The sequence below is a fragment of the Chrysemys picta genome, unplaced genomic scaffold, assembly GCF_011386835.1.
Source record: "Chrysemys picta bellii isolate R12L10 unplaced genomic scaffold, ASM1138683v2 scaf11, whole genome shotgun sequence".
Lineage (NCBI taxonomy): Eukaryota > Metazoa > Chordata > Testudines > Emydidae > Chrysemys > Chrysemys picta.
Genome location: NW_027052718.1, coordinates 118059 through 406416, shown reverse-complemented (window position 1 = coordinate 406416; position 288358 = coordinate 118059). Strand labels below are relative to the sequence as shown.

General features: G+C 48.4%; 2 long non-coding RNA genes across 2 annotated transcripts; both read right to left on the bottom strand.

Moving 5' to 3' along the window:
- Window positions 1–49306: 49306 nt before the first annotated feature.
- On the bottom strand, window positions 49307–172595 carry LOC135977691 (uncharacterized). Its single transcript, XR_010595114.1, has 7 exons — window positions 172513–172595; window positions 168154–168278; window positions 166483–166606; window positions 99049–99173; window positions 61327–61449; window positions 59744–59862; window positions 49307–49620 (listed from the first exon to the last, which is right to left on the bottom strand). It is a non-coding gene; the product is annotated as an uncharacterized LOC135977691 (long non-coding RNA).
- Window positions 105986–149865, bottom strand: LOC135977690 (uncharacterized). The gene is made up of 6 exons (XR_010595113.1): window positions 149836–149865; window positions 148213–148336; window positions 146698–146821; window positions 141862–141985; window positions 111034–111157; window positions 105986–106109 (listed from the first exon to the last, which is right to left on the bottom strand). It is a non-coding gene; the product is annotated as an uncharacterized LOC135977690 (long non-coding RNA).
- Window positions 172596–288358: the final 115763 nt, after the last annotated feature.

Genomic DNA, 288358 nt, shown 5'->3' with positions numbered 1-288358 from the left:
CAGACATTCCCTTCCCTTCCCCTTTTTCCTGATTTTAACCCCAGTTGTTTGATGAACTCTGCTATGCTGTCCAGCTGAGTGTTGGAAAGGTCTTTTCCAGAATGTGCATTTGGATGTTTAAAAGCGCGCTGGCGCAGCTTACTGACTCGCTCAGACCTCAGCGAAAAGAATATCCCCATTGTTATTGCTGCTTGCTGTGCACTCCACAATATCTGTGAGTGTAAGGGGGAGACATTTATGTCGGAGTGAGAGATTGAGGCAAATCGCCTGGCTGCTGATTACGTGCAGCCAGACACCAGGATGGTTAGAAGAGCACAGCAGGGCGCGGTGCGCATCAGAGAAGCTTTGAAAATGAGTTTTGTGACTGGCCAGGCTACGGAGTGAAACTTCTGTTTGTTTCTCCTTGATGAACCGTCCGCCCCCACCCCACCCGGTTCACTCTACTTCCCTGTAAACCAACCACCCCACCCTCCCCTCCCACCCTCGAGCAGCACATGCAGAGGCAATAAAGTCATGGTTACTTCACATTCATGCATTCTTTATGAATTCATCACACAACTAGGGGGATAATTGCCAAGGTAGCCCGGGATGGGTGGGGGAGTAGGGAAGGAAAAGGACACACTACAGTTTAAAACTTTAACTCTTATTGAAGGCCAACCTTCTGATGCTCGGGCAATCATCTGGGGTGGAGTGACTGGGTGGCCGGAGGCCCCCCCCACCGTGTTCTTGGGCGTCTGGTTGAGGAGGCTATGGAACTTGGGGAGGTGGGCTGTTGGTTACACAGGGGCTGTAGCGGCGGTCTCTGCTCCTGCTGCCTTTCCTGCAGCTCAACCATACGCTGGAGCACATCAGTTTGATGCTCCAGTAGACAGAGCATTGACTCTTGCCTTCTGTCTGCAAGCTGACGCCACCTATCATCTTCAGCCCGCCACTTGCTCTGTTCATCCCGCGATTCAGCCCGCCACCTCTCCTCTCGTTCATATTGTGCTTTTCTGCACTCTGACATTGACTGCCTCCATGCGTTCTGCTGTGCTCTGTCAGCGTGGGAGGACATCTGGAGCTCCGAGAACATATCAGCCCGAGTCTGCCGTTTTCTCCTTCTAATCTTCACTAGCCTCTGTGAAGGAGAAACATTTGCAGCTGGTGGAGGAGAAGGGAGAGATGGTTAAAAAAGACACATTTTAGAGAACAATGGGTACACTCTTTCACGTTAAATTTTGCTGTTCACATTACACAGCACATGTACTTTCGTTACAAGGTCACATTTTTCCTCTTATATTGAGGGCCTGCCGGTTTGGTGTGAGAGATCACTCACGCAGTGCCAGGCAACAGATTTCGGCTTGCAGGCAGCCATGGTAAGCCACAGTCTTTTGGCTTTTTTAACCTTCTTAACATGTGGGAATGGTTTCAAACAGTGGCACCCTCCTTTCCCATACCAAGCACCCGTTGGGTTGGCCATTTAAAAGGGGCTGCGGTTTCCGGGTTAACATGCAGCACAAACCCAACTAACACCCCCCCCCCAAATCTCTGGGATGATCACTTCACCCCTCCCCCCCACGGCGTGGCTAACAGTGGGGAACATTTCTGTTCAGCAGAGCAGGAACGGGCACCTCTGAATGTCCCCTTAATAAAATCGCCCCATTTCAACCAGGTGACCGTGAATGATATCACTCTCCTGTGGATAACAAAGAGCGATAAGGAATGGATGTTGTCTGCATGCCAGCAAACACCGAGAACATATGCTGCCATGCTTTGTTATGCAATGATTCCAGACTATGTGCTACTGGCCTGGCGTGGTAAAGTGTCCTACCATGGCGGACGGGATAAGGCAGCCCTCCCCAAAAAACCTTTTGCAAAGGCTTTGGGAGTACATGAAGGAGAGCTTTCTGGAGATGTCCCTGGAGGATTTCCGCTCCATCCTCATACACGTTAACAGACTTTTCCAGTAGCTGTACTGGCCGCGATTGCCAGGGCAAATTAATCATTAATCATTAAACACGCTTGCTTTTAAACCATGTGTAATATTTACAAAGGTACACTCACCAGAGGTCCCCTGTGTGCCCTCAGGGTCTGGGACCACGCCTTGGGTGAGTTCGGGGGTTACTGGTTCCAGGTCCAGGGTGATAAACATATCCTGGCTGTTGGGGAAACCGGTTTCTCCGCTTCCTTGCTGCTGTGAGCTATCTACATTATCTTCATCCTCATCTTCCTCATAGCCCGAACCTGCTTACCTGTGTGTTTCTCCATTGAAGGAGTCAAAGCACATGGTTGGGGTAGTGGTGGCTGCACCCCCTAGCATGGCATGCAGCTCTGCGTAGAAGCGGCATGTTTGCGGCTCTGCCCCGGACCTTCTGTTTGCCTCTCTGGCTTTGTGGTAGGCTTGTCTTAGCTCCTTAATTTTCACGCGGCACTGCTGTGCATCCCTGTTATGGCCTCTGTCCTTCATGGCCTTGGAGACCTTTTCTAATATTTTGCCATTTCGTTTACTGCTACGGAGTTCAGCTAGCACTGATTCATCTCCCCATATGGCGAGCAGATCCCGTACCTCCCGTTCGGTCCATGATGGAGCTCTTTTGCGATCCTAGGACTCCATCCATGGTTACCTGTGCTGATGAGCTCTGCGTGGTCACCTGTGCTCTCCACACTGGGCAAACAGGAAATGAAATTCGAACATTCGCGGGGCTTTTCCTATCTACCTGGTCAGTGCATCTGAGTTGAGAGTGCTGTCCAGAGCAGTCACAATGAAGCACTGTGGGATAGCTCCTGGAGGCCAATAACGTCGAATTCCGTTCACACTACCCCAATTCCGACCTGCTAAGGCCGATTTTATTGCTAATCCCCTCGTTGGAGGTGGAGTAAAGAAATCGGTTTAAAGGGCCCTTTAAGTCGAAAAAAGGGACTTAGCCGTGTGAACGTGTCCAGGCTTAATTCAATTTAACGCTACTAAATTTGACCTAAACTCGTAGTGTAGACCAGGCCTCACTCCTGTTGTGTCTGTTGTGTAGATTGTGAGCTCTCTGGGCCAGGGAGTCTCTTGTTACACATCTGTGACTGGGGTTCCTAGGCACTAACACACCATCACTGATACTGATAACCATTAACAGCGAACAGGGGAATAAACAAATGTGCTGACTATACTGTGGCCTTCATCGCTCCTTCATCACTAACCCACCTCAGAGTAATACAGCACCACCCACCCCTCCTGAACTTCCCAGAGAGGGGCCACCAGTACAGATGTGGACAAGGGAGCGGGGTTGGGCAGAGGGAAGGTATTAGAGGGAATTACTGGAGACAGGCCCATCCAGCTCAGCATATCGGGGGGACCAGTAAAGGGCAGGGAGCCATTAGCTCAGCTGTAAATAGGGCCAGAGATCTCCTGCTGTTACCACTGGGCCTGCTGCCTCTGCCTAATCCTTTCTAGCAAAGTTACACAGACAACACACATGGTGACAGCCCAGCCTGGCACACCCACTCTGGCTGCCACCCCTTCCCCCACACACTGCTCGGCCTCGCTCCTATTGAATGTGGCAGTTGCGTTATAGACACACGTTACAGCTTAGCAATATCGCCTGTGTGCCCAGCACCACGTGTCCCTGCTGGGCTCCCCACTCAGCCCCTCTCCCTTCCCTTCCACTGTTCTCTGCTGCCCTTGGCTTGCCCAGCATCGCCTCGGGTTAGAAGCAAAACGAGGTCTGCATGAAGCATGGTCTGAGTATGCCTCTGCCCCACCCAGAGACCAGGGTGAAGCCCTGCCAGTCAGGTTTACTGGACCCTGCTTTAGCGCAGGGGGCTGGACTTGGTGACTTCTCCAGGGCCTATCCAGCCTGACATTTCTATCCATGAGCTCTGCTCTGTTTGAGACGCTCTGGGACTTGGAGCCTGACCAATTGCAATCAATGGTGAGATTCCCATTGGCTGCTGGGTTTGTCCCTAGGGCACATCTCATCACCCTGTGTATTGCAGTGTGTGTTGTTAGGGTCCTAGAGACCCCTGGGTTATTGTTATGGGGGCCACTGAGCTGAGCTCACAGAGTTCTGTCTCCTCTGTGACATCTCCTCTGGGTTTTGCTATCCTGCCCCTGAAAATGAAATTGTCAGAAAGTAACAACATAGATCAATGTATTTGACAAACGTATTTAGCAACTATTTATGATCAGTTCTTGGGCAGCTGACAAACCAGAATGGAGGTTGAGCTCACTGGACACATCACATGCTGCACATTATTCCCCCAGCTCTGCTTTTCAGCCCTTCTGTCCCTCCCCCACAATCCCCCTTGCCCCCCCCCCACACACACATACACTCTCTGGGTCTTGGTCTCCTGACTTGTATTTACCCCTTAGCTCTGCCTGAGGAATTACTAGGGTTACTCCCATGTTATTTCTGTAGCCCCCTCAGTGCCCTGGGCATGTTCTATGGTTCCTGCCCTGGGAGCTTCCAGGCTGGGCTGGGTTTAGGGGCTCACTAATGGGTGTAAGCAGGGAGGAGGAGGAGACATCTGCAGGCCCAGGGCAGTAGGTCAGGGTGGGTGTTCCAGGCATGGAGGAAGATGCAAAGATAGAAGGACATTGGGCAGGGGCAGGCAAGAGGCTGGCATGGACTAACACATAGGGTGAGGGGCAAAAAGCTTCCTGGGTTCTTTCCTCTATCCCCTTCCCCTGGCCCAGCTACCAGATTCCCTTCCCCAGCTCTCCCCATTCCCCATCCCCTCTCTATTGTGCTGGGACCAACTCCCCTCACACGGCTGAGTCTGCAGCACAGAGCAGACCATCTATTCGACACTGGTGACGCCGCACCTGGAGTATTGTGTCCAGTTTTGGTCCCTCCACTACAGAAGAGATGTGGACAAATTGGAGACAGTCCAGCGGAGGGCAATGAAAATGATTAGGGTGCTAGTGCACATGACTTATGAGGAGAGGCTGAGGGAACTGGGCTTGTTTAGTCTGCAGAAGAGAAGAGTGAGGGGGGATTTGATAGCAGCCTTCAACTATCTGAAGGGGGGTTCCATAGAGAATGGAGCTAGGCTGTTCTCAATGGTGGCAGATGACAGAACAAGAAGCAATGGTCTCAAGTTGCAGTGGGGGAGGTCTGGGTTGGATATTAGGAAACACTATTTCACTAGGAGGGTGGTGAAGCACTGGACTGGGTTATCTAGGGAGATGGTGGAATCTCCATCTGTCAGGGTTCCCTCCCCACGCTGAACTCTAGGGGACAGACATGGGGACCCACATGAAGACCCCCTAAGCTTATTTCTACCAGCTTAGGTTAAAAACTCCCCAAGGCACAAATCCTTCCTTGTACCTTGGATTAGGTAACGCTGCCACCACCAAGTGATTTAAACAGAGATTTAGGGAGGGCCACTTGGAGACCTACCTTCCCCAAATATCTCCCCAAGCCCCTACACCCCTTTTCCTGGGCAGGCTTGAGAATATATCCTCACCAATTGGTACAGGTGAACACAGACCCAAACCCTAGGATCTTAAAACAATGAAAAATCAATCAGGTTCTTAAAAGAAGGATTTTAATTAAAGAAAAGGTAAAAGAATTACCTCTGTAAAATCAGGATGGTAAGTACTTTACAGAATAACAAAAGACTCAAGAACACAGAGGATCTCCCCTCTAAGCAAAACCTTAAAGTTACAAAACCAGGCATAGTATCAGAGGGGTAGCCGTGTTAGTCTGAATCTGTAAAAAGCAACAGAGGGTCCTGTGGCACCTTTGAGACTAACAGAAGTATTGGGAGCATAAGCTTTCGTGGGTAAGAACCTCACTTCTTCAGATGCAAAACCAGGCATAAACCTCCTCTTACACAAAGGAAAACACAAGCCAAAATAAAAGTAAACTAACACATTTCCTTGCTAAATACTTACTAACTCTATAGGAGTTGGATTGCTTGCTTCCTTGATCTGACTCCAGCAAGCACACAGAACAGACAGACAAAGCCTTCCCCCCCACCCAGATTTGAAAGCATCTTGTCCCTTTATTGATCCTTTTGGTCAGGTGCCAGCTTGAGCTTCTTAACCCTTTACAGGTAAGAGGATTTTGTGCCTCTGGCCAGGAGGGACCCCATAGCACTGTATACAGAAAGGTGGTCACCCTTCCCTTTATATTCATGACACCATCCTTTTAAGGCCCAGCTTGACAAAGCCTTGGCTGGGATGATTTATTTGGTGTTGGTCCTATTTTGAGCAGGGGGTTGGACTAGATGACTTCCTGAGGTCTCTTCCAACCCTGATATTCTATGATTCCATGATGGGTACAGCAACGCTTTGGTGGTCTCAGTCCTGCTCCCTGTGGCTGTTTCACTCCTCCTCATGAGCAAAGAGTCCCTAGGGCGGTAAATGGCAGGACGTTCCCTAACACTCACTGGCCACGTCGCACTCACTGGGCCCCCGGGACTGGCTTCCTTTGGGAGTGGCCCTGAGGGAATCTGGGAATCCCCCTGACTTGGAGCTGATGCCACTGGGATGCTCTTGGAGATTGTGTGGGAGGTGCTAAAATGAGGGGCCCTAGGCCCCAGGACATTCTGAAATCCTGCTGCAATTCTCTGAATTTTATACGATTTAAAAAAAAATTGAGGACAAAAATTGCAAGTGCCCATGTGGGACTCTGTGAGTGTGTGTGTGTGGGGGGGGCAGCCTGCGTTGAGCTGGCCTAGTCGTTCTTGTTCTGAAAGGGCCTCACCACTGTACCGAGTCCCTTACAATGGACAGTGTCAGTGTTATGGAGGCCCCGAGAGATTGTGGCTTGGTCTACAGATAAATGTTGTGTTGGCAAAGCTAGCTTGCTTAGGAGTTTGAACCCGCCTCACCCCCAGCCCACATAGGTATGCCAGAAAAAGCCGCCCTGTGGCCCTTTTGTTGGTACAATTTGTTCCCGTCAGGGAGCTGGTGTCATCTCTCCTGGGGAAAGCATTCTCTGCTACTATCCGCTGCATCTCCACTTGGCAGGAGGGGCTGCTGCTCATCTTGCTGCATAGACGAGGCTGAACCATCTCCTCAGCCCACAGCCTCCCAGCCTACCCATTGCAGCAGCTGCCCCCCACAGGCGCTCCCTTGCATACAGGTACATGGGGCTCCCTGCGCAGCTCCAATCCACAGCCAGGCCGTGTCAGCAACTAGCACACGATGTTCTCACGGTGATGTGATTCTGGACAGTCTGGAACCTGTCCCTTGATAATACAGGAAGCTCCATCCCTCCACCACGCTGCTCTTCCCACATCCTGGGGCTGAACAGTTGATCAGGGCTGCCACAGGAAGAGCTCCCCTTCCCCTCCCCCAGCATCCCGAAGCCGTTCTCACGGGAGGGGAGCTGCCGCCTCTGACATTACAAGAGGGTGACACAAGAGGCGATACAAGAGGCTGCTGATCTGGGCCAGGGTTACTGACCAGTGTGTGCTCTAGGGGGCCCAGAGACATTGGGGTCCCATACAGCCCCGCGGTACCAGTACAACCCTTGCCCTCCTCACATGACATACACACACCACACACACACACTGCATTTGGGGCCAGCAAATGAGTGAGGGCCAACACCTGAATGAGAAGCAGGAGGCAGTGGGATTTCGGGGAGGGGAGAGATATAATACCTTTGTGTCACATGTGGATTCTTCAGCCACCCCCTCTCCTGCCTGCAGCCACTGCCCCCTCTCCTCCCCACCCAGAGAAGGGCCGTAGGCCTGGCTGCTTCCCCCCAGCCTGGCTGGCCAAACTCGGCAGTACAGCCAGTGTAGACATGCCCCAGAGCCAGGCAGGCCTGGAGTTATTGCCTGGGCAGATTCCTGGCACATGGCTCTGCTGGCTTCTGCCTTCAGCCACCCCCACGCCCCCACAGATTCCCTGCAGCAGTGGATCCTTCCCAGAGATCTCCTGCTCTAACTACTGGGCCTGCTGCCTCTGCCTAATCCCTTTCTAGCAAGGTCTCACCGAAAATGCACATGGTGACAGCCCAGCCTGGCACACCAACTCTGGCTGCCCCCTCCCCCCCCACCACACACACACATACCCCTCTTCCCCTGTGCTATACTCTGCCTTGCTCCTATTGAATGTGGCAGCTGCATTATAGACAAACACGTTACATCTCAGCAATAGTACCTGTGTGCCCAGCACCCCATGTCCCTGCTGGGCTCCCTGCTGAGTCCCTCTCCCTTCCCTCCTGCTGTTCTCTGCTGCCCTCGGCTTACCCAGCATTGCCTCCTGTGAGCAGCAAAATGAGGTCTGCACAAAGCCTTGTCTGAGGATGCCCCTCCCCCACTGCACCCAGAGACAAGGGTGAACCCCTGTCAGTTTATTGGACCTTGCCTCAGTGCAGGGGGCTGGACTTGGCAGGGCCACCCGGGGTGGGGGAGAAGTGGGGCAATTTGCCCCAGGCCCTGCAAGGGCCCCGCGAGCCCTGGCCCGGTGGTGGTCCAGGTCTTTGGTGGCATTTCGGCGGTGGGGGGTCCTTCAGTGCTGCCGAAGACGCGGAGCGACTGAAGGGCCCCCCGCCGCCGAAATGCCACTGAAGACCCGGACCGCCGCCGGGTGAGTACAAGTGCTGCAGCTCCCCCGCTTTGCCCAAGGCTCCCTGAATCCTCTGGGCGGCCCTGGGACTTGTTGACATCTCCAGGGCCCTTCCAATCCCACATTTGGAACTAGTGGTCACCAAATGAAATTAATAGGCAGCAGCTTTAAAACTAATATAAGGAAGTATTTCTTCACACAATGCACAATCAACCTGTGGAACTCCTTGCCAGAGGATATTGTAAAGGCCAAGACTATAACAGGGTTCAGAAAAGAACTAGATAAGTTAATGGAGGATAGATCCATCAATGGCTATTAGCCAGGGTGGGCAGGGATACAAAACCATGCTCTTGAAGTGTCCCTAGCCTCTGTTTGCCAGAGGCTGGGAATGGGCAACAGGGGATGGATCACTTGATGATTACCTGTTCTGTTCATTCGCTCTGGGACACCTGGCATTGGCCACTGTTGGAAGACAGGATACTGGGCTAGATGGACCACCGGTCTGACCCAAAGTGGCCAGTTTTATGTTCTTATGACATTTCTTATCAGTGGGCTCTGACGTATCTGAGACTCTCTGGGCCTTGGAACTGACCCTAGCGCACAGCTCATCACCTGTGTATTGCTATGTGCATTGTTAGGGTCCTAGCAACCCCTGGGCTATTGTTACAGGGGGGCACTGAGCTGAGCTCACAAAGTTCTGTCTCCTCTGTGAAATCTCCTCTGGGTTTCCGCCACCCTGTCCCTGAAAATGAAAATGTCAGAAAGTAACAACAGCCCTTGCGCTGACCCGAGTGATTCTGCAGGGACACGGTGGTCCAGAGTCTGACGTTCACAGCCCAGCCCAATCCAGGCTCAGATAAGACTCAGGTGCAGCTTTCACTTTGAATGTGGCAAACCCCAAGTTCCTGAAGAGGAAGGAGCAAAGAGAAACTAACAATGTGATTTTATCAGCTGTTCTTTTATGTGGCCATATTATTGTTTCCAAGGAAAGAGGTGAGAATGGGAGAGAAAAATCCTATTTAAAAATTAAGGGGAAAAGCTATCAAGACACCCTAGTTACTGTCCAACTGTTCCCGATCATTACTCAGGGCATTCTCCCCTCCCCCATCATTTACAATCCAGCTGAGATGATGACCTTGGATAACAGCAGCAGAAAGGGGCAAGTGACGAGCATCAGGGACAAAGGGTAACAATAAGCATCAGTTGATTGAGCTGCAGAGGGGAGCGATGTCCAGTGGGAGCCTCTGGGGGTCAGAGTCTCCTTTTTTATTGCACATCATTGAACTCTTATCTGACAGAGAGGCCCTGAGTTGGGGTAATAGCAAGGCTGAGCCCATGTGCTCCAGAAAACACTGATAGGAAATGATAATTAAACACTCCACTGCCTGTGCTGACAGAGCTCAGGGGCTCTGAGATGCTTCAGGTGCAGCTCTGAAAGAAGTTCCAGTGTCAGGCTGCACAATTCCTTGCCCTGCTACAGACGCCCTGGGTGGCCTTAGGCAAGTCACTTGGGCCCAAAGTTTCAAAGGTGTTTTGATGTCTAAAGATGCAGATAGGTATCTAGTGGGATTTTCAAAGGTGTCTGGGCACTGAGCTTCCAATGGGAGTTAGGCACCTCGATGCTGTTGAAAATCCCACTAGACACCCAACTGCATCTTTAGGTGCCCACAGACCTTCCAAACTCTGCCCTTAGTCTCTGTCCCAGGTTTGTAAAGCTATTTAGGCACTTAAAGATTCAGACAGAAGCCGAGTGGTATTTTCAAGAGTGCCTGTGTGAGTGAGGTGCCTGGCTCCCATGAACTCCCTTCAGCTGTGATCCTGCCCCTTCTCTATTCGCCCCAGGTATAATCAGTCGAAGGCGCTTCCTGGTAGGAATGGCCATGCAAACCAGGGATTTCTGCTGAATGTTATAAAATATTCATGGGAAGCAATGTTTGAAAATTAAGGCCCTAATCTAACAAGCATATGCATAACTCTCACAATGCAAGGAAACCCACCAAAGCCTGAATCACAAATATTTGCACCAAAATCCTGTTTATAAGAATTAAATTCATCCATTCAGGACTCAGAAACAATCCCATGTGACCTGTGTGTCCAATCAGAACTAACCCATGCAGATCAATGTATTTGACAAACGTATTTAGCAAATATTTTTGAATAACAAATAAATCTGAAAAAATTGTGGTCAGTTTGTGGGCAGCTGAGAAACTGGAACAGAAGCTGAGCTCACTGGATACAACACATGCAGTACATTATTTCCCCCAGCTCCGCTTTCAGCCCTTCTGTCTCTCCCCCACCCCCACACTCTCTGGGTCTTGGTTTATTTACCCCTTTGCTCTGTCTGAAGAATTACTGGGGTTACTCCCATGTTATTTCTGTAGCCCCCTCAGTGCCCTGGGCATGTCGTATGGTCCCTGTCCTGGGAGCTTCCAGGCTGGGCTGGGTTTAGGGGCTCACTAATGGGTGTAAGCAAGGAGGAGGAGGAGAAGTCTGCAGGCCTGGGGCAGTAGGTCCGGGTGGGTGTTCCAGGCATGGAGGAAGGTGCAAAGATAGAAGGGGTAGGCAAGAGGCTGGGGTGGAGCTAACATGGAGAGGGGCAAAAAGCTGCATGGCTCCTTCCTGTGAGTGGGTTTCCTTCACCCAGCCAGGGCCTATTGCTCACACAGTCCTGGGGCAGGGGTCTCACTCCCCTTCCCCTGGCCCAGCTACCAGATCCCCTTCCCCAGCTCTCCCCATTCCCCCTCCATAGGGTTACCATATTTCAGCAAGCAAAAAAGAGGACGGGAGGAGCCCCGCCCCTGCCCCTCCCACTTCCCACCCCCCCAGAACCCTCAACCCTCCCCCCGTTCCTTGTCCCCTGACTGCCCCCTCCTGGGACCTCTGCCCCTAACTGCACCCCAGGACTCCACCCCCTATCTAAGCCTCCCTGCCTCTTGTCCCCTGACTGCCCCAACCCTTATCCACACCCCCACCCCCAGACAGACCCCTGGGACTCCCACGCCCCATCCAACCACTCCCCACCCCCTGACAGCCCCCCCAGAACTCCCAACCCATCTAAACCCCTCTGCTCCCTGTCCCCTGACTGCTCCGATCCCTCTCCCCACTCCTGCTCCCTGACAGCTCCCCCCCAGAACTCCCAACCCCCCACCCCTCCCGCTCCTTGTCCCCTGACTGCCCCCTCCTGGGACCCCTGCTCCTAACTGCCCTCCAGAACCCCACCTCCTACCTAAGCCTCCCTGTTCCTTATCCCCTAACTGCTCCTTCCTAAGACCCCCCCAACTGCCCCCCAGGACCCTACCCCCTACCTGTACCCTGACTGCCCAAAACTTTCTCCACTCCCCCCAAAAAGCCCCCCCCGAACTCCCGACCCCCCCCCCGTTTCTTGACTGCCCCCTCCAGAACCTCCCTGCCCCTTCTCCTGCCCCCCTGGCCCCCTTACCCTGCTGCTCAGAACAGGGTGTTGGGCTCTGCGCGAGCCAGACATGTGGCTGCGCTCCCCAGCACAACACACAACACGGTCCCTGGCCCTGCACAGTGCTGCTGGAACCGGGCGCAGGGCTGCCGGGGAGGAGCTGCCGGCTCAGAATGCAGGGAGGGAGGGAGGAGGAGGAGCTCCTCTACAGCTGCTCCGGAGTCCAGCCCGTGACTTTCCTGCAGCCCTCCCAGCCGCTCGCTCTGCTCTGCCGGGGGGGGGGGAAATCCCGGACATTTTGAGTGATTTACAAATTCCCCCCGGACGCTATTTTTAGCACAAAAAGGAGGACATGTCCGGGTAAATCCGGACGAATGGTAACCCTAGCCGACCCAGGCTGGAGACGCGCCTCCTCCCCCCACACCCTCCTTACCTGCTTCAGGCTTTCCGTGAATCAAATATTCGTGGGAAGCAGGGGAGGGGGCGGAGTTGGGGCGGGGACTTTGGAGAAGGGGCGGAGTTGGGGCGGGGGGGCATGGGCGGGGCCCCGTGGAGTGTCCTCCTTTTGGAGGCTCAAAATATGGTAACCCTAGACCGGGTCGGCCCGCCCAGCACTGCCAGTCCCCGGCCGAGCACCCGCGGCCCAGCCTCGCCGACCGCCGGCCCCCGAGCCCCCGGCCCGGCACCGCCGACCGCCGGCCCCCCGGCCCGGCACCGCCGGCCCCCGAGCCCCCGGCCCGGCCCGGCCGACCTCCGTCCCCCGAGCCCCCGAGCCGCCGGCCCCCGAGTCCCCGGCCCGGCACCGCTGGCTCCCGAGCCCCCGGCCCGGCACCGCTGACCGCCGGCCCGCATGTCCCGATTTTCCCAGACATGTCCGGCTTTTGGGGATTTCCCCCCGGACGGGAATTTGGAGCCCAAAAAGCCGGACGTGTCCGGGAAAATCCGGACGTATGGTAACCCTACCCCTCCATCACACTGAGACCAGCTCCTCTCACAAGGCTGAGTCTGCAGCACAGAGCAGCCCTTGCAGCAGAGCCTGGTGCTCTCACACCTGCCTCCTGTGCCGTTTCACTCCTTGCCATGGGCACAGAGTCCCTAGGACAGTAAATGCCGAGGCGTTGGGACTGGCTTCTTTTGGGAGTCAGATCAGGCAGTTAATGGCCCTGAGGTGACCTGGGAATCTCTTCAAACCTAGCTTACAGCTGACCCTGCTGGGAGGCTCTGGGAGGCTGTGGGGGAGACACTAAAATGAGGGCACCTAGGTCTGCTCCACTAGGACAGTCTGAAATTTTGCTGCCATTTTATACAATTAAAAACAAAGTTGAAGCCATAAATTGTACGTGCCCATGCGGGATGCTGTGTGGGGCAAGCAGCCTGTGGTGAGTTGGTCTAGTCATTCTAGCTATTGTAATGAAACGGCCTCACTGCCATACTGCGCCCCTTGCAATCACTAACAAGACAGACAGGCAGAAATCAGCAATTTCTCAAAAGGACAATTTCCCTCTGCTTTGCACAGTCTCCTCCCCTCCACTCCCCTCCCCTCTGTCCGGCTGACAGCCCCAAATCCTCCTACCACCCTGCCTACCCCCATAGGAAGATACTCAGCAGCATTCTGGTTGTAGAAGAGGGATTTGAAATACCAGTATAGCCAACCACAAGCATAGGAGCACAGAAAATCATGAGCCTGGCCCCCAAAAGATAAAAAATAAAACATGCCTTCTGGTCTGCTTGGGGATTTTTGAACTCCTACTCCTCCACTCCGTCCCCTATCCAGCCCCTGATGTTCCCAGCCACATCCATCCCCTGAGGAGAAACCAGGCAAGCCAGCTGGTAAATAGATGATATGGTGGACTGGCTATTTGGACCAGGATCAGTTATGGTTGGCATCATGTTACCAGGATTGCTGACCCCAAATGTTAGAAAGTCATGAACCTGGCCCCCAAAACACCATGAAATTTATTTAAAAAAACCGAAACAAAACACATTTTCTCCCAAGACTTCTGGCCGCACTCACTTTCAAGCTTCTGTCTGCAACCAGGAGGGCTTAAAAACTGACTTTTTTTGTTTAAATAAAAACTGAGTCTCTCACCTAGTCACCTGACTCCAGGAGCTGGGGTTCTCTGTCAAACACCAAGTATCACGAGACTCACAATAAAATAGCAGGAGCCGGTGACATTGTGTTAGCTCGCTCTGTTGTTCACTTTGTGGCGCAGAGCAGGTCTGTTTGGGCCCCTCCTAGACCTTTCCCCACATCATCGCATGGGGGGAGTGGGCAGGGTTGGCCCTTTGTGAAAAGGCTGCAGGACCTATCCACAAACCAGTGACAGCCTCAGGCACCTGCACTGATCCTAGCCATCTGTGCAGAGCCCCTGGGCTTGATCACTTGATCATTGCCTATTAGGTTCACTCCCTCTGGGGCACCTGGCATTGGCCACTATCAGCAGGCAGGATGCTGGGCTGGATGGACCCTTGGTCTGACCCAGTACGGCCGTTCTTACGTTCGTATGTTCTACACTGACTCTGCTCCCTGATGCCCATCCTAGCTCCATAGCAGCATCAGTCCATTGGAGCCGCACTGCCAGGGCTCCCCTTGCCCATGGCTGCCCTGGCTCACTTGCTGAGGGGCAGGAGCTGGACTCTGAAGGAAAAATGATGCAGCACAGATTGAAAAATCCCTCCCAGGCTAGGTCTCTTCCTGGGGCCTTCATTCTTCCCCTCCCTTGGCCTGAGCCTGCCAGACAGCAGTGCCCACTCCCCCCCTCCCCAGAGGAAGGGAAGGGTGAGAAAAAAGGAACAGAGATCAACTAATTACTGGGGAGAACACAAGAAGGACAGGGCTAAGCCAGAGAGTGCCAGTGGGGTCATCAGGCAGAGAACCATGAATTATGCCTGCTGCTCTGAGGAGATGTCTGGGGAGTGACTGGATGCTGCCTGGGGAGCTCTGCCTGGACTTGTGAGGGAATGAGGAAAAGGAGAGAGCTGCATAGGCTGAGCTGGGCCAATGCCAGGCCAAGCTTATGAAGAGGTCCCTGGGCTTCCTGAGGCTTTGGGCAGGGTGACCATAAATAACCAGGGGAGGGGAGAAGAGAAGCCAGATCTGAAGGGGATGGTCGAGGTGCTGAACCCCAGCTGCAGAAGGGGCAGGGATGTGTGAGAGGCAGGCCACTGCTGTCTGTGAACACCTCAGGGCTCCATGAAGGAGCCTCCAGCTCATGTTGCCAGTGGGCTGTGGGACCCAGGTGCAGTGGGGTCTCTCCCAGGGCTTCATTTGTGCCAGGGCTTGCCAGGATTGAGCCCCAGCACCTCTAGGCTGGCCGCATCAGTTATGAAATTAAAAAAATTGCTTGAGCCCAGGCACCTTTTCATTTCAAATGACCAGTCTGCCAACGATTCTTAAACATAAACATCAGCCATAGCACAATGCTCACTGGGTGCACCAAAGTGCAAAGGAGGAACAGAAAATCAGGAATTGATACTGTTTATCCCCAAAAATGGCTTTTTGTATGAAAAAAAGAATATTTGCTTCCCTCTTTAATTTGTGAATGTGGTGAGTCCTCCATCCCATTTATTTAAAATATATAAAATTGTATTTTTATTTACAAATGTTTGCATGAAAGATATAAAACAAAATCTGAATGCCGAACACTGACGTTTTATAGCAAAGATACTATTCATTCACCAGTATAGCTCATGACCCCTATTAATCACTGAAGTATTGGTTATTCAATTATTCAATGATTAATTAGTAAGCAGGAATTGCTGCACATTGATGGTAACATGCTACTTCAGACACTGAATGAACCCAGCAGAAATGGGCTTCATTGCTGTAAACACTATGAAAAAAATGTGAGAACTAGTGGCAGTACAATTAGGCAAAGAGTCAGACCTTAGTTATGTAAGTCATAACTTAGTTTCATTTTTATATTCCAATACACTAGTGATTCTCCAGAATCCAAGAATAAAACAGTTGATGACCCAAGCACTTGGGACCAGTAGCTTTAGAGAGACGCTGGTCCATGAGGGATTCTCTGGTGAAGTGATCCATGGACTGAAAGAAAGGGAGAAACACTGATCTGCAATCATTCAGCGTCAAGGTAATGTATTGAATTCAACTCGAAGGCTGTTGATGTTTACTGACTTTAATATGTTCACTGTTGTTATATCTATTTCTAGTCATAATTCTATTTTTTAAATCTATTTTGCTATGTCTTCATAGTACACAGGCAAAAAAAAAACCTCTATGTTGAAGGCAAAAGTGAGAATAAATATAATTAATTTCAAGGTAAAAATCCTGACAAGATCATTATAGTTAAGGGGGGAAATCTGTCAAATGTTAAGAATTTCATGATCTTGGTGGTCTTGAATATATTTATCAATAACTTCGACTTGTTATTTAACAGTTCTATTTCTGTAAGGAATTGTAGCAGGGTACTGATGCAAAAGCACCTCATTATCATGTTCTTTCTTCCCTCTGGGGGTACGTCTTCACTACCCGCTGTATTGGTGGGTAGCAATCGATTTATCTGGGATCGACATATCACATCTCGTTAAGACGTGATATATCGATCCCCGAACGCGCTCACCGTGGACTCCGGAACTCCACCAGAGCGAGCGGCGGTAGCGCAGTCGACGGGGGAGCCGCGGCCGTCGATCCCGCGCCGTCTGGACCCCAGGTAATTCGATCCAAGATACTTCGACTTCAGCTATGCTATTCGCGTAGCTGAAGTTCCGTATCTTGGATCGATCCCCCCCCAGTGTAGACCAGCCCTTGGCTTTGCCCCCACCCCCCCTTCAGTGTCAGGTGAGCATTACCTCATCGTAGTCCCAAACTGACCAAAGGAAGGGAAAGGGGGTGACTCACTTGAGAGTCCAACAGATCCTTTGTTGCTGCCTAGGCCAGTGTCCTTTGTTCCTGTGAGGCTGGGCTGGGTTCATCCCATATATGCCTCGATGAGGTGTGAACTGCCCCTCTGTTCCTGGAGAGTTTTGCCTGGGCTTGTTTTAAGCCATGAGGACACATTTTCAGCCTCACAACTATATAGATGAAATTACTACCTATAACATTATTGTAACAACAATGCTCAGTGCATCATAAACCTTCTGAAGACACCCGACATGACAAACTTTGCATTGGATACCACGCAATTATATTACAAGGATGAACATGGGGTTGCAGGGTGTTCCCCCGAGATACAGAGTGTCACACCTACACAAAAGAGGAAATAGTTCTTATATAGCAATTCCCATCACTAGATCTCAAAGGGAACATTTACACTGCAACAAAAGACCCACGGCAGGGCAGCAGGAGGCACAAATCAGCTCACAGGGCTCTATCTCCAGGATTACAAATTGCAGGGCAGACATTTTGGCTTGGTCTGGAATCCAGGCTGTGAAAGCCCACAAGGAGGGAGGGTCTCAGAGCCTGGGGTCTAGTCTGATCCCAAATGTTTACACAGCAGTATTTAGCTCCACAGTCCGAGCCCTAGTCAATTGACCATGGCTCTCAGACTTGGTGCCGGGAATTATTTATTGCAGTGTAGACATACTCAAAGTGTCCTACAAAGGAGGTCAGGGAGTAATTATCATCAATTTACAGATTAAAAGCCTTTAAAATGGCTCATCTAAGAAACTGAAAAGTATCTAATGGTTATTTCCCTCCCTCTGCTCCAGAAAAAAAATCACGTTATGCCATGAAATTGGACAGTTTTAGCACTGGCTCAAGCAGGTGGCTGGTTTTAATGATCAGAATATTAAAAGGATGCTGAAATTGCCATTATTTGAAACACTACCTATGATTCCCGGTGAGGAAAATGTAGCTCATATAAAAAATCTTTGTCAACAAAGCTGTGAGATTCATTTTCCCTGTTGCATTGATAGAGGGCGTATGTTGGGGCCAGCAATGGTTGAGGAGATTGAAGGCTCTTGTATATAGTTGCAGCACTAAACACTTACTTATGGTAAGCGGGTTTGTGTCAGAATTATTACTGATCACTGCCCCTTTTCCATTAAAGGGCGGGGAGAGAACATAAATCCTTTTAACCTTCTATTAAAAACACAGGGGAAGGAGAAGGGAAAGGAAAACTCTTAAAGCATTTACAACTGAAAGAACTAAATAAGACTTTCATTGTGGCTGCTTCCCATACTCCCTTTCTCTGTACAGCATTTTCTTTAGTGGAAAATCTCCTCACCTTTGTCTAAACTAGAGATCTTGGCCATATCAGACAAGTGACTTGTTTGCCAGCTATAGCAGGGGTGTAAATGGTCATCTAGACACTCTAGAAATGTTTGTTCCTGGCTGGACTATCCTTGGGCTCTGGTGCTGAAGAAGGATTGAATGACCTTGTTGGGGACATGAGGTAGATACAGTAAGATGGTTGCTTTGGGGGTGTTGAATTCCAGTCCTGTTTCTTTTAAAGACAAGACAAAACAAAGCAGACACACACAGGAGAAGAAATATAAGAAGGCCCAGCTTCTGTCCCTATTATTTGCCATTTAGCAGCTGCAAATTCCAAGAGTTTTATTAGTAGAGCAGTGCAAAGAACTGACTTTTAATTTTGCTGGCAGTTCCAAAAAATTTGGCGGGGGGGAATGTTTTAGGTAACCCTGAATGAAAAAAAATTCAAAATTTTGGCCTATAAAAATTTTTTTTCAGTGACATGAAGTGTTTGACATGAAATGTAACATTTCATTTTGTTTTGGAGCTTTTAAAATGTTTTTATATATTTTAAATAAAATTGAAGAAAATTTAAAAAAAAAGTCATTTTGAATTGAGAAATCAAATGTTTCCATTCAACAATGTCAAAACAAAACAATTTCCTTTTTTCTGCATGTTTGTTGGTTTGTTTTTCACCAAAATAATTCTGCAAAATTAACATGAATTCGCAAAATGTTTTAGTCAGCCTAAATCTGCATTTTTTACTGGAAAAAGAGGTTCAGACAAAAGGTTTCACGCAGCTCTACTTATTAACCTGAGATTTAGCTGTTACTGGCTGGGGTGAAAGCATGGCTCTCAGGTTGTCTCTTTCAGTACAGCAGAGTTGCAAAGGTGGAGTTTTTCTGGCTGCCTAAGCTAGACTCTCATGAGACGGAAGGCAAAACAAGAAAAAGAGGAAGCGTAATGTGGAGTGCTCCTGTGTGGGAAGGAAAAATGATGTGCTAGAGCATGGGTGATATTAGGAACTTCAGGTTCTCATCATCCCAGGCATTGCCCAGGATTCAGCTGAACCCAATGGAGATTGTCCCAGTTTTGGGGTTAACTGCACCTGTTCCCCCTTCCTGGCCTCCAGCCATCATCCCACTATGAGCAGGATGATTTAGTTGGGGTTGGTCCTGCTTTGAGCAGGGGGTTGGACTAGATGACCTCCTGAGGTCCTTCCAATCCTGATATTCTATGATTCTATAACCCCTGTCCCTCTCCCTCCAGACCACAATTTTAGGGCTGCAGTCCCCCGGCAATTCCCTGTGACTACCCTAGCAGGTCTGACTTTAGGTTAGCACCTGCAGTTCTGCTCTCCCCCAGGGATAATGACAGGGTTACCAGTGACTAGCCAGCTTTCACAGAACACAGTATCTTGATTTAGTACAAGTGTATGTCAAAGAAAACCTATCCTAAAACAATAGACAGCACAGATATTAACCTTAGCCAGTGTCACCCATCATCCACAGGGAGTCCTGGTAGGTCCATACACTGGTCCAGAGTGAGTCTGACCTAAGTCAGATCAGGCTGAATCGTTATACTATTTGGGGCCTTTGTCGTCAGGCCTCCAGGACCAGGTAAAACCAATCAGTGCTACTTCTCCCCAGGACCAAAGCTTCAAAGGTGCTGGGTGTCTGAGTAACTGGCATTGGGACTTGCATTCATTACCCTCCCCACCCTGCAGTGAGTCCAGATTCTGCTGAAAACTCACTCAGCGAGCCAGAAACACACAGCTGCCTATACCGATTATTGATACAGCAGTCTGTGAACATCCCCTGTGCCCATAGTGGCTATCACATCTCAGTAGAACAGTCTTTGAAGTTTCCATGCTTGCAAGGTCTCACGTTTGTCACAGTGATCTTGTCTGGTTGCTTCCTCTTGTCTGGTCAGGACGTCTTTCAAGATGTGATGGCTAAATGAGTGGGCTGATTTTCGGAGATGCCAAGCTCCCATAATTACTTCTGAAATCAATGGGGACTGTAGGTTCTCAGCACCTCTGAGAATAAAGCCACTTACTTTGATACCCAAGTAAAGATTTAGGTGCCTAATTTTAGACACTAAGAGTAACATTTTCAAAAGTATCTAAGTGATTTCAGCGTCTAAGTCCCATTGAAAGTCTAGAACAATATTTTTGGAATAAGAAATTACAATATGAATATTAGTACTAGAAGTTCTCATATTAATTATGATATTAAAATGAATATAGAATCCTAGAATATCAGGGTTGGAAGGGACCTCAAGAGGTCATCTAGTCCTACCTCCTGCTCAAAGCAGGACCAATTCCCAGCTAAATCATCCCAGCCAGGGCTTTGTCAAGCCGGGCCTTAAAAACCTCCAAGAAAGGAGACTCCACCACCTCCCTAGGTAACGCATTCCAGTGCTTCACCACCCTTCTAGTGAAATAGTGTTTCCTAATATCCAACCTGGACCTCCCCCACTGCAACTTGAGACCATTGCTCCTTGTTCTGTCATCTGCCACCACTGAGAACAGCCGAACTCCATCCTCTTTGGAACCCCCCTTCAGGTAGTTGAAGGCTGCTATCAAATCCCTCCTCATTCTTCTCTTCTGCAGACTAAACAATCCCAGTTCCCTCAGCCTTTCCTCATAAGTCATGTGCTCCAGATCCCTAATCATTTTTGTTGCCCTCCGTTGGACTCTTTCCAATTTTTCCACATCCTTCTTGTAATGTGGGGCCCAAAACTGGACACAGTATTCCAGATGAGGCCTCACCAATGTCGAATAAAGGGGAACGATCACGTTCCTCGATCTGCTGGCAATGCCCCTACTTATACATCCCAAAATGCCGTTAGCCTTCTTGGCAACAAGAGCACACTGTTGACTCATATCCAGGTTCTTGTCCACTGTGACCCCTAGGTCCTTTTCTGCAGAACTGCTACCTAGCCATTTGGTCCCTAGTCTGTAGCAGTGCGTGGGATTCTTCCGTCCTAAGTGCAGGACTCTGCTCTTGTCCTTGTTGAACCTCATCAGGTTTTTTTTGGCCCAATCCTCTAATTTGTCTAGGTCCCGCTGTATCCGATCCCTACCCTCTAATGTATCTACCACGCCTCCTAGTTTAGTGTCATCTGCAAACTTGCTGAGAGTGCAGTCCACACCATCCTCCAGATCATTAATAAAGATATCAAACAAAACCGGCCCCAGGACCGACCCTTGGGGCACTCCGCTTGAAACCGGCTGCCAGCTAGACATGGAGTCATTGATCACTTCCCGTTGAGCCCGACGATCTAGCCAGCTTTCTATCCACCTTACAGTCCATTCATCCAGCCCATACTTGGCGGCAAGAATATTGTGGGAGTCCGTATCAAAAGCTTTGCTAAAGTCAAGGAATAACACATCCACTGCTTTCCCCTCATCCACAGAGCCAGTTATCTCATCATAGAAGGCAATTAGGTTAGTCAGGCACGACTTCCCCTTCGTGAATCCCTGCTGACTGTTCCTGATCACTTTCCTCTCCTCTAAATGTTTCATAATTGATTCCTTGAGGACCTGCTCCATGATTTTTCCAGGGACGGAGGTGAGGCTGACTGGCCTGTAGTTCCCCGGATCCTCCTCCTTCCCTTTTTTAAAGATGGGCACGACATTAGCCTTTTTCCAGTCATCCGGGACCTCCCCCGATCGCCATGAGTTTTCAAAAATAATGGCTAATGGCTCTGCAATCTCACCCGCCTACTCCTTTAGCACCCTCGGATGCAGCGCATCCGGCCCCATGGACTTGTGCACGTCCAGTTTTTCTAAATAGTCCTGAACCACTTCTTTCTCCACAGAGGGCTGGTCACCTTCTCCCCATATTGTGCTGCCCAGTGCAGCAGTCTGGGAGCTGACCTAGTTCGTGAAGACAGAGGCAAAAAAATCATTGAGTACATTAGCTTTTTCCACATCCTCGGTCACTAGGTTGCCTCCCTCATTCAGTAAGGGGCCCACACTTTCCTTGACTTTCTTCTTGTTGCTAACATACCTGTAGAAACCCTTCTTGTTACTCATAACATCTCTTGCTAACTGCAACTCCAAGAGTGATTTGGCCTTCCTGATTTCACTCCTGCATGCCTGAGCAATATTTTTATACTCCTCCCTGGTCACTTGTCCAATCTTCCACTTCTTGTAAGCTTCTTTTTTGCGTTTAAGATCAGCAAGGATTTCACTGTTTAGCCAAGCTGGTCGCCTGCCATATTTACTATTCTTTCTACACATCGGGATGGTTTGTTCCTGCGACCGCAATAAGGATTCTTTAAAATACAGCCAGCTCTCCTGGACCCCTTTGCCCTTCATGTTATTCTCCCAGGGGATCCTGCCCATCTGTTCCCTGAGGGAGTCAAAGTCTGCTTTTCTGAAGTCCAGGGTCCGTATTGTGCTGATCTCCTTTCTTCCTTGTGTCAGGATCCTGAACTCGACCATCTCATGGTCACTGCCTCCCAGGTTCCCATCCACTTTTGCTTCCCCTACTAATTCTTCCCTGTTTGTGAGCAGCAGGTCAAGAAAAGCTCTGCCCCTAGTTGGTTCCTCCAGCACTTGCACCAGGAAATTGTCCCCTACACTTTCCAAAAATTTCCTGGATTGTCTGTGCACCGCTGTATTGCTCTCCCAGCAGATATCAGGGTGATTAAAGTCTCCCATGAGAACCAGGGCCTGCGATCTAGCAACTTCTGCTAGTTGCCAGAAGAAAGCCTCGTCCACCTCATCCCCCTGGTCTGGTGGTCTATAGCAGACTCCAACCATGACATCACCCTTGTTACTCACACTTCTCAACTTTATCCAGAGACTCTCAGGTTTTTCTGCAGTTTCATACAGGAGCTCTGAGCAGTCATACTCCTCTCTTACATACAACGCAACTCCCCCACCTTTTCTGCCCTGCCTGTCCTTCCTGAACAGTTTATATCCATCCATGACAGTACTCCAGTCATGTGAGTTATCCCACCAAGTCTCTGTTATTCCAATCGCATCATAGTTCCCTGACTGTGCCAGGACTTCCAGTTCTCCCTGCTTGTTTCCCAGGCTTCTTGCATTTGTGTATAGGCACTTAAGATAACTCATCGATCGTCCCTCTTTCTCAGCATGAGACAGGAGTCCTCCCCTCTTGCGCTCTCCTACTCGTGCTTCCTCCCAGGATCCCATTTCCCCACTTACCTCAGGGCTTTGGTCTCCTTCCCCCGGTGAACCTAGTTTAAAGCCCTCCTCACTAGGTTAGCCAGCCTGCTGGCGAAGATGCTCTTCCCTCTCGTCGTTAGGTGGAGCCCGTCTCTGCCTAGCACTCCTCGTTCTTGGAACACCATCCCATGGTCAAAGAATCCAAAGCCTTCTCTCCAACACCACCTGCGTAGCCATTCGTTGAGTTCCATGATTCGACGGTCTCTACCCAGGCCTTTTCCTTGCACAGGGAGGATGGACGAGAACGCCACTTGCGCCTCAAACTCCTTTATCCTTCTTCCCAGAGCCACGTAGTCTGCAGTGATCCGCTCAAGGTCATTCTTGGCAGTATCATTGGTGCCCACGTGGAGAAGCAGGAAGGGGTAGCGATCCGAAGGTTTGATGAGTCTCGGCAGTCTCTCCGTCACATCGTGTATCCTAGCTCCTGGCAAGCAGCAGACCTCTCGGTTTTCCCGGTCGGGGCGGCAGATAGATGACTCAGTCCCCCTGAGGAGGGAGTCCCCGACCACCACCACCCTCCTCCTCCTCTTGGGAGTGGTGGTCGTGGAACCCCCATCCCTAGGACAGTGCATCTTTTGCCTTCCAATCGGTGGAGTCTCCTTCTGCTCCCTTCCCTCAGATGGGTCATCTAGTCCACTCTCCGCATTAGTACCTGTAGAGAGAATATGGAAACGATTGCTCACCTGTATCTCCATTGCTGGTGCATGGACGCTCCTCTTCTTCTGGAGGTCACATGCTGCCAAACCTCTTCACAATCCTTCTGTCCCTGCTGCGCCTGTTCTGAATCTTCAGAACATTGTGGCCGTAGAAGCATCTCCTGACGTCTGTCCAGGAAATCTTCATTTTCCCTTATGCAACGCAGAGTCGATACTCGTTTCTCCAGGCCTCGAACCTTCTCTTCCAATATGGAGACCAGCTTGCCCTTCGTACAGACAAAGTCGCTTCTGTCCTGTGGAAGAAAGACAAACATGGCACAACCTGTGCAGGTGACAACAGCTGATCGCTCACCTTCCATATCACCGTCCTCTTAAGAGCTTCCTCAACTGTTGCAGGAACTACTCAGAGAAACCCATAGATGAAAGCCTCAGTGGGCTCTGCCCAGGCAAACTCCCGCTTTTAGCCTCTGCTGTTCGCCGCTCAGCTGGTTCGCTGCTGACTGGCCTTATATACCAGTCAGGCCCCCTCAAGGCCCACCTGGAACAAAGCACTCCCAATTCACACTTTTCAAACAACCAAGCAAGCAATCAAGCACACGGTCAAACTGACCAACTGTCCCAGCAGCAGACACTCAGATACTCACCAACACAGCCCCCCTAATGCAGCACTTAGCGTACCTCCTCTCAGACAGCTCCCAGGCAAACTTCCTCTGTTAGCCTCTGCTGTTCGCCGCTCAGCTGGTTTGCTGCTGACTGCCCTTATATACCAGTTAGGCCCCATTATATAATAAATATATAATATATATAATAAAAAAATAATAAAATATTGTGCTTAGCTGTCGGTTAATTTTAGATAGCAATTGGATTTTTAAATTAAATTGGTAGAAGAAGAACCATCCTTTGAATTTGCACTGGCCTTTCTGTCTCTGTCATATATTCCTAGAGCAGCTTCTCTCGATGGAGTGACACTTCTGGGCCTAACCAGTGAGCACAGTCATGGGATCAAATAGCTCTTAAGTCTTGGCATGACCAGCAATGGTCCTAAAACTTTAGGATGCAGAAAGTCACCTTCCTGGAGCTGTGAGCCAAACATTGTCTTGACCTGCAGTGCTAGAACACCAATTAGCATGGAGACATGCGTGGCAATTGCAGTGTGGAGCTTATCTCTTCAGATTGCTGCCACTTGGTGGTGAACCAGTTTGGTGTGGGGAAATCCACAGTGAGGGAAGTTGATGGAGGTGTGCAAAGCTCTTCCCTCCATATATGCTGTTGCATAAGGTGATCAGGCTAGGTAATATTCAAACCAAGTAGCTCAGGTTTTCCAGCTGCGGTGAGGCTAGCGTTGTGATCACTTTGCCCATTCTTTGCCTATCTCATCAAGCATTTGTCCATGAACAAGATGGGGTAATTCTCCATGGTTTTGCAGGCCTCATTGGATCACTGGAGCAAATTCACGGACATTAATGTTGGATGGCTGGGAAAAGCACTGTGTTTTCATAATTATCGTGTGGTAATTGAATTGTGTGGTTTCTATACTTGTGATAAAATATATCAGTCTGTGAGCTATTCATAGATGTTAAGGTCCCAACAGAACATTACATCATCTATTCTGACCTCCCTTCTATCAATCCCATACCATTAAATTTCACCAAGTTAGCTCTGTATGGAACCCAATAATTTGTGTTTGACTAAAGCGTCTTTCAGAAAGGAATCTAGGCTTGATTTGACGACATCAAGAGATTGAAAAACCACCACTTCCTTTAGTAGTTTGTTCCAATGGTTAATCACCCTCACTGTTAAAAATGTGAGCTACTATTTCTAATCTGAATTGTTCTGGCTTTTACTTCTAGTCATTGGTCGTTGTTAGGACTTTCTCTGCTAGATTAAAGAGCTCTTTAATACGCAGTATTTTCTCCCCACAAATGTTCTTGTGCAGTGTATTCACACTGTATTCACATCACCTCTCAATCTTCTTTTTGATAAGCGCAACAGATTCAGCTCTTTAAATGTGTCCTTTTCAGTCATTTTCTCCTGCCCTTGAATTATAGTTCCAGCTCTTTTCTGTGCCCTCTCCAATTTTTCATAATCCTTTTTAAAATGTGGACCCCAGAATTGGATGCAGTATTTCAATATCAGTCTCTCCAATGCTGGATACAGAGGTAAAAATCACTACCCCCCTGTTTTACACCCCAGGGTCACATTAGCTCTTTTTGAAACAGCATTACAGTGGGAGATCATGTTAAGTTATTTGGCCACTGTCACCAGCTGAATCCTTTTCAGAGTCACTGCAGTACCTGTTTGCTTGCCCTTTGAACAATCATATAACTATAGCTGATTAATAAATCCTTCCATTCTTATAACAACCAAAGCAAATACTTGTGTTTTTATTGCTAGAAAAAAACGTCTTCAACATTGAGTAAAGTTTTCAAAAGTGCCTAAGAGCCAGATTTTCAAATATATTTAGGTGCCTAAACATGCAGCTCGGTGCATAGCAAGATTTTCAAAAGAACCTGGGCACCTAATTCCCATTATCAGAGCTGTATATGAGAAGATGAGAATCAGGTCCAAGAGTCTTCAAACTTGAAACTGTTCACTGCCAGCCTATCAGACCTGAAGAACTGAGTCTGTTAGCACTAATGCTGCCTTTTTAACAACACTGTGTGTTTATTATTCTTTAAGGGGATTTTGATCTCCGCCCTGTAGTCAGCACTTGGTATGGATTTACATTAGTATAACTCTCCAGTATTCTTCTGCTCTCATTCCAGGAATAGGTGAAAGCAGCACAAGGGAGGATATTTCAGTTCAGTTAAATGCATTAAATTAAAAAAGAAAACAACTTATGGACAGTTTAATATCAAGATCTACTGCTATGCGATGAGACAGCTTCAGAAAGTGAAGCTGGATACAGAAGTTAAAACTGTCAACTGAAAACAGACTCTCCTTAAGTAATGGACTATTAGAGAACTGAGAGCCCCTCAGAGTCTCTGAAACTGCTCAAAACAGTTTTTCAGGGTTCAGCAGGTAACTGAAACCTGAACCTTAACTATAGCATGGATATCACACTTGTATACTTAAATACTTAATATATTTTAGAGAAGACTTACAAAAATACCGAAAACCCTAATATTTAATACTAATTGGGCCAGAAAGCAAGTGCAAATGGCTCTGTAGGCCAGGGACTAGGATGCTCACCAGGGAGGGCTGCACATCTGGGTCTCAGACTCTGTGCATATGGCTATTTAATTATTTATACAAGGATAGCTTCGACAGGAGAGATTGCAAAGCACCCCCTTAGAAGAGCCAGCAGCCCTGCAGTTAGGTCACTTGCCTAGGAAAGGGGAGAGGAGGGATTCAAAGCTGGGCTGCCTGCAGTTCTTCTGAGTGACTTATTAACTGGGCTATCAGTGATCAGAGGGGCACCGCCTCCTCCTCAGTGATTAGAATGATTGGAAAAAGGCAACTATAGTGCCCATCTTTAAAAAAGGGAAGAAGGAGAACCCGGGGAACTACAGGTGGTCAGTCTCACCTCACTACCTGGAAAAATCATGGAGTAGGTCCTGAAGGAATCAATTTTGAAGCACTTGGAGGAGAGGAAGGTTATCAGGAACAGTCAACATAGATTCACCAAAGGCAAGTCAACCTGATTGCCTTCTATGATAAGATAAATGGCTCTGTGGATATGGGGAAATCAGTGGACGTGATATAGCTTGACTTTAGCAAAGCTTTTGATACAGTCTCCCACAGTAGTCTTGCCAGCAAGTTAAAAAAGTATGGATTGGATATATGGACAATAAGGTGGATAGAAAGCTGGCTGGATTGTCGGGCTTAACAGGTAGTGTCTATTTGGCAGCCGGTAGCAAATGTGGAGTGCCCCAGGGGTTGGTCCTGGGGCAGGTTTTGTTTAGTATCCTCATTAATGATATGGATGATGGTCTGGATTGCACACTCAGCAAGTTCATGGATGACACTAAGCTGGGGGGATAGGTAGATACTCTGGAGGGTAGGGATAGGATACAGAAGGACCTAGAGATATTGGAGGATTGGACCAAAAGAAATCTGATGAGGTTCAACAATGACAAGTGCAGAGTCCTGCACTTAGGACGGAAGAATACCAAGCACTGCTACAGACTAGGGACCAAATGGCTAGACAGCAGTTCAGCAGAAAAGGACCTAGGGGTTACAGTGGACGAGAAACTGGAATTGAGTCCACAATGTGCCCTTGTTGCCAAGAAGGCTAACAGCATTTTGGGCTGTATAACTAGGAGCATTGCCAGCAGATTGAGGGATGCGATCATTCCCCTCTATTCAGCATTGATGAGGCCTCATCTGGAATACTGTGTCCAGTTTTCAGCCCCACACCACAAGAAGGATGTGGACAAATTGGAAAGAGTCCTGGAGAGGGCAACAAAAAGAATCAGAGAGCTGGGGCACATGACTTACGAGGAGAGGCTAAGGGACCTGGGCTTGTTTAATCTGCAGAAGAGAAGAGTGAGGGGGATTTGATAGCAGCCTTCAACTATCTGAAGGGGGGGTTCCAAAGAGGATGGAACTAGGCTATTTTCAGGGGTGGTAGATGACAGAACAAGGAGCAATGGTCTCAAGTTGCAGTGGAGGAGGTTTAGGTTGGATATTAGGAAACACTGTTTCACTAGGAAGGTGGTGAAGCACTGGAATGGATTACCAAGGGAGGTGGTGGAATCTGCTTCCTTAGAGGTTTTTAAGTTCCGCCTTGACAAAGCCCTGGCTGGGATGATTTAGTTAGTGTTGGTCCTGCTTTGAGCAGGGAGTTGGACTAGATGACCTCCTGAGGTTTCTTCCAACCCTAATCTTCTATGATTCTATGATAACCATGCTCAGAAACTTATCAAATTCCATTTTCCAACTCATTCTGTTGCTTACCCCACAACTCCTGCGGGGACGCTGCTCCAGAATCTCCCTCCTCTGATCATAGAATCCTAGAATATCAGGGTTGGAAGGGACCTCAGAAGGTCATCTAGTCCAACCCCTTGCTCAAAGCAGGACCAATTCCCAACTAAATCATCCCAGCCAGGGCTTTGTCAAGCCTAACCTTAAAAACCTCTAATGAAGGAGATTCCACCACCTCCCTAGGTAACCCATTCCAGTGCTTCACCACCCTCCTAGTGAAATAGTGTTTCCTAATATCCAACCTAAACCTCCCCAACTGCAACTTGAGACCATTGCTCCTTGTTCTGTCATCTGCCACCACTGAGAACAGCCGAGCTCCATCCTCTTTGGAACCCCCCTTCAGGTAGTTGAAGGCTGCTATCAAATCCCCCCTCATTCTTCTCTTCTGCAGACTAAGCAATCCCAGTTCCCTCAGCCTTTCCTCATAAGTCATGTGCTCCAGCACCCTAATCATTTTTGTTGCCCTCCGCTGGACTCTTTCCAATTTTTCCACATCCTTCTTGTAGTGTGGGGCCCAAAACTGGACACAGTACTCGAGATGAGGCCTCACCAATGTCGAATAGAGGGGAACGATCACGTTCCTCGATCTGCTGGCAATGCCCCTACTTATACAGCCCAAAATGCCGTTAGCCTTCTTGGCAACAAGGGCACACTGTTGACTCATATCCAGCTTTTTGTCCACTGTAACCCTTAGGTCCTTTTCTGCAGAACTGCTGCCTAGCCACTCAGTTCCTAGTCTGTAGCAGTGCATGGGATTCTTCCGTCCTAAGTGCAGGACTCTGCACTTGTCCTTGTTGAACCTCATCAGGTTTCTTTTGGCCCAATCCTCTAATTTGTCTAGGTCCCTCTGTATCCTATCCCTACCCTCCAGCTTATCTACCACTCCTCCCAGTTTAGTGTCATCTGCAAACTTGCTGAGAGTGCAGTCCATGCCATCCTCCAGACCATTAATGAAGATATTGAACAAAACCTGCCCCAGGACCGACATGGAGCCGTTGATCACTACCTGTTGAGCCCGACGATCTAGCCAGCTTTCTAGATGGGCACAAAGCTTCAGTTTCCAGCCTGAATTTCATTCAGGGCCAGTTATACTCCATTTATTCTTTTGACAAATTTGTTCATTAACTCCAGTTCCTCCTCTCCCTCTCTGGTGTTCTCTTCCCCAGTACATTTACACAGAGCTAGCACATCCCCTCTCAGCCCTTCCTTTGCTAGGTAAATCAAGCTCAGTTCTTTTAGTCTCCTCTCCTAAAGGTACGTCTTCACTACCCGCCGTATTGGTGGGTAGCAATTGATTTATCCGGGATCGATATATCGCGTCTCGTTAAGACGCGATATATCGATCCCCAAACGCGCTCACCGTCGACTCCGGAACTCCACCAGAGCGAGCGGCGATAGCGCAGTCGACGGGGGAGCCGCGGCCGTCGATCCCGCGCTGTCTGGACTCCAGGTAATTTGATCCAAGATACTTCGATCCAAGATATTCGCGTAGCTGAAGTTGCGTATCTTGGATCGATCCCCCCCACAATGTAGACCAGCCCTTAGACAGTCACTCCATGTCTCTGATCATCCTGGGAGCCCATCTCTGCACCTTTCCAGTTTGAATTAATTCCCCTCTGGCTGAGGTTGTGGAACAGCCCACAAACCCCAGGGCAGTAGAGCAGCCCTTCTGACAAAGTATGCAGTTCCTGGGTGTTGAGCCTTGAAGTTGAGGAAAAGCTATAATTTTTGCAGAAGTAGAGAAGGAGCCAGGGGAGGGATTTGAGTAGGGAGGGGATGACATGGTTGGAGCACAATTGAGGCAGCTGATTTTGTTGTCACAATGTTTGATCAGGCTCTTCATTGTTCTGGTGGGAGAGGCGATCTTGAGAAGCAACAAAAGAAGATGGTGCAAGGGGTGAGACTCAAGCAGAGTGCCCCTGGCCACAGGGGAAACAACCCATGTAACCTCCTTGCCTACCACATGGGCATGAGGAAGATGAAAGCAGGAAAACTTTCCAAGCCCCTGCAGCCAGAAGGATTCTCCAGCAGTAGCCTTTGCTTCTCCCTTGAACACACCCCTTTGGTCCCAGAAATTACCTTTGTCTTCATTTCAGATCACACAGAGGAAGAAAAAAAGGCAAATTATGAGCTTTCATTCTGCCATGTTCATGGCGATAGTCCAACTGTTGAACACAATGTGCTGGGCTTGTGAAAGAGAGGGACAGATTTACAATCAGTGGTTTAAAACACACCTGTCTTCAATATGCCGTGTGATCCGGTGGGATCCAGGGGAGGCAGGGAGAAGTCATTGGCTGTGGGGATGACGATAGAACTTGGAGGCAGAGAGGTGTGATGGGCTGGGGGAGTTGGGAGAGGGAAGCATAGGAAAGGGAGTCACAGTAGGAGTCTTTGTTGGGTGGGAGGGTCATGGGCGAGGGAAGCCCCGTCCCTTAGTGGGAGGTGTTTCAGGGGACTATGGAAGAAGGAAGAGGGAAAATGGAACTTAAAAATTTCAGCAAGAATTTCCTCTAAAAGAGAAAAAAAATTACTAATGTCTGTTAGCTGTTATGAAGTTGTAGTATAGTGGTCCGTTCCCTGCCCTCTCACTCTGTACGATTTTCAAATTTTTGCAAAGTCAAACACTAGTAATTGTCATATGTTTCTTTGTTTGTTGGTTTTCTGGTTTTGGAATGCACTTTTCTGCCATTGTTTCATTTTTCCCTTGAAATATTTTTTGTATGAAAATGCATATTTGGGTCAACCAAAACATTTCATGACTTCATGTTGTTTTTTATCATTGTTTCAGTGGAGAACAAAAAAAAGCCTTTTTGGGGGGAATATTAAAACATTCATTTTGAGATTTGCAAATTGAAAGATCAGTTTTGGCGCTAGATTCGCAGGGGAATTACACACCATACACCAAATAGGGATAATGGTGCCTCCTTATACCAACAGACCAGTGATTTTTTTTCAATCAACAATCTGTAAGTGAGGAGGCAATTGATCGACTGCCCCAGTTTGATATCACCATATCTCTTACTGACTGAAACTGCGAAAGCAATTGACCTGCTGTCAAATGGTAAAGAACCTGGAGCAGAAGTGATACCAGCAGAAGTCTACAAGGTCAGAGGCTTGCACATGGCTCTGAAACTGACTGAATTTTTCCAGTCAATGTGGGCTCTAAAACTATACCCCAGGAACAAAAGGCTGCATCTATTGTCCACTTGTACAAGTGGAAAGATAACAGACAGACCTGCAACAACTGTTAGGGCATCTCCTTATCAAGATCCAGCAAAATTCTTGCCAGAATTGCCTTGAACAAGGGCTCCTGCCTGCGTGTCAGTGTGGCTTCAGAAAAAGGTGCGGAACCACAGATATGGTGTCTGCTGCGTCTCAACTTCAGGAGAAATGTCAGGAACAGAACTCCAACCTGTATATGACTTTCTGTAGAGGGGCGGACTCACCCCTGCGGCGCCTCCTGCTGGTCTCTTCTGGGAATTAGCTCGATTTCCAGCCCAGAGCACCCTCTGCAGGCCGGTGATCCGCCTGTCCTTTGGCCCCCGTGTCCTTCCCGGACACTGGTGCCCTTTTATCTGGGGTGCTGCCCCCTGGCAGTACACCCCTCAGTACTAGGGTCTCCCCTCCCCGGGGAACGCCCACCCACTAGCCTTACCTTGCCTCCGAATAAGGCCACTGCCAGTCACCAACTAGCCCCCGCTCCCTGGGGCAGACTGCAGTATAGGCCACTCATCTCAGGCAAGGTTAGGTTTGGACCTGCTGCCTGGGCCTACCCCTGGGCTGCCCTCTGCAACCCCCAGTACTCCTTGGCCTCCTACTAGGCCGCAGCCTGGGGCTTTCCAGGCTGGAGATCCCCAGCTCCTCAGCCTGTCCCCAGCCCTGCTCCACTCAGGTACTCTGTCTCTAGCTCACTGCAGCCAGGCCCTTCTCCCTCTGAAGGCAGAGAGAGATTGCTTGGCCTCTGGCTCATAGCCTTTTTATATAGGGCCAGATGAGGCCTGATTGGGGTGTGGCCCAGCTGCAGCTGCTTCCCAATCAGCCCAGCTTAGCACCTCCCAGCCACAACCCTTCCCCTTGGGCTGTTTTAAGCCCTTCAGGGCAGGAGCGAGGTAACCACCCCGCTACACTTTCATTGACCTGACAAAGCATTGGATGCAGTCAGTCGGGAGGGCCTTTGGAAAATCATGGCAAAATTCAGTTTCCCAGAGAAATTCATTGCAGTGGTTCATCAATTTCATGATGGCTCGTGCTGTGGAAGATGGTGAGTCATCTGAACCATTCCCAGTCACCAAGGGAGTCAAGCAGGGCTGTGTGCTGGCACCAGCGCTCTTCAGTATGATGTTTTCTGGCATATTACAGATGCGTTTGGTGATTGTGACGTCTGGATTGGCATCAGATACCGGACTGATGGGAAACTCTTCAATCTGAGGAAACTACAGGCAAAGCCAAAGGTACAGGAAGTGGCTGTTCATGATCTGTTTGCTGATGACTGTTCCCTGAATGCCAGATTTGAGTCTGACGTGTAGCAAAGTGTGGACTAGTTCTCTTCAGCCTGTGACACTTTTGGTCTCACAATCAACATCAAGAAGAGAAAAGTGATGTCCAGCCTGCTGCACCAGGAAAGCCTGATATAGGGCCTGCTATTACAGTGAATGGCCAAGCCCTCCGGGCAGTGGACAAGTTCAGCTATCTGGGCAGTGCACTGTTGTGTGAAGTTCACATGGATAATTAAACCAACACCAGAATTGACAAAGCAAGTGTAGCCTTTGGGAGCACAGAGACATTAGCCAACAAACAAAACTGAACATCTACAAAGTCATCATGTTGCCAACTCTGAGGTATCCATGCAAAACCTGGACAGTGTACCTGAATTACTTTCACATGGGCTGTCTGAGGAAACTGATGAGGATAAGATGGTAAGACAACGTTCCAGATATTGAGGTTCTCAGATGGGTAGGCACTCCAAGCATGAAATCACAGGGGAGATGGGCAGGCCATGTCACCAGACTGTCAGATGAGTCATTGTCAGAGAAGATCTTTTATGGTGAGTTAAAGGAGAGAAAGTGCTCTCAGGGAGGCCAGAATAAAAGTTTCAAAGATTCCCTCAAATTATCCTTGAGGTGTTTCAACATTGACCCAGAGTTTTGGGAAGATCTCGCTCATGCTCGTTCTACCTGGTGAAGTCTCATGCATTCTGGAGCTACCGTCTATGAGCAGAGGAGAACTGCTGAGGCGGAGCAGAAGTGCCAGCAAGGTAACTCTCGTAAGAGCAGCATGTCCATTGTTAATCTAGTTACTCACAGTGGCATTTCTTGTTCAGTTTGCCATAGACAGTTCAAAGCTCTAATTGACCTGATCAGCCACTCACGTGTTCCCAGAAACCAAACCAACCAGTGATGTCATGGTCATCTCCAAACTCGAAGGACAAACAACAGGAAGCCACCCCGGGGCAGAGCGCGGCACAGGCAGCGGCACTGCGATCAATTCTGCTGCCACCGGCACCGATACAAGACTTGCTACCGCCTAACAAGCTGAATCCAGCACCGGTCAGTGCTCCAACAGTTGACTGCAACCCCAAGGCGGGACCAGCGCAACTCCTGTGTCCTGCTCACATAGCAGTTTCTTCGGCACCACAGTCGCCACTGCTCGACACCGAACACACCCCGAGCTACATAGCATGGTACCATCCTTTATCTCCTGCACCATGCATAGTGGTGAGGAAGGATATGTTCAGGACAACGCTCATCCCCATCAGAGATGAGACCTACATGGAATGGAAAGCCTAAGCCTCATTCCTCCGAGCATTCACTGCCCTGGTATGCACAGCAGTAGCCTTACCCATTACCACCTTACCCCATGCAATGGCCACAATGGGGTCCTTGGCCCACATACCAGATCCCCTATCCTTCCCCAGCAACAGGAGGTTCCAGAGTACATCCATCATTACCACACAGAGAAACCTCTTACCCTCCTGAGACAGAGATAGAAGAGAAGAAATACTATCTCAGGCAGACCCGGATGATTCACCACCTGCCCCTTACTCATCTTCTGCACCAGACAAAGCGGTGACGCCGTCTATCCCTACGACACCAGATGACCTGAAACAGTTCCAAGAACTCTTCAAAAGAGTAGCAAATAGCCAAGAAATTTCCTTACATGAGGTGCAGAAGAAACAACATAGGTTGTTAAAAAACTTACAACCAGCATCATTGACCAAGATTGCCCTCCCCATTGAAGAGGCTATAATAGAGCCTGCGGAGGTAATATGGCAAACAGTGGCATCGGTATCCCCGACTAACAAAAGATCTGACAGAAAATACTTCGTTCCAGCCAAAGACATGGAATTTTTGTTTTCACACCATCAAGCCTGCTTTCTAGTAGTAGAGGCTGCTAATCAGTGTAGCAAACAGCCTCATTTACGCTCCTCACTGCCAGATAAAGAACACAAGAGATTGAACCTCTTTGGGCGGAAAGTTTACTCGTCAGCCACTCTTCTGCTTAGAGTTGCTAACTATTCTGCTCTACTAGCAAATTACGACTACTCTAACTATGGTAAAATACAAGAGCTCGTGGAAGACCTCCCCAAGCATAAACGTCCTCAACTCAACGCCATTATCAACGAGGGTCAGTTAATATCAATGGATCAATGGATGTAGCGGACATAGCTGCCTAAAGAACCACAACAGCTGTGGTTATGAGAAGAACATCATGGTTGCAGACTTTGGGAATTCCAAAAGAACTACAGCTAAAAGTGGAGGACCTCCCCTTCGATAGGGATAAACTATTCTCGTCTCCATACCATGAAGGCCTTCTGAACAATGCTGCATACACTAGGCAAACACCCACCGCCTGACAAACGCCCTCACTTTACACCAAACCAGGTCACGAGACACCTCATTTAACCGTCAACAACCACGATACTTCACTCAGAACAGACCCAAACAACGGGCTCAGAGATGACGAGCTACACAGAACCAGACCTCGTCCACCCGTCCATTTACATCTAAGCCACAATTTTGAGGTCTTGGTCGAGGGTATGCACCACCTCCCATATCTCTAGTGCCAACAGATACCCCATTCCACAGTTTTGGTCACCGCCTATGCCCATTTTACCATGCCTCAGCTGCGATAACCACAGATCAATGGGTTTTGGAGATCATACAATCCGGCTACACCAGTCCTTTCACAGCCATTCCCCCTACCCTCCCTCGTATCCCATCCTTCTTCAGGGACCCCTATCACGATCACCTTCTACAACAGGAAGTAGACTACCTCCTACTGCTGGGTGCTGTAGAACCAGCACCACATCAATACCAAGGGAGGGGTTCTTATTCCAAATATTTCCTGACAGAGAAGAAAGGAGGGGATGGAGACCAATCTTAGATCTCCGAAAACTCAACAGGTTCGTATGCAACCACAGGTACAAAAATGATCACTCTGGCCACAATAATCCCAGCGCTAGATGGTTTGCAGCCCTTAACCTCCAAGATGCATACTTCCATATTACAATACATCCTGCCCACAGATGGTTCCTGAGGTTCACAGGCGGACCCAATCACTACCAATACAGGGTCTTTCCCTTCGGACTGTCCACTGTTCCCTGCGTAGTCTCAAAAACGCTCTGGTAGTAGCAGCACATTTATGACACAATGGAGTCATAATCTTTCCCTATTTGGATGATTGTCTTCTCAGAGGTGCAAACCGAGAAGAAACGGCAGGCATGCTGAAGACCACAATAGACCCGGTTCACCAACTAGATCTACAGATGAACGAAAAGAAATCCACCCTGGAACCAACCCAGCAATTGGAGTTTATTGTAGCCGACCTAGACTCCATACAAGCCAAGGCAATATTGCCAAACCACAGTTTCACTGCATTGACCAATCTTATTTACACGGTGATCATCAGACCACAAACTTCAGTGAGGACATGCCTTCAGATTCTGGGACATATGTCAGCTACAACTTTCGTAGTAAAGTATGCCAGACTCCATATACGCTGTCTGCAGCACTGGTTGAACATGGTCTATGCACCCAGCAAACACTATCTCAACAGATGTGTGACACTACCACCAAATATTATCCTCACCCTACAATGGTGGACACAGCCAGGGAATGTATGCTCCGGGATTCCCTTTCAACAAGACACCCCCCGCATCAGTGACTATTACAACAGATGCCTCCCGTGACAGTGCCCCCTATAAGGCTTTATGGAATATGCTTATGAATGTATATATGACATAACTAGAATATGTTTTATGCTACATATGTCATGTAACATATCTCTGTAAAGGTTATGATCGACACAATCTATTAATCCTATTTGTATGCATGTATCATTTTTGTACTTGAAGTTAGGAATATTGGCGGTATACTTGCTTGATTTCTATTGAGAAGGGAATGTGCAAATTAAATGCCCAATCAAGAACCACTTAAGCCAACAACGAACTCGAAGATGCCAATCCACATTGAAGCTTTCCCAGGAATGTGGCTTGTCTGGTAAGAAATTCAGTCATGAATGCACATGTGACTTGCCCATGTGACTCCAAAACTCCATCTTGGAGCTGGATTTTGCATAGGAGAGAGGAAGGGGGTCTCCCCCCACAAGGGAAAGTCTAGTTAAGCCTTTGGGAGACCCCTCAATTTTGTCTTCAGCTGGCTAAAGAGAGAGCCTCTCTACTCCCAAGGATACCTGAAAGAAATTGGAACAAAGGACAGTAACTACAGGGGGTGAGAATGATTGTTGGACCCAGACTAGAAGGAGACTAGTCTGTAAAAGGAAGCTTATTGAAACTGGTGAGGTTTCATCTGTATTCAGATTTCTTAGACATAGACTTGCGTGTTCTATTTTATTTTGCTTGGAAATTGACTTTGTTCTCTCTGTTACTACTTGGAACCACTTAAATCCTACTTTCTGTATTTAATAAAATCACTTTGTACTTATTAATTAACTCAGAGTATGTATTAATACCTGGGGGGCAAACAGCTGTGCATATCTCTCTATCAGTGTTATAGAGGCGAACAATTTATGAGTTTACCCTGTATACATTTTATACAGGGTAAAATGGATTTATTTGGGGTTTGGACCGCATTGGCACTTTGGCATCTGAGTGGTAAAGACAGGAGCACTTCTGTAAGTTTCTTTCAGTTAAGTCTGCAGCTCTGGGGCAAGTAATTCAGACCCTGGGTCTGTGTTGGAGCAGACTGGCATGTCTGGCTCAACAAGACAGGGTGCTGGAGTCCTAAGCTGTCAGGGCAGGAAAGTCTTGGCACATTGGTTGGCAAGTCCTAAGGGAGTTTTCTGTGATCCAATCTGTCACACCTACCTGATGGGTTGGGGTACCCACTTGGGTCATCACAATGTACAAGGCAAGTTGTCTGCGATGGAAAATCACCTACATTTCAATCTCCTGGAACTCTGGACGGTACACAATGGATGCCGACACTTCCTTCCACTCACACATGAACCCTCAATCTCTATTCTCACCGACAATGTGGAGTGCATGTTTTATATCAATCGCCAAGGAGGAGCCAGGTCTCACTCGCTATGTGTAAAAGCCATGAATTTATGGAGCTTCTGCATCCGCAACAATATAAACATCACAGCATCATACCTACCAAGGTGCCAAAACACTACAGCCGACAACCTCAGCAGGCACTTCTCACAGGAACACGAGTGGGAAATCCACAACAGGGTTCTCAACACACTATTCCGAAAATGGGGTCACCCAGTAATCGACCTTTTCGCCTCAGCAACAAATCACAAATGTCCACTATTTTGCTCCAGGGCATGGAATGCCTTCCTCATCCCATGGAATGTGTCACTCATGTATGTCTTCCCGCCGTTACCACTGATCCCATGGGTCATCCGCAAGATACGACTCGACACCGCATACATCATTCTCATTGTCCCCACATGGCCCAGACAGACTTGGTTTCCGTACCTCTCACGTCTAGCAGTCTGTGCCCCACAACTGCTGCCTTTCCAGATGGACTTCCTGTCCCAGAACAAGGGCCTGACGCTCCATCCAGACCCAGCGAAACTCCATCTCAAAGCGTGGCTCCTCTTTGGTTCCAACATGGGGAATTGAACTGTTCGGAGAAAGTAAAATAGGTAAAAAAAAGTTGCCTCACCACTAACAATACTTACTGCCACAAGTGAAGAAGATTCTCCCTTTGGTGTCACCAATGACAGCTGGATGCAACCAAGGCGCTTCTATCGATGATCCTAGGCTACCTACTAGAAATGAAGGAAACGGGGTTAGCCATAAGCTCTATTAAAGTACACCTCGCTGCCATTACGGCCCTCCATGAACAGAGAGAAGGGGCTTCAATATTCATTCACCCGATTACACGGTGCTTTCTAGCAGGTATACAGAACATGTACCCAGAAGTACACCAACCTGCACCACCATGGGCTCTCAATCTTGTGTTCAAATGTTTCACAAGACCACCCTTTGAGCCTCTAACAACCTACTCGCTCCTTCACGTGTCACTGAAGGTCGTATTACTAGTGGCAATCACGTCTGCCAGACGTGTCAGCAAAATAGGAGCATTGATGACTGAATGACTGTACACTGTATTTACCAAAGACAAAATCATGTCATGTCCTCACCCAAAATTCTTGCCCAAAGTGGCTACAAATGTTCATATTACCCAAACCATACACTTACCTGCCTTCCAGCCCAAGCCACATAATGACTCCCGAGAAGCAACATTGCACATGCTGGATGTCAGACTGGCTGTAGCCTTCTACTTGGACAGAACTAAACCATTTCGCAAGTCACCAAGACTATTCGTCTCTACAGCAGAGTGCTCCAAGGGCTCTACAATATCGACGCAGAGACTGTCTAAAATGGGTCTCTACCTGTATTCAAACTTGCTACCACCTGCATCACAAAGAACCCACCGTGGGCATCAGATCCCACTCAACGCGAGCCACGGTGACATCGATTGCACTCTTGAACAATGTCCCCTTAATAGATGTTTGTAGAGCTGCAACCTGGACATCGGAGCTCACTTTTGTAAAGCATTACGCTATCACCCAAGGCCTAGTCTCAGACTCTATTGTTGGCCTTACAATGCTCTCATAACACACTTATACATAACTCCTAACCCCTACCACCCTGGAGGGGTACTGCTTTACAAGCACCTTGAGTGGCGCACCCACAGGGACACCACTCGATGAAGAAGAAGAAGTTACTCACCATGTGCAATAACTATGGTTCTTTGAGTTGTGTGTCCCTGTGGGTATTCCACTACCCACTCTCCTCTCATCTACTTCCAGTAGAGAAGGAACTGAGGGGACAGTCAGGGGGGCGCACGCTATAGGAGGTGCCAGTGGCTGCCCTTCCCCCTACCCAGTACTGCTGCGAGAAATCTCTGATCTCCAGCGCACAGACGCACCGACACCTAGAGTGGAGCACCCACAGGGACACACATCTCGAAGAACCATCGTTACTGCACAAGATGAGTAATTTCTTCTTACACTAAATCGATATCATCACACAGTAAAAATCACAGTACACTGGCCAAAACACAGTATTCACAAGGCCTCTCATTTTCAGTTTTTATTTTAAAATGTCCTGGGAATTTATTTAATGTAAAAGTGGGTGAAAATTGGTGCAAAAAAAATAACTTCACAGTTTCCTGGGACAATAATGGGGGCCGGGAGGACAGAAGAAAAGTCAGAGTATTGAAAGTAAAAACAGTTTAATGCTTTAATGTATTTAATAACTGTATTTAGCTGATAGCTGAAAATACAGTCCAGCTTGAGAGAATGCTTAAAGAACTGACTGCGAAAAGTAGTCAAATAGGATTAAAAATGAACCAGTCGAAAACAAAATATATGAGATCAGATGTTCTGCCAAGAACCCAAATTACTCAGGGAGAAGAGCAGATCCAAGAGGCTGACAAATACGTTTATTTGGGCCAGGAAGTCAAGATGCGCCACGATCAGAAAGGCAAACTGTCGCGCAGGAAAAAAAGCTGGATGGTGCACATTCAACGACATCAGGGACATCTTCCAAGGAAAGATCAGCAAAACAACTCGTGCAAATCTTTTTAACTTGACCGTGCTTCCAGCGATGCTATATGGCAGCGAAACACGGTCGCTGATGAAGACTGAAAAATATCAACTGTCTGTCACACAGAGGGCAATGGAATGAACATTTTTGGGCATTTCGCTCCGCAATCGCATCCCCAATGAAATAATTAGGCAGCAGTCTGGAGTCTGAGATGTTGTCAAAAGCAAGCTCCACAAAATGCGGTGGGCGGGACATGTGGCTTGACTCAGTGACAACAGATGGACTGCAGCTATATCTGAGTGGCATCCGCGAGAACTGAAACAGCCATGCGATTGGCCTCCGGTGGGATGATTTCTTAACAAGGACCTATGGACAAACATGGCGAAGGATGGCCAGAGCAAGAGAAGATTAGAAGATGTGTTGTGATCGGCTCAGTCTTAAAGCAACTAGTATGTACAAGTATGCAAGTGGAACCCTTCTGCCAGTCAATACAACACAAAACTGGTTTGAGCCTCCACCCAGTGACCTGGGCACCTCTAGAGGAAATACTGCCCCTCTCACAAACAGAGTCTGAGTGTAGCAGACAAACTTTTAATGAAAGGAGGGAAGTAACTCAGCATTAATTTGGGAAAATGGAGGGTTCATAACATAAACCATGAGCAAAAGACCCACCTACAAATAAGTTGGGCTGTGTCCTTCTCCCTCAGGTTCTTAAGTCCAGCAACCCAAAAGTCCCTTTCACGTGTCCGTCCCTTTTCTGCACACCACACTACCCGCCGGCTCAGCGGGTAGCAATCGATGTATCGGGGATTGATTTATCGTGTGTAGTATAGACATGATAAATTGATCCCTGATTGTTCTCCCGTCGACTGCTGAACTCCAGCTTGGCGAGAGGCGGAAGCAAAGTCGACGGGGGAGCCGCGGCCATCGATCCCGCGCCGCAAGGACGCGAAGTAATTCTAAGTTGATCTAGGATATGTCGACTTCAGCTACACTATTCTCGTAGCTGAAGTTCCGTATCTTAGATCGACCCCCCGTCCCCCAATGTGGACCAGGCCTTACAGTGCAGACCCAGAGTCCAGAGGTGCATCTGCAGAATTCACCTCCCACCCTGGGTGGAGGGCGCGGGTAAAAGAGGCACATTACTCGCTCTGTTGCCCGAGCACTTGCGTGCCGCTCCTCTTTGCCAGCTGCATTGACAGCCGATTGGTGCCCCGCTCTTCTTCGTCACTGCGCCTCACCTCCGGGCTCTGCCAATTGCCACCTCGCCAGCTGACTGTCAGTCACCTTCTACTGCCACCTGCCTCTCATGCTGTGACGTCTGCAGGTCAGTCTCTTAGTGATTTTCAGCTCTGGGCACAAACACGGTCCCACCACAAGCAATTTTAGCTCTCAGTGATTTTTAGCTCTTAGCAGGGTGGGCAGAGACACTGCCCAACCACAACTGATTTCAGCTCCAACTGAGATTTTAAAATAACGAAGGGGCTCCTAATGAAGTCTATTTAGCTCTCTCTTTGAACAGTGGGGAGGAACAGGTTAAACCAGACCAGAGACCCTTAAGAAGACTCCACACTTCCTGATTGGTACATCTGTCCCCCCTTACTTTCATAGGCCTCTGGCATTCCAGGCCCTGGCTTAACAAGCTGGTCAGCTGATGGTGACCCCCCTCATTTGGGACAGGTTAAGCACAGTTCTGCTCCCCGTTGTTCCTACAATAATGACATCATTGAAACAATATTTCACTACTCCTTCATTCAGTACTAGAGTGATTTGTAACCCAGCACCAGCCAAAGTTGATTTATTTGAGCAACACAGCTCCATCTGCTGTATATCTAGGCAGAGTAGGGGCATGGCTACACTCGAAACTCCAAGGCGCCGCTGCAGGAGCGCTCCCACGGCAGCGCTTTGAGGTGCGAGTGTGGTCGCGGCGCCAGCACTGGGAGAGAGCTCTCCCACCGCTGCAGGTACTCCACCTCCCCAAGGGGATTAGCTTACAGCGCTGGGAGCGCGGCTCCCAGTGATGGGGCACTGTTTACACTGGCATTTTACAGCGCTGTAACTTGCTGCACTCAGGGGGGTGTTTTTTCACACCCCTGAGCGAGAAAGTTGCAGCGCTGTAAAGCGCCAGTGTAGCCATAGCCTAGGTGTGTTCATGTAAACAGTTTTTTCCTGAACTCTCTCCCACTCCCAGCTAGCTGTCGGGAATTCATTCAGACCCTGCTTACATATGTGGATGCGTGTGTGTGTGTAGATCTTCCACTACATTGCCTTATTTTAACAGACAGCATCACCTTTCCATTTAGGCTAATTTGTTATTGACATAAACACATTTATCTAATATAATGTATTGGCTGTTCTTAACATAATCTGTATTTTCATATACTGGAGAGGTCCAAAAATTGGATGAAAATAGTAAAAACTGAATAACAGCTTTTGTAAAACCCAGGCAATTAAAAAAAATTTGAAAAACTAAAACCGAAGGGCCTTAAGTATTCATAGATTATTACAGGAAGCTCCAAGTGCTTCACACACCTTCAGTCTGGAGAGTCACTACAGCAGCCTAATGAGGCCAGGAGGACTAGATAATGAGGTGAAAGCTGAAGAATAAAAGCCCATCTTTGGAGATACTGGATTACAGCTGCCCTCATCTCAGAGCTTCGCGCCTTCAGCGTTAGCCTCCAAGAGATTCAGTAGCTTGTGTCAGTTCTCTGAGGGACTGGCAGTTGAGCCAGTTCTCTGGGCTAGGGCCCTGTCTCTACACTCTTTGTTTGGGATGCCTCTGAGTTCTGGCCAGGAGTGAATCTGCATTAGCCTATTGACCATGGAGTTACTCAAGGCATCCAGACAATATTTGCACAGCTACACTCTGTTCAGAAGAGAATGAATCCCTCCCTCTTCCCATATGAAGGGGTGGTCCATCGTTCAGTCTGTTTCAGAGCACTCCCCTGTCTAGACTGTGACTGTTCCCAGTCCATCTCCTGTAACTCACATTTCCAGGTGTCTGTCATCCCGTGTGGGGATCCAGGAATGATACGCACCCTGGGCCCCAATGACATTTATTGCCTGTTAAAGGCTCTCTGCACTAGGGCCCTTGAAGGCCTTTCCATGAACTGTGAGACAACTGGCCAGTCTCTCCCAGTCTAGGCCAAGCATTTCCCCACTTGTCTAACAGTTTTCAACACCACCAAACCCAGGTCAGATCCAATCTCCTTTTGTGGTAGGGGCAAAACATCCTTCAAGTTTATTCCTTTGGCTCTGGATGAACGTCGGTTCTTCTCAGGGGAGGAGGTTGGCGTTTGGTGAAAGCAGCGGCGTGTGTCTTACATACTGTGAGGATGTTCCTTACTGCAGTATTTATAACATACCCACATGTGTCCCCAGCTGGGACAGGATTGTACCAGCTGGGAAAAGGTTGGGACTGGCAGGTGGCGTCACTGTCACGATTTTCTAAGTATTCTCCATCAATTTCCCGTTTGTTCAATGTGCCACATCTCAGTCCCTCACCTGCTCTCATATATTCATTGCTCTGTCACATTCCTGATGTGGGTGTTTACCGAGGACTGTGATTGCTGGTTCAGGATTTGCGGATAGTGTAGGCAGATATCTGTTTATCATCATAAATGAGACACAGCTATTCTGGGGGACCAGTAGCGATTCTGCCCCTGTGAGGATGGCAATAGGAACTGGGAATATGGCAGCACCTCACAGCTCCTCCACCTAACTGCCCTTGTCTCTGTGCCTTACTGAGCTCCAGATCAGTGCTCCCATTCATAACATCCCATGGACCCTGGCGGTGCCTGAGTAGCACCATTGAGCTGGGAGATACTTGATGCTGGTTGGCAGAGGTGGAGGGAGGGTAAAGTAATGCAATCTCCCTGAGGGACCACTGAGGGCAGGGATTGAAGGGGGCACCGTTAAGTTTGTCTGTCTGTGTTGGGGGCAGGGGTCCTCTTGACAGCAAAGCAGAAAATGCTGAATGTAGAGTGCTGAGAATTAAACTCTCCCATTTGGGAAGGGCATGAGGGCCCCCCCCCCCAAAATCCTGCCTCCCTACTTCAGCATTGGTGTGAGGGTGAAAGGGGTTTGAAGTACGGCAGAGCATATGCTGTGGCAGGTCTTACCAAGCTGAGATGGTGTTGAGCTAGCCTCCAAGGTAGTAGGTAGTCTGACCATACCTCTATTAAGCTAGGGCAACCTGGCCAAAGTGGAGGGGGTACCGCAGCTACAGGACACAAGGGTTGGCACCCCGAATGCACTGCTGCAAGATTCTCCTGCCAAACAAGCCACACAATGCAGAATAAACTGGAAAACAGCTCAGACTCATGCGTCAGCCTGACCTGGGATAACACAGGACGAAAAACAGAGGCTAGTCTAACTATTTGTTGCAAGTCACAACACAAGAACACTGTCATCCGATTCATATATCGACATTTACATTGAAGTCAGAAAATCAATAAAAGCCGAGGTCATAGGGTTATGTGAAACAAGAATAAAAGACATGCATCTGATGAAGTGGGCATTCACCCACAAAAGCTTATGCTCCACTACATCTGTTAGTCTTTAAGGTGCCACAGGACTCTTTGTTGCTTTTTACAGATCCAGACTAACACGGCTACCCCTCTGACACAAGAATAAAAGACCTCATTGCACAATGGAAAAGCTGAGAGCAAGTATTCCTAGGAAGATCACTTGACAATAGAGCAAGGATTGGCGGTGTAGGAGTCATTGTCAGGAAAGAAACAGTTCCAAGGATAGTTAGCGGCAACATCGTGTCACCCCAAATAGCAGGTCTCACGCTTCAGATAAAATGAAGGAGAACGATTCAAATTATTCAGGTGTATGCTCCCACGCAGCAAGAGGAAGATGAAGAAATGGACCATATCTACGAAGAGCTGGAGGAGGTACTGCAGAAAAGATCCACCTACACAATTATCCAAGGGGACTTCAATGCAATAGTAAGTGGAAAAAAGATTGAAAAAGAAAAGTATGTGAGAAAATTCAGTAAAGGTGTAAGAAATGATTGTCTGGTTGCATTCGGAGAGGCAAACCATCTCCACATAATGAACACAATATTTGAAAAAGAACCTTGTCGGCAGTGGACAAGGAAACATCTGGATGGAGTCGCACAGAATCAGATTGATTATATAAAGACGGATACCAGAAGAATCTTTAATGATGTAGCGACAATACGAGAACGAATCATTTTCACAGGATCAGCCCGCTCAAAATATGTTCCGCTCAAAATATGTGTTGACAATGTCTATGAAGTTGAGAGATAGCCAGAAACTGAAGCAAAAATGGCACTTCAACGAAGAGGCATTTGTACAGGAAGTGAGTGAAATGAACCTTGAGTATAAAGGTCAACAAGGACATCGATGAGGCCTCTGAATAGTTTATCTCACAGCTAATCTCAGCAGCTAAGAAGGGAAAAGCATTGAAAATGTTGGGATGCAAGCAGAGGATCAGTGAGGAAATTGTGAATCTGATGGCAAGGACGGTGCGCATGAAATTAGAAGGAAAAATGGGCAAAGAATACAGAACACTGTGCAAAGGAATTTGTGTGAAGATCAAAGAAGACTACAAAGACTTTAGAAAAGAGAAATTCATAGAGGCGGCTGAAAAGAGTGAGTCTGAAGAAGGTAGAAAGAGATGTTAGACTGAAACGGATAATCCCAGAAGCGCTGTTGTATAGCACATGATTGGATTTTTGGTGTCCTAAGAGATTTGTGCACATGTTTAATTAACTGGTGGCAACAGCTAATTTCCTTTGTTTTCTTTCTCAGCTCTTCCCCAAAGGGGGCGGAGGTGAAAGGGCTTGAGGGTACCTCACCAGAAGGAATTCCCAAGGGTGTCTTCTTGGGTTCCAAAAAGGGTTTTGCATTTGGTTGATGGCAGTGTTTACCAAGCCAAGGTCAGAGAGAAACTGTAACCTTGGGAGTTTAGAAGCCTGGAGTGGCCAGTATTAACTTTTAAAATCCTTGCGGGCCCCCACCCTCTGCACTCAAAGTGCCGGAATGGGGAATCAGCCTTGACAAGGCAATATCAGGTTGCGCGTGCAAACCATCCCCCAAGTATATCTGCTTCTGATCTACCACAGTAGCTTGTATCTTTTTATTAGTCAGTTTGTTAGGTATTTGTTCTCCATTTGATAGAAAATAAAGGTATATATATTGTGATACAGCATGGCCAGATGGCAGCAGGAGAGTGATAGATGGGCTATATGGAAGCCCCAGGATGTTGAGAACCATATTTCCTGTAGAGGGAAGAGACGCTGCTACAGTTTAATTAGTGCACCTGAAGCCAATTAGACCAATTAGAGCACCTGAAGCCAGTCACCTGATAAAAACCCCCCTGCTTCAATCAGACAGTTGGAGGAACTGAAGCAGAGTGCTTTGTTGTTGGAGCAGAGAGCAGTTTGAAGGAGAGCAGTTTGGAGGGAAGCAGAGGAGAGTTTGGAAAAGTGCAGTGGCGGGCCAGAAGCCCAAGACCCTTGGTAAAGGGAAACCCAGCTTGTACCGAGCAGAGGAACTCCACAGACACAAGGGGTTGGGAGAAACTTAGCCCAAGCAGAGAGAGGGCAGGAAGCTCCACAAGCTGAAGGGCCAGAGAGGAAAGTAGCCCAGGGGAAGGAATCACTAGTTCAAGTGGTTTGCCACTATACCAAGGGCCCCTGGGCTGGGACCCGGAGTAGAGGTCGGGCTGGGGTCCCTCCCTCTCCACTCCCTTTTCTGGGATACTAGTGGGACAGTTAATACCCCAGATCGGGGTGAGAAATGGCGCCCTGAACACCCTCACAAGAAGAGAAAGTGCGGGATCCATCACAGACTCCCCTGTAAGGGGCATGTCCGCTTCATTCAGCTCAAATGCTGCCTCTCTTGTAAAGATGCCTGGGTGAATCATACATGCTGCAGAAGTGCAATGTATGCCTAGGCCTGAACTATAGGGCTGGGAAGAACCAGGCAGTCAAACTTTGACACCTTATGATGGAGAATTCCCTCCAGCCTGCTCCTGAGTCAGGTCAGGAAACCCCTGGACGTCAGTTACCAGGGGCAAATAGGGCCCTTCCACCTCAGCTCAGCATTCTTCTGGGAAGGAGAAATTCTCAGAGCCTTCCTCTGAAGTCTCCCAGAAGAGCAAATCTAGTGCCCTTCCCAGGGGTTCCTCCACAAAAAGAATTCACTCCAGCCAGATCTACAGCCTCTGAGAGGTTTTCCTCAAGGTGGAAGAGGCTCCTCCAATATGGTGGACATGGGAAAATGCCACGATTCTAAGTCCAACCAGAGCTCTGGGAAGACCCTGGTAGCACCAAACAAGAAGGAGCAGTACTGTCATCTCAGACTCCACTCTCAATATCCTTACCAACTGCTGAGGTACCATGAAAGCCTTCAACCTCATCTGCACCAGCCCCGTGGCACCCCAGGACTCCATTGCCATCAGAAAAGGACAGACACCTCTCGGTACCACAAAAGCTCTCGGTACCTCAGGACGTCAGACTACAAAAGGAATTGGTGATGAGTGCTGAACCTCAGTCTCTGTTGGTAGCAGCCACAGAGCACCTTTCGGTATCGAGAATCCCCCATCTCCAGATCCCTTTGCCTCCCCGGTGCCATTGTCCCGCCAGTCCCATTCTCTGGGAGCTGCTCCAGATGACCTTCCGTCTACCTCCTCTCTTTTTGTGCAAGGTTCTCCAAAGCATCCTCACACACACACACCCCTTTCCCGAAGGGGCAGGGGAGATGTTTTGGGACCTCATCGATCCTGGTGGGAGCAGCTCCGGATGCTACCCCCTTCCCAGTAATGGCCTCAAGGGACATATTGGAATCCCTATACTGCCTATTGTCAGCAGTTCTCTAGGTCCCAGCCCCATCCCATTGGGATGACAGGGAGACCCAAACTTCCCCTCCCCAGCAGCAAGAGGAAACATTTCAGGAACAGCAGTCCAGGGCAGACAAAGAAGCCACATCTCAGACCTCCTTCCCAGATGAGGCCCTGATGCCTTTCTGCTAGTTCATGATTTTTGCCAGTTCCAGGACCACATTAAGCCAGTGCCAGAATCTGCAGATACCACTGGAAGAACTTGGAGAACTCCAACACAAGCTGCTGGATATTCTGCACTCTGTGACGCCATCAGGAGTCACCTTTCCCATTAATGAGGCTCTATGGGAACCCACTAGAACCATCTGGCAAATCCCAGCTACGGTGACACCCACTTGTAGGAGGGCTAACAAATAATACTATGTCCCCTCCAAGGACTCTGAATTGCTGTTTTCCAACCTCTCTTTGTTGATGTGGTGAACACCATTACAAATCCACCCCATATGACAGAGACCAAAAGCATCTGGACCCCACTAGGCTGGAAGGCCTATTCATCAGCTATGCTGCAATTCCTCTATGCAAATTACCCAGCATTTATGGCCAAATACTTTACCAACTATACATAATTTGAGTCATTTATTGAATGCCTTCACTCGGATCAAAGAGAACAATTCCAGGCAATTGTTGCTGAGGGTCAGTTGTTGGCAAGAATGTCTTTGCAGGCAGCTCTTGATGATACAGACACTGCATCTCTGTGGCGGCAGTTCTGTGCCGGGCTTCCTGGCTGATATTGTCTGGCTTCCCCAGGGAAATTCAGAATACAGTTGAGGCTCTTCAATTTGGCAGATGAAAGTTGTTTGCAGAGAACACTGACAAGTCATTAAATCCCCTTAAAGATTCCAGGACCATATTATGCACTTTGGGCATCTACACTCCTGCAAACAAACAGAGATTCAGTGGATCACCAATGGCTCAAAAATCCCTTTCATACTTATACCTCAGCTCACAGAGTCAGCGAGATTGGTGCATTCATGGCAGCCCCTCCCCACACCCCCTTTCAATGTTTCACAAGGAGAAGGTCTCCTTCCGACTGCATCCCAGCTTTCTCCCTAACGTGACTTCCAATTTTCACCTGAATCAGACCATATAGCTGCCAGTTTTCTTCCCAAAACCACATACTTCCCACCAGGAGACAGTTCTCCACACTCCAGATGTCAGGAGGGCAGAAGCCTTCTACCTCGACAGAACTAAACCATTTCACAAATCCAATAGACTATTCATTTTGATTGCAGATAGATTTAAGGGATTTGTCATTTCCATCCAGAGACTTTTGAATCACAACTTGATACCAAGCTGTCGCCATTACACTCCCTATCAGTATTTTGGCACATTCAACCAGATCACAGTCTACATCTATAGATCTACTTTAAAATGTGCCCATTTCAGACAGCTGCAGGACCGATATGTGGTCTTCAGTAGATATTTTCGCTAGACACTATGCATTAGTCGATGTCTCCAGGTCTGATGCTGCAGTCAGCAACGCAATTTTCTCTTCTGTTCTGGACTCCATTCCAAAGCTTCTTCCTCCTACTGGGGATACTGCTCAGAAATCACCCTGAGCGGTAGTAGGGATAGGACTTGAAGAAGAAAAAGGGGTTACTCCCCCTGTGTAGTAACTGTAGTTCTTTGAGATGTGTCCCCCTCTGGATGCCCCACTACCCGTCCGCCTCCCCTCTGCTTCAGAGTTTCTGCTCAGACTTGGTGGTGCAGAAGAAACTCAGCGGACTGTTTGGCCATGCAGCCTGATATGGCCTAGACCAGGGGTTCTCAAACTGGGGTCAGGACCCCTCAGGGAGTCGCGAGGTTATTACATGGGAGGTCGTGAGCTGTCAACCTCCACCCCAAATCCCGGTTTGCCTCCAGCATTTATAATGGTTAATTTAAAAAAAATAAATTTTAATTTATAGGGGAGGGGGTCGCACTCAGAAGCTTGCTATGTGAAAGGGGTCACCAGTACAAAAGTTTGAGAGCCACTGGCCTAGATGCAGGGCACAAGGGGCACACGCAGGCCCAGTGTGGTGCACCCCTAGGGACACACCCTCTAGAAGAACTACAGTTACTGCACAGGAGAGTAACCCCTTCTTTTGGTTTCGTGGGTTTCCTTAAAGCTGATTTGACTTGTGATGTGCTGCCACTTTGCTTTAATCTGATTCACATGCAGCAGTTCACAGAGAAAATCAAGTTCACCCAGGGCTCCATGTCTAAACTCTAAGCACAAGATTATGATATTGTGCTGCCATTACAAAATGAGATTAGGCCCAGCTCCACAAAGGGACGTTGGCCCGACGGTCTGAATACACAACAGGAGTTAGGCACAGTGATGCTGAGCGTCACAACACTTCACTTCTAGGCACCTAGAAAAATCACTGGGATTCACAAAGCCTGAGTTAGGCGCCTGAGCTCCTGCACAACAAATGGGGGAGAGACTGACGCCTTAGACTGTGAGTCACAAAACCCTGCAGAAGGCAGGTGTGACATACCCAGGGGACAATCTAGACTAGTGCGTAGCTGTGTCACCCTTTCCCCCTAACCTGGGGTTCCCTTTTCACTGCTTTGCTGCTGTACGCACCAGTCAGGACTGCTCACAAACAGCCTCCAGCATGCAAGTCCCTCCCAGCTACGTCTGTGTGTGTGCAGCAGCCAGCCAGTAGGGTTGCCAGGCATCCAGTTTTCCACCAGAACGCCTGGTCGAAAAGGGCCCCTGGTGGCTCTGGTGGACTGTTAAAAGTCCAGTCGGCGGTGCAGCAGGGGCTTGGGACTAAGGCAGGCTCCTTGCCTGCCCCACCGCCACGTGGCTCCTAGAAGTGGCCACTAAGTCCCTGTGGCCCCTAAGTGCTCCAATGTGTAGAGGGTACAGTGACCAATGTGTAGAGCTGCAGGACCACCCATGTGCCCAGAGGCTGCAGGGTCTTGGCAGCTGCTTCCTCGCAGCTGCAGTAACTGCAGCTGGAACCCCGCACCCCTCATCCCTGGCCCCACCCCAGAGCCTGCACCCCCCAGGCCAGAGTCCTCGCCTCCCCCTCCAATCCTCTGCCCCAGCCCGGTGAAAGTGAATGAGGGTGAAGAAGAGTGAGCAACGATTGGAGAGGGGCATGAAGCAAGCAGAGGCGGGGCCTCGGAGAAGGAGCAGGGCATAGGCGGGGCCTCGAAGAAGAGAGAGGACAGGGCAGAGGTGTTCTGTTTTGTGTGATTAGAAATTTGGCAATCCTACCAGCCAGCCACACCTTGGTTATATTTCAGGGTGTTCCCCCAGCAATATCTGTCCTGTAATGCCAAGCCCTCTCTGCACAAGACAAATTCATAAAAAGTCCATATTTCTTTAAAAGAAATAATATGCACAATTTGTTACACCAAATTGAGTTTCCCAGACACTTCAATTTAATCACACTCGATTAGATATAACAATTAAACAAGTTTATTAACTACAAAGAGAGTGATTTTAAGTGAATACAAGTAAGGAGGCATAAACGTCCAAAATGGTTAGAAGAAAAATGACGATAAAACACAATTGGCGCCTAACTTAACAAATTGTGTTACATTCAAAGCAAAGCTCTCAACAGTCTTACTGGCCAAATTTCATCCAGGATCTAGTCTTCTGTTTAATGGCTGCTTCCTTTGTCCCTTCTCTTACCGTGCATAGAGTAGGGTTACCATACGTCTGGATTTTCCCGGACATGTCCGGCTTTTTGGGCTCCAAATCCCCGTCCGGGGGGAAATTCCCAAAAGCCGGACATGTCCGGGAAAATCGGGACATGCGGGCCGGCGGCCGGCGGTCAGCGGTGCCGGGCCGGGGGCTCGGGAGCCAGCGGTGCCGGGCCGGGGGCTCGGGGGCCGGCGGCTCGGGGGACGGAGGTCGGCCAGGCCGGGCCGGGGGCTTGGGGGACGGAGGTCGGCCGGGCCGGGCCGGGGGCTCGGGGGACGGCGGTCGGCGAGGCTGGGCCGGGGGTGCTCGGCCGGGGGCCGGCAGTGCTGGGCGGGCCGGAGGTGCTCGGCCGGGGGCCGGCAGTGCTGGGCGGGCCGGAGGTGCTCGGCTGGGGGCCGGGCCGGGGACTGGCAGTGCTGGGCGGGCCGACCCTAGGGTTACCATATTTTGAGCCTCCAAAAGGAGGACACTCCACGGGGCCCCGCCCATGCCCCCCCGCCCCAACTCTGCCCCTTCCCCAAAGTCCCCGCCCCAACTCCGCCCCCTCCCCTGCTTCCCACGAATATTTGATTCACGGGAAGCCTGAAGCAGGTAAGGAGGGTGTGGGGGGAGGAGGCGCGTCTCCAGCCTGGGTCGGCTAGGGTTACCATTCGTCCGGATTTACCCGGACATGTCCTCCTTTTTGTGCTAAAAATAGCGTCCGGGGGGAATTTGTAAATCACTCAAAACGTCCGGGATTTCCCCCCCCCCTCTCCCCCCCCCGGCAGAGCAGAGCGAGCGGCTGGGAGGGCTGCAGGAAAGTCACGGGCTGGACTCCGGAGCAGCTGTAGAAGAGCTCCTCCTCCTCCCTCCCTCCCTGCATTCTGAGCCGGCAGCTCCTCCCCGGCAGCCCCGCGCCCGGCTCCAGCAGCACTGTGCAGGGCCAGGGACCGTGTTGTGTGTTGTGCTGGGGAGCGCAGCCACATCTCCGGCTCGCGCAGAGCCCAACACCCTGTTCTGAGCAGCAGGGTAAGGGGGCCAGGGGGGCAGGAGAAGGGGCAGGGAGGTTCTGGAGGGGGCAGTCAAGAAACGGGGGGGGGGGTCGGGAGTTCGGGGGGGGCTTTTTGGGGGGAGTGGAGAAAGTTTTGGGCAGTCAGGGTACAGGTAGGGGGTAGGGTCCTGGGGGGCAGTTGGGGGGGGGTCTTAGGAAGGAGCAGTTAGGGGATAAGGAACAGGGAGGCTTAGGTAGGAGGTGGGGTTCTGGAGGGCAGTTAGGAGCAGGGGTCCCAGGAGGGGGCAGTCAGGGGACAAGGAGCGGGAGGGGTGGGGGGTTGGGAGTTCTGGGGGGGAGCTGTCAGGGAGCAGGAGTGGGGAGAGGGATCGGAGCAGTCAGGGGACAGGGAGCAGAGGGGTTTAGATGGGTTGGGAGTTCTGGGGGGGGGCTGTCAGGGGGTGGGGAGTGGTTGGATGGGGCGTGGGAGTCCCAGGGGTCTGTCTGGGGGTGGGGGTGTGGATAAGGGTTGGGGCAGTCAGGGGACAAGAGGCAGGGAGGCTTAGATAGGGGGTGGAGTCCTGGGGGGCAGTTAGGGGCAGGGGTCCCAGGAGGGGGCAGTCAGGGGACAAGGAACGGGGGGAGGGTTGAGGGTTCTGGGGGGTGGGGGGTGGGAGGGGCAGGGGCGGGGCTCCTCCCGTCCTCTGTTTTGCTTGCTGAAATATGGTAACCCTAGCTAAGCAGAACTCAAGTTTTACTATATAGTCTGCAGTCAATCAGGAAGTAGGGGGGAATGGGAACAGAGACTGTGGGTGGGGGAATTGGGATCATGTTTTGCTAAGGGCAGGAATGGGAACAGGGAATGGGAACAGGAACAGGGACACAGGCAAGGCTCTGTGGTGTCAGAGCTGGGAAGGGGGACACTAGGGTACGTCTTCACTACGCGCCGTATCGGCGGGTAGCAATCGATTTATCTGGGATCGATATATCGATCCCCGAACGTGCACACCGTCGACTCCGGAACTCCACCAGAGTGAGCGGCGGTAGTGCAGTTGACGGGGGAGCGACGGCCACCGATCCCGTGCTGTCTGGACCCCAGGTAATTCGATCCAAGATACTTCGACTTCAGCTATGCTATTCACGTAGCTGAAGTTGCGTATCTTGGATTGAGAAGGAAACTGGAATCATGCTTCCTGGAAGTTCATCGAATTGTTTGCACCTTCGGACTTTGGGTATTGTTACTCTCTGTTCATGCGAGAAGGACCAGGGAAGTGAGAGGGTGAAGGAATAAGCCCCCTAACAATGTTCCCTCAGTTATTGCCAGGCATGAATGTACATTAGCCTACTCAGTTTTGAATTACACAGAGCATCAGCATCCCTCCCTCCCCCTTTTCCAGTACGATGTCCATCATTCACTTGGTGAGGAAAGCTTCCTTGTCCATCGTGATTACCCCGCATTGCCTCCCCGTAACTCACATTTCCAGGTGTGTGGGGAACCATGTTTGGCCTGCTGGGTGCACAGCTCGGCCCCAGTTACATTTGTCTGCCTATTGACTGATCTTCCTTCAGTGGCTCCCGAAGGCCTCTCGATGAAGTGTCAGACAAATGTCTGCTCTATTTCTATCAGTGTCATAGCTTTCAACAACACTGAATCCGATAAGATACAATGTCTTGGCAGATGGTATCCAAGCCATCAGAGTGTTCTTCTCCTTAAAGTATTGAGTCAGGGTAAATGGTGATTCTGAATTGCTTTATATGGCGTATTCTGTATTATTGATTCTATCTAAATAATCTTCATTCCTGGGGAGTGAAGATTCTTGGTAATCAGAATGCAGGTCAAGATAAAACCCATACAGTTTATCTGATTTTTATTTATCTTGCCTCTTGTTAGGTGTTGAGGTTGGGGGTTCTGTCGAAAGCAGCTGTGTGTGTTACATACTGTGAGAATGTTCTTGACTTGTAATATTTATAACATACCCATACGTGTTCATATTAGGGGTCAGGAATGTACCAGCTGGGGGAAGGATAGGATTGGAAATTTAGTTGAAATTTCAGATATTTAGTGGTTTGGTTTGGTTTAATATTTATATAACACATTCGTCTAGTGTGTGTTTTTTCTAATATTAAACCTGACACAAAGTTAACAGAGTTGTCAGTTTGAGATGCTTTGAAGGGAAGGATTTTCATGGGAACAAGGGACACTTCGGTACCCAACTCCCACTATTTAAATTTGAGAAGGCTCTGAATAGAGATTGACTGAAACATATTTTTAAGGACTTTATTTGAGTGTTAGAGTAGAAGCTCCCAGGTTATTTACTGTCTATTCATTTCTGCTTGTTTGTTTGTACCGCGATCCTGCCCAAATTTTGTAAATCTCATTAATTCCTAATATAGACTGAAAGTGCATACTATTCAGAGTGTCTATGTTCAGGGGAGTTCTCATCGCTCACTTTCTCCTTGTTTCAGGGAGGAGCAGAGCCACAAGACACCAAGGTAAGTTCAGGGCCGCCCAGAGGATTCAGGGGGCCTGGGGCAAAGCAATTTTGGGGGCCCCTTCCATAAAAAAAAGTTGCAATACTATAGAATACTATATTCTCGTGGGGACCCCTGTGGCCATGGGGCAAATTGCCCCATTTGCCTCCCCCCACCCCCCGGGTGGCCCTGGGAAAAATAAACATTTAAAAACCTTCCACATCTCAGCACAAACTCAGTTTTGAGAAAACTTCTTTTCAAGTCACCTTTACAAGGTATCACTGGTTCTCAGCATCAGCTAGTGCTAAAAGGCACTAAAAGGGTTGGGAAAATATTTTCCGTCAAAACTTTTTTTGGATCGAAAACTTAGGGGTTTTTAAAAAGCAGAAAAAATCACGGACAATGTCTGCTTTCCTTCAAAATTTGTTGTGGTTTTTTTTTAATTGAAAAGCTGAAATTAGTCTGCCAAAACCTGAACATGGTTTGGGGTTTCAGAAATGTGTGGCCAAATATTTGCTGCTTGCTGTGTTTGATTGTTTAAAGAAACAATAAAAAATTCTGCTTAAAAAAAATCTAAAACTTTTGAACCACCTCAGCTTGTGACCAAACGCCTGAGCCCATCCAGTCAGAGATTCTTCCAGGTTTCTGATACTCTGCTGGCTTCCTTGACTCATATCTGTCTCCAGAACTTTGGGTTCATTTAGATTAGAACATAAGAAAGGCCGTACTGGGTCAGACCAAAGGTCCGTCCAGCCCAGTATCCTGTCTACCGACAGTGGCCAATGCCAAGTGCCCCAGAGGAAGTGAACCTAACACGTAATGATCAAGTGATCTCTCTCCTGCCATCCATCTCCACCCTCTGACAAACAGAGGCTAGGGACACCATTTGAGAAGTGAAAGGGATGGTAGCCCTAAGGGAAAAAAAACAGCTTGACTCATTGTGTTAAATAGCTGTCTGCAAGCCTCCAACTGCTGAATGAGCTTTAGGGTAGGGAAGGCTGTGCCTCCCCAAACAGCCTGGCCCTGCCCCCTATCTGACCCCCACCCACTTCCTGCCCCCCAACTGCCCCCTCAGAATCCCTGACCTATCCTTCTCCTTGTCCCCCCAACGCCCTCCCCAACCAGATGGATCAGACTGAGTAGGTTCCAAAACCTCTTGGAGGCTCTTACCTTGTAAACTGGGACATCTGTTTTCTAGTAAAATCAGTAAAAGGAAAGGAGAAAACTCGAAAGAGGCTCCTGCTCGCACTCAAATACGTGAACCCTAATATTCTCTTAGGCCTCAAAGAGAGACCTCGAGAAGGAGACTTGCTGAAGCAAAGCCACAGGGGTCTCTGAGGTTTCCCTGGTCCTGCGCGCCTGTCCTGCCTGGCTGATGTCAGCATCTCTCTCTGAGGTCACCACCTCCCTAACACCTTTGACCAATAGGCTGAGGTCCTGCAAAAGGCCTTTGTGATGTCACTGCCACACCCACCCATCCCGTGAAGTGCTAATCACCTGCTGCTGAACAGACACTTTGAAGGTTTGAGCTACTCTCTACAGATCACCCCACTCAATGCGTCTTCATTCTAGGAAGCAAGCCGGCTAGACGGTAAAACATCAGAGGCTGCTCTCAATGCTACACTCAGTGTTTCCAAAATTAGTAGACTTTATGGCCAGAAAAGACCTTTAGAGCATCGCATCTAACCCCCTGCATATCATGGGCTTCCTGTATAGTACAATAGTTACTTTTTGGGCACACACATTCCAGAAAGGCATCTAGTCTTCAATCAATGACATCAAGAGATGGAGAATCCACCACTTTCCCATTTAGTGAGTGCCAGGGGGCTCCATTTCCACTTCCACTAGCTCCCCATTTACAGTGAGCCAGAGCAGTACCTGCAGCAGGGAGCGGGAGTTGCTGATGGCCCCGCAACCCAGTGAAGTGGGTTGCGGGGAAGTTGAGATCTTGCCCCAAGTCATCCCAGACACTAATGCCAAGCCACAGGATGGCAGCATCTAGTGTCAGTGGAGTCCGAACACTATTTCAACCCCACAGTTTTCGATGAACTTCCCACAAGGGGAGGTGATGAGCACCCCCAGCAACACACACACACACACCACTCCTGGTGGTGGGAGGGGAACAGGAGAAAGGACAAAAGAAGTAAGAGATGAAGAGAAAGGAAGGAGGGATGGAGGAAAAGGTAAAACAAAAAGGACAAACCCTAATGTCCCCAGTGATTCTACGGCACAAAATCCAAGGGATGGAATAAAATTCTGCCATCTTAAACTACTGTTTTCCATGCCTAGAATTCAGCTGGCACCACGTGGATCAGACTGAGCAGCTGCCAAAACCTCTTGGAGGCTCTTACCTTCTAAACAGGGACGTCTGTTTTCTAGTAAAATCAGTAAAAGGAAAGGAGAAAACTCGAAAGAGGCTCCTGCACGCACTCACGTACGTGAACCCTAATACTCTCTCAGTCCTCAAAGAAAGACCTCGAGAAGGAGACTTGCTGAAGCAAAGCCACCGGGTCTCTGAGGTTTCCCTGGCCCTGTGCTCCTGTCCTGCCAGGCTGATGTCAGCATCTCTCTCTGAGGTCACCACCTCCCTAACACATTTGACCAATAAGCTGACATCCTGCAAAAGGCCTTTGTGATGTCACTGCCACACCCAACCAAACCCTGAAGTGCTAATGTCCTGCTGCTGGCCTGACACTTTGAAGGTTTGAGGTTGTCATAACTATAAAGGGAAGGGTAACAGCTGTCCTGTGTACAGTACTATAAAATCCTCCTGGCCAGAGACTCCAAAATCCTTTTCCCTCTAAAGGGTTAAGAAGCTCAGGTAACCTGGCTGGCATCTGACCTAAAGGACCAATAAGGGGACAAGATACTTTCAAATCTTGGGGAGGGGAAGGCTTTTGTTTGTGTTCTTTGTTTGTGTGGGTGTTCGCCCTCGGGACTGAGAGGGACCAGACATCAATCCAGGTTCTCCACATCTTTCTAAACAAGTCTCTCCTATTTCAAACAAGGCGTGTTAGTTTTCCTTTGTTTTCTCAACTTGTAAATGTACCTTTTCCTAGAGTGTTTATCTTTGTTTGCTGTACTTTGAACCTAAGACTAGAGGGGAGTCCTCTGAGCTCTTTAAGTTTGATTACCCTGTAAGGTTAATTTCCATACTGATTTTACAGAGATGATTTTTACCTTTTTCTTTAATTAAAAGCCTTATTTTTAAGAACCTGATTGATTTTTCCTTGTTTTAAGATCCAAGGAGTTTGAATCTTGATTCACCAGGAGTTGGTGGGAGGAGGGAGGGGAATGGTTAATTTCTCCTTCTTTTAGATCCAAGGGGGTTGGATCTGTATTCACCAGAAGTTGGTGGGAGGAAGGAGGGGGGATGGTTTATTTCTCCTTGTTTTAAGATCCAAGGGGTTTGGATCTGTATTCACCAGGGAATTGGTGAAAGGTTTCTCAAGGCTACCCAGGGGAGGAAATTAGCCTTGGGATGGTGGTTAAGCTTAGAAGTTTTCATGCAGGCCCCTACATTTGTACCCTAAACTTCAAAGTGGGGATACAGCCTTGACACAGGTACTCTCTGTGGATCACCCCACTCAATGCGTCTTCATTCTAGGAAGCAAGCCGGCTAGACAGTAAAACATCAGACGCTGCTCCCAATACTACACTCAGTGTTTCCAAAATTAGTAGACTTTATGGCCACAAGAGACCTTTACAGCATCTCATCTAAGCCCCTGCATATCATAGGCCTCCTGTATAGTACAATAGTTACTTTTTGGGCACACACATTCCAGAAAGGCATCTAGTCTTCATTCAATGACATCAAGAGATGGAGAATCCACCACTTTCCCTTTTAGTGAGTGCCAGGGGGCTCCATTTCCCCTTCCACTAGCTCGCCATTTACAGGGAGACAGAGCAGTACCTGCAGCAGGGAGCGGGAGTTGCTGAAGGCCTCAGAGGCGCAGCCCCTGCAGTGTCTCAGGCACCTGGCGCAAGTGGCGGATGATGCGGGTGCATCACTTTGGCCGTGACGTCCTCCTCCTGCAAAGGAACGAGAACCTGTCAGAGACTCAAACGCCCCGAGGAATCAGGGGGAATTAAGGGCACCTGGAACCAGCAGTATTTAAACTGACTACCTGCCCACCACTGAGGGATGAATTCACCTCCTGAACCCCAGAATGGAGTCTTCTTGTCCTTTCTAGTAACCTCCAGTGCCAACCCACCACCTTGTAGGGTGAGCTCCTGCTACCTCCCCCTCAGTACCCTTGACAGCTGTTCTACCTCCAAACCACAGCTCAAGTTATCAGAACCCTCTTCTCCACCCCAACCCAGGTTGCGCAGGGAGGCGGCCCTAGCAGGGGGGGCAGGAGGGATTCTGCCAGCAGTGAAGTGGGTTGCGGGGAAGTTGAGATCTTGCCCCAAGTTATCCCAGACACTAATGCTAAGCCACAGGATGGCAGCATCTAGTGTCAGTGGAGTCCAAGCACTATTTGAACCCGACAGTTTTGGATCAATTTCCCACAAGGGGAGGTGAAGAGCACCCCCAGCAACACACACACCACTCCTGGTGGTGGGAGGGGAACAAGAGAAAGGACAAAAGAAGTAAGAGATGAAGAGAAAGGAAGGAGGGATGGAGGAAAAGGTAAAATGAAACGGACAAACCCTAGTGTCCCCAGTGATTCTACGGGACAAAATTCCAGGGAGGGAATAAAATTCTGCCACCTTAAACTACTGTTTTCCATGCCGAGAATTCAGCTGGCACCAGATGGATCAGACTGAGCAGGTTCCAAAACCTCTTGGAGGCTCTTACCTTCTAATTTTCAAGTAAAATCAGTAAAAGGAAAGGAGAAAACTCGAAAGAGGCTCCTGCTCGCACTCACATACGTCAACCCTAACACTCTCTCAGTCCTCAAAAAGAAACTTCGAGAAGGAGACTTGCTGAAGCAAAGCCACAAGGGTCTCTGAGGTTTCCCTGGTCGTAAGCCCCTGTCCTCCCTGGCTGAAGACAGCATCTCTTTCTGAGGTCACCACCTCCCTAACACCTTTGACCAGTACGCTGAGGTCCTTGAAAAAGCCTTTGTGATATCACTGCCACACCCAACCAAACCCTAAAGTGCTCATGTCCTGCTGCTGGCCTGACACTTTGAAGGTTTGAGCTACGCTCTGTGGATCACACCACAAAATTCGTCTTCATTCTAGGAAGCAAGCTAGCTAGACAGTAAAACATCAGAGGCTGCTCCCAATACTACACTCAGTGTTTCCAAAAGTAGGAGACTTTCTGGCCAGAAGAGACCTTTACAGCATCTCATCTAACCCCCTCCATATCATAGGCTTCCAGTATAGTACAATAGTTACTTTTTGGGCACACACGTTCCAGAAAGGCATCTAGTCTTCAATCAATGACACCAAGAGTTGGAGAATCCACCACTTTCCCTTTTAGTGAGTGCCAGGGGGCTCCATTTCCCCTTCCACTACCTCCCCATTTACAGTGAGCCAGAGCAGTACCTGCAGCAGGGAGAGGGAGTTGCTAAGGCCTCAGAGGAACAGCCCCTGAAGTGTCTCAGGCACATGGCGTAAGTGCCGGATGATGCGGAGCTGGTGCATCCCTTTGGCCGAGACGTCCTCCTCCTGCAAGGGAAGAGGAACCTGTCAGAGACTCAAATGCCCCGAGGAATCAGGGGCAATTAAGGACACCTGGAACCAGCAGTATTTACACCCAGCACCTGCCCACCACTGAGGGAGGAATTCACCTCCTGAACCCCAGAATGGAGTCGTCTTCTCCTTTCTAGTAATTTCCAGTGCCAACCCCCGTCCTTGTAGGGTGAGCTCCTGCTACCTCCCCCTCAGTGCCCTTGACAGCTGTTCCACCTCCAAACCACAGCTCAAGTTATCAGAACCCTCTTCTCCACCCCCACCCAGGTTGGGCAGGGAGGCGGCTCTAGCAGGGGGGGCAGGTGGGATTCTGGCAGCAGTGAAGTGGGTTGCGGGGAGGTTGAGATCTTGCCCCAAGTCATCCCAGACACTAATGCTAAACCACACGATGGCAGCATCTAGTGTCAGTGGAGTCCAAGCACTATTTCAACCATACAGTTTTGGATCAACTCCCAACAAGGGGAGGTGAAGAGCACCCCCAGCAACACACACACACACACACACACACACACACACACACACACACACACACACACACACACATATACCACTCCTGGTGGTGGGAGGGGAACAAGAGAAAGGACAAAAGAAGTAAGAGATAAAGAGAAAGGAAGGAGGGATGGAGGAAAAGGTAAAACGAAAAGGACAAACCCTAATGTCCCCAGTGATTCTACCAGACAAAATCACAGGGAGGGATTAAAATTCTGCCACCTTGAACTAGTGTTTTCCATGCCTAGAATTCAGCTGGCACCAGATGGATCAGACTGAGCAGGTTCCAAAACCTCTAGGAGGCTCTTACTTTCTAAACAGGGATGTCTGTTTTCTAGTAAAATCAGTAAAAGGAAAGGAGACAACTCGAAAGAGGCTCCTGCTCTCACTCAAATACGTGAATCCTAACACTCTCTCAGTCCTCAAGAGAAACCTCGAGAAGGAGACTTGCTGAAGCAAAGCCACAGGGGTCTCGGAGGTTTCCCTGGCCATGCGCCCCTGTCCTGCCTCGCTGATGGCAGCATCTCTCTCTGAGGTTACCACCTCCCTAACACCTTTGACCAATATGCTGAGGTCCTGCAAAAGACCTTTGTGATATCACTGCCACCAATCAAACCCTTAAGTGCTAATGTCCTGCTGCTGGCCTGACACTATGAAGGTTTGGGCTACTCTCTGTGGATCACCCCACTCAATGCGTCTTCATTCTAGGAAGCAAGTGGGCTAGACAGTAAAACATCAGAGGCTGCTCCCAATGCTACACTCAGTGTTTCCAAAATTAGTAGACTTTATGGCCACAAGAGACCTTTAGAGCATCTAATCTAAGCCCCTGCATGTCATAGGCTTCCTGTATAGTACAATAGTTACTCTTTGGGCACACACATTCCAGAAAGGCATCTAGTCTTCATTCAATGACATCAAGAGATGGAGAATCCACCACTTTCCCTTTTAGTGAGTGCCAGGGGGTTCCATTTCCCCTTCCACTAGCTCCCCATTTACAGTGAGCCAGAGCAGTACCTGCAGCAGGGAGCGGGAGTTGCTGATGGCCTCAGAGGCACAGCCCCTGCAGTGTCTCAGGCACCTGGCACAAGTGCCGGATGATGCGGAGCTGGTGCATCACTTTGGCCGTGACGTCCTCCTGCTGCAAGGGAACGAGAACCTGTCAGAGACTCAAACGCCCCGAGGAATCAGCGGGAATTAAGGGCACCTGGAACCAGCACTACTTCCACCCATCACCTGCCCACCACTGAGGGATAAATTCACCTCCTGAACCCCAGAATGGAGTCTTCTTGTCCTTTCTAGTAACCTCCAGTGCCAACCCCCCTCCTTCTAGGGTGAGCTCCTGCTTCCTCCCACTCAGTGTTCTTGACAGCTGTTCCACCTCCAAACCAAACCTCAAGTTATCAGAACCCTCTTCTGCACCCGCAACCAGGTTGGGCATGGAGGCGGCTCTAGCGGGGGGGCAAGAGGGATTCTGCCAGAAGTGAAGTGGGTTGAGGGGAGGTTGAGATCTTGCCCCAAGTCATCCCAGACACTAATGCTAAGCCACAGGATGGCAGCATCTTGTGTCAGTGGAGTCCAAGCACTATTTCAACCCCACAGTTTTAGAGGAACTTCCCACAGGGAGAGGTGAAGAGAACCCCCAGCAATACACACACAGACACACACACACACCACTCCTGGTGGTGGGAGGGGAACAAGAGAAAGGACAAAAGAAGTAAGAGATGAAGAGAAAGGAAGGAGGGATGGAGGAAAAGGTAAAATGAAAAGGACAAACGCTAATATCCCTAGTGATTCTACGGGATAAAATCCCAGGGACGGAATAAAATTCTGCCACCTTGAACTAGTGTTTTCCATGCCTAGAATTCAGCTGGCACCAGATGGATCAGACTGTGGAGGTTGCAAAACCTATTGGAGGCTCTTACCTTCTCAACAGGGAAGTCTGTTTTCATAGAATCATAAAATCATACAATATCAGAGTTGGAAGGGACCTCAAGAGGTCATCTAGTCCAACCCCCTGCTCAGAGCAGGACCAATTCCCAGCTAAATCATCCCAGTCAGGGCTTTGTCAAGCCGGGCCTTAAAAACCTCCAAGGAAAGAGACTCCATTTTTTCCCCCATCTTATATGGAACCAATCACCAGAGACCCCAACCATCAAAAAATCACCAAATGTGCTTTGTTGCTTCTAACTGATTTCTAGTAAAATCAGTAAAAGGAAAGGAGAAAACTCGAAAGAGGCTCCTGCTCCCACTCACATACGTGAACCCTAATACTCTGTCAGTCCTCAAAGAGAGACCTCGAGAAGGAGACTTGCTGAAGCAAAATCACAGGGGTCTCTGAGGTTTCCCTGGCCCTGCCCCCCTGTCCTGCTTGGCTCATGTCAGCATCTCTCTCTGAGGTCACCACCTCCCTAACACCTTTGAGCAATTCACCTCCTCAACCCCAGAATGGAATCTTCTTGACCTTTCTAGTAACCTCCAGTGCCAACCCCACTCCTTGTAGGATGAGCTCCTGCTACCTCCCGCTCAGTGCCCTTGACAGCTGTTCCACCTCCAAACCACAGCTCAAGTTATCAGAACCCTCTTCTCCACCCCCACCCAGGTTGGGCAGGGAGGCGGATCTAGGAGGGGGGGCAGCAGGGATTCTGAAAGCAGAAAAGTGCGTTGCGGGGAGGTTGAGACCTTGCCCGAAGTCATCCCAGACAGTAATGTTAAGCCACAGGATGGGAGCATCTAGTGTCAGTGGAGTCCAAGCACTATTTCAACCTCACAGTATTGGATCAACTTTCCACAAGGGGAGGTGAAGCGCACCCCCAGCAACACACACACACCCCACTCCTGGTGGTGGGAGGGGAACAGGAGAAAGGACAAAAGAAGTAAGAGTTGAAGAGAAAGGAAGGAGGGATGGAGGAAAAGGTAAAACGAAAAGGACAAAACCTAATGTCCCCAGTGATTCCACGGGACAAAATCCCAGGGAGGGAATAAAATTCTGCCACCTTGAGCTAGTGTTTTCCATGCCTAGAATTCAGCTGGCACCAGGTGGATCAGACTGAAAAGGTTACAAACCTCTCCGAAGCTCTTACCTTCTTAACAGGGACGTCTGTTTTCTAGTAAAATCAGTAAAGAGAAAGGAGAAATCTCGAAAGAGGCTCCTGCTCGCACTCACGTACGTCAGCCCTAATACTCTCTCAGTCCTCAAAGAGAGACCTCGAGAAGGAGACTTGCTGAAGCAAAGCCACAGGTGTCTCTGAGGTTTCCCTGGCCCTGTGCTCCTGTCATGCCTGGCTGATGTCAGCATCTCTCTCTGAGGTCACCACCTCCCTAACAACTTTGACCAATAGGCTGAGCTCCTGCAAAAGTCCTTTGTGATGTCACTGTCACACCCAACCATCCCCTGAAGTGCTAATGTCCTGCTGCTGGCCTGACACTATGAAGGTTTGAGCTACTCTCTGGGGATCACCCCACTCCATGCGTCTTCATTCTACGAAGCAAGCCGGCCAAACAGTAAAACATCAGAGGCTGCTCCCAATGCTACACTCAGTGTTTCCAAAATTAGTAGACTTGATGGGCAGAAGAGACCTTTAGAGCATCTAATCTAAGCCCCTGCATATCATAGGCTTCCTGTATAGTACAATAGTTACTTTTTGGGCACACACATTCCAGAAAGGCATCTTGTCTTGATTAAATGACATCAAGAGATGGAGAATCCACCACTTTCCCTTTTAGTGAGTGCCAGGGGGCTCCATTTCCCCTTCCACTAGCTCGCCATTTACAGGGAGCCAGAGCAGTACCTGCAGCAGGGAGTGGGAGTTGCTAAGGCCTCAGAGGAACAGCCCCTTCAGTGTCTCAGGCACCTGGCACAAGTGCCAGATGATGCGGAGCTGGTGCATCACTTTGGCCGTGGGGGGGGGGAGGCTTTTGTTTGTGTTCTTTGTTTTGGTTGTGCGTTCGCTCTCGGGACTGAGGGGGACCAGACATCAATCCAGGTTCTCCACATCTTTCTAAACAAGTCTCTCCTATTTCTAACTTCTAAGTAAATAGCCAGGCAAGGCGTGTTAGTTTTCCTTTGTTTTCTCAACATGTAAATGTACCTTTTACTAGAGTGTTTATCTTTGTTTGCTGTACTTTGAACCTAAAACTAGAGGGGAGTCCTCTGAGCTCTTTAAGTTTGATTACCCTGTATGGTTATTTCCATACTGATTTTACAGAGATGATTTTTACCTTTTTCTTTAATTAAAAACCTTCTTTTTAAGAACCTGATCGATTTTTTCCTTGTTTTAGATCCAAGGGGGTTGGATCTGTATTCACCAGGAGTTGGTGGGAGAAAGAAGTGGGAATGGTTAATTTCTCCTTGTTTTAAGATCCAAGGGGTTTGGATCTGTATTCACCAGGGAATTGGTGAAGGTCTCTCAAGGCTACCCAGGGAAGGAAATTAGCCTTGGGATGGTGGCAGCGGACCAGAGCTAAGCTGGTAGTTAAGCTTAGAAGTTTTCATGCAGGCCCCTACATTTGTACCCTAAAGTTCAAAGTGGGGATACAGCCTTGACATGGTGGTAGCGGTGGGATCATTTTAAACCCAAAGCCAGTGAGATTTTTTTTTCTTTCTAGCTGCTTGAAAAGCAGAGCTGGAGATAGATGCATATCTTCTCTCTCCTTGCCTGAAGGCAGAGGTGTTAAGTTTTTTTAACAAGGTCCTTTGTTAAGAGAAGTGTTCAAATGAGCAAACGACAGGGTAAAAGGAATTTACAAGCTGAATTGGTTTTTTTTTCTTTTTACATCCTCGGGAGTAGCTAGTTAGAAAGTCTCTCTTAACTCAGCAGCAGCCAGAGCTGAGAGCTTCCCAGTTTCAGTCAACTGCAGAGGGGGTGACCCAGCACAAGAAAACAGGAAAATGACTACCAAAGAAGTAGCTAAAAAAATAGAACTGGCCAAACTAAAAGCAGAAGAAAATGAAAGAAAACATCAGAGACTGCTTCAATTAACAAAACTCAAGACACAGCAGAGAAAAAGAGAAGAAAAAGCCAAAGAGGAGGCCCACAAGAGAGAGATGAAGTTGAAAGAAAAAGAAATGGAGCTGAAAAAAAAAAGAGATGGAGGAGAGAGAAAAAGAAAGGAAGCATGAACTGGAAGTAGCAAAGGCTAAGCAAGCTTTCACCCCCATCCCTGTTCCTGAGCCGTCCACCAGGGCCCCGGCTGTGTTACCAGAGACCCAGACAAAGGTGGTGGAACCGGATCCCCTGCCAACGACTGCAACAGCCGTAGTGAATCCAATCCCAGAGACCCAGCCAAAGCCAGTCCCAGAACCGGAACTGGCAACGCAACCAGCACCAGGACCATTGCCAGCACTGAGTCCAGCGCTTGCAAACCCGTCTACAACTCCAACGCCAGAGGGCACCAGCGAGCCTGACCTGGCGGAAGCAGCAGATAACCCTACCCAAGAGGCTCAGCCAGAGCCTGAGATACCACATAGTGCACCAGTGGACAGCGGATCACAGTCAATGGAAACAGCCCCAGCACCTGCATCACTTCCAGAGGGACCAAGCCCCAGTCCACAATCCAAGGAGGAACTGATGTCTCCAGCATCAAGGAAACAGTTCCAGGCCGAGCAGGAAGCAGATAACAGCCTTCAGAAAGTTTGGGCGGCGGCGTGGAGCACCCCACCGCCTCTCAGCTCTTCTAATCGATCCCGGTTTGTTATAGAACAAGGACTTTTATACAAGGAGACTCTTTCTGGTGGGCACCAGAAAAACTGGCATCCTCAAAGACAGTTGGTAGTTCCCACTAAGTATCGGGTAAAGCTCTTGAGCTTAGCCCACGATCATCCCAGTGGCCATTCTGGGGTGAACAGAACCAAGGACCGGTTGGGGAAGTCCTTCCACTGGGAGGGAATGGGCAAGGACGTTGCTAATTATGTCCGGTCTTGTGAGGTGTACCAACGAGTGGAAAAGCCCCAAGACCAGGTTAAAGCCCCTCTCCAGCCACTACCCATAATTAAGGTCCCATTTCAGCACGTAGCTGTGAATATTCTGGGTCCTTTTCCCAAAAAGACACCCAAAGGAAAGCAGTACGTACTGACTTTCATGGATTTTGTTACCCGATGGCCGGAAGCAGTACCCTTAAGCAACACCAGGGCTAAAAGTGTGTGCCAGGCATTAACAGACATTTTTGCCGGGGTAGATTGGCCCTCCAACATCCTTGCAGATTCGGGAACTAATTTCCTGGCAGGGACCATGAAAAACCTGTGGGAAGCTCATGGGGTGAATCACTTGGTTGCCACCCCTTACAACCATAAAACCAATGGCCTGGTGGAGAGGTTTAATAAAACTTTGGGGGCCATAATATGTAAATTCATAAATGAACACTCCAATAATTGGGACCTAGTGTTGCAGCAGTTGCTTTTCGCCTACAGGGCTGTACCACATCCCACTTTAGGGTTTTCACCATTTGAACTTGTGTATGGCCGCGAGGTTAAGGGGCCATTACAGTTGGTGAAACAGCAATGGGAGGGGCTTACGCCTTCTCCAGGAACTAACATTCTAAACTTTGTAAGCAACCTACAAAGCACCCTCCGACACTCTTTAGCCCTTGCTAAAGAAAACCTAAAAAATGCTCAGAAAGAGCAAAAGGCCTGGTATGATAAACATTCCAGAGAACGGTCCTTCAAAGTAGGAAACCAAGTCATGGTCTTAAAGGCGCTCCAGGCCCATAAAATGGAAGCGTCGTGGAAAGGACCATTCGCGGTCCAGGAGCGCCTAGGAGCTGTTAATTATCTCATAGCCTCCCCCACCTCCAACATAAAGCCCAAGGTATACCATGTTAATTCTCTTAAGCCCTTTTATTCCAAAAAATTAAACGTTTGCCAGTTTACAGCCCAGAAAACAAATAACGCAAAGTGGCCTAAAGGTGTCTATTACGAAGAAAAAAAGGATGGTGGCGTAGAAGAGGTGAACCTCTCCACGACCCTTGGACGTCTGCAGCGACAGCAGATCAAGGAGCTGTGCACAAGCTTTGCACCAATTTTCTCAGCCACTCCAAAACGGACCGAACGGGCATACCACTCCATTAACACAGGTAATGCTCACCCAATTAGAACCCCACCCTACCAGGAGTCACCTCATGACAAAACTGCTATACAAAGGGAGATCCAGGACATACTACTGATGGGTATAATCCGCCCCTCTAATAGGTGGTGGGAGGGGAACAGGAGAAAGGACAAAAGAAGTAAGAGATGAAGAGAAAGGAAGGAGGGATGGAGGAAAAGGTAAAACGAAAAGGACAAACCCTAATGTCCCCAGTGATTCTACGGGACAAAATCCCAGGGAGGGAATAAAATTCGGACACATTAAACTAGTGTTTTCCATGCCTAGAATTCAGCTGGCACCAGATGGATCAGACTGAGCAGGTTCCAAAACCTCTTGGAGGCTCTTACCTTCTCAACAGGGACGTCTGTTTTCTAGTAAAATCAGTAAAAGGAAAGGAAAAAACTCGAAAGAGGCTCCTGCTCGCACTCAAATACGTGAACCCTAATACTCTCTCAGTCCTCAAAGAGAGACTTGGAGAAGGAGCGGCGAACAGCAGAGGCTAAGAGCGGGAGTTTGACTGGGAGTTCGCTTGGGGAGAGCTCACTGAGGCTTACATCTGCAGGTTTCTCTGAGTAGTTCCTGCAACAGTTGAGGAAGTTCTTAAGAAGACGGTGATGTGGAAGGTGAGCGATCAGAGATGACCTTGAGCGGATCACTGCAGACTATGTGGCTCTGGGAAGAAGGATAAAGGAGTTTGAGGCGCAAGTGGTGTTCTCGTCCATCCTCCCTGTGCAAGGAAAAGGCCGGGGTAGAGACCGTCGAATCGTGGAAGTCAACGAATGGCTACACAGGTGGTGTTGGAGAGAAGGCTTTGGATTCTTCAACCATGGGATGGTGTTCCAAGAAGGAGGAGTGCTAGGCAGAGACGGGCTCCACCTAACGAAGAGAGAGAAGAGCATCTTCGCCAGCAGGCTGGCTAACCTAGTGAGGAGGGCTTTAAACTAGGTTCACCGGGGGAAGGAGACCAAAGCCCTGAGGTAAGTGGGGAAATGGGATCCTGGGAGGAAGCACAAGCAGGAGAGCGCAAGGGGGGAGGACTCCTGTCTCATGCTGAGAATGAGGGACGATCGATGAGTTATCTTAAGTGCCTATACACAAATGCAAGAAGCCTGGGAAACAAGCTGGGAGAACTGGAAGTCCTGGCACAGTCAGGGAACTATGATGTGATTGGAATAACAGAGACTTGGTGGGATAACTCACATGACTGGAGTACTGTCATGGATGGATATAAACTGTTCAGGAAGGACAGGCAGGGCAGAAAAGGTGGGGGAGTTGCATTGTATGTAAGAGAGGAGTATGAGTGCTCAGAGGTCCGGTATGAAACTGTAGAAAAACCTGACAGTCTCTGGATAAAGTTGAGAAGTGTGAGCAACAAGGGGGATGTCATGGTTGGAGTCTGCTATAGACCACCAGACCAGGGGGATGAGGTGGACGAGGCTTTCTTCTGGCAACTAGCAGAAGTTGCTAGATCGCAGGCCCTGGTTCTCATGGGAGACTTTAATCACCCTGATATCTGCTAGGAGAGCAATACAGCGGTGCACAGACAATCCAGGAAGTTTTTGGAACGTGTAGGGCACAATTTCCTGGTGCAAGTGCTGGAGGAACCAACTAGGGGCAGAGCTTTTCTTGACCTGCTGCTCACAAACAGGGAAGAATTAGTAGGGGAAGCAAAAGTGGATGGGAATCTGGGAGGCAGTGACCATGAGATGGTCGAGTTCAGGATCCTGACACAAGGAAGAAAGGAGAGCAGCAGAATACGGACCCTGGACTTCAGAAAAGCAGACTTTGACTCCCTCAGGGAACAGATGGGCAGGATCCCCTGGGAGAATAACATGAAGGGCAAAGGGGTCCAGGAGAGCTGGCTGTATTTTAAAGAATCCTTATTGCGGTTGCAGGAACAAACCATCCCGATGTGTAGAAAGAATAGTAAATATGGCAGGCGACCAGCTTGGCTAGACAGTGAAATCCTTGCTGATCTTAAACGCAAAAAAGAAGCTTACAAGAAGTGGAAGATTGGACAAATGACCAGGGAGGAGTATAAAAATATTGCTCAGGCATGCAGGAGTGAAATCAGGAAGGCCAAATCACACTTGGAGTTGCAGCTAGCAAGAGATGTTAAGAGTAACAAGAAGGGTTTCTTCAGGTATGTTAGCAACAAGAAGAAAGTCAAGGAAAGTGTGGGCCCCTTACTGAATGAGGGAGGCAACCTAGTGACCGAGGATGTGGAAAAAGCTAATGTACTCAATGCTTTTTTTGCCTCTGTCTTCACGAACAAGGTCAGCTCCCAGACTGCTGCACTGGGCAGCACAATATGGGGAGAAGGTGACCAGCCCTCTGTGGAGAAAGAAGTGGTTCGGGACTATTTAGAAAAACTGGACGTGCACAACTCCATGGGGCTGGATGCGCTGCATCCAAGGGTGCTAAAGGACTTGGCGGATGAGATTGCACAGCCATTAGCCATTATTTTTGAAAACTCATGGCGATCGAGGGAGGTCCCGGATGACTGGAAAAAGGCTAATGTCGTGCCCATCTTTAAAAAAGGGAAGGAGGAGGATCCAGGGAACTACAGGCCAGTCAGCCTCACCTCAGTCCCTGGAAAAATCATGGAGCAGGTCCTCAAGGAATCAATTATGAAACACTTAGAGGAGAGGAAAGTGATCAGGAACAGTCAGCATGGATTCACGAAGGGGAAGTCGTGCCTGACTAACCTAATTGCCTTCTATGATGAGATAACTGGCTCTGTGGATGAGGGGAAAGCAGTGGATGTGTTATTCCTTGACTTTAGCAAAGCTTTTGATACGCTCTCCCACAGTATTCTTGCCACCAAGTTAAAGAAGTATGGGATGGATGAATGGACTGTAAGGTGGATAGAAAGCTGGCTGGATCGTCGGGCTCAACGGGTAGTGATCAATGGCTCCATGTCTAGTTGGCAGCCGGTTTCAAGCGGAGTAGTGCCCCAAGGGTCGGTCCTGGGGCCGGTTTTGTTTAATATCTTTATTAATGATCTGGAGGATGGCTTTTTCTTCTCTTTTTCTCTGCTGTGTCTTGAGTTTTGTTAATTGATGCAGTCTCTGATGTTTTCTTTCATTTTCTTCTGCTTTTAGTTTGGCCAGCAACACACACACACACACACACACACATATACCACTCCTGGTGGTGGGAGGGGAACAAGAGAAAGGACAAAAGAAGTAAGAGATAAAGAGAAAGGAAGGAGGGATGGAGGAAAAGGTAAAACGAAAAGGACAAACCCTAATGTCCCCAGTGATTCTACCAGACAAAATCACAGGGAGGGATTAAAATTCTGCCACCTTGAACTAGTGTTTTCCATGCCCAGAATTCAGTTGGCACCAGATGGATCAGACTGAGCAGGTTCCAAAACCTCTTGGAGGCTCTTACTTTCTAAACAGGGATGTCTGTTTTCTAGTAAAATCAGTAAAAGGAAAGGAGACAACTCGAAAGAGGCTCCTGCTCTCACTCAAATACGTGAATCCTAATACTCTCTCAGTCCTCAAGAGAAACCTCGAGAAGGAGACTTGCTGAAGCAAAGCCACAGGGGTCTCTGAGGTTTCCCTGGCCATGCGCCCCTGTCCTGCCAGGCTGATGTCAGCATCTCTCTCTGAGGTCACCACCTCCCTAACACATTTGACCAATAAGCTGACATCCTGCAAAAGGCCTTTGTGATGTCACTGCCACACCCAACCAAACCCTGAAGTGCTAATGTCCTGCTGCTGGCCTGACACTTTGAAGGTTTGAGGTTGTCATAACTATAAAGGGAAGGGTAACAGCTGTCCTGTGTACAGTCCTCAAGAGAAACCTCGAGAAGGAGACTTGCTGAAGCAAAGCCACAGGGGTCTCTGAGGTTTCCCTGGCCATGCGCCCCTGTCCTGCCTGGCTGATGTCAGCATCTCTCACGGAGATCACCACCTCCCTAACACCTTTGACCAATACGCTGAGGTCCTGAAAAGGCCTTTGTGATGTCACTGCCACACCCACCCATCCCCGGAAGTGCTAATGTCCTGCTGCTGGCCTGACACTTTGAAGGTTTGAGCTACTCTCTGTGGATCACCCCACTCAATGCGTCTTCATTCTAGGAAGCAATCCGGCTAGACGGTAAAACATCAGAGGCTGCTTCCAATGCTACACTCAGTGTTTCCAAAATTAGGAGACTTTATGGCCACAAGAGACCTTTAGAGCATCTCATCTAAGCCCCTGCATATCATAGGCTTCCTGTATAGGACAATAGTTACTTTTTGGGCAGAAACATTCCACAAAGGCATTTAGTCTTCATTCAATGACATCAAGAGATGGAGAATCCACCACTTTCCCATTTAGTGAGTGCCAGGGGGCTCCATTTCCCCTTCCACTAGCACCCCATTTACAGTGAGCCAGAGCAGTACCTGCAGCAGGGAGTAGGAGTTGCTGATGTTCACAAAGGCACAGCCCTTGCAGTGTCAACTTCGCACGAGGGGAGGTGAAGAGCACCCCCAGCAACACACACACACACACCACTCTTGGTGGTGGGAGGGGAACAAGAGAAAGGAAGGAGGGATGGAGGAAAAGGTAAAACGAAAAGGACAAACCCTAATATCCCCAGTGATTCTACGGCACAAAATCCCAGGTGGGCTATAAAATTCTGCCACCTTGAACTAGTGTTTTCCATGCCTAGAATTCAGCTGGCACCAGATGGATCAGACTGAGCAGGTTAAAAACCTCTCCAAGGCTCTTACCTTCTCAACAGGCACGTCTGTTTTCTAGTAAAATCAATAAAAGGAGAAAACTCGAAAGAGGCTCCTGCTCGCACTCACATACGTCTCCCACAGTATTCTTGCCGCCAAGTTAAAGAAGTATGGGCTGGATGAATGGACTGTAAGCTGGATAGAAAGCTGGCTGGATCGTCGGGCTCAACGGGTAGTGATCAATGGCTCCATGTCTAGTTGGCAGCCAGTTTCAAGCGGAGTGCCCCAAGGGTCGCTCCTGGGGCCGGTTTTGTTTAATATCTTTATTAATGATCTGGAGGATGGTGTGGACTGCACTCTCAGCAAGTTTGCAGGTGACACTCAACTAGGAGGCGTGGTAGATACACTCGAGGGTAGGGATCGGATACAGAGGGACCTAGACAAATTAGAGGATTGGGCCGAAAAAAACCTGATGAGGTTCAACAAGGACAAGTGCAGAGTCCTGCACTTAGGACGGAAGAATCCCATGCACTGCTACAGACTAGGGACCGAATGGCTAGGTAGCAGTTCTGCAGAAAAGGACCTAGGGGTCACAGTGGATGAGAAGCTGGATATGAGTCAACAGTGTGCTCTTGTTGCCAAGAAGGCTAACGGCATTTTGGGCTGTATAAGTAGGGGCATTGCCAGCAGATCGAGGAACGTGATCGTTCCCCTTTATTCGACATTGGTGAGGCCTGATCTGGAATACTGTGTCCAGTTTGGGGACCCACACTACAAGAAGGATGAGGAAAAATTGGAAAGAGTCCAGCGGAGGGCAACAAAAATGATTAGGGGTCTGGAGCACATGACTTATGAGGAGAGGATGAGGGAACTGGGATTGTTTAGTCTCCAGAAGAGAAGAATGAGGGGGGATTTGATAGCAGCCTTCAACTACGTGAAGGGGGGTTCCAAAGAGGATGGAGCTCGGCTGTTCTCAGTGGTGGCAGATGACAGAATAAGGAGGAATGGTCTCAAGTTGCAGTGGGGGAGGTCCAGGTTGGATATCAGGAAAAACTATTTCACTAGGAGGGTGGTGAAACACTGGAATGCGTTACCTAGGGAGGTGGTGGAGTCTCCTTCCTTGGAGGTTTTTAAGGCCCGGCTTGACAAAGCCCTGGCTGGGATGATTTAGCTGGGAATTGGTCCTGCTTTGATCAGGGGGTTGGACTAGATGACCTCTTGAGGTCCGTTCCAACTCTGATATTCTATGATTCTATGATTCTAACAGGGACGTCTGTTTTCTAGTAAAATCAGTAAAAGGAAAGGAGAAAACTCGAAAGAGGCTCCTGCTCGCACTCACATACGTCAACCCTAACACTCTCTCAGTCCTCAAAGAGAGACCTCGAGAAGGAGACTTGCTGAAGCAAAGCCACAGGGGTCCACCACTTTCCCTTTTAGTGAGTGCCAGGGGGCTCCATTTCCCCTTCCACTAGCACCCCATTTACAGTGAGCCAGAGCAGTACCTGCAGCAAGGAGCAGGAGTTGCTGATGTTCACAGAGGCACAGCCCCTGCAGTGTCTCAGGAATCTGGCGCAAGTGCCGGATGATGCGGAGCTGGTGCATCACTTTGGACGTGACGTCCTCCTGCTGCAAGGGAACGAGAACCTGTCAGAGACTCAAACGCCCCGAGGAATCAGCGGGAATTAAGGGCACCTGGAACCAGCACTACTTCCACCCATCACCTGCCCACCACTGAGGGATAAATTCACCTCCTGAACCCCAGAATGGAGTCTTCTTGTCCTTTCTAGTAACCTCCAGTGCCAACCCCCCTCCTTGAAGGATGAGCTCCTGCTATCTCCCCCTCAGTGCCCTTGACAGCTGTTCCACCTCCAAACCACAGCTCAAGTTATTAGTACCTTTGGACACAGACTGGCTAACCTAGTGAGGAGGGCTTTAAACTAGGTTCGAACGGGACAGGTGAGCAAAGCCCACAGGTAAGTGGGGAACATGGAGACCGGGGAGATGGGTCAAAAACGAGAGGGAGTGTGGGCTATATTGTCAGAGGGAAAGGAGGGTCAGGACAAAACTGGGAGGAAAGATCAAACCAGTATCTTAGATGCCTATATACAAATGCGAGAAGTATGGGGAATAAGCAGGAAGAACTGGAAGTGCTAATAAATAAATACAATTATGACATTGTTGGCATCACTGAAACTTGGTGGGATAATACACATGATTGGAATGTTGGTGTGGATGGGTACAGCTTGCTCAGGAAGGATAGACAGGGGAAAAAGGGAGGAGGTGTTGCCTTGTATATTAAAAATGTACACACTTGGACTGAGGTAGAGATGGACATAGGAGACGGAAGTGTTGAGAGTCTCTGGGTTAGGCTAAAAGGGGTAAAAAACAAGGGAGATGTCATGCTAGGAGTCTACTACAGGCCACCTAACCAGGTGGAAGAGGTGGATGAGGCTTTTTTTAAGCAACTAACAAAATCATCCAAAGCCCAAGATTTGGTGGTGATGGGGGACTTCAACTATCCGGCTATATGTTGGGAAAATAACACAGCGGGGCACAGACTATCCAACAAATTCCTGGACTGCATTGGAGACAACTTTTTATTTCAGAAGGTTGAAAAAGCTACTAGGGGGGAAGCTGTTCTAGACTTGATTTTAACAAATAGGGAGGAACTCGTTGAGAATTTGAAAGTAGAAGGCAGCCTGGGTGAAAGTGATCATGAAATCATAGAGTTTGCAATTCTAAGGAAGGGTAGAAGGGAGAACAGCAAAATAGAGACAATGGATTTCAGGAAGGCAGATTTTGGTAAGCCCAGAGAGCTGATAGGTAAGGTCCCATGGGAATCAAGACTGAGGGGAAAAACAACTGAGGAGAGTTGGCAGTTTTTCAAAGGGACACTATTAAGGGCCCAAAAGCAAGCTATTCCGCTGGTTAGGAAAGATAGAAAATGTGGCAAAAGACCACCTTGGCTTAACCATGAGATCTTGCATGATCTAAAAAATAAAAAGGAGTCATATAAAAAATGGAAACTGGGACAGATTACAAAGGATGAATATAGGCAAACAACACAGGAATGCAGGGGCAAGATTAGAAAGGCAAAGGCACAAAATGAGCTCAAACTAGCTACGGGAATAAAGGGAAACAAGAAGACCTTTTATCAATACGTTAGAAGCAAGAGGAAGACCAAAGACAGGGTAGGCCCACTGCTTAGTGAAGAGGGAGAAACAGTAACAGGAAACTTGGAAATGGCGGAGATGCTTAATGACTTCTTTGTTTCGGTCTTCACCGAGAAGTCTGAAGGAATGCCTAACATAGTGAATGCTAATGGGAAGGGGGTAGGTTTAGCAGATAAAATAAAAAAAAAACAAGTATAAAATCACTTAGAAAAGTTAGATGCCTGCAAGTCACCAGGGCCTGATGAAATGCATCCTAGAATACTCAAGGAGCTAATAGAGGAGGTATCTGAGCCTCTAGCTATTATCTTTGGAAAATCATGGGAGACGGGAGAGATTCCAGAAGACTGGAAAAGGGCAAGTATAGTGCCCATCTATAAAAAGGGAAATAAAAACAACCCAGGAAACTACAGACCAGTGAGTTTAACTTCTGTGCCAGGGAAGATAATGGAGCAAGTAATTAAGGAAATCATCTGCAAACACTTGGAAGGTGGTAAGGTGATAGGGAACAGCCAGCATGGATTTGTGAAGAACAAATCACGTCAAACCAATCTGATAGCTTTCTTTGATAGGATAACGAGCCTTGTAGAGAAGGGTGAGGCTGTGGATGTGGTATACCTAGACTTTAGTAAGGCATTTGATACGGTCTCGCATGATATTCTTATTGATAAACTAGGCAAATACAATTTAGATGGGGCTGCTATAAGGTGGGTGCATAACTGGCTGGATAACCGTACTCAGGGAGTTGTTATTAATAGTTCCCAATCCTGCTGGAAAGGCATAACGAGTGGGGTATCGCAGGGGTCTGTTTTGGGACCGGCGCTGTTCAATATCTTCATCAACGACTTAGATATTGGCATAGAAAGTACGCTTATTAAGTTTGCGGATGATACCAAACTGGGAGGGATTGCAACTGCTTTGGAGGACAGGGTCATAATTCAAAATGATCTGGACAAATTGGAGAAATGGTCTGAGTTAAACAGGATGAAGTTTAACAAAGACAAATGCAAAGTGCTCCACTTAGGAAGGAACAATCAGTTTCACACATACAGAATGGGAAGAGACTGTCTAGGAAGGAGTACGGCAGAAAGGGATCTAGGGGTTATAGTGGACCACAAGCTAAATATGAGTCAACAGTGTGATGCTGTTGCAAAAAAAGCAAACCTGATTCTGGGATGTATTAACAGGTGTGTTGTGAGCAAGACACGAGAAGTCATTCTTCCGCTCTACTCTGCTCTGGTTAGGCCTCAGCTGGAGTATTGTGTCCAGTTCTGGGCACCGCATTTTAAAAAAGATGTGGAGAAATTGGAAAGGGTCCAGAGAAGAGCAACAAGAATGATTAAAGGTCTTGAGAACATGACCTATGAAGGAAGGCTGAAAGAATTGGGTTTGTTTAGTTTGGAAAAGAGAAGACTGAGAGGAGACATGATAGCAGTTTTCAGGTATTTCAAAGGGTGTCATAAGGAGGAGGGAGAAAACTTGTTCACCTTAGCCTCTAAGGATAGAACCAGAAGCAATGGGTTTAAACTACAGCAAGGGAGGTCTAGGTTGGACATTAGGAAAAGAGTTCCTAACTGTCAGGGTGGTTAAACACTGGAATAAATTGCCGAGGGAGGTTGTGGAATCTCCATCTCTTGAGATATTTAAGAGTAGGTTAGATAAATGTCTATCAGGGATGGTCTAGATGGTATTTGGTCCTGCTATGCGGGCAGGGGACTGGACTCGATGACCTCTCGAGGTCCCTTCCAGTCCGATAATCTATGAATGTATGAAAAAAACACTGTTCTCCACCCCCACCAAGGTTGGCCAGGGAGGCGGCTCTAGCGGGGGGGCAGGAGGGATTCTGGCAGCAGTGAAGTGGGTTGCGGGGAAGTTGAGATCTTGCCCCAAGTCATCCCAGACACTAATGCTAAGCCACAGGATGGCAGCATCTAGTGTCATTGGAGTTCAACCACTATTTCAACCCCACAGTTTTGGATCAACTTCCCACAAGGGGAAGTGAAGAGCACCCCCAGCAACACACACACACACACCACTCCTGGTGGTGGGAGGCTAACAGGAGAAAGGACAAAAGAAATAAGAGATGAAGAGAAAGGAAGGAGGGATGGAGGAAAAGGTAAAACAAAAAGGACAAACCCTAATGTCCCCAGTGATTCTACGGCACAAAATCCAAGGGATGGAATAAAATTCTGCCATCTTAAACTACTGTTTTCCATGCCTAGAATTCAGCTGGCACCAGATGGATCAGACTGAGCAGCTGCCAAAACCTCTTGGAGGCTCTTACCTTCTAAACAGGAACGTCTGTTTTCTAGTAAAATCAGTAAAAGGAAAGGAGAAAACTCGAAAGAGGCTCCTGCACGCACTCACGTACGTCAACCCTAACACTCTCTCAGTCCTCAAAGAGAGACCTCGAGAAGGAGACTTGCTGAAGCAAAGCCACAGGGTCTCTGAGGTTTCCCTGGCCCTGTGCTCCTGTCCTGCCAGGCTGATGTCAGCATCTCTCTCTGAGGTCACCACCTCCCTAACACATTTGACCAATAAGCTGACATCCTGCAAAAGGCCTTTGTGATGTCACTGCCACACCCAACCAAACCCTGAAGTGCTAATGTCCTGCTGCTGGCCTGACACTTTGAAGGTTTGAGGTTGTCATAACTATAAAGGGAAGGGTAACAGCTGTCCTGTGTACAGTACTATAAAATCCCTCCTGGCCAGAGACTCCAAAATCCTTTTCCCTGTAAAGGGTTAAGAAGCTCAGGTAACCTGGCTGGCATCTGACCTAAAGGACCAATAAGGGGACAAGATACTTTCAAATCTTGGGGAGGGGAAAGCTTTTGTTTGTGTTCTTTGTTTGTGTGGGTGTTCGCCCTCGGGACTGAGAGGGACCAGACATCAATCCAGGTTCTCCACATCTTTCTAAACAAGTCTCTCCTATTTCAAACAAGGCGTGTTAGTTTTCCTTTGTTTTCTCAACTTGTAAATGTACCTTTTCCTAGAGTGTTTATCTTTGTTTGCTGTACTTTGAACCTAAGACTAGAGGGGAGTCCTCTGAGCTCTTTAAGTTTGATTACCAAGTAAGGTTAATTTCCATACTGATTTTAAAGAGATGATTTTTACCTTTTTCTTTAATTAAAAGCCTTATTTTTAAGAACCGGATTGATTTTTCCTTGTTTTAAGATCCAAGGAGTTTGGATCTTGATTCACCAGGAGTTGGTGGGAGGAAGGAGGGGAATGGTTAATTTCTCCTTCTTTTAGATCCAAGGGGGTTGGATCTGTATTCACCAGAAGTTGGTGGGAGGAAGGAGGGGGGATGGTTTATTTCTCCTTGTTTTAAGATCCAAGGGGTTTGGATCTGTATTCACCAGGGAATTGCTGAAAGGTTTCTCAAGGCTACCCAGGGGAGGAAATTAGCCTTGGGATGGTGGTTAAGCTTAGAAGTTTTCATGCAGGCCCCTACATTTGTACCCTAAACTTCAAAGTGGGGATACAGCCTTGACACAGGTACTCTCTGTGGATCACCCCACTCAATGCGTCTTCATTCTAGGAAGCAAGCCGGCTAGACAGTAAAACATCAGAGGCTGCTCCCAATACTACACTCAGTGTTTCCAAAATTTGTAGACTTTATGGCCAGAAGAGACCTTTAGAGCATCTAATCTAACCCGCTGCATATCATAGGCCTACTGTATAGTACAAGAGTTACTTTTTGGGCACACACATTCCAGAAAGGCATCTAGTCTTCATTCAATGACATTAAGAGATGGAGAATCCAACACTTTCCCTTTTAGTGAATGCCAGGGGGCTCCATTTCCCCTTCCACTAGCTCCCCATTTACAGTGAGCCAGAGCAGTACCTGCAGCAGGGAGCGGGAGTTGCTGAAGGCCTCAGAGGAACAGCCCCTTCAGTGTCTCAGGCACCTGGCGCAAGTGCCGGATGATTCCGAGCTGGTGCATCCCTTTGGCCGTGACGTCTTCCTGCTGCAAGGGAATGAGAACCTGTCAGAGACTCAAACGCCCCGAGGAATCAGGGGGAATTAAGGGCACCTGGAACCAGTAGTATTTCCACCCAGCACCTGCCCACCGCTCAGGGATGAATTCACCTCCTGAACCCAAGAATGGAGTCTTCTTGTCCTTTCTAGTATCCTGCAGTGCCAACCCCCCTCCTTGTAGGATTAGCTCCTGCTACCTCCCGCTCAGTGTTTTTGACAGCTGTTCCACCTCCAAACCACACCTCAAGTTATCAGAACCCTGTTCTCCACCCCCACCCAGGTTGGCCAGGGAGGCTGCTCTAGCAGGGGGGCAGGAGGGATTCTGCCAGAAGTGAAGTGGTTTGAGGGGAGGTTGAGATCTTCCCCAAGTCATCCCAGACACTAATGCTAAGCCACAGGATGGCAGCATCTTGTGTCAGTGGAGTCCAAGCACTATTTCAACCCCACAGTTTTGGATCAACTTCCCACAATAGGAGGTGAAGATCACCCCCAGCAACACGCACACACACACACACACACACACACCACTCCTGGTGGTGGCAGGGGAACAGGAGAAAGGACAAAAGAAGTAAGAGATGAAGAGAAAGGAAGGAGGGATGGTGGAAAAGGTAAAATGAAAAGGACAAACCCTAATGTCCCCAGTGATTCAACGGGACAAAATCCCGTGTGGACTACAAAATTCTGTCACCTTGAACTAGTGTTTTCCATGCCTAGAATTCAACGGGCACCAGGTGGATCAGACTGAGAAGGTTCAAAAACCTCTCGGAGGCTCTTACCTTCTAAACAGGGACGTCTGTTTTCGAGTAAAATCAGTAAAAGGAAAGGAGAAAACTCGAAAGAGGCTCCTGCTCGCACTCACATACGTGAACCCTAATACTCTCTCAGTCCTCAAAGAGAGACCTCGAAAAGGAGACTTGCTAAAGCAAAGCCACAGGGGTCTCTGAGGTTTCCCTGGCCCTGCGCCCCTGTCCTGCCTGACTGATGTCAGCATCTCTCTCTGAGGTCACCACCTCCCTAACACCTTTGACCAATACGCTGAGATACTGCATGTAGCGGGGCGGCCTGGCTCCCAGGTGCCCCAGGAAGTCAAGGCCACCGCGGCCTGTCCCCACCCCCCGGAAGTCAAGGGGCGGGACAGGAAGTATAAAGGCCAAGCCACAGCGCTCAGTAGCTGGCCGGCAGCGGGAGAGGACAGACGCTGGTGCCCGAGCTCCCGCGGACCTGAGCCTGCCGAGAGCCCGGTATCCTGAGGAGGACTGGCCGGAAGGGACGAGCCCCACCCCGGAACTACTACACTGCAAAAGGCCTTTGTGATGTCACTGCCACACCCACTCATCCCCTGAAGTGCTAATGTCCTGCTGCTGGCCTGACACTTTGAAGGTTTCAGCTACTCTCTGAGGATCACCCCACTCGATGCGTCTTCATTCTAGGAAGCAAGCCGGCTAGACAGTAAAGCATCAGAGGCTGCTCCCAATGCTACACTCAGTGTTTCCAAAATTACTACACTTTATGGCCAGAAGAGACTTTTAGAGCATCTCATCTAACCCCCTCCATATCATAGGCCTCCTGTATAGTACAATAGTTACTTTTTGGGCACACACATTCCAGAAAGGCATCTAGTCTTCATTCAATGACATCAAGAGATGGAGAATCCACCACTTTCCCTTTTAGTGAGTGCCAGGGGGCTCCATTTCCCCTTCCACTAGCTCGCCATTTACAGGGAGACAGAGCAGTACCTGCAACAGAGAGCGGGAGTTGCTGAAGGCCTCAGAGGCGCAGCCCCTGCAGTGTCTCAGGCACCTGGCGCAAGTGGCGGATGATGCGGGTGCATCACTTTGGCCGTGACGTCCTCCTCCTGCAAGGGAACGAGAACCTGTCAGAGACTCAAATGCCCCGAGGAATCAGGGGCAATTAAGAACACCTGGAACCAGCAGTATTTACACCCTGCACCTGCCCACCACTGAGGGATGAATTCACCTCCTGAACCCCAGAATGGAGTCTTCTTGTCCTTTCTAGTAATCTCCAGTGCCAACCCCCGTCCTTGTAGGGTGAGCTCCTGCTACCTCCCCCTCAGTGCCCTTGACAGCTGTTCCACCTCCAAACCACAGCTCAAGTTATCAGAACCCTCTTCTCCACCCCCACCCAGGTTGGGCAGGGATGCGGCTCTAGCAGGGGGGGCAGGTGGGATTCTGGCAGCAGTGAAGTGGGTTGCGGGGAGGTTGAGATCTTGCCCCAAGTCATCCCAGACACTAATGCTAAACCACACGATGGCAGCATCTAGTGTCAGTGAAGTCCAAGCACTATTTCAACTATACAGTTTTGGATGAACTCCCCACAAGGGGAGGTGAAGAGCACCCCCAGCAACACACACACAAACACACACACACAAACCACTCCCGGTGGTGGGAGGGGAACAGGAGAAAGGACAAAAGAAGTAAGAGATGAAGAGAAAGGAAGGAGGGAGGGAGGAAAAGGTAAAACGAAAAGGACAAACACTAATGTCCCCAGTGATTCTACGGGACAAAATCACAGGGAGGGAATAAAATTCTGCCACCTTGAACTAGTGTTTTCCATGCTTAGAATTCAGCTGGCACCAGGTGGATCAGACTGAACAGGATACAAACCTCTCCGAGGCACTTACTTTCCTCAAAGAGAGACCTCAAGGAGGAGACTTGCTGAAGCAAAGCCAGAGGGGTCTCTGAGGTTTCCCTGGCCCTCATGTCAGCATCTCTCTCTGATGTCAGCATCTCTCTCTGAGGTCACCACCTCCCTAACACATTTGACCAATAAGCTGACGTCCTGCAAAAGGCCTTTGTGATGTCACTGCCACACCCAACCAAACCCTGAAGTGCTAATGTCCTCCTGCTGGCCTGACACTTTGAAGGTTTGAGCTACTCTGTGTGAATCACCCCACTCAATGGGTCTTCATTCTAGGAAGCAAACCGGCTAGACAATAAAACATCAGAGGCTGCTCCCAATGCTACACTCCGTGTTTCCAAAATTACTACACTTTATGGCCAGAAGAGACCTTTAGAGCATCTAATCTAAGCCCCTGCATATCATGGGCTTCCTGTATAGTACAATAGTTACTTTTTGGGTACAAACATTCCAGAAAGGTATCTAGTCTAAATTAAATGACATTAAGAGATGGAGAATCCATCACTTTCCCTTTTAGTGAGTGCCAGGGGGCTCCATTTCCCCTTCCACTAGCTCCCCATTTACAGTGAGCCAGAGCAGTACCTGCAGCAGGGAGCGGGAGTTCCTGAAGGCCTCAGAGGCGCAGCCCGTGCAGTGTCTCAGGCACGTGGCGTAAGTGCAGGATGATGCGGATCTGGTGCATCATTTTGGCCGTGACGTCCTCCTGCTGCAAGGGAACGAGAACCTGTCAGAGACTCAAACGCCCCGAGGAATCAGGGGGAATTAAGGGAACCTGGAACCAGCAGTATTTCCACCCAGCACCTGCCCATCAATGAGAGATGAATTCACCTCCTGAACCCCAAAATGGAGTCTTCTTCTCCTTTCTAGAAACCTCCAGAGCCAACCCCCCTCCTTGTAGGGTGAGCTCCTGCTACCTCCTGCTCAGTGCCCTTCACAGATATTCCACCTCCAAACCACAGCTCAAGTCATCAGAACCCTCTTCTCCACCCCGACACAGGTTGGGCTGGGAGGCGGCTCTAACAGGGTGTGCAGGAGGGATTCTGACAGCAGTGAAGTAGGTTGCAGGGAGGTTGAGATCTTGACCCAAGTCATCCCAGACACTAATGCTAAGTCACACAATGGCAGCATCTACTGTCAGTGGGGTCCAAGCACTATTTCAACCCCACAGTTTTGGATCAACTCCCCAGAAGGGGAGGAGAAGAGAACCATCAGCACCACACACACACACACACACACACACACACACACACACACACACACACACACACACACACACACACACACACACACACACACACCACTCCTGGTGGTGTGAGGGGAACAAGAGAAAGGACAAAAGAAGTAAGAGATGAAGAGAAAGGAAGGAGGGATGGAGGAAAAGGAAAAGGACAAACCCTAATGTCCCCATGTCGGACATCAGGAATGGTAACATACATAAGCCAGTATGTGAACACTTCAATCTCCCTGGTCATTCTATTACAGATTTAAAAGTCACTATCATGAACAAAAAAAACTTCAGAAACAGACTTCAAAGAGAAACAGCAGAACTAAAATTCATTTGCAAATTCAACACCATTAATCTGGGCTTGAATAGGGACTGGGAGTGGCTGGCTCACTACAGAAGCAGCTTTTCCTCTCCTGGAATTGACACCTCCTCATCTATTATTGGGAGTGGACTACATCCACCCTGATTTTTGAATTGGCCCTGTCAACACTGGTTCTCCACTTGTGAAGTAACTCCCTGCTCTCCATGTGTCAGTATATAATGCCTGCATCTGTAACTTTCACTCTATGCATCCGAAGAAGTGAGGTTTTTACTCACGAAAGCTTATGCCCAAATAAATCTGTTAGTCTTTAAGGTGCCACCAGACTCCTTGTTGTTTTTGTAGATACAGACTAACATGGCTACCCCCTGATACTTGAAACCATGCAAGGCACTAAATTTAGCCGTATGGAGTGGAAATCCATCAACCCCAACAAAAAACTTGCACAGATACAGACAGACATCATCTTCCTCTCCAAATGCAAACAGATGGACATCATACCAAAAGGACTGAAGGTAAAAAATCCATTGCAATCAACATACTACACTGAGTATGGTGAGAGATTGTGCCACACACTCTCTCAAAGAAACTGAGGAACCACCTGATCAGCATCCTGTACAGCAGACAGGAGAAGATCAAGAATGAGCTCTCAGAACTGGAGACTCTCATACAATACCAGCCTTCTACACAAACTTCCACGTGGCTGGACTTTACAAAAATGAGACAAGCCATTTACAATGCACACTTCACTTCTCTACAGAGGAAAAAGGACTGTAAGTTATCTAAACTAATACCTGCCACTAGGGGCTATAACAATGGTACCCTCAACTCATCTAACAACATTGTCAATCTTTCCAACCACACGCTTAGCCCAGCAGAAGAGTCTGTCCTATCTCGGGGACTCTCTTTCTGTCCCACCGTCCCCACGAACATGATACAGTTCTGCGGTGATCTGGAAGCCTACTTTCCTCGTCTCCGACTCAAGGAATATTTTCAACGCACCACTGAACAGTGCACTGACCCACAGGAACCCTCCTACCAACACTACAAAAAGAAGAATTCTGCGTGGACTCCTCCTGACGGTCGAAATGACAGACTGGACCTCTACATAGAGTGTTTCCGCAGACGTGCACAGGCTGAAATTGTGGACAAACAACATCACTTGTCCCATAACCTCAGCCGTACAGAACGCAATGCCATCCACAGCCTCAGAAACAACTCTGACATTATCATCAAAGGGGCTGACAAAGGAGGTGCTGTAGTCATAATGAACAGGTCAGATTATGAACAGGAGGCTGCCAGGCAACTCTCCAAGACCACATTCTACAGGCCACTATCCTCTGATCCCACTGAGGAATACCAAAAGAAACTACACCATCTGCTCAAGAAACTCCCAGCTATAGTACGGGAACAAATCTACATGGACACACCCCCAGAACCCCGACCAGGGGTATTCTATCTGCTACCCAAGATCCATAAACCCGGAAACCCTGGACGCCCCATCATCTCAGGCATTGGCACTCTGACGGCAGGATTATCTGGCTATTTGGCCTCTCTCCTCAGGCCCTATGCTACCAGCACTCCCAGCTATCTTCGAGACACCACCAACTTCCTGAGGAAACTACAATGCATTGATGTTCTTCCTGGAAACACCATCCTGGCCACCATGCATGTAGAAGCACTTTATACCAATATTCTACATGAGGATGGACTACAAGCTGTCAGGAACAGTATCCCTGATGAGGCCACAGCAAGCCTGGTGGCTGAGCTTTGTGACTTTGTCCTCACCCACAACCACTTCAGATTTGGGGACAACTTATACCTTCAAGTCAGTGGCACTGCTATGGGTACTCGCATGGCCCCACAGTATGCCAACATTTTTATGGCTGACTTAGAACAACGCTTCCTCAGCTCTCGTCCCCTAGTGCCCCTCCTCTACTTGCGCTACATTGACGACATCTTCATCATATGGACCCACGGAAAGGAGGCCCTTGAAGAATTCCACCTGGACTTCAACAATTTCCATCCCACCATCAACCTCAGCCTGGACCAGTCCACACAAGAGATCCACTTCCTGGACACTACAGTACAAATAAGTGATGGTCACATAAACACCACCCTATACCGGAAACCTACTGACCGCTATACGTACCTACATGCCTCCGGCTTCCATCCAAGACACATCACACGATCCATTGTCTACAGCCAAGCCCTAAGATACAACCGAATTTGCTCCAACCCCTCAGACAGAGACAAACACCTACAAGATCTTTATCAAGCATTCGTAAAACTACAATACCCACCTGGGGAAGTGAGGAAACAGATTGACAGAGCAAGACGGGTACCCAGAAATCACCTACTACAGGACAGGCCCAACAAGGACAATAACAGAACACCACTGGCCATCACATACAGCCCCCAGCTAAAACCTCTCCAGCGCATTATCCACGATCTACAACCTATCCTGGAAAATGATCCCTCACTCTCACAGACCTTGGGAGGCAGGCCAGTCCTCGCTTACAGACAACCCCCCAACCTGAAGCAAATACTCACCAGCAACTACACACCACACCACAGAAACACCAACCCAGGAACCTATCCCCGTAGCAAACCTCGTTGCCTACTCTGTCCCCATATCTACTCTGGCAACAGCATCAGAGGACCCAACCACATCAGCCACACCATCAGGGACTCATTCACCTGCAAATCCACTAATGTCATATATGCCATCATGTGCCAGCAATGCCCCTCTCCCATGTACATTGGCCAAACCGGACAGTCCCTCCGCAAAAGAATAAATGGACACAAATCGGACATCAGGAGTGGTAACATACATAAGCCAGTAAGTGAACACTTCAATCTCCCTGGTCATTCTATTACAGATTTAAAAGTCACTATCATTGAACAAAAAAACTTCAGAAACAGACTTCAAAGAGAAACAGCAGAACTAAAATTCATTTGCAAATTCAACACCATTAATCTGGGCTTGAATAGGGACTGGGAGTGGCTGGCTCACTACAGAAGCAGCTTTTCCTCTCCTGGAATTGACACCTCCTCATCTATTATTTGGAGTGGACTACATCCACCCTGATTTTTGAATTGGCCCTGTCAACACTGGTTCTCCACTTGTGAAGTAACTCCCTGCTCTCCATGTGTCAGTATATAATGCCTGCATCTGTAACTTTCACTCTATGCATCCGAAGAAGTGAGGTTTTTACTCACGAAAGCTTATGCCCAAATAAATCTGTTAGTCTTTAAGGTGCCACCAGACTCCTTGTTGTTTTCCTAATATCCCCAGTGATTCTACGGGACAAAATCCCAGGGAGGGAATAAAATTCTGCCACCTTAAACTAGTGTTTTCCATGCCTAGAATTCAGATGGCACCAGGTGGATCAGACTGAACAGGTTACAAACCTCTCCGAGGCACTTACTTTCTCAACAGGGACTTCTGTTTTCTAGTAAAATGGGTAAAAGGAAAGGAGAAAACTCGAAAGAGGCTCCTGCTCACACTCACATATGTGAACCCTAATAATCTCTCAGTCCTCAAAGAGAGCTCGAGAAGGAGACTTGCTGAAGCAAAGCCACAGGGGTCTCTGAGGTTTCCCTGGCCCTGCGCCCCTGTTTTGCCTGGCTGATGTGAGCATCTCTCTCTGAGGTCACCACCTCCCTAACAACTTTGACCAATAGGCTGAGCTCCTGCAAAAGGCCTTTGTGATGTCACTGCCACACCCACCCATCCCCTGAAGTGCTAATATCCTGCTGCTGGCCTGACACTTTGGAGGTTTGAGCTACTCTGTGTGGATCACCCCACTCAATGCGTCTTCATTCTAGGAAGCAAGCCGGTTAGACAGTAAAACATTAGAGGCTGCTCCCAATGCTACACTCAGTGTTTCCAAAATTAATACACTTTATGGCCAGAAGAGACCTTTAGAGCATCTCATCTAACCCCCTGCATATCATAGGCTTCCTGTATAGGACAATAGTTACTTTTTGGGCACAAACATTCCAGAAAGGCATCTAGTTTCATTCAATGACTTCAAGAGATGGAGAATCCACCACTTTCCCTTTCACTGAGTGCCAGGGGGCTCCATTTCCCCTTCCACTAGCTCCCCATTTACAGTGAGCCAGAGCAGTACCTGCAACAGAGAGCGGGAGTTGCTGAAGGCCTCAGAGGCACAACCCCTGCAGTGTCTCAGGCACCTGGCGCAAGTGATGGATGATGCGGAGCTGGTGCCTCACTTTGGCCGTGACGCCCTCCTGCTGCAAGGGAATGAGAACCTGTCAGACTCAAACGCCCCGAGGAATCAGGGGGAATTAAGGGCACCTGGAACCAGCAGTATTTCCACTCAGCACCTGCCCAACACTGAGGGATGAATTCACCTCCTGAATCCCAGAATGGAGTCTTCTTGTCCTTTCTAGTAACCTCCAGTGCCAATCCCCCTCCTTCTAGGGTGAGCTCCTGCTACCTCCCCCTCAGTGTCCTTGACAGCTGTTCCACCTCCAAACCACAGCTTAAGTCATCAGAAACCTCTTCTATACCCCCACCAAGGTTGGGCTGGGAGGCGGGTCTAGCAGTGGGGGCAGGAGGGATTCTGGCAGCAGTGAAGTGGGTTGCGGGGAGGTTGAGATCTTGCCCAAGTCATCCAAGACACTAACGCTAAGCCACAGGATGGCAGCATCTAGTGTCTGTGGAGTCCAAGCACTATTTCAACCCCACAGTTTTGGATGAACTTCCCACAAGAGGAGGTGAAGATCATCCCCAGCAACACACACACACACACACACACACACACACACACACCACTCCTGGTGGTGGGAGGGGAACAGGAGAAAGGACAAAAGAAGTAAGAGATGAAGAGAAAGGAAGGAGGGATGGTGGAAAAGGTAAAACGAAAAGGACAAACCCTAATGTCCCCAGTGATTCCACGGGACAAAATCCCGTGTGGACTACAAAATTCTGTCACCTTGAACTAGTGTTTTCCATGCCTAGAATTCAACGGGCACCAGGTGGATCAGACTGAGCAGGTTCAAAAACCTCTTGGAGGCTCTTACCTTCTAAACAGGGACGTCTGTTTTCTAGTAAAATCAGTAAAAGGGAAGGAGAAAACTCGAAAGAGGCTCCTGCTCTCACTCACATACGTGAACCCTAATACTCTCTCAGTCCTCAAAGAGAGACCTCGAGAAGGAGACTTGCTAAAGCAAAGCCACAGGGGTCTCTGAGGTTTCCCTGGCCCTGCGCCCCTGACTGATGTCAGCATCTCTCTCTGAGGTCACCACCTCCCTAACACCTTTGACCAATACGCTGAGATACTGCATGTAGCGGGGCGGCCTGGCTCCCAGGCGCCCCAGGAAGTCAAGGCCACCGCGGCCTGTCCCCACCCCCCGGAAGTCAAGGGGCGGGACAGGAAGTATAAAGGCCAAGCCACAGCGCTCAGTAGCTGGCCGGCAGCGGGAGAGGACAGACGCTGGTGCCCGAGCTCCCGCGGACCTGAGCCTGCCGAGAGCCCGGTATCCTGAGGAACGGTCTGAGCTTCCCCCCGCCAAGGGCCCAGAGGGAGTGACAGACCTACCTGCTGCTCGGGGCCCGGAGCAGCCCATGATCTGCGACCCAGCAGACGGAACTCAGGAGGAACAGGTACCCATGGAGGAGGAGATGGGAAGTGGCCCGGGGATAGCAGACCCCGAACCCATGTCAGTGTGTTGCGGTCAGGATCCCCACTGACTGCGCGGCAGACGGACTGCTGCGGATAGGGCCCCGGGCTGGAACACAGTGGAGTGGGTGGGCCTGTGTTCCCCCTTGCCACCCCGTGCTGGGTGGCAGTCTCTCCTCCTCCTTGTCCAAGGGGCCTGGGCCTCTGACTGACGATTGGTTTGCTGCCCCGCCCTGACCTAGGGCCTGGGCTAACCCAAACTGACCCAGCTCCTGCTACAAGGCCTGGGCCGCTGACTGACTACTGGTTTGTTCCCCGCCCTGACCCAGGGCCGGAGCTGTTGATTGTGTGCTCAGTCCCTGCATAAGGGCCTGAGCTCTGAACTGTTGATTGTGTGCTCAGTCCCTGCACAAAGGCCTGAGCGCCGAACTGCTAATTGTGTGCTCAGCCCCTACCCAAAGGTCTGGGACCTAGACTGTTATTCGCTTTGTAGCGGGGCGGCCTGGCTCCCAGGTACCCCAGGAAGGGACGAGCCCCACCCCGGAACTACTACACTGCAAAAGGCCTTTGTGCAGGGACTGCCACACCCACCCATCCCCTGAAGTGCTAATGTCCTGCTGCTGGCCTGACACTTTGAAGGTTTCAGCTACTCTCTGTGGATCACCCCACTCGATGCGTCTTCATTCTAGGAAGCAAGCCGGCTAGACAGTAAAGCATCAGAGGCTGCTCCCAATACTACACTCAGTGTTTCCAAAATTACTACACTTTATGGCCAGAAGAGACCTTTAGAACATCTCATCTAACCCCCTGCATATCATAGGCTTCCTGTATAGTACAATAGGTACTTTTTGGGCACACACATTCCAGAAAGGCATCTAGTCTTCATGAAATGACATCAAGAGATGGAGAATCCACCACTTTCCCTTTTACTGAGTGCCAGGGGGCTCCATTTCCCCTTCCACTAGCACCCCATTTACAGTGAGCCAGAGCAGTACCTGCAGCAGGGAGCGGGAGTTGCTGATGGCCTCAGAGGCACAGCCCCTGCAGTGTCTAAGGCACCTGGCACAAGTGCCGGATGATGCGGAGCTGGTGCATCACTCTGGCCATGACGTCCTCCTGCTGCAAGGGAACGAGAACCTGTCAAAGACTCAAACCCCCCGAGGAATCAGGGGGAATTAAGGGCACCTGGAACCAGCAGTATTTAAACTGACTACCTGCCCACCACTGAGGGATGAATTCACCTCCTGAACCCCAGAATGGAGTCTTCTTGTCCTTTCTAGTAACCTCCAGTGCCAACCCACCACCTTGTAGGGTGAGCTCCTGCTACCTCCCCCTCAGTACCCTTGACAGCTGTTCTACCTCCAAACCACAGCTTAAGTCATCAGAAACCTCTTCTATACCCCCACCCAGGTTGGGCAGGGAGGCGGCTCTAGCAGGGGGGGCAGGAGGGATTCTGCCAGCAGTGAAGTGGGTTGCGGGGAGGTTGAGATCTTGCCCCAATCATCCCAGACACTAATGCTAAGCCACAGGATGGCAGCATCTAGTGTCTGTGGAGTCCAAGCACTATTTCAACCCCACAGTTTTGGATGAACTTCCCACAAGAGGAGGTGAAGATCATCCCCAGCAACACACACACACACACACACACACACACACACACACCACTCCTGGTGGTGGGAGGGGAACAGGAGAAAGGACAAAAGAAGTAAGAGATGAAGAGAAAGGAAGGAGGGATGGTGGAAAAGGTAAAACGAAAAGGACAAACCCTAATGTCCCCAGTGATTCCACGGGACAAAATCCCGTGTGGACTACAAAATTCTGTCACCTTGAACTAGTGTTTTCCATGCCTAGAATTCAACGGGCACCAGGTGGATCAGACTGAGCAGGTTCAAAAACCTCTTGGAGGCTCTTACCTTCTAAACAGGGACGTCTGTTTTCTAGTAAAATCAGTAAAAGGGAAGGAGAAAACTCGAAAGAGGCTCCTGCTCTCACTCACATACGTGAACCCTAATACTCTCTCAGTCCTCAAAGAGAGACCTCGAGAAGGAGACTTGCTAAAGCAAAGCCACAGGGGTCTCTGAGGTTTCCCTGGCCCTGCGCCCCTGACTGATGTCAGCATCTCTCTCTGAGGTCACCACCTCCCTAACACCTTTGACCAATACGCTGAGATACTGCATGTAGCGGGGCGGCCTGGCTCCCAGGCGCCCCAGGAAGTCAAGGCCACCGCGGCCTGTCCCCACCCCCCGGAAGTCAAGGGGCGGGACAGGAAGTATAAAGGCCAAGCCACAGCGCTCAGTAGCTGGCCGGCAGCGGGAGAGGACAGACGCTGGTGCCCGAGCTCCCGCGGACCTGAGCCTGCCGAGAGCCCGGTATCCTGAGGAACGGTCTGAGCTTCCCCCCGCCAAGGGCCCAGAGGGAGTGACAGACCTACCTGCTGCTCGGGGCCCGGAGCAGCCCATGATCTGCGACCCAGCAGACGGAACTCAGGAGGAACAGGTACCCATGGAGGAGGAGATGGGAAGTGGCCCGGGGATAGCAGACCCCGAACCCATGTCAGTGTGTTGCGGTCAGGATCCCCACTGACTGCGCGGCAGACGGACTGCTGCGGATAGGGCCCCGGGCTGGAACACAGTGGAGTGGGTGGGCCTGTGTTCCCCCTTGCCACCCCGTGCTGGGTGGCAGTCTCTCCTCCTCCTTGTCCAAGGGGCCTGGGCCTCTGACTGACGATTGGTTTGCTGCCCCGCCCTGACCTAGGGCCTGGGCTAACCCAAACTGACCCAGCTCCTGCTACAAGGCCTGGGCCGCTGACTGACTACTGGTTTGTTCCCCGCCCTGACCCAGGGCCGGAGCTGTTGATTGTGTGCTCAGTCCCTGCATAAGGGCCTGAGCTCTGAACTGTTGATTGTGTGCTCAGTCCCTGCACAAAGGCCTGAGCGCCGAACTGCTAATTGTGTGCTCAGCCCCTACCCAAAGGTCTGGGACCTAGACTGTTATTCGCTTTGTAGCGGGGCGGCCTGGCTCCCAGGTACCCCAGGAAGGGACGAGCCCCACCCCGGAACTACTACACTGCAAAAGGCCTTTGTGCAGGGACTGCCACACCCACCCATCCCCTGAAGTGCTAATGTCCTGCTGCTGGCCTGACACTTTGAAGGTTTCAGCTACTCTCTGTGGATCACCCCACTCGATGCGTCTTCATTCTAGGAAGCAAGCCGGCTAGACAGTAAAGCATCAGAGGCTGCTCCCAATACTACACTCAGTGTTTCCAAAATTACTACACTTTATGGCCAGAAGAGACCTTTAGAACATCTCATCTAACCCCCTGCATATCATAGGCTTCCTGTATAGTACAATAGGTACTTTTTGGGCACACACATTCCAGAAAGGCATCTAGTCTTCATGAAATGACATCAAGAGATGGAGAATCCACCACTTTCCCTTTTACTGAGTGCCAGGGGGCTCCATTTCCCCTTCCACTAGCACCCCATTTACAGTGAGCCAGAGCAGTACCTGCAGCAGGGAGCGGGAGTTGCTGATGGCCTCAGAGGCACAGCCCCTGCAGTGTCTAAGGCACCTGGCACAAGTGCCGGATGATGCGGAGCTGGTGCATCACTCTGGCCATGACGTCCTCCTGCTGCAAGGGAACGAGAACCTGTCAAAGACTCAAACCCCCCGAGGAATCAGGGGGAATTAAGGGCACCTGGAACCAGCAGTATTTAAACTGACTACCTGCCCACCACTGAGGGATGAATTCACCTCCTGAACCCCAGAATGGAGTCTTCTTGTCCTTTCTAGTAACCTCCAGTGCCAACCCACCACCTTGTAGGGTGAGCTCCTGCTACCTCCCCCTCAGTACCCTTGACAGCTGTTCTACCTCGAAACCACAGCTCAAGTTATCAGAACCCTCTTCTCCACCCCCACCCAGGTTGGGCAGGGAGGCGGCTCTAGCAGGGGGGGCAGGAGGGATTCTGCCAGCAGTGAAGTGGGTTGCGGGGAGGTTGAGATCTTGCCCCAATCATCCCAGACACTAATGCTAAGCCACAGGATGGCAGCATCTAGTGTCATTGGAGTTCAAGCACTATTTCAACCCCACAGTTTTGGATCAACTTCCCACAAGGGGAGGTGAAGAGCACCCCCAGCAACACACACACACACACACACACACACCACTCCTGGTGGTGGCAGGTGAACAGGAGAAAGGACAAAAGAAGTAAGAGATGAAGAGAAAGGAAGGAGGGATGGAGGAAAAGGTAAAACGAAAATGACAAACACTAATGTCCCCTGTGATTCTACGGGACAAAATCCCACAGAGGGAATAAAATTCTGCCACCTTAAACTAGTGTTTTCCATGCCTAGAATTCAGCTGGCACCAGATGGATCAGACTGAGCAGGTTCCAAAACCTCTTGGAGGCTCTTACCTTCTAAATAGGGACGTCTGTTTTCTAGTAAAATCCGTCAAAGGAAAGGAGAAAACTCCAAAGAGGCTCCTGCTCGCACTCACACATGTGAACACTAATACTCTCTCAGTCCTCAAAGAGAGACCTCGAGAAGGAGACTTGCTGAAGCAATAACAGACACTTGGTGGGATAACTCACATGACTGGAGTACTGTCATGGATGGATATAAACTGTTCAGGAAGGACAGGCAGGGCAGAAAAGGTGGGGGAGTTGCATTGTATGTAAGAGAGGAGTATGAGTGCTCAGAGGTCCGGTATGAAACTGTAGAAAAACCTGAGAGTCTCTGGATAAAGTTGAGAAGTGTGAGCAACAAGGGGGATGTCACGGTTGGAGTCTGGTATAGACCACCAGACCAGGGGGATGAGGTGGACGAGGCTTTCTTCTGGCAACTAGCAGAAGTTGCTAGATCGCAGGCCCTGGTTCTCATGGGAGACTTTAATCACCCTGATATCTGCTAGGAGAGCAATACAGCGGTGCACAGACAATCCAGGAAGTTTTTGGAAAGTGTAGGGCACAATTTCCTGGTGCAAGTGCTGGAGGAACCAACTAGGGGCAGAGCTTTTCTCGACCTGCTGCTCACAAACAGGGAAGAATTAGTAGGGGAAGCAAAAGTGGATGGGAACCTGGGAGGCAGTGACCATGAGATGGTCGAGTTCAGGATCCTGACACAAGGAAGAAAGGAGAGCAGCAGAATACGGACCCTGGACTTCAGAAAAGCAGACTTTGACTCCCTCAGGGAACAGATGGGCAGGATCCCCTGGGAGAATAACATGAAGGGCAAAGGGGTCCAGGAGAGCTGGCTGTATTTTAAAGAATCCTTATTGCGGTTGCAGGAACAAACCATCCCGATGTGTAGAAAGAATAGTAAATATGGCAGGCGACCAGCTTGGCTAAACAGTGAAATCCTTGCTGATCTTAAACGCAAAAAAGAAGCTTACAAGAAGTGGAAGATTGGACAAATGACCAGGGAGGAGTATAAAAATATTGCTCAGGCATGCAGGAGTGAAATCAGGAAGGCCAAATCACACTTGGAGTTGCAGCTAGCAAGAGATGTTAAGAGTAACAAGAAGGGTTTCTTCAGGTATGTTAGCAACAAGAAGAAAGTCAAGGAAAGTGTGGGCCCCTTACTGAATGAGGGAGGCAACCTAGTGACTGAGGATGTGGAAAAAGCTAATGTACTCAATGCTTTTTTTGCCTCTGTCTTCACGAACAAGGTCAGCTCCCAGACTGCTGCACTGGGCAGCACAATATGGGGAGAAGGTGACCAGCCCTCTGTGGAGAAAGAAGTGGTTCGGGACTATTTAGAAAAACTGGACGTGCACAACTCCATGGGGCTGGATGCGCTGCATCCGAAGGTGCTAAAGGACTTGGCGGATGAGATTGCACAGCCATTAGCCATTATTTTTGAAAACTCATGGCGATCGAGGGAGGTCCCGGATGACTGGAAAAAGGCTAATGTAGTGCCCATCTTTAAAAAAGGGAAGGAGGAGGATCCGGGGAACTACAGGCCAGTCAGCCTCACCTCAGTCCCTGGAAAAATCATGGAGCAGGTCCTCAAGGAATCAATGATGAAACACTTAGAGGAGAGGAAAGTGATCAGGAACAGTCAGCATGGATTCACCAAGGGGAAGTCGTGCCTGACTAACCTAATTGCCTTCTATGATGAGATAACTGGCTCTGTGGATGAGGGGAAAGCAGTGGATGTGTTATTCCTTGACTTTAGCAAAGCTTTTGATACGCTCTCCCACAGTATTCTTGCCACCAAGTTAAAGAAGTATGGGATGGATGGATGGACTGTAAGGTGGATAGAAAGCTGGCTGGATCGTCGGGCTCAACGGGTAGTGATCAATGGCTCCATGTCTAGTTGGCAGCCGGTTTCAAGCGGAGTAGTGCCCCAAGGGTCGGTCCTGGGGCCGGTTTTGTTTAATATCTTTATTAATGATCTGGAGGATGGTGTGGACTGCACTCTCAGCAAGTTTGCAGATGACACTAAACTAGGAGGCGTGGTAGATACGCTAGAGGGTAGGGATCGGATACAGAGGGACCTAGACAAATTAGAGGATTGGGCCAAAAAAAACCTGATGAAGTTCAACAAGGACAAGTGCAGAGTCCTGCACTTAGGACGGAAGAATCCCATGCACTGCTACAGACTAGGGACCGAATGGCTAGGTAGCAGTTCTGCAGAAAAGGACCTAGGGGTCACAGTGGACGAGAAGCTGGATATGAGTCAACAGTGTGCTCTTGTTGCCAAGAAGGCTAACGGCATTTTGGGCTGTATAAGTAGGGGCATTGCCAGCAGATCGAGGAACGTGATCGTTCCCCTTTATTCGACATTGGTGAGGCCTCATCTGGAATACTGTGTCCAGTTTTGGGCCTGTGGAAGCAGAGAAAGAGCTCACAGGAAGGGGATGCAATGCATGACAGTTCGTTAGCAAGAGTTAGGCTAACTGTAACCCTAATAACGCGAGATTTGTAGAAGCGAGGAATGTGTGAGGCGGGTGAGAAAGAACTGTGTAAGAAGTCATTATGACCTGGTATAGATAAGGTGTAGAAGACCTTGTGTAGATAAGGTATAGAAAATATTGTATGTTGGCAAGAGTCAAAACAAGTGAAGAAATGAGATATCAAGATGGCCTATGTAGAAACAAAACGCAGCTGTCCCTCGTTATTTCTGTAATGAAAGGTATAAATGCTTGCTGTAATTAGTTACCTGGGAGAGACCTGCTTAGCTCTCTCCCTCTGGGCAATTGTGAGAGTTAATAAAGCATCTGACTTGCTGTACCTAAACAAATAGTGAGAACTCTGTTTTTCTCCGACAGGCCCCACACTACAAGAAGGATGTGGAAAAATTGGAAAGAGTCCAGTGGAGAGCAACAAAAATGATTAGGGGTCTGGAGCACATGACTTATGAGGAGAGGCTGAGGGAACTGGGATTGTTTAGTCTCCAGAAGAGAAGAATGAGGGGGGATTTGATAGCAGCCTTCAACTACGTGAAGGGGGGTTCCAAAGAGGATGGAGCTCGGTTGTTCTCAGTGGTGACAGATGACAGAACAAGGAGCAATGGTCTCAAGTTGCAGTGGGGGAGGTCCAGGTTGGATATTAGGAAACACTATTTCACTAGGAGGGTGGTGAAGCACTGGAATGCGTTAACTAGGGAGGTGGTGGAGTCTCCTTCCTTGGAGGTTTTTAAGGCCCGGCTTGACAAAGCCCTGGCTGGGATGATTTAGTTGGGAATTGGTCCTGCTTTGAGGACGGGGTTGGAGTAGATGACCTCTTGAGGTCCCTTCCAACCCTGATATTCTATGATTCTATGAAAGTCACAGGGGTCTCTGAGGTTTCCCTGGCCCTAAGCCCCTGTCCTGCCTGGCTGATGTCAGCATCTCTCTCTGAGGTTACCACCTCCCTAACACCTTTGACCAATAGGCTGAGGTCCTGAAAAGGCCTTTGTGATGTCACTGCCACACCCACCCATCCCCGGAAGTGCTAATGTCCTGCTGCTGGCCTGACACTTTGAAGGTTTGAGCTACTCTGTGTGGATCACCCCACTCAATGCGTCTTCATTCTAGGAAGCAAGCCGGCTAGACAGTAAAACATCAGAGGCTGCTCCCAATACTACACTCAGTGTTTCCAAAATTTGTAGACTTTATGGCCACAAGAGACCTTTAGAGCATCTCATCTAACCCCTTGCATACCATAGGCTTGCTGTATAGTACAATAGTTACTTTTTGGGCACACACATTCCAGAAAGGCATCTAGTCTTCCTTCAATGACATCAAGAGATGGAGAATCCACCACTTTCCCTTTTAGTGAGTAACAGGGGGCTCCATTTCCCCTTCCACTAGCTCCCCATTTACAGTGAGACAGAGCAGTACCTGCAGCAGGGAGCGGGAGTTGCTGATGGCCTCAGAGGCACAGCCCCTGCAGTGTCTCAGGAATCTGGCGCAAGTGCCGGATGATGCGGAGCTGGTGCATCACTTTTGGCCGTGACGTCCTCCTGCTGCAAGGGAACGAGAACCTGTCAGAGACTCAAACGCCCCGAGGAATCTGGAGGAATTAAGGGCACCTGGAACCAGCAGTATTTCCACCCAGCACCTGCCGACCACTGAGGGATAAATTCACCTCCTGAACCCCAGAATGGAGTCTTCTTGTCCTTTCTAGTAACCTCCAGTGACAACCCCCCTCCTTGAAGGATGAGCTCCTGCTATCTCCCCCTCAGTGCCCTTGACAGCTGTTCCACCTCCAAACCACAGCTCAAGTTATTAGTACCTTTGGACACAGACTGGCTAACCTAGTGAGGAGGGCTTTAAACTAGGTTCGACGGGGACAGGTGAGCAAAGCCCACAGGTAAGTGGGGAACATGGAGACCGGGGAGATGGGTCAAAAACGAGAGGGAGTGTGGGCTATATTGTCAGAGAGAAAGGAGGGTCAGGACAAAACTGGGAGGAAAGATCAAACCAGTATCTTAGATGCCTATATACAAATGCGAGAAGTATGGGGAATAAGCAGGAAGAACTGGAAGTGCTAATAAATAAATACAACTATGACATTGTTGGCATCACTGAAACTTGGTGGGATAATACACGTGATTGGAATGTTGGTGTGGATGGGTACAGCTTGCTCAGGAAGGATAGACAGGGGAAAAAGGGAGGAGGTGTTGCCTTGTATATTAAAAATGTACACACTTGGACTGAGGTAGAGATGCACATAGGAGACGTTGAGAGTCTGTGGGTTAGGCTAAAAGGGGTAAAAAACAAGGGAGATGTCATGCTAGGAGTCTACTACAGGCCACCTAACCAGGTGGAAGAGGTGGATGAGGCTTTTTTTAAGCAACTAACAAAATCATCCAAAGCCCAAGATTTGGTGGTGATGGGGGACTTCAACTATCCGGCTATATGTTGGGAAAATAACACAGCGGGGCACAGACTATCCAACAAATTCCTGGACTGCATTGGAGACAACTTTTTATTTCAGAAGGTTGAAAAAGCTACTGGGGGGAAGCTGTTCTAGACTTGATTTTAACAAATAGGGAGGAACTCGTTGAGAATTTGAAAGTAGAAGGCAGCCTGGGTGAAAGTGATCATGAAATCATAGAGTTTGCAATTCTAAGGAAGGGTAGAAGGGAGAACAGCAAAATAGAGACAATGGATTTCAGGAAGGCAGATTTTGGTAAGCTCAGAGAGCTGATAGGTAAGGTCCCATGGGAATCAAGACTGAGGGGAAAAACAACTGAGGAGAGTTGGCAGTTTTTCAAAGGGACACTATTAAGGGCCCAAAAGCAAGCTATTCCGCTGGTTAGGAAAGATAGAAACTGTGGCAAAAGACCACCTTGGCTTAACCATGAGATCTTGCATGATCTAAAAAATAAAAAGGAGTCATATAAAAAATGGAAACTGGGACAGATTACAAAGGATGAATATAGGCAAACAACACAGGAATGCAGGGGCAAGATTAGAAAGGCAAAGGCACAAAATGAGCTCAAACTAGCTACGGGAATAAAGGGAAACAAGAAGACTTTTTATCAATACATTAGAAGCAAGAGGAAGACCAAAGACAGGGTAGGCCCACTGCTTAGTGAAGAGGGAGAAACAGTAACAGGAAACTTGGAAATGGCGGAGATGCTTAATGATTTCTTTGTTTCGGTCTTCACCGAGAAGTCTGAAGGAATGCCTAACATAGTGAATGCTAATGGGAAGGGGGTAGGTTTAGCAGATAAAATAAAAAAAGAAAAAGTTAAAAATCACTTAGAAAAGTTAGATGCCTGCAAGTCACCCGGGCCTGATGAAATGCATCCTAGAATACTCAAGGAGCTAATAGAGGAGGTATCTGAGCCTCTAGCTATTATCTTTGGAAAATCAGGGGAGACGGGAGAGATTCCAGAAGACTGGAAAAGGGCAAATATAGTGCCCATCTATAAAAAGGGAAATAAAAACAACCCAGGAAACTACAGACCCCAGTGAGTTTAACTTCTGTGCCAGGGAAGATAATGGAGCAAGTAATTAAGGAAATCATCTGCAAACACTTGGAAGGTGGTAAGGTGATAGGGAACAGCCAGCATGGATTTGTGAAGAACAAATCATGTCAAACCAATCTGATAGCTTTCTTTGATAGGATAACGAGCCTTGTGGATAAGGGTGAGGCTGTGGATGTGGTATACCTAGACTTTAGTAAGGCATTTGATACGGTCTCGCATGATATTCTTATTGATAAACTAGGCAAATACAATTTAGATGGGGCTACTATAAGGTGGGTGCATAACTGGCTGGATAACCGTACTCAGAGAGTTGTTATTAATAGTTCCCAATCCTGCTGGAAAGCCATAACGAGTGGGGTATCGCAGGGGTCTGTTTTGGGACCGGCGCTGTTCAATATCTTCATCAACGACTTAGATATTGGCATAGAAAGTACGCTTATTAAGTTTGCGGATGATACCAAACTGGGAGGGATTGCAACTGCTTTGGAGGACAGGGTCATAATTCAAAATGATCTGGACAAATTGGAGAAATGGTCTGAGTTAAACAGGATGAAGTTTAACAAAGACAAATGCAAAGTGCTCCACTTAGGAAGGAACAATCAGTTTCACACATACAGAATGGGAAGAGACTGTCTAGGAAGGAGTACGGCAGAAAGGGATCTAGGGGTTATAGTGGACCACAAGCTAAATATGAGTCAACAGTGTGATGCTGTTGCAAAAAAAGCAAACCTGATTCTGGGATGTATTAACAGGTGTGTTGTGAGCAAGACACGAGAAGTCATTCTTCCGCTCTACTCTGCTCTGGTTAGGCCTCAGCTGGAGTATTGTGTCCAGTTCTGGGCACCGCATTTTAAAAAAGATGTGGAGAAATTGGAAAGGGTCCAGAGAAGAGCAACAAGAATGATTAAAGGTCTTGAGAACATGACCTATGAAGGAAGGCTGAAAGAATTGGATTTGTTTAGTTTGGAAAAGAGAAGACTGAGAGGAGACATGATAGCAGTTTTCAGGTATTTAAAAGGGTGTCATAAGGAGGAGGGAGAAAACTTGTTCACCTTAGCCTCTAAGGATAGAACCAGAAGCAATGGGTATAAAGTGCAGCAAGGGAGGTCTAGGTTGGACATTAGGAAAAAGTTCCTAACTGTCAGGGTGGTTAAACACTGGAATAAATTGCCGAGGGAGGTTGTGGAATCTCCATCTCTTGAGATATTTAAGAGTAGGTTAGATAAATGTCTATCAGGGATGGTCTAGATGGTATTTGGTCCTGCCATGCGGGCAGGGGACTGGACTCGATGACCTCTCGAGGTCCCTTCCAGTCCGATAATCTATGAATGTATGAAAAAAACACTGTTCTCCACCCCCACCCAGGTTGGCCAGGGAGGCGGCTCTAGCAGGGGGGGCAGGAGGGATTCTGGCAGCAGTGAAGTGGGTTGCGGGGAAGTTGAGATCTTGACCCAAGTCATCCCAGACACTAATGCTAAGCCACAGGATGGCAGCATCTAGTGTTAGTGGAGTCCAAACACTATTTCAACCCCACAGTTTTCGAGGAACAGGAGAAAGGACAAAAGAAGTAAGAGATGAAGAGAAAGGAAGGAGGGATGGAGGAAAAGGTAAAACAAAAAGGACAAACCCTAATGTCCCCAGTGATTCTACGGCACAAAATCCAAGGGATGGAATAAAATTCTGCCATCTTAAACTACTGTTTTCCATGCCTAGAATTCAGCTGGCACCACGTGGATCAGACTGAGCAGCTGCCAAAACCTCTTGGAGGCTCTTACCTTCTAAACAGGGACGTCTGTTTTCTAGTAAAATCAGTAAAAGGAAAGGAGAAAACTCGAAAGAGGCTCCTGCACGCACTCACGTACATGAACCCTAATACTCTCTCAGTCCTCAAAGAAAGACCCCGAGAAGGAGACTTGCTGAAGCAAAGCCACAGGGTCTCTGAGGTTTCCCTGGCCCTGTGCTCCTGTCCTGCCAGGCTGATGTCAGCATCTCTCTCTGAGGTCACCACCTCCCTAACACATTTGACCAATAAGCTGACATCCTGCAAAAGGCCTTTGTGATGTCACTGCCACACCCAACCAAACCCTGAAGTGCTAATGTCCTGCTGCTGGCCTGACACCTTGAAGGTTTGAGGTTGTCATAACTATAAAGGGAAGGGTAACAGCTGTCCTGTGTACAGTACTATAAAATCCTCCTGGCCAGAGACTCCAAAATCCTTTTCCCTGTAAAGGGTTAAGAAGCTCAGGTAACCTGGCTGGCATCTGACCTAAAGGACCAATAAGGGGACAAGATACTTTCAAATCTTGGGGAGGGGAAGGCTTTTGTTTGTGTTCTTTGTTTGTGTGGGTGTTCGCCCTCGGGACTGAGAGGGACCCATCAATCCAGGTTCTCCACATCTTTCTAAACAAGTCTCTCCTATTTCAAACAAGGCGTGTTAGTTTTCCTTTGTTTTCTCAACTTGTAAATGTACCTTTTACTAGAGTGTTTATCTTTGTTTGCTGTACTTTGAACCTAAGACTAGAGGGGAGTCCTCTGAGCTCTTTAAGTTTGATTACCCTGTAAGGTTAATTTCCATACTGATTTTACAGAGATGATTTTTACCTTTTTCTTTAATTAAAAGCCTTATTTTTAAGAACCTGATTGATTTTTCCTTGTTTTAAGATCCAAGGAGTTTGGATCTTGATTCACCAGGAGTTGGTGGGAGGAAGGAGGGGAATGGTTAATTTCTCCTTCTTTTAGATCCAAGGGGGTTGGATCTGTATTCACCAGAAGTTGGTGGGAGGAAGGAGGGGGGACGGTTTATTTCTCCTTGTTTTAAGATCCAAGGGGTTTGGATCTGTATTCACCAGGGAATTGCTGAAAGGTTTCTCAAGGCTACCCAGGGGAGGAAATTAGCCTTGGGATGGTGGTTAAGCTTACAAGTTTTCATGCAGGCCCCTACATTTGTACCCTAAACTTCAAAGTGGGGATACAGCCTTGACACAGGTACTCTCTGTGGATCACCCCACTCAATGCGTCTTCATTCTAGGAAGCAAGCCGGCTAGACAGTAAAACATCACAGGCTGCTCCCAATACTACACTCAGTGTTTCCAAAATTTGTAGACTTTATGGCCACAAGAGACCTTTAGAGCATCTCATCTAAGCCCCTGCATATCATAGGCCTCCTGTATAGTACAATCGTTACTTTTTGGGCGCACACATTCCAGAAAGGCATCTAGTCTTCATTCAATGACATCAAGAGATGGAGAATCCACCACTTTCCCTTTTAGTGAGTGCCAGGGGGCTCCATTTCCCCTTCCACTAGCTCGCCATTTACAGGGAGACAGAGCAGTACCTGCAGCAGGGAGCGGGAGTTGCTGAAGGCCTCAGAGGCGCAGCCCCTGCAGTGTCTCAGGCACCTGGCGCAAGTGCAGGATGATGCGGGTGCATCACTTTTGCCGTGACGTCCTCCTGCTGCAAGGGAACGAGAACCTGTCAGAGACTCAAACGCCCCGAGGAATCAGGGGGAATTAAGGACACCGGGAACCAGCAGTATTTCCACTCAGCACCTGCCCACCACTGAGGGATGAATTCACCTCCTGAACCCCAGAATGGAGTCTTCTTGTCCTTTCTAGTAACCTCCAGTGCCAAATCCCCTCCTTGAAGGGTGAGCTGCTGCTACCTCCCTCTCAGTGCCCTTGACAGATGTTCCACCACCAAACCACAGCTCAAGTTATCAGAACCCTCTTCTCCACCCCCACCCAGGTTGGCCAGGGAGGTGGCTCTAGCAGGGGTGGCAGGAGGGATTCTGCCAGCAGTGAAGTGGGTTCCGGGGAGGTTGAGATCTTGCCCCAAGTCATCCCAGACACCAATGATAATCCACACGATGGCAGCATCTAGTGTCAGTGGAGTCCAAGCACTATTTCAACCACACAGGTTTGGATGAACTCCCCACAAAGGGAGGTGAAGAGCACCCCCAGCAACACACAAACACACACACACACACAAACCACTCCCGGTGGTGGGAGGGGAACAGGAGAAAGGACAAAAGAAGTAAGAGATGAAGAGAAAGGAAGGAGGGAGGGAGGAAAAGGTAAAATGAAAAGGACAAACACTAATGTCCCCAGTGATTCTACGGGACAAAATCACAGGGAGGGAATAAAATTCTGCCGGCTTGAACTAGTGTTTTCCATGCTTAGAATTCAGCTGGCACCAGGTGGATCAGACTGAACAGGATACAAACCTCTCCGAGGCACTTACTTTCCTCAAAGAGAGACCTCAAGGAGGAGACTTGCTGAAGCAAAGCCAGAGGGGTCTCTGAGCTTTCCCTGGCCCTCATGTCAGCATCTCTCTCTGATGTCAGCATCTCTCTCTGAGGTCACCACCTCCCTAACACATTTGACCAATAAGCTGACGTCCTGCAAAAGGCCTTTGTGATGTCACTGCCACACCCAACCAAACCCTGAAGTGCTAATGTCCTCCTGCTGGCCTGACACTTTGAAGGTTTGAGCTACTCTCTGTGAATCACCCCACTCAATGGGTCTTCATTCTAGGAAGCAAGCCGGCTAGACAATAAAACATCAGAGGCTGCTCCCAATGCTACACTCCGTGTTTCCAAAATTACTACACTTTATGGCCAGAAGAGACCTTTAGAGCATCTAATCTAAGCCCCTGCATATCATGGGCTTCCTGTATAGTACAATAGTTACTTTTTGGGTACAAACATTCCAGAAAGGTATCTAGTCTAAATTAAATGACATTAAGAGATGGAGAATCCATCACTTTCCCTTTTAGTGAGTGCCAGGGGGTTCCATTTCCCCTTCCACTAGCTCCCCATTTACAGTGAGCCAGAGCAGTACCTGCAGCAGGGAGCGGGAGTTCCTGAAGGCCTCAGAGGCGCAGCCCCTGCAGTGTCTCAGGCACGTGGCGTAAGTGCAGGATGATGCGGAGCTGGTGCATCATTTTGGCCGTGACGTCCTCCTGCTGCAAGGGAACGAGAACCTGTCAGAGACTCAAACGCCCCGAGGAATCAGGGGGAATTAAGGGAACCTGGAACCAGCAGCATTTCCACCCAGCACCTGCCCATCAATGAGAGATGAATTCACCTCCTGAACCCCAAAATGGAGTCTTCTTCTCCTTTCTAGAAACCTCCAGAGCCAACCCCCCTCCTTGTAGGGTGAGCTCCTGCTACCTCCTGCTCAGTGCCCTTCACAGATATTCCACCTCCAAACCACAGCTCAAGTCATCAGAACCCTCTTCTCCACCCCGACACAGGTTGGGCTGGGAGGCGGCTCTAAGAGGCTGTGCAGGAGGGATTCTGACAGCAGTGAAGTAGGTTGCAGGGAGGTTGAGATCTTGACCCAAGTCATCCCAGGCACTAATGCTAAGTCACACAATGGCAGCATCTACTGTCAGTGGGGTCCAAGCACTATTTCAACCCCACAGTTTTGGATCAACTCCCCACAAGGGGAGGAGAAGAGAACCATCAGCACCACACACACACACACACACACACACCACTCCTGGTGGTGTGAGGGGAACAAGAGAAAGGACAAAAGAAGTAAGAGATGAAGAAAAAGGAAGGAGGGATGGAGGAAAAGGGAAAAGGAAAAGGACAAACCCTAATGTCCCCATGTCGGACATCAGGAATGGTAACATACATAAGCCAGTATGTGAACACTTCAATCTCCCTGGTCATTCTATTACAGATTTAAAAGTCACTATCATTGAACAAAAAAAACTTCAGAAACAGACTTCAAAGAGAAACAGCAGAACTAAAATTCATTTGCAAATTCAACACCATTAATCTGGGCTTGAATAGGGACTGGGAGTGGCTGGCTCACTACAGAAGCAGCTTTTCCTCTCCTGGAATTGACACCTCCTCATCTATTATTGGGAGTGGACTACATCCACCCTGATTTTTGAATTGGCCCTGTCAACACTGGTTCTCCACTTGTGAAGTAACTCCCTGCTCTCCATGTGTCAGTATATAATGCCTGCATCTGTAACTTTCACTCTATGCATCCGAAGAAGTGAGGTTTTTACTCACGAAAGCTTATGCCCAAATAAATCTGTTAGTCTTTAAGGTGCCACCAGACTCCTTGTTGTTTTTGTAGATACAGACTAACATGGCTACCCCCTGATACTTGACACCATGCAAGGCACTAAATTTAGCCGTATGGAGTGGAAATCCATCAACCTCAACAAAAAACTTGCACAGATACAGACAGACATCATCTTCCTCTCCAAATGCAAACAGATGGACATCATACCAAAAGGACTGAAGGTAAAAAATCCATTGCAATCAACATACTACACTGAGTATGGTGAGAGATTGTGCCACACACTCTCTCAAAGAAACTGAGGAACCACCTGATCAGCATCCTGTACAGCAGACAGGAGAAGATCAAGAATGAGCTCTCAGAACTGGAGACTCTCATACAATACCAGCCTTCTACACAAACTTCCACGTGGCTGGACTTTACAAAAATGAGACAAGCCATTTACAATGCACACTTCACTTCTCTACAGAGGAAAAAGGACTGTAAGTTATCTAAACTAATACCTGCCACTAGGGGCTATAACAATGGTACCCTCAACTCATCTAACAACATTGTCAATCTTTCCAACCACACGCTTAGCCCAGCAGAAGAGTCTGTCCTATCTCGGGGACTCTCTTTCTGTCCCACCGTCCCCACGAACATGATACAGTTCTGCGGTGATCTGGAAGCCTACTTTCCTCGTCTCCGACTCAAGGAATATTTTCAACGCACCACTGAACAGTGCACTGACCCACAGGAACCCTCCTACCAACACTACAAAAAGAAGAATTCTGCGTGGACTCCTCCTGACGGTCGAAATGACAGACTGGACCTCTACATAGAGTGTTTCCGCAGACGTGCACAGGCTGAAATTGTGGACAAACAACATCACTTGTCCCATAACCTCAGCCGTACAGAACGCAATGCCATCCACAGCCTCAGAAACAACTCTGACATTATCATCAAAGGGGCTGACAAAGGAGGTGCTGTAGTCATAATGAACAGGTCAGATTATGAACAGGAGGCTGCCAGGCAACTCTCCAAGACCACATTCTACAGGCCACTATCCTCTGATCCCACTGAGGAATACCAAAAGAAACTACACCATCTGCTCAAGAAACTCCCAGCTATAGTACGGGAACAAATCTACATGGACACACCCCCAGAACCCCGACCAGGGGTATTCTATCTGCTACCCAAGATCCATAAACCCGGAAACCCTGGACGCCCCATCATCTCAGGCATTGGCACTCTGACGGCAGGATTATCTGGCTATTTGGCCTCTCTCCTCAGGCCCTATGCTACCAGCACTCCCAGCTATCTTCGAGACACCACCAACTTCCTGAGGAAACTACAATGCATTGATGTTCTTCCTGGAAACACCATCCTGGCCACCATGCATGTAGAAGCACTTTATACCAATATTCTACATGAGGATGGACTACAAGCTGTCAGGAACAGTATCCCTGATGAGGCCACAGCAAGCCTGGTGGCTGAGCTTTGTGACTTTGTCCTCACCCACAACCACTTCAGATTTGGGGACAACTTATACCTTCAAGTCAGTGGCACTGCTATGGGTACTCGCATGGCCCCACAGTATGCCAACATTTTTATGGCTGACTTAGAACAACGCTGCCTCAGCTCTCGTCCCCTAGTGCCCCTCCTCTACTTGCCCTACATTGACGACATCTTCATCATATGGACCCACGGAAAGGAGGCCCTTGAAGAATTCCACCTGGACTTCAACAATTTCCACCCCACCATCAACCTCAGCCTGGACCAGTCCACACAAGAGATCCACTTCCTGGACACTACAGTACAAATAAGTGATGGTCACATAAACACCACCCTATACCGGAAACCTACTGACCGCTATACGTACCTACATGCCTCCGGCTTCCATCCAAGACACATCACACGATCCATTGTCTACAGCCAAGCCCTAAGATACAACCGAATTTGCTCCAACCCCTCAGACAGAGACAAACACCTACAAGATCTTTATCAAGCATTCGTAAAACTACAATACCCACCTGGGGAAGTGAGGAAACAGATTGACAGAGCAAGACGGGTACCCAGAAATCACCTACTACAGGACAGGCCCAACAAGGACAATAACAGAACACCACTGGCCATCACATACAGCCCCCAGCTAAAACCTCTCCAGCGCATTATCCACGATCTACAACCTATCCTGGAAAATGATCCCTTACTCTCACAGACCTTGGGAGGCAGGCCAGTCCTCGCTTACAGACAACCCCCCAACCTGAAGCAAATACTCACCAGCAACTACACACCACACCACAGAAACACCAACCCAGGAACCTATCCCCGTAGCAAACCTCGTTGCCTACTCTGTCCCCATATCTACTCTGGCAACAGCATCAGAGGACCCAACCACATCAGCCACACCATCAGGGACTCATTCACCTGCACATCCACTAATGTCATATATGCCATCATGTGCCAGCAATGCCCCTCTCCCATGTACATTGGCCAAACCGGACAGTCCCTCCGCAAAAGAATAAATGGACACAAATCGGACATCAGGAGTGGTAACATACATAAGCCAGTAAGTGAACACTTCAATCTCCCTGGTCATTCTATTACAGATTTAAAAGTCACTATCATTGAACAAAAAAACTTCAGAAACAGACTTCAAAGAGAAACAGCAGAACTAAAATTCATTTGCAAATTCAACACCATTAATCTGGGCTTGAATAGGGACTGGGAGTGGCTGGCTCACTACAGAAGCAGCTTTTCCTCTCCTGGAATTGACACCTCCTCATCTATTATTTGGAGTGGACTACATCCACCCTGATTTTTGAATTGGCCCTGTCAACACTGGTTCTCCACTTGTGAAGTAACTCCCTGCTCTCCATGTGTCAGTATATAATGCCTGCATCTGTAACTTTCACTCTATGCATCCGAAGAAGTGAGGTTTTTACTCACGAAAGCTTATGCCCAAATAAATCTGTTAGTCTTTAAGGTGCCACCAGACTCCTTGTTGTTTTCCTAATATCCCCAGTGATTCTACGGGACAAAATCCCAGGGAGGGAATAAAATTCTGCCACCTTAAACTAGTGTTTTCCATGCCTAGAATTCAGATGGCACCAGGTGGATCAGACTGAACAGGTTACAAACCTCTCCGAGGCACTTACTTTCTCAACAGGGACTTCTGTTTTCTAGTAAAATGGGTAAAAGGAAAGGAGAAAACTCGAAAGAGGCTCCTGCTCACACTCACATATGTGAACCCTAATACTCTCTCAGTCCTCAAAGAGAGCTCGAGAAGGAGACTTGCTGAAGCAAAGCCACAGGGGTCTCTGAGGTTTCCCTGGCCCTGCGCCCCTGTTTTGCCTGGCTGATGTGAGCATCTCTCTCTGAGGTCACCACCTCCCTAACAACTTTGACCAATAGGCTGAGCTCCTGCAAAAGGCCTTTGTGATGTCACTGCCACACCCACCCATCCCCTGAAGTGCTAATATCCTGCTGCTGGCCTGACACTTTGGAGGTTTGAGCTACTCTCTGTGGATCACCCCACTCAATGCGTCTTCATTCTAGGAAGCAAGCCGGTTAGACAGTAAAACATTAGAGGCTGCTCCCAATGCTACACTCAGTGTTTCCAAAATTAATACACTTTATGGCCAGAAGAGACCTTTAGAGCATCTCATCTAACCCCCTGCATATCATAGGCTTCCTGTATAGGACAATAGTTACTTTTTGGGCACAAACATTCCAGAAAGGCATCTAGTTTCATTCAATGACTTCAAGAGATGGAGAATCCACCACTTTCCCTTTCACTGAGTGCCAGGGGGCTCCATTTCCCCTTCCACTAGCTCCCCATTTACAGTGAGCCAGAGCAGTACCTGCAACAGAGAGCGGGAGTTGCTGAAGGCCTCAGAGGCACAACCCCTGCAGTGTCTCAGGCACCTGGCGCAAGTGATGGATGATGCGGAGCTGGTGCCTCACTTTGGCCGTGACGCCCTCCTGCTGCAAGGGAATGAGAACCTGTCAGACTCAAACGCCCCGAGGAATCAGGGGGAATTAAGGGCACCTGGAACCAGCAGTATTTCCACTCAGCACCTGCCCAACACTGAGGGATGAATTCACCTCCTGAATCCCAGAATGGAGTCTTCTTGTCCTTTCTAGTAACCTCCAGTGCCAATCCCCCTCCTTCTAGGGTGAGCTCCTGCTACCTCCCCCTCAGTGTCCTTGACAGCTGTTCCACCTCCAAACCACAGCTTAAGTCATCAGAAACCTCTTCTAGACCCCCACCAAGGTTGGGCTGGGAGGCGGGTCTAGCAGTGGGGGTAGGAGGGATTCTGGCAGCAGTGAAGTGGGTTGCGGGGAGGTTGAGATCTTGCCCAAGTCATCCAAGACACTAACGCTAAGCCACAGGATGGCAGCATCTAGTGTCTGTGGATTCCAAGCACTATTTCAACCCCACAGTTTTGGATGAACTTCCTACAAGAGGAGGTGAAGATCATCCCCAGCAACACACACACACACACACACACACACACACACACACACACACACACACACACACACACACACACACACACACACACACACCCACACCACTCCTGGTGGTGGGAGGGGAACAGGAGAAAGGACAAAAGAAGTAAGAGATGAAGAGAAAAGAAGGAGGGATGGTGGAAAAGGTAAAACGAAAAGGACAAACCCTAATGTCCCCAGTGATTCCACGGGACAAAATCCCGTGTGGACTACAAAATTCTGTCACCTTGAACTAGTGTTTTCCATGCCTAGAATTCAATGGGCACCAGGTGGATCAGACTGAGCAGGTTCAAAAACCTCTTGGAGGCTCTTACCTTCTAAACAGGGACGTCTGTTTTCTAGTAAAATCAGTAAAAGGGAAGGAGAAAACTCGAAAGAGGCTCCTGCTCTCACTCACATACGTGAACCCTAATACTCTCTCAGTCCTCAAAGAGAGACCTCGAGAAGGAGACTTGCTAAAGCAAAGCCACAGGGGTCTCTGAGGTTTCCCTGGCCCTGCGCCCCTGACTGATGTCAGCATCTCTCTCTGAGGTCACCACCTCCCTAACACCTTTGACCAATACGCTGAGATACTGCATGTAGCGGGGCGGCCTGGCTCCCAGGCGCCCCAGGAAGTCAAGGCCACCGCGGCCTGTCCCCACCCCCCGGAAGTCAAGGGGCGGGACAGGAAGTATAAAGGCCAAGCCACAGCGCTCAGTAGCTGGCCGGCAGCGAGAGAGGACAGACGCTGGTGCCCGAGCTCCTGCGGACCTGAGCCTGCCAAGAGCCCGGTATCCTGAGGAACGGTCGGAGCTTCCCCCCGCCAAGGGCCCAGAGGGTGTGACAGACCTACCTGCTGCTCGGGGCCCGGAGCAGCCCATGATCTGCGACCCAGCAGACGGAACTCAGGAGGAACAGGTACCCATGGAGGAGGAGATGGGAAGTGGCCCGGGGATAGCAGACCCCGAACCCATGTCAGTGTGTTGCGGTCAGGATCCCCACTGACTGCGCGGCAGACGGACTGCTGCGGATAGGGCCCGGGGCTGGAACACAGTGGAGTGGGTGGGCCTGTGTTCCCCCCTGCCACCCCGTGCTGGGTGGCAGTCTCTCCTCCTCCTTGTCCAAGGGGCCTGGGCCTCTGACTGACGATTGGTTTGCTGCCCCGCCCTGACCTAGGGCCTGGGCTAACCCAAACTGACCCAGCTCCTGCTACAAGGCCTGGGCCGCTGACTGACTACTGGTTTGTTCCCCGCCCTGACCCAGGGCCGGAACTGTTGATTGTGTGCTCAGTCCCTGCATAAGGGCCTGAGCTCTGAACTGTTGATTGTGTGCTCAGTCCCTGCACAAAGGCCTGAGCGCCGAACTGCTAATTGTGTGCTCAGCCCTTACCCAAAGGTCTGGGCCCTAGACTGTTATTCGCTTTGTAGCGGGGCGGCCTGGCTCCCAGGTACCCCAGGAAGGGACGAGCCCCACCCCGGAACTACTACACTGCAAAAGGCCTTTGTGATGTCACTGCCACACCCACCCATCCCCTGAAGTGCTAATGTCCTGCTGCTGGCCTGACACTTTGAAGGTTTCAGCTACTCTCTGTGGATCACCCCACTCGATGCGTCTTCATTCTACGAAGCAAGCCGGCTAGACAGTAAAGCATCAGAGGCTGCTCCCAATGCTACACTCAGTGTTTCCAAAATTACTACACTTTATGGCCAGAAGAGACCTTTAAAACATCTCATCTAACCCCCTGCATATCATAGGCTTCCTGTATAGTACAATAGGTACTTTTTGGGCACACACATTCCAGAAAGGCATCTAGTCTTCATGAAATGACATCAAGAGATGGAGAATCCACCACTTTCCCTTTTACTGAGTGCCAGGGGGCTCCATTTCCCCTTCCACTAGCACCACATTTACAGTGAGCCAGAGCAGTACCTGCAGCAGGGAGCGGGAGTTGCTGATGGCCTCAGAGGCACAGCCCCTGCAGTGTCTAAGGCACCTGGCACAAGTGCCGGATGATGCGGAGCTGGTGCATCACTCTGGCCATGACGTCCTCCTGCTGCAAGGGAACGAGAACCTGTCAAAGACTCAAACCCCCCGAGGAATCAGGGGGAATTAAGGGCACCTGGAACCAGCAGTATTTAAACTGACTACCTGCCCACCACTGAGGGATGAATTCACCTCCTGAACCCCAGAATGGAGTCTTCTTGTCCTTTCTAGTAACCTCCAGTGCCAACCCACCACCTTGTAGGGTGAGCTCCTGCTACCTCCCCCTCAGTACCCTTGACAGCTGTTCTACCTCCAAACCACAGCTCAAGTTATCAGAACCCTCTTCTCCACCCCCACCCAGGTTGGGCAGGGAGGCGGCTCTAGCAGGGGGGGCAGGAGGGATTCTGCCAGCAGTGAAGTGGGTTGCGGGGAGGTTGAGATCTTGCCCCAATCATCCCAGACACTAATGCTAAGCCACAGGATGGCAGCATCTAGTGTCATTGGAGTTCAAGCACTATTTCAACCCCACAGTTTTGGATCAACTTCCCACAAGGGGAGGTGAAGAGCACCCCCAGCAACACACACACACACACACACACACACCACTCCTGGTGGTGGCAGGTGAACAGGAGAAAGGACAAAAGAAGTAAGAGATGAAGAGAAAGGAAGGAGGGATGGAGGAAAAGGTAAAACGAAAATGACAAACACTAATGTCCCCTGTGATTCTACGGGACAAAATCCCACAGAGGGAATAAAATTCTGCCACCTTAAACTAGTGTTTTCCATGCCTAGAATTCAGCTGGCACCAGATGGATCAGACTGAGCAGGTTCCAAAACCTCTTGGAGGCTCTTACCTTCTAAATAGGGACGTCTGTTTTCTAGTAAAATCCGTCAAAGGAAAGGAGAAAACTCCAAAGAGGCTCCTGCTCGCACTCACACATGTGAACACTAATACTCTCTCAGTCCTCAAAGAGAGACCTCGAGAAGGAGACTTGCTGAAGCAATAACAGACACTTGGTGGGATAACTCACATGACTGGAGTACTGTCATGGATGGATATAAACTGTTCAGGAAGGACAGGCAGGGCAGAAAAGGTGGGGGAGTTGCATTGTATGTAAGAGAGGAGTATGAGTGCTCAGAGGTCCGGTATGAAACTGTAGAAAAACCTGAGAGTCTCTGGATAAAGTTGAGAAGTGTGAGCAACAAGGGGGATGTCACGGTTGGAGTCTGGTATAGACCACCAGACCAGGGGGATGAGGTGGACGAGGCTTTCTTCTGGCAACTTGCAGAAGTTGCTAGATCGCAGGCCCTGGTTCTCATGGGAGACTTTAATCACCCTGATATCTGCTAGGAGAGCAATACAGCGGTGCACAGACAATCCAGGAAGTTTTTGGAAAGTGTAGGGCACAATTTCCTGGTGCAAGTGCTGGAGGAACCAACTAGGGGCAGAGCTTTTCTCGACCTGCTGCTCACAAACAGGGAAGAATTAGTAGGGGAAGCAAAAGTGGATGGGAACCTGGGAGGCAGTGACCATGAGATGGTCGAGTTCAGGATCCTGACACAAGGAAGAAAGGAGAGCAGCAGAATACGGACCCTGGACTTCAGAAAAGCAGACTTTGACTCCCTCAGGGAACAGATGGGCAGGATCCCCTGGGAGAATAACATGAAGGGCAAAGGGGTCCAGGAGAGCTGGCTGTATTTTAAAGAATCCTTATTGCGGTTGCAGGAACAAACCATCCCGATGTGTAGAAAGAATAGTAAATATGGCAGGCGACCAGCTTGGCTAAACAGTGAAATCCTTGCTGATCTTAAACGCAAAAAAGAAGCTTACAAGAAGTGGAAGATTGGAGAAATGACCAGGGAGGAGTATAAAAATATTGCTCAGGCATGCAGGAGTGAAATCAGGAAGGCCAAATCACACTTGGAGTTGCAGCTAGCAAGAGATGTTAAGAGTAACAAGAAGGGTTTCTTCAGGTATGTTAGCAACAAGAAGAAAGTCAAGGAAAGTGTGGGCCCCTTACTGAATGAGGGAGGCAACCTAGTGACTGAGGATGTGGAAAAAGCTAATGTACTCAATGCTTTTTTTGCCTCTGTCTTCACGAACAAGGTCAGCTCCCAGACTGCTGCACTGGGCAGCACAATATGGGGAGAAGGTGACCAGCCCTCTGTGGAGAAAGAAGTGGTTCGGGACTATTTAGAAAAACTGGACGTGCACAACTCCATGGGGCTGGATGCGCTGCATCCGAAGGTGCTAAAGGACTTGGCGGATGAGATTGCACAGCCATTAGCCATTATTTTTGAAAACTCATGGCGATCGAGGGAGGTCCCGGATGACTGGAAAAAGGCTAATGTAGTGCCCATCTTTAAAAAAGGGAAGGAGGAGGATCCGGGGAACTACAGGCCAGTCAGCCTCACCTCAGTCCCTGGAAAAATCATGGAGCAGGTCCTCAAGGAATCAATGATGAAACACTTAGAGGAGAGGAAAGTGATCAGGAACAGTCAGCATGGATTCACCAAGGGGAAGTCGTGCCTGACTAACCTAATTGCCTTCTATGATGAGATAACTGGCTCTGTGGATGAGGGGAAAGCAGTGGATGTGTTATTCCTTGACTTTAGCAAAGCTTTTGATACGCTCTCCCACAGTATTCTTGCCACCAAGTTAAAGAAGTATGGGATGGATGAATGGACTGTAAGGTGGATAGAAAGCTGGCTGGATCGTCGGGCTCAACGGGTAGTGATCAATGGCTCCATGTCTAGTTGGCAGCCGGTTTCAAGCGGAGTAGTGCCCCAAGGGTCGGTCCTGGGGCCGGTTTTGTTTAATATCTTTATTAATGATCTGGAGGATGGTGTGGACTGCACTCTCAGCAAGTTTGCAGATGACACTAAACTAGGAGGCGTGGTAGATACGCTAGAGGGTAGGGATCGGATACAGAGGGACCTAGACAAATTAGAGGATTGGGCCAAAAAAAACCTGATGAAGTTCAACAAGGACAAGTGCAGAGTCCTGCACTTAGGACGGAAGAATCCCATGCACTGCTACAGACTAGGGACCGAATGGCTAGGTAGCAGTTCTGCAGAAAAGGACCTAGGGGTCACAGTGGACGAGAAGCTGGATATGAGTCAACAGTGTGCTCTTGTTGCCAAGAAGGCTAACGGCATTTTGGGCTGTATAAGTAGGGGCATTGCCAGCAAATCGAGGAACGTGATCGTTCCCCTTTATTCGACATTGGTGAGGCCTCATCTGGAATACTGTGTCCAGTTTTGGGCCTGTGGAAGCAGAGAAAGAGCTCACAGGAAGGGGATGCAATGCATGACAGTTCGTTAGCAAGAGTTAGGCTAACTGTAACCCTAATAACGCGAGATTTGTAGAAGCGAGGAATGTGTGAGGCGGGTGAGAAAGAACTGTGTAAGAAGTCATTATGACCTGGTATAGATAAGGTGTAGAAGACCTTGTGTAGATAAGGTATAGAAAATATTGTATGTTGGCAAGAGTCAAAACAAGTGAAGAAATGAGATATCAAGATGGCCTATGTAGAAACAAAACGCAGCTGTCCCTCGTTATTTCTGTAATGAAAGGTATAAATGCTTGCTGTAATTAGTTACCTGGGAGAGACCTGCTTAGCTCTCTCCCTCTGGGCAATTGTGAAAGTTAATAAAGCATCTGACTTGCTGTACCTAAACAAATAGTGAGAACTCTGTTTTTCTCCGACAGGCCCCACACTACAAGAAGGATGTGGAAAAATTGGAAAGAGTCCAGTGGAGAGCAACAAAAATGATTAGGGGTCTGGAGCACATGACTTATGAGGAGAGGCTGAGGGAACTGGGATTGTTTAGTCTCCAGAAGAGAAGAATGAGGGGGGATTTGATAGCAGCCTTCAACTACGTGAAGGGGGGTTCCAAAGAGGATGGAGCTCGGTTGTTCTCAGTGGTGGCAGATGACAGAACAAGGAGCAATGGTCTCAAGTTGCAGTGGGGGAGGTCCAGGTTGGATATTAGGAAACACTATTTCACTAGGAGGGTGGTGAAGCACTGGAATGCGTTAACTAGGGAGGTGGTGGAGTCTCCTTCCTTGGAGGTTTTTAAGGCCCGGCTTGACAAAGCCCTGGCTGGGATGATTTAGTTGGGAATTGGTCCTGCTTTGAGGACGGGGTTGGAGTAGATGACCTCTTGAGGTCCCTTCCAACCCTGATATTCTATGATTCTATGATTCTATGAAAGTCACAGGGGTCTCTGAGGTTTCCCTGGCCCTAAGCCCCTGTCCTGCCTGGCTGATGTCAGCATCTCTCTCTGAGGTTACCACCTCCCTAACACCTTTGACCAATAGGCTGAGGTCCTGAAAAGGCCTTTGTGATGTCACTGCCACACCCACCCATCCCCGGAAGTGCTAATGTCCTGCTGCTGGCCTGACACTTTGAAGGTTTGAGCTACTCTGTGTGGATCACCCCACTCAATGCATCTTCATTCTAGGAAGCAAGCCGGCTAGACAGTAAAACATCAGAGGCTGCTCCCAATACTACACTCAGTGTTTCCAAAATTTGTAGACTTTATGGCCACAAGAGACCTTTAGAGCATCTCATCTAAGCCCCTGCATATCATAGGCCTCCTGTATAGTACAATAGTTACTTTTTGGGCACACACATTCTAGAAAGGCATCTAGTCTTCATGCAATGACATCAAGAGATGGAGAATCCACCACTTTCCCTTTTAGTGAGTACCAGGGGGCTCCATTTCCCCTTCCACTAGTTCCCCATTTACAGTGAGACAGAGCAGTACCTGCAGCAGGGAGCGGGAGTTGCTGATGGCCTCAGAGGCACAGCCCCTGCAGTGTCTCAGGAATCTGGCGCAAGTGCCGGATGATGCGGAGCTGGTGCATCACTTTTGGCCGTGATGTCCTCCTGCTGCAAGGGAACGAGAACCTGTCAGAGACTCAAACGCCCCGAGGAATCTGGAGGAATTAAGGGCACCTGGAACCAGCAGTATTTCCACCCAGCACCTGCCGACCACTGAGGGATAAATTCACCTCCTGAACCCCAGAATGGAGTCTTCTTCTCCTTTCTAGTAACCTCCAGTGCCAACCCCCCTCCTTGAAGGATGAGCTCCTGCTATCTCCCCCTCAGTGCCCTTGACAGCTGTTCCACCTCCAAACCACAGCTCAAGTTATTAGTACCTTTGGACACAGACTGGCTAACCTAGTGAGGAGGGCTTTAAACTAGGTTCGACGGGGACAGGTGAGCAAAGCCCACAGGTAAGTGGGGAACATGGAGACCGGGGAGATGGGTCAAAAACGAGAGGGAGTGTGGGCTATATTGTCAGAGAGAAAGGAGGGTCAGGACAAAACTGGGAGGAAAGATCAAACCAGTATCTTAGATGTCTATATACAAATGCGAGAAGTATGGGGAATAAGCAGGAAGAACTGGAAGTGCTAATAAATAAATACAACTATGACATTGTTGGCATCACTGAAACTTGGTGGGATAATACACGTGATTGGAATGTTGGTGTGGATGGGTACAGCTTGCTCAGGAAGGATAGACAGGGGAAAAAGGGAGGAGGTGTTGCCTTGTATATTAAAAATGTACACACTTTGACTGAGGTAGAGATGGACATAGGAGACGTTGAGAGTCTCTGGGTTAGGCTAAAAGGGGTAAAAAACAAGGGAGATGTCATGCTAGGAGTCTACTACAGGCCACCTAACCAGGTGGAAGAGGTGGATGAGGCTTTTTTTAAGCAACTAACAAAATCATCCAAAGCCCAAGATTTGGTGGTGATGGGGGACTTCAACTATCCGGCTATATGTTGGGAAAATAACACAGCGGGGCACAGACTATCCAACAAATTCCTGGACTGCATTGGAGACAACTTTTTATTTCAGAAGGTTGAAAAAGCTACTGGGGGGAAGCTGTTCTAGACTTGATTTTAACAAATAGGGAGGAACTCGTTGAGAATTTGAAAGTAGAAGGCAGCCTGGGTGAAAGTGATCATGAAATCATAGAGTTTGCAATTCTAAGGAAGGGTAGAAGGGAGAACAGCAAAATAGAGACAATGGATTTCAGGAAGGCAGATTTTGGTAAGCTCAGAGAGCTGATAGGTAAGGTCCCATGGGAATCAAGACTGAGGGGAAAAACAACTGAGGAGAGTTGGCAGTTTTTCAAAGGGACACTATTAAGGGCCCAAAAGCAAGCTATTCCGCTGGTTAGGAAAGATAGAAACTGTGGCAAAAGACCACCTTGGCTTAACCATGAGATCTTGCATGATCTAAAAAATAAAAAGGAGTCATATAAAAAATGGAAACTGGGACAGATTACAAAGGATGAATATAGGCAAACAACACAGGAATGCAGGGGCAAGATTAGAAAGGCAAAGGCACAAAATGAGCTCAAACTAGCTACGGGAATAAAGGGAAACAAGAAGACTTTTTATCAATACATTAGAAGCAAGAGGAAGACCAAAGACAGGGTAGGCCCACTGCTTAGTGAAGAGGGAGAAACAGTAACAGGAAACTTGGAAATGGCGGAGATGCTTAATGACTTCTTTGTTTCGGTCTTCACCGAGAAGTCTGAAGGAATGCCTAACATAGTGAATGCTAATGGGAAGGGGGTAGGTTTAGCAGATAAAATAAAAAAAGAACAAGTTAAAAATCACTTAGAAAAGTTAGATGCCTGCAAGTCACCCGGGCCTGATGAAATGCATCCTAGAATACTCAAGGAGCTAATAGAGGAGGTATCTGAGCCTCTAGCTATTATCTTTGGAAAATCATGGGAGACGGGAGAGATCCCAGAAGACTGGAAAAGGGCAAATATAGTGCCCATCTATAAAAAGGGAAATAAAAACAACCCAGGAAACTACAGACCCCAGTGAGTTTAACTTCTGTGCCAGGGAAGATAATGGAGCAAGTAATTAAGGAAATCATCTGCAAACACTTGGAAGGTGGTAAGGTGATAGGGAACAGCCAGCATGGATTTGTGAAGAACAAATCATGTCAAACCAATCTGATAGCTTTCTTTGATAGGATAACAAGCCTTGTGGATAAGGGTGAGGCTGTGGATGTGGTATACCTAGACTTTAGTAAGGCATTTGATACGGTCTCGCATGATATTCTTATTGATAAACTAGGCAAATACAATTTAGATGGGGCTACTATAAGGTGGGTGCATAACTGGCTGGATAACCGTACTCAGAGAGTTGTTATTAATAGTTCCCAATCCTGCTGGAAAGCCATAACGAGTGGGGTATCGCAGGGGTCTGTTTTGGGACCGGCGCTGTTCAATATCTTCATCAACGACTTAGATATTGGCATAGAAAGTACGCTTATTAAGTTTGCGGATGATACCAAACTGGGAGGGATTGCAACTGCTTTGGAGGACAGGGTCATAATTCAAAATGATCTGGACAAATTGGAGAAATGGTCTGAGTTAAACAGGATGAAGTTTAACAAAGACAAATGCAAAGTGCTCCACTTAGGAAGGAACAATCAGTTTCACACATACAGAATGGGAAGAGACTGTCTAGGAAGGAGTACGACAGAAAGGGATCTAGGGGTTATAGTGGACCACAAGCTAAATATGAGTCAACAGTGTGATGCTCTTGCAAAAAAAGCAAACCTGATTCTGGGATGTATTAACAGGTGTGTTGTGAGCAAGACACGAGAAGTCATTCTTCCGCTCTACTCTGCTCTGGTTAGGCCTCAGCTGGAGTATTGTGTCCAGTTCTGGGCACCGCATTTTAAAAAAGATGTGGAGAAATTGGAAAGGGTCCAGAGAAGAGCAACAAGAATGATTAAAGGTCTTGAGAACATGACCTATGAAGGAAGGCTGAAAGAATTGGCTTTGTTTAGTTTGGAAAAGAGAAGACTGAGAGGAGACATGATAGCAGTTTTCAGGTATTTAAAAGGGTGTCATAAGGAGGAGGGAGAAAACTTGTTCACCTTAGCCTCTAAGGATAGAACCAGAAGCAATGGGTTTAAAGTGCAGCAAGGGAGGTCTAGGTTGGACATTAGGAAAAAGTTCCTAACTGTCAGGGTGGTTAAACACTGGAATAAATTGCCGAGGGAGGTTGTGGAATCTCCATCTCTTGAGATATTTAAGAGTAGGTTAGATAAATGTCTATCAGGGATGGTCTAGATGGTATTTGGTCCTGCCATGCGGGCAGGGGACTGGACTCGATGACCTCTTGAGGTCCCTTCCAGTCCGATAATCTATGAATGTATGAAAAAAACACTGTTCTCCACCCCCACCCAGGTTGGCCAGGGAGGCGGCTCTAGCAGGGGGGGCAGGAGGGATTCTGGCAGCAGTGAAGTGGGTTGCGGGGAAGTTGAGATCTTGCCCCAAGTCATCCCAGACACTAATGCTAAGCCACAGGATGGCAGCATCTAGTGTTAGTGGAGTCCAAACACTATTTCAACCCTACAGTTTTCGAGGAACAGGAGAAAGGACAAAAGAAGTAAGAGATGAAGAGAAAGGAAGGAGGGATGGAGGAAAAGGTAAAACAAAAAGGACAAACCCTAATGTCCCCAGTGATTCTACGGCACAAAATCCAAGGGATGGAATAAAATTCTGCCATCTTAAACTACTGTTTTCCATGCCTAGAATTCAGCTGGCACCACGTGGATCAGACTGAGCAGCTGCCAAAACCTCTTGGAGGCTCTTACCTTCTAAACAGGGACGTCTGTTTTCTAGTAAAATCAGTAAAAGGAAAGGAGAAAACTCGAAAGAGGCTCCTGCACGCACTCACGTACGTGAACCCTAATACTCTCTCAGTCCTCAAAGAAAGACCCCGAGAAGGAGACTTGCTGAAGCAAAGCCACAGGGTCTCTGAGGTTTCCCTGGCCCTGTGCTCCTGTCCTGCCAGGCTGATATCAGCATCTCTCTCTGAGGTCACCACCTCCCTAACACATTTGACCAATAAGCTGACATCCTGCAAAAGACCTTTGTGATATCACTGCCACCAATCAAACCCTTAAGTGCTAATGTCCTGCTGCTGGCCTGACACTATGAAGGTTTGAGCTACTCTCTGTGGATCACCCCACTCAATGAGTCTTCATTCTAGGAAGCAAGTGGGCTAGACAGTAAAACATCAGAGGCTGCTCCCAATGCTACACTCAGTGTTTCCAAAATTAGTAGACTGTATGGCCACAAGGGACCTTTAGAGCATCTAATCTAAGCCCCTGCATATCATAGGCTTCCTGTATAGTACAATAGTTACTCTTTGGGCACACACATTGCAGAAAGGCATCTAGTCTTCCTTCAATGACATCAAGAGATGGAGAATCCACCACTTTCCCTTTTAGTGAGTGCCAGGGGGCTCCATTTCCCCTTCCACTAGCTCCCCATTTACAGTGAGCCAGAGCAGTACCTGCAGCAGGGAGCGGGAGTTGCTGATGGCCTCAGAGGCACAGCCCCTGCAGTGTCTCAGGAATCTGGCGCAAGTGCCGGATGATGCGGAGCTGGTGCATCACTTTTGGCCGTGACGTCCTCCTGCTGCAAGGGAACGAGAACCTGTCAGAGACTCAAACGCCCCGAGGAATCAGCGGGAATTAAGGGCACCTGGAACCAGCACTACTTCCACCCATCACCTGCCCACCACTGAGGGATAAATTCACCTCCTGAACCCCAGAATGGAGTCTTCTTGTCCTTTCTAGTAACCTCCAGTGCCAACCCCCCTACTTGAAGGATGAGCTCCTGCTATCTCCCCCTCAGTGCCCTTGACAGCTGTTCCACCTCCAAACCACAGCTCAAGTTATTAGTACCTTTGGACACAGACTGGCTAACCTAGTGAGGAGGGCTTTAAACTAGGTTCGAACGGGACAGGTGAGCAAAGCCCACAGGTAAGTGGGGAACATGGAGACCGGGGAGATGGGTCAAAAACGAGAGGGAGTGTGGGCTATATTGTCAGAGGGAAAGGAGGGTCAGGACAAAACTGGGAGGAAACATCAAACCAGTATCTTAGATGCCTATATACAAATGCGAGAAGTATGGGGAATAAGCAGGAAGAACTGGAAGTGCTAATAAATAAACACAACTATGACATTGTTGGCATCACTGAAACTTGGTGGGATAATACACATGATTGGAATGTTGGTGTGGATGGGTACAGCTTGCTCAGGAAGGATAGACAGGGGAAAAAGGGAGGAGGTGTTGCCTTGTATATTAAAAATGTACACACTTGGACTGAGGTAGAGATGGACATAGGAGACGGAAGTGTTGAGAGTCTCTGGGTTAGGCTAAAAGGGGTAAAAAACAAGGGAGATGTCATGCTAGGAGTCTACTACAGGCCACCTAACCAGGTGGAAGAGGTGGATGAGGCTTTTTTTAAGCAACTAACAAAATCATCCAAAGCCCAAGATTTGGTGGTGATGGGGGACTTCAACTATCTGGCTATATGTTGGGAAAATAACACAGCGGGGCACAGACTATCCAACAAATTCCTGGACTGCATTGGAGACAACTTTTTATTTCAGAAGGTTGAAAAAGCTACTAGGGGGGAAGCTGTTCTAGACTTGATTTTAACAAATAGGGAGGAACTCGTTGAGAATTTGAAAGTAGAAGGCAGCCTGGGTGAAAGTGATCATGAAATCATAGAGTTTGCAATTCTAAGGAAGGGTAGAAGGGAGAACAGCAAAATAGAGACAATGGATTTCAGGAAGGCAGATTTTGGTAAGCTCAGAGAGCTGATAGGTAAGGTCCCATGGGAATCAAGACTGAGGGGAAAAACAACTGAGGAGAGTTGGCAGTTTTTCAAAGGGACACTATTAAGGGCCCAAAAGCAAGCTATTCCGCTGGTTAGGAAAGATAGAAACTGTGGCAAAAGACCACCTTGGCTTAACCATGAGATCTTGCATGATCTAAAAAATAAAAAGGAGTCATATAAAAAATGGAAACTGGGACAGATTACAAAGGATGAATATAGGCAAACAACACAGGAATGCAGGGGCAAGATTAGAAAGGCAAAGGCACAAAATGAGCTCAAACTAGCTACGGGAATAAAGGGAAACAAGAAGACTTTTTATCAATACATTAGAAGCAAGAGGAAGACCAAAGACAGGGTAGGCCCACTGCTTAGTGAAGAGGGAGAAACAGTAACAGGAAACTTGGAAATGGCGGAGATGCTTAATGACTTCTTTGTTTCGGTCTTCACCAAGAAGTCTGAAGGAATGCCTAACATAGTGAATGCTAATGGGAAGGGGGTAGGTTTAGCAGATAAAATAAAAAAAGAACAAGTTAAAAATCACTTAGAAAAGTTAGATGCCTGCAAGTCACCCGGGCCTGATGAAATGCATCCTAGAATACTCAAGGAGCTAATAGAGGAGGTATCTGAGCCTCTAGCTATTATCTTTGGAAAATCATGGGAGACGGGAGAGATTCCAGAAGACTGGAAAAGGGCAAATATAGTGCCCATCTATAAAAAGGGAAATAAAAACAACCCAGGAAACTACAGACCCCAGTGAGTTTAACTTCTGTGCCAGGGAAGATAATGGAGCAAGTAATTAAGGAAATCATCTGCAAACACTTGGAAGGTGGTAAGGTGATAGGGAACAGCCAGCATGGATTTGTGAAGAACAAATCATGTCAAACCAATCTGATAGCTTTCTTTGATAGGATAACGAGCCTTGTGGATAAGGGTGAGGCTGTGGATGTGGTATACCTAGACTTTAGTAAGGCATTTGATACGGTCTCGCATGATATTCTTATTGATAAACTAGGCAAATACAATTTAGATGGGGCTACTATAAGGTGGGTGCATAACTGGCTGGATAACCGTACTCAGAGAGTTGTTATTAATAGTTCCCAATCCTGCTGGAAAGCCATAACGAGTGGGGTATCGCAGGGGTCTGTTTTGGGACCGGCGCTGTTCAATATCTTCATCAACGACTTAGATATTGGCATAGAAAGTACGCTTATTAAGTTTGCGGATGATACCAAACTGGGAGGGATTGCAACTGCTTTGGAGGACAGGGTCATAATTCAAAATGATCTGGACAAATTGGAGAAATGGTCTGAGTTAAACAGGATGAAGTTTAACAAAGACAAATGCAAAGTGCTCCACTTAGGAAGGAACAATCAGTTTCACACATACAGAATGGGAAGAGACTGTCTAGGAAGGAGTACGGCAGAAAGGGATCTAGGGGTTATAGTGGACCACAAGCTAAATATGAGTCAACAGTGTGATGCTGTTGCAAAAAAAGCAAACCTGATTCTGGGATGTATTAACAGGTGTGTTGTGAGCAAGACACGAGAAGTCATTCTTCCGCTCTACTCTGCTCTGGTTAGGCCTCAGCTGGAGTATTGTGTCCAGTTCTGGGCACCGCATTTTAAAAAAGATGTGGAGAAATTGGAAAGGGTCCAGAGAAGAGCAACAAGAATGATTAAAGGTCTTGAGAACATGACCTATGAAGGAAGGCTGAAAGAATTGGCTTTGTTTAGTTTGGAAAAGAGAAGACTGAGAGGAGACATGATAGCAGTTTTCAGGTATTTAAAAGGGTGTCATAAGGAGGAGGGAGAAAACTTGTTCACCTTAGCCTCTAAGGATAGAACCAGAAGCAATGGGTATAAAGTGCAGCAAGGGAGGTCTAGGTTGGACATTAGGAAAAAGTTCCTAACTGTCAGGGTGGTTAAACACTGGAATAAATTGCCGAGGGAGGTTGTGGAATCTCCATCTCTTGAGATATTTAAGAGTAGGTTAGATAAATGTCTATCAGGGATGGTCTAGATGGTATTTGGTCCTGCCATGCGGGCAGGGGACTGGACTCGATGACCTCTCGAGGTCCCTTCCAGTCCGATAATCTATGAATGTATGAAAAAAACACTGTTCTCCACCCCCACCCAGGTTGGCCAGGGAGGCGGCTCTAGCAGGGGGGGCAGGAGGGATTCTGGCAGCAGTGAAGTGGGTTGCGGGGAAGTTGAGATCTTGACCCAAGTCATCCCAGACACTAATGCTAAGCCACAGGATGGCAGCATCTAGTGTTAGTGGAGTCCAAACACTATTTCAACCCCACAGTTTTCGAGGAACAGGAGAAAGGACAAAAGAAGTAAGAGATGAAGAGAAAGGAAGGAGGGATGGAGGAAAAGGTAAAACAAAAAGGACAAACCCTAATGTCCCCAGTGATTCTACGGCACAAAATCCAAGGGATGGAATAAAATTCTGCCATCTTAAACTACTGTTTTCCATGCCTAGAATTCAGCTGGCACCACGTGGATCAGACTGAGCAGCTGCCAAAACCTCTTGGAGGCTCTTACCTTCTAAACAGGGACGTCTGTTTTCTAGTAAAATCAGTAAAAGGAAAGGAGAAAACTCGAAAGAGGCTCCTGCACGCACTCACGTACATGAACCCTAATACTCTCTCAGTCCTCAAAGAAAGACCCCGAGAAGGAGACTTGCTGAAGCAAAGCCACAGGGTCTCTGAGGTTTCCCTGGCCCTGTGCTCCTGTCCTGCCAGGCTGATGTCAGCATCTCTCTCTGAGGTCACCACCTCCCTAACACATTTGACCAATAAGCTGACATCCTGCAAAAGGCCTTTGTGATGTCACTGCCACACCCAACCAAACCCTGAAGTGCTAATGTCCTGCTGCTGGCCTGACACCTTGAAGGTTTGAGGTTGTCATAACTATAAAGGGAAGGGTAACAGCTGTCCTGTGTACAGTACTATAAAATCCTCCTGGCCAGAGACTCCAAAATCCTTTTCCCTGTAAAGGGTTAAGAAGCTCAGGTAACCTGGCTGGCATCTGACCTAAAGGACCAATAAGGGGACAAGATACTTTCAAATCTTGGGGAGGGGAAGGCTTTTGTTTGTGTTCTTTGTTTGTGTGGGTGTTCGCCCTCGGGACTGAGAGGGACCCATCAATCCAGGTTCTCCACATCTTTCTAAACAAGTCTCTCCTATTTCAAACAAGGCGTGTTAGTTTTCCTTTGTTTTCTCAACTTGTAAATGTACCTTTTACTAGACTGTTTATCTTTGTTTGCTGTACTTTGAACCTAAGACTAGAGGGGAGTCCTCTGAGCTCTTTAAGTTTGATTACCCTGTAAGGTTAATTTCCATACTGATTTTACAGAGATGATTTTTACCTTTTTCTTTAATTAAAAGCCTTATTTTTAAGAACCTGATTGATTTTTCCTTGTTTTAAGATCCAAGGAGTTTGGATCTTGATTCACCAGGAGTTGGTGGGAGGAAGGAGGGGAATGGTTAATTTCTCCTTCTTTTAGATCCAAGGGGGTTGGATCTGTATTCACCAGAAGTTGGTGGGAGGAAGGAGGGGGGACGGTTTATTTCTCCTTGTTTTAAGATCCAAGGGGTTTGGATCTGTATTCACCAGGGAATTGCTGAAAGGTTTCTCAAGGCTACCTAGGGGAGGAAATTAGCCTTGGGATGGTGGTTAAGCTTACAAGTTTTCATGCAGGCCCCTACATTTGTACCCTAAACTTCAAAGTGGGGATACAGCCTTGACACAGGTACTCTCTGTGGATCACCCCACTCAATGCGTCTTCATTCTAGGAAGCAAGTCGGCTAGACAGTAAAACATCAGAGGCTGCTCCCAATACTACACTCGGTGTTTCCAAAATTTGTAGACTTTATGGCCACAAGAGACCTTTAGAGCATCTCATCTAAGCCCCTGCATATCATAGGCCTCCTGTATAGTACAATAGTTACTTTTTGGGCACACACATTCCAGAAAGGCATCTAGTCTTCATGCAATGACATCAAGAGATGGAGAATCCACCACTTTCCCTTTTAGTGAGTACCAGGGGGCTCCATTTCCCCTTCCACTAGTTCCCCATTTACAGTGAGACAGAGCAGTACCTGCAGCAGGGAGCGGGAGTTGCTGGTGGCCTCAGAGGCACAGCCCCTGCAGTGTCTCAGGAATCTGGCGCAAGTGCCGGATGATGCGGAGCTGGTGCATCACTTTTGGCCGTGACGTCCTCCTGCTGCAAGGGAACGAGAACCTGTCAGAGACTCAAACGCCCCGAGGAATCTGGAGGAATTAAGGGCACCTGGAACCAGCAGTATTTCCACCCAGCACCTGCCGACCACTGAGGGATAAATTCACCTCCTGAACCCCAGAATGGAGTCTTCTTCTCCTTTCTAGTAACCTCCAGTGCCAACCCCCCTCCTTGAAGGATGAGCTCCTGCTATCTCCCCCTCAGTGCCCTTGACAGCTGTTCCACCTCCAAACCACAGCTCAAGTTATTAGTACCTTTGGACACAGACTGGCTAACCTAGTGAGGAGGGCTTTAAACTAGGTTCGACGGGGACAGGTGAGCAAAGCCCACAGGTAAGTGGGGAACATGGAGACCGGGGAGATGGGTCAAAAACGAGAGGGAGTGTGGGCTATATTGTCAGAGAGAAAGGAGGGTCAGGACAAAACTGGGAGGAAAGATCAAACCAGTATCTTAGATGCCTATATACAAATGCGAGAAGTATGGGGAATAAGCAGGAAGAACTGGAAGTGCTAATAAATAAATACAACTATGACATTGTTGGCATCACTGAAACTTGGTGGGATAATACACGTGATTGGAATGTTGGTGTGGATGGGTACAGCTTGCTCAGGAAGGATAGACAGGGGAAAAAGCATCCTGGAATACTCAAGGAGCTACACTCAGTGTTTCCAAAATTTGTAGACTTTATGGCCACAAGAGACTTTTAGAGCATCTCATCTAAGCCCCTGCATATCATAGGCCTCCTGTATAGTACAATCGTTACTTTTTGGGCGCACACATTCCAGAAAGGCATCTAGTCTTCATTCAATGACATCAAGAGATGGAGAATCCACCACTTTCCCTTTTAGTGAGTGCCAGGGGGCTCCATTTCCCCTTCCACTAGCTCGCCATTTACAGGGAGACAGAGCAGTACCTGCAGCAGGGAGCGGGAGTTGCTGAAGGCCTCAGAGGCGCAGCCCCTGCAGTGTCTCAGGCACCTGGCGCAAGTGCAGGATGATGCGGGTGCATCACTTTTGACGTGACGTCCTCCTGCTGCAAGGGAACGAGAACCTGTCAGAGACTCAAACGCCCCGAGGAATCAGGGGGAATTAAGGACACCGGGAACCAGCAGTATTTCCACTCAGCACCTGCCCACCACTGAGGGATGAATTCACCTCCTGAACCCCAGAATGGAGTCTTCTTGTCCTTTCTAGTAACCTCCAGTGCCAAATCCCCTCCTTGAAGGGTGAGCTGCTGCTACCTCCCTCTCAGTGCCCTTGACAGATGTTCCACCACCAAACCACAGCTCAAGTTATCAGAACCCTCTTCTCCACCCCCACCCAGGTTGGCCAGGGAGGTGGCTCTAGCAGGGGTGGCAGGAGGGATTCTGCCAGTAGTGAAGTGGGTTCCGGGGAGGTTGAGATCTTGCCCCAAGTCATCCCAGACACCAATGATAATCCACACGATGGCAGCATCTAGTGTCAGTGGAGTCCAAGCACTATTTCAACCACACAGGTTTGGATGAACTCCCCACAAAGGGAGGTGAAGAGCACCCCCAGCAACACACAAACACACAGACACACAAACCACTCCCGGTGGTGGGAGGGGAACAGGAGAAAGGACAAAAGAAGTAAGAGATGAAGAGAAAGGAAGGAGGGAGGGAGGAAAAGGTAAAATGAAAAGGACAAACACTAATGTCCCCAGTGATTCTACGGGACAAAATCACAGGGAGGGAATAAAATTCTGCCAGCTTGAACTAGTGTTTTCCATGCTTAGAATTCAGCTGGCACCAGGTGGATCAGACTGAACAGGATACAAACCTCTCCGAGGCACTTACTTTCCTCAAAGAGAGACCTCAAGGAGGAGACTTGCTGAAGCAAAGCCAGAGGGGTCTCTGAGCTTTCCCTGGCCCTCATGTCAGCATCTCTCTCTGATGTCAGCATCTCTCTCTGAGGTCACCACCTCCCTAACACATTTGACCAATAAGCTGACGTCCTGCAAAAGGCCTTTGTGATGTCACTGCCACACCCAACCAAACCCTGAAGTGCTAATGTCCTCCTGCTGGCCTGACACTTTGAAGGTTTGAGCTACTCTCTGTGAATCACCCCACTCAATGGGTCTTCATTCTAGGAAGCAAGCCGGCTAGACAATAAAACATCAGAGGCTGCTCCCAATGCTACACTCCGTGTTTCCAAAATTACTACACTTTATGGCCAGAAGAGACCTTTAGAGCATCTAATCTAAGCCCCTGCATATCATGGGCTTCCTGTATAGTACAATAGTTACTTTTTGGGTACAAACATTCCAGAAAGGTATCTAGTCTAAATTAAATGACATTAAGAGATGGAGAATCCATCACTTTCCCTTTTAGTGAGTGCCAGGGGGTTCCATTTCCCCTTCCACTAGCTCCCCATTTACAGTGAGCCAGAGAAGTACCTGCAGCAGGGAGCGGGAGTTCCTGAAGGCCTCAGAGGCGCAGCCCCTGCAGTGTCTCAGGCACGTGGCGTAAGTGCAGGATGATGCGGAGCTGGTGCATCATTTTGGCCGTGACGTCCTCCTGCTGCAAGGGAACGAGAACCTGTCAGAGACTCAAACGCCCCGAGGAATCAGGGGGAATTAAGGGAACCTGGAACCAGCAGCATTTCCACCCAGCACCTGCCCATCAATGAGAGATGAATTCACCTCCTGAACCCCAAAATGGAGTCTTCTTGTCCTTTCTAGAAACCTCCAGAGCCAACCCCCCTCCTTTTAGGGTGAGCTCCTGCTACCTCCTGCTCAGTGCCCTTCACAGATATTCCACCTCCAAACCACAGCTCAAGTCATCAGAACCCTCTTCTCCACCCCGACACAGGTTGGGCTGGGAGGCGGCTCTAAGAGGCTGTGCAGGAGGGATTCTGACAGCAGTGAAGTAGGTTGCAGGGAGGTTGAGATCTTGACCCAAGTCATCCCAGGCACTAATGCTAAGTCACACAATGGCAGCATCTACTGTCAGTGGGGTCCAAGCACTATTTCAACCCCACAGTTTTGGATCAACTCCCCACAAGGGGAGGAGAAGAGAACCATCAGCACCACACACACACACACACACACACACCACTCCTGGTGGTGTGAGGGGAACAAGAGAAAGGACAAAAGAAGTAAGAGATGAAGAAAAAGGAAGGAGGGATGGAGGAAAAGGGAAAAGGAAAAGGACAAACCCTAATGTCCCCATGTCGGACATCAGGAATGGTAACATACATAAGCCAGTATGTGAACACTTCAATCTCCCTGGTCATTCTATTACAGATTTAAAAGTCACTATCATTGAACAAAAAAAACTTCAGAAACAGACTTCAAAGAGAAACAGCAGAACTAAAATTCATTTGCAAATTCAACACCATTAATCTGGGCTTGAATAGGGACTGGGAGTGGCTGGCTCACTACAGAAGCAGCTTTTCCTCTCCTGGAATTGACACCTCCTCATCTATTATTGGGAGTGGACTACATCCACCCTGATTTTTGAATTGGCCCTGTCAACACTGGTTCTCCACTTGTGAAGTAACTCCCTGCTCTCCATGTGTCAGTATATAATGCCTGCATCTGTAACTTTCACTCTATGCATCCGAAGAAGTGAGGTTTTTACTCACGAAAGCTTATGCCCAAATAAATCTGTTAGTCTTTAAGGTGCCACCAGACTCCTTGTTGTTTTTGTAGATACAGACTAACATGGCTACCCCCTGATACTTGACACCATGCAAGGCACTAAATTTAGCCGTATGGAGTGGAAATCCATCAACCTCAACAAAAAACTTGCACAGATACAGACAGACATCATCTTCCTCTCCAAATGCAAACAGATGGACATCATACCAAAAGGACTGAAGGTAAAAAATCCATTGCAATCAACATACTACACTGAGTATGGTGAGAGATTGTGCCACACACTCTCTCAAAGAAACTGAGGAACCACCTGATCAGCATCCTGTACAGCAGACAGGAGAAGATCAAGAATGAGCTCTCAGAACTGGAGACTCTCATACAATACCAGCCTTCTACACAAACTTCCACGTGGCTGGACTTTACAAAAATGAGACAAGCCATTTACAATGCACACTTCACTTCTCTACAGAGGAAAAAGGACTGTAAGTTATCTAAACTAATACCTGCCACTAGGGGCTATAACAATGGTACCCTCAACTCATCTAACAACATTGTCAATCTTTCCAACCACACGCTTAGCCCAGCAGAAGAGTCTGTCCTATCTCGGGGACTCTCTTTCTGTCCCACCGTCCCCACGAACATGATACAGTTCTGCGGTGATCTGGAAGCCTACTTTCCTCGTCTCCGACTCAAGGAATATTTTCAACGCACCACTGAACAGTGCACTGACCCACAGGAACCCTCCTACCAACACTACAAAAAGAAGAATTCTGCGTGGACTCCTCCTGACGGTCGAAATGACAGACTGGACCTCTACATAGAGTGTTTCCGCAGACGTGCACAGGCTGAAATTGTGGACAAACAACATCACTTGTCCCATAACCTCAGCCGTACAGAACGCAATGCCATCCACAGCCTCAGAAACAACTCTGACATTATCATCAAAGGGGCTGACAAAGGAGGTGCTGTAGTCATAATGAACAGGTCAGATTATGAACAGGAGGCTGCCAGGCAACTCTCCAAGACCACATTCTACAGGCCACTATCCTCTGATCCCACTGAGGAATACCAAAAGAAACTACACCATCTGCTCAAGAAACTCCCAGCTATAGTACGGGAACAAATCTACATGGACACACCCCCAGAACCCCGACCAGGGGTATTCTATCTGCTACCCAAGATCCATAAACCCGGAAACCCTGGACGCCCCATCATCTCAGGCATTGGCACTCTGACGGCAGGATTATCTGGCTATTTGGCCTCTCTCCTCAGGCCCTATGCTACCAGCACTCCCAGCTATCTTCGAGACACCACCAACTTCCTGAGGAAACTACAATGCATTGATGTTCTTCCTGGAAACACCATCCTGGCCACCATGCATGTAGAAGCACTTTATACCAATATTCTACATGAGGATGGACTACAAGCTGTCAGGAACAGTATCCCTGATGAGGCCACAGCAAGCCTGGTGGCTGAGCTTTGTGACTTTGTCCTCACCCACAACCACTTCAGATTTGGGGACAACTTATACCTTCAAGTCAGTGGCACTGCTATGGGTACTCGCATGGCCCCACAGTATGCCAACATTTTTATGGCTGACTTAGAACAACGCTGCCTCAGCTCTCGTCCCCTAGTGCCCCTCCTCTACTTGCCCTACATTGACGACATCTTCATCATATGGACCCACGGAAAGGAGGCCCTTGAAGAATTCCACCTGGACTTCAACAATTTCCACCCCACCATCAACCTCAGCCTGGACCAGTCCACACAAGAGATCCACTTCCTGGACACTACAGTACAAATAAGTGATGGTCACATAAACACCACCCTATACCGGAAACCTACTGACCGCTATACGTACCTACATGCCTCCGGCTTCCATCCAAGACACATCACACGATCCATTGTCTACAGCCAAGCCCTAAGATACAACCGAATTTGCTCCAACCCCTCAGACAGAGACAAACACCTACAAGATCTTTATCAAGCATTCGTAAAACTACAATACCCACCTGGGGAAGTGAGGAAACAGATTGACAGAGCAAGACGGGTACCCAGAAATCACCTACTACAGGACAGGCCCAACAAGGACAATAACAGAACACCACTGGCCATCACATACAGCCCCCAGCTAAAACCTCTCCAGCGCATTATCCACGATCTACAACCTATCCTGGAAAATGATCCCTTACTCTCACAGACCTTGGGAGGCAGGCCAGTCCTCGCTTACAGACAACCCCCCAACCTGAAGCAAATACTCACCAGCAACTACACACCACACCACAGAAACACCAACCCAGGAACCTATCCCCGTAGCAAACCTCGTTGCCTACTCTGTCCCCATATCTACTCTGGCAACAGCATCAGAGGACCCAACCACATCAGCCACACCATCAGGGACTCATTCACCTGCACATCCACTAATGTCATATATGCCATCATGTGCCAGCAATGCCCCTCTCCCATGTACATTGGCCAAACCGGACAGTCCCTCCGCAAAAGAATAAATGGACACAAATCGGACATCAGGAGTGGTAACATACATAAGCCAGTAAGTGAACACTTCAATCTCCCTGGTCATTCTATTACAGATTTAAAAGTCACTATCATTGAACAAAAAAACTTCAGAAACAGACTTCAAAGAGAAACAGCAGAACTAAAATTCATTTGCAAATTCAACACCATTAATCTGGGCTTGAATAGGGACTGGGAGTGGCTGGCTCACTACAGAAGCAGCTTTTCCTCTCCTGGAATTGACACCTCCTCATCTATTATTTGGAGTGGACTACATCCACCCTGATTTTTGAATTGGCCCTGTCAACACTGGTTCTCCACTTGTGAAGTAACTCCCTGCTCTCCATGTGTCAGTATATAATGCCTGCATCTGTAACTTTCACTCTATGCATCCGAAGAAGTGAGGTTTTTACTCACGAAAGCTTATGCCCAAATAAATCTGTTAGTCTTTAAGGTGCCACCAGACTCCTTGTTGTTTTCCTAATATCCCCAGTGATTCTACGGGACAAAATCCCAGGGAGGGAATAAAATTCTGCCACCTTAAACTAGTGTTTTCCATGCCTAGAATTCAGATGGCACCAGGTGGATCAGACTGAACAGGTTACAAACCTCTCCGAGGCACTTACTTTCTCAACAGGGACTTCTGTTTTCTAGTAAAATGGGTAAAAGGAAAGGAGAAAACTCGAAAGAGGCTCCTGCTCACACTCACATATGTGAACCCTAATAATATCTCAGTCCTCAAAGAGAGCTCGAGAAGGAGACTTGCTGAAGCAAAGCCACAGGGGTCTCTGAGGTTTCCCTGGCCCTGCGCCCCTGTTTTGCCTGGCTGATGTGAGCATCTCTCTCTGAGGTCACCACCTCCCTAACAACTTTGACCAATAGGCTGAGCTCCTGCAAAAGGCCTTTGTGATGTCACTGCCACACCCACCCATCCCCTGAAGTGCTAATATCCTGCTGCTGGCCTGACACTTTGGAGGTTTGAGCTACTCTCTGTGGATCACCCCACTCAATGCGTCTTCATTCTAGGAAGCAAGCCGGTTAGACAGTAAAACATTAGAGGCTGCTCCCAATGCTACACTCAGTGTTTCCAAAATTAATACACTTTATGGCCAGAAGAGACCTTTAGAGCATCTCATCTAACCCCCTGCATATCATAGGCTTCCTGTATAGGACAATAGTTACTTTTTGGGCACAAACATTCCAGAAAGGCATCTAGTTTCATTCAATGACTTCAAGAGATGGAGAATCCACCACTTTCCCTTTCACTGAGTGCCAGGGGGCTCCATTTCCCCTTCCACTAGCTCCCCATTTACAGTGAGCCAGAGCAGTACCTGCAACAGAGAGCGGGAGTTGCTGAAGGCCTCAGAGGCACAACCCCTGCAGTGTCTCAGGCACCTGGCGCAAGTGATGGATGATGCGGAGCTGGTGCCTCACTTTGGCCGTGACGCCCTCCTGCTGCAAGGGAATGAGAACCTGTCAGACTCAAACGCCCCGAGGAATCAGGGGGAATTAAGGGCACCTGGAACCAGCAGTATTTCCACCCAGCACCTGCCCAACACTGAGGGATGAATTCACCTCCTGAATCCCAGAATGGAGTCTTCTTGCTCTTTCTAGTAACCTCCAGTGCCAATCCCCCTCCTTCTAGGGTGAGCTCCTGCTACCTCCCCCTCAGTGTCCTTGACAGCTGTTCCACCTCCAAACCACAGCTCAAGTTATTAGTACCTTTGGACACAGACTGGCTAACCTAGTGAGGAGGGCTTTAAACTAGGTTCGACGGGGACAGGTGAGCAAAGCCCACAGGTAAGTGGGGAACATGGAGACCGGGGAGATGGGTCAAAAACGAGAGGGAGTGTGGGCTATATTGTCAGAGAGAAAGGAGGGTCAGGACAAAACTGGGAGGAAAGATCAAACCAGTATCTTAGATGTCTCTATACAAATGCGAGAAGTATGGGGAATAAGCAGGAAGAACTGGAAGTGCTAATAAATAAATACAACTATGACATTGTTGGCATCACTGAAACTTGGTGGGATAATACACATGATTGGAATGTTGGTGTGGATGGGTACAGCTTGCTCAGGAAGGATAGACAGGGGAAAAAGGGAGGAGGTGTTGCCTTGTATATTAAAAATGTACACACTTGGACTGAGGTAGAGATGGACATAGGAGACGGAAGTGTTGAGAGTCTCTGGGTTAGGCTAAAAGGGGTAAAAAACAAGGGAGATGTCATGCTAGGAGTCTACTACAGGCCACCTAACCAGGTGGAAGAGGTGGATGAGGCTTTTTTTAAGCAACTAACAAAATCATCCAAAGCCCAAGATTTGGTGGTGATGGGGGACTTCAACTATCCGGCTATATGTTGGGAAAATAACACAGCGGGGCACAGACTATCCAACAAATTCCTGGACTGCATTGGAGACAACTTTTTATTTCAGAAGGTTGAAAAAGCTACTGGGGGGAAGCTGTTCTAGACTTGATTTTAACAAATAGGGAGGAACTCGTTGAGAATTTGAAAGTAGAAGGCAGCCTGCATGAAAGTGATCATGAAATCATAGAGTTTGCAATTCTAAGGAAGGGTAGAAGGGAGAACAGCAAAATAGAGACAATGGATTTCAGGAAGGCAGATTTTGGTAAGCTCAGAGAGCTGATAGGTAAGGTCCCATGGGAATCAAGACTGAGGGGAAAAACAACTGAGGAGAGTTGGCAGTTTTTCAAAGGGACACTATTAAGGGCCCAAAAGCAAGCTATTCCGCTGGTTAGGAAAGATAGAAAATGTGGCAAAAGACCACCTTGGCTTAACCATGAGATCTTGCATGATCTAAAAAATAAAAAGGAGTCATATCAAAAATGGAAACTGGGACAGATTACAAAGGATGAATATAGGCAAACAACACAGGAATGCAGGGGCAAGATTAGAAAGGCAAAGGCACAAAATGAGCTCAAACTAGCTACGGGAATAAAGGGAAACAAGAAGACTTTTTATCAATACATTAGAAGCAAGAGGAAGACCAAAGACAGGGTAGGCCCACTGCTTAGTGAAGAGGGAGAAACAGTAACAGGAAACTTGGAAATGGCGGAGATGCTTAATGACTTCTTTGTTTCGGTCTTCACCGAGAAGTCTGAAGGAATGCCTAACATAGTGAATGCTAATGGGAAGGGGGTAGGTTTAGCAGATAAAATAAAAAAAGAACAAGTTAAAAATCACTTAGAAAAGTTAGATGCCTGCAAGTCACCCGGGCCTGATGAAATGCATCCTGGAATACTCAAGGAGCTAATAGAGGAGGTATCTGAGCCTCTAGCTATTATCTTTGGAAAATCATGGGAGACGGGAGAGATTCCAGAAGACTGGAAAAGGGCAAATATAGTGCCCATCTATAAAAAGGGAAATAAAAACAACCCAGGAAACTACAGACCAGTGAGTTTAACTTCTGTGCCAGGGAAGATAACGGAGCAAGTAATTAAGGAAATCATCTGCAAACACTTGGAAGGTGGTAAGGTGATAGGGAACAGCCATCATGGATTTGTGAAGAACAAATCACGTCAAACCAATCTGATAGCTTTCTTTGATAGGATAACGAGCCTTCTGGATAAGGGTGAGGCTGTGGATGTGGTATACCTAGACTTTAGTAAGGCATTTGATACGGTCTCGCATGATATTCTTATTGATAAACTAGGCAAATACAATTTAGATGGGGCTACTATAAGGTGGGTGCATAACTGGCTGGATAACCGTACTCAGAGAGTTGTTATTAATAGTTCCCAATCCTGCTGGAAAGCCATAACGAGTGGGGTATCGCAGGGGTCTGTTTTGGGACCGGCGCTGTTCAATATCTTCATCAACGACTTAGATATTGGCATAGAAAGTACGCTTATTAAGTTTGCGGATGATACCAAACTGGGAGGGATTGCAACTGCTTTGGAGGACAGGGTCATAATTCAAAATGATCTGGACAAATTGGAGAAATGGTCTGAGTTAAACAGGATGAAGTTTAACAAAGACAAATGCAAAGTGCTCCACTTAGGAAGGAACAATCAGTTTCACACATACAGAATGGGAAGAGACTGTCTAGGAAGAAGTACGGCAGAAAGGGATCTAGGGGTTATAGTGGACCACAAGCTAAATATGAGTCAACAGTGTGATGCTCTTGCAAAAAAAGCAAACCTGATTCTGGGATGTATTAACAGGTGTGTTGTGAGCAAGACACGAGAAGTCATTCTTCCGCTCTACTCTGCTCTGGTTAGGCCTCAGCTGGAGTATTGTGTCCAGTTCTGGGCACCGCATTTTAAAAAAGATGTGGAGAAATTGGAAAGGGTCCAGAGAAGAGCAACAAGAATGATTAAAGGTCTTGAGAACATGACCTATGAAGGAAGGCTGAAAGAATTGGCTTTGTTTAGTTTGGAAAAGAGAAGACTGAGAGGAGACATGATAGCAGTTTTCAGGTATTTAAAAGGGTGTCATAAGGAGGTGGGAGAAAACTTGTTCACCTTAGCCTCTAAGGATAGAACCAGAAGCAAATGGTTTAAACTGCAGCAAGGGAGGTCTAGGTTGGACATTAGGAAAAAGTTCCTAACTGTCAGGGTGGTTAAACACTGGAATAAATTGCCGAGGGAGGTTGTGGAATCTCCATCTCTTGAGATATTTAAGAGTAGGTTAGATAAATGTCTATCAGGGATGGTCTAGATGGTATTTGGTCCTGCCATGCGGGCAGGGGACTGGACTCGATGACCTCTCGAGGTCCCTTCCAGTCCTAGAATCTATGAATGTATGAAAAAAACACTGTTCTCCACCCCCACCCAGGTTGGCCAGGGAGGCGGCTCTAGCAGGGGGGGCAGGAGGGATTCTGGCAGCAGTGAAGTGGGTTGAGGGGAAGTTGAGATCTTGACCCAAGTCATCCCAGACACTAATGCTAAGCCACAGGATGGCAGCATCTAGTGTCAGTGGAGTCCAAACACTATTTCAACCCCACAGTTTTTGAGGAACAGGAGAAAGGAGAAAAGAAGTAAGAGATGAAGAGAAAGGAAGGAGGGATGGGGGAAAAGGTAAAACAAAAAGGACAAACCCTAATGTCCCCAGTGATTCTACGGCACAAAATCCAAGGGATGAAATAAAATTCTGCCATCTTAAACTACTGTTTTCCATGCCTAGAATTCAGCTGGCACCAGGTGGATCAGACTGAACAGGTTACAAACCTCTCCGAGGCACTTACTTTCTCAACAGGGACGTCTGTTTTCTAGTAAAATCAGTAAAAGGAAAGGAAACAACTCGAAAGAGGTTCCTCCTCGCATTCACATATGTGAACCCTAATACTCTCTCAGTCCTCAAAGAGAGACCTCGAGAAGGAGACTTCCTGAAGCAAAGCCACAGGGGTCTCTGAGGTTTCCCTGGCCCTGGGCCCCTGTCCTGCCTGGCTGATATCAGCATCTCTCTCTGAGGTCACCACCTCCCTAACACCTTTGAGCAATTCACCTCCTCAACCCCAGAATGGAATCTTCTTGTCCTTTCTAGTAACCTCCAGTGCCAACCCCACTCCTTGTAGGATGAGCTCCTGCTACCTCCTGCTCAGTGCCCTTGACAGCTGTTCCACCTCCAAACCACAGCTCAAGTTATCAGAACCCTCTTCTCCACCCGCACCCAGGTTGGGCAGGGAGGCGGATCTAGGAGGGGGGGCAGCAGGGATTCTGAAAGCAGAAAAGTGCGTTGCGGGGAGGTTGAGACCTTGCCCCAAGTCATCCCAGACAGTCATGTTAAGCCACAGGATGGGAGCATCTAGTGTCAGTGGAGTCCAAGCACTATTTAAACCTCACAGTATTCGATCAACTTTCCACAAGGGGAGGTGAAGAGCACCGCCAACAACAAACACACACACACACACACACACACCCCACTCCTGGTGGTGGGAGGGGAACAGGAGAAAGGACAAAAGAAGTAAGAGATGAAGAGAAAGGAAGGAGGGATGGAGGAAAAGGTAAAACGAAAAGGACAAAACCTAATGTCCCCAGTGATTCCACGGGACAAAATCCCAGGGAGGGAATAAAATTCTGCCACCTTGAGCTAGTGTTTTCCATGCCTAGAATTCAGCTGGCACCAGGTGGATCAGACTGAAAAGGTTACAAACCTCTCCGAGGCTCTTACCTTCTTAACAGGGACGTCTGTTTTCTAGTAAAATCAGTAAAAGGAAAGGAGAAAACTCGAAAGAGGCTCCTGCACGCACTCACGTACGTGAACCCTAATACTCTCTCAGTCCTCAAAGAGAGACCTCGAGAAGGAGACTTGCTGAAGCAAAGCCACAGGGTCTCTGAGGTTTCCCTGGCCCTGTGCTATTTCAAACAGGGCGTGTTAGTTTTCCTTTCTTTTCTCAACTTGTAAATGTACCTTTTACTAGAGTGTTTATCTTTGTTTGCTGTACTTTGAACCTAAGACTAGAGGGGAGTCCTCTGAGCTCTTTAAGTTTGATTACCCTGTAAGGTTAATTTCCATACTGATTTTACAGAGATGATTTTTACCTTTTTCTTTAATTAAAAGCCTTATTTTTAAGAACCTGATTGATTTTTCCTTGTTTTAAGATCCAAGGAGTTTGGATCTTGATTCACCAGGACTTGGTGGGAGGAAGGAGGGGGGATGGTTAATTTCTCCTTGTTTTAAGATCCAAGGGGTTTGGATCTGTATTCACCAGGGAATTGGTGAAAGGTTTCTCAAGGCTACCCAGGGGAGGAAATTAGCCTTGGGATGGTGGTTAAGCTTAGAAGTTTTCAGGCAGGCCCCTACATTTGTACCCTAAACTTCAAAGTGGGCATTCAGCCTTGACACAGGTACTCTCTGTGGATCACCCGACTCAATGCGTCTTCTTTCTAGGAAGCAAGCCGGCTAGACAGTAAAACATCAGAGGCTGCTCCCAATACTACTGTTTCCAAAATTTGTAGACTTTATGGCCACAAGAGACCTTTAGAGCATCTCATCTAAGCCCCTGCATATCATAGGCCTCCTGTATAGTACAATAGTTACTTTTTGGGCGCACACATTCCAGAAAGGCATCTAGTCTTCATTCAATGACATCAAGAGATGGAGAACCCACCACTTTCCCTTTTAGTGAGTGCCAGGGGGCTCCATTTCCCCTTCCACTAGCTCCCCATTTACAGTAAACCAAAGCAGTACCTGCAGCAGGGAGCGGGAGTTGCTGATGGCCTCAGAGGCACAGCCCCTGCAGTGTCTCAGGCACCTGGCGCAAGTGCAGGATGATGCGGAGCTGGTGCATCGCTTTGGCCGTGACGTCCTCCTGCTGCAAGGGAACGAGAACCTGTCAGAGACTCAAACGTCCCGAGGAATCAGGAGGAATTAAGGGCACCTGGAACCAGCAGTATTTCCACCCAGCACCTGCCGACCACTGAGGGATGAATTCACCTCCTCAACCCCAGAATGGAGTCTTCTTGTCCTTTCTAGTAACCTCCAGTGACAACCCCCCTCCTTGTAGGGTGAGCTCCTGCTACCTCTCCCTCAGTGCCCTTGACAGCTTTTCCACCACCAAACCACAGCTCAAGTTATCAGAACCCTCTTCTCCACCCCCACCCAGGTTGGGCAGGGAGGCGGCTTTAGCAGGGGGGGCAGGAGGAATTCTGCCAGCAGTGAAGTGCGTTGCGGGGAGGTTGAGATATTGTCTGAAGTCATCCCAGACACTAATGCTAAGCCACAGGATGGCAGCATCTAGTGTCAGTGGAGTCCAAGCACTATTTCAACCATACAGTTTTGGATGAACTCCCCACAAGGGGAGGTGAAGAGCACCCCCAGCAACACACACACAAACACACACACACACACACACACCACTCCTGGTGGTGAAAGGGGAACAGGAGAAAGGACAAAAGAAGTAAGATATGAAGAGAAAGGAAGGGGGGATGGAGGAAAAGGTAAAACGAAAATGAGAAACACTAATGTTCCCTGTGATTCTACGGGACAAAATCCCACAGAGGGAATAAAATTCTGCCACCTTAAACTAGTGTTTTCCATGCCTAGAATTCAGCTGGCACCAGATGGACCTCATTGAGCAGCTTCCAAAACCTCTTGGAGGCTCTTACCTTCTAAATAGGGACGTCTGTTTTCTAGTAAAATCCGTCAAAGGAAAGGAGAAAACTCCAAAGAGGCTCCTGCTCGCACTCACACATGTGAACACTAATACTCTCTCAGTCCTCAAAGAGAGACCTCGAGAAGGAGACTTGCTGAAGCAATAACAGAGACTTGGTGGGATAACTCACATGACTGGAGTACTGTCATGGATGGATATAAACTGTTCAGGAAGGACAGGCAGGGCAGAAAAGGTGGGGGAGTTGCATTGTATGTAAGAGAGGAGTATGAGTGCTCAGAGGTCCGGTATGAAACTGTAGAAAAACCTGAGAGTCTCTGGATAAAGTTGAGAAGTGTGAACAACAAGGGGGATGTCGTGGTTGGAGTCTGGTATAGACCACCAGACCAGGGGGATGAGGTGGACGAGGCTTTCTTCTGGCAACTAGCAGAAGTTGCTAGATCGCAGGCCCTGGTTCTCATGGGAGACTTTAATCACCCTGATATCTGCTAGGAGAGCAATACAGCGGTGCACAGACAATCCAGGAAGTTTTTGGAACGTGTAGGGCACAATTTCCTGGTGCAAGTGCTGGAGGAACCAACTAGGGGCAGAGCTTTTCTCGACCTGCTGCTCACAAACAGGGAAGAATTAGTAGGGGAAGCAAAAGTGGATGGGAACCTGGGAGGCAGTGACCATGAGATGGTCGAGTTCAGGATCCTGACACAAGGAAGAAAGGAGAGCAGCAGAATATGGACCCTGGACTTCAGAAAAGCAGACTTTGACTCCCTCAGGGAACAGATGGGCAGGATCCCCTGGGAGAATAACATGAAGGGCAAAGGGGTCCAGGAGAGCTGGCTGTATTTTAAAGAATCCTTATTGCGGTTGCAGGAACAAACCATCCCGATGTGTAGAAAGAATAGTAAATATGGCAGGCGACCAGCTTGGCTAAACAGTGAAATCCTTGCTGATCTTAAACGCAAAAAAGAAGCTTACAAGAAGTGGAAGATTGGAGAAATGACCAGGGAGGAGTATAAAAATATTGCTCAGGCATGCAGGAGTGAAATCAGGAAGGCCAAATCACACTTGGAGTTGCAGCTAGCAAGAGATGTTAAGAGTAACAAGAAGGGTTTCTTCAGGTATGTAAGCAACAAGAAGAAAGTCAAGGAAAGTGTGGGCCCCTTACTGAATGAGGGAGGCAACCTAGTGACCGAGGATGTGGAAAAAGCTAATGTACTCAATGCTTTTTTTGCCTCTGTCTTCACGAACAAGGTCAGCTCCCAGACTGCTGCACTGGGCAGCACAATATGGGGAGAAGGTGACCAGCCCTCTGTGGAGAAAGAAGTGGTTCGGGACTATTTAGAAAAACTGGACGTGCACAACTCCATGGGGCTGGATGCGCTGCATCCGAGGGTGCTAAAGGACTTGGCGGATGAGATTGCACAGGCATTAGCCATTATTTTTGAAAACTCATGGCGATCGAGGGAGGTCCCGGATGACTGGAAAAAGGCTAATGTCGTGCCCATCTTTAAAAAAGGGAAGGAGGAGGATCCGGGGAACTACAGGCCAGTCAGCCTCACCTCAGTCCCTGGAAAAATCATGGAGCAGGTCCTCAAGGAATCAATGATGAAACACTTAGAGGAGAGGAAAGTGATCAGGAACAGTCAGCATGGATTCACCAAGGGGAAGTCGTGCCTGACTAACCTAATTGCCTTCTATGATGAGATAACTGGCTCTGTGGATGAGGGGAAAGCAGTGGATGTGTTATTCCTTGACTTTAGCAAAGCTTTTGATACGCTCTCCCACAGTATTCTTGCCACCAAGTTAAAGAAGTATGGGCTGGATGAATGGACTGTAAGGTGGATAGAAAGCTGGCTGGATCGTCGGGCTCAACGGGTAGTGATCAATGGCTCCATGTCTAGTCGGCAGCCGGTTTCAAGCGGAGTAGTGCCCCAAGGGTCGGTCCTGGGGCCGGTTTTGTTTAATATCTTTATTAATGATCTGGAGGATGGTGTGGACTGCACTCTCAGCAAGTTTGCAGATGACACTAAACTAGGAGGCGTGGTAGATACGCTAGAGGGTAGGGATCGGATACAGAGGGACCTAGACAAATTAGAGGATTGGGCCAAAAAAAACCTGATGAAGTTCAACAAGGACAAGTGCAGAGTCCTGCACTTAGGACGGAAGAATCCCATGCACTGCTACAGACTAGGGACCGAATGGCTAGGTAGCAGTTCTGCAGAAAAGGACCTAGGGGTCACAGTGGACGAGAAGCTGGATATGAGTCAACAGTGTGCTCTTGTTGCCAAGAAGGCTAACGGCATTTTGGGCTGTATAAGTAGGGGCATTGCCAGCAGATCGAGGAACGTGATCGTTCCCCTTTATTCGACATTGGTGAGGCCTCATCTGGAATACTGTGTCCAGTTTTGGGCCTGTGGAAGCAGAGAAAGAGCTCACAGGAAGGGGATGCAATGAATGACAGTTCGTTAGCAAGAGTTAGGCTAACTGTAACCCTAATAACGCGAGATTTGTAGAAGCGAGAAATGTGTGAGGCGGGTGAGAAAGAACTGTGTAAGAAGTCATTATGACCTGGTATAGATAAGGTGTAGAAGACCTTGTGTAGATAAGGTATAGAAAATATTGTATGTTGGCAAGAGTCAAAACAAGTGAAGAAATGAGATATCAAGATGGCCTATGTATAAACAAAACGCAGCTGTCCCTCGTTATTTCTGTAATGAAAGGTATAAATGCTTGCTGTAATTAGTTACCTGGGAGAGACGTGCTTAGCTCTCTCCCTCTGGGCAATTGTGAGAGTTAATAAAGCATCTGACTTGCTGTACCTAAACAAATAGTGAGAACTCTGTTTTTCTCCGACAGGCCCCACACAACAAGAAGGATGTGGAAAAATTGGAAAGAGTCCAGCGGAGAGCAACAAAAATGATTAGGGGTCTGGAGCACATGACTTATGAGGAGAGGCTGAGGGAACTGGGATTGTTTAGTCTCCAGAAGAGAAGAATGAGGGGGGATTTGATAGCAGCCTTCAACTACGTGAAGGGGGGTTCCAAAGAGGATGGAGCTCGGTTGTTCTCAGTGGTGGCAGATGACAGAACAAGGAGCAATGGTCTCAAGTTGCAGTGGGGGAGGTCCAGGTTGGATATTAGGAAACACTATTTCACTAGGAGGGTGGTGAAGCACTGGAATGCGTTACCTAGGGAGGTGGTGGAGTCTCCTTCCTTGGAGGTTTTTAAGGCCCGGCTTGACAAAGCCCTGGCTGGGATGATTTAGTTGGGAATTAGTCCTGCTTTGAGGAGGGGGTTGGACTAGATGACCTCTTGAGGTCCCTTCCAACCCTGATATTCTATGATTCTATGATTCTATGAAAGCCACAGGGGTGTCTGAGGTTTCCCTGGCCCTAAGCTCCTGTCCTGCCTGGCTGATGTCAGCATCTCTCTCGGAGGTCACCACCTCCCTAACACCTTTGACCAATAGGCTGAGGTCCTGAAAAGGCCTTTGTGATGTCACTACCACACCCACCCATCCCCGGAAGTGCTAATGTCCTGCTGCTGGCCTGACACTTTGAAGGTTTGAGCTACTCTGTGTGGATCACCCCACTCAATGAGTCTTCATTCTAGGAAGCAAGCCGGTTAGACACTAAAACATCAGGGGCTGCTCCCAATGCTACACTCAGTGTTTCCAAAATTAGGAGACTTTATGGCCACAAGAGACCTTTAGAGCATCTCATCTAACCCCCTGCATATCATAGGCTTCCTGTAGAGCACAACAGTTACTTTCTTAGAAAACACATTCCAGAAAGGCATCTAGTCTTCATTCAATGACATCAAGAGATGGAGAATCCACCACTTTCCCATTTAGTGAGTGCCAGGGGGTTCCATTTCCCCTTCCACTAGCTCCCCATTTACAGTAAACCAAAGCAGTACCTGCAGCAGGGAGCGGGAGTTGCTGATGGCCTCAGAGGCACAGCCCCTGCAGTGTCTCAGGCACCTGGGGCAAGTGATGGATGATGCGGAGCTGGTGCATAGCTTTGGCCGTGACGTCCTCCTGCTGCAAGGGAACGAGAACCTGTCAGAGACTTAAACGCCCCGAGGAATCAGGGGGAATTAAGGGCACCGGGAATCAGCAGTATTTCCACTCAGCACCTGCCCACCACAGAGGGATGAATTCACCTCCTGAACCCCAGAATGGAGTCTTATTGTCCTTTCTAGTAACCTCCAGTGCCAAATCCCCTCCTTGAAGGGTGAGCTGCTGCTACCTCCCTCTCAGTGCCCTTGACAGCTGTTCCACCACCAAACCACAGCTCAAGTTATCAAAACCCTCTTCTCCACCCCCACCCAGGTTGGCCAGGGAGGCGGCTCTAGCAGTGGTGGCAGGTGGGATTCTGCCAGCAGTGAAGTGGGTTGCGGGGAGGTTGAGATCTTGCCCCAAGTCATCCCAGACACCAATGCTAATCCACACGATGGCAGCATCTAGTGTTAGTGGAGTCCAAGCACTATTTCAACCACACAGGTTTGGATGAACTCCCCACAAAGGGAGGTGAAGAGAACCCCCAGCAAAACACACACACACACACACACACACACACAAACCACTCCCGGTGGTGGGAGGGGAACAGGAGAAAGGACAAAAGAAGTAAGAGATGAAGAGAAAGGAAGGAGGGAGGGAGGAAAAGGTAAAACGAAAAGGACAAACACTAATGTCCCCAGTGATTCTACGGGACAAAATCACAGGGAGGGAATAAAATTCTGCCACCTTGAACTAGTGTTTTCCATGCCTAGAATTCAGCTGGCACCAGGTGGATCAGACTGAACAGGATACAAACCTCTCCGAGGCACTTACTTTCCTCAAAGAGAGACCTCAAGGAGGAGACTTGCTGAAGCAAAGCCAGAGGGGTCTCTGAGCTTTCCCTGGCCCTCATGTCAGCATCTCTCTCTGATGTCAGCATCTCTCTCTGAGGTCACCACCTCCCTAACACATTTGACCAATAAGCTGACGTCCTGCAAAAGGCCTTTGTGATGTCACTGCCACACCCAACCAAACCCTGAAGTGCTAATGTCCTCCTGCTGGCCTGACACTTTGAACGTTTGAGCTACTCTGTGTGGATCACCCCACTCAATGCGTCTTCATTCTAGGAAGCAAGCCGGCTAGACAATAAAACATCAGAGGCTGCTCCCAATGCTACACTCCGTGTTTCCAAAATTACTACACTTTATGGCCAGAAGAGACCTTTAGAGCATCTAATCTAAGCCCCTGCATATCATGGGCTTCCTGTATAGTACAATAGTTACTTTTTGGGCACAAACATTCCAGAAAGGTATCTAGTCTAAATTAAATGACATTAAGAGATGGAGAATCCATCACTTTCCCTTTTAGTGAGTGCCAGGGGGATCCATTTCCCCTTCCACTAGCTCCCCATTTACAGTGAGCCAGAACAGTACCTGCAGCAGGGAGCGGGAGTTCCTGAAGGCCTCAGAGGCGCAGCACCTGCAGTGTCTCAGGCACGTGGCGTAAGTGCAGGATGATGCAGAGCTGGTGCATCATTTTGGCCCTGACGTCCTCCTGCTGCAAGGGAACGAGAACCTGTCAGAGACTCAAAGGCCCCGAGGAATCAGGGGGAATTAAGGGAACCTGGAACCAGCAGTATTTCCACCCAGCACCTGCCCATCAATGAGAGATGAATTCACCTCCTGAACCCCACAATGGAGTCTTCTTGTCCTTTCTAGAAACCTCCAGAGCCAACCCCCCTCCTTGTAGGGTGAGCTCCTGCTACCTCCTGCTCAGTGCCCTTCACAGACATTCCACCTCCAAACCACAGCTAAAGTCATCAGAACCCTCTTCTCCACCCCGACACAGGATGGGCTGGGAGGCGGCTCTAACAGGGTGTGCAGGAGGGATTCTGACAGCAGTGAAGTGGGTTGCAGGGAGGTTGAGATCTTGACCCAAGTCATCCCAGACACTAATGCTAAGTCACACAATGGCAGCATCTACTGTCAGTGGGGTCCAAGCACTATTTCAACCCCACAGTTTTGGATCAACTCCCCACAAGGGGAGGTGAAGAGAACCAACAGCGCGCACACACACACACACACACACACACACACACACACACACACACCACTCCTGGTGGTGTGAGGGGAACAAGAGAAAGGACAAAAGAAGTAAGAGATGAAGAGAAAGGAAGGAGGGATGGAGGAAAAGGTAAAACGAAAAGGACAAACCCTAGTGTCCCCAGTGATTCTACGGGACAAAATTCCAGGGAGGGAATAAAATTCTGCCACCTTAAACTACTGTTTTCCATGCCGAGAATTCAGCTGGCACCAGATGGATCAGACTGAGCAGGTTCCAAAACCTCTTGGAGGCTCTTACCTTCTAATTTTCAAGTAAAATCAGTAAAAGGAAAGGAGAAAACTCGAAAGAGGCTCCTGCTCGCACTTAAATACGTGAACCCTAATACTCTCTCAGTCCTCAAAAAGAAACCTCGAGAAGCAGACTTGCTGAAGCAAAGCCACAGGGGTCTCTGAGGTTTCCCTGGTCGTAAGCCCCTGTCCTCCCTGGCTGAAGACAGCATCTCTCTCTGAGGTCACCACCTCCCTAACACCTTTGACCAGTACGCTGAGGTCCTTGAAAAAGCCTTTGTGATATCACTGCCACACCCAACCAAACCCTAAAGTGCTCATGTCCTGCTGCTTGCCTGACACTTTGAAGGTTTGAGCTACGCTCTGTGGATCACACCACAAAATTCGTCTTCATTCTAGGAAGCAAGCTAGCTAGACAGTAAAACATCAGAGGCTGCTCCCAATACTACACTCAGTGTTTCCAAAATTTGTAGACGTTATGGCCACAAGAGACCTTTAGAGCATCTCATCTAAGCCCCTGCATATCATAGGGCTCCTGTATAGTACAATAGCTACTTTTTGGGCACACACATTCCAGAAAGGCATCTAGTCTTCATTCAATGACATCAAGAGATGGAGAATCCACCACTTTCCCTTTTAGTGAGTGCCAGGGGGCTCCATTTCGCCTTCCACTAGCTCGCCATTTACAGGGAGACAGAGCAGTACCTGCAGCAGGGAGCAGGAGATGCTGAAGGCATCAGAGGCGCAGCCCCTGCAGTGTCTCAGGCACCTGGCGCAAGTGGCGGATAATGCGGGTGCATCACTTTGGCCGTGACGTCCTCCTCCTGCAAGGGAACGAGAACCTGTCAGAGACTGAAACGCCCCGAGGAATCAGGGGGAATTAAGGGCACCTGGAACCAGCAGTATTTCCACTCAGCACCTGCCCACCACTGAGGGATGAATTCACCTCCTGAACCCCAGAATGGAGTCTTCTTGTCCTTTCTAGTAACCTCCAGTGCCAACCCCCCTCCTTGAAGGATGAGCTCCTGCTTCCTCCCACTCAGTGTTCTTGACAGCTGTTCCACCTCCAAACCAAACCTCAAGTTATCAGAACCCTCTTGTCCACCCCCAACCAGGTTGGGCATGGAGGCGGCTCTAGCGGGGGGGCCGGAAGGAATTCTGCCAGAAGTGAAGAGGTTGAGGGGAGGTTGAGATCTTGCCCCAAGTCATCCCAGACACTAATGCTAAGCCACAGGATGGCAGCATCTTGTGTCAGTGGAGTCCAAGCACTATTTCAACCCCACAGTTTTAGAGGAACTTCCCACAAGGAGAGGTGAAGAGAACCCCCAGCAATACACACACAGACACACAAACACACACTACTCCTGGTGGTGGGAGGGGAACAAGAGAAAGGACAAAAGAAGTAAGAGATGAAGAAAAAGGAAGGAGGGATGGAGGAAAAGGTAAAATGAAAAGGACAAACGCTAATATCCCTAGTGATTCTACGGGATAAAATACAAGGGACGGAATAAAATTCTGCCACCTTGAACTAGTGTTTCCCATGCCTAGAATTCAGCTGGCACCAGATGGATCAGACTGTGGAGGTTCCAAAACCTCTTGGAGGCTCTTACCTTCTCAACAGGGAAGTCTGTTTTCATAGAATCATAGAATATCAGAGTTGGAAGGGACCTCAAGAAGTCATCTAGTCCAACCCCATGCTCAGAGCAGGACCAATTCCCAGCTAAATCATCCCAGCCAGGTCTTTGTCAAGCCGGGCCTTAAAAACCTCCAAGGAAGGAGACTCCATTTTTTTTCCCCATCTTATATGGAACCAATCACCAGAGACCCCAACCATCGAAAAATCCCCAAATGTGCTTTGTTGCTTCTAACTAATTTCTAGTAAAATCAGTAAAAGGAAAGGAGAAAACTCGAAAGAGGCTCCTGCTCCCACTCACATACGTGAACCCTAATACTCTGTCAGTCCTCAAAGAGAGACCTCGAGAAGGAGACTTGCTAAAGCAAAACCACAGGGGTCTCTGAGGTTTCCCTGGCCCTGTGCTCCTGTCATGCCTGGCTCATGTCAGCATCTCTCTCTGAGGTCACCACCTCCCTAACACCTTTGAGCAATTCACCTCCTCAACCCCAGAATGGAGTCTTCTTGTCCTTTCTAGTAACCTCCAGTGTCAACCCCACTCCTTGTAGGATGAGCTCCTGCTACCTCCAGCTCAGTGCCCTTGACAGCTGTTCCACCTCCAAACCACAGCTCAAGTTATCAGAACCCTCTTCTCCACCCCCACCCAGGTTGGGCAGGGAGGCGGATCTAGCTGGGGGGGCAGCAGGGATTCTGAAAGCAGAAAAGTGCGTTGCGGGGAGGTTGAGACCTTGCCCCAAGTCATCGCAGACAGTAATGTTAAGCCACATGATGGGAGCATCTAGTGTCAGTGGAGTCCAAGCACTATTTCAACCTCACAGTATTCGATCAACTTTCCACAAGGGGAGGTGAAGAGCACCGCCAACAACACACACACACACACACACACACACTCCTGGTGGTGGGAGGGGAACAGGAGAAAGGACAAAAGAAGTAAGTGATGAAGAGAAAGGAAGGAGGGATGGAGGAAAAGGTAAAACGAAAAGGACAAAACCTAATGTCCCCAGTGATTCCACGGGACAAAATCCCAGGGAGGGAATAAAATTCTGCCACCTTGAGCTAGTGTTTTCCATGCCTAGAATTCAGCTGGCACCAGGTGGATCAGACTGAAAAGGTTACAAACCTCTCCGAGGCTCTTAACTTCTTAACAGGGACGTCTGTTTTCTAGTAAAATCAGTAAATAGAAAGGAGAAATCTCGAAAGAGGCTCCTGCTCGCACTCACATACGTCAGCCCTAATACTCTCTCAGTCCTCAAGAGAAACCTCGAGAAGGAGACTTGCTGAAGCAAAGCCACAGGGGTCTCTGAGGTTTCCCTGGCCATGCGCCCCTGTCCTGCCTCGCTGATGGCAGCATCTCTCTCTGAGGTTACCACCTCCCTAACACCTTTGACCAATATGCTGAGGTCCTGCAAAAGACCTTTGTGATATCACTGCCACCAATCAAACCCTTAAGTGCTAGTGTCCTGCTGCTGGCCTGACACTATGAAGGTTTGAGCTACTCTCTGTGGATCACCCCACTCAATGCATCCTCATTCTAGGAAGCAAGCGGGCTAGACAGTAAAACATCAGAGGCTGCTCCCAATGCTACACTCAGTGTTTCCAAAATTAGTAGACTTTATGGTCAGAAGAGACCTTTAGAGCATCTAATCTAAGCCCCTGCATATCATAGGCTTCCTGTATAGTACAATAGTTACTCTTTGGGCACACACATTCCAGAAAGGCATCTAGTCTTCATTCAATGACATCAAGAGATGGAGAATCCACCACTTTCCCTTTTAGTGAGTGCCAGGGGGTTCCATTTCCCCTTCCATTAGCACCCCATTTACAGTGAGCCAGAGCAGTACCTGCAGCAGGGAGTGGGAGTTGCTGATGTCCACAGAGGCACAGCCCTTGCAGTGTCAACTTCCCACAAGGGGAGGTGAAGAGCACCACCAGCAACACACACAAACACACACACCACTCCTGGTGGTGGGAGGGGAACAAGAGAAAGCAAGGAGGGATGGAGGAAAAGGTAAAATGAAAAGGACAAACCCTAATGTCCCCAGTGATTCTACGGCACAAAATCCCAGGTGGGCTATAAAATTCTGCCACCTTGAACTAGTGTTTTCCATGCCTAGAATTCAGCTGGCAACAGATGGATCAGACTGCAGACTGAGCAGGTTAAAAACCTCTCCAAGGTTCTTACCTTCTCAACAGGCACGTCTGTTTTCTAGTAAAATCAATAAAAGGAGAAACTCGAAAGAGGTTCCTCCTCGCACTCACATACTTGAACCCTAATACTCTCTGAGTCCTAAAAAGGGAGACCTCGAGAAGGAGACTTGCTAAAGCAAAGCCAAAGGGGTCTCTGAGGTTTCCCTGGTCCTGCGCTCCTGTCCTGCCTGGCTGATGTCAGCATCTCTCTCTCAGGTAACCACCTCCCTAACACCTTTGACCCATAGGCTGAGGTCCAGGATAAGGCCTTTGTGATATCACTGCCACACCGAACCAAACCCTAAGGTGCTAATGTCCTGCTACTGGCCTGACACTTTGAAGGGAGACAGAGCAGTACCTGCAGCAGGGAGCGGGAGTTGCTGAAGGCCTCAGAGGCGCAGCCCCTGCAGTGTCTCAGGCACCTGGCGCAAGTGGCGGATGATGCGGGTGCATCACTTTGGCCGTGACGTCCTCCTCCTGCAAGGGAACGAGAACCTGTCAGAGACTCAAACGCCCCGAGGAATCAGGGGGAATTAAGGGCACCTGGAACCAGCAGTATTTAGACTGACTACCTGCCCACCACTGAGGGATGAATTCACCTCCTGAACCCCAGAATGGAGTCTTCTTGTCCTTTCTAGTATCCTCCAGTGCCAACCCCCCTCCTTGTAGGATTAGCTCCTGCTACCTCCCCCTCAGTGTTCTTCACAGCTGTTCCACCTCCAAACCAAACCTCAAGTTATCAGAACCCTCTTCTGCACCCCCAACCAGGTTGGGCATCGAGGCGGCTCTAGCGGGGGGGCAGGAGGGATTCTGCCAGAAGTGAAGTGGGTTGAGGGGAGGTTGAGATCTTGCCCCAAGTCATCCCAGACACTAATGCTAAGCCACAGGATGGCAGCATCTAGTGTCAGTGGAGTCCAAGCACTATTTCAACCATACAGTTTTGGATGAACTCCCCACAAGGGGAGGTGAAGAGCACCCCCAGCAACACACACACAAACACACACACACACACACCACTCCTGGTGGTGAAAGGGGAACAGGAGAAAGGACAAAAGAAGTAAGAGATGAAGAGAAAGGAAGGAGGGATGGAGGAAAAGGTAAAACGAAAAGGACAAACCCTAATGGTCCCCAGTGGTTCTACGGGACAAAATCCCAGGGAGGGAATAAAATTCTGCCATCTTAAACTACTGTTTTCCATGCCTAGAATTCAGCTGGCACCAGATGGATCAGACTGAGCAGGTTCCAAAACCTCTTGGAGGCTCTTACCTTCTAAATAGGGACGTCTGTTTTCTAGTAAAATCCGTCAAAAGGAAAGGAGAAAACTCGAAAGAGGCTCCTGCTCACACTCACATACGTCAACCCTAACACTCTCTCAGTCCTCAAAGAGAGACCTCGAGAAGGAGACTTGCTGAAGCAAAGCTACAGGGGTCTCTGAGGTTTCCCTGGCCCTGTGCTCCTGTCCTGCCAGGCTGATGTCAGCATCTCTCTCGGAGGTCACCACCTCCCTAACACCTTTGACCAATAGGCTGACGTCCTGCAAAAGGCCTTTGTGATAACACTGCCACACCCACCCTTCCCCGGAAGTGCTAATGTCCTGTTGCTGGGCTGACACTTTGAAGGTTTCAGCTACTCTCTGTGGATCACCCCACTCAATGCCTGTTCATTCTAGGAAGCAAGCCGGCTAGACGGTAAAACATCAGAGGCTGCTCCCAATGCTACACTCAGTGTTTCCAAAATTAGGGGACTTTATGGCCAGAAGAGACCTTTAGAGCATCTCATCTAACCCCTTGCATACCATAGGCTTGCTGTATAGTACAATAGTTACTTTTTGGGCACACACATTGCAGAAAGGCATCTAGTCTTCCTTCAATGACATCAAGAGATGGAGAATCCACCACTTTCCCTTTTAGTGAGTGCCAGGGGGCTCCATTTCCCCTTTCACTAGCTCCCCATTTACAGTGAGCCAGAGCAGTACCTGCAGCAGGGAGCGGGAGTTGCTGATGGCCTCAGAGGCACAGCCCCTGCAGTGTCTCAGGAATCTGGCGCAAGTGCCGGATGATGCGGAGCTGGTGTATCACTTTTGGCCGTGACGTCCTCCTGCTGCAAGGGAAGGAGAACCTGTCAGAGACTCAAACGCCCCGAGGAATCAGCGGGAATTAAGGGCACCTGGAACCAGCACTACTTCCACCCATCACCTGCCCACCACTGAGGGATAAATTCACCTCCTGAACCCCAGAATGGAGTCTTCTTGTCCTTTCTAGTAACCTCCAGTGCCAACCCCCCTCCTTGAAGGATGAGCTCCTGCTATCTCCCCCTCAGTGCCCTTGACAGCTGTTCCACCTCCAAACCACAGCTCAAGTTATTAGTACCTTTGGACACAGACTGGCTAACCTAGTGAGGAGGGCTTTAAACTAGGTTCGACGGGGACAGGTGAGCAAAGCCCACAGGTAAGTGGGGAACATGGAGACCGGGGAGATGGGTCAAAAACGAGAGGGAGTGTGGGCTATATTGTCAGAGGGAAAGGAGGGTCAGGACAAAACTGGGAGGAAAGATCAAACCAGTATCTTAGAGCAAGTAATTAAGGAAATCATCTGCAAACACTTGGAAGGTGGTAAGGTGATAGGGAACAGCCAGCATGGATTTGTGAAGAACAAATCATGTCAAACCAATCTGATAGCTTTCTTTGATAGGATAACGAGCCTTGTGGATAAGGGTGAGGCTGTGGATGTGGTATACCTAGACTTTAGTAAGGCATTTGATACGGTCTCGCATGATATTCTTATTGATAAACTAGGCAAATACAATTTAGATGGGGCTACTATAAGGTGGGTGCATAACTGGCTGGATAACTGTACTCAGAGAGTTGTTATTAATAGTTCCCAATCCTGCTGGAAAGCCATAACGAGTGGGGTATCGCAGGGGTCTGTTTTGGGACCGGCGCTGTTCAATATCTTCATCAACGACTTAGATATTGGCATAGAAAGTACGCTTATTAAGTTTGCGGATGATACCAAACTGGGAGGGATTGCAACTGCTTTGGAGGACAGGGTCATAATTCAAAATGATCTGGACAAATTGGAGAAATGGTCTGAGTTAAACAGGATGAAGTTTAACAAAGACAAATGCAAAGTGCTCCACTTAGGAAGGAACAATCAGTTTCACACATACAGAATGGGAAGAGACTGTCTAGGAAGGAGTACGGCAGAAAGGGATCTAGGGGTTATAGTGGACCACAAGCTAAATATGAGTCAACAGTGTGATGCTGTTGCAAAAAAAGCAAACCTGATTCTGGGATGTATTAACAGGTGTGTTGTGAGCAAGACACAAGAAGTCATTCTTCCGCTCTACTCTGCTCTGGTTAGGCCTCAGCTGGAGTATTGTGTCCAGTTCTGGGCACCGCATTTTAAAAAAGATGTGGAGAAATTGGAAAGGGTCCAGAGAAGAGCAACAAGAATGATTAAAGGTCTTGAGAACATGACCTATGAAGGAAGGCTGAAAGAATTGGCTTTGTTTAGTTTGGAAAAGAGAAGACTGAGAGGAGACATGATAGCAGTTTTCAGGTATTTAAAAGGGTGTCATAAGGAGGAGGGAGAAAACTTGTTCACCTTAGCCTCTAAGGATAGAACCAGAAGCAATGGGTTTAAAGTGCAGCAAGGGAGGTCTAGGTTGGACATTAGGAAAAAGTTCCTAACTGTCAGGGTGGTTAAACACTGGAATAAATTGCCGAGGGAGGTTGTGGAATCTCCATCTCTTGAGATATTTAAGAGTAGGTTAGATAAATGTCTATCAGGGATGGTCTAGATGGTATTTGGTCCTGCCATGCGGGCAGGGGACTGGACTCGATGACCTCTCGAGGTCCCTTCCAGTCCGATAATCTATGAATGTATGAAAAAAACACTGTTCTCCACCCCCACCCAGGTTGGCCAGGGAGGCGGCTCTAGCAGGGGGGGCAGGAGGGATTCTGGCAGCAGTGAAGTGGGTTGCGGGGAAGTTGAGATCTTGACCCAAGTCATCCCAGACACTAATGCTAAGCCACAGGATGGCAGCATCTAGTGTTAGTGGAGTCCAAACACTATTTCAACCCCACAGTTTTCGAGGAACAGGAGAAAGGACAAAAGAAGTAAGAGATGAAGAGAAAGGAAGGAGGGATGGAGGAAAAGGTAAAACAAAAAGGACAAACCCTAATGTCCCCAGTGATTCTACGGCACAAAATCCAAGGGATGGAATAAAATTCTGCCATCTTAAACTACTGTTTTCCATGCCTAGAATTCAGCTGGCACCACGTGGATCAGACTGAGCAGCTGCCAAAACCTCTTGGAGGCTCTTACCTTCTAAACAGGGACGTCTGTTTTCTAGTAAAATCAGTAAAAGGAAAGGAGAAAACTCGAAAGAGGCTCCTGCACGCACTCACGTACATGAACCCTAATACTCTCTCAGTCCTCAAAGAAAGACCCCGAGAAGGAGACTTGCTGAAGCAAAGCCACAGGGTCTCTGAGGTTTCCCTGGCCCTGTGCTCCTGTCCTGCCAGGCTGATGTCAGCATCTCTCTCGGAGGTCACCACCTCCCTAACACATTTGACCAATAAGCTGACATCCTGCAAAAGGCCTTTGTGATGTCACTGCCACACCCAACCAAACCCTGAAGTGCTAATGTCCTGCTGCTGGCCTGACACTTTGAAGCTTTGAGGTTGTCATAACTATAAAGGGAAGGGTAACAGCTGTCCTGTGTACAGTACTATAAAATCCTCCTGGCCAGAGACTCCAAAATCCTTTTCCCTCTAAAGGGTTAAGAAGCTCAGGTAACCTGGCTGGCATCTGACCTAAAGGACCAATAAGGGGACAAGATACTTTCAAATCTTGGGGAGGGGAAGGCTTTTGTTTGTGTTCTTTGTTTGTGTGGGTGTTCGCCCTCGGGACTGAGAGGGACCAGACATCAATCCAGGTTCTCCACATCTTTCTAAACAAGTCTCTCCTATTTCAAACAAGGCGTGTTAGTTTTCCTTTGTTTTCTCAACTTGTAAATGTACCTTTTACTAGAGTGTTTATCTTTGTTTGCTGTACTTTGAACCTAAGACTAGAGGGGAGTCCTCTGAGCTCTTTAAGTTTGATTACCCTGTAAGGTTAATTTCCATACTGATTTTACAGAGATGATTTTTACCTTTTTCTTTAATTAAAAGCCTTATTTATAAGAACCTGATTGATTTTTCCTTGTTTTAAGATCCAAGGAGTTTGGATCTTGATTCACCAGAAGTTGGTGGGAGGAAGGAGGGGGGATGGTTAATTTCTCCTTGTTTTAAGATCCAAGGGGGTTGGATCTGTATTCACCAGGGAATTGGTGAAAGGTTTCTCAAGGCTACCCAGGGGAGGAAATTAGCCTTGGGATGGTGGTTAAGCTTAGAAGTTTTCATGCAGGCCCCTACATTTGTACCCTAAACTTCAAAGTGGGGATACAGCCTTGACACAGGTACTCTCTGTGGATCACCCCACTCAATGCGTCTTCATTCTAGGAAGCAAGCCAGCTAGACAGTAAAACATCAGACGCTGCTCCCAATACTACACTCAGTGTTTCCAAAATTAGTAGACTTTATGGCCACAAGAGACCTTTACAGCATCTCATCTAAGCCCCTGCATATCATAGGCCTCCTGTATAGTACAATAGTTACTTTTTGGGCGCACACATTCCAGAAAGGCATCTAGTCTTCATTCAATGACATCAAGAGATGGAGAATCCACCACTTTCCCTTTTAGTGAGTGCCAGGGGGCTCCATTTCCCCTTCCACTAGCTCGCCATTTACAGGGAGACAGAGCAGTACCTGCAGCAGGGAGTGGGAGTTGCTGAAGGCCTCAGAGGCGCAGCCCCTGCAGTGTCTCAGGCACCTGGCGCAAGTGGCGGATGATGCGGGTGCATAACTTTGGCCGTGACGTCCTCCTCCTGCAAAGGAACGAAAACCTGTCAGAGACTGAAACGCCCCGAGGAATCAGGGGGAATTAAGGGCACCTGGAACCAGCAGTATTTAAACTGACTACCTGCCCACCACTGAGGGATGAATTCACCTCCTGAACCCCAGAATGGAGTCTTCTTGTCCTTTCTAGTAACCTCCAGTGCCAACCCACCACCTTGTAGGGTGAGCTCCTGCTACCTCCCTCTCAGTGCCCTTGACAGCTGTTCTACCTCCAAACCACAGCTCAACTTATCAGAACCCTCTTCTCCACCCCAACCCAGGTTGCGCAGGGAGGCGGCCCTAGCAGGGGGGGAAGGAGGGATTCTGCCAGCAGTGAAGTGGGTTGCGGGGAAGTTGAGATCTTGCCCCAAGTTATCCCAGACACTAATGCCAAGCTACAGGATGGCAGCATCTAGTGTCAGTGGAGTCCAAGCACTATTTGAACCCGACAGTTTTGGATCAATTTCACACAAGGGGAGGTGAAGAGCACCCCCAGCAACACACACACCACTCCTGTAGGTGGGAGGGGAACAAGAGAAAGGACAAAAGAAGTAAGAGATGAAGAGAAAGGAAGGAGGGATGGAGGAAAAGGTAAAATGAAAAGGACAAACCCTAGTGTCCCCATGTCGGACATCAGGAATGGTAACATACATAAGCCAGTATGTGAACACTTCAATCTCCCTGGTCATTCTATTACAGATTTAAAAGTCACTATCATTGAACAAAAAAACTTCAGAAACAGACTTCAAAGAGAAACAGCAGAACTAAAATTCATTTGCAAATTCAACACCATTAATCTGGGCTTGAATAGGGACTGGGAGTGGCTGGCTCACTACAGAAACAGCTTTTCCTCTCCTGGAATTGACACCTCCTCATCTATTATTTGGAGTGGACTACATCCACCCTGATTTTTGAATTGGCCCTGTCAACACTGGTTCTCCACTTGTGAAGTAACTCCCTGCTCTCCATGTGTCAGTATATAATGCCTGCATCTGTAACTTTCACTCTATGCATCCGAAGAAGTGAGGTTTTTACTCACGAAAGCTTATGCCCAAATAAATCTGTTAGTCTTTAAGGTGCCACCAGACTCCTTGTTGTTTTCCTAATATCCCCAGTGATTCTACGGGACAAAATCCCAGGGAGGGAATAAAATTCTGCCACCTTAAACTAGTGTTTTCCATGCCTAGAATTCAGATGGCACCAGGTGGATCAGACTGAACAGGTTACAAACCTCTCCGAGGCACTTACTTTCTCAACAGGGACTTCTGTTTTCTAGTAAAATGGGTAAAAGGAAAGGAGAAAACTCGAAAGAGGCTCCTGCTCACACTCACATATGTGAACCCTAATACTCTCTCAGTCCTCAAAGAGAGCTCGAGAAGGAGACTTGCTGAAGCAAAGCCACAGGGGTCTCTGAGGTTTCCCTGGCCCTGCGCCCCTGTTTTGCCTGGCTGATGTGAGCATCTCTCTCTGAGGTCACCACCTCCCTAACACCTTTGACCAATAGGCTGAGGTCCTGAAAAGGCCTTTGTGATGTTACTGCCACACCCACCCATCCCCGGAAGTGCTAATGTCCTGCTGCTGGCCTGACACTTTGAAGGTTTGAGCTACTCTGTGTGGATCACCCCACTCAATGCGTCTTCATTCTAGGAAGCAAGCCGGCTAGACAGTAAAACATCAGAGGCTGCTCCCAATACTACACGCAGTGTTTCCAAAAGTAGGAGACTTTCTGGCCAGAAGAGACCTTTACAGCATCTCATCTAACCCCCTCCATATCTTAGGCTTCCAGTATAGTACAATAGTTACTTTTTGGGCACACACGTTCCAGAAAGGCATCTAGTCTTCAATCAATGACATCAAGAGTTGGAGAATCCACCACTTTCCCTTTTAGTGAGTGCCAGGGGGCTCCATTTCCCCTTCCACTACCTCCCCATTTACAGTGAGCCAGAGCAGTACCTGCAGCAGGGAGCGGGAGTTGCTGATGGCCTCAGAGGCACAGCCCCTGCAGTGTCTCAGGAATCTGGCGCAAGTGCCGGATGATGCGGAGCTGGTGCATCACTTTTGGCCGTGACGTCCTCCTGCTGCAAGGGAACGAGAACCTGTCAGAGACTCAAACGCCCCGAGGAATCAGGAGGAATTAAGGGCACCTGGAACCAGCAGTATTTCCACCCAGCACCTGCCGACCACTGAGGGATAAATTCACCTCCTGAACCCCAGAATGGAGTCTTCTTCTCCTTTCTAGTAACCTCCAGTGCCAACCCCCCTCCTTGTAGGGTGAGCTCCTGCTATCTCCCCCTCAGTGCCCTTGACAGCTGTTCCACCTCCAAACCACAGCTCAAGTTATTAGTACCTTTGGACACAGACTGGCTAACCTAGTGAGGAGGGCTTTAAACTAGGTTCGACGGGGACAGGTGAGCAAAGCCCACAGGTAAGTGGGGAACATGGAGACCGGGGAGATGGGTCAAAAACGAGAGGGAGTGTGGGCTATATTGTCAGAGAGAAAGGAGGGTCAGGACAAAACTGGGAGGAAAGATCAAACCAGGGTCTTAGATGCCTATATACAAATGCGAGAAGTATGGGAAATAAGCAGGAAGAACTGGAAGTGCTAATAAATAAATACAACTATGACATTGTTGGCATCACTGAAACTTGGTGGGATAATACACATGATTGGAATGTTGGTGTGGATGGGTACAGCTTGCTCAGGAAGGATAGACAGGGGGAAAAGGGAGGAGGTGTTGCCTTGTATATTAAAAATGTACACACTTGGACTGAGGTAGAGATGGACATAGGAGACGGAAGTGTTGAGAGTCTCTGGGTTAGGCTAAAAGGGGTAAAAAACAAGGGAGATGTCATGCTAGGAGTCTACTACAGGCCACCTAATCAGGTGGAAGAGGTGGATGAGGCTTTTTTTATATTCTTATTGATAAACTAGGCAAATACAATTTAGATGGGGCTACTATAAGGTGGGTGCATAACTGGCTGGATAACCGTACTCAGAGAGTTGTTATTAATAGTTCCCAATCCTGCTGGAAAGCCATAACGAGTGGGGTATCGCAGGGGTCTGTTTTGGGACCGGCGCTGTTCAATATCTTCATCAACGACTTAGATATTGGCATAGAAAGTACGCTTATTAAGTTTGCGGATGATACCAAACTGGGAGGGATTGCAACTGCTTTGGAGGACAGGGTCATAATTCAAAATGATCTGGACAAATTGGAGAAATGGTCTGAGTTAAACAGGATGAAGTTTAACAAAGACAAATGCAAAGTGCTCCACTTAGGAAGGAACAATCAGTTTCACACATACAGAATGGGAAGAGACTGTCTAGGAAGGAGTACGGCAGAAAGGGATCTAGGGGTTATAGTGGACCACAAGCTAAATATGAGTCAACAGTGTGATGCTGTTGCAAAAAAAGCAAACCTGATTCTGGGATGTATTAACAGGTGTGTTGTGAGCAAGACACGAGAAGTCATTCTTCCGCTCTACTCTGCTCTGGTTAGGCCTCAGCTGGAGTATTGTGTCCAGTTCTGGGCACCGCATTTTAAAAAAGATGTGGAGAAATTGGAAAGGGTCCAGAGAAGAGCAACAAGAATGATTAAAGGTCTTGAGAACATGACCTATGAAGGAAGGCTGAAAGAATTGGCTTTGTTTAGTTTGGAAAAGAGAAGACTGAGAGGAGACATGATAGCAGTTTTCAGGTATTTAAAAGGGTGTCATAAGGAGGAGGGAGAAAACTTGTTCACCTTAGCCTCTAAGGATAGAACCAGAAGCAATGGGTTTAAAGTGCAGCAAGGGAGGTCTAGGTTGGACATTAGGAAAAAGTTCCTAACTGTCAGGGTGGTTAAACACTGGAATAAATTGCCGAGGGAGGTTGTGGAATCTCCATCTCTTGAGATATTTAAGAGGAGGTTAGATAAATGTCTATCAGGGATGGTATTTGGTCTTATAGACTCATAGACTTTAAGGTCAGAAGGGACCATTATGATCATCTGGTCTGACCCCCTGCATGCTGCAGGCCACAAGACCCTTCCCTGGACTGTGCCGTTGAAGTCCCCAATCCTGTGTTTTAGTGACTTCAATCGGCAGGGACCCTCCTGCTAGTGATCCCTGCCCCATGCTGCGGAGGAAGGCGAAAAACCTCCAGAGGCTCAGCCAATCTACCCTGGAGGAAAATTCCTTCCCGACCCCAAATATGGCGATCAGTAATACCCCGAGCATGTAGGCAAGAGTCTCTAGCCTGACCCTTGTTTGCCATTATGCTATTTACGTACCATTGCTTGGTTTTCCTCGGCTACTATGTTTTACCATTAAACCATTCCCTCCATAAACTTATCCAACTTAATCTTAAAACCAGACAGGTCCGTTGCCCCCACCGTTTCCCTCGGAAGGCCGTTCCAATATTTCACCCCTCTGACGGTCAGAAACCTTCGTCTGATTTCAAGCCTGAACTTCCCCACGGCCAATTTATATCCATTGGTTCTCGTGTCCACATTAGTACTCAGCTGAAATAATTCCTCTCCCTCCCTTGTATTTATCCCTCTGATATATTTAAAGATAGCAATCATATCCCCCCTCAGCCTTCGTTTTGTCAGACTAAACAACCCGAGCTCCTCTAATCTCTTTTCATACGACAGGTTTTCCATTCCTCTGATCATCCTAGTCGCCCTTCTCTGCACCCGTTCCAATTTGAGTTCATCTTTTTTAAACATGGGAGACCAGAACTACACACAGTACTCCAAATGAGGTCTCACCAGTGCCGTATACAACGGAAGCAGGACCTCCTTATCCCTACTAGATATACCTCGCCTAATACATCCCAAGACCGCATTGGCTTTTTTCACAGCCACGTCACATTGTCGACTCATAGTCATCCTGCGGTCTACAAGGACCCCTAGGTCCTTCTCCTCTTCCGTTACTTCTAACCAATGCGTCCCCATCTTGTAACTAAAATTGTTATTAGTCATCCCCAAGTGCATCACCTTACACTTTTCACTATTAAATTTCATCTTATTTCTGACACTCCAATTCACAAGCTCATTCAAGTCTCCCTGCAGAATATCCCTATCCTCCTCCGAATTTGCAACTCCTCCCACCTTCGTATCATCCGCAAACTTTATCAGCCCACTCTTGCAATCGGTTCCGAGGTCAGTTATAAATAGATTAAATAAAATGGGTCCCAAAACCGAACCTTGAGGCACTCCACTAGTAACCTCCCTCCAACCCGACAGTTCACCCTTTAATACGACCCGCTGCATTCTCCCCATTAACCAATTCTTTATCCACCTCTGGATTTTCATATCGATCCCCATGTTTTCCAGTTTAACCAATAATTCCTCATGGGGTACAGGATCAAACGCTTTACTGAAATCCAGGTATATTAGGTCCACCGCATTTCCCTTATCTAATAAGTCCGTTACATGGTCCTGCCATGCGGGCAGGGGACTGGACTCGATGACCTCTCGAGGTCCCTTCCAGTCCTAGAATCTATGAACGTATGAAAAAAACACTGTTCTCCACCCCCACCCAGGTTGGCCAGGGAGGCGGCTCTAGCAGGGGGGGCAGGAGGGATTCTGGCAGCAGTGAAGTGGGTTGCGGGGAAGTTGAGATCTTGACCCAAGTCATCCCAGACACTAATGCTAAGCCACAGGATGGCAGCATCTAGTGTCAGTGGAGTCCAAACACTATTTCAACCCCACAGTTTTCGATGAACTTCCCACAAGGAGAGGTGATGAGCACCCCTAGCAACACACACACACACACACACACACACACACACACCACTCCTGGTGGTGGGAGGGGAACAGGAGAAAGGACAAAAGAAGTAAGAGATGAAGAGAAAGGAAGGAGGGATGGAGGAAAAGGTAAAACAAAAAGGACAAACCCTAATGTCCCCAGTGATTCTATGGCACAAAATCCAAGGGATGGAATAAAATTCTGCCATCTTAAACTACTGTTTTCCATGCCTAGAATTCAGCTGGCACCACGTGGATCAGACTGAGCAGCTGCCAAAACCTCTTGGAGGCTCTTACCTTCTAAACAGGGACGTCTGTTTTCTAGTAAAATCAGTACAAGGAAAGGAGAAAACTCGAAAGAGGCTCCTGCACGCACTCACGTACGTGAACCCTAATACTCTCTCAGTCCTCAAAGAGAGACCCCGAGAAGGAGACTTGCTGAAGCAAAGCCACCGGGTCTCTGAGGTTTCCCTGGCCCTGTGCTCCTGTCCTGCCAGGCTGATGTCAGCATCTCTCTCTGAGGTCACCACCTCCCTAACACCTTTGACCAATAAGCTGACATCCTGCAAAAGGCCTTTGTGATGTCACTGCCACACCCAACCAAACCCTGAAGTGCTAATGTCCTGTTGCTGGCCTGACACTTTGAAGGTTTGAGGTTGTCATAACTATAAAGGGAAGGGTAACAGCTGTCCTGTGTACAGTACTATAAAATCCTCCTGGCCAGAGACTCCAAAATCCTTTTCCCTCTAAAGGGTTAAGAAGCTCAGGTAACCTGGCTGGTATCTGACCTAAAGGACCAATAAGGGGACAAGATACTTTCAAATCTTGGGGAGGGGAAGGCTTTTGTTTGTGTTCTTTGTTTGTGTGGGTGTTCGCCCTCGGGACTGAGAGGGACCAGACATCAATCCAGGTTCTCCACATCTTTCTAAACAAGTCTCTCCTATTTCAAACAAGGCGTGTTAGTTTTCCTTTGTTTTCTCAACTTGTAAATGTACCTTTTACTAGAGTGTTTATCTTTGTTTGCTGTACTTTGAACCTAAGACTAGAGGGGAGTCCTCTGAGCTCTTTAAGTTTGATTACCCTGTAAGGTTAATTTCCATACTGATTTTACAGAGATGATTTTTACCTTTTTCTTTAATTAAAAGCCTTATTTTTTAGAACCTGATTGATTTTTCCTTGTTTTAAGATCCAAGGAGTTTGGATCTTGATTCACCAGGAGTTGGTGGGAGGAAGGAGGGGAATGGTTAATTTCTCCTTCTTTTAGATCCAAGGGGGTTGGATCTGTATTCACCAGAAGTTGGTGGGAGGAAGGAGGGGGGATGGTTTATTTCTCCTTGTTTTAAGATCCAAGGGGTTTGGATCTGTATTCACCAGGGAATTGCTGAAAGGTTTCTCAAGGCTACCCAGGGGAGGAAATTAGCCTTGGGATGGTGGTTAAGCTTAGAGGTTTTCATGCAGGCCCCTACATTTGTATCCTAAACTTCAAAGTGGGGATACAGCCTTGACACAGGTACTCTCTGTGGATCACCCCACTCAATGCGTCTTCATTCTAGGAAGCAAGCCGGCTAGACAGTAAAACATCACAGGCTGCTCCCAATACTACACTCAGTGTTTCCAAAATTTGTAGACTTTATGGCCACAAGAGACCTTTAGAGCATCTCATCTAAGCCCCTGCATATCATAGGCCTCCTGTATAGTACAATAGTTACTTTTTGGGCACACACATTCCAGAAAGGCATCTAGTCTTCATTCAATGACATCAAGAGATGGAGAACCCACCACTTTCCCTTTTAGTGAGTGCCAGGGGGCTCCATTTCCCCTTCCACTAGCTCGCCATTTACAGGGAGACAGAGTAGTACCTGCAGCAGGGAGCGGGAGTTGCTGAAGGCCTCAGAGGAACAGCCCCTGCAGTGTCTCAGGCACATGGTGTAAGTGCCGGATGATGCGGAGCTGGTGCATCCCTTTGGCCGTGACGTCCTCCTCCTGCAAGGGAACGAGAACCTGTCAGAGACTCAAATGCCCCGAGGAATCAGGGGCAATTAAGGACACCTGGAACCAGCAGTATTTACACCCAGCACCTGCCCACCACTGAGGGATGAATTCACCTCCTGAACCCCAGAATGGAGTCGTCTTCTCCTTTCTAGTAATCTCCAGTGCCAACCTCCGTCCTTGTAGGGTGAGCTCCTGCTACCTCCCCCTCAGTGCCCTTGACAGCTGTTCCACCTCCAAGCCACAGCTCAAGTTATCAGAACCCTCTTCTCCACCCCCACCCAGGTTGGGCAGGGAGGCGGCTCTAGCAGGGGGGGCAGGTGGGATTCTGGCAGCAGTGAAGTGGGTTGCGGGGAGGTTGAGATCTTGCCCCAAGTCATCCCAGACACTAATGCTAAACCACAGGATGGCAGCATCTAGTGTCAGTGGAGTCCAAGCACTATTTCAACCATACAGTTTTGGATCAACTCCCAACAAGGGGAGGTGAAGAGCACCCCCAGCAACACACACACACACACACACACACACACACACACACACACACACACACACACACACACACACACACACACACACACACATATACCACTCCTGGTGGTGGGAGGGGAACAAGAGAAAGGACAAAAGAAGTAAGAGATAAAGAGAAAGGAAGGAGGGATGGAGGAAAAGGTAAAACGAAAAGGACAAACCCTAATGTCCCCAGTGATTCTACCAGACAAAATTACAGGGAGGGATTAAAATTCTGCCACCTTGAACTAGTGTTTTCCATGCCTAGAATTCAGCTGGCAACAGATGGATCAGACTGAGCAGCTGCCAAAACCTCTTGGAGGCTCTTACTTTCTAAACAGGGATGTCTGTTTTCTAGTAAAATCAGTAAAAGGAAAGGAGACAACTCGAAAGAGGCTCCTGCTCTCACTCAAATACGTGAATCCTAATACTCTCTCAGTCCTCAAGAGAAACCTCGAGAAGGAGACTTGCTGAAGCAAAGCCACAGGGGTCTCTGAGGTTTCCCTGGCCATGCGCCCCTGTACTGCCTCGCTGATGGCAGCATCTCTCTCTGAGGTTACCACCTCCCTAACACCTTTGACCAATATGCTGAGGTCCTGCAAAAGACCTTTGTGATATCACTGCCACCAATCAAACCCTTAAGTGCTAATGTCCTGCTGCTGGCCTGACACTTTGAAGGTTTCAGCTACTCTCTGTGGATCACCCCACTCAATGCCTGTTCATTCTAGGAAGCAAGCCGGCTAGACGGTAAAACATCAGAGGCTGCTCCCAATGCTACACTCAGTGTTTCCAAAATTAGGGGACTTTATGGCCAGAAGAGACCTTTAGAGCATCTCATCTAACCCCTTGCATACCATAGGCTTGCTGTATAGTACAATAGTTACTTTTTGGGCACACACATTCCAGAAAGGCATCTAGTCTTCCTTCAATGACATCAAGAGATGGAGAATCCACCACTTTCCCTTTTAGTGAGTGCCAGGGGGCTCCATTTCCCCTTCCACTAGCTCCCCATTTACAGTGAGCCAGAGCAGTACCTGCAGCAGGGAGTGGGAGTTGCTGATGGCCTCAGAGGCACAGCCCCTGCAGTGTCTCAGGAATCTGGCGCAAGTGCCCGACGATGCGGAGCTGCTGCATCACTTTTGGCCGTGACGTCCTCCTGCTGCAAGGGAACGAGAACCTGTCAGAGACTCAAACGCCCCGAGGAATCAGCGGGAATTAAGGGCACCTGGAACCAGCACTACTTCCACCCATCAGCTGCCCACCACTGAGGGATAAATTCACCTCCTGAACCCCAGAATGGAGTCTTCTTGTCCTTTCTAGTAACCTCCAGTGCCACCCCCCTCCTTCAAGGATGAGCTCCTGCTATCTCCCCCTCAGTGCCCTTGACAGCTGTTCCACCTCCAAACCACAGCTCAAGTTATTAGTACCTTTGGACACAGACTGGCTAACCTAGTGAGGAGGGCTTTAAACTAGGTTCGACGGGGACAGGTGAGCAAAGCCCACAGGTAAGTGGGGAACATGGAGACCGGGGAGATGGGTCAAAAACGAGAGGGAGTGTGGGCTATATTGTCAGAGGGAAAGGAGGGTCAGGACAAAACTGGGAGGAAAGATCAAACCAGTATCTTAGATGTCTATATAGAAATGCGAGAAGTATGGGGAATAAGCAGGAAGAACTGGAAGTGCTAATAAATAAATACAACTATGACATTGTTGGCATTACTGAAAGTTGGTGGGATAATACACATGATTGGAATGTTGGTGTGGATGGGTACAGCTTGCTCAGGAAGGATAGACAGGGGGAAAAGGGAGGAGGTGTTGCCTTGTATATTAAAAATGTACACACTTGGACTGAGGTAGAGATGGACATAGGAGACGGAAGTGTTGAGAGTCTCTGGGTTAGGCTAAAAGGGGTAAAAAACAAGGGAGATGTCATGCTAGGAGTCTACTACAGGCCACCTAACCAGGTGGAAGAGGTGGATGAGGCTTTTTTTAAGCAACTAACAAAATCATCCAAAGCCCAAGATTTGGTGGTGATGGGGGACTTCAACTATCCGGCTATATGTTGGGAAAATAACACAGCGGGGCACAGACTATCCAACAAATTCCTGGACTGCATTGGAGACAACTTTTTATTTCAGAAGGTTGAAAAAGCTACTAGGGGGGAAGCTGTTCTAGACTTGATTTTAACAAATAGGGAGGAACTCGTTGAGAATTTGAAAGTAGAAGGCAGCCTGGGTGAAAGTGATCATGAAATCATAGAGTTTGCAATTCTAAGGAAGGGTAGAAGGGAGAACAGCAAAATAGAGACAATGGATTTCAGGAAGGCAGATTTTGGTAAGCTCAGAGAGCTGATAGGTAAGGTCCCATGGGAATCAAGACTGAGGGGAAAAACAACTGAGGAGAGTTGGCAGTTTTTCAAAGGGACACTATTAAGGGCCCAAAAGCAAGCTATTCCGCTGGTTAGGAAAGATAGAAAATGTGGCAAAAGACTACCTTGGCTTAACCATGAGATCTTGCATGATCTAAAAAATAAAAAGGAGTCATATAAAGAATGGAAACTGGGACAGATTACAAAGGATGAATATAGGCAAACAACACAGGAATGCAGGGGCAAGATTAGAAAGGCAAAGGCACAAAATGAGCTCAAACTAGCTACGGGAATAAAGGGAAACAAGAAGACTTTTTATCAATACATTAGAAGCAAGAGGAAGACCAAAGACAGGGTAGGCCCACTGCTTAGTGAAGAGGGAGAAACAGTAACAGGAAACTTGGAAATGGCGGAGATGCTTAATGACTTCTTTGTTTCGGTCTTCACCGAGAAGTCTGAAGGAATGCCTAACATAGTGAATGCTAATGGGAAGGGGGTAGGTTTAGCAGATAAAATAAAAAAAGAACAAGTTAAAAATCACTTAGAAAAGTTAGATGCCTGCAAGTCACCCGGGCCTGATGAAATGCATCCTAGAATACTCAAGGAGCTAATAGAGGAGGTATCTGAGCCTCTAGCTATTATCTTTGGAAAATCATGGGAGACGGGAGAGATTCCAGAAGACTGGAAAAGGGCAAATATAGTGCCCATCTATAAAAAGGGAAATAAAAACAACCCAGGAAACTACAGACCCCAGTGAGTTTAACTTCTGTGCCAGGGAAGATAATGGAGCAAGTAATTAAGGAAATCATCTGCAAACACTTGGAAGGTGGTAAGGTGATAGGGAACAGCCAGCATGGATTTGTGAAGAACAAATCATGTCAAACCAATCTGATAGCTTTCTTTGATAGGATAACGAGCCTTGTGGATAAGGGTGAGGCTGTGGATGTGGTATACCTAGACTTTAGTAAGGCATTTGATACGGTCTCGCATGATATTCTTATTGATAAACTAGGCAAATACAATTTAGATGGGGCTACTATAAGGTGGGTGCATAACTGGCTGGATAACCGTACTCAGAGAGTTGTTATTAATAGTTCCCAATCCTGCTGGAAAGCCATAACGAGTGGGGTATCGCAGGGGTCTGTTTTGGGACCGGCGCTGTTCAATATCTTCATCAACGACTTAGATATTGGCATAGAAAGTACGCTTATTAAGTTTGCGGATGATACCAAACTGGGAGGGATTGCAACTGCTTTGGAGGACAGGGTGACAGATAATTCAAAATGGTCTGGACAAATTGGAGAAATGGTCTGAGTTAAACAGGATGAAGTTTAACAAAGACAAATGCAAAGTGCTCCACTTAGGAAGGAACAATCAGTTTCACACATACAGAATGGGAAGAGACTGTCTAGGAAGGAGTACGGCAGAAAGGGATCTAGGGGTTATAGTGGACCACAAGCTAAATATGAGTCAACAGTGTGATGCTGTTGCAAAAAAAGCAAACCTGATTCTGGGATGTATTAACAGGTGTGTTGTGAGCAAGACACGAGAAGTCATTCTTCCGCTCTACTCTGCTCTGGTTAGGCCTCAGCTGGAGTATTGTGTCCAGTTCTGGGCACCGCATTTTAAAAAAGATGTGGAGAAATTGGAAAGGGTCCAGAGAAGAGCAACAAGAATGATTAAAGGTCTTGAGAACATGACCTATGAAGGAAGGCTGAAAGAATTGGCTTTGTTTAGTTTGGAAAAGAGAAGACTGAGAGGAGACATGATAGCATTTTTCAGGTATTTAAAAGGGTGTCATAAGGAGGTGGGAGAAAACTTGTTCACCTTAGCCTCTAAGGATAGAACCAGAAGCAAAGGGTTTAAACTGCAGCAAGGGAGGTCTAGGTTGGACATTAGGAAAAAGTTCCTAACTGTCAGGGTGGTTAAACACTGGAATAAATTGCCGAGGGAGGTTGTGGAATCTCCATCTCTTGAGATATTTAAGAGTAGGTTAGATAAATGTCTATCAGGGATGGTCTAGATGGTATTTGGTCCTGCCATGCGGGCAGGGGACTGGACTCGATGACCTCTCGAGGTCCCTTCCAGTCCTAGAATCTATGAATGTATGAAAAAAACACTGTTCTCCACCCCCACCCAGGTTGGCCAGGGAGGCGGCTCTAGCAGGGGGGGCAGGAGGGATTCTGGCAGCAGTGAAGTGGGTTGAGGGGAAGTTGAGATCTTGCCCCAAGTCATCCCAGACACTAATGCTAAGCCACAGGATGGCAGCATCTAGTGTCAGTGGAGTCCAAACACTATTTCAACCCCACAGTTTTTGAGGAACAGGAGAAAGGAGAAAAGAAGTAAGAGATGAAGAGAAAGGAAGGAGGGATGGAGGAAAAGGTAAAACAAAAAGGACAAATCCTAATGTCCCCAGTGATTCTACGGCACAAAATCCAAGGGATGAAATAAAATTCTGCCATCTTAAACTACTGTTTTCCATGCCTAGAATTCAGCTGGCACCAGGTGGATCAGACTGAACAGGTTACAAACCTCTCCGAGGCACTTACTTTCTCAACAGGGACGTCTGTTTTCTAGTAAAATCAGTAAAAGGAAAGGAAACAACTCGAAAGAGGTTCCTCCTCGCATTCACATATGTGAACCCTAATACTCTCTCAGTCCTCAAAGAGAGACCTCGAGAAGGAGACTTCCTGAAGCAAAGCCACAGGGGTCTCTGAGGTTTCCCTGGCCCTGGGCCCCTGTCCTGCCTGGCTGATATCAGCATCTCTCTCTGAGGTCACCACCTCCCTAACACATTTTACCAATAAGCTGACATCCTGCAAAAGGCCTTTGTGATGTCACTGCCACACCCAACCAAACCCTCAAGTGCTAATGTCCTGCTGCTGGCCTGACACTTTGAAGGTTTGAGGTTGTCATAACTATAAAGGGAAGGGTAACAGCTGTCCTGTGTACAGTACTATAAAATCCTCCTGGCCAGAGACTCCAAAATCCTTTTCCCTGTAAAGGGTTAAGAAGCTCAGGTAACCTGGCTGGCAGTGTCTCAGGCACCTGGCGCAAGTGGCGAATGATGCGGGTGCATCACTTTGGCCGTGACGTCCTCCTCCTGCAAGGGAACGAGAACCTGTCAGAGACTCAAACGCCCCGAGGAATCAGTGGGAATTAAGGGCACCTGGAACCAGCAGTATTTAAACTGACTACCTGCCCACCACTGAGGGATGAATTCACCTCCTGAACCCCAGAATGGAGTCTTCTTGTCCTTTCTAGTAACCTCCAGTGCCAACCCACCACCTTGTAGGGTGAGCTCCTGCTACCTCCCCCTCAGTACCCTTGACAGCTGTTCTACCTCCAAACCAAACCTCAAGTTATCAGAACCCTCTTCTGCACCCCCAACCAGGTTGGGCATCGAGGCGGCTCTAGCGGGGGGGCAGGAGGGATTCTGCCAGAAGTGAAGTGGGTTGAGGGGAGGTTGAGATCTTGCCCCAAGTCATCCCAGACACCAATGATAATCCACACGATGGCAGCATCTAGTGTCAGTGGAGTCCAAGCACTATTTCAACCACACAGGTTTGGATGAACTCCCCACAAAGGGAGGTGAAGAGCACCCCCAGCAACACACAAACACACACACACACACAAACCACTCCCGGTGGTGGGAGGGGAACAGGAGAAAGGACAAAAGAAGTAAGAGATGAAGAGAAAGGAAGGAGGGAGGGAGGAAAAGGTAAAATGAAAAGGACAAACACTAATGTCCCCAGTGATTCTACGGGACAAAATCACAGGGAGGGAATAAAATTCTGCCACCTTGAACTAGTGTTTTCCATGCTTAGAATTCAGCTGGCACCAGGTGGATCAGACTGAACAGGATACAAACCTCTCCGAGGCACTTACTTTCCTCAAAGAGAGACCTCAAGGAGGAGACTTGCTGAAGCAAAGCCAGAGGGGTCTCTGAGCTTTCCCTGGCCCTCATGTCAGCATCTCTCTCTGATGTCAGCATCTCTCTCTGAGGTCACCACCTCCCTAACACATTTGACCAATAAGCTGACGTCCTGCAAAAGGCCTTTGTGATGTCACTGCCACACCCAACCAAACCCTGAAGTGCTAATGTCCTCCTGCTGGCCTGACACTTTGAAGGTTTGAGCTACTCTCTGTGAATCACCCCACTCAATGGGTCTTCATTCTAGGAAGCAAGCCGGCTAGACAATAAAACATCAGAGGCTGCTCCCAATGCTACACTCCGTGTTTCCAAAATTACTACACTTTATGGCCAGAAGAGACCTTTAGAGCATCTAATCTAAGCCCCTGCATATCATGGGCTTCCTGTATAGTACAATAGTTACTTTTTGGGTACAAACATTCCAGAAAGGTATCTAGTCTAAATTAAATGACATTAAGAGATGGAGAATCCATCACTTTCCCTTTTAGTGAGTGCCAGGGGGTTCCATTTCCCCTTCCACTAGCTCCCCATTTACAGTGAGCCAGAGCAGTACCTGCAGCAGGGAGCGGGAGTTCCTGAAGGCCTCAGAGGCGCAGCCCCTTCAGTGTCTCAGGCACGTGGCGTAAGTGCAGGATGATGCGGAGCTGGTGCATCATTTTGGCCGTGACGTCCTCCTGCTGCAAGGGAACGAGAACCTGTCAGAGACTCAAACGCCCCGAGGAATCAGGGGGAATTAAGGGAACCTGGAACCAGCAGCATTTCCACCCAGCACCTGCCCATCAATGAGAGATGAATTCACCTCCTGAACCCCAAAATGGAGTCTTCTTCTCCTTTCTAGAAACCTCCAGAGCCAACCCCCCTCCTTGTAGGGTGAGCTCCTGCTACCTCCTGCTCAGTGCCCTTCACAGATATTCCACCTCCAAACCACAGCTCAAGTCATCAGAACCCTCTTCTCCACCCCGACACAGGTTGGGCTGGGAGGCGGCTCTAAGAGGCTGTGCAGGAGGGATTCTGACAGCAGTGAAGTAGGTTGCAGGGAGGTTGAGATCTTGACCCAAGTCATCCCAGGCACTAATGCTAAGTCACACAATGGCAGCATCTACTGTCAGTGGGGTCCAAGCACTATTTCAACCCCACAGTTTTGGATCAACTCCCCACAAGGGGAGGAGAAGAGAACCATCAGCACCACACACACACACACACACACACACACACACACACACACACACACACACACACACACACACACACACACACACACCACTCACCACTCCTGGTGGTGTGAGGGGAACAAGAGAAAGGACAAAAGAAGTAAGAGATGAAGAGAAAGGAAGGAGGGATGGAGGAAAAGGGAAAAGGAAAAGGACAAACCCTAATGTCCCCATGTCGGACATCAGGAATGGTAACATACATAAGCCAGTATGTGAACACTTCAATCTCCCTGGTCATTCTATTACAGATTTAAAAGTCACTATCATTGAACAAAAAAAACTTCAGAAACAGACTTCAAAGAGAAACAGCAGAACTAAAATTCATTTGCAAATTCAACACCATTAATCTGGGCTTGAATAGGGACTGGGAGTGGCTGGCTCACTACAGAAGCAGCTTTTCCTCTCCTGGAATTGACACCTCCTCATCTATTATTGGGAGTGGACTACATCCACCCTGATTTTTGAATTGGCCCTGTCAACACTGGTTCTCCACTTGTGAAGTAACTCCCTGCTCTCCATGTGTCAGTATATAATGCCTGCATCTGTAACTTTCACTCTATGCATCCGAAGAAGTGAGGTTTTTACTCACGAAAGCTTATGCCCAAATAAATCTGTTAGTCTTTAAGGTGCCACCAGACTCCTTGTTGTTTTTGTAGATACAGACTAACATGGCTACCCCCTGATACTTGACACCATGCAAGGCACTAAATTTAGCTGTATGGAGTGGAAATCCATCAACCTCAACAAAAAACTTGCACAGATACAGACAGACATCATCTTCCTCTCCAAATGCAAACAGATGGACATCATACCAAAAGGACTGAAGGTAAAAAATCCATTGCAATCAACATACTACACTGAGTATGGTGAGAGATTGTGCCACACACTCTCTCAAAGAAACTGAGGAACCACCTGATCAGCATCCTGTACAGCAGACAGGAGAAGATCAAGAATGAGCTCTCAGAACTGGAGACTCTCATACAATACCAGCCTTCTACACAAACTTCCACGTGGCTGGACTTTACAAAAATGAGACAAGCCATTTACAATGCACACTTCACTTCTCTACAGAGGAAAAAGGACTGTAAGTTATCTAAACTAATACCTGCCACTAGGGGCTATAACAATGGTACCCTCAACTCATCTAACAACATTGTCAATCTTTCCAACCACACGCTTAGCCCAGCAGAAGAGTCTGTCCTATCTCGGGGACTCTCTTTCTGTCCCACCGTCCCCACGAACATGATACAGTTCTGCGGTGATCTGGAAGCCTACTTTCCTCGTCTCCGACTCAAGGAATATTTTCAACGCACCACTGAACAGTGCACTGACCCACAGGAACCCTCCTACCAACACTACAAAAAGAAGAATTCTGCGTGGACTCCTCCTGACGGTCGAAATGACAGACTGGACCTCTACATAGAGTGTTTCCGCAGACGTGCACAGGCTGAAATTGTGGACAAACAACATCACTTGTCCCATAACCTCAGCCGTACAGAACGCAATGCCATCCACAGCCTCAGAAACAACTCTGACATTATCATCAAAGGGGCTGACAAAGGAGGTGCTGTAGTCATAATGAACAGGTCAGATTATGAACAGGAGGCTGCCAGGCAACTCTCCAAGACCACATTCTACAGGCCACTATCCTCTGATCCCACTGAGGAATACCAAAAGAAACTACACCATCTGCTCAAGAAACTCCCAGCTATAGTACGGGAACAAATCTACATGGACACACCCCCAGAACCCCGACCAGGGGTATTCTATCTGCTACCCAAGATCCATAAACCCGGAAACCCTGGACGCCCCATCATCTCAGGCATTGGCACTCTGACGGCAGGATTATCTGGCTATTTGGCCTCTCTCCTCAGGCCCTATGCTACCAGCACTCCCAGCTATCTTCGAGACACCACCAACTTCCTGAGGAAACTACAATGCATTGATGTTCTTCCTGGAAACACCATCCTGGCCACCATGCATGTAGAAGCACTTTATACCAATATTCTACATGAGGATGGACTACAAGCTGTCAGGAACAGTATCCCTGATGAGGCCACAGCAAGCCTGGTGGCTGAGCTTTGTGACTTTGTCCTCACCCACAACCACTTCAGATTTGGGGACAACTTATACCTTCAAGTCAGTGGCACTGCTATGGGTACTCGCATGGCCCCACAGTATGCCAACATTTTTATGGCTGACTTAGAACAACGCTTCCTCAGCTCTCGTCCCCTAGTGCCCCTCCTCTACTTGCCCTACATTGACGACATCTTCATCATATGGACCCACGGAAAGGAGGCCCTTGAAGAATTCCACCTGGACTTCAACAATTTCCACCCCACCATCAACCTCAGCCTGGACCAGTCCACACAAGAGATCCACTTCCTGGACACTACAGTACAAATAAGTGATGGTCACATAAACACCACCCTATACCGGAAACCTACTGACCGCTAAACATACCTACATGCCTCCGGCTTCCATCCAAGACACATCACACGATCCATTGTCTACAGCCAAGCCCTAAGATACAACCGAATTTGCTCCAACCCCTCAGACAGAGACAAACACCTACAAGATCTTTATCAAGCATTCGTAAAACTACAATACCCACCTGGGGAAGTGAGGAAACAGATTGACAGAGCAAGACGGGTACCCAGAAATCACCTACTACAGGACAGGCCCAACAAGGACAATAACAGAACACCACTGGCCATCACATACAGCCCCCAGCTAAAACCTCTCCAGCGCATTATCCACGATCTACAACCTATCCTGGAAAATGATCCCTTACTCTCACAGACCTTGGGAGGCAGGCCAGTCCTCGCTTACAGACAACCCCCCAACCTGAAGCAAATACTCACCAGCAACTACACACCACACCACAGAAACACCAACCCAGGAACCTATCCCCGTAGCAAACCTCGTTGCCTACTCTGTCCCCATATCTACTCTGGCAACAGCATCAGAGGACCCAACCACATCAGCCACACCATCAGGGACTCATTCACCTGCACATCCACTAATGTCATATATGCCATCATGTGCCAGCAATGCCCCTCTCCCGTGTACATTGGCCAAATCGGACAGTCCCTCCGCAAAAGAATAAATGGACACAAATCGGACATCAGGAGTGGTAACATACATAAGCCAGTAAGTGAACACTTCAATCTCCCTGGTCATTCTATTACAGATTTAAAAGTCACTATCATTGAACAAAAAAACTTCAGAAACAGACTTCAAAGAGAAACAGCAGAACTAAAATTCATTTGCAAATTCAACACCATTAATCTGGGCTTGAATAGGGACTGGGAGTGGCTGGCTCACTACAGAAGCAGCTTTTCCTCTCCTGGAATTGACACCTCCTCATCTATTATTTGGAGTGGACTACATCCACCCTGATTTTTGAATTGGCCCTGTCAACACTGGTTCTCCACTTGTGAAGTAACTCCCTGCTCTCCATGTGTCAGTATATAATGCCTGCATCTGTAACTTTCACTCTATGCATCCGAAGAAGTGAGGTTTTTACTCACGAAAGCTTATGCCCAAATAAATCTGTTAGTCTTTAAGGTGCCACCAGACTCCTTGTTGTTTTCCTAATATCCCCAGTGATTCTACGGGACAAAATCCCAGGGAGGGAATAAAATTCTGCCACCTTAAACTAGTGTTTTCCATGCCTAGAATTCAGATGGCACCAGGTGGATCAGACTGAACAGGTTACAAACCTCTCCGAGGCACTTACTTTCTCAACAGGGACTTCTGTTTTCTAGTAAAATGGGTAAAAGGAAAGGAGAAAACTCGAAAGAGGCTCCTGCTCACACTCACATATGTGAACCCTAATACTCTCTCAGTCCTCAAAGAGAGCTCGAGAAGGAGACTTGCTGAAGCAAAGCCACAGGGGTCTCTGAGGTTTCCCTGGCCCTGCGCCCCTGTTTTGCCTGGCTGATGTGAGCATCTCTCTCTGAGGTCACCACCTCCCTAACAACTTTGACCAATAGGCTGAGCTCCTGCAAAAGGCCTTTGTGATGTCACTGCCACACCCACCCATCCCCTGAAGTGCTAATATCCTGCTGCTGGCCTGACACTTTGGAGGTTTGAGCTACTCTCTGTGGATCACCCCACTCAATGCGTCTTCATTCTAGGAAGCAAGCCGGTTAGACAGTAAAACATTAGAGGCTGCTCCCAATGCTACACTCAGTGTTTCCAAAATTAATACACTTTATGGCCAGAAGAGACCTTTAGAGCATCTCATCTAACCCCCTGCATATCATAGGCTTCCTGTATAGGACAATAGTTACTTTTTGGGCACAAACATTCCAGAAAGGCATCTAGTTTCATTCAATGACTTCAAGAGATGGAGAATCCACCACTTTCCCTTTCACTGAGTGCCAGGGGGCTCCATTTCCCCTTCCACTAGCTCCCCATTTACAGTGAGCCAGAGCAGTACCTGCAACAGAGAGCGGGAGTTGCTGAAGGCCTCAGAGGCACAACCCCTGCAGTGTCTCAGGCACCTGGCGCAAGTGATGGATGATGCGGAGCTGGTGCCTCACTTTGGCCGTGACGCCCTCCTGCTGCAAGGGAATGAGAACCTGTCAGACTCAAACGCCCCGAGGAATCAGGGGGAATTAAGGGCACCTGGAACCAGCAGTATTTCCACTCAGCACCTGCCCAACACTGAGGGATGAATTCACCTCCTGAATCCCAGAATGGAGTCTTCTTGTCCTTTCTAGTAACCTCCAGTGCCAATCCCCCTCCTTCTAGGGTGAGCTCCTGCTACCTCCCCCTCAGTGTCCTTGACAGCTGTTCCACCTCCAAACCACAGCTTAAGTCATCAGAAACCTCTTCTAGACCCCCACCAAGGTTGGGCTGGGAGGCGGGTCTAGCAGTCGGGGAAGGAGGGATTCTGGCAGCAGTGAAGTGGGTTGCGGGGAGGTTGAGATCTTGCCCAAGTCATCCAAGACACTAACGCTAAGCCACAGGATGGCAGCATCTAGTGTCTGTGGAGTCCAAGCACTATTTCAACCCCACAATTTGGATGAACGTCCCACAAGAGGAGGTGAAGATCATCCCCAGCAACACACACACACACACACACACACACACACACACACACACACACCACTCCTGGTGGTGGGAGGGGAACAGGAGAAAGGACAAAAGAAGTAAGAGATGAAGAGAAAGGAAGGAGGGATGGTGGAAAAGGTAAAACGAAAAGGACAAACCCTAATGTCCCCAGTGATTCCACGGGACAAAATCCCGTGTGGACTACAAAATTCTGTCACCTTGAACTAGTGTTTTCCATGCCTAGAATTCAACGGGCACCAGGTGGATCAGACTGAGCAGGTTCAAAAACCTCTTGGAGGCTCTTACCTTCTAAACAGGGACGTCTGTTTTCTAGTAAAATCAGTAAAAGGGAAGGAGAAAACTCGAAAGAGGCTCCTGCTCTCACTCACATACGTGAACCCTAATACTCTCTCAGTCCTCAAAGAGAGACCTCGAGAAGGAGACTTGCTAAAGCAAAGCCACAGGGGTCTCTGAGGTTTCCCTGGCCCTGCGCCCCTGACTGATGTCAGCATCTCTCTCTGAGGTCACCACCTCCCTAACACCTTTGACCAATACGCTGAGATACTGCATGTAGCGGGGCGGCCTGGCTCCCAGGCGCCCCAGGAAGTGAAGGCCACCGCGGCCTGTCCCCACCCCCCAGAAGTCAAGGGGCGGGACAGGAAGTATAAAGGCCAAGCCACAGCGCTCAGTAGCTGGCCGGCAGCGAGAGAGGACAGACGCTGGTGCCCGAGCTCCCGCGGACCTGAGCCTGCCGAGAGCCCGGTATCCTGAGGAACGGTCTGAGCTTCCCCCCGCCAAGGGCCCAGAGGGTGTGACAGACCTACCTGCTGCTCGGGGCCCGGAGCAGCCCATGATCTGCGACCCAGCAGACGGTACTCAGGAGGAACAGGTACCCGTGGAGGAGGAGATGGGAAGTGGCCCGGGGATAGCAGACCCCGAACCCATGTCAGTGTGTTGCGGTCAGGATCCCCACTGACTGCGCGGCAGATGGACTGCTGCGGATAGGGCCCCGGGCTGGAACACAGTGGAGTGGGTGGGCCTGTGTTCCCCACTGCCACCCCGTGCTGGGTGGCAGTCTCTCCTCCTCCTTGTCCAAGGGGCCTGGGCCTCTGACTGACGATTGGTTTGCTGCCCCGCCCTGACCTAGGGCCTGGGCTAACCCAAACTGACCCAGCTCCTGCTACAAGGCCTGGGCCGCTGACTGACTACTGGTTTGTTCCCCGCCCTGACCCAGGGCCGGAGCTGTTGATTGTGTGCTCAGTCCCTGCATAAGGGCCTGAGCTCTGAACTGTTGATTGTGTGCTCAGTCCCTGCACAAAGGCCTGAGCGCCGAACTGCTAATTGTGTGCTCAGCCCCTACCCAACGGTCTGGGCCCTAGACTGTTATTCGCTTTGTAGCGGGGCGGCCTGGCTCCCAGGTACCCCAGGAAGGGACGAGCCCCACCCCGGAACTACTACACTGCAAAAGGCCTTTGTGATGTCACTGCCACACCCACCCATCCCCTGAAGTGATAATGTCCTGCTGCTGGCCTGACACTTTGAAGGTTTCAGCTACTCTCTGTGGATCACCCCACTCGATGCGTCTTCATTCTAGGAAGCAAGCCGGCTAGACAGTAAAGCATCAGAGGCTGCTCCCAATGCTACACTCAGTGTTTCCAAAATTACTACACTTTATGGCCAGAAGAGACCTTTAGAACATCTCATCTAACCCCCTGCATATCATAGGCTTCCTGTATAGTACAATAGGTACTTTTTGGGCACACACATTCCAGAAAGGCATCTAGTCTTCATGAAATGACATCAAGAGATGGAGAATCCACCACTTTCCCTTTTACTGAGTGCCAGGGGGCTCCATTTCCCCTTCCACTAGCACCCCATTTACAGTGAGCCAGAGCAGTACCTGCAGCAGGGAGCGGGAGTTGCTGATGGCCTCAGAGGCACAGCCCCTGCAGCGTCTAAGGCACCTGGCACAAGTGCCGGATGATGCGGAGCTGGTGCATCACTCTGGCCATGACGTCCTCCTGCTGCAAGGGAACGAGAACCTGTCAAAGACTCAAACCCCCCGAGGAATCAGGGGGAATTAAGGGCACCTGGAACCAGCAGTATTTAAACTGACTACCTGCCCACCACTGAGGGATGAATTCACCTCCTGAACCCCAGAATGGAGTCTTCTTGTCCTTTCTAGTAACCTCCAGTGCCAACCCACCACCTTGTAGGGTGAGCTCCTGCTACCTCCCCCTCAGTACCCTTGACAGCTGTTCTACCTCCAAACCACAGCTCAAGTTATCAGAACCCTCTTCTCCACCCCCACCCAGGTTGGGCAGGGAGGCGGCTCTAGCAGGGGGGGCAGGAGGCATTCTGCCAGCAGTGAAGTGGGTTGCGGGGAGGTTGAGATCTTGCCCCAATCATCCCAGACACTAATGCTAAGCCACAGGATGGCAGCATCTAGTGTCATTGGAGTTCAAGCACTATTTCAACCCCACAGTTTTGGATCAACTTCCCACAAGGGGAGGTGAAGAGCACCCCCAGCAACACACACACACACACACACACACACACCACTCCTGGTGGTGGCAGGTGAACAGGAGAAAGGACAAAAGAAGTAAGAGATGAAGAGAAAGGAAGGAGGGATGGAGGAAAAGGTAAAACGAAAATGACAAACACTAATGTCCCCTGTGATTCTACGGGACAAAATCCCACAGAGGGAATAAAATTCTGCCACCTTAAACTAGTGTTTTCCATGCCTAGAATTCAGCTGGCACCAGATGGATCAGACTGAGCAGGTTCCAAAACCTCTTGGAGGCTCTTACCTTCTAAATAGGGACGTCTGTTTTCTAGTAAAATCCGTCAAAGGAAAGGAGAAAACTCCAAAGAGGCTCCTGCTCGCACTCACACATGTGAACACTAATACTCTCTCAGTCCTCAAAGAGAGACCTCGAGAAGGAGACTTGCTGAAGCAATAACAGACACTTGGTGGGATAACTCACATGACTGGAGTACTGTCATGGATGGATATAAACTGTTCAGGAAGGACAGGCAGGGCAGAAAAGGTGGGGCAGTTGCATTGTATGTAAGAGAGGAGTATGAGTGCTCAGAGGTCCGGTATGAAACTGTAGAAAAACCTGAGAGTCTCTGGATAAAGTTGAGAAGTGTGAGCAACAAGGGGGATGTCACGGTTGGAGTCTGGTATAGACCACCAGACCAGGGGGATGAGGTGGACGAGGCTTTCTTCTGGCAACTAGCAGAAGTTGCTAGATCGCAGGCCCTGGTTCTCATGGGAGACTTTAATCACCCTGATATCTGCTAGGAGAGCAATACAGCGGTGCACAGACAATCCAGGAAGTTTTTGGAAAGTGTAGGGCACAATTTCCTGGTGCAAGTGCTGGAGGAACCAACTAGGGGCAGAGCTTTTCTCGACCTGCTGCTCACAAACAGGGAAGAATTAGTAGGGGAAGCAAAAGTGGATGGGAACCTGGGAGGCAGTGACCATGAGATGGTCGAGTTCAGGATCCTGACACAAGGAAGAAAGGAGAGCAGCAGAATACGGACCCTGGACTTCAGAAAAGCAGACTTTGACTCCCTCAGGGAACAGATGGGCAGGATCCCCTGGGAGAATAACATGAAGGGCAAAGGGGTCCAGGAGAGCTGGCTGTATTTTAAAGAATCCTTATTGCGGTTGCAGGAACAAACCATCCCGATGTGTAGAAAGAATAGTAAATATGGCAGGCGACCAGCTTGGCTAAACAGTGAAATCCTTGCTGATCTTAAACGCAAAAAAGAAGCTTACAAGAAGTGGAAGATTGGACAAATGACCAGGGAGGAGTATAAAAATATTGCTCAGGCATGCAGGAGTGAAATCAGGAAGGCCAAATCACACTTGGAGTTGCAGCTAGCAAGAGATGTTAAGAGTAACAAGAAGGGTTTCTTCAGGTATGTTAGCAACAAGAAGAAAGTCAAGGAAAGTGTGGGCCCCTTACTGAATGAGGGAGGCAACCTAGTGACTGAGGATGTGGAAAAAGCTAATGTACTCAATGCTTTTTTTGCCTCTGTCTTCACGAACAAGGTCAGCTCCCAGACTGCTGCACTGGGCAGCACAATATGGGGAGAAGGTGACCAGCCCTCTGTGGAGAAAGAAGTGGTTCAGGACTATTTAGAAAAACTGGACGTGCACAACTCCATGGGGCTGGATGCGCTGCATCCGAAGGTGCTAAAGGACTTGGCGGATGAGATTGCACAGTCATTAGCCATTATTTTTGAAAACTCATGGCGATCGAGGGAGGTCCCGGATGACTGGAAAAAGGCTAATGTAGTGCCCATCTTTAAAAAAGGGAAGGAGGAGGATCCGGGGAACTACAGGCCAGTCAGCCTCACCTCAGTCCCTGGAAAAATCATGGAGCAGGTCCTCAAGGAATCAATGATGAAACACTTAGAGGAGAGGAAAGTGATCAGGAACAGTCAGCATGGATTCACCAAGGGGAAGTCGTGCCTGACTAACCTAATTGCCTTCTATGATGAGATAACTGGCTCTGTGGATGAGGGGAAAGCAGTGGATGTGTTATTCCTTGACTTTAGCAAAGCTTTTGATACGCTCTCCCACAGTATTCTTGCCACCAAGTTAAAGAAGTATGGGCTGGATGAATGGACTGTAAGGTGGATAGAAAGCTGGCTGGATCGTCGGGCTCAACGGGTAGTGATCAATGGCTCCATGTCTAGTTGGCAGCCGGTTTCAAGCGGAGTAGTGCCCCAAGGGTCGGTCCTGGGGCCGGTTTTGTTTAATATCTTTATTAATGATCTGGAGGATGGTGTGGACTGCACTCTCAGCAAGTTTGCAGATGACACTAAACTAGGAGGCGTGGTAGATACGCTCGAGGGTAGGGATCGGATACAGAGGGACCTAGACAAATTAGAGGATTGGGCCAAAAAAAACCTGATGAAGTTCAACAAGGACAAGTGCAGAGTCCTGCACTTAGGACGGAAGAATCCCATGCACTGCTACAGACTAGGGACCGAATGGCTAGGTAGCAGTTCTGCAGAAAAGGACCTAGGGGTCACAGTGGACGAGAAGCTGGATATGAGTCAACAGTGTGCTCTTGTTGCCAAGAAGGCTAACGGCATTTTGGGCTGTATAAGTAGGGGCATTGCCAGCAGATCGAGGAACGTGATCGTTCCCCTTTATTCGACATTGGTGAGGCCTCATCTGGAATACTGTGTCCAGTTTTGGGCCTGTGGAAGCAGAGAAAGAGCTGACAGGAAGGGGATGCAATGCATGACAGTTTGTTAGCAAGAGTTAGGCTAACTGTAACCCTAATAACGCGAGATTTGTAGAAGCGAGGAATGTGTGAGGCGGGTGAGAAAGAACTGTGTAAGAAGTCATTATGACCTGGTATAGATAAGGTGTAGAAGACCTTGTGTAGATAAGGTATAGAAAATATTGTATGTTGGCAAGAGTCAAAACAAGTGAAGAAATGAGATATCAAGATGGCCTATGTAGAAACAAAACGCAGCTGTCCCTCGTTATTTCTGTAATGAAAGGTATAAATGCTTGCTGTAATTAGTTACCTGGGAGAGACCTGCTTAGCTCTCTCCCTCTGGGCAATTGTGAGAGTTAATAAAGCATCTGACTTGCTGTACCTAAACAAATAGTGAGAACTCTGTTTTTCTCCGACAGGCCCCACACTACAAGAAGGATGTGGAAAAATTGGAAAGAGTCCAGTGGAGAGCAACAAAAATGATTAGGGGTCTGGAGCACATGACTTATGAGGAGAGGCTGAGGGAACTGGGATTGTTTAGTCTCCAGAAGAGAAGAATGAGGGGGGATTTGATAGCAGCCTTCAACTACGTGAAGGGGGGTTCCAAAGAGGATGGAGCTCGGTTGTTCTCAGTGGTGGCAGATGACAGAACAAGGAGCAATGGTCTCAAGTTGCAGTGGGGGAGGTCCAGGTTGGATATTAGGAAACACTATTTCACTAGGAGGGTGGTGAAGCACTGGAATGCGTTAACTAGGGAGGTGGTGGAGTCTCCTTCCTTGGAGGTTTTTAAGGCCCGGCTTGACAAAGCCCTGGCTGGGATGATTTAGTTGGGAATTGGTCCTGCTTTGAGGACGGGGTTGGAGTAGATGACCTCTTGAGGTCCCTTCCAACCCTGATATTCTATGATTCTATGATTCTATGAAAGTCACAGGGGTCTCTGAGGTTTCCCTGGCCCTAAGCCCCTGTCCTGCCTGGCTGATGTCAGCATCTCTCTCTGAGGTTACCACCTCCCTAACACCTTTGACCAATAGGCTGAGGTCCTGAAAAGGCCTTTGTGATGTCACTGCCACACCCACCCATCCCCGGAAGTGCTAATGTCCTGCTGCTGGCCTGACACTTTGAAGGTTTGAGCTACTCTGTGTGGATCACCCCACTCAATGCGTCTTCATTCTAGGAAGCAAGCCGGCTAGACAGTAAAACATCAGAGGCTGCTCCCAATACTACACTCAGTGTTTCCAAAATTTGTAGACTTTATGGCCACAAGAGACCTTTAGAGCATCTCATCTAAGCCCCTGCATATCATAGGCCTCCTGTATAGTACAATAGTTACTTTTTGGGCACACACATTCCAGAAAGGCATCTAGTCTTCATTCAATGACATCAAGAGATGGAGAATCCACCACTTTCCCTTTTAGTGAGTACCAGGGGGCTCCATTTCCCCTTCCACTAGTTCCCCATTTACAGTGAGCCAGAGCAGTACCTGCAGCAGGGAGCGGGAGTTGCTGATGGCCTCAGAGGCACAGCCCCTGCAGTGTATCAGGAATCTGGCGCAAGTGCCGGATGATGCGGAGCTGGTGCATCACTTTTGGCCGTGACGTCCTCCTGCTGCAAGGGAACGAGAACCTGTCAGAGACTCAAACGCCCCGAGGAATCTGGAGGAATTAAGGGCACCTGGAACCAGCAGTATTTCCACCCAGCACCTGCCGACCACTGAGGGATAAATTCACCTCCTGAACCCCAGAATGGAGTCTTCTTGTCCTTTCTAGTAACCTCCAGTGCCAACCCCCCTCCTTGAAGGATGAGCTCCTGCTATCTCCCCCTCAGTGCCCTTGACAGCTGTTCCACCTCCAAACCACAGCTCAAGTTATTAGTACCTTTGGACACAGACTGGCTAACCTAGTGAGGAGGGCTTTAAACTAGGTTGGACGGGGACAGGTGAGCAAAGCCCACAGGTAAGTGGGGAACATGGAGACCGGGGAGATGGGTCAAAAACGAGAGGGAGTGTGGGCTATATTGTCAGAGGGAAAGGAGGGTCGGGACAAAACTGGGAGGAAAGATCAAAGCAGTATCTTAGATGCCTATATACAAATGCGAGAAGTATGGGGAATAAGCAGGAAGAACTGGAAGTGCTAATAAATAAATACAACTATGACATTGTTGGCATCACTGAAACTTGGTGGGATAATACACATGATTGGAATGTTGGTGTGGATGGGTACAGCTTGCTCAGGAAGGATAGACAGGGGAAAAAGGGAGGAGGTGTTGCCTTGTATATTAAAAATGTACACACTTGGACTGAGGTAGAGATGGACATAGGAGACGGAAGTGTTGAGAGTCTCTGGGTTAGGCTAAAAGGGGTAAAAAACAAGGGAGATGTCATGCTAGGAGTCTACTACAGGCCACCTAACCAGGTGGAAGAGGTGGATGAGGCTTTTTTTAAGCAACTAACAAAATCATCCAAAGCCCAAGATTTGGTGGTGATGGGGGACTTCAACTATCCGGCTATATGTTGGGAAAATAACACAGCGGGGCACAGACTATCCAACAAATTCCTGGACTGCATTGGAGACAACTTTTTATTTCAGAAGGTTGAAAAAGCTACTGGGGGGAAGCTGTTCTAGACTTGATTTTAACAAATAGGGAGGAACTCGTTGAGAATTTGAAAGTAGAAGGCAGCCTGCATGAAAGTGATCATGAAATCATAGAGTTTGCAATTCTAAGGAAGGGTAGAAGGGAGAACAGCAAAATAGAGACAATGGATTTCAGGAAGGCAGATTTTGGTAAGCTCAGAGAGCTGATAGGTAAGGTCCCATGGGAATCAAGACTGAGGGGAAAAACAACTGAGGAGAGTTGGCAGTTTTTCAAAGGGACACTATTAAGGGCCCAAAAGCAAGCTATTCCGCTGGTTAGGAAAGATAGAAAATGTGGCAAAAGACCACCTTGGCTTAACCATGAGATCTTGCATGATCTAAAAAATAAAAAGGAGTCATATCAAAAATGGAAACTGGGACAGATTACAAAGGATGAATATAGGCAAACAACACAGGAATGCAGGGGCAAGATTAGAAAGGCAAAGGCACAAAATGAGCTCAAACTAGCTACGGGAATAAAGGGAAACAAGAAGACTTTTTATCAATACATTAGAAGCAAGAGGAAGACCAAAGACAGGGTAGGCCCACTGCTTAGTGAAGAGGGAGAAACAGTAACAGGAAACTTGGAAATGGCGGAGATGCTTAATGACTTCTTTGTTTCGGTCTTCACCGAGAAGTCTGAAGGAATGCCTAACATAGTGAATGCTAATGGGAAGGGGGTAGGTTTAGCAGATAAAATAAAAAAAGAACAAGTTAAAAATCACTTAGAAAAGTTAGATGCCTGCAAGTCACCCGGGCCTGATGAAATGCATCCTAGAATACTCAAGGAGCTAATAGAGGAGGTATCTGAGCCTCTAGCTATTATCTTTGGAAAATCATGGGAGACGGGAGAGATTCCAGAAGACTGGAAAAGGGCAAATATAGTGCCCATCTATAAAAAGGGAAATAAAAACAACCCAGGAAACTACAGACCCCAGTGAGTTTAACTTCTGTGCCAGGGAAGATAATGGAGCAAGTAATTAAGGAAATCATCTGCAAACACTTGGAAGGTGGTAAGGTGATAGGGAACAGCCAGCATGGATTTGTGAAGAACAAATCATGTCAAACCAATCTGATAGCTTTCTTTGATAGGATAACGAGCCTTGTGGATAAGGGTGAGGCTGTGGATGTGGTATACCTAGACTTTAGTAAGGCATTTGATACGGTCTCGCATGATATTCTTATTGATAAACTAGGCAAATACAATTTAGATGGGGCTACTATAAGGTGGGTGCATAACTGGCTGGATAACCGTACTCAGAGAGTTGTTATTAATAGTTCCCAATCCTGCTGGAAAGCCATAACGAGTGGGGTATCGCAGGGGTCTGTTTTGGGACCGGCGCTGTTCAATATCTTCATCAACGACTTAGATATTGGCATAGAAAGTACGCTTATTAAGTTTGTGGATGATACCAAACTGGGAGGGATTGCAACTGCTTTGGAGGACAGGGTCATAATTCAAAATGATCTGGACAAATTGGAGAAATGGTCTGAGTTAAACAGGATGAAGTTTAACAAAGACAAATGCAAAGTGCTCCACTTAGGAAGGAACAATCAGTTTCACACATACAGAATGGGAAGAGACTGTCTAGGAAGGAGTACGGCAGAAAGGGATCTAGGGGTTATAGTGGACCACAAGCTAAATATGAGTCAACAGTGTGATGCTGTTGCAAAAAAAGCAAACCTGATTCTGGGATGTATTAACAGGTGTGTTGTGAGCAAGACACGAGAAGTCATTCTTCCGCTCTACTCTGCTCTGGTTAGGCCTCAGCTGGAGTATTGTGTCCAGTTCTGGGCACCGCATTTTAAAAAAGATGTGGAGAAATTGGAAAGGGTCCAGAGAAGAGCAACAAGAATGATTAAAGGTCTTGAGAACATGACCTATGAAGGAAGGCTGAAAGAATTGGCTTTGTTTAGTTTGGAAAAGAGAAGACTGAGAGGAGACATGATAGCAGTTTTCAGGTATTTAAAAGGGTGTCATAAGGAGGAGGGAGAAAACTTGTTCACCTTAGCCTCTAAGGATAGAACCAGAAGCAATGGGTTTAAAGTGCAGCAAGGGAGGTCTAGGTTGGACATTAGGAAAAAGTTCCTAACTGTCAGGGTGGTTAAACACTGGAATAAATTGCCGAGGGAGGTTGTGGAATCTCCATCTCTTGAGATATTTAAGAGGAGGTTAGATAAATGTCTATCAGGGATGGTATTTGGTCTCATAGACTCATAGACTTTAAGGTCAGAAGGGACCATTATGATCATCTGGTCTGACCCCCTGCATGCTGCAGGCCACAAGACCCTTCCCTGGACTGTGCCGTTGAAGTCCCCAATCCTGTGTTTTAGTGACTTCAATCGGCAGGGACCCTCCTGCTAGTGATCCCTGCCCCATGCTGCGGAGGAAGGCGAAAAACCTCCAGAGGCTCAGCCAATCTACCCTGGAGGAAAATTCCTTCCCGACCCCAAATATGGCGATCAGTAATACCCCGAGCATGTAGGCAAGAGTCTCTAGCCTGACCCTTGTTTGCCATTATGCTATTTACGTACCATTGCTTGGTTTTCCTCGGCTACTATGTTTTACCATTAAACCATTCCCTCCATAAACTTATCCAACTTAATCTTAAAACCAGACAGGTCCGTTGCCCCCACCGTTTCCCTCGGAAGGCCGTTCCAATATTTCACCCCTCTGACGGTCAGAAACCTTCGTCTGATTTCAAGCCTGAACTTCCCCACGGCCAGTTTATATCCATTGGTTCTCGTGTCCACATTAGTACCCTAAGCTGAAATAATTCCTCTCCCTCCCTTGTATTTATCCCTCTGATATATTTAAAGATAGCAATCATATCCCCCCTCAGCCTTCGTTTTGTCAGACTAAACAACCCGAGCTCCTCTAATCTCTTTTCATACGACAGGTTTTCCATTCCTCTGATCATCCTAGTCGCCCTTCTCTGCACCCGTTCCAATTTGAGTTCATCTTTTTTAAACATGGGAGACCAGAACTACACACAGTACTCCAAATGAGGTCTCACCAGCGCCGTATACAACGGAAGCAGGACCTCCTTATCCCTACTAGATATACCTCGCCTAATACATCCCAAGACCGCATTGGCTTTTTTCACAGCCACGTCACATTGTCGACTCATAGTCATCCTGCGCTCTACAAGGACCCCTAGGTCCTTCTCCTCTTCCGTTACTTCTAACCAATGCGTCCCCATCTTGTAACTAAAATTGTTATTAGTCATCCCCAAGTGCATCACCTTACACTTTTCACTATTAAATTTCATCTTATTTCTGACACTCCAATTCACAAGCTCATTCAAGTCTCCCTGCAGAATATCCCTATCCTCCTCCGAATTTGCAACTCCTCCCACCTTCGTATCATCCGCAAACTTTATCAGCCCACTCTTGCAATCGGTTCCGAGGTCAGTTATAAATAGATTAAATAAAATGGGTCCCAAAACCGAACCTTGAGGCACTCCACTAGTAACCTCCCTCCAACCCGACAGTTCACCCTTTAATACGACCCGCTGCATTCTCCCCATTAACCAATTCTTTATCCACCTCTGGATTTTCATATCGATCCCCATGTTTTCCAGTTTAACCAATAATTCCTCATGGGGTACAGTATCAAACGCTTTACTGAAATCCAGGTATATTAGATCTACCGCATTTCCCTTATCTAATAAGTCCGTTACATGGTCCTGCCATGCGGGCGGGGGACTGGACTCGATGACCTCTCGAGGTCCCTTCCAGTCCTAGAATCTATGAACGTATGAAAAAAACACTGTTCTCCACCCCCACCCAGGTTGGCCAGGGAGGCGGCTCTAGCAGGGGGGGCAGGAGGGATTCTGGCAGCAGTGAAGTGGGTTGCAGGGAAGTTGAGATCTTGACCCAAGTCATCCCAGACACTAATGCTAAGCCACAGGATGGCAGCATCTAGTGTCAGTGGAGTCCAAACACTATTTCAACCCCACAGTTTTCGATGAACTTCCCACAAGGAGAGGTGATGAGCACCCCCAGCAACACACACACACACACACACACACACCACTCCTGGTGGTGGGAGGGGAACAGGAGAAAGGACAAAAGAAGTAAGAGATGAAGAGAAAGGAAGGAGGGATGGAGGAAAAGGTAAAACAAAAAGGACAAACCCTAATGTCCCCAGTGATTCTACGGCACAAAATCCAAGGGATGGAATAAAATTCTGCCATCTTAAACTACTGTTTTCCATGCCTAGAATTCAGCTGGCACCACGTGGATCAGACTGAGCAGCTGCCAAAACCTCTTGGAGGCTCTTACCTTCTAAACAGGGACGTCTGTTTTCTAGTAAAATCAGTAAAAGGAAAGGAGAAAACTCGAAAGAGGCTCCTGCACGCACTCACGTACGTGAACCCTAATACTCTCTCAGTCCTCAAAGAAAGACCCCGAGAAGGAGACTTGCTGAAGTAAAGCCACCGGGTCTCTGAGGTTTCCCTGGCCCTGTGCTCCTGTCCTGCCAGGCTGATGTCAGCATCTCTCTCTGAGGTCACCACCTCCCTAACACCTTTGACCAATAAGCTGACATCCTGCAAAAGGCCTTTGTGATGTCACTGCCACACCCAACCAAACCCTGAAGTGCTAATGTCCTGCTGCTGGCCTGACACTTTGAAGGTTTGAGGTTGTCATAACTATAAAGGGAAGGGTAACAGCTGTCCTGTGTACAGTACTATAAAATCCTCCTGGCCAGAGACTCCAAAATCCTTTTCCCTGTAAAGGGTTAAGAAGCTCAGGTAACCTGGCTGGCATCTGACCTAAAGGACCAATAAGGGGACAAGATACTTTCAAATCTTGGGGAGGGGAAGGCTTTTGTTTGTGTTCTTTGTATGTGTGGGTGTTCGCCCTCGGGACTGAGAGGGACCAGACATCAATCCAGGTACTCCACATCTTTCTAAACAAGTCTCTCCTATTTCAAACAAGGCGTGTTAGTTTTCCTTTGTTTTCTCAACTTGTAAATGTACCTTTTACTAGAGTGTTTATCTTTGTTTGCTGTACTTTGAACCTAAGACTAGAGGGGAGTCCTCTGAGCTCTTTAAGTTTGATTACCCTGTAAGGTTAATTTCCATACTGATTTTACAGAGATGATTTTTACCTTTTTCTTTAATTAAAAGCCTTATTTTTAAGAACCTGATTGATTTTTCCTTGTTTTAAGATCCAAGGAGTTTGAATCTTGATTCACCAGGAGTTGGTGGGAGGAAGGAGGGGAATGGTTAATTTCTCCTTCTTTTAGATCCAAGGGGGTTGGATCTGTATTCACCGGAAGTTGGTGGGAGGAAGGAGGGGGGATGGTTTATTTCTCCTTGTTTTAAGATCCAAGGGGTTTGGATCTGTATTCACCAGGGAATTGGTGAAAGGTTTCTCAAGGCTACCCAGGGGAGGAAATTAGCCTTGGGATGGTGGTTAAGCTTAGAGGTTTTCATGCAGGCCCCTACATTTGTACCCTAAACTTCAAAGTGGGGATACAGCCTTGACACAGGTACTCTTTGTGGATCACCCCACTCAATGCGTCTTCATTCTAGGAAGCAAGCCGGCTAGACAGTAAAACATCACAGGCTGCTCCCAATACTGCACTCAGTGTTTCCAAAATTTGTAGACTTTATGGCCACAAGAGACCTTTAGAGCATCTCATCTAAGCCCCTGCATATCATAGGCCTCCTGTATAGTACAATAGTTACTTTTTGGGCACACACATTCCAGAAAGGCATCTAGTCTTCATTCAATGACATCAAGAGATGGAGAATCCACCACTTTCCCTTTTAGTGAGTGCCAGGGGGCTCCATTTCCCCTTCCACTAGCTCCCCATTTACAGGGAGACAGAGCAGTACCTGCAGCAGGGAGCGGGAGTTGCTGAAGGCCTCAGAGGCGCAGCCCCTGCAGTGTCTCAGGCACATGGCGCAAGTGCCGGATGATGCGGAGCTGGTGCATCACTTTGGCCGTGACGTCCTCCTGCTGCAAGGGAACGAGAACCTGTCAGAGACTCAAACGCCCCGAGGAATCAGGGGGAATTAAGGGCACCTGGAACCAGCAGTATTTAAACTGACTACCTGCCCACCACTGAGGGATGAATTCACCTCCTGAACCCCAGAATGGAGTCTTCTTGTCCTTTCTAGTAACCTCCAGTGCCAACCCACCACCTTGTAGGGTGAGCTCCTGCTACCTCCCCCTCAGTACCCTTGACAGCTGTTCTACCTCCAAACCACAGCTCAAGTTATCAGAACCCTCTTCTCCACCCCAACCCAGGTTGCGCAGGGAGGCGGCCGTAGCAGGGGGGGCAGGAGGGATTCTGCCAGCAGTGAAGTGGGTTGCGGGGAAGTTGAGATCTTGCCCCAAGTTGTCCCAGACACTAATGCTAAGCCACAGGATGGCAGCATCTAGTGTCAGTGGAGTCCAAGCACTATTTGAACCCGACAGTTTTGGATCAACTTCCCACAAGGGGAGGTGAAGAGCACCCCCAGCAACACACACACCACTCCTGGAGGTGGGAGGGGAACAAGAGAAAGGACAAAAGACGTAAGAGATGAAGAGAAAGGAAGGAGGGATGGAGGAAAAGGTAAAACGAAAAGGACAAACCCTAGTGTCCCCAGTGATTCCACGGGACAAAATTCCAGGGAGGGAAGAAAATTCTGCCACCTTAAACTACTGTTTTCCATGCCGAGAATTCAGCTGGCACCAGATGGATCAGACTGAGCAGGTTCCAAAACCTCTTGGAGGCTCTTACCTTCTAATTTTCAAGTAAAATCAGTAAAAGGAAAGGAGAAAACTCGAAAGAGGCTCCTGCTCGCACTCACATACGTCAACCCTAACACTCTCTCAGTCCTCAAAAAGAAACCTTGAGAAGGAGACTTGCTGAAGCAAAGCCACAGGGGTCTCTGAGGTTTCCCTGGTCGTAAGCCCCTGTCCTCCCTGGCTGAAGACAGCATCTCTCTCTGAGGTCACCACCTCCCTAACACCTTTGACCAGTACGCTGAGGTCCTTGAAAAAGCCTTTGTGATATCACTGCCACACCCAACCAAACCCTAAAGTGCTCATGTCCTGCTGCTGGCCTGACACTTTGAAGGTTTGAGCTACGCTCTGTGGATCACACCACAAAATTCGTCTTTATTCTAGGAAGCAAGCTAGCTAGAACCACAGATCTTGCCCCAAGTTGTCCCAGACACTAATGCTAAGCCACAGGATGGCAGCATCTAGTGTCAGTGGAGTCCAAGCACTATTTGAACCCCACAGTTTTAGAGGAACTTCCCACAAGGAGAGGTGAAGAGAACCCCCAGCAATACACACACAGACACACAAACACGCACCACTCCTGGTGGTGGGAGGGGAACAAGAGAAAGGACAAAAGAAGTAAGAGATGAAGAAAAAGGAAGGAGGGATGGAGGAAAAGGTAAAATGAAAAGGACAAACGCTAATATCCCTAGTGATTCTACGGGATAAAATACAAGGGACGGAATAAAATTCTGCCACCTTGAACTAGTGTTTCCCATGCCTAGAATTCAGCTGGCACCAGATGGATCAGACTGTGGAGGTTCCAAAACCTCTTGGAGGCTCTTACCTTCTCAACAGGGAAGTCTGTTTTCATAGAATCATAGAATATCAGAGTTGGAAGGGACCTCAAGAAGTCATCTAGTCCAACCCCATGCTCAGAGCAGGACCAATTCCCAGCTAAATCATCCCAGCCAGGTCTTTGTCAAGCCGGGCCTTAAAAACCTCCAAGGAAGGAGACTCCATTTTTTTCCCCCATCTTATATGGAACCAATCACCAGAGACCCCAACCATCGAAAAATCCCCAAATGTGCTTTGTTGCTTCTAACTAATTTCTAGTAAAATCAGTAAAAGGAAAGGAGAAAACTCGAAAGAGGCTCCTGCTCCCACTCACATACGTGAACCCTAATACTCTGTCAGTCCTCAAAGAGAGACCTCGAGAAGGAGACTTGCTAAAGCAAAACCACAGGGGTCTCTGAGGTTTCCCTGGCCCTGTGCTCCTGTCATGCCTGGCTCATGTCAGCATCTCTCTCTGAGGTCACCACCTCCCTAACACCTTTGAGCAATTCACCTCCTCAACCCCAGAATGGAGTCTTCTTGTCCTTTCTAGTAACCTCCAGTGTCAACCCCACTCCTTGTAGGATGAGCTCCTGCTACCTCCAGCTCAGTGCCCTTGACAGCTGTTCCACCTCCAAACCACAGCTCAAGTTATCAGAACCCTCTTCTCCACCCCCACCCAGGTTGGGCAGGGAGGCGGATCTAGCTGGGGGGGCAGCAGGGATTCTGAAAGCAGAAAAGTGCGTTGCGGGGAGGTTGAGACCTTGCCCCAAGTCATCGCAGACAGTAATGTTAAGCCACATGATGGGAGCATCTAGTGTCAGTGGAGTCCAAGCACTATTTCAACCTCACAGTATTCGATCAACTTTCCACAAGGGGAGGTGAAGAGCACCGCCAACAACACACACACACACACACACACACACTCCTGGTGGTGGGAGGGGAACAGGAGAAAGGACAAAAGAAGTAAGTGATGAAGAGAAAGGAAGGAGGGATGGAGGAAAAGGTAAAACGAAAAGGACAAAACCTAATCTCCCCAGTGATTCCACGGGACAAAATCCCAGGGAGGGAATAAAATTCTGCCACCTTGAGCTAGTGTTTTCCATGCCTAGAATTCAGCTGGCACCAGGTGGATCAGACTGAAAAGGTTACAAACCTCTCCGAGGCTCTTAACTTCTTAACAGGGACGTCTGTTTTCTAGTAAAATCAGTAAATAGAAAGGAGAAATCTCGAAAGAGGCTCCTGCTCGCACTCACATACGTCAGCCCTAATACTCTCTCAGTCCTCAAGAGAAACCTCGAGAAGGAGACTTGCTGAAGCAAAGCCACAGGGGTCTCTGAGGTTTCCCTGGCCATGCGCCCCTGTCCTGCCTCGCTGATGGCAGCATCTCTCTCTGAGGTTACCACCTCCCTAACACCTTTGACCAATATGCTGAGGTCCTGCAAAAGACCTTTGTGATATCACTGCCACCAATCAAACCCTTAAGTGCTAGTGTCCTGCTGCTGGCCTGACACTATGAAGGTTTGAGCTACTCTCTGTGGATCACCCCACTCAATGCATCCTCATTTCAGGAAGCAAGCGGGCTAGACAGTAAAACATCAGAGGCTGCTCCCAATGCTACACTCAGTGTTTCCAAAATTAGTAGACTTTATGGTCAGAAGAGACCTTTAGAGCATCTAATCTAAGCCCCTGCATATCATAGGCTTCCTGTATAGTACAATAGTTACTCTTTGGGCACACACATTCCAGAAAGGCATCTAGTCTTCATTCAATGACATCAAGAGATGGAGAATCCACCACTTTCCCTTTTAGTGAGTGCCAGGGGGTTCCATTTCCCCTTCCACTAGCACCCCATTTACAGTGAGCCAGAGCAGTACCTGCAGCAGGGAGTGGGAGTTGCTGATGTCCACAGAGGCACAGCCCTTGCAGTGTCAACTTCCCACAAGGGGAGGTGAAGAGCACCACCAGCAACACACACAAACACACACACCACTCCTGGTGGTGGGAGGGGAACAAGAGAAAGCAAGGAGGGATGGAGGAAAAGGTAAAATGAAAAGGACAAACCCTAATGTCCCCAGTGATTCTACGGCACAAAATCCCAGGTGGGCTATAAAATTCTGCCACCTTGAACTAGTGTTTTCCATGCCTAGAATTCAGCTGGCAACAGATGGATCAGACTGCAGACTGAGCAGGTTAAAAACCTCTCCAAGGTTCTTACCTTCTCAACAGGCACGTCTGTTTTCTAGTAAAATCAATAAAAGGAGAAACTCGAAAGAGGTTCCTCCTCGCACTCACATACTTGAACCCTAATACTCTCTGAGTCCTAAAAAGGGAGACCTCGAGAAGGAGACTTGCTAAAGCAAAGCCAAAGGGGTCTCTGAGGTTTCCCTGGTCCTGCGCTCCTGTCCTGCCTGGCTGATGTCAGCATCTCTCTCTCAGGTAACCACCTCCCTAACACCTTTGACCCATAGGCTGAGGTCCAGGATAAGGCCTTTGTGATATCACTGCCACACCCAACCAAACCCTAAGGTGCTAATGTCCTGCTACTGGCATGACACTTTGAAGGTTTGAGCTACTCTCTGTGGATCACCCCACTCAATGCATCCTCATTCTAGGAAGCAAGCGGGCTAGACAGTAAAACATCAGAGGCTGCTCCCAATACTACACTCAGTGTTTCCAAAATTTGTAGACTTTATGGCCACAAGAGACCTTTAGAGCATCTCATCTAAGCCCCTGCATATCATAGGCCTCCTGTATAGTACAATAGTTACTTTTTGGGCACACACATTCCAGAAAGGCATCTAGTCTTCATTCAATGACATCAAGAGATGGAGAATCCACCACTTTCCCTTTTAGTGAGTGCCAGGGGGCTCCATTTCCCCTTCCACTAGCTCCCCATTTACAGGGAGACAGAGCAGTACCTGCAGCAGGGAGCGGGAGTTGCTGAAGGCCTCAGAGGCGCAGCCCCTGCAGTGTCTCAGGCACCTGGCGCAAGTGGCGGATGATGCGGGTGCATCACTTTGGCCGTGACGTCCTCCTCCTGCAAGGGAACGAGAACCTGTCAGAGACTCAAACGCCCCGAGGAATCAGGGGGAATTAAGGGCACCTGGAACCAGCAGTATTTAAACTGACTACCTGCCCACCACTGAGGGATGAATTCACCTCCTGAACCCCAGAATGGAGTCTTCTTGTCTTTTCTAGTATCCTCCAGTGCCAACCCCCCTCCTTGTAGGATTAGCTCCTGCTACCTCCCCCTCAGTGTTCTTCACAGCTGTTCCACCTCCAAACCAAACCTCAAGTTATCAGACCCCTCTTCTGCACCCCCAACCAGGTTGGGCATCGAGGCGGCTCTAGCGGGGGGGCAGGAGGGATTCTGCCAGAAGTGAAGTGGGTTGAGGGGAGGTTGAGATCTTGCCCCAAGTCATCCCAGACACTAATGCTAAGCCACAGGATGGCAGCATCTAGTGTCAGTGGAGTCCAAGCACTATTTCAACCATACAGTTTTGGATGAACTCCCCACAAGGGGAGGTGAAGAGCACCCCCAGCAACACACACACAAACACACACACACACACACCACTCCTGGTGGTGAAAGGGGAACAGGAGAAAGGACAAAAGAAGTAAGAGATGAAGAGAAAGGAAGGAGGGATGGAGGAAAAGGTAAAACGAAAAGGACAAACCCTAATGTCCCCAGTGATTCTACGGGACAAAATCCCAGGGAGGGAATAAAATTCTGCCATCTTAAACTACTGTTTTCCATGCCTAGAATTCAGCTGGCACCAGATGGATCAGACTGAGCAGGTTCCAAAACCTCTTGGAGGCTCTTACCTTCTAAATAGGGACGTCTGTTTTCTAGTAAAATCCGTCAAAAGGAAAGGAGAAAACTCGAAAGAGGCTCCTGCTCACACTCACATACGTCAACCCTAACACTCTCTCAGTCCTCAAAGAGAGACCTCGAGAAGGAGACTTGCTGAAGCAAAGCCACAGGGGTCTCTGAGGTTTCCCTGGCCCTGTGCTCCTGTCCTGCCAGGCTGATGTCAGCATCTCTCTCGGAGGTCACCACCTCCCTAACACCTTTGACCAATAGGCTGACGTCCTGCAAAAGGCCTTTGTGATAACACTGCCACACCCACCCTTCCCCGGAAGTGCTAATGTCCTGTTGCTGGGCTGACACTTTGAAGGTTTCAGCTACTCTCTGTGGATCACCCCACTCAATGCCTGTTCATTCTAGGAAGCAAGCCGGCTAGACGGTAAAACATCAGAGGCTGCTCCCAATGCTACACTCAGTGTTTCCAAAATTAGGGGACTTTATGGCCACAAGAGACCTTTAGAGCATCTCATCTAACCCCTTGCATACCATAGGCTTGCTGTATAGTACAATAGTTACTTTTTGGGCACACACATTGCAGAAAGGCATCTAGTCTTCCTTCAATGACATCAAGAGATGGAGAATCCACCACTTTCCCTTTTAGTGAGTGCCAGGGGGCTCCATTTCCCCTTCCACTAGCTCCCCATTTACAGTGAGACAGAGCAGTACCTGGAGCAGGGAGCGGGAGTTGCTGATGGCCTCAGAGGCACAGCCCCTGCAGTGTCTCAGGAATCTGGCGCAAGTGCCGGATGATGCGGAGCTGGTGCATCACTTTTGGCCGTGACGTCCTCCTGCTGCAAGGGAATGAGAACCTGTCAGAGACTCAAACGCCCCGAGGAATCAACGGGAATTAAGGGCACCTGGAACCAGCACTACTTCCACCCATCACCTGCCCACCACTGAGGGATAAATTCACCTCCTGAACCCCAGAATGGAGTCTTCTTGTCCTTTCTAGTAACCTCCAGTGCCAACCCCCCTCCTTGAAGGATGAGCTCCTGCTATCTCCCCCTCAGTGCCCTTGACAGCTGTTCCACCTCCAAACCACAGCTCAAGTTATTAGTACCTTTGGACACAGACTGGCTAACCTAGTGAGGAGGGCTTTAAACTAGGTTCGACGGGGACAGGTGAGCAAAGCCCACAGGTAAGTGGGGAACATGGAGACCGGGGAGATGGGTCAAAAACGAGAGGGAGTGTGGGCTATATTGTCAGAGGGAAAGGAGGGTCAGGACAAAACTGGGAGGAAAGATCAAACCAGTATCTTAGAGCAAGTAATTAAGGAAATCATCTGCAAACACTTGGAAGGTGGTAAGGTGATAGGGAACAGCCAGCATGGATTTGTGAAGAACAAATCATGTCAGACCAATCTGATAGCTTTCTTTGATAGGATAACGAGCCTTGTGGATAAGGGTGAGGCTGTGGATGTGGTATACCTAGACTTTAGTAAGGCATTTGATACGATCTCGCATGATATTCTTATTGATAAACTAGGCAAATACAATTTAGATGGGGCTACTATAAGGTGGGTGCATAACTGGCTGGATAACTGTACTCAGAGAGTTGTTATTAATAGTTCCCAATCCTGCTGGAAAGCCATAACGAGTGGGGTATCGCAGGGGTCTGTTTTGGGACCGGCGCTGTTCAATATCTTCATCAACGACTTAGATATTGGCATAGAAAGTACGCTTATTAAGTTTGCGGATGATACCAAACTGGGAGGGATTGCAACTGCTTTGGAGGACAGGGTCATAATTCAAAATGATCTGGACAAATTGGAGAAATGGTCTGAGTTAAACAGGATGAAGTTTAACAAAGACAAATGCAAAGTGCTCCACTTAGGAAGGAACAATCAGTTTCACACATACAGAATGGGAAGAGACTGTCTAGGAAGGAGTACGGCAGAAAGGGATCTAGGGGTTATAGTGGACCACAAGCTAAATATGAGTCAACAGTGTGATGCTGTTGCAAAAAAAGCAAACCTGATTCTGGGATGTATTAACAGGTGTGTTGTGAGCAAGACACGAGAAGTCATTCTTCCGCTCTACTCTGCTCTGGTTAGGCCTCAGCTGGAGTATTGTGTCCAGTTCTGGGCACCGCATTTTAAAAAAGATGTGGAGAAATTGGAAAGGGTCCAGAGAAGAGCAACAAGAATGATTAAAGGTCTTGAGAACATGACCTATGAAGGAAGGCTGAAAGAATTGGCTTTGTTTAGTTTGGAAAAGAGAAGACTGAGAGGAGACATGATAGCAGTTTTCAGGTATTTAAAAGGGTGTCATAAGGAGGAGGGAGAAAACTTGTTCACCTTAGCCTCTAAGGATAGAACCAGAAGCAATGGGTTTAAAGTGCAGCAAGGGAGGTCTAGGTTGGACATTAGGAAAAAGTTCCTAACTGTCAGGGTGGTTAAACACTGGAATAAATTGCCGAGGGAGGTTGTGGAATCTCCATCTCTTGAGATATTTAAGAGTAGGTTAGATAAATGTCTATCAGGGATGGTCTAGATGGTATTTGGTCCTGCCATGCGGGCAGGGGACTGGACTCGATGACCTCTCGGGGTCCCTTCCAGTCCGATAATCTATGAATGTATGAAAAAAACACTGTTCTCCACCCCCACCCAGGTTGGCCAGGGAGGCGGCTCTAGCAGGGGGGGCAGGAGGGATTCTGGCAGCAGTGAAGTGGGTTGCGGGGAAGTTGAGATCTTGACCCAAGTCATCCCAGACACTAATGCTAAGCCACAGGATGGCAGCATCTAGTGTTAGTGGAGTCCAAACACTATTTCAACCCCACAGTTTTCGAGGAACAGGAGAAAGGACAAAAGAAGTAAGAGATGAAGAGAAAGGAAGGAGGGATGGAGGAAAAGGTAAAACAAAAAGGACAAACCCTAATGTCCCCAGTGATTCTACGGCACAAAATCCAAGGGATGGAATAAAATTCTGCCATCTTAAACTACTGTTTTCCATGCCTAGAATTCAGCTGGCACCACGTGGATCAGACTGAGCAGCTGCCAAAACCTCTTGGAGGCTCTTACCTTCTAAACAGGGACGTCTGTTTTCTAGTAAAATCAGTAAAAGGAAAGGAGAAAACTCGAAAGAGGCTCCTGCACGCACTCACGTACATGAACCCTAATACTCTCTCAGTCCTCAAAGAAAGACCCCGAGAAGGAGACTTGCTGAAGCAAAGCCACAGGGTCTCTGAGGTTTCCCTGGCCCTGTGCTCCTGTCCTACCAGGCTGATGTCAGCATCTCTCTCTGAGGTCACCACCTCCCTAACACATTTGACCAATAAGCTGACATCCTGCAAAAGGCCTTTGTGATGTCACTGCCACACCCAACCAAACCCTGAAGTGCTAATGTCCTGCTGCTGGCCTGACACTTTGAAGGTTTGAGGTTGACATAACTATAAAGGGAAGGGTAACAGCTGTCCTGTGTACAGTACTATAAAATCCTCCTGGCCAGAGACTCCAAAATCCTTTTCCCTCTAAAGGGTTAAGAAGCTCAGGTAACCTGGCTGGCATCTGACCTAAAGGACCAATAAGGGGACAAGATACTTTCAAATCTTGGGGAGGGGAAGGCTTTTGTTTGTGTTCTTTGTTTGTGTGGGTGTTCGCCCTCGGGACTGAGAGGGACCAGACATCAATCCAGGTTCTCCACATCTTTCTAAACAAGTCTCTCCTATTTCAAACAAGGCGTGTTAGTTTTCCTTTGTTTTCTCAACTTGTAAATGTACCTTTTCCTAGAGTGTTTATCTTTGTTTGCTGTACTTTGAACCTAAGACTAGAGGGGAGTCCTCTGAGCTCTTTAAGTTTGATTACCCTGTAAGGTTAATTTCCATACTGATTTTACAGAGATGATTTTTACCTTTTTCTTTAATTAAAAGCCTTATTTATAAGAACCTGATTGATTTTTCCTTGTTTTAAGATCCAAGGAGTTTGGATCTTGATTCACCAGAAGTTGGTGGGAGGAAGGAGGGGGGATGGTTAATTTCTCCTTGTTTTAAGATCCAAGGGGTTTGGATCTGTATTCACCAGGGAATTGGTGAAAGGTTTCTCAAGGCTACCCAGGGGAGGAAATTAGCCTTGGGATGGTGGTTAAGCTTAGAAGTTTTCATGCAGGCCCCTACATTTGTACCCTAAACTTCAAAGTGGGGATACAGCCTTGACACAGGTACTCTCTGTGGATCACCCCACTCAATGCGTCTTCATTCTAGGAAGCAAGCCAGCTAGACAGTAAAACATCAGACGCTGCTCCCAATACTACACTCAGTGTTTCCAAAATTAGTAGACTTTATGGCCACAAGAGACCTTTAGAGCATCTCATCTAAGCCCCTGCATATCATAGGCCTCCTGTATAGTACAATAGTTACTTTTTGGGCGCACACATTCCAGAAAGGCATCTAGTCTTCATTCAATGACATCAAGAGATGGAGAATCCACCACTTTCCCTTTTAGTGAGTGCCAGGGGGCTCCATTTCCCCTTCCACTAGCTCCCCATTTAGAGTGAGCCAGAGCAGTACCTGCAGCAGGGAGCGGGAGTTGCTGAAGGCCTCAGAGGCGCAGCCCCTGCAGTGTCTCAGGCACCTGGCGCAAGTGGCGGATGATGCGGGTGCATCACTTTGGCCGTGACGTCCTCCTCCTGCAAAGGAACGAAAACCTGTCAGAGACTCAAACGCCCCGAGGAATCAGGGGGAATTAAGGGCACCTGGAACCAGCAGTATTTAAACTGACTACCTGCCCACCACTGAGGGATGAATTCACCTCCTGAACCCCAGAATGGAGTCTTCTTGTCCTTTCTAGTAACCTCCAGTGCCAACCCACCACCTTGTAGGGTGAGCTCCTGCTACCTCCCTCTCAGTGCCCTTGACAGCTGTTCTACCTCCAAACCACAGCTCAACTTATCAGAACCCTCTTCTCCACCCCAACCCAGGTTGCGCAGGGAGGCGGCCCTAGCAGGGGGGGCAGGAGGGATTCTGCCAGCAGTGAAGTGGGTTGCGGGGAAGTTGAGATCTTGCCCCAAGTTATCCCAGACACTAATGCCAAGCTACAGGATGGCAGCATCTAGTGTCAGTGGAGTCCAAGCACTATTTGAACCCGACAGTTTTGGATCAATTTCACACAAGGGGAGGTGAAGAGCACCCCCAGCAACACACACACCACTCCTCTAGGTGGGAGGGGAACAAGAGAAAGGACAAAAGAAGTAAGAGATGAAGAGAAAGGAAGGAGGGATGGAGGAAAAGGTAAAATGAAAAGGACAAACCCAGCAGTGAAGTGGGTTGCAGGGAGGTTGAGATCTTGACCCAAGTCATCCCAGACACTAATGCTAAGTCACACAATGGCAGCATCTACTGTCAGTGGGGTACAAGCACTATTTCAACCCCACAGTTTTGGATCAACTCCCCACAAGGGGAGGAGAAGAGAACCATCAGCACCACACACACACACACACACACACACACCACTCCTGGTGGTGTGAGGGGAACAAGAGAAAGGACAAAAGAAGTAAGAGATGAAGAGAAAGGAAGGAGGGATGGAGGAAAAGGTAAAAGGAAAAGGACAAACCCTAATGTCCCCATGTCGGACATCAGGAATGGTAACATACATAAGCCAGTATGTGAACACTTCAATCTCCCTGGTCATTCTATTACAGATTTAAAAGACACTATAATTGAACAAAAAAACTTCAGAAACAGACTTCAAAGAGAAACAGCAGAACTAAAATTCATTTGCAAATTCAACACCATTAATCTGGGCTTGAATAGGGACTGGGAGTGGCTGGCTCACTACAGAAACAGCTTTTCCTCTCCTGGAATTGACACCTCCTCATCTATTATTTGGAGTGGACTACATCCACCCTGATTTTTGAATTGGCCCTGTCAACACTGGTTCTCCACTTGTGAAGTAACTCCCTGCTCTCCATGTGTCAGTATATAATGGCTGCATCTGTAACTTTCACTCTATGCATCCGAAGAAGTGAGGTTTTTACTCACGAAAGCTTATGCCCAAATAAATCTGTTAGTCTTTAAGGTGCCACCAGACTCCTTGTTGTTTTCCTAATATCCCCAGTGATTCTACGGGACAAAATCCCAGGGAGGGAATAAAATTCTGCCACCTTAAACTAGTGTTTTCCATGCCTAGAATTCAGATGGCACCAGGTGGATCAGACTGAACAGGTTACAAACCTCTCCGAGGCACTTACTTTCTCAACAGGGACTTCTGTTTTGTAGTAAAATGGGTAAAAGGAAAGGAGAAAACTCGAAAGAGGCTCCTGCTCACACTCACATATGTGAACCCTAATACTCTCTCAGTCCTCAAAGAGAGCTCGAAAAGGAGACTTGCTGAAGCAAAGCCACAGGGGTCTCTGAGGTTTCCCTGGCCCTGCGCCCCTGTTTTGCCTGGCTGATGTGAGCATCTCTCTCTGAGGTCACCACCTCCCTAACACCTTTGACCAATAGGCTGAGGTCCTGAAAAGGCCTTTGTGATGTCACTGCCACACCCACCCATCCCCTGAAGTGCTAATATCCTGCTGCTGGCCTGACACTTTGGAGGTTTGAGCTACTCTGTGTGGATCACCCCACTCAATGCGTCTTCATTCTAGGAAGCAAGCCGGCTAGACAGTAAAACATCAGAGGCTGCTCCCAATACTACACTCAGTGTTTCCAAAAGTAGGAGACTTTCTGGCCAGAAGAGACCTTTACAGCATCTCATCTAAGCCCCTCCATATCTTAGGCTTCCAGTATAGTACAATAGTTACTTTTTGGGCACACACGTTCCAGAAAGGCATCTAGTCTTCAATCAATGACATCAAGAGTTGGAGAATCCACCACTTTCCCTTTTAGTGAGTGCCAGGGGGCTCCATTTCCCCTTCCACTACCTCCCCATTTACAGTGAGCCAGAGCAGTACCTGCAGCAGGGAGCGGGAGTTGCTGATGGCCTCAGAGGCACAGCCCCTGCAGTGTCTCAGGAATCTGGCGCAAGTGCCGGATGATGCGGAGCTGGTGCATCACTTTTGGCCGTGACGTCCTCCTGCTGCAAGGGAACGAGAACCTGTCAGAGACTCAAACGCCCCGAGGAATCAGGAGGAATTAAGGGCACCTGGAACCAGCAGTATTTCCACCCAGCACCTGCCGACCACTGAGGGATAAATTCACCTCCTGAACCCCAGAATGGAGTCTTCTTCTCCTTTCTAGTAACCTCCAGTGCCAACCCCCCTCCTTGTAGGGTGAGCTCCTGCTATCTCCCCCTCAGTGCCCTTGACAGCTGTTCCACCTCCAAACCACAGCTCAAGTTATTAGTACCTTTGGACACAGACTGGCTAACCTAGTGAGGAGGGCTTTAAACTAGGTTGGACGGGGACAGGTGAGCAAAGCCCACAGGTAAGTGGGGAACATGGAGACCGGGGAGATGGGTCAAAAACGAGAGGGAGTGTGGGCTATATTGTCAGAGAGAAAGGAGGGTCAGGACAAAACTGGGAGGAAAGATCAAACCAGGGTCTTAGATGCCTATATACAAATGCGAGAAGTATGGGGAATAAGCAGGAAGAACTGGAAGTGCTAATAAATAAATACAACTATGACATTGTTGGCATCACTGAAACTTGGTGGGATAATACACATGATTGGAATGTTGGTGTGGATGGGTACAGCTTGCTCAGGAAGGATAGACAGGGGAAAAAGGGAGGAGGTGTTGCCTTGTATATTAAAAATGTACACACTTGGACTGAGGTAGAGATGGACATAGGAGACGGAAGTGTTGAGAGTCTCTGGGTTAGGCTAAAAGGGGTAAAAAACAAGGGAGATGTCATGCTAGGAGTCTACTACAGGCCACCTAATCAGGTGGAAGAGGTGGATGAGGCTTTTTTTATATTCTTATTGATAAACTAGGCAAATACAATTTAGATGGGGCTACTATAAGGTGGGTGCATAACTGGCTGGATAACCGTACTCAGAGAGTTGTTATTAATAGTTCCCAATCCTGCTGGAAAGCCATAACGAGTGGGGTATCGCAGGGGTCTGTTTTGGGACCGGCACTGTTCAATATCTTCATCAACGACTTAGATATTGGCATAGAAAGTACGCTTATTAAGTTTGCGGATGATACCAAACTGGGAGGGATTGCAACTGCTTTGGAGGACAGGGTCATAATTCAAAATGATCTGGACAAATTGGAGAAATGGTCTGAGTTAAACAGGATGAAGTTTAACAAAGACAAATGCAAAGTGCTCCACTTAGGAAGGAACAATCAGTTTCACACATACAGAATGGGAAGAGACTGTCTAGGAAGGAGTACGGCAGAAAGGGATCTAGGGGTTATAGTGGACCACAAGCTAAATATGAGTCAACAGTGTGATGCTGTTGCAAAAAAAGCAAACCTGATTCTGGGATGTATTAACAGGTCTGTTGTGAGCAAGACACGAGAAGTCATTCTTCCGCTCTACTCTGCTCTGGTTAGGCCTCAGCTGGAGTATTGTGTCCAGTTCTGGTCACCGCATTTTAAAAAAGATGTGGAGAAATTGGAAAGGGTCCAGAGAAGAGCAACAAGAATGATTAAAGGTCTTGAGAACATGACCTATGAAGGAAGGCTGAAAGAATTGGCTTTGTTTAGTTTGGAAAAGAGAAGACTGAGAGGAGACATGATAGCAGTTTTCAGGTATTTAAAAGGGTGTCATAAGGAGGAGGGAGAAAACTTGTTCACCTTAGCCTCTAAGGATAGAACCAGAAGCAATGGGTTTAAAGTGCAGCAAGGGAGGTCTAGGTTGGACATTAGGAAAAAGTTCCTAACTGTCAGGGTGGTTAAACACTGGAATAAATTGCCGAGGGAGGTTGTGGAATCTCCATCTCTTGAGATATTTAAGAGTAGGTTAGATAAATGTCTATCAGGGATGGTATTTGGTCTTATAGACTCATAGACTTTAAGGTCAGAAGGGACCATTATGATCATCTGGTCTGACCCCCTGCATGCTGCAGGCCACAAGACCCTTCCCTGGACTGTGCCGTTGAAGTCCCCAATCCTGTGTTTTAGTGACTTCAATCGGCAGGGACCCTCCTGCTAGTGATCCCTGCCCCATGCTGCGGAGGAAGGCGAAAAACCTCCAGAGGCTCAGCCAATCTACCCTGGAGGAAAATTCCTTCCCGACCCCAAATATGGCGATCAGTAATACCCCGAGCATGTAGGCAAGAGTCTCTAGCCTGACCCTTGTTTGCCATTATGCTATTTACGTACCATTGCTTGGTTTTCCTCGGCTACTATGTTTTACCATTAAACCATTCCCTCCATAAACTTATCCAACTTAATCTTAAAACCAGACAGGTCCGTTGCCCCCACCGTTTCCCTCGGAAGGCCGTTCCAATATTTCACCCCTCTGACGGTCAGAAACCTTCGTCTGATTTCAAGCCTGAACTTCCCCACGGCCAGTTTATATCCATTGGTTCTCGTGTCCACATTAGTACTCAGCTGAAATAATTCCTCTCCCTCCCTTGTATTTATCCCTCTGATATATTTAAAGATAGCAATCATATCCCCCCTCAGCCTTCGTTTTGTCAGACTAAACAACCCGAGCTCCTCTAATCTCTTTTCATACGACAGGTTTTCCATTCCTCTGATCATCCTAGTCGCCCTTCTCTGCACCCGTTCCAATTTGAGTTCATCTTTTTTTAACATGGGAGACCAGAACTACACACAGTACTCCAAATGAGGTCTCACCAGCGCCGTATACAACGGAAGCAGGACCTCCTTATCCCTACTAGATATACCTCGCCTAATACATCCCAAGACCGCATTGGCTTTTTTCACAGCCACGTCACATTGTCGACTCATAGTCATCCTGCGGTCTACAAGGACCCCTAGGTCCTTCTCCTCTTCCGTTACTTCTAACCAATGCGTCCCCATCTTGTAACTAAAATTGTTATTAGTCATCCCCAAGTGCATCACCTTACACTTTTCACTATTAAATTTCATCTTATTTCTGACACTCCAATTCACAAGCTCATTCAAGTCTCCCTGCAGAATATCCCTATCCTCCTCCGAATTTGCAACTCCTCCCACCTTCGTATCATCCGCAAACTTTATCAGCCCACTCTTGCAATCGGTTCCGAGGTCAGTTATAAATAGATTAAATAAAATGGGTCCCAAAACCGAACCTTGAGGCACTCCACTAGTAACCTCCCTCCAACCCGACAGTTCACCCTTTAATACGACCCGCTGCATTCTCCCCATTAACCAATTCTTTATCCACCTCTGGATTTTCATATCGATCCCCATGTTTTCCAGTTTAACCAATAATTCCTCATGGGGTACAGTATCAAACGCTTTACTGAAATCTAGGTATATTAGGTCCACCGCATTTCCCTTATCTAATAAGTCCGTTACATGGTCCTGCCATGCGGGCAGGGGACTGGACTCGATGACCTCTCGAGGTCCCTTCCAGTCCTAGAATCTATGAACGTATGAAAAAAACACTGTTCTCCACCCCCACCCAGGTTGGCCAGGGAGGCGGCTCTAGCAGGGGGGGCAGGAGGGATTCTGGCAGCAGTGAAGTGGGTTGCGGGGAAGTTGAGATCTTGACCCAAGTCATCCCAGACACTAATGCTAAGCCACAGGATGGCAGCATCTAGTGTCAGTGGAGTCCAAACACTATTTCAACCCCACAGTTTTCGATGAACTTCCCACAAGGAGAGGTGATGAGCACCCCCAGCAACACACACACACACACACACACACACACACACCACTCCTGGTGGTGGGAGGGGAACAGGAGAAAGGACAAAAGAAGTAAGAGATGAAGAGAAAGGAAGGAGGGATGGAGGAAAAGGTAAAACAAAAAGGACAAACCCTAATGTCCCCAGTGATTCTATGGCACAAAATCCAAGGGATGGAATAAAATTCTGCCATCTTAAACTACTGTTTTCCATGCCTAGAATTCAGCTGGCACCACGTGGATCAGACTGAGCAGCTGCCAAAACCTCTTGGAGGCTCTTACCTTCTAAACAGGGACGTCTGTTTTCTAGTAAAATCAGTAAAAGGAAAGGAGACAACTCGAAAGAGGCTCCTGCTCTCACTCAAATACGTGAATCCTAATACTCTCTCAGTCCTCAAGAGAAACCTCGAGAAGGAGACTTGCTGAAGCAAAGCCACAGGGGTCTCTGAGGTTTCCCTGGCCATGCGCCCCTGTACTGCCTCGCTGATGGCAGCATCTCTCTCTGAGGTCACCACCTCCCTAACACCTTTGACCAATAGGCTGAGGTCCTGCAAAAGACCTTTGTGATATCACTGCCACCAATCAAACCCTTAAGTGCTAATGTCCTGCTGCTGGCCTGACACTTTGAAGGTTTCAGCTACTCTCTGTGGATCACCCCACTCAATGCCTGTTCATTCTAGGAAGCAAGCCGGCTAGACGGTAAAACATCAGAGGCTGCTCCCAATGCTACACTCAGTGTTTCCAAAATTAGGGGACTTTATGGCCAGAAGAGACCTTTAGAGCATCTCATCTAACCCCTTGCATACCATAGGCTTGCTGTATAGTACAATAGTTACTTTTTGGGCACACACATTCCAGAAAGGCATCTAGTCTTCCTTCAATGAAATCAAGAGATGGAGAATCCACCACTTTCCCTTTTAGTGAGTGCCAGGGGGCTCCATTTCCCCTTCCACTAGCTCCCCATTTACAGTGAGCCAGAGCAGTACCTGCAGCAGGGAGCGGGAGTTGCTGATGGCCTCAGAGGCACAGCCCCTGCAGTGTCTCAGGAATCTGGCGCAAGTGCCGGACGATGCGGAGCTGGTGCATCACTTTTGGCCGTGACGTCCTCCTGCTGCAAGGGAACGAGAACCTGTCAGAGACTCAAACGCCCCGAGGAATCAGCGGGAATTAAGGGCACCTGGAACCAGCACTACTTCCACCCATCACCTGCCCACCACTGAGGGATAAATTCACCTCCTGAACCCCAGAATGGAGTCTTCTTGTCCTTTCTAGTAACCTCCAGTGCCAACCCCCCTCCTTGAAGGATGAGCTCCTGCTATCTCCCCCTCAGTGCCCTTGACAGCTGTTCCACCTCCAAACCACAGCTCAAGTTATTAGTACCTTTGGACACAGACTGGCTAACCTAGTGAGGAGGGCTTTAAACTAGGTTCGAACGGGACAGGTGAGCAAAGCCCACAGGTAAGTGGGGAACATGGAGACCGGGGAGATGGGTCAAAAACGAGAGGGAGTGTGGGCTATATTGTCAGAGGGAAAGGAGGGTCAGGACAAAACTGGGAGGAAACATCAAACCAGTATCTTAGATGCCTATATACAAATGCGAGAAGTATGGGGAATAAGCAGGAAGAACTGGAAGTGCTAATAAATAAACACAACTATGACATTGTTGGCATCACTGAAACTTGGTGGGATAATACACATGATTGGAATGTTGGTGTGGATGGGTACAGCTTGCTCAGGAAGGATAGACAGGGGAAAAAGGGAGGAGGTGTTGCCTTGTATATTAAAAATGTACACACTTGGACTGAGGTAGAGATGGACATAGGAGACGGAAGTGTTGAGAGTCTCTGGGTTAGGCTAAAAGGGGTAAAAAACAAGGGAGATGACATGCTAGGAGTCTACTACAGGCCACCTAACCAGGTGGAAGAGGTGGATGAGGCTTTTTTTAAGCAACTAACAAAATCATCCAAAGCCCAAGATTTGGTGGTGATGGGGGACTTCAACTATCCGGCTATATGTTGGGAAAATAACACAGCGGGGCACAGACTATCCAACAAATTCCTGGACTGCATTGGAGACAACTTTTTATTTCAGAAGGTTGAAAAAGCTACTGGGGGGAAGCTGTTCTAGACTTGATTTTAACAAATAGGGAGGAACTCGTTGAGAATTTGAAAGTAGAAGGCAGCCTGGGTGAAAGTGATCATGAAATCATAGAGTTTGCAATTCTAAGGAAGGGTAGAAGGGAGAACAGCAAAATAGAGACAATGGATTTCAGGAAGGCAGATTTTGGTAAGCTCAGAGAGCTGATAGGTAAGGTCCCATGGGAATCAAGACTGAGGGGAAAAACAACTGAGGAGAGTTGGCAGTTTTTCAAAGGGACACTATTAAGGGCCCAAAAGCAAGCTATTCCGCTGGTTAGGAAAGATAGAAAATGTGGCAAAAGACCACCTTGGCTTAACCATGAGATCTTGCATGATCTAAAAAATAAAAAGGAGTCATATAAAAATGGCAACTGGGACAGATTACAAAGGATGAATATAGGCAAACAACACAGGAATGCAGGGGCAAGATTAGAAAGGCAAAGGCACAAAATGAGCTCAAACTAGCTACGGGAATAAAGGGAAACAAGAAGACTTTTTATCAATACATTAGAAGCAAGAGGAAGACCAAAGACAGGGTAGGCCCACTGCTTAGTGAAGAGGGAGAAACAGTAACAGGAAACTTGGAAATGGCGGAGATGCTTAATGACTTCTTTGTTTCGGTCTTCACCGAGAAGTCTGAAGGAATGCCTAACATAGTGAATGCTAATGGGAAGGGGGTAGGTTTAGCAGATAAAATAAAAAAAGAACAAGTTAAAAATCACTTAGAAAAGTTAGATGCCTGCAAGTCACCCGGGCCTGATGAAATGCATCCTAGAATACTCAAGGAGCTAATAGAGGAGGTATCTGAGCCTCTAGCTATTATCTTTGGAAAATCATGGGAGACGGGAGAGATTCCAGAAGACTGGAAAAGGGCAAATATAGTGCCCATCTATAAAAAGGGAAATAAAAACAACCCAGGAAACTACAGACCCCAGTGAGTTTAACTTCTGTGCCAGGGAAGATAATGGAGCAAGTAATTAAGAAAATCATCTGCAAACACTTGGAAGGTGGTAAGGTGATAGGGAACAGCCAGCATGGATTTGTGAAGAACAAATCATGTCAAACCAATCTGATAGCTTTCTTTGATAGGATAACGAGCCTTGTGGATAAGGGTGAGGCTGTGGATGTGGTATACCTAGACTTTAGTAAGGCATTTGATACGGTCTCGCATGATATTCTTATTGATAAACTAAGCAAATACAATTTAGATGGGGCTACTATAAGGTGGGTGCCTAACTGGCTGGATAACCGTACTCAGAGAGTTGTTATTAATAGTTCCCAATCCTGCTGGAAAGCCATAACGAGTGGGGTATCGCAGGGGTCTGTTTTGGGACCGGCGCTGTTCAATATCTTCATCAACGACTTAGATATTGGCATAGAAAGTACGCTTATTAAGTTTGCGGATGATACCAAACTGGGAGGGATTGCAACTGCTTTGGAGGACAGGGTCATAATTCAAAATGATCTGGACAAATTGGAGAAATGGTCTGAGTTAAACAGGATGAAGTTTAACAAAGACAAATGCAAAGTGCTCCACTTAGGAAGGAACAATCAGTTTCACACATACAGAATGGGAAGAGACTGTCTAGGAAGGAGTACGGCAGAAAGGGATCTAGGTGTTATAGTGGACCACAAGCTAAATATGAGTCAACAGTGTGATGCTGTTGCAAAAAAAGCAAACCTGATTCTGGGATGTATTAACAGGTGTGTTGTGAGCAAGACACGAGAAGTCATTCTTCCGCTCTACTCTGCTCTGGTTAGGCCTCAGCTGGAGTATTGTGTCCAGTTCTGGGCACCGCATTTTAAAAAAGATGTGGAGAAATTGGAAAGGGTCCAGAGAAGAGCAACAAGAATGATTAAAGGTCTTGAGAACATGACCTATGAAGGAAGGCTGAAAGAATTGGCTTTGTTTAGTTTGGAAAAGAGAAGACTGAGAGGAGACATGATAGCAGTTTTCAGGTATTTAAAAGGGTGTCATAAGGAGGAGGGAGAAAACTTGTTCACCTTAGCCTCTAAGGATAGAACCAGAAGCAATGGGTTTAAAGTGCAGCAAGGGAGGTCTAGGTTGGACATTAGGAAAAAGTTCCTAACTGTCAGGGTGGTTAAACACTGGAATAAATTGCCGAGGGAGGTTGTGGAATCTCCATCTCTTGAGATATTTAAGAGTAGGTTAGATCAATGTCTATCAGGGATGGTATTTGGTCTTATAGACTCATAGACTTTAAGGTCAGAAGGGACCATTATGATCATCTGGTCTGACCCCCTGCATGCTGCAGGCCACAAGACCCTTCCCTGGACTGTGCCGTTGAAGTCCCCAATCCTGTGTTTTAGTGACTTCAATCGGCAGGGACCCTCCTGCTAGTGATCCCTGCCCCATGCTGCGGAGGAAGGCGAAAAACCTCCAGAGGCTCAGCCAATCTACCCTGGAGGAAAATTCCTTCCCGACCCCAAATATGGCGATCAGTAATACCCCGAGCATGTAGGCAAGAGTCTCTAGCCTGACCCTTGTTTGCCATTATGCTATTTACGTACCATTGCTTGGTTTTCCTCGGCTACTATGTTTTACCATTAAACCATTCCCTCCATAAACTTATCCAACTTAATCTTAAAACCAGACAGGTCCGTTGCTCCCACCGTTTCCCTCGGAAGGCCGTTCCAATATTTCACCCCTCTGACGGTCAGAAACCTTCGTCTGATTTCAAGCCTGAACTTCCCCATGGCCAGTTTATATCCATTGGTTCTCGTGTCCACATTAGTACTCAGCTGAAATAATTCCTCACCCTCCCTTGTATTTATCCCGCTGATATATTTAAAGATAGCAATCATATCCCCCCTCAGCCTTCGTTTTGTCAGACTAAACAACCCGAGCTCCTCTAATCTCTTTTCATACGACAGGTTTTCTAGCAGGGGGGGCAGGAGGGATTCTGGCAGCAGTGAAGTGGGTTGCGGGGAAGTTGAGATCTTGACCCAAGTCATCCCAGACACTAATGCTAAGCCACAGGATGGCAGCATCTAGTGTCAGTGGAGTCCAAACACTATTTCAACCCCACAGTTTTCGATGAACTTCCCACAAGGAGAGGTGATGAGCACCCCCACCAACACACACACACAGACACACACACCACTCCTGGTGGTGGGAGGGGAACAGGAGAAAGGACAAAACAAGTAAGAGATGAAGAGAAAGGAAGGAGGGATGGAGGAAAAGGTAAAACAAAAAGGACAAACCCTAATGTCCCCAGTGATTCTACGGCACAAAATCCAAGGGATGGAATAAAATTCTGCCATCTTAAACTACTGTTTTCCATGCCTAGAATTCAGCTGGCACCACGTGGATCAGACTGAGCAGCTGCCAAAACCTCTTGGAGGCTCTTACCTTCTAAACAGGGACGTCTGTTTTCTAGTAAAATCAGTAAAAGGAAAGGAGAAAACTCGAAAGAGGCTCCTGCACGCACTCACGTACGTGAACCCTAATACTCTCTCAGTCCTCAAAGAAAGACCCCGAGAAGGAGACTTGCTGAAGCAAAGCCACAGGGTCTCTGAGGTTTCCCTGGCCCTGTGCTCCTGTCCTGCCAGGCTGATGTCAGCATCTCTCTCTGAGGTCACCACCTCCCTAACACATTTGACCAATAAGCTGACATCCTGCAAAAGGCCTTTGTGATGTCACTGCCACACCCAACCAAACCCTGAAGTGCTAATGTCCTGCTGCTGGCCTGACACTTTGAAGGTTTGAGGTTGTCATAACTATAAAGGGAAGGGTAACAGCTGTCCTGTGTACAGTACTAAGAAATCCTCCTGGCCAGAGACTCCAAAATCCTTTTCCCTCTAAAGGGTTAAGAAGCTCAGGTAACCTGGCTGGCATCTGACCTAAAGGACCAATAAGGGGACAAGATACTTTCAAATCTTGGGGAGGGGAAGGCTTTTGTTTGTGTTCTTTGTTTGTGTGGGTGTTCGCCCTCGGGACTGAGAGGGACCAGACATCAATCCAGGTTCTCCACATCTTTCTAAACAAGTCTCTCCTATTTCAAACAAGGCGTGTTAGTTTTCCTTTGTTTTCTCAACTTGTAAATGTACCTTTTCCTAGAGTGTTTATCTTTGTTTGCTGTACTTTGAACCTAAGACTAGAGGGGAGTCCTCTGAGCTCTTTAAGTTTGATTACCCTGTAAGGTTAATTTCCATACTGATTTTACAGAGATGATTTTTACCTTTTTCTTTAATTAAAAGCCTTATTTTTAAGAACCTGATTGATTTTTCCTTGTTTTAAGATCCAAGGAGTTTGGATCTTGATTCACCAGGAGTTGGTGGGAGGAAGGAGGGGAATGGTTAATTTCTCCTTCTTTTAGATCCAAGGGGGTTGGATCTGTATTCACCAGAAGTTGGTGGGAGGAAGGAGGGGGGATGGTTTATTTCTCCTTGTTTTAAGATCCAAGGGGTTTGGATCTGTATTCACCAGGGAATTGGTGAAAGGTTTCTCAAGGCTACCCAGGGGAGGAAATTAGCCTTGGGATGGTGGTTAAGCTTAGAAGTTTTCATGCAGGCCCCTACATTTGTACCCTAAACTTCAAAGTGGGGATACAGCCTTGACACAGGTACTCTCTGTGGATCACCCCACTCAATGCGTCTTCATTCTAGGAAGCAAGCCGGCTAGACAGTAAAACATCACAGGCTGCTCCCAATACTACACTCAGTGTTTCCAAAATTTGTAGACTTTATGGCCACAAGAGACCTTTAGAGCATCTCATCTAAGCACCTGCATATCATAGGCCTCCTGTATAGTACAATAGTTACTTTTTGGGCACACACATTCCAGAAAGGCATCTAGTCTTCATTCAATGACATCAAGAGATGGAGAATCCACCACTTTCCCTTTTAGTGAGTGCCAGGGGGCTCCATTTCCCCTTCCACTAGCACCCCATTTACAGTGAGACAGAGCAGTACCTGCAGCAGGGAGCGGGAGTTGCTGAAGGCCTCAGAGGCGCAGCCCCTGCAGTGTCTCAGGCACCTGGCGCAAGTGGCGGATGATGCGGGTGCATCACTTTGGCCGTGACGTCCTCCTCCTGCAAGGGAACGAGAACCTGTCAGAGACTCAAACGCCCCGAGGAATCAGGGGGAATTAAGGGCACCTGGAACCAGCAGTATTTAAACTGACTACCTGCCCACCACTGAGGGATGAATTCACCTCCTGAACCCCAGAATGGAGTCTTCTTGTCCTTTCTAGTAACCTCCAGTGCCAACCCACCACCTTGTAGGGTGAGCTCCTGCTACCTCCCCCTCAGTACCCTTGACAGCTGTTCTACCTCCAAACCACAGCTCAAGTTATCAGAACCCTCTTCTCCACCCCAACCCAGGTTGCGCAGGGAGGCGGCCCTAGCAGGGGGGGCAGGAGGGATTCTGCCAGCAGTGAAGTGGGTTGCGGGGAAGTTGAGATCTTGCCCCAAGTTGTCCCAGACACTAATGCTAAGCCACAGGATGGCAGCATCTAGTGTCAGTGGAGTCCAAGCACTATTTGAACCCGACAGTTTTGGATCAACTTCCCACAAGGGGAGGTGAAGAGCACCCCCAGCAACACACACACCACTCCTGGAGGTGGGAGGGGAACAAGAGAAAGGACAAAAGAAGAGATGAAGAGAAAGGAAGGAGGGATGGAGGAAAAGGTAAAACGAAAAGGACAAACCCTAGTGTCCCCAGTGATTCCATGGGACAAAATTCCAGGGAGGGAATAAAATTCTGCCACCTTAAACTACTGTTTTCCATGCCGAGAATTCAGCTGGCACCAGATGGATCAGACTGAGCAGGTTCCAAAACCTCTTGGAGGCTCTGTGGAAGCAGAGAAAAGAACTGACAGAAGGGAACTGCAATGCATGATGGTTGTTAGCAAGAGTCAGGCTTCGTAGAAGGGAACTGCAATGCATGATGGTTGTTAGCAAGAGTCAGGCTTCGTTAGCAAGAGACAGTCTTTGTTAGCAAGAGTCAAGCTAGCTGTGACCCTGATAACCCTGATAACGCGAGATTTGTAGAAGCGAGGATTGTGTGAGGATTGTGTGAGACGGGTGAGAAAGAGCTGTGTAAGAAGTCATTGTGACCTCAGTATAGATAAGGTGTAGAAGACCTTGTGTAGATAAGGTATAGAAACTAATTGTATGTAGGCAAGAGTCAAAACAAGTAAGGAAATGAGATATCAAGATGGCCTATGTATAAACAAAATGCAGCTGTCCCTCATTATTTCTGTAATGAAAGGTATAAATGCTTGCTGTAATTAGTTACCAGGGAGAGACCTGCTTTGCTCTCTCCCTCTGCACATGTGAGAGTTAATAAAGCATCTGACTTGCTGTACCTAAAACAAAATAGTGAGAACTCAGTTTTTCTCCGACAGCTCTTACCTTCTAATTTTCAAGTAAAATCAGTAAAAGGAAAGGAGAAAACTCGAAAGAGGCTCCTGCTCGCACTCACATACGTCAACCCTAACACTCTCTCAGTCCTCAAAAAGAAACCTCGAGAAGGAGACTTGCTGAAGCAAAGCCACAGGGGTCTCTGAGGTTTCCCTGGTCGTAAGCCCCTGTCCTCCCTGGCTGAAGACAGCATCTCTCTCTGAGGTCACCACCTCCCTAACACCTTTGACCAGTACGCTGAGGTCCTTGAAAAAGCCTTTGTGATATCACTGCCATACCCAACCAAACCCTAAAGTGCTCATGTCCTGCTGCTGGCCTGACACTTTGAAGGTTTGAGCTACGCTCTGTGGATCACACCACAAAATTCGTCTTCATTCTAGGAAGCAAGCTAGCTAGACAGTAAAACATCAGAGGCTGCTCCCAATACTACACTCAGTGTTTCCAAAAGTAGGAGACTTTCTGGCCAGAAGAGACCTTTACAGCATCTCATCTAACCCCCTCCATATCATAGGCTTCCAGTATAGTACAATAGTTACTTTTTGGGCACACACATTCCAGAAAGGCATCTAGTCTTCAATCAATGACATCAAGAGTTGGAGAATCCACCACTTTCCCTTTTAGTGAGTGCCAGGGGGCTCCATTTCCCCTTCCACTAGCTCCCCATTTACAGTGAGCCAGAGCAGTACCTGCAGCCGGGAGAGGGAGTTGCTAAGGCCTCAGAGGAACAGCCCCTGCAGTGTCTCAGGCACATGGCGTAAGTGCCGGATGATGCGGAGCTGGTGCATCCCTTTGGCCGTGACGTCCTCCTCCTGCAAGGGAACGAGAACCTGTCAGAGACTCAAATGCCCCGAGGAATCAGGGGCAATTAAGGACACCTGGAACCAGCAGTATTTACACCCAGCACCTGCCCACCACAGAGGGATGAATTCACCTCCTGAACCCCAGAATGGAGTCGTCTTCTCCTTTCTAGGAATCTCCAGTGCCAACCCCCGTCCTTGTAGGGTGAGCTCCTGCTACCTCCCCCTCAGTGCCCTTGACAGCTGTTCCACCTCCAAACCACAGCTCAAGTTATCAGAACCCTCTTCTCCACCCCCACCCAGGTTGGCCAGGGAGGCGGCTCTAGCAGGGGGGGCAGGTGGGATTCTGGCAGCAGTGAAGTGGGTTGTGGGGAGGTTGAGATCTTGCCCCAAGTCATCCCAGACACTAATGCTAAACCACACGATGGCAGCATCTAGTGTCAGTGGAGTCCAAGCACTATTTCAACCATACAGTTTTGGATCAACTCCCAACAAGGGGAGGTGAAGAGCACCCCCAGCAACACACACACACACACACACACACACACACACACACACACACACACACACACACACACACACACATACCACTCCTGGTGGTGGGAGGGGAACAAGAGAAAGGACAAAAGAAGTAAGAGATAAAGAGAAAGGAAGGAGGGATGGAGGAAAAGGTAAAACGAAAAGGACAAACCCTAATGTCCCCAGTGATTCTACCAGACAATATTAAGGGAGGGATTAAAATTCTGCCACCTTGAACTAGTATTTTCCATGCCTAGAATTCAGCTGGCACCAGATGGATCAGACTGAGCAGGTTCCAAAACCTCTTGGAGGCTCTTACTTTCTAAACAGGGATGTCTGTTTTCTAGTAAAATCAGTAAAAGGAGAAACTCGAAAGAGGTTCCTCCTCGCGCTCACATACTTGAACCCTAATACTCTCTGAGTCCTAAAAAGGGAGACCTCGAGAAGGAGACTTGCTAAAGCAAAGCCAAAGGGGTCTCTGAGGTTTCCCTGGCCCTGCGCTCCTGTCCTGCCTGGCTGATGTCAGCATCTCTCTCTCAGGTAACCACCTCCCTAACACCTTTGACCCATAGGCTGAGGTCCAGGATAAGGCCTTTGTGATATCACTGCCACACGCAACCAAACCCTAAAGTGCTAATGTCCTGCTGCTGGCCTGACACTTTGAAGGTTTCAGCTACTCTCTGTGGATCACCCCACTCGATGCGTCTTCATTCTAGGAAGCAAGCCGGCTAGACAGTAAAGCATCAGAGGCTGCTCCCAATGCTACACTCAGTGTTTCCAAAATTACTACACTTTATGGCCAGAAGAGACCTTTAGAACATCTCATCTAACCCCCTGCATATCATAGGCTTCCTGTATAGTACAATAGGTACTTTTTGGGCACACACATTCCAGAAAGGCATCTAGTCTTCATGAAATGACATCAAGAGATGGAGAATCCACCACTTTCCCTTTTACTGAGTGCCAGGGGGCTCCATTTCCCCTTCCACTAGCACCCCATTTACAGTGAGCCAGAGCAGTACCTGCAGCAGGGAGCGGGAGTTGCTGATGGCCTCAGTGGCACAGCCCCTGCAGTGTCTAAGGCACCTGGCACAAGTGCCGGATGATGCGGAGCTGGTGCATCACTCTGGCCATGACGTCCTCCTGCTGCAAGGGAACGAGAACCTGTCAAAGACTCAAACGCCCCGAGGAATCAGGGGGAATTAAGGGCACCTGGAACCAGCAGTATTTAAACTGACTACCTGCCCACCACTGAGGGATGAATTCACCTCCTGAACCCCAGAATGGAGTCTTCTTGTCCTTTCTAGTAACCTCCAGTGCCAACCCACCACCTTGTAGGGTGAGCTCCTGCTACCTCCCCCTCAGTACCCTTGACAGCTGTTCTACCTCCAAACCACAGCTCAAGTTATCAGAACCCTCTTCTCCACCCCCACCCAGGTTGGCAAGGGAGGCGGCTCTAGCAGGGGGGGCAGGAGGGATTCTGCCAGCAGTGAAGTGGGTTGCGGGGAGGTTGAGATCTTGCCCCAATCATCCCAGACACTAATGCTAAGCCACAGGATGGCAGCATCTAGTGTCATTGGAGTTCAAGCACTATTTCAACCTCACAGTTTTGGATCAACTTCCCACAAGGGGAGGTGAAGAGCACCCCCAGCAACACACACACACACACACACACACACACACACACACACCACTCCTGGTGGTGGCAGGTGAACAGGAGAAAGGACAAAAGAAGTAAGAGATGAAGAGAAAGGAAGGAGGGATGGAGGAAAAGGTAAAACGAAAATGACAAACACTAATGTCCCCTGTGATTCTACGGGACAAAATCCCACAGAGGGAATAAAATTCTGCCACCTTAACCTAGTGTTTTCCATGCCTAGAATTCAGCTGGCACCAGATGGATCAGACTGAGCAGGTTCCAAAAAGCTCTTGGAGGCTCTTACCTTCTAAATAGGGACGTCTGTTTTCTAGTAAAATCCGTCAAAGGAAAGGAGAAAACTCCAAAGAGGCTCCTGCTCGCACTCACACATGTGAACACTAATACTCTCTCAGTCCTCAAAGAGAGACCTCGAGAAGGAGACTTGCTGAAGCAATAACAGACACTTGGTGGGATAACTCACATGACTGGAGTACTGTCATGGATGGATATAAACTGTTCAGGAAGGACAGGCAGGGCAGAAAAGGTGGGGGAGTTGCATTGTATGTAAGAGAGGAGTATGAGTGCTCAGAGGTCCGGTATGAAACTGTAGAAAAACCTGAGAGTCTCTGGATAAAGTTGAGAAGTGTGAGCAACAAGGGGGATGTCACGGTTGGAGTCTGGTATAGACCACCAGACCAGGGGGATGAGGTGGACGAGGCTTTCTTCTGGCAACTAGCAGAAGTTGCTAGATCACAGGCCCTGGTTCTCATGGGAGACTTTAATCACCCTGATATCTGCTAGGAGAGCAATACAGCGGTGCACAGACAATCCAGGAAGTTTTTGGAAAGTGTAGGGCACAATTTCCTGGTGCAAGTGCTGGAGGAACCAACTAGGGGCAGAGCTTTTCTCGACCTGCTGCTCACAAACAGGGAAGAATTAGTAGGGGAAGCAAAAGTGGATGGGAACCTGGGAGGCAGTGACCATGAGATGGTCGAGTTCAGGATCCTGACACAAGGAAGAAAGGAGAGCAGCAGAATACGGACCCTGGACTTCAGAAAAGCAGACTTTGACTCCCTCAGGGAACAGATGGGCAGGATCCCCTGGGAGAATAACATGAAGGGCAAAGGGGTCCAGGAGAGCTGGCTGTATTTTAAAGAATCCTTATTGCGGTTGCAGGAACAAACCATCCCGATGTGTAGAAAGAATAGTAAATATGGCAGGCGACCAGCTTGGCTAAACAGTGAAATCCTTGCTGATCTTAAACGCAAAAAAGAAGCTTACAAGAAGTGGAAGATTGGACAAATGACCAGGGAGGAGTATAAAAATATTGCTCAGGCATGCAGGAGTGAAATCAGGAAGGCCAAATCACACTTGGAGTTGCAGCTAGCAAGAGATGTTAAGAGTAACAAGAAGGGTTTCTTCAGGTATGTTAGCAACAAGAAGAAAGTCAAGGAAAGTGTGGGCCCCTTACTGAATGAGGGAGGCAACCTAGTGACTGAGGATGTGGAAAAAGCTAATGTACTCAATGCTTTTTTTGCCTCTGTCTTCACGAACAAGGTCAGCTCCCAGACTGCTGCACTGGGCAGCACAATATGGGGAGAAGGTGACCAGCCCTCTGTGGAGAAAGAAGTGGTTCGGGACTATTTAGAAAAACTGGACGTGCACAACTCCATGGGGCTGGATGCGCTGCATCCGAGGGTGCTAAAGGACTTGGCGGATGAGATTGCACAGCCATTAGCCATTATTTTTGAAAACTCATGGCGATCGAGGGAGGTCCCGGATGACTGGAAAAAGGCTAATGTAGTGCCCATCTTTAAAAAAGGGAAGGAGGAGGATCCGGGGAACTACAGGCCAGTCAGCCTCACCTCAGTCCCTGGAAAAATCATGGAGCAGGTCCTCAAGGAATCAATTATGAAACACTTAGAGGAGAGGAAAGTGATCAGGAACAGTCAGCATGGATTCACCAAGGGGAAGTCGTGCCTGACTAACCTAATTGCCTTCTATGATGAGATAACTGGCTCTGTGGATGAGGGGAAAGCAGTGGATGTGTTATTCCTTGACTTTAGCAAAGCTTTTGATACGCTCTCCCACAGTATTCTTGCCACCAAGTTAAAGAAGTATGGGATGGATGGATGAATGGACTGTAAGGTGGATAGAAAGCTGGCTGGATCGTCGGGCTCAACGGGTAGTGATCAATGGCTCCATGTCTAGTTGGCAGCCGGTTTCAAGCGGAGTAGTGCCCCAAGGGTCGGTCCTGGGGCCGGTTTTGTTTAATATCTTTATTAATGATCTGGAGGATGGTGTGGACTGCACTCTCAGCAAGTTTGCAGATGACACTAAACTAGGAGGCGTGGTAGATACGCTAGAGGGTAGGGATCGGATACAGAGGGACCTAGACAAATTAGAGGATTGGGCAGAAAAAAACCTGATGAAGTTCAACAAGGACAAGTGCAGAGTCCTGCACTTAGGACGGAAGAATCCCATGCACTGCTACAGACTAGGGACCGAATGGCTAGGTAGCAGTTCTGCAGAAAAGGACCTAGGGGTCACAGTGGACGAGAAGCTGGATATGAGTCAACAGTGTGCTCTTGTTGCCAAGAAGGCTAACGGCATTTTGGGCTGTATAAGTAGGGGCATTGCCAGCAGATCGAGGAACGTGATCGTTCCCCTTTATTCGACATTGGTGAGGCCTCATCTGGAATACTGTGTCCAGTTTTGGGCCTGTGGAAGCAGAGAAAGAGCTCACAGGAAGGGGATGCAATGCATGACAGTTCGTTAGCAAGAGTTAGGCTAACTGTAACCCTAATAACGCGAGATTTGTAGAAGCGAGGAATGTGTGAGGCGGGTGAGAAAGAACTGTGTAAGAAGTCATTATGACCTGGTATAGATAAGGTGTAGAAGACCTTGTGTAGATAAGGTATAGAAAATATTGTATGTTGGCAAGAGTCAAAACAAGTGAAGAAATGAGATATCAAGATGGCCTATGTAGAAACAAAACGCAGCTGTCCCTCGTTATTTCTGTAATGAAAGGTATAAATGCTTGCTGTAATTAGTTACCTGGGAGAGACCTGCTTAGCTCTCTCCCTCTGGGCAATTGTGAGCGTTAATAAAGCATCTGACTTGCTGTACCTAAACAAATAGTGAGAACTCTGTTTTTCTCCGACAGGCCCCACACTACAAGAAGGATGTGGAAAAATTGGAAAGAGTCCAGTGGAGAGCAACAAAAATGATTAGGGGTCTGGAGCACATGACTTATGAGGAGAGGCTGAGGGAACTGGGATTGTTTAGTCTCCAGAAGAGAAGAATGAGGGGGGATTTGATAGCAGCCTTCAACTACGTGAAGGGGGGTTCCAAAGAGGATGGAGCTCGGTTGTTCTCAGTGGTGGCAGATGACAGAACAAGGAGCAATGGTCTCAAGTTGCAGTGGGGGAGGTCCAGGTTGGATATTAGGAAACACTATTTCACTAGGAGGGTGGTGAAGCACTGGAATGCGTTAACTAGGGAGGTGGTGGAGTCTCCTTCCTTGGAGGTTTTTAAGGCCCGGCTTGACAAAGCCCTGGCTGGGATGATTTAGTTGGGAATTGGTCCTGCTTTGAGGACGGGGTTGGAGTAGATGACCTCTTGAGGTCCCTTCCAACCCTGATATTCTATGATTCTATGAAAGTCACAGGGGTCTCTGAGGTTTCCCTGGCCCTAAGCCCCTGTCCTGCCTGGCTGATGTCAGCATCTCTCTCTGAGGTTACCACCTCCCTAACACCTTTGACCAATAGGCTGAGGTCCTGAAAAGGCCTTTGTGATGTCACTGCCACACCCACCCATCCCCGGAAGTGCTAATGTCCTGCTGCTGGCCTGACACTTTGAAGGTTTGAGCTACTCTGTGTGGATCACCCCACTCAATGCGTCTTCATTCTAGGAAGCAAGCCGGCTAGACAGTAAAACATCAGAGGCTGCTCCCAATACTACACTCAGTGTTTCCAAAATTAGTAGACTTTATGGCCACAAGAGACCTTTAGAGCATCTAATCTAAGCCCCTGCATATCATAGGCTTCCTGTATAGTACAATAGTTACTCTTTGGGCACACACATTCCAGAAAGGCATCTAGTCTTCATTCAATGACATCAAGAGATGGAGAATCCACCACTTTCCCTTTTAGTGAGGGCCAGGGGGTTCCATTTCCCCTTCCACTAGCTCCCCATTTACAGTGAGCCAGAGCAGTACCTGCAGCAGGGAGCGGGAGTTGCTGAAGGCCTCAGAGGAACAGCCCCTGCAGTGTCTCAGGCACCTGGCGCAAGTGCCGGATGATGCGGAGCTGGTGCATCACTTTGGCCGTGACGTCCTCCTGCTGCAAGGGAACGAGAACCTGTCAGAGACTCAAAGGTCCCGAGGAATCAGGGGGAATTAAGGGCACCTGGAACCAGCAGTATTTCCACCCACCACCTGCCCACCGCTGAGGGATGAATTCACCTCCTGAACCCCAGAATGGAGTCTTCTTGTCCTTTCTAGTATCCTCCAGTGCCAACCCCCCTCCTTGTAGGATTAGCTCCTGCTACCTCCCCCTCAGTGTTCTTCACAGCTGTTCCACCTCCAAACCAAACCTCAAGTTATCAGAACCCTCTTCTGCACCCCCAACCAGGTTGGGCATCGAGGCGGCTCTAGTGGGGGGGCAGGAGGGATTCTGCCAGAAGTGAAGTGGGTTGAGGGGAGGTTGAGATCTTGCCCCAAGTCATCCCAGACACTAATGCTAAGCCACAGGATGGCAGCATCTAGTGTCAGTGGAGTCCAAGCACTATTTCAACCATACAGTTTTGGATGAACTCCCCACAAGGGGAGGTGAAGAGCACCCCCAGCAACACACACACAAACACACACACACACACACACACCACTCCTGGTGGTGAAAGGGGAACAGGAGAAAGGACAAAAGAAGTAAGAGATGAAGAGAAAGGAAGGAGGGATGGAGGAAAAGGTAAAACGAAAAGGACAAACCCTAATGTCCCCAGTGATTCTACGGGACAAAATCCCAGGGAGGGAATAAAATTCTGCCATCTTAAACTACTGTTTTCCATGCCTAGAATTCAGCTGGCACCAGATGGATCAGACTGAGCAGGTTCCAAAACCTCTTGGAGGCTCTTACCTTCTAAATAGGGACGTCTGTTTTCTAGTAAAATCCGTCAAAAGGAAAGGAGAAAACTCGAAAGAGGCTCCTGCTCACACTCACATACGTCAACCCTAACACTCTCTCAGTCCTCAAAGAGAGACCTCGAGAAGGAGACTTGCTGAAGCAAAGCCACAGGGGTCTCTGAGGTTTCCCTGGCCCTGTGCTCCTGTCCTGCCAGGCTGATGTCAGCATCTCTCTCGGAGGTCACCACCTCCCTAACACCTTTGACCAATAGGCTGACGTCCTGCAAAAGGCCTTTGTGATATCACTGCCACACCCACCCTTCCCCGGAAGTGCTAATGTCCTGTTGCTGGGCTGACACTTTGAAGGTTTCAGCTACTCTCTGTGGATCACCCCACTCAATGCCTGTTCATTCTAGGAAGCAAGCCGGCTAGACGGTAAAACATCAGAGGCTGCTCCCAATGCTACACTCAGTGTTTCCAAAATTAGGGGACTTTATGGCCAGAAGAGACCTTTAGAGCATCTCATCTAACCCCTTGCATACCATAGGCTTGCTGTATAGTACAATAGTTACTTTTTGGGCACACACATTGCAGAAAGGCATCTAGTCTTCCTTCAATGACATCAAGAGATGGAGAATAAGACGGTTACTCACCGTTGTAACTGTTGTTCTTCGAGATGTGTTGCTCATATCCATTCCATTAGGTGTGTGCGCGCCGCGTGCACGATCGTCGGAAGATTTTCTACCCTAGCAACACCGGCGGGTCGGCTGTGGAGCCCCCTAGAGTGGCGCCTTCATGGCGCTGAATATATACCCCAGCCGACCCGGCGCCCCCTCAGTTCCTTCTTGCCGGCTACTCCGACAGTGGGGACGGGGGGCGGGTTTGGAATGGATATGAGCAACACATCTCGAAGAACAACAGTTACAACGGTGAGTAACCGTCTTTTCTTCTTCGAGTGCTTGCTCATATCCATTCCATTAGGTGACTCCCAAGCCCAACTTAGGTGGTGGGGTCGGAGTGAGACATTGCTGTGTGCAAAACTGCTGATCCGAATGCAGCATCGTCCCTGGACTGCTGCACTAGTGCGTAGTGAGCTGTAAACGTGTGGACTGATGACCAAACCGCAGCTCTACAAATGTCCTGGATCGGAACTTGAGCCAGGGAAGCCGTCGAGGAAGCTTGGGCCCTCATGGAGTGAGCGGTGATGTGCGGTGCTGAGACACCTGCCAGGTCATAGCAAGTCCGGATGTAAGACGTAATCCAGGAGGATAGGCGTTGTGAGGAGACCGGTGAGCCTTTCATTCGGTCGGCCACTGCAACGAAGAGTTGCGTCGTCTTTCTAAAGTGCCTTGTGCGGTCAATATAGAAAGCCAGGGCCCTGCGCACGTCCAGAGAATGCAAACGTTGGTCCTGGCGAGTAGCATGTGGTTTAGGATGAAAGACCGGGAGAAATATATCCTGGTTGATATGAAATGGAGAAACCACCTTAGGGAGAAAGGCAGGATGTGGGCGAAGCTGCACTTTATCCTTATGGAAAACTGTGTAAGGGGGCTCGGATGTAAGCGCCCTGAGTTCAGAAACGCGCCTTGCTGAGGTGATGGCTACGAGGAAGGCTGTCTTCCAGGATAGGTACAGAAGTGAACAGGTGGCCAGTGGCTCGAATGGAGGACCTGTGAGCTTGGAGAGAACCAGGTTGAGGTCCCACGTCAGAACGGGCTGACGTTGTTGTGGATACATCCGGTCTAAGCCCTTGAGGAATCTAACGACCATCGGGTTAGAGAATACCGAGGATGCGAGTTCCCCTGGGTGAAAGGCCGATATAGCGGCCAGGTGAACTCTAATTGAAGATATCGCCAAACCCTGCTGTTTTAGGGAGAGGAGATATTCCAATATGAGAGGAATAGGTGCCTGTAACAGGGGCGTGGCTCGTTGTTCGCACCAACAGGAGAACCGCTTCCACTTGGCCAGGTACGTGGACCGTGTTGAGGGCTTCCTACTGCTCAGCAGAATCTGTTGGACAGAATGTGAGCATTGCTGCTCTACCTGGGTGAACCATGGAGCAGCCACGCCGTGAGGTGGAGTGATTGCAGGTCGGGGTGACGCAGCCGGCCGTGGTCCTGAGAGATGAGATCCGGACATAATGGAAGCGGGATCGGTGTCTGAACCGAGAGCTCCAACAGCGTGGTGTACCAATGTTGTCTCGGCCACGCTGGGGCGATCAGAATCACCTGTGCCTGGTCTCTGCGCAATTTGAGCAGTACCTTGTGGACGAGAGGAAACGGAGGGAAGGCATAAAACAGGTGGTCTTTCCAGGGAAGGAGAAACGCATCCGAGAGGGAGCCCGGAGCTCGACCTTGCAGGGAGCAGAACACGTGGCACTTCCTGTTGTCTCGAGATGCAAACAGGTCTATCTGGGGAAACCCCCACTTCTGGAAAACGGAATGTATGATGTCCGGACGGATAGACCACTCGTGAGTCTGAAAGGACCTGCTGAGTCGGTCCGCTAAAGTGTTCTGGACACCAGGGAGGAACGATGCCGTGAGATGGATTGAGTGGGCGATGCAGAAGTCCCACAGGCGAATGGCCTCTTGGCATAGAATTGACGAACGTGCTCCTCCTTGCTTGTTGATGTAAAACATGGCCGTGGTGTTGTCGATGAGAACTAACACACAGCGGCCACGTAGGAGATTGAGAAATGCCTGGCACGCCAGGCGCACCGCCATCAGTTCCCGAACATTGATGTGCAGGGCTAGCTGGGGTGCAGTCCACCGGCCCTGGGTATGGTGCTCGTTGAGATGGGCGCCCCAACCCAGAGATGAAGCGTCTGTGACCAGGTGCAGAGAGGGTTGTGGGGCGTGAAACGGCATCCCCTCGCAAACCACATTGTGATCTAGCCGCCATGTGAGGGAGGTCAGGACCGAGTTCGGGACCGTGACCACCATGTTCAGGCTGTCCCGATGTGGGCGGTATATCGATGACACCCAGGTCTGGAGTGGGCGAAGCCGAAGTCTGGCATGCCTGGTTACGTACGTGCAAGAAGCCATGTGACCCAGCAGGGTAAGGCACGACCTCACCGTGGTAGTTGGGAAGGCCTTGAGTCCTTGAATGAGGCTCGTGATGGTGCCAAAGCGGTTGTCTGGCAGGATGGCTTGTGCACGTCTGGAGTCTAGAACTGCACCGATGAATTCTATTCTCTGGGTAGGTTCTAGAGTAGATTTGTCCTTGTTGAGTAGGATGCCCAACTCGTTGAATGTGTGCACTATTATGTGGACGTGAGCTCGAGCTTGCTCTTTGGTGCGACCGCGTACTAGCCAGTCGTCTAGGTACGGGAACACCTGTATCCCTTGCCGACGAAGGTACGCTGCCACGACGGCCATACATTTCGTGAACACCCTTGGGGCCGAGGATAGGCCGAAGGGAAGGACTGCAAATTGGTAGTGCACCTTGCTTACCACGAATCGCAGGAAGCGTCTGTGAGGCGGGTAAATTGGGATGTGAAAGTATGCGTCTTTCATGTCGAGGGCGGCGAACCAGTCTCCAGGATCGAGGGAAGGGATAATGGCCCCCAGAGAGACCATGCGGAACTTCAACTTTACTACGAATTTGTTGAGTCCGCGCAAGTCCAAGATGGGTCGCAGACCTCCTTTGGACTTGGGAATGAGGAAGTAACGGGAATAGAATCCCCTGCCCCTCAACTCCACTGGAACCTCCTCTATGGCCCCCATAGCAAGGAGCGTGGAAACTTCCTGTATAAGAAGTTGCTCGTGAGAAGGGTCCCTGAAGAGGGACGGGGAAGGGGGGGAGGAGGAGGGGATTGAAGAAAACTGGATAGCATATCCCCTGTCCACCGTGCGAAGGACCCAACGGTCCGAGGTTATAAGGGACCAGGCACGGTGGAAATGGGAAAGGCGATCCCGAAAGGAGGGGGCTGGATCCTGGGGGATGACTGGGGCGCCGTCCTCGACCGCACCTTCAAAAGTTCTGCCTGGGGCCTGAAGGTGGTCTAGGAGGCCCTTGGTTCTGACCGGGTAGAGGGCCGGTCCACCTTCTTCTACCACCTCGCCCTCGCCTCCGGGCCGAGTCCTGTCTCTGACGAGGCGGGGGGGGGTAGAAGCGCTGAGGCTGCGGTCTGAATGGCCTGCGCTGAGGGCCCACAACATGCATCCCCAGGGAACGCATGATCGTCCTGGAGTCCTTGAGGCTCTGCAAGCGAGAGTCCGTCTTTTCTGAAAACAACCCTTGTCCTTCGAAGGGTAGATCCTGCAGGGTTTGCTGCAGTTCCTGAGGCAGACCCGAAACCTGGAGCCAGGAGATCCTCCGCATAGCGATACCTGAGGCCAGGGTTCTCGCAGCAGAGTCCGCTATGTCTAAGGAGGCCTGTAAGGAGGTCCGAGCCACCTTCTTACCTTCCTCTACCAGGGCTCCAAACTCCTCCCTGGACTCTTGGGGAACCAACTCCTTGAACTTCCCCATAGAGTTCCAGGAGTTAAAGCTATAGCGGCTCAAGAGCGCCTGTTGGTTAGCCGCTCTAAGTTGCAGCCCTCCGGCTGAGTAAACTTTACGGCCGAATAAATCGAGGCGCTTGGCCTCCTTTGATTTGGGCGCTGCGGCCTGCTGACCGTGGCGCTCCCTTGCGTTCACTGATGCCACCACCAGTGAACACGGCTGGGGGTGGGTATACAAGTACCCGTAGTCTTTAGACGGGACAAAGTATTTCCTTTCCACCCCTCTCGCTGTGGGTGGGATAGAGGCAGGAGTCTGCCATATCGTAGATGCATTGGCTTGTATCGTGCGGATCAGGGGTAACGCCACCCTCGATGGGGCATCCGCTCCGAGGATATTCGCGATGGGGTCGTGCACCTCCACTATCTCCTCCGCCTGCAGGTCCATATTACGGGCCATCCTACGCAGAAGATCCTGGTGAGCCCGAAGATCTATTGGAGGTGGACCTGTGCACGATGTGCCCGCCACTGCCTCATCCGGAGAGGAAGAGGAAGATGCCTCCGGTGGAACAGGATCCAAGGGAGGGTCCTGGTCTCCCTGCTCCTGGGCCGGAGCATCACCTGCGCTTGAATCCAGGGCGTCAGGTGGTGCGGACACGGAAGCCTCCATGCCCCCTGGCGGAGGCCGAGAGATGGTGGACTCCGGGGCCCTTCTAGCAGAGTGACCGGAGCGAGAGGTCGAAGCAACTGGAGCCCCTTGCGCCTGATGGTACGCCCACGGGGTCCAAAACGACCAGTGAGATGGGCCATGAGAATGGTCCTCTGTTATGTTCTGCCAATGGCCCAAGTCCTGTTCCTCGGCTTGCCCCTGAGGGGGGTATGCCGATCTCGAGAGGTTCTCCGAGGAGCGAGACACCGATCTCGATGGCCATGGCGGTGCCGAGAGCGTCGAGACGATTCCCGTGGGCTGCGGTGCCGCACGGTGCCGGTCCGGAGATGATCTATCTCTACGCGGTGCCGGCGATCGGTGCCGGGACCGCGACCGGTGCCGATGACCTCGTCGGTGCCGGGAGTCGGATCTGGACCTCGACGAGGACCTGGAGTATGCCTGGTACCGGGAGCGGCCTCTCGACGTCGAGCGTCGACCGTAGCGGTGCCGAGAACTACGTCTCGACGTTGATCGGTGCCGACGATCATAGCGGTGCCGAGACGTAGAGCGGTGCCGCGAAGAAGATCTTGGCCGCGAGTACGACCGGTGCCGAGGTGATATTCGGTGCCGGGACTGTGAGCGGCGTGGGGACCTGCTTCGGGACCTGGATCGGTGCCGAGGTTCCAGCCCTTGCGATGGAGGGCGCATCAAGGCAGGTTTCCCCCTCGACTGGACCGGGCGAGTCAACAGTGCCGTCGGTGCCGGTGGTTGAGGCGGTGCCGGCTCCGTGAGAGCTATTAAGTCTCTCGCCGCCGCGAAGGTCTCTGGCGTCGACGGGAGGCACTGTATCACCGCCGGCCTCGGTGGAGACACCATCTGCACCGGACTCAACGGCCTCGGCGCCGGAGTCGACGGTGCTGGAGGCACCTGTTTCCGGTGCTCCACCGGCGGACGCGGCTCTACCCCCGGCACTGGGGGAGCCAGCGTCTTCGGCACGGAGGTCCCCGTCTTATGGGCTTTTTTATGCCCTGGGGATAATGACCGGCGCCGAGGCACTTGCTGTGCTTGCGGTGCCGACGAGGTCCGGTGCCGGGGAGGCTTATCTGACGCCACTCGCGTGGTCGTCATAGCCGGTGCCGCCGGGGCACTGCGCACCGAGGCGCTGGGTGCCGGGGCCTGACTTGTAGATGGAGCGTCCGGACTAAGTGCCGCCTCCATCAGGAGTTGCCGGAGCCGAAAGTCCCGCTCCTTCTTGGTCCTTGGTCTGAAGGCCTTACAGATCTTGCACTTATCTGTTTGATGGGACTCTCCCAGGCACTTCAGACAGGAGTCGTGCGGGTCGCTCGTGGGCATAGGCTTAGCGCAGGAGGCGCACAGCTTGAAGCCGGGAGCGTTGGGCATGAGCCCGGCCCCGCGGCCGGGGGAGAAAGGGGGAGACGACCCCCTTAATCCCCTGAACTATTATAACAACTAGAACAACTTTTAAAACTATTGAACTATTTAACTATAAACACTAGGACTATAACTATAACTATAACTGCGAATAACTAACTAAGCTAGGGAGACTGGAGAACAGCTAAGCAGCGCTCCACAGTTCCAACGACCGTCAGGGGCGGTAAGAAGGAACTGAGGGGGCGCCGGGTCGGCTGGGGTATATATTCAGCGCCATGAAGGCGCCACTCTAGGGGGCTCCACAGCCGACCCGCCGGTGTTGCTAGGGTAGAAAATCTTCCGACGATCGTGCACGCGGCGCGCACACACCTAATGGAATGGATATGAGCAAGCACTCGAAGAAGAACCACCACTTTCCCTTTTAGTGAGTGCCACGGGGGACTAGCTTCCACTAGCTCCCCATTTACAGTGAGCCAGAGCAGTACCTGCAGCAGGGAGCGGGAGTTGCTGATGGCCTCAGAGGCACAGCCCCTGCAGTGTCTCAGGAATCTGGCGCAAGTGCCGGATGATGCGGAGCTGGTGCATCACTTTTGGCCGTGACGTCCTCCTGCTGCAAGGGAACGAGAACCTGTCAGAGACTCAAACGCCCCGAGGAATCAGCGGGAATTAAGGGCACCTGGAACCAGCACTACTTCCACCCATCACCTGCCCACCACTGAGGGATAAATTCACCTCCTGAACCCCAGAATGGAGTCGTCTTCTCCTTTCTAGTAACCTCCAGTGCCAACCCCCCTCCTTGAAGGATGAGCTCCTGCTATCTCCCCCTCAGTGCCCTTGACAGCTGTTCCACCTCCAAACCACAGCTCAAGTTATTAGTACCTTTGGACACAGACTGGCTAACCTAGTGAGGAGGGCTTTAAACTAGGTTCGACGGGGACAGGTGAGCAAAGCCCACAGGTAAGTGGGGAACATGGAGACCGGGGAGATGGGTCAAAAACGAGAGGGAGTGTGGGCTATATTGTCAGAGGGAAAGGAGGGTCAGGACAAAACTGGGAGGAAAGATCAAACCAGTATCTTAGATGTCTCTATACAAATGCGAGAAGTATGGGGAATAAGCAGGAAGAACTGGAAGTGCTAATAAATAAATACAACTATGACATTGTTGGCATCACTGAAGCTTGGTGGGATAATACACATGATTGGCTAAAAGGGGTAAAAAACAAGGGAGATGTCATGCTAGGAGTCTACTACAGGCCACCTAACCAGGTGGAAGAGGTGGATGAGGCTTTTTTTAAGCAACTAACAAAATCATCCAAAGCCCAAGCTTTGGTGGTGATGGGGGACTTCAACTATCCGGATATATGTTGGGAAAATAACACAGCGGGGCACAGACTATCCAACAAATTCCTGGACTGCATTGGAGACAACTTTTTATTTCAGAAGGTTGAAAAAGCTACTAGGGGGGAAGCTGTTCTAGACTTGATTTTAACAAATAGGGAGGAACTCGTTGAGAATTTGAAAGTAGAAGGCAGCCTGGGTGAAAGTGATCATGAAATCATAGAGTTTGCAATTCTAAGGAAGGGTAGAAGGGAGAACAGCAAAATAGAAACAATGGATTTCAGGAAGGCAGATTTTGGTAACCTCAGAGAGCTGATAGGTAAGGTCCCATGGGAATCAAGACTGGGGGGAAAAACAACTGAGGAGAGTTGGCAGTTTTTCAAAGGGACACTATTAAGGGCCCAAAAGCAAGCTATTCCGCTGGTTAGGAAAGATAGAAAATGTGGCAAAAGACCACCTTGGCTTAACCATGAGATCTTGCATGATCTAAAAAATAAAAAGGAGTCATATAAAAAATGGAAACTGGGACAGATTACAAAGGATGAATATAGGCAAACAACACAGGAATGCAGGGGCAAGATTAGAAAGGCAAAGGCACAAAATGAGCTCAAACTAGCTACGGGAATAAAGGGAAACAAGAAGACTTTTTATCAATACATTAGAAGCAAGAGGAAGACCAAAGACAGGGTAGGCCCACTGCTTAGTGAAGAGGGAGAAACAGTAACAGGAAACTTGGAAATGGCGGAGATGCTTAATGACTTCTTTGTTTCGGTCTTCACCGAGAAGTCTGAAGGAATGCCTAACATAGTGAATGCTAATGGGAAGGGGGTAGGTTTAGCAGATAAAATAAAAAAAGAACAAGTTAAAAATCACTTAGAAAAGTTAGATGCCTGCAAGTCACCCGGGCCTGATGAAATGCATCCTAGAATACTCAAGGAGCTAATAGAGGAGGTATCTGAGCCTCTAGCTATTATCTTTGGAAAATCATGGGAGACGGGAGAGATTCCAGAAGACTGGAAAAGGGCAAATATAGTGCCCATCTATAAAAAGGGAAATAAAAACAACCCAGGAAACTACAGACCCCAGTGAGTTTAACTTCTGTGCCAGGGAAGATAATGGAGCAAGTAATTAAGGAAATCATCTGCAAACACTTGGAAGGTGGTAAGGTGATAGGGAACAGCCAGCATGGATTTGTGAAGAACAAATCATGTCAAACCAATCTGATAGCTTTCTTTGATAGGATAACGAGCCTTGTGGATAAGGGTGAGGCTGTGGATGTGGTATACCTAGACTTTAGTAAGGCATTTGATACGGTCTCGCATGATATTCTTATTGATAAACTAGGCAAATACAATTTAGATGGGGCTACTATAAGGTGGGTGCATAACTGGCTGGATAACCGTACTCAGAGAGTTGTTATTAATAGTTCCCAATCCTGCTGGAAAGCCATAACGAGTGGGGTATCGCAGGGGTCTGTTTTGGGACCGGCGCTGTTCAATATCTTCATCAACGACTTAGATATTGGCATAGAAAGTACGCTTTTTAAGTTTGCGGATGATACCAAACTGGGAGGGATTGCAACTGCTTTGGAGGACAGGGTCATAATTCAAAATGATCTGGACAAATTGGAGAAATGGTCTGAGTTAAACAGGATGAAGTTTAACAAAGACAAATGCAAAGTGCTCCACTTAGGAAGGAACAATCAGTTTCACACATACAGAATGGGAAGAGACTGTCTAGGAAGGAGTACGGCAGAAAGGGATCTAGGGGTTATAGTGGACCACAAGCTAAATATGAGTCAACAGTGTGATGCTGTTGCAAAAAAAGCAAACCTGATTCTGGGATGTATTAACAGGTGTGTTGTGAGCAAGACACGAGAAGTCATTCTTCCGCTCTACTCTGCTCTGGTTAGGCCTCAGCTGGAGTATTGTGTCCAGTTCTGGGCACCGCATTTTAAAAAAGATGTGGAGAAATTGGAAAGGGTCCAGAGAAGAGCAACAAGAATGATTAAAGGTCTTGAGAACATGACCTATGAAGGAAGGCTGAAAGAATTGGCTTTGTTTAGTTTGGAAAAGAGAAGACTGAGAGGAGACATGATAGCAGTTTTCAGGTATTTAAAAGGGTGTCATAAGGAGGAGGGAGAAAACTTGTTCACCTTAGCCTCTAAGGATAGAACCAGAAGCAATGGGTATAAAGTGCAGCAAGGGAGGTCTAGGTTGGACATTAGGAAAAAGTTCCTAACTGTCAGGGTGGTTAAACACTGGAATAAATTGCCAAGGGAGGTTGTGGAATCTCCATCTCTTGAGATATTTAAGAGTAGGTTAGATAAATGTCTATCAGGGATGGTCTAGATGGTATTTGGTCCTGCCATGCGGGCAGGGGACTGGACTCGATGACCTCTCGAGGTCCCTTCCAGTCCGATAATCTATGAATGTATGAAAAAAACACTGTTCTCCACCCCCACCCAGGTTGGCCAGGGAGGCGGCTCTAGCAGGGGGGGCAGGAGGGATTCTGGCAGCAGTGAAGTGGGTTGCGGGGAAGTTGAGATCTTGACCCAAGTCATCCCAGACACTAATGCTAAGCCACAGGATGGCAGCATCTAGTGTTAGTGGAGTCCAAACACTATTTCAACCCCACAGTTTTCGAGGAACAGGAGAAAGGACAAAAGAAGTAAGAGATGAAGAGAAAGGAAGGAGGGATGGAGGAAAAGGTAAAACAAAAAGGACAAACCCTAATGTCCCCAGTGATTCTACGGCACAAAATCCAAGGGATGGAATAAAATTCTGCCATCTTAAACTACTGTTTTCCATGCCTAGAATTCAGCTGGCACCACGTGGATCAGACTGAGCAGCTGCCAAAACCTCTTGGAGGCTCTTACCTTCTAAACAGGGACGTCTGTTTTCTAGTAAAATCAGTAAAAGGAAAGGAGAAAACTCGAAAGAGGCTCCTGCACGCACTCACGTACATGAACCCTAATACTCTCTCAGTCCTCAAAGAAAGACCCCGAGAAGGAGACTTGCTGAAGCAAAGCCACAGGGTCTCTGAGGTTTCCCTGGCCCTGTGCTCCTGTCCTGCCAGGCTGATGTCAGCATCTCTCTCTGAGGTCACCACCTCCCTAACACATTTGACCAATAAGCTGACATCCTGCAAAAGGCCTTTGTGATGTCACTGCCACACCCAACCAAACCCTGAAGTGCTAATGTCCTGCTGCTGGCCTGACACCTTGAAGGTTTGAGGTTGTCATAACTATAAAGGGAAGGGTAACAGCTGTCCTGTGTACAGTACTATAAAATCCTCCTGGCCAGAGACTCCAAAATCCTTTTCCCTGTAAAGGGTTAAGAAGCTCAGGTAACCTGGCTGGCATCTGACCTAAAGGACCAATAAGGGGACAAGATACTTTCAAATCTTGGGGAGGGGAAGGCTTTTGTTTGTGTTCTTTGTTTGTGTGGGTGTTCGCCCTCGGGACTGAGAGGGACCCATCAATCCAGGTTCTCCACATCTTTCTAAACAAGTCTCTCCTATTTCAAACAAGGCGTGTTAGTTTTCCTTTGTTTTCTCAACTTGTAAATGTACCTTTTACTAGACTGTTTATCTTTGTTTGCTGTACTTTGAACCTAAGACTAGAGGGGAGTCCTCTGAGCTCTTTAAGTTTGATTACCCTGTAAGGTTAATTTCCATACTGATTTTACAGAGATGATTTTTACCTTTTTCTTTAATTAAAAGCCTTATTTTTAAGAACCTGATTGATTTTTCCTTGTTTTAAGATCCAAGGAGTTTGGATCTTGATTCACCAGGAGTTGGTGGGAGGAAGGAGGGGAATGGTTAATTTCTCCTTCTTTTAGATCCAAGGGGGTTGGATCTGTATTCACCAGAAGTTGGTGGGAGGAAGGAGGGGGGACGGTTTATTTCTCCTTGTTTTAAGATCCAAGGGGTTTGGATCTGTATTCACCAGGGAATTGCTGAAAGGTTTCTCAAGGCTACCTAGGGGAGGAAATTAGCCTTGGGATGGTGGTTAAGCTTACAAGTTTTCATGCAGGCCCCTACATTTGTACCCTAAACTTCAAAGTGGGGATACAGCCTTGACACAGGTACTCTCTGTGGATCACCCCACTCAATGCGTCTTCATTCTAGGAAGCAAGTCGGCTAGACAGTAAAACATCAGAGGCTGCTCCCAATACTACACTCGGTGTTTCCAAAATTTGTAGACTTTATGGCCACAAGAGACCTTTAGAGCATCTCATCTAAGCCCCTGCATATCATAGGCCTCCTGTATAGTACAATAGTTACTTTTTGGGCACACACATTCCAGAAAGGCATCTAGTCTTCATGCAATGACATCAAGAGATGGAGAATCCACCACTTTCCCTTTTAGTGAGTACCAGGGGGCTCCATTTCCCCTTCCACTAGTTCCCCATTTACAGTGAGACAGAGCAGTACCTGCAGCAGGGAGCGGGAGTTGCTGGTGGCCTCAGAGGCACAGCCCCTGCAGTGTCTCAGGAATCTGGCGCAAGTGCCGGATGATGCGGAGCTGGTGCATCACTTTTGGCCGTGACGTCCTCCTGCTGCAAGGGAACGAGAACCTGTCAGAGACTCAAACGCCCCGAGGAATCTGGAGGAATTAAGGGCACCTGGAACCAGCAGTATTTCCACCCAGCACCTGCCGACCACTGAGGGATAAATTCACCTCCTGAACCCCAGAATGGAGTCTTCTTCTCCTTTCTAGTAACCTCCAGTGCCAACCCCCCTCCTTGAAGGATGAGCTCCTGCTATCTCCCCCTCAGTGCCCTTGACAGCTGTTCCACCTCCAAACCACAGCTCAAGTTATTAGTACCTTTGGACACAGACTGGCTAACCTAGTGAGGAGGGCTTTAAACTAGGTTCGACGGGGACAGGTGAGCAAAGCCCACAGGTAAGTGGGGAACATGGAGACCGGGGAGATGGGTCAAAAACGAGAGGGAGTGTGGGCTATATTGTCAGAGAGAAAGGAGGGTCAGGACAAAACTGGGAGGAAAGATCAAACCAGTATCTTAGATGCCTATATACAAATGCGAGAAGTATGGGGAATAAGCAGGAAGAACTGGAAGTGCTAATAAATAAATACAACTATGACATTGTTGGCATCACTGAAACTTGGTGGGATAATACACGTGATTGGAATGTTGGTGTGGATGGGTACAGCTTGCTCAGGAAGGATAGACAGGGGAAAAAGGGAGGAGGTGTTGCCTTGTATATTAAAAATGTACACCCTTGGACTGAGGTAGAGATGGACATAGGAGACGTTGAGAGTCTCTGGGTTAGGCTAAAAGGGGTAAAAAACAAGGGAGATGTCATGCTAGGAGTCTACTACAGGCCACCTAACCAGGTGGAAGAGGTGGATGAGGCTTTTTTTAAGCAACTAACAAAATCATCCAAAGCCCAAGATTTGGTGGTGATGGGGGACTTCAACTATCCGGCTATATGTTGGGAAAATAACACAGCGGGGCACAGACTATCCAACAAATTCCTGGACTGCATTGGAGACAACTTTTTATTTCAGAAGGTTGAAAAAGCTACTGGGGGGAAGCTGTTCTAGACTTGATTTTAACAAATAGGGAGGAACTCGTTGAGAATTTGAAAGTAGAAGGCAGCCTGGGTGAAAGTGATCATGAAATCATAGAGTTTGCAATTCTAAGGAAGGGTAGAAGGGAGAACAGCAAAATAGAGACAATGGATTTCAGGAAGGCAGATTTTGGTAAGCTCAGAGAGCTGATAGGTAAGGTCCCATGGGAATCAAGACTGAGGGGAAAAACAACTGAGGAGAGTTGGCAGTTTTTCAAAGGGACACTATTAAGGGCCCAAAAGCAAGCTATTCCGCTGGTTAGGAAAGATAGAAAATGTGGCAAAAGACCACCTTGGCTTAACCATGAGATCTTGCATGATCTAAAAAATAAAAAGGAGTCATATCAAAAATGGAAACTGGGACAGATTACAAAGGATGAATATAGGCAAACAACACAGGAATGCAGGGGCAAGATTAGAAAGGCAAAGGCACAAAATGAGCTCAAACTAGCTACGGGAATAAAGGGAAACAAGAAGACTTTTTATCAATACATTAGAAGCAAGAGGAAGACCAAAGACAGGGTAGGCCCACTGCTTAGTGAAGAGGGAGAAACAGTAACAGGAAACTTGGAAATGGCGGAGATGCTTAATGACTTCTTTGTTTCGGTCTTCACCGAGAAGTCTGAAGGAATGCCTAACATAGTGAATGCTAATGGGAAGGGGGTAGGTTTAGCAGATAAAATAAAAAAAGAACAAGTTAAAAATCACTTAGAAAAGTTAGATGCCTGCAAGTCACCCGGGCCTGATGAAATGCATCCTGGAATACTCAAGGAGCTAATAGAGGAGGTATCTGAGCCTCTAGCTATTATCTTTGGAAAATCATGGGAGACGGGAGAGATTCCAGAAGACTGGAAAAGGGCAAATATAGTGCCCATCTATAAAAAGGGAAATAAAAACAACCCAGGAAACTACAGACCAGTGAGTTTAACTTCTGTGCCAGGGAAGATAACGGAGCAAGTAATTAAGGAAATCATCTGCAAACACTTGGAAGGTGGTAAGGTGATAGGGAACAGCCATCATGGATTTGTGAAGAACAAATCACGTCAAACCAATCTGATAGCTTTCTTTGATAGGATAACGAGCCTTCTGGATAAGGGTGAGGCTGTGGATGTGGTATACCTAGACTTTAGTAAGGCATTTGATACGGTCTCGCATGATATTCTTATTGATAAACTAGGCAAATACAATTTAGATGGGGCTACTATAAGGTGGGTGCATAACTGGCTGGATAACCGTACTCAGAGAGTTGTTATTAATAGTTCCCAATCCTGCTGGAAAGCCATAACGAGTGGGGTATCGCAGGGGTCTGTTTTGGGACCGGCGCTGTTCAATATCTTCATCAACGACTTAGATATTGGCATAGAAAGTACGCTTATTAAGTTTGCGGATGATACCAAACTGGGAGGGATTGCAACTGCTTTGGAGGACAGGGTCATAATTCAAAATGATCTGGACAAATTGGAGAAATGGTCTGAGTTAAACAGGATGAAGTTTAACAAAGACAAATGCAAAGTGCTCCACTTAGGAAGGAACAATCAGTTTCACACATACAGAATGGGAAGAGACTGTCTAGGAAGAAGTACGGCAGAAAGGGATCTAGGGGTTATAGTGGACCACAAGCTAAATATGAGTCAACAGTGTGATGCTGTTGCAAAAAAAGCAAACCTGATTCTGGGATGTATTAACAGGTGTGTTGTGAGCAAGACACGAGAAGTCATTCTTCCGCTCTACTCTGCTCTGGTTAGGCCTCAGCTGGAGTATTGTGTCCAGTTCTGGGCACCGCATTTTAAAAAAGATGTGGAGAAATTGGAAAGGGTCCAGAGAAGAGCAACAAGAATGATTAAGGGTCTTGAGAACATGACCTATGAAGGAAGGCTGAAAGAATTGGCTTTGTTTAGTTTGGAAAAGAGAAGACTGAGAGAAGACATGATAGCAGTTTTCAGGTATTTAAAAGGGTGTCATAAGGAGGTGGGAGAAAACTTGTTCACCTTAGCCTCTAAGGATAGAACCAGAAGCAAATGGTTTAAACTGCAGCAAGGGAGGTCTAGGTTGGACATTAGGAAAAAGTTCCTAACTGTCAGGGTGGTTAAACACTGGAATAAATTGCCGAGGGAGGTTGTGGAATCTCCATCTCTTGAGATATTTAAGAGTAGGTTAGATAAATGTCTATCAGGGATGGTCTAGATGGTATTTGGTCCTGCCATGCGGGCAGGGGACTGGACTCGATGACCTCTCGAGGTCCCTTCCAGTCCTAGAATCTATGAATGTATGAAAAAAACACTGTTCTCCACCCCCACCCAGGTTGGCCAGGGAGGCGGCTCTAGCAGGGGGGGCAGGAGGGATTCTGGCAGCAGTGAAGTGGGTTGAGGGGAAGTTGAGATCTTGCCCCAAGTCATCCCAGACACTAATGCTAAGCCACAGGATGGCAGCATCTAGTGTCAGTGGAGTCCAAACACTATTTCAACCCCACAGTTTTTGAGGAACAGGAGAAAGGAGAAAAGAAGTAAGAGATGAAGAGAAAGGAAGGAGGGATGGAGGAAAAGGTAAAACAAAAAGGACAAACCCTAATGTCCCCAGTGATTCTACGGCACAAAATCCAAGGGATGAAATAAAATTCTGCCATCTTAAACTACTGTTTTCCATGCCTAGAATTCAGCTGGCACCAGGTGGATCAGACTGAACAGGTTACAAACCTCTCCGAGGCACTTACTTTCTCAACAGGGACGTCTGTTTTCTAGTAAAATCAGTAAAAGGAAAGGAAACAACTCGAAAGAGGTTCCTCCTCGCATTCACATATGTGAACCCTAATACTCTCTCAGTCCTCAAAGAGAGACCTCGAGAAGGAGACTTCCTGAAGCAAAGCCACAGGGGTCTCTGAGGTTTCCCTGGCCCTGGGCCCCTGTCCTGCCTGGCTGATATCAGCATCTCTCTCTGAGGTCACCACCTCCCTAACACCTTTGAGCAATTCACCTCCTCAACCCCAGAATGGAATCTTCTTGTCCTTTCTAGTAACCTCCAGTGCCAACCCCACTCCTTGTAGGATGAGCTCCTGCTACCTCCTGCTCAGTGCCCTTGACAGCTGTTCCACCTCCAAACCACAGCTCAAGTTATCAGAACCCTCTTCTCCACCCGCACCCAGGTTGGGCAGGGAGGCGGATCTAGGAGGGGGGGCAGCAGGGATTCTGAAAGCAGAAAAGTGCGTTGCGGGGAGGTTGAGACCTTGCCCCAAGTCATCCCAGACAGTCATGTTAAGCCACAGGATGGGAGCATCTAGTGTCAGTGGAGTCCAAGCACTATTTAAACCTCACAGTATTCGATCAACTTTCCACAAGGGGAGGTGAAGAGCACCGCCAACAACAAACACACACACACACACACACACACACACACCCCACTCCTGGTGGTGGGAGGGGAACAGGAGAAAGGACAAAAGAAGTAAGAGATGAAGAGAAAGGAAGGAGGGATGGAGGAAAAGGTAAAACGAAAAGGACAAAACCTAATGTCCCCAGTGATTCCACGGGACAAAATCCCAGGGAGGGAATAAAATTCTGCCACCTTGAGCTAGTGTTTTCCATGCCTAGAATTCAGCTGGCACCAGGTGGATCAGACTGAAAAGGTTACAAACCTCTCCGAGGCTCTTACCTTCTTAATAGGGACGTCTGTTTTCTAGTAAAATCAGTAAAAGGAAAGGAGAAAACTCGAAAGAGGCTCCTGCACGCACTCACGTACGTGAACCCTAATACTCTCTCAGTCCTCAAAGAGAGACCTCGAGAAGGAGACTTGCTTAAGCAAAGCCACAGGGGTCTCTGAGGTTTCCCTGGCCCTGTGCTCCTGTCCTGCCAGGCTGATGTCAGCATCTCTCTCTGAGGTCACCACCTCCCTAACACATTTGACCAATAAGCTGACATCCTGCAAAAGGCCTTTGTGATGTCACTGCCACACCCAACCAAACCCTGAAGTGCTAATGTCCTGCTGCTGGCCTGACACTTTGAAGGTTTGAGGTTGTCATAACTATAAAGGGAAGGGTAACAGCTGTCCTGTGTACAGTACTATAAAATCCCTCCTGGCCAGAGATTCCAAAATCCTTTTCCCTGTAAAGGGTTAAGAAGCTCAGGTAACCTGGCTGGCATCTGACCTAAAGGACCAATAAGGGGACAAGATACTTTCAAATCTTGGGGAGGGGAAGGCTTTTGTTTGTGTTCTTTGTTTGTGTGGGTGTTCGCCCTCGGGACTGAGAGGGACCAGACATCAATCCAGGTTCTCCACATCTTTCTAAACAAGTCTCTCCTATTTCAAACAGGGCGTGTTAGTTTTCCTTTGTTTTCTCAACTTGTAAATGTACCTTTTCCTAGAGTGTTTATCTTTGTTTGCTGTACTTTGAACCTAAGACTAGAGGGGAGTCCTCTGAGCTCTTTAAGTTTGATTACCCTGTAAGGTTAATTTCCATACTGATTTTACAGAGATGATTTTTACCTTTTTCTTTAATTAAAAGCCTTATTTTTAAGAACCTGATTGATTTTTCCTTGTTTTAAGATCCAAGGAGTTTGGATCTTGATTCACCAGGACTTGGTGGGAGGAAGGAGGGGGGATGGTTAATTTCTCCTTGTTTTAAGATCCAAGGGGTTTGGATCTGTATTCACCAGGGAATTGGTGAAAGGTTTCTCAAGGCTACCCAGGGGAGGAAATTAGCCTTGTGATGGTGGTTAAGCTTAGACGTTTTCAGGCAGGCCCCTACATTTGTACCCTAAACTTCAAAGTGGGCATTCAGCCTTGACACAGGTACTCTCTGTGGATCACCCGACTCAATGCGTCTTCTTTCTAGGAAGCAAGCCGGCTAGACAGTAAAACATCAGAGGCTGCTCCCAATACTACTGTTTCCAAAATTTGTAGACTTTATGGCCACAAGAGACCTTTAGAGCATCTCATCTAAGCCCCTGCATATCATAGGCCTCCTGTATAGTACAATAGTTACTTTTTGGGCGCACACATTCCAGAAAGGCATCTAGTCTTCATTCAATGACATCAAGAGATGGAGAATCCACCACTTTCCCTTTTAGTGAGTGCCAGGGGGCTCCATTTCCCCTTCCACTAGCTCCCCATTTACAGTAAACCAAAGCAGTACCTGCAGCAGGGAGTGGGAGTTGCTGATGGCCTCAGAGGCACAGCCCCTGCAGTGTCTCAGGCACCTGGCGCAAGTGCAGGATGATGCGGAGCTGGTGCATCGCTTTGGCCGTGACGTCCTCCTGCTGCAAGGGAACGAGAACCTGTCAGAGACTCAAACGTCCCGAGGAATCAGGAGGAATTAAGGGCACCTGGAACCAGCAGTATTTCCACCCAGCACCTGCCGACCACTGAGGGATGAATTCACCTCCTCAACCCCAGAATGGAGTCTTCTTGTCCTTTCTAGTAACCTCCAGTGACAACCCCCCTCCTTGTAGGGTGAGCTCCTGCTACCTCTCCCTCAGTACCCTTGACAGCTGTTCTACCTCCAAACCACAGCTCAAGTTATCAGAACCCTCTTCTCCACCCCCACCCAGGTTGGCCAGGGAGGCGGCTCTAGCAGGGGGGGCAGGAGGGATTCTGCCAGCAGTGAAGTGGGTTGCGGGGAGGTTGAGATCTTGCCCCAATCATCCCAGACACTAATGCTAAGCCACAGGATGGCAGCATCTAGTGTCATTGGAGTTCAAGCACTATTTCAACCTCACAGTTTTGGATCAACTTCCCACAAGGGGAGGTGAAGAGCACCCCCAGCAACACACACACACACACACACACACACACACACCACTCCTGGTGGTGGCAGGTGAACAGGAGAAAGGACAAAAGAAGTAAGAGATGAAGAGAAAGGAAGGAGGGATGGAGGAAAAGGTAAAACGAAAATGACAAACACTAATGTCCCCTGTGATTCTACGGGACAAAATCCCACAGAGGGAATAAAATTCTGCCACCTTAACCTAGTGTTTTCCATGCCTAGAATTCAGCTGGCACCAGATGGATCAGACTGAGCAGGTTCCAAAAAGCTCTTGGAGGCTCTTACCTTCTAAATAGGGACGTCTGTTTTCTAGTAAAATCCGTCAAAGGAAAGGAGAAAACTCCAAAGAGGCTCCTGCTCGCACTCACACATGTGAACACTAATACTCTCTCAGTCCTCAAAGAGAGACCTCGAGAAGGAGACTTGCTGAAGCAATAACAGACACTTGGTGGGATAACTCACATGACTGGAGTACTGTCATGGATGGATATAAACTGTTCAGGAAGGACAGGCAGGGCAGAAAAGGTGGGGGAGTTGCATTGTATGTAAGAGAGGAGTATGAGTGCTCAGAGGTCCGGTATGAAACTGTAGAAAAACCTGAGAGTCTCTGGATAAAGTTGAGAAGTGTGAGCAACAAGGGGGATGTCACGGTTGGAGTCTGGTATAGACCACCAGACCAGGGGGATGAGGTGGACGAGGCTTTCTTCTGGCAACTAGCAGAAGTTGCTAGATCGCAGGCCCTGGTTCTCATGGGAGACTTTAATCACCCTGATATCTGCTAGGAGAGCAATACAGCGGTGCACAGACAATCCAGGAAGTTTTTGGAAAGTGTAGGGCACAATTTCCTGGTGCAAGTGCTGGAGGAACCAACTAGGGGCAGAGCTTTTCTCGACCTGCTGCTCACAAACAGGGAAGAATTAGTAGGGGAAGCAAAAGTGGATGGGAACCTGGGAGGCAGTGACCATGAGATGGTCGAGTTCAGGATCCTGACACAAGGAAGAAAGGAGAGCAGCAGAATACGGACCCTGGACTTCAGAAAAGCAGACTTTGACTCCCTCAGGGAACAGATGGGCAGGATCCCCTGGGAGAATAACATGAAGGGCAAAGGGGTCCAGGAGAGCTGGCTGTATTTTAAAGAATCCTTATTGCGGTTGCAGGAACAAACCATCCCGATGTGTAGAAAGAATAGTAAATATGGCAGGCGACCAGCTTGGCTAAACAGTGAAATCCTTGCTGATCTTAAACGCAAAAAAGAAGCTTACAAGAAGTGGAAGATTGGACAAATGACCAGGGAGGAGTATAAAAATATTGCTCAGGCATGCAGGAGTGAAATCAGGAAGGCCAAATCACACTTGGAGTTGCAGCTAGCAAGAGATGTTAAGAGTAACAAGAAGGGTTTCTTCAGGTATGTTAGCAACAAGAAGAAAGTCAAGGAAAGTGTGGGCCCCTTACTGAATGAGGGAGGCAACCTAGTGACTGAGGATGTGGAAAAAGCTAATGTACTCAATGCTTTTTTTGCCTCTGTCTTCACGAACAAGGTCAGCTCCCAGACTGCTGCACTGGGCAGCACAATATGGGGAGAAGGTGACCAGCCCTCTGTGGAGAAAGAAGTGGTTCGGGACTATTTAGAAAAACTGGACGTGCACAACTCCATGGGGCTGGATGCGCTGCATCCGAAGGTGCTAAAGGACTTGGCGGATGAGATTGCACAGCCATTAGCCATTATTTTTGAAAACTCATGGCGATCGAGGGAGGTCCCGGATGACTGGAAAAAGGCTAATGTAGTGCCCATCTTTAAAAAAGGGAAGGAGGAGGATCCGGGGAACTACAGGCCAGTCAGCCTCACCTCAGTCCCTGGAAAAATCATGGAGCAGGTCCTCAAGGAATCAATGATGAAACACTTAGAGGAGAGGAAAGTGATCAGGAACAGTCAGCATGGATTCACCAAGGGGAAGTCGTGCCTGACTAACCTAATTGCCTTCTATGATGAGATAACTGGCTCTGTGGATGAGGGGAAAGCAGTGGATGTGTTATTCCTTGACTTTAGCAAAGCTTTTGATACGCTCTCCCACAGTATTCTTGCCACCAAGTTAAAGAAGTATGGGCTGGATGAATGGACTGTAAGGTGGATAGAAAGCTGGCTGGATCGTCGGGCTCAACGGGTAGTGATCAATGGCTCCATGTCTAGTTGGCAGCCGGTTTCAAGCGGAGTAGTGCCCCAAGGGTCGGTCCTGGGGCCGGTTTTGTTTAATATCTTTATTAATGATCTGGAGGATGGTGTGGACTGCACTCTCAGCAAGTTTGCAGATGACACTAAACTAGGAGGCGTGGTAGATACGCTAGAGGGTAGGGATCGGATACAGAGGGACCTAGACAAATTAGGTGATTGGGCCAAAAAAAACCTGATGAAGTTCAACAAGGACAAGTGCAGAGTCCTGCACTTAGGACGGAAGAATCCCATGCACTGCTACAGACTAGGGACCGAATGGCTAGGTAGCAGTTCTGCAGAAAAGGACCTAGGGGTCACAGTGGACGAGAAGCTGGATATGAGTCAACAGTGTGCTCTTGTTGCCAAGAAGGCTAACGGCATTTTGGGCTGTATAAGTAGGGGCATTGCCAGCAGATCGAGGAACGTGATCGTTCCCCTTTATTCGACATTGGTGAGGCCTCATCTGGAATACTGTGTCCAGTTTTGGGCCTGTGGAAGCAGAGAAAGAGCTGACAGGAAGGGGATGCAATGCATGACAGTTTGTTAGCAAGAGTTAGGCTAACTGTAACCCTAATAACGCGAGATTTGTAGAAGCGAGGAATGTGTGAGGCGGGTGAGAAAGAACTGTGTAAGAAGTCATTATGACCTGGTATAGATAAGGTGTAGAAGACCTTGTGTAGATAAGGTATAGAAAATATTGTATGTTGGCAAGAGTCAAAACAAGTGAAGAAATGAGATATCAAGATGGCCTATGTAGAAACAAAACGCAGCTGTCCCTCGTTATTTCTGTAATGAAAGGTATAAATGCTTGCTGTAATTAGTTACCTGGGAGAGACCTGCTTAGCTCTCTCCCTCTGGGCAATTGTGAGAGTTAATAAAGCATCTGACTTGCTGTACCTAAACAAATAGTGAGAACTCTGTTTTTCTCCGACAGGCCCCACACTACAAGAAGGATGTGGAAAAATTGGAAAGAGTCCAGTGGAGAGCAACAAAAATGATTAGGGGTCTGGAGCACATGACTTATGAGGAGAGGCTGAGGGAACTGGGATTGTTTAGTCTCCAGAAGAGAAGAATGAGGGGGGATTTGATAGCAGCCTTCAACTACGTGAAGGGGGGTTCCAAAGAGGATGGAGCTCGGTTGTTCTCAGTGGTGGCAGATGACAGAACAAGGAGCAATGGTCTCAAGTTGCAGTGGGGGAGGTCCAGGTTGGATATTAGGAAACACTATTTCACTAGGAGGGTGGTGAAGCACTGGAATGCATTAACTAGGGAGGTGGTGGAGTCTCCTTCCTTGGAGGTTTTTAAGGCCCGGCTTGACAAAGCCCTGGCTGGGATGATTTAGTTGGGAATTGGTCCTGCTTTGAGGACGGGGTTGGAGTAGATGACCTCTTGAGGTCCCTTCCAACCCTGATATTCTATGATTCTATGATTCTATGAAAGTCACAGGGGTCTCTGAGGTTTCCCTGGCCCTAAGCCCCTGTCCTGCCTGGCTGATGTCAGCATCTCTCTCTGAGGTTACCACCTCCCTAACACCTTTGACCAATAGGCTGAGGTCCTGAAAAGGCCTTTGTGATGTCACTGCCACACCCACCCATCCCCGGAAGTGCTAATGTCCTGCTGCTGGCCTGACACTTTGAAGGTTTGAGCTACTCTGTGTGGATCACCCCACTCAATGCGTCTTCATTCTAGGAAGCAAGCCGGCTAGACAGTAAAACATCAGAGGCTGCTCCCAATACTACACTCAGTGTTTCCAAAATTTGTAGACTTTATGGCCACAAGAGACCTTTAGAGCATCTCATCTAAGCCCCTGCATATCATAGGCCTCCTGTATAGTACAATAGTTACTTTTTGGGCACACACATTCCAGAAAGGCATCTAGTCTTCATGCAATGACATCAAGAGATGGAGAATCCACCACTTTCCCTTTTAGTGAGTACCAGGGGGCTCCATTTCCCCTTCCACTAGTTCCCCATTTACAGTGAGACAGAGCAGTACCTGCAGCAGGGAGCGGGAGTTGCTGATGGCCTCAGAGGCACAGCCCCTGCAGTGTCTCAGGAATCTGGCGCAAGTGCCGGATGATGCGGAGCTGGTGCATCACTTTTGGCCGTGACGTCCTCCTGCTGCAAGGGAACGAGAACCTGTCAGAGACTCAAACGCCCCGAGGAATCTGGAGGAATTAAGGGCACCTGGAACCAGCAGTATTTCCACCCAGCACCTGCCGACCACTGAGGGATAAATTCACCTCCTGAACCCCAGAATGGAGTCTTCTTGTCCTTTCTAGTAACCTCCAGTGCCAACCCCCCTCCTTGAAGGATGAGCTCCTGCTATCTCCCCCTCAGTGCCCTTGACAGCTGTTCCACCTCCAAACCACAGCTCAAGTTATTAGTACCTTTGGACACAGACTGGCTAACCTAGTGAGGAGGGCTTTAAACTAGGTTCGACGGGGACAGGTGAGCAAAGCCCACAGGTAAGTGGGGAACATGGAGACCGGGGAGATGGGTCAAAAACGAGAGGGAGTGTGGGCTATATTGTCAGAGGGAAAGGAGGGTCGGGACAAAACTGGGAGGAAAGATCAAAGCAGTATCTTAGATGCCTATATACAAATGCGAGAAGTATGGGGAATAAGCAGGAAGAACTGGAAGTGCTAATAAATAAATACAACTATGACATTGTTGGCATCACTGAAACTTGGTGGGATAATACACATGATTGGAATGTTGGTGTGGATGGGTACAGCTTGCTCAGGAAGGATAGACAGGGGAAAAAGGGAGGAGGTGTTGCCTTGTATATTAAAAATGTACACACTTGGACTGAGGTAGAGATGGACATAGGAGACGGAAGTGTTGAGAGTCTCTGGGTTAGGCTAAAAGGGGTAAAAAACAAGGGAGATGTCATGCTAGGAGTCTACTACAGGCCACCTAACCAGGTGGAAGAGGTGGATGAGGCTTTTTTTAAGCAACTAACAAAATCATCCAAAGCCCAAGATTTGGTGGTGATGGGGGACTTCAACTATCCGGCTATATGTTGGGAAAATAACACAGCGGGGCACAGACTATCCAACAAATTCCTGGACTGCATTGGAGACAACTTTTTATTTCAGAAGGTTGAAAAAGCTACTGGGGGGAAGCTGTTCTAGACTTGATTTTAACAAATAGGGAGGAACTCGTTGAGAATTTGAAAGTAGAAGGCAGCCTGCATGAAAGTGATCATGAAATCATAGAGTTTGCAATTCTAAGGAAGGGTAGAAGGGAGAACAGCAAAATAGAGACAATGGATTTCAGGAAGGCAGATTTTGGTAAGCTCAGAGAGCTGATAGGTAAGGTCCCATGGGAATCAAGACTGAGGGGAAAAACAACTGAGGAGAGTTGGCAGTTTTTCAAAGGGACACTATTAAGGGCCCAAAAGCAAGCTATTCCGCTGGTTAGGAAAGATAGAAAATGTGGCAAAAGACCACCTTGGCTTAACCATGAGATCTTGCATGATCTAAAAAATAAAAAGGAGTCATATCAAAAATGGAAACTGGGACAGATTACAAAGGATGAATATAGGCAAACAACACAGGAATGCAGGGGCAAGATTAGAAAGGCAAAGGCACAAAATGAGCTCAAACTAGCTACGGGAATAAAGGGAAACAAGAAGACTTTTTATCAATACATTAGAAGCAAGAGGAAGACCAAAGACAGGGTAGGCCCACTGCTTAGTGAAGAGGGAGAAACAGTAACAGGAAACTTGGAAATGGCGGAGATGCTTAATGACTTCTTTGTTTCGGTCTTCACCGAGAAGTCTGAAGGAATGCCTAACATAGTGAATGCTAATGGGAAGGGGGTAGGTTTAGCAGATAAAATAAAAAAAGAACAAGTTAAAAATCACTTAGAAAAGTTAGATGCCTGCAAGTCACCCGGGCCTGATGAAATGCATCCTAGAATACTCAAGGAGCTAATAGAGGAGGTATCTGAGCCTCTAGCTATTATCTTTGGAAAATCATGGGAGACGGGAGAGATTCCAGAAGACTGGAAAAGGGCAAATATAGTGCCCATCTATAAAAAGGGAAATAAAAACAACCCAGGAAACTACAGACCCCAGTGAGTTTAACTTCTGTGCCAGGGAAGATAATGGAGCAAGTAATTAAGGAAATCATCTGCAAACACTTGGAAGGTGGTAAGGTGATAGGGAACAGCCAGCATGGATTTGTGAAGAACAAATCATGTCAAACCAATCTGATAGCTTTCTTTGATAGGATAACGAGCCTTGTGGATAAGGGTGAGGCTGTGGATGTGGTATACCTAGACTTTAGTAAGGCATTTGATACGGTCTCGCATGATATTCTTATTGATAAACTAGGCAAATACAATTTAGATGGGGCTACTATAAGGTGGGTGCATAACTGGCTGGATAACCGTACTCAGAGAGTTGTTATTAATAGTTCCCAATCCTGCTGGAAAGCCATAACGAGTGGGGTATCGCAGGGGTCTGTTTTGGGACCGGCGCTGTTCAATATCTTCATCAACGACTTAGATATTGGCATAGAAAGTACGCTTATTAAGTTTGCGGATGATACCAAACTGGGAGGGATTGCAACTGCTTTGGAGGACAGGGTGACAGATAATTCAAAATGATCTGGACAAATTGGAGAAATGGTCTGAGTTAAACAGGATGAAGTTTAACAAAGACAAATGCAAAGTGCTCCACTTAGGAAGGAACAATCAGTTTCACACATACAGAATGGGAAGAGACTGTCTAGGAAGGAGTACGACAGAAAGGGATCTAGGGGTTATAGTGGACCACAAGCTAAATATGAGTCAACAGTGTGATGCTCTTGCAAAAAAAGCAAACCTGATTCTGGGATGTATTAACAGGTGTGTTGTGAGCAAGACACGAGAAGTCATTCTTCCGCTCTACTCTGCTCTGGTTAGGCCTCAGCTGGAGTATTGTGTCCAGTTCTGGGCACCGCATTTTAAAAAAGATGTGGAGAAATTGGAAAGGGTCCAGAGAAGAGCAACAAGAATGATTAAAGGTCTTGAGAACATGACCTATGAAGGAAGGCTGAAAGAATTGGCTTTGTTTAGTTTGGAAAAGAGAAGACTGAGAGGAGACATGATAGCAGTTTTCAGGTATTTAAAAGGGTGTCATAAGGAGGAGGGAGAAAACTTGTTCACCTTAGCCTCTAAGGATAGAACCAGAAGCAATGGGTTTAAAGTGCAGCAAGGGAGGTCTAGGTTGGACATTAGGAAAAAGTTCCTAACTGTCAGGGTGGTTAAACACTGGAATAAATTGCCGAGGGAGGTTGTGGAATCTCCATCTCTTGAGATATTTAAGAGTAGGTTAGATAAATGTCTATCAGGGATGGTATTTGGTCTTATAGACTCATAGACTTTAAGGTCAGAAGGGACCATTATGATCATCTGGTCTGACCCCCTGCATGCTGCAGGCCACAAGACCCTTCCCTGGACTGTGCCGTTGAAGTCCCCAATCCTGTGTTTTAGTGACTTCAATCGGCAGGGACCCTCCTGCTAGTGATCCCTGCCCCATGCTGCGGAGGAAGGCGAAAAACCTCCAGAGGCTCAGCCAATCTACCCTGGAGGAAAATTCCTTCCCGACCCCAAATATGGCGATCAGTAATACCCCGAGCATGTAGGCAAGAGTCTCTAGCCTGACCCTTGTTTGCCATTATGCTATTTACGTACCATTGCTTGGTTTTCCTCGGCTACTATGTTTTACCATTAAACCATTCCCTCCATAAACTTATCCAACTTAATCTTAAAACCAGACAGGTCCGTTGCCCCCACCGTTTCCCTCGGAAGGCCGTTCCAATATTTCACCCCTCTGACGGTCAGAAACCTTCGTCTGATTTCAAGCCTGAACTTCCCCACGGCCAGTTTATATCCATTGGTTCTCGTGTCCACATTAGTACTCAGCTGAAATAATTCCTCTCCCTCCCTTGTATTTATCCCTCTGATATATTTAAAGATAGCAATCATATCCCCCCTCAGCCTTCGTTTTGTCAGACTAAACAACCCGAGCTCCTCTAATCTCTTTTCATACGACAGGTTTTCCATTCCTCTGATCATCCTAGTCGCCCTTCTCTGCACCCGTTCCAATTTGAGTTCATCTTTTTTTAACATGGGAGACCAGAACTACACACAGTACTCCAAATGAGGTCTCACCAGCGCCGTATACAACGGAAGCAGGACCTCCTTATCCCTACTAGATATACCTCGCCTAATACATCCCAAGACCGCATTGGCTTTTTTCACAGCCACGTCACATTGTCGACTCATAGTCATCCTGCGGTCTACAAGGACCCCTAGGTCCTTCTCCTCTTCCGTTACTTCTAACCAATGCGTCCCCATCTTGTAACTAAAATTGTTATTAGTCATCCCCAAGTGCATCACCTTACACTTTTCACTATTAAATTTCATCTTATTTCTGACACTCCAATTCACAAGCTCATTCAAGTCTCCCTGCAGAATATCCCTATCCTCCTCCGAATTTGCAACTCCTCCCACCTTCGTATCATCCGCAAACTTTATCAGCCCACTCTTGCAATCGGTTCCGAGGTCAGTTATAAATAGATTAAATAAAATGGGTCCCAAAACCGAACCTTGAGGCACTCCACTAGTAACCTCCCTCCAACCCGACAGTTCACCCTTTAATACGACCCGCTGCATTCTCCCCATTAACCAATTCTTTATCCACCTCTGGATTTTCATATCGATCCCCATGTTTTCCAGTTTAACCAATAATTCCTCATGGGGTACAGTATCAAACGCTTTACTGAAATCTAGGTATATTAGGTCCACCGCATTTCCCTTATCTAATAAGTCCGTTACATGGTCCTGCCATGCGGGCAGGGGACTGGACTCGATGACCTCTCGAGGTCCCTTCCAGTCCTAGAATCTATGAACGTATGAAAAAAACACTGTTCTCCACCCCCACCCAGGTTGGCCAGGGAGGCGGCTCTAGCAGGGGGGGCAGGAGGGATTCTGGCAGCAGTGAAGTGGGTTGCGGGGAAGTTGAGATCTTGACCCAAGTCATCCCAGACACTAATGCTAAGCCACAGGATGGCAGCATCTAGTGTCAGTGGAGTCCAAACACTATTTCAACCCCACAGTTTTCGATGAACTTCCCACAAGGAGAGGTGATGAGCACCCCCAGCAACACACACACACACACACACACACACACACACACACACCACTCCTGGTGGTGGGAGGGGAACAGGAGAAAGGACAAAAGAAGTAAGAGATGAAGAGAAAGGAAGGAGGGATGGAGGAAAAGGTAAAACAAAAAGGACAAACCCTAATGTCCCCAGTGATTCTATGGCACAAAATCCAAGGGATGGAATAAAATTCTGCCATCTTAAACTACTGTTTTCCATGCCTAGAATTCAGCTGGCACCACGTGGATCAGACTGAGCAGCTGCCAAAACCTCTTGGAGGCTCTTACCTTCTAAACAGGGACGTCTGTTTTCTAGTAAAATCAGTAAAAGGAAAGGAGACAACTCGAAAGAGGCTCCTGCTCTCACTCAAATACGTGAATCCTAATACTCTCTCAGTCCTCAAGAGAAACCTCGAGAAGGAGACTTGCTGAAGCAAAGCCACAGGGGTCTCTGAGGTTTCCCTGGCCATGCGCCCCTGTACTGCCTCGCTGATGGCAGCATCTCTCTCTGAGGTTACCACCTCCCTAACACCTTTGACCAATATGCTGAGGTCCTGCAAAAGACCTTTGTGATATCACTGCCACCAATCAAACCCTTAAGTGCTAATGTCCTGCTGCTGGCCTGACACTTTGAAGGTTTCAGCTACTCTCTGTGGATCACCCCACTCAATGCCTGTTCATTCTAGGAAGCAAGCCGGCTAGACGGTAAAACATCAGAGGCTGCTCCCAATGCTACACTCAGTGTTTCCAAAATTAGGGGACTTTATGGCCAGAAGAGACCTTTAGAGCATCTCATCTAACCCCTTGCATACCATAGGCTTGCTGTATAGTACAATAGTTACTTTTTGGGCACACACATTCCAGAAAGGCATCTAGTCTTCCTTGAATGACATCAAGAGATGGAGAATCCACCACTTTCCCTTTTAGTGAGTGCCAGGGGGCTCCATTTCCCCTTCCACTAGCTCCCCATTTACAGTGAGCCAGAGCAGTACCTGCAGCAGGGAGCGGGAGTTGCTGATGGCCTCAGAGGCACAGCCCCTGCAGTGTCTCAGGAATCTGGCGCAAGTGCCGGACGATGCGGAGCTGGTGCATCACTTTTGGCCGTGACGTCCTCCTGCTGCAAGGGAACGAGAACCTGTCAGAGACTCAAACGCCCCGAGGAATCAGCGGGAATTAAGGGCACCTGGAACCAGCACTACTTCCACCCATCACCTGCCCACCACTGAGGGATAAATTCACCTCCTGAACCCCAGAATGGAGTCTTCTTGTCCTTTCTAGTAACCTCCAGTGCCAACCCCCCTCCTTGAAGGATGAGCTCCTGCTATCTCCCCCTCAGTGCCCTTGACAGCTGTTCCACCTCCAAACCACAGCTCAAGTTATTAGTACCTTTGGACACAGACTGGCTAACCTAGTGAGGAGGGCTTTAAACTAGGTTCGAACGGGACAGGTGAGCAAAGCCCACAGGTAAGTGGGGAACATGGAGACCGGGGAGATGGGTCAAAAACGAGAGGGAGTGTGGGCTATATTGTCAGAGGGAAAGGAGGGTCAGGACAAAACTGGGAGGAAACATCAAACCAGTATCTTAGATGCCTATATACAAATGCGAGAAGTATGGGGAATAAGCAGGAAGAACTGGAAGTGCTAATAAATAAACACAACTATGACATTGTTGGCATCACTGAAACTTGGTGGGATAATACACATGATTGGAATGTTGGTGTGGATGGGTACAGCTTGCTCAGGAAGGATAGACAGGGGAAAAAGGGAGGAGGTGTTGCCTTGTATATTAAAAATGTACACACTTGGACTGAGGTAGAGATGGACATAGGAGACGGAAGTGTTGAGAGTCTCTGGGTTAGGCTAAAAGGGGTAAAAAACAAGGGAGATGACATGCTAGGAGTCTACTACAGGCCACCTAACCAGGTGGAAGAGGTGGATGAGGCTTTTTTTAAGCAACTAACAAAATCATCCAAAGCCCAAGCTTTGGTGGTGATGGGGGACTTCAACTATCCGGCTATATGTTGGGAAAATAACACAGCGGGGCACAGACTATCCAACAAATTCCTGGACTGCATTGGAGACAACTTTTTATTTCAGAAGGTTGAAAAAGCTACTGGGGGGAAGCTGTTCTAGACTTGATTTTAACAAATAGGGAGGAACTCGTTGAGAATTTGAAAGTAGAAGGCAGCCTGGGTGAAAGTGATCATGAAATCATAGAGTTTGCAATTCTAAGGAAGGGTAGAAGGGAGAACAGCAAAATAGAGACAATGGATTTCAGGAAGGCAGATTTTGGTAAGCTCAGAGAGCTGATAGGTAAGGTCCCATGGGAATCAAGACTGAGGGGAAAAACAACTGAGGAGAGTTGGCAGTTTTTCAAAGGGACACTATTAAGGGCCCAAAAGCAAGCTATTCCGCTGGTTAGGAAAGATAGAAAATGTGGCAAAAGACCACCTTGGCTTAACCATGAGATCTTGCATGATCTAAAAAATAAAAAGGAGTCATATCAAAAATGGCAACTGGGACAGATTACAAAGGATGAATATAGGCAAACAACACAGGAATGCAGGGGCAAGATTAGAAAGGCAAAGGCACAAAATGAGCTCAAACTAGCTACGGGAATAAAGGGAAACAAGAAGACTTTTTATCAATACATTAGAAGCAAGAGGAAGACCAAAGACAGGGTAGGCCCACTGCTTAGTGAAGTGGGAGAAACAGTAACAGGAAACTTGGAAATGGCGGAGATGCTTAATGACTTCTTTGTTTCGGTCTTCACCGAGAAGTCTGAAGGAATGCCTAACATAGTGAATGCTAATGGGAAGGGGGTAGGTTTAGCAGATAAAATAAAAAAAGAACAAGTTAAAAATCACTTAGAAAAGTTAGATGCCTGCAAGTCACCCGGGCCTGATGAAATGCATCCTAGAATACTCAAGGAGCTAATAGAGAAGGTATCTGAGCCTCTAGCTATTATCTTTGGAAAATCATGGGAGACGGGAGAGATTCCAGAAGACTGGAAAAGGGCAAATATAGTGCCCATCTATAAAAAGGGAAATAAAAACAACCCAGGAAACTACAGACCCCAGTGAGTTTAACTTCTGTGCCAGGGAAGATAATGGAGCAAGTAATTAAGGAAATCATCTGCAAACACTTGGAAGGTGGTAAGGTGATAGGGAACAGCCAGCATGGATTTGTGAAGAACAAATCATGTCAGACCAATCTGATAGCTTTCTTTGATAGGAATTCGAGCCTTGTGGATAAGGGTGAGGCTGTGGATGTGGTATACCTAGACTTTAGTAAGGCATTTGATACGGTCTCGCATGATATTCTTATTGATAAACTAGGCAAATACAATTTAGATGGGGCTACTATAAGGTGGGTGCATAACTGGCTGGATAACCGTACTCAGAGAGTTGTTATTAATAGTTCCCAATCCTGCTGGAAAGCCATAACGAGTGGGGTATCGCAGGGGTCTGTTTTGGGACCGGCGCTGTTCAATATCTTCATCAACGACTTAGATATTGGCATAGAAAGTACGCTTATTAAGTTTGCGGATGATACCAAACTGGGAGGGATTGCAACTGCTTTGGAGGACAGGGTCATAATTCAAAATGATCTGGACAAATTGGAGAAATGGTCTGAGTTAAACAGGATGAAGTTTAACAAAGACAAATGCAAAGTGCTCCACTTAGGAAGGAACAATCAGTTTCACACATACAGAATGGGAAGAGACTGTCTAGGAAGGAGTACGGCAGAAAGGGATCTAGGGGTTATAGTGGACCACAAGCTAAATATGAGTCAACAGTGTGATGCTGTTGCAAAAAAAGCAAACCTGATTCTGGGATGTATTAACAGGTCTGTTGTGAGCAAGACACGAGAAGTCATTCTTCCGCTCTACTCTGCTCTGGTTAGGCCTCAGCTGGAGTATTGTGTCCAGTTCTGGGCACCGCATTTTAAAAAAGATGTGGAGAAATTGGAAAGGGTCCAGAGAAGAGCAACAAGAATGATTAAAGGTCTTGAGAACATGACCTATGAAGGAAGGCTGAAAGAATTGGCTTTGTTTAGTTTGGAAAAGAGAAGACTGAGAGGAGACATGATAGCAGTTTTCAGGTATTTAAAAGGGTGTCATAAGGAGGAGGGAGAAAACTTGTTCACCTTAGCCTCTAAGGATAGAACCAGAAGCAATGGGTTTAAAGTGCAGCAAGGGAGGTCTAGGTTGGACATTAGGAAAAAGTTCCTAACTGTCAGGGTGGTTAAACACTGGAATAAATTGCCGAGGGAGGTTGTGGAATCTCCATCTCTTGAGATATTTAAGAGTAGGTTAGATAAATGTCTATCAGGGATGGTATTTGGTCTTATAGACTCATAGACTTTAAGGTCAGAAGGGACCATTATGATCATCTGGTCTGACCCCCTGCATGCTGCAGGCCACAAGACCCTTCCCTGGACTGTGCCGTTGAAGTCCCCAATCCTGTGTTTTAGTGACTTCAATCGGCAGGGACCCTCCTGCTAGTGATCCCTGCCCCATGCTGCGGAGGAAGGCGAAAAACCTCCAGAGACTCAGCCAATCTACCCTGGAGGAAAATTCCTTCCCGACCCCAAATATGGCGATCAGTAATACCCCGAGCATGTAGGCAAGAGTCTCTAGCCTGACCCTTGTTTGCCATTATGCTATTTACGTACCATTGCTTGGTTTTCCTCGGCTACTATGTTTTACCATTAAACCATTCCCTCCATAAACTTATCCAACTTAATCTTAAAACCAGACAGGTCCGTTGCTCCCACCGTTTCCCTCGGAAGGCCGTTCCAATATTTCACCCCTCTGACGGTCAGAAACCTTCGTCTGATTTCAAGCCTGAACTTCCCCATGGCCAGTTTATATCCATTGGTTCTCGTGTCCACATTAGTACTCAGCTGAAATAATTCCTCACCCTCCCTTGTATTTATCCCTCAGATATATTTAAAGATAGCAATCATATCCCCCCTCAGCCTTCGTTTTGTCAGACTAAACAACCCGAGCTCCTCTAATCTCTTTTCATACGACAGGTTTTCTAGCAGGGGGGGCAGGAGGGATTCTGGCAGCAGTGAAGTGGGTTGCGGGGAAGTTGAGATCTTGACCCAAGTCATCCCAGACACTAATGCTAAGCCACAGGATGGCAGCATCTAGTGTCAGTGGAGTCCAAACACTATTTCAACCCCACAGTTTTCGATGAACTTCCCACAAGGAGAGGTGATGAGCACCCCCACCAACACACACACACAGACACACACACCACTCCTGGTGGTGGGAGGGGAAGAGGAGAAAGGACAAAACAAGTAAGAGATGAAGAGAAAGGAAGGAGGGATGGAGGAAAAGGTAAAACAAAAAGGACAAACCCTAATGTCCCCAGTGATTCTACGGCACAAAATCCAAGGGATGGAATAAAATTCTGCCATCTTAAACTACTGTTTTCCATGCCTAGAATTCAGCTGGCACCACGTGGATCAGACTGAGCAGCTGCCAAAACCTCTTGGAGGCTCTTACCTTCTAAACAGGGACGTCTGTTTTCTAGTAAAATCAGTAAAAGGAAAGGAGAAAACTCGAAAGAGGCTCCTGCACGCACTCACGTACGTGAACCCTAATACTCTCTCAGTCCTCAAAGAAAGACCCCGAGAAGGAGACTTGCTGAAGCAAAGCCACAGGGTCTCTGAGGTTTCCCTGGCCCTGTGCTCCTGTCCTGCCAGGCTGATGTCAGCATCTCTCTCTGAGGTCACCACCTCCCTAACACATTTGACCAATAAGCTGACATCCTGCAAAAGGCCTTTGTGATGTCACTGCCACACCCAACCAAACCCTGAAGTGCTAATGTCCTGCTGCTGGCCTGACACTTTGAAGGTTTGAGGTTGTCATAACTATAAAGGGAAGGGTAACAGCTGTCCTGTGTACAGTACTAAGAAATCCTCCTGGCCAGAGACTCCAAAATCCTTTTCCCTCTAAAGGGTTAAGAAGCTCAGGTAACCTGGCTGGCATCTGACCTAAAGGACCAATAAGGGGACAAGATACTTTCAAATCTTGGGGAGGGGAAGGCTTTTGTTTGTGTTCTTTGTTTGTGTGGGTGTTCGCCCTCGGGACTGAGAGGGACCAGACATCAATCCAGGTTCTCCACATCTTTCTAAACAAGTCTCTCCTATTTCAAACAAGGCGTGTTAGTTTTCCTTTGTTTTCTCAACTTGTAAATGTACCTTTTCCTAGAGTGTTTATCTTTGTTTGCTGTACTTTGAACCTAAGACTAGAGGGGAGTCCTCTGAGCTCTTTAAGTTTGATTACCCTGTAAGGTTAATTTCCATACTGATTTTACAGAGATGATTTTTACCTTTTTCTTTAATTAAAAGCCTTATTTTTAAGAACCTGATTGATTTTTCCTTGTTTTAAGATCCAAGGAGTTTGGATCTTGATTCACCAGGAGTTGGTGGGAGGAAGGAGGGGAATGGTTAATTTCTCCTTCTTTTAGATCCAAGGGGGTTGGATCTGTATTCACCAGAAGTTGGTGGGAGGAAGGAGGGGGGATGGTTTATTTCTCCTTGTTTTAAGATCCAAGGGGTTTGGATCTGTATTCACCAGGGAATTGGTGAAAGGTTTCTCAAGGCTACCCAGGGGAGGAAATTAGCCTTGGGATGGTGGTTAAGCTTAGAAGTTTTCATGCAGGCCCCTACATTTGTACCCTAAACTTCAAAGTGGGGATACAGCCTTGACACAGGTACTCTCTGTGGATCACCCCACTCAATGCGTCTTCATTCTAGGAAGCAAGCCGGCTAGACAGTAAAACATCACAGGCTGCTCCCAATACTACACTCAGTGTTTCCAAAATTTGTAGACTTTATGGCCACAAGAGACCTTTAGAGCATCTCATCTAAGCACCTGCATATCATAGGCCTCCTGTATAGTACAATAGTTACTTTTTGGGCACACACATTCCAGAAAGGCATCTAGTCTTCATTCAATGACATCAAGAGATGGAGAATCCACCACTTTCCCTTTTAGTGAGTGCCAGGGGGCTCCATTTCCCCTTCCACTAGCACCCCATTTACAGTGAGACAGAGCAGTACCTGCAGCAGGGAGCGGGAGTTGCTGAAGGCCTCAGAGGCGCAGCCCCTGCAGTGTCTCAGGCACCTGGCGCAAGTGGCGGATGATGCGGGTGCATCACTTTGGCCGTGACGTCCTCCTCCTGCAAGGGAACGAGAACCTGTCAGAGACTCAAACGCCCCGAGGAATCAGGGGGAATTAAGGGCACCTGGAACCAGCAGTATTTAAACTGACTACCTGCCCACCACTGAGGGATGAATTCACCTCCTGAACCCCAGAATGGAGTCTTCTTGTCCTTTCTAGTAACCTCCAGTGCCAACCCACCACCTTGTAGGGTGAGCTCCTGCTACCTCCCCCTCAGTACCCTTGACAGCTGTTCTACCTCCAAACCACAGCTCAAGTTATCAGAACCCTCTTCTCCACCCCAACCCAGGTTGCGCAGGGAGGCGGCCCTAGCAGGGGGGGCAGGAGGGATTCTGCCAGCAGTGAAGTGGGTTGCGGGGAAGTTGAGATCTTGCCCCAAGTTGTCCCAGACACTAATGCTAAGCCACAGGATGGCAGCATCTAGTGTCAGTGGAGTCCAAGCACTATTTGAACCTGACAGTTTTGGATCAACTTCCCACAAGGGGAGGTGAAGAGCACCCCCAGCAACACACACACCACTCCTGGAGGTGGGAGGGGAACAAGAGAAAGGACAAAAGAAGTAAGAGATGAAGAGAAAGGAAGGAGGGATGGAGGAAAAGGTAAAACGAAAAGGACAAACCCTAGTGTCCCCAGTGATTCCACGGGACAAAATTCCAGGGAGGGAAGAAAATTCTGCCACCTTAAACTACTGTTTTCCATGCCGAGAATTCAGCTGGCACCAGATGGATCAGACTGAGCAGGTTCCAAAACCTCTTGGAGGCTCTTACCTTCTAATTTTCAAGTAAAATCAGTAAAAGGAAAGGAGAAAACTCGAAAGAGGCTCCTGCTCGCACTCACATACGTCAACCCTAACACTCTCTCAGTCCTCAAAAAGAAACCTCGAGAAGGAGACTTGCTGAAGGAAAGCCACAGGGGTCTCTGAGGTTTCCCTGGTCGTAAGCCCCTGTCCTCCCTGGCTGAAGACAGCATCTCTCTCTGAGGTCACCACCTCCCTAACACCTTTGACCAGTACGCTGAGGTCCTTGAAAAAGCCTTTGTGATATCACTGCCATACCCAACCAAACCCTAAAGTGCTCATGTCCTGCTGCTGGCCTGACACTTTGAAGGTTTGAGCTACGCTCTGTGGATCACACCACAAAATTCGTCTTCATTCTAGGAAGCAAGCTAGCTAGACAGTAAAACATCAGAGGCTGCTCCCAATACTACACTCAGTGTTTCCAAAAGTAGGAGACTTTCTGGCCAGAAGAGACCTTTACAGCATCTCATCTAACCCCCTCCATATCATAGGCTTCCAGTATAGTACAATAGTTACTTTTTGGGCACACACATTCCAGAAAGGCATCTAGTCTTCAATCAATGACATCAAGAGTTGGAGAATCCACCACTTTCCCTTTTAGTGAGTGCCAGGGGGCTCCATTTCCCCTTCCACTAGCTCCCCATTTACAGTGAGCCAGAGCAGTACCTGCAGCCGGAAGAGGGAGTTGCTAAGGCCTCAGAGGAACAGCCCCTGCAGTGTCTCAGGCACATGGCGTAAGTGCCGGATGATGCGGAGCTGGTGCATCCCTTTGGCCGTGACGTCCTCCTCCTGCAAGGGAACGAGAACCTGTCAGAGACTCAAATGCCCCGAGGAATCAGGGGCAATTAAGGACACCTGGAACCAGCAGTATTTACACCCAGCACCTGCCCACCACTGAGGGATGAATTCACCTCCTGAACCCCAGAATGGAGTCGTCTTCTCCTTTCTAGGAATCTCCAGTGCCAACCCCCGTCCTTGTAGGGTGAGCTCCTGCTACCTCCCCCTCAGTGCCCTTGACAGCTGTTCCACCTCCAAACCACAGCTCAAGTTATCAGAACCCTCTTCTCCACCCCCACCCAGGTTGGCCAGGGAGGCGGCTCTAGCAGGGGGGGCAGGTGGGATTCTGGCAGCAGTGAAGTGGGTTGCGGGGAGGTTGAGATCTTGCCCCAAGTCATCCCAGACACTAATGCTAAACCACACGATGGCAGCATCTAGTGTCAGTGGAGTCCAAGCACTATTTCAACCATACAGTTTTGGATCAACTCCCAACAAGGGGAGGTGAAGAGCACCCCCAGCAACACACACACACACACACACACACACACACACACACACACACACACACACATACCACTCCTGGTGGTGGGAGGGGAACAAGAGAAAGGACAAAAGAAGTAAGAGATAAAGAGAAAGGAAGGAGGGATGGAGGAAAAGGTAAAACGAAAAGGACAAACCCTAATGTCCCCAGTGATTCTACCAGACAATATTAAGGGAGGGATTAAAATTCTGCCACCTTGAACTAGTGTTTTCCATGCCTAGAATTCAGCTGGCACCAGATGGATCAGACTGAGCAGGTTCCAAAACCTCTTGGAGGCTCTTACTTTCTAAACAGGGATGTCTGTTTTCTAGTAAAATCAGTAAAAGGAGAAACTCGAAAGAGGTTCCTCCTCGCGCTCACATACTTGAACCCTAATACTCTCTGAGTCCTAAAAAGGGAGACCTCGAGAAGGAGACTTGCTAAAGCAAAGCCAAAGGGGTCTCTGAGGTTTCCCTGGCCCTGCGCTCCTGTCCTGCCTGGCTGATGTCAGCATCTCTCTCTCAGGTAACCACCTCCCTAACACCTTTGACCCATAGGCTGAGGTCCAGGATAAGGCCTTTGTGATATCACTGCCACACGCAACCAAACCCTAAAGTGCTAATGTCCTGCTGCTGGCCTGACACTTTGAAGGTTTCAGCTACTCTCTGTGGATCACCCCACTCGATGCGTCTTCATTCTAGGAAGCAAGCCGGCTAGACAGTAAAGCATCAGAGGCTGCTCCCAATGCTACACTCAGTGTTTCCAAAATTACTACACTTTATGGCCAGAAGAGACCTTTAGAACATCTCATCTAACCCCCTGCATATCATAGGCTTCCTGTATAGTACAATAGGTACTTTTTGGGCACACACATTCCAGAAAGGCATCTAGTCTTCATGAAATGACATCAAGAGATGGAGAATCCACCACTTTCCCTTTTACTGAGTGCCAGGGGGCTCCATTTCCCCTTCCACTAGCACCCCATTTACAGTGAGCCAGAGCAGTACCTGCAGCAGGGAGCGGGAGTTGCTGATGGCCTCAGTGGCACAGCCCCTGCAGTGTCTAAGGCACCTGGCACAAGTGCCGGATGATGCGGAGCTGGTGCATCACTCTGGCCATGACGTCCTCCTGCTGCAAGGGAACGAGAACCTGTCAAAGACTCAAACGCCCCGAGGAATCAGGGGGAATTAAGGGCACCTGGAACCAGCAGTATTTAAACTGACTACCTGCCCACCACTGAGGGATGAATTCACCTCCTGAACCCCAGAATGGAGTCTTCTTGTCCTTTCTAGTAACCTCCAGTGCCAACCCACCACCTTGTAGGGTGAGCTCCTGCTACCTCCCCCTCAGTACCCTTGACAGCTGTTCTACCTCCAAACCACAGCTCAAGTTATCAGAACCCTCTTCTCCACCCCCACCCAGGTTGGCCAGGGAGGCGGCTCTAGCAGGGGGGGCAGGAGGGATTCTGCCAGCAGTGAAGTGGGTTGCGGGGAGGTTGAGATCTTGCCCCAATCATCCCAGACACTAATGCTAAGCCACAGGATGGCAGCATCTAGTGTCATTGGAGTTCAAGCACTATTTCAACCTCACAGTTTTGGATCAACTTCCCACAAGGGGAGGTGAAGAGCACCCCCAGCAACACACACACACACACACACACACACACCACTCCTGGTGGTGGCAGGTGAACAGGAGAAAGGACAAAAGAAGTAAGAGATGAAGAGAAAGGAAGGAGGGATGGAGGAAAAGGTAAAACGAAAATGACAAACACTAATGTCCCCTGTGATTCTACGGGACAAAATCCCACAGAGGGAATAAAATTCTGCCACCTTAACCTAGTGTTTTCCATGCCTAGAATTCAGCTGGCACCAGATGGATCAGACTGAGCAGGTTCCAAAAAGCTCTTGGAGGCTCTTACCTTCTAAATAGGGATGTCTGTTTTCTAGTAAAATCCGTCAAAGGAAAGGAGAAAACTCCAAAGAGGCTCCTGCTCGCACTCACACATGTGAACACTAATACTCTCTCAGTCCTCAAAGAGAGACCTCGAGAAGGAGACTTGCTGAAGCAATAACAGACACTTGGTGGGATAACTCACATGACTGGAGTACTGTCATGGATGGATATAAACTGTTCAGGAAGGACAGGCAGGGCAGAAAAGGTGGGGGAGTTGCATTGTATGTAAGAGAGGAGTATGAGTGCTCAGAGGTCCGGTATGAAACTGTAGAAAAACCTGAGAGTCTCTGGATAAAGTTGAGAAGTGTGAGCAACAAGGGGGATGTCACGGTTGGAGTCTGGTATAGACCACCAGACCAGGGGGATGAGGTAGACGAGGCTTTCTTCTGGCAACTAGCAGAAGTTGCTAGATCGCAGGCCCTGGTTCTCATGGGAGACTTTAATCACCCTGATATCTGCTAGGAGAGCAATACAGCGGTGCACAGACAATCCAGGAAGTTTTTGGAAAGTGTAGGGCACAATTTCCTGGTGCAAGTGCTGGAGGAACCAACTAGGGGCAGAGCTTTTCTCGACCTGCTGCTCACAAACAGGGAAGAATTAGTAGGGGAAGCAAAAGTGGATGGGAACCTGGGAGGCAGTGACCATGAGATGGTCGAGTTCAGGATCCTGACACAAGGAAGAAAGGAGAGCAGCAGAATACGGACCCTGGACTTCAGAAAAGCAGACTTTGACTCCCTCAGGGAACAGATGGGCAGGATCCCCTGGGAGAATAACATGAAGGGCAAAGGGGTCCAGGAGAGCTGGCTGTATTTTAAAGAATCCTTATTGCGGTTGCAGGAACAAACCATCCCGATGTGTAGAAAGAATAGTAAATATGGCAGGCGACCAGCTTGGCTAAACAGTGAAATCCTTGCTGATCTTAAACGCAAAAAAGAAGCTTACAAGAAGTGGAAGATTGGACAAATGACCAGGGAGGAGTATAAAAATATTGCTCAGGCATGCAGGAGTGAAATCAGGAAGGCCAAATCACACTTGGAGTTGCAGCTAGCAAGAGATGTTAAGAGTAACAAGAAGGGTTTCTTCAGGTATGTTAGCAACAAGAAGAAAGTCAAGGAAAGTGGGCCCCTTACTGAATGAGGGAGGCAGCCTAGTGACTGAGGATGTGGAAAAAGCTAATGTACTCAATGCTTTTTTTGCCTCTGTCTTCACGAACAAGGTCAGCTCCCAGACTGCTGCACTGGGCAGCACAATATGGGGAGAAGGTGACCAGCCCTCTGTGGAGAAAGAAGTGGTTCGGGACTATTTAGAAAAACTGGACGTGCACAACTCCATGGGGCTGGATGCGCTGCATCCGAGGGTGCTAAAGGACTTGGCGGATGAGATTGCACAGCCATTAGCCATTATTTTTGAAAACTCATGGCGATCGAGGGAGGTCCCGGATGACTGGAAAAAGGCTAATGTAGTGCCCATCTTTAAAAAAGGGAAGGAGGAGGATCCGGGGAACTACAGGCCAGTCAGCCTCACCTCAGTCCCTGGAAAAATCATGGAGCAGGTCCTCAAGGAATCAATTATGAAACACTTAGAGGAGAGGAAAGTGATCAGGAACAGTCAGCATGGATTCACCAAGGGGAAGTCGTGCCTGACTAACCTAATTGCCTTCTATGATGAGATAACTGGCTCTGTGGATGAGGGGAAAGCAGTGGATGTGTTATTCCTTGACTTTAGCAAAGCTTTTGATACGCTCTCCCACAGTATTCTTGCCACCAAGTTAAAGAAGTATGGGATGGATGGATGAATGGACTGTAAGGTGGATAGAAAGCTGGCTGGATCGTCGGGCTCAACGGGTAGTGATCAATGGCTCCATGTCTAGTTGGCAGCCGGTTTCAAGCGGAGTAGTGCCCCAAGGGTCGGTCCTGGGGCCGGTTTTGTTTAATATCTTTATTAATGATCTGGAGGATGGTGTGGACTGCACTCTCAGCAAGTTTGCAGATGACACTAAACTAGGAGGCGTGGTAGATACGCTAGAGGGTAGGGATCGGATACAGAGGGACCTAGACAAATTAGAGGATTGGGCAGAAAAAAACCTGATGAAGTTCAACAAGGACAAGTGCAGAGTCCTGCACTTAGGACGGAAGAATCCCATGCACTGCTACAGACTAGGGACCGAATGGCTAGGTAGCAGTTCTGCAGAAAAGGACCTAGGGGTCACAGTGGACGAGAAGCTGGATATGAGTCAACAGTGTGCTCTTGTTGCCAAGAAGGCTAACGGCATTTTGGGCTGTATAAGTAGGGGCATTGCCAGCAGATCGAGGAACGTGATCGTTCCCCTTTATTCGACATTGGTGAGGCCTCATCTGGAATACTGTGTCCAGTTTAGGGCCTGTGGAAGCAGAGAAAGAGCTCACAGGAAGGGGATGCAATGCATGACAGTTCGTTAGCAAGAGTTAGGCTAACTGTAACCCTAATAATGCGAGATTTGTAGAAGCGAGGAATGTGTGAGGCGGGTGAGAAAGAACTGTGTAAGAAGTCATTATGACCTGGTATAGATAAGGTGTAGAAGACCTTGTGTAGATAAGGTATAGAAAATATTGTATGTTGGCAAGAGTCAAAACAAGTGAAGAAATGAGATATCAAGATGGCCTATGTATAAAGAAAACGCAGCTGTCCCTCGTTATTTCTGTAATGAAAGGTATAAATGCTTGCTGTAATTAGTTACCTGGGAGAGACCTGCTTAGCTCTCTCCCTCTGGGCAATTGTGAGCGTTAATAAAGCATCTGACTTGCTGTACCTAAACAAATAGTGAGAACTCTGTTTTTCTCCGACAGGCCCCACACTACAAGAAGGATGTGGAAAAATTGGAAAGAGTCCAGTGGAGAGCAACAAAAATGATTAGGGGTCTGGAGCACATGACTTATGAGGAGAGGCTGAGGGAACTGGGATTGTTTAGTCTCCAGAAGAGAAGAATGAGGGGGGATTTGATAGCAGCCTTCAACTACGTGAAGGGGGGTTCCAAAGAGGATGGAGCTCGGTTGTTCTCAGTGGTGGCAGATGACAGAACAAGGAGCAATGGTCTCAAGTTGCAGTGGGGGAGGTCCAGGTTGGATATTAGGAAACACTATTTCACTAGGAGGGTGGTGAAGCACTGGAATGCGTTAACTAGGGAGGTGGTGGAGTCTCCTTCCTTGGAGGTTTTTAAGGCCCGGCTTGACAAAGCCCTGGCTGGGATGATTTAGTTGGGAATTGGTCCTGCTTTGAGGACGGGGTTGGAGTAGATGACCTCTTGAGGTCCCTTCCAACCCTGATATTCTATGATTCTATGAAAGTCACAGGGGTCTCTGAGGTTTCCCTGGCCCTAAGCCCCTGTCCTGCCTGGCTGATGTCAGCATCTCTCTCTGAGGTTACCACCTCCCTAACACCTTTGACCAATAGGCTGAGGTCCTGAAAAGGCCTTTGTGATGTCACTGCCACACCCACCCATCCCCGGAAGTGCTAATGTCCTGCTGCTGGCCTGACACTTTGAAGGTTTGAGCTACTCTGTGTGGATCACCCCACTCAATGCGTCTTCATTCTAGGAAGCAAGCCGGCTAGACAGTAAAACATCAGAGGCTGCTCCCAATACTACACTCAGTGTTTCCAAAATTAGTAGACTTTATGGCCACAAGAGACCTTTAGAGCATCTAATCTAAGCCCCTGCATATCATAGGCTTCCTGTATAGTACAATAGTTACTCTTTGGGCACACACATTCCAGAAAGGCATCTAGTCTTCATTCAATGACATCAAGAGATGGAGAATCCACCACTTTCCCTTTTAGTGAGTGCCAGGGGGTTCCATTTCCCCTTCCACTAGCACCCCATTTACAGGGAGCCAGAGCAGTACCTGCAGCAGGGAGTGGGAGTTGCTGATGTCCACAGAGGCACAGCCCTTGCAGTGTCAACTTCCCACAAGGGGAGGTGAAGAGCACCCCCAGCAACACACACACACACACACACACACCACTCCTGGTGGTAGGAGGGGAACAAGAGAAAGCAAGGAGGGATGAAGGAAAAGGTAAAACGAAAAGGACAAACCCTAATGTCCCCAGTGATTCTACGGCACAAAATCCCAGGTGGGCTATAAAATTCTGCCACCTTGAACTAGTGTTTTCCATGCCTAGAATTCAGCTGGCACCAGATGGATCAGACTGCAGACTGAGCAGGTTAAAAACCTCTCCAAGGTTCTTACCTTCTCAACAGGCACGTCTGTTTTCTAGTAAAATCAATAAAAGGAGAAACTCGAAAGAGGTTCCTCCTCGCACTCACATACTTGAACCCTAATACTCTCTGAGTCCTAAAAAGGGAGACCTCGAGAAGGAGACTTGCTAAAGCAAAGCCAAAGGGGTCTCTGAGGTTTCCCTGGCCCTGCGCTCCTGTCCTGCCTGGCTTATGTCAGCATCTCTCTCTCAGGTAACCACCTCCCTAACACCTTTGACCCATAGGCTGAGGTCCAGGATAAGGCCTTTGTGATATCACTGCCACACCCAACCAAACCCTAAAGTGCTAATGTCCTGCTACTGGCCTGACACTTTGAAGGTTTGAGCTACTCTCTGTGGATCACCCCACTCAATGCATCCTCATTCTAGGAAGCAAGCGGGCTAGACAGTAAAACATCAGAGGCTGCACCCAATGCTACACTCAGTGTTTCCAAAATTAGTAGACTTTATGGTCAGAAGAGACCTTTAGAGCATCTAATCTAACCCGCTGCATATCATAGGCCTCCTGTATAGTACAATAGTTACTCTTTGGGCACACACATTCCAGAAAGGCATCTAGTCTTCATTCAATGACATCAAGAGATGGAGAATCCACCGCTTTCCCTTTTAGTGAGGGCCAGGGGGCTCCATTTCCCCTTCCACTAGCTCCCCATTTACAGTGAGCCAGAGCAGTACCTGCAGCAGGGAGCGGGAGTTGCTGAAGGCCTCAGAGGAACAGCCCCTGCAGTGTCTCAGGCACCTGGCGCAAGTGCCGGATGATGCGGAGCTGGTGCATCACTTTGGCCGTGACGTCCTCCTGCTGCAAGGGAACGAGAACCTGTCAGAGACTCAAAGGTCCCGAGGAATCAGGGGGAATTAAGGGCACCTGGAACCAGCAGTATTTCCACCCACCACCTGCCCACCGCTGAGGGATGAATTCACCTCCTGAACCCCAGAATGGAGTCTTCTTGTCCTTTCTAGTATCCTCCAGTGCCAACCCCCCTCCTTGTAGGATTAGCTCCTGCTACCTCCCCCTCAGTGTTCTTCACAGCTGTTCCACCTCCAAACCAAACCTCAAGTTATCAGAACCCTCTTCTGCACCCCCAACCAGGTTGGGCATCGAGGCGGCTCTAGCGGGGGGGCAGGAGGGATTCTGCCAGAAGTGAAGTGGGTTGAGGGGAGGTTGAGATCTTGCCCCAAGTCATCCCAGACACTAATGCTAAGCCACAGGATGGCAGCATCTAGTGTCAGTGGAGTCCAAGCACTATTTCAACCATACAGTTTTGGATGAACTCCCCACAAGGGGAGGTGAAGAGCACCCCCAGCAACACACACACAAACACACACACACACACACACCACTCCTGGTGGTGAAAGGGGAACAGGAGAAAGGACAAAAGAAGTAAGAGATGAAGAGAAAGGAAGGAGGGATGGAGGAAAAGGTAAAACGAAAAGGACAAACCCTAATGTCCCCAGTGATTCTACGGGACAAAATCCCAGGGAGGTAATAAAATTCTGCCATCTTAAACTACTGTTTTCCATGCCTAGAATTCAGCTGGCACCAGATGGATCAGACTGAGCAGGTTCCAAAACCTCTTGGAGGCTCTTACCTTCTAAATAGGGACGTCTGTTTTCTAGTTAAATCCGTCAAAAGGAAAGGAGAAAACTCGAAAAAGGCTCCTGCTCACACTCACATACGTCAACCCTAACACTCTCTCAGTCCTCAAAGAGAGACCTCGAGAAGGAGACTTGCTGAAGCAAAGCCACAGGGGTCTCTGAGGTTTCCCTGGCCCTGTGCTCCTGTCCTGCCAGGCTGATGTCAGCATCTCTCTCGGAGGTCACCACCTCCCTAACACCTTTGACCAATAGGCTGACGTCCTGCAAAAGGCCTTTGTGATATCACTGCCACACCCACCCTTCCCCGGAAGTGCTAATGTCCTGTTGCTGGGCTGACACTTTGAAGGTTTCAGCTACTCTCTGTGGATCACCCCACTCAATGCCTGTTCATTCTAGGAAGCAAGCCGGCTAGACGGTAAAACATCAGAGGCTGCTCCCAATGCTACACTCAGTGTTTCCAAAATTAGGGGACTTTATGGCCACAAGAGACCTTTAGAGCATCTCATCTAACCCCTTGCATACCATAGGCTTGCTGTATAGTACAATAGTTACTTTTTGGGCACACACATTGCAGAAAGGCATCTAGTCTTCCTTCAATGACATTAAGAGATGGAGAATCCACCACTTTCCCTTTTAGTGAGGGCCAGGGGGCTCCATTTCCCCTTCCACTAGCTCCCCATTTACAGTGAACCAGAGCAGTACCTGCAGCAGGGAGCGGGAGTTGCTGATGGCCTCAGAGGCACAGCCCCTGCAGTGTCTCAGGAATATGGCGCAAGTACCGGATGATGCGGAGCTGGTGCATCACTTTTGGCCGTGACGTCCTCCTGCTGCAAGGGAATGAGAACCTGTCAGAGACTCAAACGCCCCGAGAAATCAGCGGGAATTAAGGGCACCTGGAACCAGCACTACTTCCACCCATCACCTGCCCACCACTGAGGGATAAATTCACCTCCTGAACCCCAGAATGGAGTCTTCTTGTCCTTTCTAGTAACCTCCAGTGCCAACCCCCCTCCTTGAAGGATGAGCTCCTGCTATCTCCCCCTCAGTGCCCTTGACAGCTGTTCCACCTCCAAACCACAGCTCAAGTTATTAGTACCTTTGGACACAGACTGGCTAACCTAGTGAGGAGGGCTTTAAACTAGGTTCGACGGGGACAGGTGAGCAAAGCCCACAGGTAAGTGGGGAACATGGAGACCGGGGAGATGGGTCAAAAACGAGAGGGAGTGTGGGCTATATTGTCAGAGGGAAAGGAGGGTCAGGACAAAACTGGGAGGAAAGATCAAACCAGTATCTTAGATGTCTCTATACAAATGCGAGAAGTATGGGGAATAAGCAGGAAGAACTGGAAGTGCTAATAAATAAATACAACTATGACATTGTTGGCATCACTGAAACTTGGTGGGATAATACACATGATTGGAATGTTGGTGTGGATGGGTACAGCTTGCTCAGGAAGGATAGACAGGGGAAAAAGGGAGGAGGTGTTGCCTTGTATATTAAAAATGTACACACTTGGACTGAGGTAGAGATGGACATAGGAGACGGAAGTGTTGAGAGTCTCTGGGTTAGGCTAAAAGGGGTAAAAAACAAGGGAGATGTCATGCTAGGAGTCTACTACAGGCCACCTAACCAGGTGGAAGAGGTGGATGAGGCTTTTTTTAAGCAACTAACAAAATCATCCAAAGCCCAAGATTTGGTGGTGATGGGGGACTTCAACAATCCGGCTATATGTTGGGAAAATAACACAGCGGGGCACAGACTATCCAACAAATTCCTGGACTGCATTGGAGACAACTTTTTATTTCAGAAGGTTGAAAAAGCTACTGGGGGGAAGCTGTTCTAGACTTGATTTTAACAAATAGGGAGGAACTCGTTGAGAATTTGAAAGTAGAAGGCAGCCTGGGTGAAAGTGATCATGAAATCATAGAGTTTGCAATTCTAAGGAAGGGTAGAAGGGAGAACAGCAAAATAGAGACAATGGATTTCAGGAAGGCAGATTTTGGTAAGCTCAGAGAGCTGATAGGTAAGGTCCCATGGGAATCAAGACTGAGGGGAAAAACAACTGAGGAGAGTTGGCAGTTTTTCAAAGGGACACTATTAAGGGCCCAAAAGCAAGCTATTCCGCTGGTTAGGAAAGATAGAAAATGTGGCAAAAGACCACCTTGGCTTAACCATGAGATCTTGCATGATCTAAAAAATAAAAAGGAGTCATATCAAAAATGGAAACTGGGACAGATTACAAAGGATGAATATAGGCAAACAACACAGGAATGCAGGGGCAAGATTAGAAAGGCAAAGGCACAAAATGAGCTCAAACTAGCTACGGGAATAAAGGGAAACAAGAAGACTTTTTATCAATACATTAGAAGCAAGAGGAAGACCAAAGACAGGGTAGGCCCACTGCTTAGTGAAGAGGGAGAAACAGTAACAGGAAACTTGGAAATGGCGGAGATGCTTAATGACTTCTTTGTTTCGGTCTTCACCGAGAAGTCTGAAGGAATGCCTAACATAGTGAATGCTAATGGGAAGGGGGTAGGTTTAGCAGATAAAATAAAAAAAGAACAAGTTAAAAATCACTTAGAAAAGTTAGATGCCTGCAAGTCACCCGGGCCTGATGAAATGCATCCTAGAATACTCAAGGAGCTAATAGAGGAGGTATCTGAGCCTCTAGCTATTATCTTTGGAAAATCATGGGAGACGGGAGAGATTCCAGAAGACTGGAAAAGGGCAAATATAGTGCCCATCTATAAAAAGGGAAATAAAAACAACCCAGGAAACTACAGACCCCAGTGAGTTTAACTTCTGTGCCAGGGAAGATAATGGAGCAAGTAATTAAGGAAATCATCTGCAAACACTTGGAAGGTGGTAAGGTGATAGGGAACAGCCGGCATGGATTTGTGAAGAACAAATCATGTCAAACCAATCTGATAGCTTTCTTTGATAGGATAACGAGCCTTGTGGATAAGGGTGAGGCTGTGGATGTGGTATACCTAGACTTTAGTAAGGCTTTTGATACGGTCTCGCATGATATTCTTATTGATAAACTAGGCAAATACAATTTAGATGGGGCTACTATAAGGTGGGTGCATAACTGGCTGGATAACCGTACTCAGAGAGTTGTTATTAATAGTTCCCAATCCTGCTGGAAAGCCATAACGAGTGGGGTATCGCAGGGGTCTGTTTTGGGACCGGCGCTGTTCAATATCTTCATCAACGACTTAGATATTGGCATAGAAAGTACGCTTATTAAGTTTGCGGATGATACCAAACTGGGAGGGATTGCAACTGCTTTGGAGGACAGGGTCATAATTCAAAATGATCTGGACAAATTGGAGAAATGGTCTGAGTTAAACAGGATGAAGTTTAACAAAGACAAATGCAAAGTGCTCCACTTAGGAAGGAACAATCAGTTTCACACATACAGAATGGGAAGAGACTGTCTAGGAAGGAGTACGGCAGAAAGGGATCTAGGGGTTATAGTGGACCACAAGCTAAATATGAGTCAACAGTGTGATGCTCTTGCAAAAAAAGCAAACCTGATTCTGGGATGTATTAACAGGTGTGTTGTGAGCAAGACACGAGAAGTCATTCTTCCGCTCTACTCTGCTCTGGTTAGGCCTCAGCTGGAGTATTGTGTCCAGTTCTGGGCACCGCATTTTAAAAAAGATGTGGAGAAATTGGAAAGGGTCCAGAGAAGAGCAACAAGAATGATTAAAGGTCTTGAGAACATGACCTATGAAGGAAGGCTGAAAGAATTGGCTTTGTTTAGTTTGGAAAAGAGAAGACTGAGAGGAGACATGATAGCAGTTTTCAGGTATTTAAAAGGGTGTCATAAGGAGGAGGGAGAAAACTTGTTCACCTTAGCCTCTAAGGATAGAACCAGAAGCAATGGGTTTAAAGTGCAGCAAGGGAGGTCTAGGTTGGACATTAGGAAAAAGTTCCTAACTGTCAGGGTGGTTAAACACTGGAATAAATTGCCGAGGGAGGTTGTGGAATCTCCATCTCTTGAGATATTTAAGAGTAGGTTAGATAAATGTCTATCAGGGATGGTATTTGGTCTCATAGACTCATAGACTTTAAGGTCAGAAGGGACCATTATGATCATCTGGTCTGACCCCCTGCATGCTGCAGGCCACAAGACCCTTCCCTGGACTGTGCCGTTGAAGTCCCCAATCCTGTGTTTTAGTGACTTCAATCGGCAGGGACCCTCCTGCTAGTGATCCCTGCCCCATGCTGCGGAGGAAGGCGAAAAACCTCCAGAGGCTCAGCCAATCTACCCTGGAGGAAAATTCCTTCCCGACCCCAAATATGGCGATCAGTAAGACCCCGAGCATGTAGGCAAGAGTCTCTAGCCTGACCCTTGTTTGCCATTATGCTATTTACGTACCATTGCTTGGTTTTCCTCGGCTACTATGTTTTACCATTAAACCATTCCCTCCATAAACTTATCCAACTTAATCTTAAAACCAGACAGGTCCGTTGCCCCCACCGTTTCCCTCGGAAGGCCGTTCCAATATTTCACCCCTCTGACGGTCAGAAACCTTCGTCTGATTTCAAGCCTGAACTTCCCCACGGCCAGTTTATATCCATTGGTTCTCGTGTCCACATTAGTACTCAGCTGAAATAATTCCTCTCCCTCCCTTGTATTTATCCCTCTGATATATTTAAAGATAGCAATCATATCCCCCCTCAGCCTTCGTTTTGTCAGACTAAACAACCCGAGCTCCTCTAATCTCTTTTCATACGACAGGTTTTCCATTCCTCTGATCATCCTAGTCGCCCTTCTCTGCACCCGTTCCAATTTGAGTTCATCTTTTTTAAACATGGGAGACCAGAACTACACACAGTACTCCAAATGAGGTCTCACCAGCGCCGTATACAACGGAAGCAGGACCTCCTTATCCCTACTAGATATACCTCGCCTAATACATCCCAAGACCGCATTGGCTTTTTTCACAGCCACGTCACATTGTCGACTCATAGTCATCCTGCGGTCTACAAGGACCCCTAGGTCCTTCTCCTCTTCCGTTACTTCTAACCAATGCGTCCCCATCTTGTAACTAAAATTGTTATTAGTCATCCCCAAGTGCATCACCTTACACTTTTCACTATTAAATTTCATCTTATTTCTGACACTCCAATTCACAAGCTCATTCAAGTCTCCCTGCAGAATATCCCTATCCTCCTCCGAATTTGCAACTCCTCCCACCTTCGTATCATCCGCAAACTTTATCAGCCCACTCTTGCAATCGGTTCCGAGGTCAGTTATAAATAGATTAAATAAAATGGGTCCCAAAACCGAACCTTGAGGCACTCCACTAGTAACCTCCCTCCAACCCGACAGTTCACCCTTTAATACGACCCGCTGCATTCTCCCCATTAACCAATTCTTTATCCACCTCTGGATTTTCATATCGATCCCCATGTTTTCCAGTTTAACCAATAATTCCTCATGGGGTACAGTATCAAACGCTTTACTGAAATCCAGGTATATTAGGTCCACCGCATTTCCCTTATCTAATAAGTCCGTTACATGGTCCTGCCATGCGGGCAGGGGACTGGACTCGATGACCTCTCGAGGTCCCTTCCAGTCCTAGAATCTATGAACGTATGAAAAAAACACTGTTCTCCACCCCCACCCAGGTTGGCCAGGGAGGCGGCTCTAGCAGGGGGGGCAGGAGGGATTCTGGCAGCAGTGAAGTGGGTTGCGGGGAAGTTGAGATCTTGACCCAAGTCATCCCAGACACTAATGCTAAGCCACAGGATGGCAGCATCTAGTGTCAGTGGAGTCCAAACACTATTTCAACCCCACAGTTTTCGATGAACTTCCCACAAGGAGAGGTGATGAGCACCCCTAGCAACACACACACACACACACACACACACACACCACTCCTGGTGGTGGGAGGGGAACAGGAGAAAGGACAAAAGAAGTAAGAGATGAAGAGAAAGGAAGGAGGGATGGAGGAAAAGGTAAAACAAAAAGGACAAACCCTAATGTCCCCAGTGATTCTATGGCACAAAATCCAAGGGATGGAATAAAATTCTGCCATCTTAAACTACTGTTTTCCATGCCTAGAATTCAGCTGGCACCACGTGGATCAGACTGAGCAGCTGCCAAAACCTCTTGGAGGCTCTTACCTTCTAAACAGGGACGTCTGTTTTCTAGTAAAATCAGTACAAGGAAAGGAGAAAACTCGAAAGAGGCTCCTGCACGCACTCACGTACGTGAACCCTAATACTCTCTCAGTCCTCAAAGAGAGACCCCGAGAAGGAGACTTGCTGAAGCAAAGCCACCGGGTCTCTGAGGTTTCCCTGGCCCTGTGCTCCTGTCCTGCCAGGCTGATGTCAGCATCTCTCTCTGAGGTCACCACCTCCCTAACACCTTTGACCAATAAGCTGACATCCTGCAAAAGGCCTTTGTGATGTCACTGCCACACCCAACCAAACCCTGAAGTGCTAATGTCCTGTTGCTGGCCTGACACTTTGAAGGTTTGAGGTTGTCATAACTATAAAGGGAAGGGTAACAGCTGTCCTGTGTACAGTACTATAAAATCCTCCTGGCCAGAGACTCCAAAATCCTTTTCCCTCTAAAGGGTTAAGAAGCTCAGGTAACCTGGCTGGTATCTGACCTAAAGGACCAATAAGGGGACAAGATACTTTCAAATCTTGGGGAGGGGAAGGCTTTTGTTTGTGTTCTTTGTTTGTGTGGGTGTTCGCCCTCGGGACTGAGAGGGACCAGACATCAATCCAGGTTCTCCACATCTTTCTAAACAAGTCTCTCCTATTTCAAACAAGGCGTGTTAGTTTTCCTTTGTTTTCTCAACTTGTAAATGTACCTTTTACTAGAGTGTTTATCTTTGTTTGCTGTACTTTGAACCTAAGACTAGAGGGGAGTCCTCTGAGCTCTTTAAGTTTGATTACCCTGTAAGGTTAATTTCCATACTGATTTTACAGAGATGATTTTTACCTTTTTCTTTAATTAAAAGCCTTATTTTTTAGAACCTGATTGATTTTTCCTTGTTTTAAGATCCAAGGAGTTTGGATCTTGATTCACCAGGAGTTGGTGGGAGGAAGGAGGGGAATGGTTAATTTCTCCTTCTTTTAGATCCAAGGGGGTTGGATCTGTATTCACCAGAAGTTGGTGGGAGGAAGGAGGGGGGATGGTTTATTTCTCCTTGTTTTAAGATCCAAGGGGTTTGGATCTGTATTCACCAGGGAATTGGTGAAAGGTTTCTCAAGGCTACCCAGGGGAGGAAATTAGCCTTGGGATGGTGGTTAAGCTTAGAGGTTTTCATGCAGGCCCCTACATTTGTACCCTAAACTTCAAAGTGGGGATACAGCCTTGACACAGGTACTCTCTGTGGATCACCCCACTCAATGCGTCTTCATTCTAGGAAGCAAGCCGGCTAGACAGTAAAACATCACAGGCTGCTCCCAATACTACACTCAGTGTTTCCAAAATTTGTAGACTTTATGGCCACAAGAGACCTTTAGAGCATCTCATCTAAGCCCCTGCATATCATAGGCCTCCTGTATAGTACAATAGTTACTTTTTGGGCACACACATTCCAGAAAGGCATCTAGTCTTCATTCAATGACATCAAGAGATGGAGAACCCACCACTTTCCCTTTTAGTGAGTGCCAGGGGGCTCCATTTCCCCTTCCACTAGCTCCCCATTTACAGTGAGCCAGAGCAGTACCTGCAGCAGGGAGAGGGAGTTGCTGAAAGACTCAGAGGCGCAGCCCCTGCAGTGTCTCAGGCACCTGGCGCAAGTGCCGGATGATGCGGAGCTGGTGCATCACTTTGGCCGTGACGTCCTCCTGCTGCAAGGGAACGAGAACCTGTCAGAGACTCAAACGCCCCGAGGAATGAGGGGGAATTAAGGGCACCGGGAACCAGCAGCATTTCCACTCAGCACCTGCCCACCGCTGAGGGATGAATTCACCTCCTGAACCCCAGAATGGAGTCTTCTTTTCCTTTCTAGTATCCTCCAGTGCCAACCCCCCTCCTTGTAGGATTAGCTCCTGCTACCTCCCCCTCAGTGTTCTTCACAGCTGTTCCACCTCCAAACAAAACCTCAAGTTATCAGAACCCTCTTCTGCACCCCCAACCAGGTTGGGCATCGAGGCGGCTCTAGCGGGGGGGCAGGAGGGATTCTGCCAGAAGTGAAGTGGGTTGAGGGGAGGTTGAGATCTTGCCCCAAGTCATCCCAGACACTAATGCTAAGCCACAGGATGGCAGCATCTAGTGTCAGTGGAGTCCAAACACTATTTCAACCCCACAGTTTTCGATGAACTTCCCACAAGGAGAGGTGATGAGCACCCCCAGCAACACACACACACACACACACACACACACCACTCCTGGTGGTGGGAGGGGAACAGGAGAAAGGACAAAAGAAGTAAGAGATGAAGAGAAAGGAAGGAGGGATGGTGGAAAAGGTAAAACGAAAAGGACAAACCCTAATGTCCCCAGTGATTCCACGGGACAAAATCCCGTGTGGACTACAAAATTCTGTCACCTTGAACTAGTGTTTTCCATGCCTAGAATTCAACGGGCACCAGGTGGATCAGACTGAGCAGGTTCAAAAACCTCTTGGCGGCTCTTACCTTCTAAACAGGGACGTCTGTTTTCTAGTAAAATCAGTAAAAGGGAAGGAGAAAACTCGAAAGAGGCTCCTGCTCGCACTCACATACGTGAACCCTAATACTCTCTCAGTCCTCAAAGAGAGACCTCGAGAAGGAGACTTGCTAAAGCAAAGCCACAGGGGTCTCTGAGGTTTCCCTGGCCCTGTGCTCCTGTCCTGCCAGGCTGATGTCAGCATCTCTCTCTGAGGTCACCACCTCCCTAACACCTTTGACCAATACGCTGAGATACTGCATGTAGCGGGGCGGCCTGGCTCCCAGGCGCCCCAGGAAGTCAAGGCCACCGCGGCCTGTCCCCACCCCCCGGAAGTCAAGGGGCGGGACAGGAAGTATAAAGGCCAAGCCACAGCGCTCAGTAGCTGGCCGGCAGCGGGAGAGGACAGACGCTGGTGCCTGAGCTCCCGCGGACCTGAGCTTGCCGAGAGCCCGGTATCCTGAGGAACGGTCTGAGCTTCCCCCCGCCAAGGGCCCAGAGGGAGTGACAGACCTACCTGCTGCTCGGGGCCCGGAGGAGCCCATGATCTGCGACCCAGCAGACGGAACTCAGGAGGAACAGGTACCCATGGAGGAGGAGATGGGAAGTGGCCCGGGGATAGCAGACCCCGAACCCATGTCAGTGTGTTGCGGTCAGGATCCCCACTGACTGCGCGGCAGACGGACTGCTGCGGATAGGGCCCCGGGCTGGAACACAGTGGAGTGGGTGGGCCTGTGTTCCCCCCTGCCACCCCGTGCTGGGTGGCAGTCTCTCCTCCTCCTTGTCCAAGGGGCCTGGGCCTCTGACTGACGATTGGTTTGCTGCCCCGCCCTGACCTAGGGCCTGGGCTAACCCAAACTGACCCAGCTCCTGCTACAAGGCCTGGGCCGCTGACTGACTACTGGTTTGTTCCCCGCCCTGACCCAGGGCCGGAGCTGTTGATTGTGTGCTCAGTCCCTGCATAAGGGCCTGAGCTCTGAACTGTTGATTGTGTGCTCAGTCCCTGCATAAGGGCCTGAGCTCTGAACTGTTGATTGTGTGCTCAGTCCCTGCACAAAGGCCTGAGCGCCGAACTGCTAATTGTGTGCTCAGCCCCTACCCAAAGGTCTGGGCCCTAACTGTTATTCGCTTTGTAGCGGGGCGGCCTGGCTCCCAGGTACCCCAGGAAGGGACGAGCCCCACCCCGGAACTACTACACTGCAAAAGGCCTTTGTGCAGGGACTGCCACACCCACCCATCCCCTGAAGTGCTAATGTCCTGCTGCTGGCCTGACACTTTGAAGGTTTCAGCTACTCTCTGTGGATCACCCCACTCGATGCGTCTTCATTCTAGGAAGCAAGCCGGCTAGACAGTAAAGCATCAGAGGCTGCTCCCAATGCTACACTCAGTGTTTCCAAAATTACTACACTTTATGGCCAGAAGAGACCTTTAGAACATCTCATCTAACCCCCTGCATATCATAGGCTTCCTGTATAGTACAATAGGTACTTTTTGGGCACACACATTCCAGAAAGGCATCTAGTCTTCATGAAATGACATCAAGAGATGGAGAATCCACCACTTTCCCTTTTACTGAGTGCCAGGGGGCTCCATTTCCCCTTCCACTAGCACCCCATTTACAGTGAGCCAGAGCAGTACCTGCAGCAGGGAGCGGGAGTTGCTGATGGCCTCAGTGGCACAGCCCCTGCAGTGTCTAAGGCACCTGGCACAAGTGCCGGACGATGCGGAGCTGGTGCATCACTCTGGCCATGACGTCCTCCTGCTGCAAGGGAACGAGAACCTGTCAAAGACTCAAACGCCCCGAGGAATCAGGGGGAATTAAGGGCACCTGGAACCAGCAGTATTTAAACTGACTACCTGCCCACCACTGAGGGATGAATTCACCTCCTGAACCCCAGAATGGAGTCTTCTTGTCCTTTCTAGTAACCTCCAGTGCCAACCCACCACCTTGTAGGGTGAGCTCCTGCTACCTCCCCCTCAGTACCCTTGACAGCTGTTCTACCTCCAAACCACAGCTCAAGTTATCAGAACCCTCTTCTCCACCCCCACCCAGGTTGGCCAGGGAGGCGGCTCTAGCAGGGGGGCAGGAGGGATTCTGCCAGCAGTGAAGTGGGTTGCGGGGAGGTTGAGATCTTGCCCCAATCATCCCAGACACTAATGCTAAGCCACAGGATGGCAGCATCTAGTGTCATTGGAGTTCAAGCACTATTTCAACCTCACAGTTTTGGATCAACTTCCCACAAGGGGAGGTGAAGAGCACCCCCAGCAACACACACACACACACACACACACACACACACACCACTCCTGGTGGTGGCAGGTGAACAGGAGAAAGGACAAAAGAAGTAAGAGATGAAGAGAAAGGAAGGAGGGATGGAGGAAAAGGTAAAACGAAAATGACAAACACTAATGTCCCCTGTGATTCTACGGGACAAAATCCCACAGAGGGAATAAAATTCTGCCACCTTAACCTAGTGTTTTCCATGCCTAGAATTCAGCTGGCACCAGATGGATCAGACTGAGCAGGTTCCAAAAAGCTCTTGGAGGCTCTTACCTTCTAAATAGGGACGTCTGTTTTCTAGTAAAATCCGTCAAAGGAAAGGAGAAAACTCCAAAGAGGCTCCTGCTCGCACTCACACATGTGAACACTAATACTCTCTCAGTCCTCAAAGAGAGACCTCGAGAAGGAGACTTGCTGAAGCAATAACAGACACTTGGTGGGATAACTCACATGACTGGAGTACTGTCATGGATGGATATAAACTGTTCAGGAAGGACAGGCAGGGCAGAAAAGGTGGGGGAGTTGCATTGTATGTAAGAGAGGAGTATGAGTGCTCAGAGGTCCGGTATGAAACTGTAGAAAAACCTGAGAGTCTCTGGATAAAGTTGAGAAGTGTGAGCAACAAGGGGGATGTCACGGTTGGAGTCTGGTATAGACCACCAGACCAGGGGGATGAGGTGGACGAGGCTTTCTTCTGGCAACTAGCAGAAGTTGCTAGATCGCAGGCCCTGGTTCTCATGGGAGACTTTAATCACCCTGATATCTGCTAGGAGAGCAATACAGCGGTGCACAGACAATCCAGGAAGTTTTTGGAAAGTGTAGGGCACAATTTCCTGGTGCAAGTGCTGGAGGAACCAACTAGGGGCAGAGCTTTTCTCGACCTGCTGCTCACAAACAGGGAAGAATTAGTAGGGGAAGCAAAAGTGGATGGGAACCTGGGAGGCAGTGACCATGAGATGGTCGAGTTCAGGATCCTGACACAAGGAAGAAAGGAGAGCAGCAGAATACGGACCCTGGACTTCAGAAAAGCAGACTTTGACTCCCTCAGGGAACAGATGGGCAGGATCCCCTGGGAGAATAACATGAAGGGCAAAGGGGTCCAGGAGAGCTGGCTGTATTTTAAAGAATCCTTATTGCGGTTGCAGGAACAAACCATCCCGATGTGTAGAAAGAATAGTAAATATGGCAGGCGACCAGCTTGGCTAAACAGTGAAATCCTTGCTGATCTTAAACGCAAAAAAGAAGCTTACAAGAAGTGGAAGATTGGACAAATGACCAGGGAGGAGTATAAAAATATTGCTCAGGCATGCAGGAGTGAAATCAGGAAGGCCAAATCACACTTGGAGTTGCAGCTAGCAAGAGATGTTAAGAGTAACAAGAAGGGTTTCTTCAGGTATGTTAGCAACAAGAAGAAAGTCAAGGAAAGTGTGGGCCCCTTACTGAATGAGGGAGGCAACCTAGTGACTGAGGATGTGGAAAAAGCTAATGTACTCAATGCTTTTTTTGCCTCTGTCTTCACGAACAAGGTCAGCTCCCAGACTGCTGCACTGGGCAGCACAATATGGGGAGAAGGTGACCAGCCCTCTGTGGAGAAAGAAGTGGTTCGGGACTATTTAGAAAAACTGGACGTGCACAACTCCATGGGGCTGGATGCGCTGCATCCGAAGGTGCTAAAGGACTTGGCGGATGAGATTGCACAGCCATTAGCCATTATTTTTGAAAACTCATGGCGATCGAGGGAGGTCCCGGATGACTGGAAAAAGGCTAATGTAGTGCCCATCTTTAAAAAAGGGAAGGAGGAGGATCCGGGGAACTACAGGCCAGTCAGCCTCACCTCAGTCCCTGGAAAAATCATGGAGCAGGTCCTCAAGGAATCAATGATGAAACACTTAGAGGAGAGGAAAGTGATCAGGAACAGTCAGCATGGATTCACCAAGGGGAAGTCGTGCCTGACTAACCTAATTGCCTTCTATGATGAGATAACTGGCTCTGTGGATGAGGGGAAAGCAGTGGATGTGTTATTCCTTGACTTTAGCAAAGCTTTTGATACGCTCTCCCACAGTATTCTTGCCACCAAGTTAAAGAAGTATGGGCTGGATGAATGGACTGTAAGGTGGATAGAAAGCTGGCTGGATCGTCGGGCTCAACGGGTAGTGATCAATGGCTCCATGTCTAGTTGGCAGCCGGTTTCAAGCGGAGTAGTGCCCCAAGGGTCGGTCCTGGGGCCGGTTTTGTTTAATATCTTTATTAATGATCTGGAGGATGGTGTGGACTGCACTCTCAGCAAGTTTGCAGATGACACTAAACTAGGAGGCGTGGTAGATACGCTCGAGGGTAGGGATCGGATACAGAGGGACCTAGACAAATTAGAGGATTGGGCCAAAAAAAACCTGATGAAGTTCAACAAGGACAAGTGCAGAGTCCTGCACTTAGGACGGAAGAATCCCATGCACTGCTACAGACTAGGGACCGAATGGCTAGGTAGCAGTTCTGCAGAAAAGGACCTAGGGGTCACAGTGGACGAGAAGCTGGATATGAGTCAACAGTGTGCTCTTGTTGCCAAGAAGGCTAACGGCATTTTGGGCTGTATAAGTAGGGGCATTGCCAGCAGATCGAGGAACGTGATCGTTCCCCTTTATTCGACATTGGTGAGGCCTCATCTGGAATACTGTGTCCAGTTTTGGGCCTGTGGAAGCAGAGAAAGAGCTGACAGGAAGGGGATGCAATGCATGACAGTTTGTTAGCAAGAGTTAGGCTAACTGTAACCCTAATAACGCGAGATTTGTAGAAGCGAGGAATGTGTGAGGCGGGTGAGAAAGAACTGTGTAAGAAGTCATTATGACCTGGTATAGATAAGGTGTAGAAGACCTTGTGTAGATAAGGTATAGAAAATATTGTATGTTGGCAAGAGTCAAAACAAGTGAAGAAATGAGATATCAAGATGGCCTATGTAGAAACAAAACGCAGCTGTCCCTCGTTATTTCTGTAATGAAAGGTATAAATGCTTGCTGTAATTAGTTACCTGGGAGAGACCTGCTTAGCTCTCTCCCTCTGGGCAATTGTGAGAGTTAATAAAGCATCTGACTTGCTGTACCTAAACAAATAGTGAGAACTCTGTTTTTCTCCGACAGGCCCCACACTACAAGAAGGATGTGGAAAAATTGGAAAGAGTCCAGTGGAGAGCAACAAAAATGATTAGGGGTCTGGAGCACATGACTTATGAGGAGAGGCTGAGGGAACTGGGATTGTTTAGTCTCCAGAAGAGAAGAATGAGGGGGGATTTGATAGCAGCCTTCAACTACGTGAAGGGGGGTTCCAAAGAGGATGGAGCTCGGTTGTTCTCAGTGGTGGCAGATGACAGAACAAGGAGCAATGGTCTCAAGTTGCAGTGGGGGAGGTCCAGGTTGGATATTAGGAAACACTATTTCACTAGGAGGGTGGTGAAGCACTGGAATGCGTTAACTAGGGAGGTGGTGGAGTCTCCTTCCTTGGAGGTTTTTAAGGCCCGGCTTGACAAAGCCCTGGCTGGGATGATTTAGTTGGGAATTGGTCCTGCTTTGAGGACGGGGTTGGAGTAGATGACCTCTTGAGGTCCCTTCCAACCCTGATATTCTATGATTCTATGAAAGTCACAGGGGTCTCTGAGGTTTCCCTGGCCCTAAGCCCCTGTCCTGCCTGGCTGATGTCAGCATCTCTCTCTGAGGTTACCACCTCCCTAACACCTTTGACCAATAGGCTGAGGTCCTGAAAAGGCCTTTGTGATGTCACTGCCACACCCACCCATCCCCGGAAGTGCTAATGTCCTGCTGCTGGCCTGACACTTTGAAGGTTTGAGCTACTCTGTGTGGATCACCCCACTCAATGCATCTTCATTCTAGGAAGCAAGCCGGCTAGACAGTAAAACATCAGAGGCTGCTCCCAATACTACACTCAGTGTTTCCAAAATTTGTAGACTTTATGGCCACAAGAGACCTTTAGAGCATCTCATCTAAGCCCCTGCATATCATAGGCCTCCTGTATAGTACAATAGTTACTTTTTGGGCACACACATTCTAGAACGGCATCTAGTCTTCATGCAATGACATCAAGAGATGGAGAATCCACCACTTTCCCTTTTAGTGAGTACCAGGGGGCTCCATTTCCCCTTCCACTAGTTCCCCATTTACAGTGAGCCAGAGCAGTACCTGCAGCAGGGAGCGGGAGTTGCTGATGGCCTCAGAGGCACAGCCCCTGCAGTGTCTCAGGAATCTGGCGCAAGTGCCGGATGATGCGGAGCTGGTGCATCACTTTTGGCCGTGATGTCCTCCTGCTGCAAGGGAACGAGAACCTGTCAGAGACTCAAACGCCCCGAGGAATCTGGAGGAATTAAGGGCACCTGGAACCAGCAGTATTTCCACCCAGCACCTGCCGACCACTGAGGGATAAATTCACCTCCTGAACCCCAGAATGGAGTCTTCTTGTCCTTTCTAGTAACCTCCAGTGCCAACCCCCCTCCTTGAAGGATGAGCTCCTGCTATCTCCCCCTCAGTGCCCTTGACAGCTGTTCCACCTCCAAACCACAGCTCAAGTTATTAGTACCTTTGGACACAGACTGGCTAACCTAGTGAGGAGGGCTTTAAACTAGGTTGGACGGGGACAGGTGAGCAAAGCCCACAGGTAAGTGGGGAACATGGAGACCGGGGAGATGGGTCAAAAACGAGAGGGAGTGTGGGCTATATTGTCAGAGAGAAAGGAGGGTCAGGACAAAACTGGGAGGAAAGATCAAACCAGTATCTTAGATGTCTATATACAAATGCGAGAAGTATGGGGAATAAGCAGGAAGAACTGGAAGTGCTAATAAATAAATACAACTATGACATTGTTGGCATCACTGAAACTTGGTGGGATAATACACGTGATTGGAATGTTGGTGTGGATGGGTACAGCTTGCTCAGGAAGGATAGACAGGGGAAAAAGGGAGGAGGTGTTGCCTTGTATATTAAAAATGTACACACTTTGACTGAGGTAGAGATGGACATAGGAGACGGAAGTGTTGAGAGTCTCTGGGTTAGGCTAAAAGGGGTAAAAAACAAGGGAGATGTCATGCTAGGAGTCTACTACAGGCCACCTAACCAGGTGGAAGAGGTGGATGAGGCTTTTTTTAAGCAACTAACAAAATCATCCAAAGCCCAAGATTTGGTGGTGATGGGGGACTTCAACTATCCGGCTATATGTTGGGAAAATAACACAGCGGGGCACAGACTATCCAACAAATTCCTGGACTGCATTGGAGACAACTTTTTATTTCAGAAGGTTGAAAAAGCTACTGGGGGGAAGCTGTTCTAGACTTGATTTTAACAAATAGGGAGGAACTCGTTGAGAATTTGAAAGTAGAAGGCAGCCTGCATGAAAGTGATCATGAAATCATAGAGTTTGCAATTCTAAGGAAGGGTAGAAGGGAGAACAGCAAAATAGAGACAATGGATTTCAGGAAGGCAGATTTTGGTAAGCTTAGAGAGCTGATAGGTAAGGTCCCATGGGAATCAAGACTGAGGGG